The sequence below is a fragment of the Heptranchias perlo genome, chromosome 17 (genome assembly GCF_035084215.1).
Source record: "Heptranchias perlo isolate sHepPer1 chromosome 17, sHepPer1.hap1, whole genome shotgun sequence".
NCBI lineage: Eukaryota > Metazoa > Chordata > Chondrichthyes > Hexanchiformes > Hexanchidae > Heptranchias > Heptranchias perlo.
In genome coordinates this window covers 2103840-2358839 of record NC_090341.1, presented here as the reverse complement: position 1 = coordinate 2358839, position 255000 = coordinate 2103840, and the positions used below count along the sequence as shown (strand labels likewise).

At 47.4% G+C, this 255000-nt stretch overlaps 2 protein-coding genes across 8 annotated transcripts in view; both read left to right on the top strand.

The window, feature by feature from the left end:
- Window positions 1–104248, top strand: part of lamb2 (laminin, beta 2 (laminin S)) — a 127901-nt gene extending 23653 nt beyond the window's left edge. Inside the window, exons 1-31 of one of the 2 annotated variants that reach the window (XM_067998343.1) lie at window positions 2862–2881; window positions 5116–5189; window positions 6674–6862; window positions 10348–10411; window positions 15854–16056; window positions 16920–17040; window positions 23301–23489; window positions 29161–29340; window positions 32730–32842; window positions 37823–37902; window positions 38780–38915; window positions 40847–41005; window positions 45134–45261; window positions 48361–48481; window positions 51488–51680; window positions 62408–62551; window positions 69453–69684; window positions 74737–74900; window positions 78421–78645; window positions 79511–79728; window positions 80585–80681; window positions 81553–81925; window positions 82968–83152; window positions 85341–85582; window positions 86790–86993; window positions 87978–88122; window positions 90322–90529; window positions 91329–91470; window positions 93454–93630; window positions 95887–96046; window positions 101711–104248. In XM_067998343.1, coding sequence (XP_067854444.1) covers window positions 5178–5189; window positions 6674–6862; window positions 10348–10411; window positions 15854–16056; window positions 16920–17040; window positions 23301–23489; window positions 29161–29340; window positions 32730–32842; window positions 37823–37902; window positions 38780–38915; window positions 40847–41005; window positions 45134–45261; window positions 48361–48481; window positions 51488–51680; window positions 62408–62551; window positions 69453–69684; window positions 74737–74900; window positions 78421–78645; window positions 79511–79728; window positions 80585–80681; window positions 81553–81925; window positions 82968–83152; window positions 85341–85582; window positions 86790–86993; window positions 87978–88122; window positions 90322–90529; window positions 91329–91470; window positions 93454–93630; window positions 95887–96046; window positions 101711–101847 — 4941 coding nt within the window. In that variant the 5' untranslated portion in view covers window positions 2862–2881; window positions 5116–5177 and the 3' untranslated portion in view covers window positions 101848–104248. Of the gene's footprint in view, window positions 1–2861; window positions 2882–5115; window positions 5190–6673; window positions 6863–10347; window positions 10412–15853; window positions 16057–16919; window positions 17041–23300; window positions 23490–29160; window positions 29341–32729; window positions 32843–37822; window positions 37903–38779; window positions 38916–40846; window positions 41006–45133; window positions 45262–48360; window positions 48482–51487; window positions 51681–62407; window positions 62552–69452; window positions 69685–74736; window positions 74901–78420; window positions 78646–79510; window positions 79729–80584; window positions 80682–81552; window positions 81926–82967; window positions 83153–85340; window positions 85583–86789; window positions 86994–87977; window positions 88123–90321; window positions 90530–91328; window positions 91471–93453; window positions 93631–95886; window positions 96047–101710 lie in introns of those variants that run through there. The other variant, XM_067998342.1, reaches the window with a different exon arrangement.
- A 4870-nt stretch (window positions 104249–109118) lies between these two features.
- On the top strand, window positions 109119–239374 carry usp19 (ubiquitin specific peptidase 19). 6 transcript variants are annotated; one of them, XM_067998337.1, is made up of 29 exons: window positions 109119–109365; window positions 114011–114128; window positions 115500–115583; window positions 125342–125635; window positions 127029–127073; window positions 144620–144748; window positions 148065–148201; window positions 153829–154338; window positions 160187–160577; window positions 164739–164895; window positions 166803–166874; window positions 168831–168946; window positions 169801–170015; window positions 171337–171529; window positions 172299–172432; window positions 175549–175707; window positions 178607–178717; window positions 181368–181478; window positions 182922–183023; window positions 184451–184591; window positions 186231–186346; window positions 188731–188868; window positions 199038–199408; window positions 204352–204462; window positions 212975–213191; window positions 214602–214754; window positions 216566–216729; window positions 219520–219698; window positions 232429–233043. In XM_067998337.1, exons 4-29 carry the CDS (start codon window positions 125497–125499, stop codon window positions 232660–232662), a joined length of 4545 nt encoding a protein of 1514 aa, XP_067854438.1. In that variant the 5' UTR covers window positions 109119–109365; window positions 114011–114128; window positions 115500–115583; window positions 125342–125496; the 3' UTR covers window positions 232663–233043. The 6 variants fall into 6 exon arrangements, with proteins under 6 accessions (XP_067854438.1, XP_067854442.1, XP_067854441.1 ...); XM_067998341.1 differs by lacking the exons at window positions 115500–115583; window positions 232429–233043 and adding an exon at window positions 234225–239374 and having other exon boundaries at window positions 169807–170015; XM_067998340.1 differs by lacking the exons at window positions 115500–115583; window positions 232429–233043 and adding an exon at window positions 234225–239374.
- Window positions 239375–255000: the final 15626 nt, after the last annotated feature.

The window sequence follows — 255000 nt, the reverse complement described above, 5'->3', positions numbered from 1 at the left end:
TAACTGTTAAAAATATTTTGCACCTGACCCTGTTGACCTACCACCCTCCAACACCTCTCCTCCGTCGTCCAGCTGGGTGGGACTGCCCCTCGCCTGGTTCCATTCTTATCCATCCAGTCGTAGCCAGAGAATCTCCTGCAATGGCTTCTCTTCCCACTCCCACACCGTTGCCTCTGGAGTCTCCTCCTATTTCTCATCTACATGCTGCCCCCCCAGCGGCATCATCTGAAAACACAACGTCTGGTTCCACATGTACGCTGACGACATCCAGATCTACCTCCCTCGACCCCTCCACTGTCTCTGATTTGTCACACTGTTTGTCCAACACCCAGTCCTGGATGAGCAGAAATTTCCTCCAATTAAATATTGGGAAGACCGAAGCCATTGTCTTCATTCCCCGCCGACAATCTCCGTTCCGTAGCCACTGACTCCATCCCTCTCCCCGGCCACTGTCTGAGGCTGAACCAGGACCGTTCACAACCTTGGCGTCCTGTTTGACCCTGAGATGAGCTTCAGACCACGTATCCGCTCCATCACCGAGACCGCCTACATCCACCTCCGCCCCTGCCTCAGCTCATCTGTTGCTGCTCAGCTCATCAGTCCTCCAGACTGGACTATTCCAACACTCTCCTGGCCGGCCTCCATCTTCCACCCTCCATAAACTTGAGCTCATCCAAAACTCTGCTGCCCGTATCCTAACTCGCACCAAGTCCCGTTCACCCATCACCCCCTGTGCTTGCTAACCTACATTGGCTCCCGGTCTGGAACACCTCGATTTTAACATTCTCATCCTCGTGTTCAAATCCCTCCAAGGCCTCGCCCCCTCCCTATCTCTGTAACCTCCTCCAGCCCTACAGCCTCCAAACTGAACTCTCCGTCTATTTGTCTCTGGCCTCTTGTGCACCCCCTACCTTCCCTTCACCCCACCATTGAAGCTGTGCCTTCAGCTAATGTCTGACCAGCTTGCCAACCCTTGCTGTCTGGGCTCACTCACGAATAATGGCCACTCAGGTGAGGAACTGAAGGGTACCCTGTGGAACAGTGTCTTTGGAAGTGTCCCAGCTTTCAGGAGAGGGAGGGGAAAGGGAGTTGGAGACAACTATCTCCAGAAAGTATCTCTCTTCCCTTCTCCATTTAATGGCCGTGCACATCTAAAGGACAGATGTTTGTGTGTTGGCTGTGGCCTGAGGCGATGTGAGAACAGTAGGGTCAGTGTGTGAGAAAACTGCTTAGCTCCGAACATCCGACAGTCGAACCCACTGCACTTTATACTGTGGCTTCCTGTCTCTCTCCCGGAATGTGTGAATTGGCCGGATAGTGTCCGGGCCAGAATCATCGGCCCACTGCCACATGTCACAACAAAATATATCTGCTGGATTGGTCAGGGGGCTGTCGCTGGGTTACAGAGAGTGAGGCAGCTGTTCTGCATGTAATATCCAGTCACACTCACATTCACACTCACTCACTCACTCACTCACTCACTCACACACACACACACACATACACACCGAGTGTCACACACAGTCGCTCACACACAGTCACTCACCCACCCCACACCCTCAGACACACACCCCACACCCCCAGTCACACACACACCGTCACACGCGCACAGACACATTCATACACATGCATAACTCACACATTTTTACACTGTTACCCACACTCTTGAACACACACACACACACTGAAACACTATCACACTCTCAAACGCAGTCCTGTAGACACGCACTCCCACACATTGGGGTCGATCTTGACTCTGTAATAGTGTAAAACGGGTGATGGTGATTCAGCCGCCCATGTAAAATTCTTATTTGTGTGGAGTTCGGCCCAGCTGGCCTATCGTCCGGTGTTTATGCTGCACATTGTGCCTCCTCCCATCTTACTCCATCTCACCCTATCAACTTATGTTGTGCAGCGTTTAAAGAGAGAAAGAACTTGCATTTCTATAGCGCCTTTCACATTCTCAGGACGTTTTACAGCCAATGAAGTACTTTCTGAGTGTAGTCACTGTTCTAATGTAGGAAACACGGCAGCCAATTTGTGCACAGCAAGATCCCACAAACAGCAATGTGATAATGACCAGATAATCTGTTTTGTGATGTTGGTTGAGGGATAAATATTGGCCCAGGACCCAGGGAGAACTCCCCCTGCTCTTCTTCCAGTAATGGCCGTGGGATCTTCTACATCCACCTGAGAGGGCAGACGGAGCCTCAGATTAACGTCTCATCTACAAGACGGCACCTCCGACAGTGCAGCACTCCCTCAGTACTGACACTGGGCGTGTCGGCCTGGATTATGGTCCTAAGTCTCTGGGTGGGACTTGAACCCATGAGCTGCTGACTCAGGTAAGAGGGCTGCCCACCTGATCCGCAGCTGACACCTGACCACAAGCATTGGATGGATAGTGGAGGTAGCGCTGAGGGTCGAGTCTGCAGGTGTAGGAGTGTGTTCAGCACACGCCGGTGGAATTAAGTTGGAAATAAAGTGAACTCATTCCTGTAATTTTTCCATTCCCCCCTCTGCTAAAGGCATTCATGGAAAGGAATTCTGGATTGTTCTTATGATGCATGTCCCTGGCTCGGTGCGTCAGTGGAAAATTCCGAGGAATCTGTTCTGCAGTGAAAAAGACTGCACTGCCCTGTGTTCTGTTTCAGCTGAAGCCGTGCGGGAGGTGTGGGAGCAGGCGGGGAGAGAGTCACCACAGATAGGACGTTCAGCTGGGGGTTCGTGTTCAGGGTCAGGCAGCAGCCTGTGTGCAAGGCATTCATCGCTGTCTTGTTTCGCTCGATTCTTCATGCAACAAGTCTTGATATTGTCCGTGTAACGATGCAGGAGGGAGAGCCAAGCGATGGAGGGGCCTGAGGGGACTCCCAGGGCAAGAGTCAGTCAGATCGCTCCTTGTGTTATCTGCCTTGCTTGCGTTTGATTGTCGTCTTTAAACTCTCCCCCTCCCTCCCCTCCCCTCCTCCCCCTCCCTCCCCTCCTCACCCTCCTCCTCCCTCCTCCTCCTCCCCCTCCCTCCTCCTCCCTCCCTCCCCACTCCGTCCCCCTCCCTCCCCTCCTCACCCTCCCCCTCCCTCCCCTCCTCACCCTCCTCCTCCCTCCCCTCCTCACCCTCCTCCTCCCTCCCCTCCCCACTCCGTCCCCCTCCCTCCCCTCCTCACCCTCCCCCTCCCTCCCCTCCTCACCCTCCTCCTCCCTCCTCCTCCTCCCTCCCTCCCCTCCCCACCCCGTCCTCCTCCCTCCCCTTCCTCCCCACCCCGTCCTCCTCCCTCCCTCCCCTCCCCACCCCGTCCTCCTCCCTCCCTCCCCTCCCCACCCCGTCCTCCTCCCTCCCTCCCTCCCCACCCCGTCCTCCTCCTCCCTCCCCTCCCCACCCCGTCCTCCTCCCTCCCTCCCTCCCCACCCCGTCCGCCTCCCTCCTCCCCTCCCCACCCCGTCCTCCTCCTCCCTCCCCTCCCCACTCCGTCCTCCTCCCTCCCTCCCCTCCCCACCGTCCTCCTCCCTCCCTCCCCTCCCCTCCCCGTCCTCCTCCCTCCCTCCCCCTCCCTCCCCGTCCTCGTCCCTCCCCTCCCCTCCCCGTCCTCCTCCCTCCCCTCCCCTCCCCGTCCTCCTCCCTCCCTCCCCTCCCCACCCCGTCCTCCTCCCTCCCTCCTCACCCTCCTGCTTCCTCCTTTCCCCTCCCCTCCTCATCCTTCCAGAATGAAGAGAAATCTCTTCGGGGTCACTGTTTGTGATTCTGGTGAAAGGGGCTGAGTGTGTGTGTGGTCAGTTCACGGAGCTGCTTCCCGTGTTACTGGGCCCGTGTGGGGGGAGGGAGAGGAGACGCTTTGTTGCTTCAGCTTTTGGTCCCAGATGTTCAGTTAATGATGTGCGATTCCTCACCCAGTGGATCAGGGCACCAGTGCATGGAAATAACAGCACGGAGACAGGCCATTTGGCCCAATCAGTCTGTGTCAGTGTTTCGCCTTCACACAAACAAATAGTTCGAATCACATTCACCCCCCCCCCTCACATTCCTTCAGCCCCCTTCTCCTTTATTCCCCTCTCCAATCTAACCCTGAATATCGACATCGTTCCTGCCTCGACCACTATCCCTGGGAGTGAATTCCACGGCCGCACAACTCTCTGTGTGAAGTCTCTCCCGCTCTCAGTCCTGAATCTCTTCTATTTAATCGTGGATCTCCGGCCCCTCCTCAATTCTAAACCCCCCAACCAGACCCTCGGTCTGTTTCTATCTGTGTGATTTCACTGAATTTCCCGTCCTGTCCGTTTGGAGCCAAAGGGGGTGAAATTCAAGTTTAGTGGGGGCACAAAGTGGGGGCAGCAGATTGGCCGCCCGTTACACACCTGCCCGATTTGCCCCTCCAGTGAAAGGAGAATCAGGCACGGGGCGGGGGGGGTGTGACGGGCGGAGGGGGGGGGTGACGGGCGGGGGAGTGTGACGGGCAGGTGGGGGGGGTGACAGGCGGACTGTTCACTGTCTTCACCGGAGCTGAATTTCCCATAAACATCTGGCTGGGCCAGAGCAGAATTCCGATTTTCCACCTGCTCAAACACAGACTGTGGGAAATGCTCGAAATCAGTGCCGCAGGAAGTCCGTTAAACTGTTGCTGATGGAAATCCGAAGGGAACGATATTCTCTGAAGATATTTCCTGTTCGTTGGCGATTCCCTTCCTGTTGTTTTGAGCTAATCAGTTGTGAGTGCGTCAAAAACTTTGTACACGTTGATGGTCGCACTTTATCACATAAAACGAGATCAGTGCGGGGTTTGGACAGTGGAATTATTCTGACCTCTCCACTGTCCCAACATTCAGTGAATGTCCTTACTGACCCATGTGACGTTTCCCATTGAGCCTCTCTGGGTCAGGCTGATGGTCCAGGTCTGAGTGAGCTGCGATTTGATGCTGTGGGTCCATTAGGGACTGGAGTGAAGTCTCTCAAACTCTTTGCTCATTGGACCTTCCAGCCCGCAGATAGTGGAGTCTCTCGCCCTGGGCCGGTTGGATTCCCAGCTCCCAGTGTATATAACCTGCCGGGCCTCCCAGTTCCCTCCCATTCCTGGCCCATCCCTTTGACTTTCCGAGGCTGATGGATTTGCTGTTTTTCTGCAGGTGTATCCAATGTCCACTTACGCCTGGACCTGGAGGCCGAATTCCACTTCACCCACCTCATCATGACGTTCAAGGTAGGAGTCAGAATAAACGGGCAGCGATTCCTCACTCGTCTCTAAGACCCTCAGTCTGAATAGAAGCCGAGGGTCACTGGTCCATCAACACGTACCATCCCTGCGTACCAGGGATACGCTCGTGTAGGGGATGTGTTACTGGACCAGTAATCCCGAGAACGTGAGTTCAAATCCCACCACGGCAGAATCTGGAAAGAAAATGTTGCTGTGACTGATCAGCTGCTCCAGCAATGGGGGAATATGTGGGTGGGGTGGGGGTTTGTGGGGTGTGGGGGTTTGTGGGGTGTGGGGGTTTGTGTGTGGGGGTTTGTAGGAGGGGGGGGGGGGGGTTTGTAGCGGGGGGGGGGGGTTTGTGTGTGGGGGTTTGTGTGTGTGGGTGTGTGTGTGGGGGTTTATGTGTGTGGGTGTGTGTGTGTGGGTGTGTGTGTGTGGGTGTGTGTGTGTGGGTGTGTGTGTGTGGGTGTGTGTGTGTGGGTGTGTGTGTGTGTGGGTGTGTGTGTGGGGGTTTATGTGTGTGGGTGTGTGTGTGTGGGTGTGTGTGTGGGGGTTTGTGTGTGTGGGTGTGTGTGTGGGGGTTTATGTGTGGGTTTGGGCTGACTCTTCCACTCCCCTCTGCCTCGCGTGTCGACCCAGTGCAGTGCGGAAACCTAAGCTGAGCTTTTTTTTAAGGACTGCGTGGAGCTTGATTGGTCTCCGGGCGGGGGTGATTCCGATTGGGAGCCGCACTGGGATCTCTTCACCCCAGAGTGCTCCTCGAAGCCGGGATCAGTAAAAGTGACCGTGAAGCTGTCAGATTGTCGTAAAAACCCAACTGGTTCACTAATGTCCTTTAGGGTGGGAAACCTGCCGTCCTTACCCGGTCTGGGCCTATATGTGACTCCAGTCCCGCACCAACGTGGTTGACTTTTAACTGCCCTCTGAAGTGACCCCTCAGTTTGTATCAAACTCACTACCAGCGGTTCAAGAAGAAGGCCCACCACCACCACCTTCACAGGGCACCTCGGGGATGGGCAATAAATGCCGGCCTTGCCAGCGATGCCCACATCCTGAGAATGATTTAATAAAATTCCCTTGATGTGTTGCTCCAGGGTGGCTCCGTGTGATAATTAGCCTCACAAACCAAGATGGCTGCGGGTTCAATCCCAGGTCAGCGCTGAGTCAGCCCGTCTCAGCTGGGGTGGGAGAAAGGGCACGAAAGTTGGCCTCAGCATCTCTGGGCTAGGGAGAGGAAATTCAGCCAGGGTTCCTACTGTCCAATAAACCCTCCCACCCCCCGCCTCCCAACCTCCTCCCCAACGGAAAGGGCATAATCGGACATCAAGTGAAGACAGGATCGGGTTCAACTGTGATGCCTCCACAGCTGAATAGCCTGCACCCAGCAAGAGTCAGCACCGATATCAGGGAAGGGGAGGAAATTGGAGAGCAAGATTTGAAGTAAATATAAAAAAAATTTTAACCGAGTAATTTGTGCCGTCTCTCCACAGACCTTCAGACCGGCTGCCATGTTGATTGAGCGTTCCGCAGACTTTGGTCGCACGTGGCAGGTCTATCGGTACTTCAGCTACGATTGTGCCTCTGAGTTTCCAACCGTGGCTCGAGGGCCCCTGAGAAAGGTGGACGATGTCATCTGTGAATCACGTTACTCTGACATCGAGCCTTCGACCGAGGGAGAAGTGAGTGACAAAATATTCACTTGATCAAGAATGTGAGTGGGTACAATGGGCTCCTTGGACCCACCTGATGGCCTTCAGGACTTGAGTCCCATAATCCAGGCCGACGCTCCCAGTGCCAGTGCTGAGGGAGCGCCGCACTGTCGGAGGGTCAGTGCTGAGGGAGCGCTGCACTGTCGGAGGGTCAGTGCTGAGGGAGCGCCGCACTGTCGGAGGGTCGGTACTGAGGGAGCGCCGCACTGTCGGAGGGTCAGTGCTGAGGGAGCGCTGCACAGTCGGAGGGTCAGTGCTGAGGGAGCACCGCACTGTTGGAGGGTCAGTGCTGAGGGAGCGCCGCACTGTCGGAGGGTCAGTGCTGAGGGAGCGCCGCACTGTCGGAGGGTCAGTGCTGAGGGAGCGCCGCACTGTCGGAGGGTCAGTGCTGAGGGAGGGTTGCACTGTTGGAGGGTCAGTGCTGAGGGAGGGTTGCACTGTTGGAGGGTCAGTGCTGAGGGAGGGTTGCACTGTTGGAGGGTCAGTGCTGAGGGAGGGTTGCACTGTCGGAGGTGCCGTCTTTCGGATGAGATGTTAAACCGAGGCCCCGTCTGCCCTCTCAGGTCCCACGACACAATTTCAAAGAAGAACAGGGGAGTTCTCCCCAGTGTCCTGGTCAATATTTATCCCAATACCACTGGAAACATTCATATCTTTCTGTTTGTTGCATCTTGCTGTGCGCTGTTGACTGCTGTGTTTGCCTCCATTTCAACAGTGACTACAACAACAACTTGCATTTATATAGCGCCTTTAAATCAGTAAAATGTCCCAAGGTGCTTCACGGGAGCGATTATCAGACAAAACTTGACACCGAGCCACATAAGGAGATATTAGGACAGGTGACCAAAAGCTTGGTCAAAGTGGTAGGTTTTAAGGAGCATCTTAAAGGAGGAGAGAGAGGCGGAGAGGTTTAGGGAGGGAATTCCAGAGCTTAGGGCCCGGGCAGCTGAAGGCACGGCCGCCAATGGTGGAGTGATTAAAATCGGGGATGTGCAAGAGGCCAGAATTGGAGGAGCGCAGAGATCTCGGAGGGTTGTAGGGCTGGAGGAGGTGACAGAGATAGGGAGGGGGAGAGGGCCATGGACGGATTTGAACACAAGGATGAGAATTTCAAATCGAGGTGTTCCCAAACTGGGAGCCAATGTAGGTCAGCGAGCACAGGGGGTGATGGGAGATTGGGACTCGGTGCGAGTTAGGATACGGGCAGCAAAGGAACAGAACTACACTTCAGAAGCAACTCATCGGCTGTGAAAGTGCTTTGGGATGTCCTTGAGGACATGAAAGGTGAAATATATTATCTTCCCTCCTTCTCCGGGTCGCACCCACCCACTATGAGCTGGGCATTGAATGGTGCCTAGGTCCCCCCCCACAGGGACAGCCCGAGTCAAGCACCAATCCACACTCCCGCAGTCTCCCAGCAGAGGATTTCAGAGAGGTGGTAATCGAGGCCAATCGCTGATGCTCCAGACTGCAGGAAAGCACGTTGTGTCTGAAGCATCTGGAGTTTAGAAGAATGAGAGGTGATCTCATTGAAACATATAAGATTCTGAGGGGGCTTGACAGGGTAGATGCTGAGAGGTTGTTTCCCCCGGCTGGAGAGTCTAGAACTAGGGGGCATAGTCTCAGGATAAGGGGTCGGCTGAAATGAGGTAAAATTTCTTCACTCAGGGTTGTGAATCTTTGGAATTCTCTCCCCCAGAGGGCTGTGGATGCTCATTGAGTATATTCAAGGCTGAGATCGATAGATTTTTAGACTCTCGGGGAATCAAGGAATATGGGGATTGGGCGGGAAAGTGGAGTTGAGGTTGAAGATCAGCCATGATCTGATTGAATGGCGGAGCAGGATCGAGGGGCCGTATGGCCTACTCCTGCTCCTATTTCTTATGTTCTTATGTGTCCCGAACTGGCACTTCTATCTATGATACCCCTATATTAGGGGTTGCCAACCCTCCAGGATTGTGTTGGAATCTCCAGGACACTGCCGGGAGCAAAAACCCCGGGAGAAAAACCATGGGGTAATTTTCTTTGAACACTTTTGTTTATTAGTTTTCAAAATATTGGAGATGGAGAATAAAGGGCGTTTGACTGGGCGGGAGGTCAGAGGCGGGATGTCATGTGATGAAACCTCCAGGAATACGCAACCAGAGTTGGCAACCCATACCTTATGTTAGTGTCACGCACTAGTCCGGAGAGGGGAGTTCCCTAATGCTGGGTCTGTCGGAGTGAGAAATATAATGTTTTTCTTACATGGTGTCAAGAGAAAGTGCCTTGGAAAGAAATTCCCCCCCCCCCCCACTTCAGGTTTTATTTCATCCTCAATAACAATCCTGAAAGGAAGATTTTTCCACTGGTTCCCTGTTTTCTTTCTTTGTCCCAGTTGGAGTGTCGGAACTAAGAGAGGGCTGAGATTATCTGTGAGCGTCTCTGAGCTCCTATTTCAGAGATGGGTCGTTGGGTTTAACTGATCCGATTAGACTCCAAGCTGAGTCACAAGATTGGAAATGTTTGGGGTCAATTTTTAATTCGTTAACACCAGAAAAAGACGCAGTCTCTCGATTTGTAGAGTGCATTTCACTTTCACTTCAAAGACTTTTATTTTGACTAGTTGGGAGTCCACCGATCTCCCATCGGAACTTCAGCGGAAGAGTGGCGTCAATTTCGGAGAAACTGCGTAAACGGCCATTTTCCCCGTTTCCCTGGGGTTTCTGCCAATCTTCCACCAAGGTTACAGCGGGAAGTCTGGAGAACCCGACAGGAAATTACTGGTGATTATGTCCTGGAGTTTCCTCCAAAGTAACCGAAAGCGGAATTTCCTGTGTGGGATTGATAATTCTGGTAATCACCAGAATAAATCCGTGCGTTGGGACTGGCCATAGCCAGACTGGAGAGAGGAGCAAAGTCCAAATATTTACTCTGATTTTTGCTTAACTTTTGACAAAAACAAAATTGAAAGTACTGGGAAGAAATCTGAAAACGATACTGTCAAAAAAAACACAGAAAGCGAGTTTCAGATACTCTGCTGTTCTGTGGAGGATTCTTCAACTAAAGTCAGTAATTTGGGGGCAATTTATTCCTGTCCTTTGGTATTTTGAACAATGAAGAACAGAGGAGTGAATCCATGGGCAGAGGGTGCGATCCCAGCAGGGACCAGCACAGGGTCTGCAAGGAAAGGGTGCGATCCCAGCAGGGACCAGCACTGGGTCTGCAGGGAAAGGGTGCGATCCCAGTAGGGACCAGCACAGGGTCTGCAGGGAAAGGGTGTGATCCCAGTAGGGACCAGCACAGGGTCTGCAGGGAAAGGGTGCGATCCCAGTAATGATGTGGAGAGAGTCCATGGGGAGAAGGTCCATTCCTGGTCAGAGCAGTTTTGGACGCAAGCTGTTGTATTTTTTTGTTCCCACGTGTTCTCGACAGACAGTTTATATTCTCATTAAAGTCTATTTCTTCCTTTTCAGGTAATCTACAGAGTTCTGGACCCGGCCATTCCCATTAAAGACCCCTACAGTCCCCAGATCCAGAGTAAGTTCTGTGCTTATCGCCCATGGTAACTCTCAGGTGAAGCAATGTTTTGGCAGAGCCCAGGAACAGCAGTGACTGTCCTTCAAAAGCAGTTCATTGCACGGGGACACGAAAGGAGCTCTAAATGCAAGTCTTTGTCTGTTTCTTTATTAGGAAAGTTTGTCTGTACAAACAAGGAAGGCAGCTCCCAGCTTCCACCCTCCTTCAGTGTGTTAGTTGGTCTCCACCGAGATGGCAGTAGTCACATTAGAATTATTCTCCTGTCATTGGGCCAGGAAGGAGGGAGAAATCAGCCAGAGTTCCTGATCCTGATCATTATTCAGTGACACTGATTGGATGTGGGTTTGGACAAGATTGAGATACAACGGTAGGTGAATAATCTGCCAGAGGTACAGATCAGCCGTGATCTAATAGAATAGCGGGACAGACTCGAGGGGCTGAGTGGCCTCCTCCTGTTCCCATGTTTTTTTTTTATTCGCTCATGGGATGTGGGAGTGGCTGGCGATGCCGGCATTTATTGCCCATTCCTAATTGCCCATCCCTAATTGCCCTTGAGAAGGTGGTGGTGAGCCGCCTTCTTGAACCGCTGCAGTCCGTGTGGTGAAGGTTCTCCCACAGTGCTGTTAGGAAGGGAGTTCCAGGATTTTGACCCAGCGATAATGAAGGAACGGCGATATATTTCCAAGTTGGGGTGGTGTGTGACTTGGAGGGGAACGTGCAGGTGGTGTTGTTCCCATGTGCCTGCTGCCCTTGTCCTTCTAGGTGGTAGAGGTCACGGGTTTGGGAGGTGCTGTCAAAGAAGCCTTGGCGAGTTGCTGCAGTGCATCCTGTGGATGGTACACACTGCAGCCACAGTGCGCCGGTGGTGAAGGGAGTGAATGTTTAGGGTGGTGGATGGGGTGCCAATCAAGCAGGCTGCTTTGTCCTGGATGGTGTCAAGCTTTTTGAGTGTTGTTGGAGCTGCACTGATCCAGGCAAGTGGAGAGTATTCCATCACACTCCTGACTTGTGCCTTGTAGATGGTGGAAAGGCTTTGGGGAGTCAGGAGGTGAGACACTCACCGCAGAATACCCAGCCTCTGACCTGCTCTTGTAGCCACAGTATTTATATGGCTGGTCCAGTTAAGTTTCTGGTCAATGGTGACCCCCAGGATGTTGATGGTGGGGGATTCGGCGATGGTAATGCCGTTGAATGTCAAGGGGAGGTGGTTAGACTCTCTCTTGTTGGAGATGGTCATTGCCTGACACTTGTCTGGTGCGAATGTTACTTGCCACTTATCAGCCCAAGCCTGGATGTTGTCCAGGTCTTGCTGCATGCAGGCACGGACTGCTTCATTATCTGAGGGGTTGCGAATGGAACTGAACACTGTGCAATCATCAGCGAACATCCCCATTTCTGACCTTATGATGGAGGGAAGGTCATTGATGAAGCAGCTGAAGATGGTTGGGCCTAGGACACTGCCCTGAGGAACTCCTGCAGCAATGTCCTGGGGCTGAGATGATTGGCCTCCAACAACCACAACCATCTTCCTTTGTGCTAGGTATGACTCCAGCCACTGGAGAGTTTTCCCCCTGATTCCCGTTGACTTCAATTTTACTGGGGCTCCTTGGTGCCACACTCGGTCAAATGCAGCCTTGATGTCAAGGGCAGTCACTCTCGCCTCATATGAAGAATGGCCACTCGGGTGAGGTAAGAGAGGGTGGTGTATCCCAGGGCGAGGGAATGCCCTGAGAAGATTAGAACAGAAAGAAATCAGGCAGAAGCCAAATAAGAGACCACCTGGAGACATCGGGCAGTTCCTGAAGGAGACCAATGGTGACTTTCGGTCATCGAAGGCTGCATTTGGTGTGAGGTCCCACATATAGAGTCCCATTTGTCGTAATGGAGGAGCAGTGAGACGGTTAATGAAGAGGTGCACTGACTGCAGCACAGGTGGTGTGTGAAGTGGGTCATTAACTCCACAACTTGTTAGCTCACGCACAGACTTCAAACTCCATGCCTCGTTCCCCCCACCCCCACCACCCACCAACATTCAAGCTGAGATCACCAATTGTACATCTGACTGAAGCCTGGGGGTGTCAGCAATAGGTTGGATTTTACTCCTGTCCTCCTCTTACCTCCCAATGGATGTGACTTTCTGCTGGGATAGGGTTCCATCTCTGGCACCTCACTCAAGTGACCATCCGTCATATATCAACAACAACTTGCATTTATATAGCGCTTTTAACGTAGTAAAACGTCCCAAGGCGCTTCTCCGGAGCGATTATCAAACAAAATTTGACACCGAGCCACATGAAGAGATATTAGGGCAGGTGACCAAAAGCTTGGTCAAAGAGGTAGGTTTTAAGGAGATTCTTAAAGGAGGAGAGAGAGGCGGAGAGGCAGAGAGGTTAAGGGAGGGAATTCCAGAGCTTAGGGCCTAGCAGCTGAAGGCACGGCCGCCAATGGTGGAGCAAAGAAAATTGGGGATGTGCAAGAGGCCAGAATTGGAGGAACACAGAGATCTCGGAGGGTTGTAGGGCTGGAGGAGGTTCCAGAGATAGGGAGGGGGCGAGGCCGTGGAGGGATTTGAACGCAAGGATGAGAATTTTAAATCGAGGCGTTGCCGAACCAGGAGACAATGTAAGTCAGTCAAGGTAACCTCCCTCGGGAGACTGGACGGTAGAGTCCAGAACAAGGCGAATCATACAAGGCTATCAAGGATGTGGAAGAATCACAGCTCAGTGTGAACCAGTCCTTTCATTGGTGCCCTTCAGACATGTGTTATCCACCTTTGTGCTGTCCTAATTTCCCATCTTGGTTTCTTTCCCATTTTTGGCTTTGCAAGTCCTGCGGTGGAGAGAGAGACGATACAGATGGGCTCCACCCAGCTCACCAACTGGATACGAGACCTGTCTGGTGAACTTGAGACCAGAAGAGTCTCTGCAGTTTATCTGGCTAGTCTCAAAATCTCATCCCCCTCCATCACCCCGTCCCTCAAAGATCAGCCCAACTCTCCCTTAAATATTCCCACACTCCTTGGACAGTCCACTCCACACATTTGCTGCTCTCTGATTGACTGCGTACCTTCCCTCTGGTATTAGAGTTTGTGCCAAGTCATTAAGAATCTCGAATCCTTGAATAATCTCTCCCCGAGCCTTCTCTCCAAAGTCAACAATCCCAAACTCTTCAACCTCTCTTCATATCTCAAAAGCCTTAAGTTAACTATCAGTTTGGTTGCCTTTTCTACATTGCCTCTAGTGATTGATAACCTTGTATGTTTAGCCTTATCATGGACTCTAACCCACCCACCCAGTCTCCCGAGGGAGGTACTAACTGCCGATAGAACCAACAGGAGGATAAACCAACTTGTAACAACTCCAGTTTTTAATGATATCTAGAAACATGAAGGACACTTTTGACAGATTCTTGCGTTCAATAACAGTGCAGTAACACAAGTGTCGGGGCTGAAATATTGTGCGGTTTAGGATTCACTGGTCAGTCTGTGTGCTGAGTAACAAATTCACACACATTGTCCCACCCACTGCTTCTCTCCCACCCACTCACCACTTTGAAACTATCCCAGGGTGTGTTGTTGTTGGCCGATTGCCAGTAAATGATTCCGTGTGTGATGATTTCTGACCTGCTCCCTTCATTCAAATAAAGAGAGTGGTCGAGGTCAGGTGTGGAGAGAGTTGCTTTCATCGTCAGTGTGACTGGCTGGTCCCTGTTTGGTTGCTGTGGGGCCCACTGTTGAAACTATTGGCTGTGTCATTTCACTGTTTAATACATTAATCTCAGGGTTTCCTTTTTTTAAAAGTGATACACAAATTTGATAAGGATACCTTGGAAATGGATTGAGAAATTGGACAGAAGTTTTAAGGACCGGAATCAGTTTGGGGAATCATAGTAAGTTACAGTACAGAAGGAGGCCCTTCGGCCCATCATGTCTGTGCTGGCTCTTTGAAAGAGCTATCCAATTAGTCCCACTCCCCTGCTCTTTCCCCATAGCCCTGCAAATTTTTCCCTTCAAGCATTTATCCAATTCCCTTTTTGAAAGTTATTATTGAATCTGCTTCCACCGCCCTTTCAGGCAGCGCATTCCAGATCATAACAACTCTCTGCGTTTAAAAAAAAATTCTCGAAGAATCGTAGAAAGTTACGGCACAGAAGGAGGCCATTCGGCCCATCATGTTCGTGCCGGCTGAAAAAGAGCTATCCAGCTTAATCCCACTTTCCAGCACTTGGTCCGTTGCCCTGTAGGTTACAGCACTTCACGTACTTTTTAAATGAGTTGAGGGTTTCTGCCTCTACCACCCTCTCAGGCAGTGAGCTCCAGACCCCCACCACCCTCTGGGTAAAAACATTTCTCCTCAGCTCCCCTCTAATCCTTCTACCAATTACTTTAAATCTATGCCCCCTGGTTATCTCTGCTAAGGGAAATAGGTCCTTCCTATCCCACTCTATCTAGGCCCCTCATAATTTTATATACCTCAATTAAATCTCCCCTCAGCCTCCTTTGTTCTAAAGAGAACAACCCCAGCCTATCCAATCTTTCCTCATAGCTAAAATTCTCCAGCCCTGGCAACACCCTCGAAAATCTCCTCTGTACCCTCTCCAATGCAATCACATCTTTCCTGTAATGTGGTGACCAGAACTGTACCCAGTACTCTAGCTGTGGCCTAACCAATGTTTTATACAGTTCTAGCATAACCTCACTGCTCTTATATTCTATGCCACGGCTAATAAAGGAAAGTATCCCGTATGCCTTCTTAACCACCTTATCTACCTGTCCTGTTACCTTCAGGGATCTGTGGACATGCACTCCAAGGTCCCTCACTTCCTCTACACCTCTCAGTATCCTCCCATTTATTGTGTACTCCCTTGCCTTGTTTGCCCTCCCCATATGCATTACCTCACACTTCTCCAGACTGAATTCCATTTGCCTCTTTTCTGCCCACCTGACCAGTCCGTTGATATCTTCCTGCAGTCTACAGCTTTCCTCCTCACTATCAACCACAAGGCCAATTTTTGTATCACCTGCAAACTTCATAATCATGCCCCCTACATTTAAGTCTAAATCATTAATATATACCACAAAAAGCAAGGGACCAAGTACTGAGCCCTGCGGAACCTCACTGGAAACAGCCTTCCAGTCACAAAAACACCCGTCTACCATTACCCTTTGCTTCCCGCCACTGAGCCAATTTTGGATCCAACTTGCCACTTTCCCTTGGATCCCATGGGCTTACAACAGTGACTACACTTCGAAAAGTATGTCATTTGCTGTAAAGTGGTTTGGGGCGTCCTGAGGCTGTGAAAGGCACTATATAAATGCAATTCTGTCTTTCTCTCTTTAAAACTTCTAATGTTCATGTGTTGTTGGTTGCTATATTCATGTATTGTAATGCCAACCATTGGATAGTCCAGGTCTCTCACTCTTTTACTCTTCTTTTATTGAAGATTTATTGAAGATTACCAACTTGCGTGTGAATTTCACCAAGTTGCACACCCTGGGAGATAACCTGCTGGACTCCCGCCACGAGATCAAGGAGAAATATTACTATGCTGTCTTTGAACTGGTGGTGCGAGGAAACTGCTTTTGCTATGGACACGCCAGTGAGTGTGCCCCCATTGATGGCATCGGAGGAGACATCGAAGGAATGGTACTGTGATCGCTTCACAAATATTCATTCGAGATTCTCAAAAGGCAGATTGAGACAATAACAACTTGCATTTATATAGCGCCTTTAACATAGTAAAACATCCCAAGGCTCTTCACAGGAGCGTAAATTAGACAAAATTTGACACCGAGCCATGTAAGGAAATATTAGGACAGGTGACCAAAAGCTTGTTCGAAGAGGTAGGTTTTAAGGAGCGTCTTAAAGGAAGAGAAAGAGGTAGAGAGGGGGAGAGGTTTGGGGGGGGGGGAATTCCAGAGCTTAGGGCCTAGGCAGCTAAAGGCACGGCCGCCAATGGTGGAGCAAAGGGAGTGGGGGAAAGATATTAAAGGCAGCGCCTCAGGTTGATGAGGCTGTAAAAGAAACTAAGGGAATTCTAGATTTTATCACGAGGTATAGAATTTAAAAGCCAATTGGTAATGAGGAGCTCATATAAAACTTTATTAAGACCTCAGTTGGAGGACTATGTGGACATAGGGAGGGTATTGAAGCTTTAGATCGGGTACAATTCCGATCCACTAGGATGTTGCCTGGTAAAAGGAAATACACCTGGGGGCATAAATTCAGATACATAATAATGGCTTATTGCTAAAAGATTTACAAATTTAAATTTTTTAAAGAAAGAATGCTATATTTTAATGAGGAACATATTAAAGGAAAATTACCTGGTTCTGTGCACAGAGCACTGGATGGTTTGGGTGAGGAAATTACCGCAAGATTGAGCGGACGGAGTGCACGCCCGATATTCCGGATCTTTCCACGCCCAGGCGATGCGGTGTTTCTGTCCTCTGACCCTGGAATCCATAATGTTTGGTTGTGTGAGTGACTATTTCCCCGTCCTGTGACAGGTCCATGGCAGGTGCGTGTGCAATCACAACACCAACGGGTTAAACTGCGAGAAGTGTGACGATTTCTATAATGAGCTGCCCTGGAGACCGGCCGAGGGACGGAACACCAATGCGTGCAAACGTAAGTGCGAGCAAAGAGATCAGACGTGGGTGCAGAAGGGAAAATATATTGGCCTCTCCATGGGTTGGTGCGGTGCGAGTTTGTGCTATGGAAACATACAGAGTAGCGCAGTCCCAGATTCAGTCAGAGACTAGGCTGAGGGAGCCAATCTCAGCCTGCGTGTTATAATTGGCCTCAGTACTCTCGGGTTAGGGATGGGGACAAAATTAGCCTGGCTTCCGATTGGAAAGTTTGGAGACTGGGTATGGACCAAATCAGTCCAGGCTGTAATGTCCCCCTTTCCCCAGGGTTCAATGGCCTGCTAACCCCCAACTATTCAAATTGGCACTTGAAGGACTGGCTGATTGAGTGGGATCGTGGAGAGTTAATTGGTTCAAGAGGTAACCAGGTTTTCAGAGAAAGGAGAAATATGGTGGGTAGGTGGGATTGAGAGATATGGGGAGAAGGTGGGATTGAGGGATATGGGGAGAAGGTGGGTAGATGGGATTGAGGGATATGGGGAAAAGGTGGGTAGGTGGGACTGAGAGATATGGGGAGAAGGTAGGATTGAGGGATATGGTGAGAAGGTGGGTAAGTAGGACTGCGATCTCTCAAAAAGTGACAGGTTTTTTGGGCCTAGTGGCCTTTTACTGTTCTTAAAACTTGTTTATTCTCTAAAAGTTCCCCTTCATGGCTTCTCCCCAATCTTTCAGGCACATGAAGTTCTTGGTGAAGTGAGGCAGGTGTAAGAGGCTTTCCCCAGGGTTTGCTCTCAGGCCTGTCTGCAGTTGGTGTTTACTCGTGAGCTGTAAATTACAGAGTGCTAAACTGAACTTTATTCCAGCTGGGGATTGGCGGGAGATCCCTGTTTTGCTGCCTGCGTTACCCTGATAAAAATAACCAGCACCAAGTCCCCCAAGCCCTGTGTTCCAGCACGAGGAGGGTTATCTTCAATTCAACAAATGCTGGACCCATGTTTCAGCAGCCATTGACATTCTGCGGCCTAGTTATGTCATTCTTGTATTCGTGCTATTCTTCTCCTGATATTGTTATTGCTAAACTGGGCCAGTAATCTCATTTCCGCTCGGGCAGCAGGTGCTGTGTTTCATTTTTATTTGTTCATGGGATGTGGGCGTCGCTGGCAAGGCCGGCATTTATTGCCCATCCCTAATTGCCCTTGAGAAGGTGGTGGTGAGCCGCCTTCTTGAACCGCTGCAGTCCGTGTGGTGACGGTTCTCCCACAGTGCTGTTAGGAAGGGAGTTCCAGGATTTTGACCCAGCGACGATGAAGGAACGGCGATATATTTCCAAGTCGGGATGGTGTGTGACTTGGAGGGGAACGTGCAGGTGGTGTTCCCATGTGCCTACTGCCCTTGCCCGGTAATGGAGGACGGGCTGCACCAGAGGCTCTGGGAGTGGGGGAGTTGTGGGCAGGTGCTTGGGGTGGGAGTGGGATCCCCTGTGGGTACATGACCAGCAGGGGGTCCACAACCCTGCGACCTACCCACCTTCCTCTGCCACATTCCCGGGCCCCAGGAACCTTCTCCTCTTTGCCAGGTTCTCCATGCTTCCCTCCCACTCTGCTATTCTGATGTTACCATTTACACCTCCTCCAGACCCATCTTTGGTTTTACTTGTCCCATTACCACTCCTCCTTTCGCCTTGCACCATCATCCCTTTTGTCACTGAATCATTCCAGCACCTCCACCTGATCACAGACCTTCCCCTTTTGTTCTTTCCTCCCCCAAGGATTCTGAATCCTTCCCTCCAACACTGCAGGTACCAACGATATAGGTAAAAAACAGGATGAGGTCCTACAAGCTGAATTTAGGGAGTTAGGAGTTAAACTAAAGAGTAGGACCTCAAAGGTAGTAATCTCAGGATTGCTACCAGTGCCACGGGTTAGTCAGAGTAGGAATGACCGGATAGCTAAGATGAATACGTGGCTTGAGAGATGGTGCAAGCTGGAGGGATTCAAATTCCTGGGCCATTGGAACCGGTTCTGGGGGAGGTGGGACCAGTACAAATTGGACGGTCTGCATCTGGGCAGGACTGGAACCAATGTCCCAGGGGGAGTGTTTGCTAGTGCTGTTGGGGAGGGTTTAAACTAAAGTGGCAGGGGGATGGGAACCGATGCAGGAAGTCAGTGGGAAGTAAAGTGGTGATAGAAACAAAAGGCAGTAAGGGAGAGTGTACAAAACATGACCGGACAGATGGTCTGAGAAAGCAGGGCAAAGACCAAGGGAAGTCTAGATTAAACTGCATTTATTTCAATGCAAGAAGTCTGATGGGCAAGGCAGATGAACTCAGGGCATGGATGGGTACATGGGACTGGGATGTTATAGCTATTACTGAAACATAGCTAAGGGAGGGGCAGGACTGGCAGCTCAATGTTCCAGGGTACAGATGCTATAGGAAAGATAGAGCAGGAGGTAAGAGAGGAGGGGGAGTTGCGTTCTTGATTAGGGAGAACATCACGGCAGTAGTGAGAGAGGATATATCCAAGGGTTTGCCCACGGAGTCGATATGGGTAGAACTGAAAAATAAGAAGGGAGATCACTTTGATAGGATTGTACTACAGACCCCCAAATAGTCAACGGGAAATTGAGGAGCAAATATGTAAGGAGATTACAGACAGCTGCAAGAAAAATAGGGTGGTAATAGTAGGGGACTTTAACTTTCCCAACATTGACTGGGACAGCCATAGCATTAGGGGCTTGGATGGAGAGAAATTTGTTGAGTGTATTCAGGAGGAATTTCTCATTCAGTATGTGGATGGCCTGACTAGAGAGGGGGCAAAACTTGACCTCCTCTTGGGAAATAAGGAAGGGCAGGTGACAGAAGTGTTAGTGAGGGATCACTTTGGGACCAGTGATCATAATTCCATTAGTTTTACGATAGCTATGGAGAATGATAGGTCTGGCCCAAAAGTTAAAGTTCTAAATTGGGGAAAGGCCAATTTTGATGGTATTAGACAGGAACTTTCAGAAGTTGATTGGGAGAGTCTGTTGGCAGGCAAAGGGACGTCTGGTAAGTGGGAGGCCTTCAAAAGTGTGTTAACCAGGGTTCAGGGTAAGCACATTCCTTACAAAGTGAAGGGCAAGGCTGGTAGAAGTAGGGAAACTTGGATGACTCGGGAGATTGAGGCCCTAGTCAAAAAGAAGAAGGAGGCATATGACATGCATAGGCAGCTGGGATCAAGTGGATCCCTTGAAGAGTATAGTGATTGCCGGAGTAGAGTTAAGAGAGAAATCAGGAGGGCAAAAAGGGGACATGAGATTGCTTTGGCAGATAAGGCAAAGGTGAATCCAAAGAGCTTCTATAAATACATAAAGGGCAAAAGAGTAACTAGGGAGAGAGTAGGGCCTCTTAAGGATCAACAAGGTCATCAATGTGCGGAACCACAAGAGATGGGTGAGATCCTAAATGAATATTTCACATCGGTATTTACGGTTGAGAAAGGCATGGATGTTAGGGAACTTGGGGAAATAAATAGTGATGTCTTGAGGAGTGTACATATTACAGAGAGGGAGGTGCTGGAAGTCTTAACGCGCATCAAGGTAGATAAATCTCCGGGACCTGATGAAGTGTATCCCAGGATGTTATGGGAGGTTAGGGAGGAAATTGCGGGTCCCCTAGCAGAGATATTTGAATCATCGACAGCTACGGGTGAGGTGCCTGAGGATTGGAGGGTAGCAAATGTTGTGCTATTGTTTAAGAAGGGCGGCAGGGAAAAGCCTGGGAACTATAGACTGGTGAGCCTGACATCTGTAGTGGGTAAGTTGTTAGAGGGTATTCTGAGAGATAGGATCTACGGGCATTTGGAGAGGCAGGGACTGATTAGGAACAGTCAGCATGGTTTTGTGAGAGGAAAATCATGTCTCACAAATTTGATTGAGTTTTTTGAAGGGGTAACCAAGAAGATAGATGAGGGCTGTGCAGTAGACGTGGTCTACATGGACTTTAGCAAAGCCTTTGACAAGGTACCGCATGGTAGGTTGTTATATAAGGTTAAATCTCACGGGATCCAAGGTGAGGTAGTCAATTGGATACAAAATTGGATTGACGGCAGAAGACAGAGGGTGGTTGTCGAGGGTTGTTTTTCAAACTGGAGGCCTGTGACCAGTGGTGTGCCTCAGGGATCGGTGCTGGGTCCGCTGTTATTTGTTATTTATATTAATGATTTGGATGAGAATTTAGTAGGCATGGTTAGTAAGTTTGCAGATGACACCAAGATTGGTGGCATTGTGGACAGTGAAGAAGGTTATCTAGGATTGCAACGGGATCTTGATAAATTGGGCCAGTGGGCCGATGAATGGCAGATGGAGTTTAATTTAGATAAATGTGAGGTGATGCATTTTGGTAGATCGAATCGGGCCAGGACCTACTCCGTTAATGGTAGGGCGTTGGGGAGAGTTATAGAACAAAGAGATCTAGGAGTACAGGTTCATAGCTCCTTGAAAGTGGAGTCACAGGTGGATAGGGTGGTGAAGAAGGCATTCGGCATGCTTGGTTTCATTGGTCAGAACATTGAATACAGGAGTTGGGATGTCTTGTTGAAGTTGTACAAGACATTAGTAAGGCCACACTTGGAGTACTGTGTACAGTTCTGGTCACCCTATTATAGAAAGGATATTATTAAACTAGAAAGAGTGCAGAAAAGATTTACTAGGATGCTACCGGGACTTGATGGTTTGACTTATAGGGAGAGGTTGGATAGTCTGAGACTTTTTTCCCTGGAGAGTAGGAGGTTAAGGGGTGATCTTATAGAAGTCTATAAAATAATGAGGGGCATAGATAAGGTAGATAGTCAAAATCTTTTCCCAAAGGTAGGGGAGTCTATAACGAGGGGGCATAGATTTAAGGTGAGAGGGGAGAGATACAAAAGGGTCCAGAGGGGCAATTCTTTCACTCAAAGGGTGGTGAGTGTCTGGAACGAGCTGCCAGAGGCAGTAGTAGACGGGTACAATTTTGTCTTTTAAAAAGTATTTGGACAGTTACATGGGTAAGATGGGTATAGAGGGATATGGGCCAAGTGCAGGCAATTGGGACCAGCTTAGTGGTATAAACTGGGCGACATGGACATGTTGGGCTGAAGGGCCTGTTTCCATGTTGTAACTTCTATGATTCTATGATTCTATGATCTCTAGCCATGTATTTACCTCCCTGGTCTGACTCTGCACTGGGTCGCGTGTGGCTCCAGTACGGATACTTTGAGGTTCGACCGCTTAATTCCTAAAGCTCCCACTTCAGAGGATCCAAATCCTATTCTTCACTACGTCACTGGATTCCAACATGGACCATGATTTCTGTCCCCAAGATCTTCGGCTGTTCCTGTTACCTTCACATCTGGAAGGCTTCTCCTCATTCGGGACACGTTACAGTTACAGAAACGACTGTCCAGTCCCGTCACAATCGAATCCCAATTCACATGGCCTCGAAAGACGGCACCTCTGACACTGCAGTACTCCCTCAGTACTGCACTGGAAGTGTCAGCCTGGATTATGGGGCTCAAGTCTCTGGAGTCGGGGTTGAATCTACGACCTTCTGACTCAGAGGCAAGAGTGCTACCCACTAAGCTACGGTCGACATCTCTCTCTGTCTCCCACTTCATTTCAACTCTTCCCTCCGGGCCTGGTTTCCGCCAGACTGGGGGGGGAGCTAAAATTAGGGCCACTGTGTCTCCTGGGTATTGGTTGCCCCATAGCAGAAATGTAACGCCTACTGTTTGCTGGTACTTGAAGTCTGTCACAAATAAGAATTAATATGCAGATATGGCAAGCAATGGGAAAGCAAATGGTATGTTGGCCTTTAATGCAAGAGGGTTGGAGTATGAGAGTAAGGAGGTCTTATTACAATTGTACAGGACTTTGGTGAGAGTTCATTCAGAGGGTTGTGAATCTTTGGAATTCTCTCCCCCAGAGGGCTGTGGATGCTGAGTCGTTGAATATATTCAAGACTGAGATCGATAGATTTTTGGACTCTAAGCGAATCAAGAGATATGGGGATCGGGCGGGAAAGTGGAGTTGAGGTTGAAGATCAACCATGATCTGATTGAATGGCGGAGCAGGCTCGAGGGGCCTTTTGACCTACTCCTGCTCCTATTTCTTATGTTCTTATGTTCTAAACTGATTTTTAACAAACTATACACACCTCAAACTAATTCTGGGTATGCCATGGGTTTTGTGAGGGTATGTGAGAGATGTGATGAGGTTCGGTATAAGTCCGGGCTGGGATTTCCTAAATTTTAACTACCCTCCTGACTGTTGCTTTGTTCACAGGATGTAATTGTAACAATCACTCCGGGAGGTGTCACTTTGACATGGCGGTGTATTTGGCCACGGGAAACGTGAGTGGTGGAGTGTGTGATGATTGTTACCACAACACCATGGGCAGGAACTGCGAGATGTGCAAACCGTTTTATTACCAGGACCCATCCAGAGACATCCGGGACCCCAGAGTCTGTGTCCGTGAGTATTGAAGGGGCTTCACGGGGAAGGGTGGGCAAACCTTACGCACGGGGGGGGGGGCCCACGAACAACGGCTTCCTCACCGATTACGCTGCACGCAAGAGCTGACAATTAACTGCGGTTTTACCATGTGGGGGGTGGGTGGTAGGTTTGAAGCAGGTGGTCTGCCCCTCCCCGCCTCCCCCCCGGGGCCTGAGGCCTGGATGATTTTAGCTCCCAGGCCTCACTGACTCACGCCAGAGACCCACAGGCGGGAAATTGCACGGTTACAGGCTGCTGCTGGGGAGCCTTAGAAACGGTCCCCGGCAAGGTAAGTGGTGGGGGCGGTGGGTGGGGGGGAGACGGGAGGTCCAGGGGCAGAGTGAACTCCTCCTGGCCCAACAAGCCTTACCCGGGCCTCGTGCCACCAGTGAGACTAGGTGGGCCTTCGTCGCCCTGCGGTTAAAATGGTACGCGTGTCTGAATGACGTCATCGGTCCGTGATTTTGCCATTGTAACTCACCCTGCGCTCGTCTGTCCCAAAGGCAAAAAAACACCAGTTAAAATTGGGGCGAATGATGCGGTTTGTTCCCAAACCTGATTTTAGCCCCACCCCCTCCGCTCCCACCAGCCAGGCTGGGTTAAAATTGCACTCAGTGGTGTTGGGGGGAGGGGAGGAAAATTCATATGAAAATGGCAGCGGGATATTTTTTGGGGATATGAGTTTGCCCGACCAAACAAAACTACTTCAAATGGTCTATTTTTTAAATAGGAATTTCACAACAAGATTGAAACAGAAACATGATTACTGCCATTAACCTCACAATTCAAATAAAGCAAATGAAAAGAACGAACAGTCTTATCGGAGAAAAGTGCTGAAGCATGACGTCCAAGTGCTGGTCCTGTGTCGCTCGTCTATCAGCAACTTCACTACGATTCACTACGATATCCTGGTGAACAGTTAGAAACACGAGACCAACCAATGGGTTTTCACTGGTTGAATTGTAAAACTGACCAGCTCTGGATGATCACCTGTTGTTTCTGTGTTTCTATCAAATGATCTAAGACGCGTTCTATAGAAAGATGGAGTGGTCCAATAAAAATAAATAATAGAAATGTCAGGATACTGAACTCCCATTAACGCCCCCTCCATCCCCGCCTACCCCCCTGGAAAATGGTGACCCTTTAAGATTGAAGAAAATGATTGAGCTTCCCAAATGGTTTGGTGGAGGAGGAGAGAAGTGAGAGGAGTAGTGACTGGGCGATGCCAAGTTTGCGTTTTACAGCCTGTAGATTGTAGGAGGGAGGAGAGCCTGAGGGAGGGGGAGGAGTTCCAGGGTTTTGAGGCCCTGGGAAAGAGTGAGTTTGAGTAAGAGCCCGTGCGATGAGTCTAGATTTCAACACAGTGAGGATGTAGGGAGGGGGAAGAGTGTGTAGGACGGGGGATTGGGGATTTCGGAGGAACAGGAGAAGAAAATTACATACGAACATACGAATTAAGAGTAGGAGTAGGCCATTTGGCCCCTCGAGCCTGCTCTGCCGTTTGATAAGATCATGGCTGATCTGATTGTGATCTCAACCCTACTTTCTCGTCTACCTACTCGAACCTTTGTTAATCAGGAATCTATCTAACTCAGCCTTAAAAATATTCAATGACCCTGCCTCCACCGCTCTCTGGGGAAGGGAGTTCCACAGACTCACGACCCTCTGAGAGAAAAAATTTCTCCTCATTTCCGTCTTAAATGGGAGACCCCTTATTTTTAAACTGTGGCCCCTAGTCCTAGTCTCTCCCACAAGGGGAAACATCCCCTTAGCATCTACCCCTTCTAGTCCCCTCAGGATCTTATATGTTTCAATAAGATCACCTCTCATTCTTCTAAACTCCAGTGTATACAGGCCCAACTTGTCCAACCTTTCCTCATAAGATAGCCCCCTCATCCCAGGAATCAGTCGAGTGAACCCCAGTTCAGGGGAGACTGAACATAGTAATAGCGACAAAGGTTGTGATCAGAAGAGGGTGCAGAGTAGAAGAGAGGGATAACCTATCAGATGATTGCATCCTGTCCGTGAATGAGAGGGGTTTTTGTTCCTCAAAACTTTTGTCTGTAGTGAACACTAGGCACCACAGTTGGCCGTGTGAGACAACTTGCTGGAGAAAGGTTGAAACCCATCCAAGGTGCAGTTGGACGATCTTTTGTTGACGAGTTGTGTGAATAAATGAGAAACACCAGTTCTTGTGTCCTTGGCTGACTCCAAACTTCACAGCTGCAAAGTGATATTTTCCCATTGACGTTGAGGAAAAACAATTTTTTGTCAATAGCCCATGTTTGGGGTCATTCAGCTGTCCTTCATTACCAGCCCGGCCAAAATTGGCTGCATAGGTCATAAAATTGTTGAGTAACTGCTGAAAGAGTTAGTGGGAGATTGGGTGGAGTGGGGATTAGATGTTAGCCTCTACCTTCTGGGACCTGGGTTCATAAACTTCCCAGGCTAATGGTATGAAAGTTTCTGCTGGCCAGAGGGGTCCAATGAAATGAGCTTGGAGTGATCTAAATCACGTTCCTAGTGGGCATTGGTCAACACACAACTACCCCTAACTCACTCAGAGAAGCCACAGGAGACGAGAGACTTGACGATTTGTATTTTCTGGTGTTCCCCAGCCTCCATAGTTCCACTCTTCCTTCCGTATTCAGTAGACACTGAGATAAAGCTGCTCTCTTCAGTTTTCTACTTACTTCATAGAATCATACAGCACAGTCATTCGGCCCATTGTGCCTGTGCTGGTTCTTTGAAAGAGCTATCCAATTAGTCCCACTCCCACGGCTCGTTCCCCATAGTCCTACAAATTTTTCCTTTTCAAGTATTTATCCAATTCCCTTTTGAAAGTTATTATTGAATCTGCTTCCACCGCCCTTTCAGGCAGCGCATTCCAGATCAGAACAACTCATAGAGTCATAGAGTCATAGAGTTATACAGCACGGATAGAGGCCCTTCGGCCCATCGTGTCCGCGCCGGCCATCAGCCCTGTCTACTCTAATCCCATATTCCAGCATTTGGTCCGTAGCCTTGTATGCTATGGCATTTCAAGTGCTCATCCAAATGCTTCTTGAATGTTGTGAGGGTTCCTGCCTCCACAACCCTTTCAGACAGTGAGTTCCAGACTCCAACCACCCTCTGGGTGAAAAAGTTCTTTCTCAAATCCCCTCTAAACCTCCCGCCTTTTACCTTGAATCTATGTCCCCTTGTTATAGAACCCTCAACGAAGGGAAAAAGCTCCTTAGTATCCATCCTATCTGTGCCCCTCATAATTTTGTACACCTCAATCATGTCCCCCCTCAGCCTCCTCTGCTCCAAGGAAAACAAACCCAATCTTCCCAGTCTCTCTTCATAGCTGAAGCGCTCCAGCCCTGGTAACATCCTGGTGAATCTCCTCTGCACCCTCTCCAAAGCGATCACATCCTTCCTGTAGTGTGGCGACCAGAACTGCACACAGTACTCCAGCTGTGGCCTAACCAGTGTTTTATAAAGCTCCATCATAACCTCCTTGCTCTTATATTCTATGCCTCGGCTAATAAAGGCAAGTATCCCATATGCCTTCTTTACCACCTTATCTACCTGTTCCGCCGCCTTCAGGGATCTGTGAACTTGCACACCAAGATCCCTCTGACCCTCTGTCTTGCCTAGGGTCCTCCCATTCATTGTGTATTCCCTTGCCTTGTTAGTCCCTCCAAAGTGCATCACCTCGCACTTTTCCGGGTTAAATTCCATTTGCCACTGTTCCGCCCATCTGACCAACCCATCTATATCGTCCTGCAGACTGAGGCTATCCTCCTCACTATTTACCACCCTACCAATCTTTGTATCATCAGCGAACTTACTGATCATACCTTTTACATTCATATCCAAGTCATTAATGTAGACCACAAACAACAAGGGACCCAGCACCGATCCCTGTGGTACCCCACTGGCCACAGGCATCCAGTCACAAAAACAACCTTCGACCATCACCCTCTGCCTTCTGCCACTAAGCCAGTTTTGTATCCAAAGTGCCAAGGCACCCTGCATAAAAAAATTTCTCATCTCCCCTTTGTCTCTTTTGCCAATTATCTTAAATCTGTGTCCTCTGGTTACCGACCCTCCTGCCACTGGAAACAGTTTCTCCCAATTTACTCTATCAAAACCCCTCATAATTTTGAACACCTCAATCAAATCATAGAAAGGTTACAGCACGGAAGGAGGCCACTCAGCCCATCGAGTCCGCACCGGCTCTATGCAAGAGCAATCCAGTTAGTCCCACTCCCCCGCCCTTTCCCCGTAGCCCTGCAATTTTTTTTCTTTCAAGTACTTATCCAGTTCCCTTTTGAAGGCCATGATTGAATCTGCCTCCACCACCCCCTCGGGCAGTGCATTCCAGATCCTAACCACTCGCTGTGTAAAAAAGTTTTTCCTTATTCCGCCTTTGGTTCTTTTACCAATCACCTTAAATCTATGTCCTCTGTTCCTTGACCCTTCCGCCAATGGGAACAGTTTCTCTCTTTCCAATCTGTCTAAACCCTTCATGACTTTGAACACCTCTATCAAATCTCCTCGCAACCTTGCCTGCTTTAAGGAGAACAATCCCAGCTTCTCCAGTCTCTCCACGTAACTAAAGTCCCTCATCCCTGGAACCGTTCTAGTAAATCTCCTCTGCACCCTCTCTAAAGCCTGTACTTAGGTGTATAGGCAAATGTCAAAGGAACACTAACCTTTGACACCGACCAGTGAGGGCGTTCTGACAATACACAGGGCTGAAATACGTCCTATTGATAATTGTGATGAAAATTAAAACAACTAAGTGCGAAATCGACTTTACCACTATGGTTGTTGACATGAGGCGGGGGGAAGTTTGAACTCCCCTCCCCATGGTGTTTACCGTTGTGTTTTACTTTAGTTCAGAACATTTTTAGGCCAAATGAGGTTAGTTATGTTGGAATAGAAAATGTTGAATGAGGATAGAGTAGTTTAGCGGTTCTGTTACTAGACTAATAATCCAGAGAATGAGAGTTCAATCCCACCATGTTTGACAATTTGATTTCAGTTTAAAATATCTGGAAATAGAAAGCTGGGATCAGTAAAGGAGATCATGAAGCTGTCGGATTGTCGTAAAAACCCAACTGGTTCAATAACCTGGGAAGGAAACCTGCCGTCCTTACCCAGTCTGGGCCTATTTGTGACTCCAGTCCCCACACCAACGTGGTTGACTCTCAACTGCCCTCTGAAGTGGCCCCTCTGTTGTATCAAAGCCGCTACCAGCGGTTCAAGAAGGCGGCCCACCACCATCTTCACAGGGCAACTAGGGATGGGTAATAAATGCCGGCCTTGCCAGCGACATCCCAAGAATGAATAAAAATTTAAAATGCTCAACCAGATGATCAGCATCTGTAAGAGGAGGTGAGTTTAACATTTCAGCTGAGACCTGGCATCAGAGGTGGGCCCAGGTTTGGAGTCTAATCATTTCACCCCGAGACATTGACCTGTCTTTTCTCTCCCTGGTGTCGTGCATTTCCGTCATTTTCTTGGGGTGTGGGGATTATTCCAATTTCCCAGTTGTCGTTGATTTTGATTTTTCGAAGAGTTTATTTTAAAAGGTGCTGAAGATCGATTCGTTGATCAATCACAATCAACGAATGTAATTGATTTCTTTGCCCTGCAGCCTGTGACTGTGACCCTGATGGATCTCTGAATGGTGGAATCTGCGACAGTCGCGATGACTTGACCGTGGGGACAATCGCAGGACAGTGTCGGTGCAAGGACCACGTGAGGGGCCCACGATGTGATAAATGCAAAGCTGGCTACTTCGGGCTCAGTGCGGAGAATCTACAGGGCTGTCAGCGTGAGTCCCCTCCACGCACTTTACTCTGCTCCTGACTGAAATCATTCAGATCTGTTAAATCCCCAATGAATCTGATTTAATCCAATTTTTGATCCCATTGCAGAGTTTTAACGAGAGGACTTGCATTTATATAGCGCCTTTCACTACCTCAGAACATCCCAAAGGGTTTTTACAGCCAATGAAGTAATTTTGAAGTGTAGTCACTGTTGTAATGTAGGAAACGCAGCAGCCAATTTGTGCAGAGCAAGATCCCACAAACTGCAATGTGATAATGAACAGATCATCTGTTTTATTGATGTTGGTTGAGGAATAAATATTGGCCAAGGACAACTCCCCTGCTTTTCTTCCAATAGTGGCCATGGGATCTTTTACGTCCACCTGAGAGGGCAGACAGGGCCTCTCTTTAACATCTCATCCATAAGACGGCACAGCACTCCATCAGTACTGGCTCGGGGAGTATCGGCCTAGGTTATGGGCTCAAGTCTCCGGAGTGGGATTATGAATCCACGACCTAGTCTGACTCGGAGGCGAGAGTGCTACCCACTGAGCCACGGCTGATAAAAGGATCTGCACTCTGTATAGAACCGCCAGCCCTGACACAATCCTGGCCAAAGTCTGACCTTTAACGGGGACCTTGGTGTTCAGTTTCTGTCGGCCCTCCCAACCGATTAGGCTCAAGGCTGCAGGATGTGTCGAATTAATCAGCCTCCAGTTACAATCCAGTCTAACCATTTGCATTGGAATTGTGATCATTCTACATTCAGACCCAGTGAGGGTGGATTCAGTGGTTTTATTTCAAATGATAACTGTAGCCTTTGGTGGTGAACACACCGCCCAGTTTTGGTACTGAGCCAAACAGAGCAGGAAGATCTCTTGTCTCAAGCCTGGTTCCTGCTGATTTAGCGAAACTCTGGCGGATGAGGGGATAAAGACAAAGAAAGAACTTGCATTTATATAGCGCCTTTCACGACCCAAAGCACTTTACAGCCAATGAAGTATTTTTAAAGTGTAGTCACTGTTATAATGTAGGAGCCAATTTGCACGCAGCAAGATCCCACAAACAGCAATGTGATAATGACCAGATAATCTGTTTTTTAGTGATGTTGGTTGAGGGTTAAATATTGGCCCAGGACACCGGGGAGAACTCCCCTGCTCCTTCTTTGAAATAGTGGCCGTGGGATCTTTTATATTCACCTGAGATGGCAGACAGGATCTCTGATTAACATCTCATCTAAAAGACGGCACCTCCGACAGTGCAGCACTCCCTCAGTATTGGTACTGGGAGTGTCAGCTTGGATTATGGGCTCAAGTCTCTGAAGTGGAACTTGTACCCACGACCTTCTGACTCATAGGTGAGAGTGATACCCACTGAGCCAAGGCTGACCACCTCTGTGTCTTGAAATGAAGGATGGGAGAACTGGCTGGTGTTTCATTCTATGGCCCCTGCTGTAAAGTGAGTGTGTGGATGTTGTGAGGACAGGATCAGGTGTGACACTCTGCACCTGCCTGACATTCCATCACTGCTGCCTGGGTCCCCCTCGCCCCACACTATCCCAGCCCAGACTGTGAGCAATCCTCCTCCCGAACTCTCCGCCAACACCCCTTGGAGGGACAAGCAAGGCTCCATCACTCCCTCCTTGTGTCAGGTGTCAGCCGTGGCTCAGTGGGTAGCACGCTTGCCACTGAGTCAGAAGGTTGTGGGTTCAAGTCCCACTCCAGAGACTTGAGCCCATAATCCAGGCCACCACTCCTAGTGTAGTACTGAGGGAGTGCTGCACTGTCAGGGGTGCTGTCTTTTGGATGAGAAGTAAAACCAAGATCCCGTCTGCCCACTCAGGTAAATGTAAAAGATCCCATGACACTATTTCAAAGAAGAGTTCTCTCCAATGTCCTGGGCCAATATTTATCACTAAAACTAATTATCTGGTCATTATCACCTGCCCTCTCAGGTGGATGTAAAAGATCCCACAGCCACTACTGGAAGAAGAGGAGGGGAGTTCTCCCTGGGGTCCTGGGCCAATATTTATCCCTCAACCAACATCACTAAAACAGATTATCCAGTCATTATCACATTACTGTTTGTGGGATCTTGCTGTGCGCAAATTGGCTGCCATGTTTTCTAGATTACAAGTGACTACACTTCAAAAATACCTCATTGGCTGTGAAGCTGGGGCATCCTGAGGTCATGTAAAGGCGCTATATAAATGCAAGTCTTCCTTTTCTTGTCCCCTGGTTAGTGCTTCTGCATGACAGTGAAACTCAGTTCTGTATCTTGCTCTGTCAGGATGCCACATCCTCCACCATTCCATGACTTACTGCACTCCAGCCCACTGCCTGTCCGAGCCTCGAGCTCAGTGGGAACATTCCCACCTCGCAGTTAGAAGGAGCAGGGTTCGAACCACACTCCGGGCAGTCCCGGGCAGCGGAGGCCGGAGCTCCGGGCAGTCCCGGGCAGCGGAGGCCGGAGCTCCGGGCAGTCCCGGGCAGCGGAGGCCGGAGCTCCGGGCAGTCCCGGGCAGCGGAGGCCGGAGCTCCGGGCAGTCCCGGGCAGCGGAGGCCGGAGCTCCGGGCAGTCCCGGGCAGCGGAGGCCGGAGCTCCGGGCAGTCCCGGGCAGCGGAGGCCGGAGCTCCGGGCAGTCCCGGGCAGCGGAGGCCGGAGCTCCGGGCAGTCCCGGGCAGCGGAGGCCGGAGCTCCGGGCAGTCCCGGGCAGCGGAGGCCGGAGCTCCGGGCAGTCCCGGGCAGCGGAGGCCGGAGCTCCGGGCAGTCCCGGGCAGCGGAGGCCGGAGCTCCGGGCAGTCCCGGGGAGCGGAGGCCGGAGCTCCGGGCAGTCCCGGGGAGCGGAGGCCGGAGCTCCGGGCAGTCCCGGGGAGCGGAGGCCGGAGCTCCGGGCAGTCCCGGGGAGCGGAGGCCGGAGCTCCGGGCAGTCCCGGGGAGCGGAGGCCGGAGCTCCGGGCAGTCCCGGGGAGCGGAGGCCGGAGCTCCGGGCAGTCCCGGGGAGCGGAGGCCGGAGCTCCGGGCAGTCCCGGGGAGCGGAGGCTCTGAATTCTGGGCTGACATCCAGCGGGATTCTCTTGTTCGGTGCGTGTGGGCGGCCCCCCCTCATTGTATGGGTTGTGGGAGCCCATAAAACCCTCCCCCCCCCCCCCCCCAGATAGGACTAACCCCACTATCGGCCGGTATAAAGATGGTTACGGCCATGGAAGGAGTGTTCACGTCGCGGCCTATCAGACTGTTAATCAGCCGGCGAATCCTCCCACTACCTCACACTGTTCTTGAAGATAGGAAATGATGATCAGCCCACTGCTTGCTTCTGCTAAATGTAACAATTTTGAAGCTTGAAAGCAAGAAGATAGAGGGTTAATGATGAATGAATCTGTGCCTCCTGCAGCCTGTTGGTGCGATCCCTTTGGGACGGTGGCAGACGGCCTGCCCTGTGATCCCGTCAGTGGAGACTGTTTCTGTAAGAGGCTGGTGACTGGCCGCAGCTGTAACCAGTGTCTGGTGAGTCCGCCTGTGATCGTATACAAGCCCATCGCCTGTGCCCCCCCCCCCCCATCGCCCCTCCCCCTCCTCATGTCCATCCCTACCCCTGGCTCTTTGAAAGAGCTATCCAATTAGTCCCATTCTCCTGCTCTTTCCCCGTAGCCCTGTAAATTTTTTCCCTTCAAGTGTTTATCCAATTCCCTTTTGAAAGCTACGATTGAATCTGCTTCCACCGCCCTTTCAGGCAGCGCATTCCAGATCTTAACTACTCACTGCGTAAAAATGTTTCCTCATGTCACCTCTGGCTCTTTTGCCAATCATCTTAAATCTGTATTCCTCTGGATACCGACCCTTCTTCGCTGGAAACAGTTTCTCCTTATTTACCGTCAAAACAGTTCATGATTTTGAACACATAGAATCATAGAATGGTTACAGCACAGAAGGAGGCCATTCGGCCCATCAACTCCATGCCGGCTCTATGCAAGAGCAATCCAGCTAGTCCCACTCCCCCGCCCTTTCCCTGCAGCCCTGCAATTTTTTTCCTATCAAGTACTTATCCAGTTCCCTTTTGAAGGCCATGATTGAATCTGCCTCCACCACCCCCTCGGGCAGTGCATTCCAGATCCTAACCACTCGCTGTGTAAAAAAGTTTTTCCTCATGTTACCTTTGGTTCTTTGGCCAATCACCTTAAATCTATGTCCTCTGGTTCTTGGCCTTTCTGCCAATGGGAACAGTTTCTCTCTATCTACTCTGTCTAGACCCTTCATGACTTTGAATACCTCGAACAAATCTCCTCTTAACTGTCTCTGTTCCAAGGAGAACAACCCCAGCTTCTCCAGTCTATCCACATAACTAAAGTCCCTCATCTTTGGAATCATTCTAGCAAATCTCTTCTGCACCCTCTCTAAGGCCTTCACATCTTTCCTAAAGTGCGGTGCCCAGAACTGGACACAATACTCCAGTTGTGGTCAAGCCAGTGTTTTATAAAGGTTCATCATGACTTCCATACTTTTGCACTCTATGCCTTATTTATAAAGTCCAGGATTCCGTATGCTTTTTTAACCACTTTCTCAACCTGCCCTGCCACCTTCAACGATTTGTGCACATATACCCCCAGATCTCTCTGTTCCTATACCCTTTTTAGAGTTGTGCCCTCTAGTTTATATTTCCTCTCCTTGTTCTTCCTACCGAAATGTATCACTTTGAATTTTTCTGCGTTAAATTTCATCTGCCACGTGTCCACCCATGCCACCAGCCTGTCTATATCCTCTTGAAGTCCATCACTATCCTAGCTGTTCACTACCCTTCCAAGTTTTGTGTCATCTGCAAATTTGGAAATTGTTCCCTGTACACCCAAGTCCAAGTCATTTATATCAAGAAAAGCAGTGGTCCCAGCACTGACCCCTGAGGAACACCACTGTACACCTCTCTCCAGTCTGAAAAAAATCTCTATCAAATCTCTCCTTAACCTTCTCTGTTCTAAGGAGAACAATCCCTGCTTCTCCAGTCTCTCCACATAACTGAAGTCCTTCATCCTTGGTACCATTGCAATAAATCTCTGCTGCACCCTCTCTAAGGCCTTGACATCCTTCCTAAAGTGTGGTGCCCAGAATTGAACACAAGGTAGAAAAATCTCCGGGACCTGATGAAATGTATCCCAGGACGTTATGGGAGGTAAGGGAGGAAATTGCGGGTCCCCTAGCAGAGATATTTAAATCATCGACAGCGACAGGTGAGGTGCCTGAAGATTGGAGGGTAGCAAATGTTGTGCCTTTGTTTAAGAAGGGAGGCAGGGAAAAGCCTGGGAACTACAGACCGGTGAGCCTGACATCTGTAGTGGGTAAGTTGTTAGAGGGTATTCTGAGAGACAGGATCTACAGGCATTTGGAGAGGCAGGGACTGATTAGGAACAGTCAGCATGGTTTTGTGTGAGGAAAATCATGTCTCACGAATTTGATTGAGTTTTTTGAAGGGGTAACCAAGAAGATAGATGAGGGCTGTGCAGTAGACGTGGTCTACATGGACTTCAGCAAAGCCTTTGACAAGGTACCGCATGGTAGGTTGTTACATAAGGTTAAATCTCACGGGATCCAAGGTGAGGTAGCCAATTGGATACAAAATTGGATTGACGACAGAAGACAGAGGGTGGTTGTAGAGGGTTGTTTTTCAAACTGGAGGCTTGTGACCAGCGGTGTGCCTCAGGGATCGGTGCTGGGTCCGCTGTTATTTGTTATTTATATTAATGATTTGGATGAGAATTTAGGAGGCTTGGTTAGTAAGTTTGCAGATGACACCAAGATTGGTGGCATTGTGGACAGTGAAGAAGGTTATCTAGGATTGCAACGGGATCTTGATAAATTGGGCCAGTGAGCCGATGAATGGCAGATGGAGTTTAATTTAGATAAATGTGAGGTGATGCATTTTGGTAGATCGAATCGGGCCAGGACCTACTCCGTTAATGGTAGGGCGTTGGGGAGAGTTATAGAACAAAGAGATCTAGGAGTACAGGTTCATGGCTCCTTGAAAGTGGAGTCACAGGTAGATAGGGTGGTGAAGAAGGCATTCAGCATGCTTGGTTTTATTGGTCAGAACATTGAATACAGGAGTTGGGATGTCTTGTTGAAGTTGTACAAGACATTAGTAAGGCCACACTTGGAGTACTGTGTACAGTTCTGGTCACCCTATTATAGAAAGGATATTATTAAACTAGAAAGAGTGCAGAAAAGATTTACTAGGATGCTACCGGGACTTGATGGTTTGACTTATAGGGAGAGGTTGGATGGACTGAGACTTTTTTCCCTGGAGAGTAGGAGGTTTAGGGGTGATCTTATAGAAGTCTATAAAATAATGAGGGGCATAGATAAGGTAGATAGTCAAAATCTTTTCCCAAAGGTAGGGGAGTCTATAACGAGGGGGCATAGATTTAAGGTGAGAGGGGAGAGATACAAAAGGGTCCAGAGGGGCAATTTTTTCACTCAAAGGGTGGTGAGTGTCTGGAACGAGCTGCCAGAGGCAGTAGTAGAGGCGGGTACAATTTTGTCTTTTAAAAAGTATTTGGACAGTTACATGGCTAAGATGGGTATAGAGGGATATGGGCCAAGTGCAGGCAACTGGGACTAGCTTAGTGGTATAAACTGGGCGACATGGACATGTTGGGCCGAAGGGCCTGTTTCCATGTTGTAAACTTCTATGATTCTATAATACTCCAGCTGAGGCCTAACCAGTGTTTTATAAAGGTTTAGCATAACTTCCTTGCTTTTGTACTCTATGCCTCAATTAATAAAGCCCAGGATCCCATATGCTTTTTTAACAGCCTTCTCAACTTGTCCTGCCACCTTCAAAGATTTGTGTACATACACCCCCAGGTCTCTCTGTTCCTGCACCCCCTTTAAAATTGTACCATTTAGTTTATATTGCTTCTTTTCAATCTTCCTACCAAAATGCAGCACTTCACACTTCTGTGCATTAAATTTCATCTGCCATGTGTCTGCCCATTTCACCAGTCTGTCTATGTCCTCCTGAAGTCTGTTACTATCCTTCACATTGTTTACTACATTTATGAGTTTTTTGTCATCAGCAAACTTTGAAATTATATCCTCTATATCCATGTCTAGGTCATTTATATCAAAAAGAGCAGTGGTCCTAATACTGACCCCGGGGAACACCACTGTATACTTCCCTCCAGTCTGAAAAACAACCGTTCACCACTACTCTCTGTTTTCTGTCCCCGAGCCAATTTTGTATCCACACTGTCACTGTTTCTTTAATTTTGCTAATCGGTCTATTATGTGGTACTTTATCAAATGCCTTTCGAAAGTCCATATACACAACATCAACCGCACTACCCTCATCAACCCTCTCCGTTACCTAATGAAAGAACTCAAGCAAGTTAGTCAAACACGATTTTCCTTTAACAAATCTGTTCTGACTTTTCCAAGTGCCAATTTATTTTGTCCCGGGTTATTGTCTCTGGTAGTTTCTTACTACCGATGTTAGGCTGACTGGCCTGTCATTGCCGGGTTTATCCCCCTCCCTTTTTTTGAACAGGGGGTAACATTTGCAATCCTCCAGTCCTCCGGCACCGTCCCCATATCTAAGGAGGATTGGAAGATTGTGGCCAGAGTCTCCGCAATTTCCACCCTTACTTCCCTCAGTAACCGAGGATGTATCCCATCTGGACCGGGTGACTTTTCTACTTTGAGTTCTGCCAATCTTTTAAGTACCTCCTCTTTATCTATTTTTACCCTATCCAATGTCACTACTACCCCCTCCTTTACTCTACAATGGCAGCATCTTCTTCTCCAGTGAAGACCAATGTGAAATATTCATTCAGTACCTCAGCCACGCCCTCTGCCTCCACAAGAAGATCTCCTTTTTTGTCCTTAATCAGTCCCACCCTTCCTTTCACTATCCTTTTACTATTTATATAGAATCATAGAATCATAGAAGTTACAACATGGAAACAGGCCCTTCGGCCCAACATGTCCATGTCGCCCAGTTTATACCACTAAGCTAGTCCCAATTGCCTGCACTTGGCCCATATCCCTCGATACCCATCTTCCCCATGTAACTGTCCAAATGCTTTTTAAAAGACAAAATTGTACCCGCCTCTACTACTGCCTCTGGCAGCTCGTTCCAGACACTCACCACCCTTTGAGTGAAAAAATTGCCCCTTTGGATCCTTTTGTATCTCTCCCCTCTCACCTTAAATCTGTTATATGTTTATAAAAGATTTTTGGATTCCCTTTTATGTTAGCTGCTAATCGAATCTCATACTCTCTCTTTGCCCCTCTTACTCCCTTTTTTCGATCTCCTCGGTACTTTCTGTATTCAGCCTGGTTCTCTACTGCATAATGAACCTTACATTCATCATAAGCCTCCTTTTTCTGTTTCGTTTGAGCGTGTGTGTGTGTGTCTATCTCTGCATGTAATGTAATAAACACTATTGAAGCTGTATCGGTTGGACGCTGAGTGTGATTTTGTCCAATCTTATGCAGGTTGAGCACTGGGCACTGAGCCATGATCTTAACGGGTGTCGAGCCTGTGAGTGTGATGTCGGAGGAGCTCACGACAACCAGTAAGTAGCAAATTCACTCAAATTTCAGATTGCTAATTCTATGTCATTCTGGGGTGAGGGAGTGACGGGGTTTCAGGAGAGCATTGTCCTTCCACAAACCATCAAGGGAAGAAATTTGCAGGGTCTGGAACTGTTTCTGGGAAATTTCTGTTTTGTTTTCCTGTCAACTGTGTAAATATTTTTTCGTGTGTTTGTTTCATTTGCTTATACAACTGCTCGATCTCAGTGCTGGGAATGGAACAGGTTCCCATTTCAAGCTCCTAGAGACCAAATCAAACACTCCCAGGGCAGGTACAGCACAGGTTAGATACAGAGTAAAGCTCCCTCTACACTGTCCCATCAAACACTCCCAGGGCAGGTACAGCACAGGTTAGATACAGAGTAAAGCTCCCTCTACACTGTCCCATCAAACATTCCCAGGGCAGGTACAGCACGGGTTAGATACAGAGTAAAGCTCCCTCTACACTGTCCCATCAAACACTCCCAGGGCAGGTACAGCACGGGTTGGATAGAGAGTAAAGTTCCCTCTATGCTCCGAGGCCCCGCACTGACCCACACTGACCTGCGTTGACCTTTCTTCGAGCGTGATCCCGATTTGATGAGACGTTCGATTGTGGGCAAGTATCAGGGCCCACCCTGGTCCTGCCCTGACCCCACACACTTTCCAGCAGCAGTCACTGGTGACCAGGAGTGAGGTTAATTTCTGCTCTTCCCCCCACCTCCGCCAGCTCAGGGATGACCATTCCATTGCCCCCAGTGCAATGATGGGAGGACCCATCCGGGCTGTTCCTGACACGATCATTAGTGCAGTGACCTCGGTCCTGCTCCTCTCTACACACTTTTTTACACGATTCACCTCCTCTCTGCTCACACTCAGGTGCTCGATGGAAAGTGGTCAGTGTCGCTGTCGGAGTCACATGGTTGGCAGGCAATGTACCCAGGTGGATTCTGGATATTTCTTCATGGCTCTCGATCACTACACGTATGAGGCGGAGTTGGCCCAGCTTGGCACGGTAAGTGTGTGCACCCTACACACGGCGGAGCGTGCGGGCCCTGTGTACAATGCATTGTGCGCGCCCTGTGTACGATACAGTGTGCTCTGTGTTTGGGGCTGAAATTGCTGCTGAGAAATCCCCTGCCAGTCAGTCCTGAATCCCCCCACAGTGATGCTGGATCTTCCTTTACACCCAGGTGGCACCGTCCATTGGAAAGTCTCATTCTGACCCCTGGCAGAGTGGGACACGAGCCCGATACCCGGCTGTAAGCGAATGGAAAGTGGAGGCCAGAGAAGAGCATGTAGAATTGACTTATCCCAACACCATCCCCCAATCCTCACCCCGAGAATGCTGACTCTTGTTGGGGTGCAGTCCTGCAGCCCCCTGGTACCCCACACAAGTGGCTGTTGTTCATGTGTCAGTGGAGACACAGAGTGTTGGGGACTGTTCAACCCTGAGGGCATCAGAACTGAGCCCGAATCTGTTCTCGCCCCATTCTCACTCTTTCACACGTGCTCTCTCTCTCTCTCTCACACACACACACACACACACACACACACAAACACGTGCCTTCTCACACGCACATTCGCGCATCTTCACTCTCACACACGTGCTCTCTCACACCACACTGGATTGTCTTTATTTGGATATTCTCAGAGGTCCATTAATACCTAATACTGATGTTAGACTGACGGGTCTGAGCATGCCCAGTGCGGACTCTGCTCAATTATGGACCAGTGTTTAATTGGGGACCTACAACCGGCAGTAGGACCCTAATTTGCATTTCAAGGCACCTAACGCCTGTTTCAGGAATGCCTCTGGGGAGATCGCCACCCGAAATTGGTCCCCCCAATATTGATCTTACGTCCAAAAAATAGGCACGACTATGTTGAATTTCTCCCCTAATATTTCATAGCAAAGTCCCTCCCGGCATTTCTAAGGATGACACGGCAGTAAACTCCAGCCACAGGGAGGTAATCAGTTGTGACAGTGCGCTTATTAAATCAGCCGTCATCTCTTTGTCCCTCGGTCCCTCTAATCTCCTCGACACAGCCGCAGGAAGCATTTTGATCCTCGTCTCTCTCTGCAAACAAGAGGGACAAAACTCAAAGGATTTACTTCACCCTCTGTTGGAAGATCTGTCGCTTCAATCAGACACAAACATCCACAGACCGGGAACTAGTGATGCTCATTTTCAAACTAAAAATACATCAAACTTATTCAGAGTTGTCAAGGGGTATTACATCGTTCTGTGTTAAACACTCTGTTTCATGACCGACTTACTGGCCAAGCACAGTGACTGTTTGCTTTGCTCATTGGTGCACATGCAGTGTTACAGAGGAGGCGAAACACCCCAAACTTTCCAAATCGACAGAACTTTCACCAGTTAGGTGAGTGAGATGGGGGGAGTGATAGACAAAGAGAGTGAGGGGGGAGAGAGAGGAAGAGAGAGAGAGACAGCAACACAGACTGGGGGGGTGGGTGAAGAGAGAGCAGGGCTCAGAGAAAAAGAATGAAACAGTGACAAAGAGAGAGAGACAGACAGATAGAGGGAAAGAGAGGAAAGGAGAGAGGGAGGAAGAGGGAGAGATGCTATAATTCTATCTATCTTTTTCCCTGTCTGTCTCTGTCTCTCTCCGTCTCTGTTCTCTGACTCTCTGTCTCTGACTCACTCTCTCTCCGTCTGTGTTTCTCACCATCTCTCTCTCCCTCCCTCCTTCCACTGTCCGACTCAGGAGTCGGGGTCGGATTAACACATGGTATGGGTTCCCTTCCCAAGGGTCAGTTTGGTTACAGCCTGTTATATTGTGCTATGATTTGCTTTATTCCTATAACAATCTGTCAATGGTTGTCTCCAATGATGAACTGATGATCTGAGCAACATCTGGTGGGTACAGTTGTTTCTCGCTGTGTCTGTTTGATTTGTTTTTAACCGTTTTCCCGATCAGGGAGTGACAGTGGTACAGCGGGAACAGGGAACTAATCGCCCCATTACTTGGACTGGGACTGGATTCGCGAAGGTACCGGAACGTGGTGTCTTGGAATTCCGAATCAACAACATCCCGTATTCCATGGAGTACGACTTGGTAATCCGCTACGAGCCACAGGTAATTAAAGGGGAAGTCGCACCACATTAGCAAACAGGAAGTGAATCCCTCACACAGCTTCACAATAGATACATTCACTCTGGAACTTTTTTTTTATTGCGTCTTACTTTCTCCTCCCGTCTGCTGAAGCCGCAACTAGAATGTTAGACACACTGGCTGCCGTCCACCACTATTCTTCCTGTGTTAACCAAGGTGGTGAGAGTCGGCCGGCTATTTGACTGTGTGAGGCATCACCACCCAGCCTGACCCGATCCTTATCTAAGACAGAGACAGACACACACACACACCTTCCAGCAGGGGCCTGTCGATAGAGATCAGACTGGTCACCACAGACTGGAGCTGAAACAGCTCAATTAACGGATTCCGCACAGATTGCGCTTCAGAGGCATGAGGGATCGTGTCTAGAAGGCTCAATACAACACTGCACACTTTGCACATTCTGTTCCTGAGCACACTGGTTGCCAAGGAGAAGTCCACAGTTCCAGCTGTAGATTAATTCATCCACTGAGACTCTTCACAGGAAGATTACACTGTGAAAATCTCCCAAACCACCTTGACCTTGAAAATGGCACCAAGACTCCCATTTCCCTCCATCCTTTTAAAATATTAGTTGATGTTCTGAAGCGTTGGACACAGAGAGTTAAGATCAACCCTAGTGGGGTTAGAGGGTGGGGGTTAATTGGACCAGGGGGCGCAGACATAATTCACTCCCCATTTCATAGAGAGTAAAGCTCCCTCTTCACTGTCCCATCAAACACTCCCAGGGCAGGTACAGCACGGGTTAGATACAGAGTAAAGCTCCCTCTTCACTGTCCCATCAAGCACTCCCAGGGCAGGTACAGCACGGGTTAGATACAGAGTAAAGCTCCCTCTTCACTGTCCCATCAAGCACTCCCAGGGCAGGTACAGCACGGGTTAGATACAGAGTAAAGCTCCCTCTACACTGTCCCATCAAACACTCCCAGGGCAGGTACAGCACGGGTTAGATACAGAGTAAAGCTCCCTCTACACTGTCCCATCAAACAATCCTAGGGCAGGTACAGTATGGGTTAGATACAGAGTAAAGCTCCCTCTGCACTGTCCCATCAAACACTCCCAGGGCAGGTAGAGCACAGGTTAGATACTGAGTAAAGCTCCCTCTACACTGTCCCATCAAACACTCCCAGGGCAGGTAGAGCACAGGTTAGATACAGAGTAAAGCTCCCTCTACACTGTCCCATCAAACATTCCCAGGGCAGGTACAGCACGGGTTAGATACAGAGTAAAGCTCCCTCCACACTGTCCCATCAAACAATTCCAGGGCAGGTACAGTTTGGGTTAGATACAGAGTAAAGCTTCCTCTCCAGATGGGCAGAAAAAGTGGCAAATGGAATTCAATTCGGAGAAGTGTGAGGTAATGCATTTGGGAAGAACAAAGGAGTACACAATAAATGGGAGGATACTGAGAGTGTAGAGGAAGTGAGGGACCTTGGAGTACATGTCCACAGATCCCTGAAGGTAGCAGGACAGGTAGATAAGGTGGTTAAAAAGGCATACGGGATACTTTCGTTTATTAGCTGAGGCATAGAATATAAGAGCAGGGAGGTTATGCTAGAATTGTATAAAATACTGGTTAGGCCACAGCTAGAGTACTGCGTACAGTTCTGGTCACCACATTACAGGAAAGATGTGATTGCACTAGAGAGGGTACAGAGGAGATTTACAAGGATGTTGCCAGGACTGGAGAATTTTAGCTATGCGGAAAGATTGGATAGGCTGGAGTTACTTTCTTTGGAGCAGAGGAGGTTGAGGGGTGATTTAATTGAGGTGTATAAAATTATGAGGGGACTAGATAGAGTGGATAGGGAGGACCTATTTCCCTTAGCAGAGAGCTCAATAACCAGGGGGCACAGATTTAAAGTAATTGGTAAAAGGATTAGAGGGGAGTTGAGGGGAATTTTTTTCACCTGGAGGGCGGTGGGGGTCTGGAACTCACTGCCTGAAAGGGTGGTAGAGGCAGAAACCCTCATCGCTTTTACAACGTACTTGGATTTAAAAAAATACTTGGATGTGCACTTGAAGTGCCGTAACCTACAAGGTTAGGGACCAAGATCTGGAAAGTGGGATTAGGCTGGATGGCTCTTTTTCGGCCGGCACAGACACGATGGGCCAAATGGCCTCCTTCCGTGCTGTAAATTTCTTTCATACACTATCCAATCATTTTCTGTCTTGTACCCGCCTATCCCTGCCTCAGAGACAACTTGTTTGGGCTTCGAGAGAGAGAATCTAGCCTGCTTGGTGCTTCCCCAGTTTTAGCCGGAGGCCGATCACCAGATAATCTGACTGGCTCATGTCCCAAAACTGCTTCTTCCGCCCTGTTTGTTGTGCGATGGGCCTCACTGTTCATTCCAAGAGGAGTGAACCGTCAAAGGATTGACCTAGAGCCCCACCTGCGGAATAACCTGGTAATGCAGCACCTTCTATGGGCTGTGTATTAGCATGTGCTGTCACCAGTAACTGCCCCAGGGGACTTAACACCCAGGAACAAGCAACGAGAGGAAACCTTCGCCCCATCAACCTGTGTTGGATTGGAACCCAGGTCCGGGTTGTGAAAGGACTGAATCACCCCCTCCTGCAGCTCCCAGATCCCTGCTCCTCAGCTCTCAGCAGCCACCATGTTACATCAGCAGTGTCTGTGTGATGAGATTTAGGCTCTTTCCATCCCCAGCCTTCAACAAACTAAGACTGATTTCCCATCACTCCCGTATTCAGCACATGATTCCCTTATTGTACATATTGTAACTCCACTGAGTAGCGAGTGAGCTAACTCTGTAAATTTGGAGTTTACAGGCCTTGGAGGGGGTGCAGCGCAGATTCACCAGAATGATACCGGGGCTAAAAGGGTTAAATTACGAGGCCAGGTTGCATAGACTAGGCTTGTATTCCCTTGAGTATGGAAGATTAAAGGGTGATCTAATGAGGTGTTTAAGATGATTAAAGGGATTTGATAGGGTAGATAGAGAGAAACTATTTCCTCTGGTGGGGGGAGTCCAGAACAAGGGGGCAGAACCTTAAAATTAGAGCCAGGCCGTTCAGGGGTGATGTCAGGAAGCACTTCTTCACACAAAGGGGAGTGGAAATCTGGAACTCTCTCCCCCAAAAAGCTGTTAAGGCTGGGGGTCAATTGAAAATTTAAAAGCTTAGATTGATAAGATTTTTGTTGGGTAAGGGGATTAAGGGTTATGGAAGCAAGGCGGGTAAATGGAGTTAAGATACAGATCAACCATGAGCTAACAGTATGGTGGAACAGGCTCGAGGGGCTGAATGGCCTCCTCCTGTTGTATGTTCCACACCCAACAGACACATCTGACAAGACATAACCCTTGGCATCATAATTATGAAGGAACAGGAGTAGTCCATTCATGAAGGGTTTTGATTAAAAACTATTTCCAGTGATTGGGGAGTCAGTAACTAGAGGGGATCGATTTAAGATCATCAAAAGAAAAAAAAGGAGAGCTTAGGATAATTTTTTTTACACAGAGGGTTGTTGGGACATTGAATGTCCGATGAGAAACAGTGGGGGAAGCAGAATCCATAATTGATTTTAAAAGGGAAGTGGATAAATAAATGAAAAAGAAAAAATTATAATAACCTAGGGAAAGGGTAGGAAGTGGGAGTATCAGGAGAGCTCGGTCAGAGATCCAGGCTCGGTAAGGCAAATGGTCTGTTTCTGCGCTGTAAATTGTTTTAATTCTAGTTGTTTTTGCAAGTTTCTCCCCTTTGTTCCTGAACGTGGCTATTTTTTCCGGCTGCCCTCTGGTACATCAATTCCAGTGGCCATTCTTCACTGTGAGCCGGGATAGTACGTTCCAGCAAAGCTAATGAACCGTGGGAGCATCGCACGTTCACATTCCGGCAGGGACAACAAGAACAGTAAGAGATTTTTCACTTCCTGGTGCGGGGGCACTGTGGCCAGTTTCAGTGTCCCTGGCTGAGACGATCCAGCTCACCACAGGCCGAGAAAGATCCTGATCCCTTCCAATCTGCAGGGCTCGGCTCCATGTCAGCTAGAAGTTTGGTGACTGCTCTGTCAGGGGACACCACTGCAATTAGAGTCAAATCCCTCCGACATTTCTTTCCCTATTCCAGTTTCCGGAGGAGTGGGAGAAGGTGTCTGTGACCATCGTCCGGCCAGGCACCATCGCCACCAGCAGTCCCTGCGGCAACACCATTCCCTCCGATGACCTGTTGGTCACCACCTTGCCCTCAGGCTTCAGGTAAGAGATTCATGAATATCTTGGGCTCTAGGACTGTGTGTTAGGGTCAGTGAAAGATTGGAGTTGGAGAGATCGTGTTAAATGATGTTTGCAATCAACTAGTTTTAGTTTCTGTTGGATCGCTGTAACTCTGTACCTCTATGTTTGTGAGTTTTTGCCTCTCTCTGTCTCTCTTCTCTGTCCATCTCTCTCTCTCTGCATCTCTCTGCCTGTCTTTGTGTGTCTGGCTCTCTATGTTGCTCTCTCTCTCTTTGTCTCTGTCTCTCTCAGGTGTCAGCCTTGGTTCAGTGGGTAGCACTCTTATCTTGGAGTCAGAAGGTTGTGGGTTCAAGTCTCACTCCAGAAATTTGAGTGCATAATCCAGGCTGACACTCCCAGTGCTGTACTGAGGGAGTGCACAGTCCTCAGTCTGAGGAACCTCATTAACATATCCCTCAGTCTGAGGAACCTCATTAACACATCCCTCAGTCAGTACATAGCTGCCACAATCCGCAGTCCTTTTTGTCACTTTATTCTCTTTCTGGAGGCAGAGGGCGTGGCTGAGGCACTAAATGAGTACTCTGCATCTGTCTTTACCAAGGATGAAGATGCTACCACAGTCACAGTAAAAGAAGAGGTAGTTGAGATACTGGATGGGCTAAAAATTGTATTAGAAAGGCTGGCTGTACTTAAAGCAGATAAGTCACCCAATCCGGATGGGATGCATCGTAGGTTGCTGAGGGAAATAAGGGTGGAAATTGAGGAGGTACTGGCCATAATCTTCCAAACATCCGTAGATACAGGGATGGTGCCAGAGGACTGGAGAATTGGAAATGTTACATCCTTGTTCAAAAGAGGATGTAAGGATAAACCCAGCAACTACAGGCCAGTCAGTTTAACCTTGGTGGTGGGGAAACTTTTAGAAACGATAATCCGGGATAAAGTTAAGTCACATGGACAAGTGCGGATTAATAAAGGAAAGCCAGCACGGATTTGTTAAAGGCAAATTTTTTTTTATTATTCATTTATGGGATGTGGGCGTCGCTGACAATGCCGACATTTATTGCCCATCCCAAATTGCCTTGAGAAGGTGGTGGTGAGCTGCCTTCTTGAACCGCTGCAGTCCGTGTGGTGACGGTTCTCCCACAGTGCTGTCAGGCAGGGAGTTCCAGAATTTTGACCCAGCGATGATGAAGGAACGGCGATATATTTCCAAGTCGGGATGGTGTGTGACTTGGAGGGGAACGTGCAGGTGGTGTTGTTCCCATGTGCCTGCTGCTCTTGTCCTTCTAGGTGGTAGAGGTCGCGGGTTTGGGAGGTGCTGTCGAAGAAGCCTTGGCGAGTTGCTGCAGTGCATCCTGTGGATGGTGCACACTGCAGCCACGGTGCACCGGTGGTGAAGGGAGTGAATGTTTAGGGTGGTGGATGGGGTACCAATCAAGCGGGCTGCTTTGTCCTGGATGGTGTCGAGCTTCTTGAGTGTTGTTAGAGCTGCACTCATCCAGGCAAGTGGAGAATATTCCATCACACGCCTGACTTGCGCCTTGTAGATGATGGAAAGACTTTGGGGAGTCAGGAGGTGAGTCACTCACCGCAGAATACCCAGCCTCTGACCTGCTCTTGTAGCCACAGTATTTATATGGCTGGTCCAGTTAAGTTTCTAGTCAATGGTGACCCCCAAGATGTTGATGGTGGGGGATTTGGTGATGGTAATGCCGTGGTAATCGTGTTTAACTAACTTGATTGAGTTTTTTGATGAGGTAACAGAGAGGGTTAATGAGGGCAATGCGGTTGACGTTGTGTATATTGAGTTCCAAAAGGCATTTGATTATGTGCCGCATAATAGGCTTGTTATCAAAGTTGAAGTCCATGGAATAAAAGGGGCAGTGGCAGCATGGATACAAAATTGGTTAAGTTACAGGAAATGGAGAGTGGTAGTGAACAGTTGTTTTTCGGACTAGAGGGAGGTGTACAGTGGTGTTCCCCAGGGGTCGGTGCTGGGACCACTGCTTTTCTTGATATAATTGTAAACAATTTTACAACACCAAGTTATAGTCCAACGATTTTATTTTTAATCCCACAAGCTTTCGGGGGCTTTTCAAAGCTTGTGGGATTAAAAATAAAATCGTTGGACTATAACTTGGTGTTGTAAAATTGTTTACAATTGTTAACCCCAGTCCATCACCGGCATCTCCACATCATTTCTTGATATATATTAGTGACTTGAACATGGGTGCACGGAGCACAATTTCAAAATTTGCAGATGACACAAAACTTGGAAGGGTAGTAAACAGTGAGGAGGATAATGACGGACTTCAAGAGGATATAGACAGACTGCTGGAATGGGCGGACACATGGCAGATGAAATTTAACACAGAAAAGTGGCCGGAAGAACAATGAGAGGCAATATAAACTAATGAGTACAATTCTAAAGGGGTACAGGAACAGAGAGACCTGGGGGCATATGTACACAAATCTTTGAAGGTGGCAGGACAGGTTGAGAAAGCGGATAAAACAGCATAGGGGATCCTGGGCTTTATAAATAGAGGCATAGAGTACAAATGCAAGGAAGTTATGACGAATCTTTATAAAACACTGGTTCAACTACAACTGGAGTATTGTGTCCAGTTCTGGGCACTGCGCTTTAGGAAAGATGTGAAGGCCTTTGATAGGATGCAGAAGAGATTTACTAGAATGGTTCCAGGGATGAGAGACTTCAGTTACGTGGACAGACTGGAGAAGCTGGGGTTGTTCTCCTTAGAGCAGAGACGGTTGAGAGGAGATTTGATAGAGGTGTTCAAAATCATAAAGGGTCTAGACAGAGTAGATCGAGAAACTGTTCCCATTGGTGGAAGGGTCAAGAACCAGAGGACATAGATTTAAGGTGATTGACAAAAGAACCAAAGGTGATAGATGTGAGGAAAAACATTTTTACGCAGTGAGTGGTTATGATCCAGAATGCACTGCCAGAGGGGCTGGTCGAGGCAGATTCAATCGTGGCTTTCATAAGGGAATTGGGACTAGCTAGATTGCTCTTGCAGAGAACCGTCACGGACTCGACGGGTTGAATGGCCTCCTTCCGTGCTGTAGCCATTCTATGATACTATGATTCTATTTCAGGTACGTGGTCCTCCCTCAGCCGGTCTGTCTCGAACGTTTAGTCAGCTACACAATCCGACTCGAATTCAAGAGATACATTTCACGAGAGAGGGTTCCTAACGCTAATATTCTCGTGGACTCTGTAAGTAATGGAAATAAGTAGGACATGTGTGTGTGCATGATAGTGCGAGCATGCAAGTATGTTAAGAACATAAGAACATAAGAACATAAGAAATTGGAGCAGGAGTAGGCCAATCGGCCCCTCGAGCCTGCTCCGCCATTCAATAAGATCATGGCTGATCTGATCCCAACCACAAATCTAAAGAACACAAGAAGTCGGAGCAGGACCCGGCCACATAGCCCCTGGGCCCTCTCCGCCACCCACAGGGCATTGACCGATCCGAACTCAGCTTCATGTCCAATTTCCTGCCCGCTCCCCATAACCCCTAATTCCCTTTACTTCTAGGAAACTGTCGATTTCTGTTTTAAATTTATCTAATGATGTAGCTTCCACAGCTTCCTGGGGCAGCAAATTCCACAGACCTACCACCCTCTGAGTGAAGAAGTTTCTCCTCATCTCAGTTTTGAAAGAGCAGCCCCTTATTCTAAGATTATGCCCCCTAGTTCTAGTTTCACCCATCCTTGGGAACATCCTTACCGCATCCACCCGATCAAGCCCCTTCACAATCTTATATGTTTCAGTAAGACCGCCTCTCATTCTTCTGAACTCCAATGAGTAGAGTCCCAATCTACTCAACCTCTCCTCATATGTCCGCCCCCTCATACCCGGGATTAACCGAGTGATCCTTCTTTGTACTGCCTCAAGAGCAAGCATGTCTTTTCTTAAGTATGGAGACCAAAACTGTATGCAGTATTCCAGGTGCGGTCTCACTAATACCTTATATAACTGCAGCAATACCTCCCTGTTTTTATATTCTATCCCCCTAGCAATAAAAGCCAACATTCCGTTGGCTTTCTTGATCACCTGCTGCACCTGCATACCAACTTTTTGATTTTCTTGCACTAGGACCCCCAGATCCCTTTGTACTGCAGTACTTTCCAGTCTCTCGCCATTAAGAAAATAACTTGCTCTCTGATTTTTCCTGCCAAAGTGCATAACCTCACATTTTCCAATATTATATTGCATCTGCCAAATCTCCGCCCACTCACCCAGCCTGTCTATATCCCCTTGCAGGTTTTTTATGTCCTCCTCACTCTCTACTTTCCCTCCCATCTTTGTATCATCTGCAAATTTTGATATGTTGCACTCGGTCCCCTCCTCCAAATCGTTAATATAGATTGTAAAGAGTTGGGGACCCAGCACCGACCCCTGTGGAACACCACTGGTTACTGGTTGCCAGTCCGAAAATGAACCATTTATCCCAACTCTCTGCTTCCTGTTTGATAACCAATCCTCCACCCATGCCAGAATATTACCCCCAATCCCGTGATTTTTTATCTTAAGTAATAATCTTTTATGTGGCACCTTGTCGAATGCCTTCTGGAAGTCTAAATACACTACGTCCACTGGTTCCCCTTTATCCACCCTATACGTTATATCCTCGAAGAACTCAAGCAAATTTGTCAGACATGACTTCCCCTTCATAAAGCCATGCTGACTTTGTCCTATTAAATTATGCTTATCTAAATGTTCCGTTACTGTCTCCTTAATAATAGACTCCAAAATTTTACCCACCACAGATGTTAAGCTAACTGGCCTATAATTTCCAGCCTTCTGCCTACTACCCTTTTTAAATAACGGTGTTACATTAGCAGTTTTCCAATCTGCCGGGACCTCTCCTGAGTCCAGGGAATTTTGGAAAACTATCACCAAAGCATCCACAATCCCTACTGCCACTTCCCTCAAGACCCTAGGATGGAAGCCATCAGGTCCAGGGGATTTATCCGCCTTGAGTCCCATTATTTTACTGAGTACCATCTCTTGAGTGATTTTAATCGTATTTAGCTCCTCCCCCCCGAGAGTCCCCTGTTTGTCCAGTGTTGGGATATTCTTAGTGTCCTCTACTGTAAAGACTGAAACAAAATATTTGTTCAGCATTTTTGCCATCTCCATGTTTCCCACCATTAATTTCCCGGTCTCATCCTCTAAGGGACCTATGTTTGCCTTAGCCACCCTTTTTCTTTTTATATAACTATAGAAACTCTTGCTATCTGTTTTTATATTTTTTGCTAATTTCTTTTCATAATCTAACTTCCCTTTCTTAATCAATCCTTTAGTTACTTTTTGCTGTCTTTTGAAGAATTCCCAATCTTCTATCCTCCCACTAAGTTTGGCTACCTTATATGTCCTTGTTTTTAGTCGGATACTATCCTTGATTTCTTTACTTAGCCACGGATGGCTGTCATTTCTTTTACACCCTTTTTTCCTCAGTGGAATATATTTATTTTGAAAGTTGTAAAATAACTCCCTAAATGAACACCACTGCTCATGTACCGTCTTACCCTTTAATCTATTTTCCCAGTCCACTTTAATCAATTCCGCTCTCATACCATCATAGTCTCCTTTATTCAAGCTCAGTACGCTTGTTTGAGAATCAACCTTCTCACCCTCTAATTGGATATGGAATTCAACCATGTTGTGGTCGCTCGTTCCAAGGGGATCCTTAACTAGGACATTATTAATTAATCCTGACTCATTACACAGGACCAGGTCCAAGGTTGCCTGCCCCCTTGTAGGATCAGTTACATACTGCTCAAGAAATCCATCCCTGATGCACTCAATGAACTCGTCCTCAAGGCTGCTCTGCCCAATTTGATTTGTCCAGTTAATATGATAATTAAAATCCCCCATAATTATGGCTGTTCCCTTATTACATGCCCCGACTATCTCCTGATTAATACTTCTTCCAGCAGAGTTGCAACTATTAGGAGGCCTATATACTACGCCCACTAATGTTTTTTTTCCCTTATTATTCCTTATGTGTGAACTGTACAGCAATAAAGTGAGTTGGCCTAATCTTGGACATTTTATGTGACATTTTAAACACTTACCTGGGACCCTCCTGTATTTCAGAGACCATGGTCTGAAAACTAAACATGGACCTTTACCTGGGAATCACCTTTAAGGTCTGGGACTGGGGTCTGAGCAGTGAGAGTCCTTTCAATGGTTTGATTACCTTGTTTGTAGATCGTATTGGTTCCTCGCTATTCTTCCATGGAGATGTTCATTGCTGGAGATTCTGCCTCCATCAGGAGGAAGGAGACCTTCGAGCGTTACCGCTGCCATGACAACAGCATAACAGTCATCATGCCAACAATGACTGACATCTGCGCCAAACTGATCAGCAGCATGTCAGCTATAATCCACAACGGGGCATTGCGTGAGTAGCAAGTTGGGATCTGTTTGTGTCGATAAACTCACTGATTGTAATTAAACACCCACTACCCACCCCCCCACCACCATCGGTGCACCGTATCTGCAGTGTGTTCTATCCACAGGATGCACTGCAGCAACTCGCCAAGGATTCTTCGACAGCACCTCCCACCTAGAAAGACAAGGGCAGCAGGCACATGGGAACACCACCACCTGCACACTGCCCCCCCCCCCCACCGAGTCACACACCATCCCGACTTGGAAATATATCCCCCGTTCCTTCATCGTCGCTGGGTCAAAATCCTGGAACTCCCTAACAGCACTGTGTGAGAACCTTCACCACAAGGACTGCAACGGTTCAAGAAGGCGGCCCATCACAACCTTCTCAAGGGGAAACTAGGGATGGGCAATAAATGCCATAAGACCATAAGAGATAGGAGCAGGAGTGGGCCATTCGGCCCCTTGAGCCTGCTCCGCCATTTAATGAGATCGTGGCTGATCTGATTTTTACCTCAACTCCACTTTCCCGCCCTTTCCCCATATTCTTTGACTCCCTTGCTGATCAAAAATTTGTTTAACTCAGCATCGAATGTATTCAATGACTCAGCCTCCACAGCTTTTTGGGGTAAAGAATTCCAAAGATTAAGGACCCCCAGGGAGAAGAAATTCCTCCTCATTTCCGTCTTAAACGGGTGACCCCTTATTCTGAGACTATGCCCCCTAGTTTTAGATTCCCCCATGAGGGGTAACATCCTCTCAGCATCTACCCTGTCGAGTCCCCTCAGAATCTTGTATGTTTCAATAAGATCTCTCATTCTTCGAAACTCCAATGAGTATAGACCCAACCTGTTCAATCTTTCCTCATAAGACAACCCTTCCCTACCCAGAATCAACCTAGTGAACCTTCTCTGAATTGCCTCCAATGCAAGTATGTCCTTCCTTAAATAAGGGCACCAGAACTGTACGCAGTACTCCAGGTGTGGTCTCACCAGCACCCTGTACAGTTGTAGCATGACTTCCCTGCTTTTATACTCCATCCCCCTAGAAATAAAGGCCAATATTCCATTTGCCTTCCGGATTACCTGCTGCACCTGTATGTTGACTTTTTGTGTTTCATGTATGAGGACACCCAGATCCCTCTGTACTGCAGCATTTTGTACTACTTCTCCATTCAAATAATATTTTGATTTTTTATTTTTCCTCCCAAAATGATTGACTTCACATTTTCCCACTTTATATTCCATCTGCCAAATTTTTGCCCATTCACTTAACCTGTCAATATCCCTTTGCAGACACTTTGTGTCCTCATCACAACTTGCTTTTCCACCAATCTTTGTATCATCAGCAAATTTGACCACAAGACACTCTGTTCCTTCATCCAAGTCATTGTAAATAGTTGAGGCCTCAGCACTGAGCCCTGCGACACCCAACTAGTTACAGATTGCCATTTTGAAAATGACCCTTTTATCCCGACTCTTTGTTTTCTGTGTTAGCCAATCCTCTATCCATGCCAGTATATTACCCATGATGTGGAGATGCCGGTGATGGACTGGGGTGGACAAATGTAAGGAATCTTACAACACCAGGTCATAGTCCAACAGTTTTATTTGAAAATCACAAACTTTCGGAGGTTTTCTCCTTCGTCAGGTGAGTGTGTGATTCCTTGAAGGTTACCGCATATATAGTCAGAGAACAATGCCTGGTGATTACAGATAATCTTTCCAACTGCCTGTTGTCAAGGCAATCAGACAGAGAGACAGTACATACAGGACTACTGAATATACAAACCGAACCCAAAGACAGAGAGAGAGAGAGAGAGAGAGAGACACCCGAAAGGAAGAGAAAGAGAGAGAATGACCAGTTGTATTAAAAACAGATAACTCTTTTTTCGCTGGTGGGGTTACGTGTAGCATGACATGAACCCAAGATCTCGGTTGAGGCCGTCCTCATGGGTGCAGAATTTGGCTATCAATTTCTGCTCGACGATTTTGCGTTGTCGTGTGTCTCGAAGGCCGCCTTGGAGAACGCTTACTCGAAGATCGGTGGCTGAATGTCCTTGACTGCTGAAGTGTTCCCCGACTGGGAGGGAACCCTCCTGTCTGGCGATTGTTACGCGGTGTCCGTTCATCCGTTGTCGCAGTGTCTGCATGGTCTCGCCAATGTACCATGCTCCGTGGCATCCTTTCCTGCAACGTATGAGGTAGACAACGTTGGCCGAGTCACAGGAGTATGAACCATGTACCTGGTGGGTGGTGTCCTCTCGTGTGATGGTGGTATCTGTGTCGATGATCTGGCATGTCTTGCAGAGGTTGCTGTGGCAGGGTTGTGTGGTGTCGCTGTTCTCCTGAAAGCTGGGTAATTTGCTGCGAACGATGGTCTGTTTGAGGTTGGGTGGCTGTTTGAAGGCGAGTAGTGGAGGCGTGGGGATGGCCTTAGCGAGGTGTTCGTCGTCATCGATGACATGTTGAAGGCTGCGGAGAACATGGCGTAGTTTCTCCGCTCCGGGGAAGTACTGGACGACGAAGGGTACTCTGTTGGTTGTGTCCCGTGTTTGTCTTCTGAGGAGGTCTATGCGATTTTTCACTGTGGCCCGTCGGAACTGTCGATCGACGAGTCGAGCGTCATATCCCGTTCTTACGAGGGCATCTTTCAGCGTCTGTCGGTGTCCATCGCGTTCCTCTTCGTCTGAGCAGACCCTGTGTATTCGCAGGACCTGTCCATAGGGGATGGCCTCTTTGACGTGGTTAGGGTGGAAGCTGGAAAAGTGGAGCATCGTGAGGTTGTCCGTGGGCTTGCGGTAGAGTGAGGTGCTGAGGTGCCCGTCTTTGATGGAGATCCGTGTGTCCAAGAAAGAAACCGATTCTGAGGAGTAGTCCATGGTGAGTTTGATGGTGGGATGGAACTTGTTGATGTTATCGTGTAGTCTCTTCAGTGATTCTTCGCCGTGGGTCCAAAGGAAGAAAATGTCGTCTATGTATCTGGTGTATAGCGTTGGTTGGAGGTCCTGTGCAGTGAAGAAGTCGTGCTCGAACTTGTGCATGAAAATGTTGTCGTATTGGGGTGCGAATTTGGTCCCCATGGCTGTTCCATGTGTTTGGGTAAAGAACTGGTTATCGAAGGTGAAGACATTGTGATCCAGGATGAAGCGGATGAGTTGTAGGATGGCGTCTGGAGATTGGCTGTTGTTGGTGTTGAGTATTGATACTGTCGCAGCGATGCCGTCATCGTGGGGGATACTGGTGTAGAGTGCCGAGACGTCCATCGTGGTGAGAAGTGTTCCTGGTTCAACTGGTCCGTGGGTGCTGAGTTTTTGTAGGAAGTCTGTAGTATCGCGACAGGAGCTGGGGGTTCCCTGTACGATGGGTTTCAGGATGCCCTCGATGTATCCAGACAGGTTCTGACACAGGGTTCCGTCGCCTGATACGATAGGACGTCCGGGTGTGTTGGCTTTGTGTATCTTTGGGAGGCAGTTGAAGTCTCCCACGTGGGGAGTACGTGGGATGAGAGCGTGTAGGATGCTTTGAAGGTCTGGATCGAAGGTCTTGATCAGTTTGTTGAGCTGGTGGGTGTGTTCTTTGGTCGGATCTGCGGGTAACCGTCTGTAGTGTTCCTGGTTGTCCAGTTGTCGGTATGCTTCTTTGCAATAGTCCGTTCTGTTCTGTATGACGATGGCTCCTCCTCTGTCTGCTGGTTTGATGACTATGTTGCGGTTGGTCATGAGAGCATCGATGGTGTTGCATTGTGCTCGGGTGACATTCTGGACTGTCTTGTGAGTGCAGCTGATGAATCTGGCGTTGACGCATCTCCTGACAGCTTGAGCATACATGTCAAGCTTAGGGCAGCAACCCTCCGGAGGAGTCCAGTTTGACTCTTTCTTCTTCGCTTGCTGTGCCGCGGATCCCTCTGTCTGCTGTTCCGGATCGTTGATTGTCTCATTGGGTTCGCTGCTGAAATCTTGGGATTTGTGGAAGAATTCCCGGAGCCTCATTCTCCTGATGAATTCCTCTGTGTCCGCCGCGAGACCAATGGGGTCCATTTTGGTGGTGGGGCAGAAATTGAGCCCTCGGCTGAGAACTTCGATTTCGTCTGGTTGAAGGGTGTGGTCGGACAAATTGATGATAGACCTCGTGTGGTTGCAACCATGGTACCCGGGGGAGGCTTGGTTAATGCTGGTGGTGATGCAGAGTTTCTCAAGCTTCCTGCTGTTGGTTTTCATGTAGGCAGCGTAGTTCCGTTGCCTCGTCTGTTTGGCGGTGTCATGGGTTAATTTCACGGGATCTTGGGTTCATGTCACGCTGCATGTAACCCCATCAGCGAAAAAAGAGTTATCTGTTTTTAATACAACTGGTCATTCTCTCTCTTTCTCTTCCTTTCGGATGTTTCTCTCTCTCTCTCTGTCTTTGGGTTTGGACCGTTTGTATATTCAGTAGTCCTGTATGTACTGTCTCTCTGTCTGATTGCCTTGACAACGGGCAGTTGGAAAGATTATCTGTAATCACCAGGCATTGTTCTCTGACTATATATGCGGTAACCTTCAAGGAATCACACACTCACCTGATGAAGGAGAAAGCCTCCGAAAGCTTGTGATTTTCAAATAAAACTGTTGGACTATAACCTGGTGTTGTAAGATTCCTTACAAGTATATTACCCCCAACACCATAAGAACACAAGAACATAAGAAATAGGAGCAGGAGTAGGCCAATCGGCCCCTCGAGCCTGCTCCGCCATTCAATAAGATCATGGCTGATCTGATCCTAACCTCAAATCTAAATTCATGTCCAATTTCCTGCCCGCTCCCCGTAACCCTTAATTCCCCTTACTTCTAGGAAACTGTTTATTTCTGTTTTAAATTTATTCAATGATGTAGCTTCCACAGCTTCCTGGGGCAGCAAATTCCACAGACCTACTACCCTCTGAGTGAAGAAGTTTCTCCTCATCTCAGTTTTGAAAGAGCAGCCCCTTATTCTAAGATTATGCCCCCTAGTTCTAGTTTCACCCATCCTTGGGAACATCCTTACCGCATCCACCCGATCAAGCCCCTTCACAATCTTATATGTTTCAATAAGATCGCCTCTCAGTCTTCTGAACTCCAATGAGTAGAGTCCCAATCTACTCAACCTCTCCTCATATGTCCACCCCCTCATCCCCGGGATTAACTGAGTGAACCTTCTTTGTACTGCCTCGAGACCAAGTATGTCTTTTCTTAAGTATGGAGACCAAAACTGTATGCAGTATTCCAGGTGCGGTCTCACCAATACCTTATATAACCATGAGCTCTTATCTTGTGCAGTAATCTTTTATGTGGCACCTTATTGGATGCCTTTTGGAAATCCAAATATACTGCATCCATTGGTTCCCCTTTATCCACCCTGCCCGTTACTTCCTCAAAGAACTCTCATAAATTTGTCAGACACGATTTCCCCTTCATACAATCAAGGAGAGTCAACATGGTTTTATTATGAGTCTCCAAATGTCCTGCTACTACTTCCTTAATAATGGATTCTAGCATTTTCCCAATGACAGATGTTAGGCTAACTGCTCCATAGTTACCTGCTTTCTGTCTCACTCCCTTCTTGAATAGGGGTGTTATGTTTGCAGTTTTCCAATCCGCTGGACCTTTCCAGAATCTAGTGAATTCTGGAAGATTACAACCAATGCATCCACTATCTCTGTAGCCACTTCCTTTAAGACCCTCTGATGCAAGCCATCAGGTCCAGGGGACTTGTCAGCCTTTAGACCCATTAGTTTACCTAGTACTTTTTCTCTAGTGATAGGGCCCGATGTTACCAGGGCAGCGGGTTCTCGGCTGGGGGGGGCTATCTGGCGCGTGGGTAACGCGCCCGGCGAAATCAGTCAGCTCCCCGCGCGATCGTAGCATAATTAGATCCACTTACCTGCTCCTCCGGGTTCCCCACTGCTGATCTGCGCGTCGGGCGGGCTGCGCATGCGCAATAAGATCAGTCAGCTGGAGGAGCTCTATTTAAAGGGGCAGTCCTCCACTGACAGATGCTGCAACAAACAGAAAAAATCACAGCATGGAGCAGCTCAGGGGGAAGGCTGCTCCCAGTCTAATGATGCCTCACTCCAGGTATCAATACATGGGGTGAGGAGGAGGGGGAGGACAGAGATCTTCCCCCCGGTGGGCGGGAGGAAACAGCCTGCCTCTGCCACCAGGAAGGCCTGGCTCGAGGGGGCAGAGGAGGTCACCAGCACCACCAACATATCGCCCACCTGCATACAGTGCAGGAGGCGCTCCAATGATCTCAGTAGGTCAGCCAAAGTGAGTACACTTACTCTTTCCCCTACACTCTGTCTGCCACATCACTGCCCCCACCCCACATCTCCTTCTGCACTGCCAACATTACTCTGTCACATCACCCCTCATACCCACTCAAACCTCATCCTCATCGTACCTGCACCTACTCAGCTTGCCAGTACTCATCCCACCACTACCACTCAACCCAATCCTCATACAATCTCATGGCTCTATCTCATACTCACCCTCTCGTGCATCTCTTTCATGGCCAGCCTCACTCAACCTGCCACTACCTGTGCTGCAGCCACAGGGCATGCATCACATATGTGCAGTAGGCAGCGTAAGGCAAACGTGTCGTGAGCATGAAGGGGATGCACAAGGGTGTTTGAGGGTTTGTCATGGTTTTTACTTATATTGAATTTCTGAACAACTCACATTACATATTATATTGGCACCACTACTGCCATGTCTTCGCGAATCTTGTCTGGTCTGTGCAATAATGCCCTTTCCTGAGGATCACTACGAAGACCCACAACTGATGCCACCCATTGTGTCACTGCAGAGTGGGTGTAGGTGTATTTGCAGGGCTCTTTTGTGCAGATGGCTGAGAGACGTCGGTGATGTCCCCTGTTGCACCCTGGAAGGATGCGGAGGAGAAGTTGTTGAGGGCAGTGGTGACTTTGACAGCGACAGGTAAGAAGATGGTGCTCGGGCCAGCCAGGAGCAGCTTGGCATGAAAGAGGCTGCAGATGTCCACGACTACATGTCGAGTGACTCTGAGCCTCCGTGTGCACTGCTGCTCAGAGAGGTCCAGGAAGCTGAGCCTCGGTCTGTGGACCCTGTGGCGAGGGTAGTGCCCTCTGCGACGCATCTCTCTCTGCTGTAGCCCTCCCTCCTGCTGTACAGGTGGATGTGTCACAGCACTGTGTTGTGGAGCTCCACGTGTCAGAGGTGGACGGCGTGGATGGTGAGGCTGGTGATGCTGTTCGCCCTCCGAGGAGGTCATGACTGCAGCTACGGCGGCCCCCATCCGGAAGATGTACATCTGAGGGGGTCCGCAAGGTAGGTACATGTCTCTGGACCCCGGGGTAAGTGCGCAAGTTGGTGAATTTTATTGTTAGGAGGAGGGTGGTGGAGGCCAAACTTTGTCCCAAGTGACAGAGTGGCCTCCTGCAATGAGTGAGGGTCTACCCCCCAAACCTGTCAAATGGACCTTTGCAGCTGCCACAGGCTGACAGCTGCAACAGGTCCATTTGAACTTGGAGTGTTTCCCCCAGTATGGGAAACAGTCCCAGTTTGCTCTAAAATCCCACCCCTCCTCACATAATCCCTTAATCAGGTCAGTTAATGACCTGAACAAGCAAGATAAATACTTTTAAGTGGCATCCCGCTGGCTTTAATTGCCTGCGGGATTCCCACCAGCGGGGGCTGCGCGCGTACGCTGGCACGTCAGCGGGGAACCCGGAAGTGGGCGGGTTCGAGGCGGGCTCCGGTCCCGCTCCGGGATTTCCCGATTTTTGGGGCCCCCCCGCCAGGAACGCACCCGATAGCAGGTGCTAAAATGCTGCCCATAGTGTTTGTTTTTAGTTCCTCCTTCCCCTTTGCCCCTTGATTTTCTACGATTATTGGTATGTTATTAGTGTCTTCTACTGTGAAGACAGATACAAAATATCTGTTCAATTCCTCTGCCATTTCCTTGTTTTCCATTATTATTTCCCCAGTCTCATCCTCTAAGGGACCAATGTTTACTTTAGCTACCCTCTTCCTTTTTATATACTTGCAGAAGCTTTTACTGTCAGTTTTTATATTTTTTGCTAGTTTACTCTCATAATTTATTTTCTCCCTCTTTATTATTCTTTTAGTCATCCTGTGCTGGTTTTTAAAGTTTTCCTAATCTTCGGGCTTACCAGTAATCTTTGCCATGTTGTATGCTTTTTCTTTTAACCTGATACCATCCTTGACTTCCTTAATTAGCCATGGTTGGTTCACCCTTTTTGTGGAGTCTTTCCTCCTCACAGGGATATATTTTTGTTGCGCGTCATAAAATATCTTTTTAAACGTTGGCCACTGCTTATCCACCATCATCCCATCTAATTTGTTTACCCAGTTCACTTTAGCCAATTCCGCCCTCATTCCTTTATAATTGCCCTTATTTAAGTTTAATACAGTAGTTTCAGACCCAAGATCCTCGCTCTCAAATTGGATGTGAAATTCTATCATGTTATGATCACTGCTTCCCAAGGGATCCATTACTTTGAGATTATTAATTAATCCTGTTTCGTTACTCATTACCAGATCCAAAATGGCCTGTTCCCTGGTTGGTTCCCCAATGTATTGGTCTAAGAAATAGTCCCTAATACACTCTATGAACTCCTCCTCAGGGCTATTTTTGCCAAATATGATTTGTCCAATCTATGTGAAAGTTAAAATCGCCCATGATTATTGCATTATCTTTTTTACATGTCACCCTTATTTCCTGATTAATATTTTGCCCTACAGTGCAGCTACTGTTAGGGGGCCTATATATTACTCCCACCAGTGATTTCTTTCCCTTGCTATTTCTTACCTCCACCCAAATTGATTCAACATCTTGATCTTCTGAGCCAAGATCATTTCTCACTATTATACCAATTTCATCCTTTATTAACAGAGCTACCCCACCACCTTTACCTTTTTTCCTATCCTTCCGAAATGTTAAATAACCCTGCGATGCTCACATCCCGAGAATGAATAAAAAACAATCAGAAATGCTGAAACTGTACAGTGGGTTAGTCAGCAGCTGAATGAGAATTGACAGTGATCATTTCAGGTCTGAGTTCTGGCTAAGGGTTTCTACCTGAGACACTATCCTGTGCTCGTCATTCAGATGGCTGACCAGTTGCATAGTTCCAACCTTCTCAGATTTCCAGCTTGTCTTTCTTTCATTTGACCGATAACAATGGCACTGGGTTGCCCCCTAGTGTCATCAACGGAGAAACAAATTTGCACGCTGCCCCTTTGTTTCAAGGGAGCACAACTCAAAAAAGAATTGAAATGTAAAGTCGGATTTCAATAGAACTGAAAGGAAACTAAAATTATTGTGTTATCGCGTGTGTCTATCTGACACTCCATGCCCTGTGGCGCCCACCGGTCGCGGAAAGCTCTGAGGGTACTGGGGGACTCCACACCCTCCCTCTCCAGTGACACCTGGGCTTGGACAAGGCCGCAGAAGAGAGGCAGGCGGCCAGAGCGACCCCTTCCCCCTTCCCCATGCGCTCCCCCCCCCAATCCTGGACCCATGAATCGCCACATTGGCCAGGCCCAGGAACAAGGCAAGAGAGCGTAGTCACAGTGTGACGAGTTTACACAGGGAGATTCTACTGTAAATGTGGACACAAGAATTTGTAATGGGATATATAAATAGGGACAGAATGTATGACTTTAAAATGGGGACTGAATCCTGGTCCAGTTATCCCCTGCCCTCTAACCCCACTCCACAAACAGTCTTCATTTCCTGTGTGCAATGCCTGGAAAAGTTGACTAGCAATATATAAATTGTTTGTTGTAGCCATAAAACCTGTAACCAGGAGGAACGGGGCAAACTCAGACAAGGCCAGCCTAAACACCCACTCCCTCCAACACCGGCGCACCATGGTTGCAGTGTGTACTATCCACAGGATGCACTGCAGCAACTCGCCAAGGCTTCTTCGACAGCACCTCCCAAACCCACGACCTCTACCACCTAGAAAGACAAGGGCAGCAGGCACGTGGAAACAACACCAGCTCCAAGTTCCCCTCTGACCATCCCGACTTGGACATTTATCGGCCATTCCTTCATCGTCACTGGGTCAAAATCCTGGAACACCCTCCCTAACAGCACTGTGGGAGAACCTTCACCACACGGACTGCAGCGGCTCAAGAAGGCGGCTCACCACCACCTTCTCAAGGGGCAACTAGGGATGGGCAATAAATGCCGGCCTCGCCAGCGACGCCCACATTCACAGAATTTTTTTTTAAATGGTGAGAAGCACCAATAGTTTAGATTTAATTACTGCCCACAGAAGGCGGGGAATGGATGGGACTGGCTGCCCAGGGCGATGGATATTGTTGACAGATTTGAGAGGGAGCTGGGTAGTTTTTAGATGAAAGAAGTGATTTTTAAAAATTTGGGCACCAGCGGGATGGTCGGCTTTGGCCTTTATCGGCCTTTATTTCCAATCCTACATTACGCAGCGAGTTATTATGATCTGGAATGCGCTGCCTGAAAGGGCGGTGGAAGCAGATTCAGTAATGACTTTCAAAAGGGAATTGGATAAATACTTAAAAAAGAGAAATTTGCAGGGCTATGGAGAAAGAGGAGGGGAGTGGGACTAATTGGATAGCTCTTTCAAAGAGCTGGCACAGGTACAGATGGGCCGAATGGCCTCCTTCTGTGCTGTAACATTCGATGATTTACTAAAGTATGGAGCGAATGTCCTTATCGTTTTGTTTGCTTTTAGCCTGCCGGTGTGACCCTCAAGGCTCGCTGAGCTCAGAGTGTGAGTCCAATGGTGGACAGTGTCGGTGCAAACCCAGAGTGATGGGCCCACGTTGTCAACAATGCATTCCCGGGACACATGGCTTTGGCCCCACTGGCTGCAAGGGTAAGGAATCGGGAGAAAGAAACTCTCCTGGTCATTCTGTGTTAGCAGCGATGATTCCGGTTTAGAAGTGTTGTGGTTTTTGCTATGCTAGGATGCTAGGATCGGTAGACTTTTTTATTGGGTAAGGGTATTGAGAGATATGGAGCAAAGGTGAGTAAATGGAGTTGGGGTACAGATCAGACATGATCTAATTGAATGGCGGAGCAGACTCGAGAGGCTGAATGGCCTTCTCCTGTTCCTACGTACTCCTGTTCCTAAATTCCACAACCTTTAAACTTTGCTGGCTTTGTGATAGACAAGAAATAGGGGACAAGAAGTCAAAGGTTACCCCCAGATGGGGGCAGTTACTGGGGTTTAAGATCTCCAGCTTCCCCCATTGAAAACAAAGGGATGGATATTAACTCGGAGCAGTTTTCTGGCGGGAATCCTGCTCAACTGAGTTAATATCCCGCTTGCCAGAGGCAACAGGAAGCCCCGGTGATTTTAACCGTCTCTCCACTTCCCGAGGTGGGGGGTGGGGGGCATGCAGAGCAGCTGCCTGCAGGAGAGGTAAGTGGCGGAGAGGGGCTGTTGGGAGGGTCGCGCAGGAGGGGGCCTAGGGCAGGGGAGACCGAGACTTTGTGGGGCCCAGAGTAGCACTTCACGGGAGCGATTATCAGACAAAAATTTGACACAGAGCATAAGGAAATATCAGGACAGGTGATCAAAAGCTTCGTTAAAGAGGTAGGATTTAAGCAGCGACTTAAAGGAGGAGAGAGAGGCGGAGATGTTTAGGCAGGGAATTCCAGAGCTTCGGGCCTAGGCCGCTGAAGGCACGGCCGCCAATGGTGGAGTGATTAAAATTGTGGATGTGCAAGAGGCCGGAATTGGAGCAGCGCAGAGATCTGGGAGGGTTGTAGGGCTGAAGGAGGTTACAGAGATAGGGAGGGGTTTGAAAACAAGGATGAGAATTTTAAAATTGAGCCAACATTTAAATGTCTTCATTGATAACGGTTCTATAATCGATCCTGGGTAGCGGAGGGGGACAGAAATCAGCCATGGTTACTGATCGTTTTTCAGTGTCTCCTGCTGGAAGATGGAGCAGATGAGGACAGGATCAGGATTATGCTCGGCTGTGATGTCCTCTGAAACTCATTGTGTAGACTTGCGTAGGCAGGTTAGCTACATGGGCAAGGGCATGGGAGGTGGTCTACCACCTACTCGGTATGTCAGTGCCCTTGAAATTAGGAACATCGGAAGACCAGGGTCCATCTAGTTCACCTTCTACCATCTTGGCAATCGCAGGATACAACGATAATGGAGTTGTTGACCAATCCTAGCAATCAATCTCCATCAGTGTGTCTACACAGACCCAGATATGAGGCGAGGAAAACCCTCAGTGGTGGAGAGCTTTGGGAACCATAGGGTCAATATTGGTATGTGTTCAGTGTGTTTTTCAATCATAAATCAGGCGCAAAACTGACCAATTTAGCAGTGGGATGGCTTGTGTCCAATCTGTGCAGATGTTGGTCCCAGTGCGAAATCATTGGGGTCTTTTTTTTTTAGGGATGGTGAGCACACGCCTAACACAGGTATTAGGCCCCTGAAGTATGTAAATATGTTTCAAAAAATACATTCCCGTGGAACCGGAGGAGCAGGAATGACTTCCCCCCCCCACCACCCCCCCCCCCCCCCGCCGCCAACCCTCGACTCCACAGGAGTAGCGATCGGTCCCCCTCCTGGGAAGTACCTGAGGGGCTGATCCGACGAGGCGGGTGTCCTAACATTGATGTCCTCAATCTGGTGAGCTGCCTGTGGAGGAGGACCCAGTGCTGGCAGCTCGCTAATGAGGGCCAAGGGCCAATTTTCATCGATCCTCAGGGCTCTCACTTTGAGGGCTAACTGATTATAAGAAATAGGAGCAGGAGTAGGCCAATCAGCCCCTCGAGCCTGCTCCGCCATTCAATAAGATCATGGCTGATCTGATCCTAACCTCAAATCTAAATTCATGTCCAATTTCCTGCCCGCTCCCCGTAACCCCTAATTCCCTTTACTTCTAGGAAACTGTCGATTTCCATTTTAAATTTATTTAATGATGTAGCTTCCACAGCTTCCTGGGGCAGCAAATTCCACAGACCTACCACCCTCTGAGTGAAGAAGTTTCTCCTCATCTCAGTTTTGAAAAAGCAGCCCCTTATTCTAAGATTATGCCCCCTAGTTCTAGTTTCACCCATCCTTGGGAACATCCTTACCGCATCCACCCGATCAAGCCCCTTCACAATCTTATATGTTTCAGTAAGATCGCCTCTCATTCTTCTGAACTCCAATGAGTAGAGTCCCAATCTACTCAACCTCTCCTCATATGTCCGCCCCCTCATACCCGGGATTAACCGAGTGATCCTTCTTTGTACTGCCTCAAGAGCAAGCATGTCTTTTCTTAAGTATGGAGACCAAAACTGTATGCAGTATTCCAGGTGCGGTCTCACTAATACCTTATATAACTGCAGCAATACCTCCCTGTTTTTATATTCTATCCCCCGAGCAATAAAAGCCAACATTCCGTTGGCCTTCTTGATCACCTGCTGCACCTGCATACTAACTTTTTGATCTTCTTGCACTAGGACCCCCAGATCCCTTTGTACTGCAGTACTTTCCAGTTTCTCGCCTTTAAGATAATAACTTGCTCTCTGATTTTTCCTGCCAAAGTGCATAACCTCACATTTTCCAATATTGTATTGCATCTGCCAAATCTCCGCCCACTCACCCAGCCTGTCTATATCCCCCTGTAGGTTTTTTATGTCCTCCTCACTTTCCACTTTCCCTCCCATCTTTGTATCATCTGCAAACTTTGATATGTTACACTTGGTCCCCTCCTCCAAATCGTTAATATAGATTGTAAAGAGTTGGGGACCCAGCACCGACCCCTGCGGAACACCACTGGCTACTGGTTGCCAGTCCGAGAATGAACCGTTTATCCCAACTCTCTGCTTCCTGTTAGATAACCAATCCTCCACCCATGCCAGAATATTACCCCCAATCCAGTGATTCTTTATCTTGAGCAATAATCTTTTATGTGGCACCTTGTCGAATGCCTTCTGGAAGTCTAAATACACTACGTCCACTGGTTCCCCTTTATCCACCCTGCACGTTATGTCCTCAAAGAACTCAAGCAAATTTGTCAGACATGACTTCCCCTTCGTAAAGCCATGCTGACTTTGTCCTATTAAATTATGTTTATCCAAATGTTCCGCTACTGTCTCCTTGATAATAGATTCCAAAATTTTACCCACCACAGATGTTAGGCTAACTGGTTTATAATTTCCAGCCTTCTGCCTACTACCCTTTTTAAATAAGGGTGTTACATTTGCAGTTTTCCAATCTGCCGGGACCTTTGCCGAGTCCAGAAAATTTTGGAAAATTATTACCAAAGCATCCACAATCCCTGCTGCCACTTCCCTCAAGACCCTCGGATGTAAGCCATCAGGTCCAGGGGATTTATCCGCCTTGAGTCCCATTATTTTACTGAGTACCAATTCCTTAGTGATTTTAATCGTATTTAGCTCCTCCCCCCCCAGAGCCCCCTGGTTGTCCAGTGTTGGGATATTCTTAGTGTCCTCTACCGTAAAGACTGAAACAAAATATTTGTTCAGCATTTTTGCCATCTCCATGTTTCCCACCATTAATTTCCCGGTCTCATCCTCTAAGGGACCTACGTTTGCCTTAACCACCCTTTTTCTTTTTATATAACTATAGAAACTCTTGCTATCTGTTTTTATATTTTTTGCTAATTTATTTTCATAATCTATCTTCCCTTTCTTAATCAATCCTTTAGTTACTTTTTGCTGTCTTTAGAAGACTTCCCAATCTTCTACCCTCCCACTAAGTTTGGCTACCTTATATGTCCTTGTTTTTAGTCGGATACTGTCCTTAATTTCTTTACTTAGCCACAGATGGCTCTCATTTCTTTTACACCCTTTTTTCCTCAGTGGAATATATATTTTTTGAAAGTTGTAAAATAACTCCTTGAATGAACACCACTGCTCATGTACCGTCTTACCCTTTAATCTATTTTCCCAGTCCACTTTAATCAATTCCGCTCTCATACCATCATAGTCTCCTTTATTCAAGCTCAGTACGCTTGTTTGAGAACCAACCTTCTCACCCTCTAATTGGATATGGAATGTAACCATGTTATGGTCACTCATTCCAAGGGGATCCTTAACTAGGACATTATTAATTAATCCTGGCTCATTACACAGGACCAGGTCCAAGGTTGCTTTCCCCCTTGTAGGATCAGTTACATACTGCTCAAGAAATCCATCCCTAATACACTCAATAAACTCTTCCTCAAGGCTGCCCTGCCCAATTTGATTTGTCCAGTTAATATGATAGTTAAAATCCCCCATAATTATAGCTGTTCCCTTATTACATGCCCTGACTATTTCCTGATTAATACTTCTTCCAGCAGAGTTGCAACTATTAGGAGGCCTATATACTACGCCCACTAGTGTTTTTTTCCCCTTATTATTCCTTATCTCTACCCAAACTGTTTCATTATCCTGATCCTTTGTCCCAATATCATTTCTCTGTATTACAGTGATTCCTTCCTTTACTAACATAGCCACCCCACCTCCCCTTCCTTCCTGCCTGTCCTTCCTGATTGTTAAATAACCTGGCATATTTAATTCCCAGTCGTTGTCACCCTGCAGCCATGTTTCTGTAATGGCCACAAGATCATACCCATACGCAGTTATTTGTGCCGTTAACTCGTCCATTTTGTTACGAATGCTACGTGCATTCAGATAAAGAACTTTCAAATATGTTTTGTGACACTTAGTTCCTGCTTTTTCCTTTTTTAACACTTTACCTTTTACTCCATACCTTCTGTCCCTTCCTGACACGCTTTCCTCTGTCTCCCTGCTCAGGTTCCCAACCCCCTGCCACAGCTTTGATGCTGGGTTAATCGCCTTATGCCTTCTAGTTTTTATTTTTTCTGTCGTGCCTAAAGTACACTTTCTTTCCACTGCTCTATGCTTTTCCCTTTCACTTGTTCTTGAACAACTGTTTGTACTATTTGTATTATAGATTTCCCCTGGGTCTTCCCCTCTCTTGCTGCTCTCAATTTTATTCCCTTCTGACTCCCCGCTCAGGTTCCCATCCCCCTGCCACTCTAGTTTGAACCTTCCCCAACAGCACTAGCGAACACCCCCGCGAGGACATTGGTCCCAGTCCTGCTCGGGTGTAACCCGTCACGCTTGTACAGGTCCCACCTTCCCCAGAACCGGTCCCAATGTCCCAGGAATCTAAATCCCTCCCTCCTACACCATCTCTGCAGCCACGCATTCATCCTGTCTATTCTCCTGTTCCTATACTCACTAGCACGTGGCACCGGTAGTAATCCTGAGATCACTACCTTTGAAGTCCTGCTTTTTAATTTATCTCCTAACTCCTTAAATTCACCTTGCAGGACCTCATCCCTTTTTTTACCTATGTCGTTGGTACCAATATGGACCACGACTACTGGCTGTTCACCCTCCCCCTCCAGAATGCCCTGCAGCCGCTCCGTGACATCCTTGACCCTAGCACCAGGGAGGCAACATACCATCCTGGAGTCACGTTTGCGGCCGCAGAAACGCCTATCTGTTCCCCTTACAATCGAATCCCCTATCACTATAGCCCTGCCACTCTTCTTCCTCCCCTCCTGTGCAGCAGAGCCACCCATGGTGCCCCAAACCTGGCTCTTGCTGCTTTCCCCTGATAAGCCATCTCCCCCAACAGTATCTAAAGCAGAATATCTGTTTGAGAGGGAGATGGCCCCAGGGGACTCCTGCTCTACCTGTTTAGTCCTTTTACTCTGCCTGGCGGTCACCCATTTCCTTTCTGCCTGCGTACTCTTTACCTGCGGTGTGACCACCTCACTGAACGTGCTATCCACGATGGTCTCAGCATCGCGGATGCTCCACAGTGAGTCCACCCGCAGCTCCAGCTCCGAAAGACGGTTAGCCAGTAGCTGCAGCTGGACACACTTCCTGCACACATGGTCGCCAGGGACACTGGTAGTGTCCATGACTTCCCACATAGTGCAGGAGGAGCATATCACGGGTGCGAGGTCTGCTGCCATGACTTGCCCTTAGACTCTCCGACTCTCCTCCCGCTCTAGGTCTCTCCTTTTATACTGTGCTCATCTCTCGGACTCTCCTGCCTCACCTGTGACGTCGCACAGTAGTTGTCTCTTTTTGCAGGTCTGCTGCTGCTTTTTATTCCCCAATCTCCGACTTCTACTCTCAGGTCCACTGCCGCTCTGGGGAAAAAGGATTGCGTGGATCAGAAAACAGGCACAGACTAATTTCCAACTTCCGCAGGTCCCCAAGGTCTCGGAAGCATGTTTACACTTACCATTTATCTCAGCTGAAGTATTGTGGCCAATTCTGGGCACCACACTTTAGGATGGATGTCAAGGCCTTGGAGTGGGTGCAGAAGAGATTTAACAGAATAGTACCGGCGATGAGGGACTTCAGTTACGTGTGGAAATTGGAGAAGCTGGGATTGTTCTCCTTCAAGCAGAGAAGATTAATGGGAAATTTAATAGAGGTGTTCAAAATTATGAGGACACAGACTTAAGATAATTGGCAAAACAGCCAGAGGTGAGGTGAGGAGAATTTTTTACGCAGCGAGTTGTGATGATCTGGATTTCACTGTCTGAAAGGGTAGTGGAAGCAGATTCAATCATAACTTTCAAAAGGGAAAAGGAGAAATTTGCAGGGCTATGGGGAAAGAGCAGGGGGGAGTGGGACTAATAGCTGTTTCACAGATATAATGGGCCGAATGGTCTCCATCTGTGCTGTATTATTCTATGGTTATCTGCCTGTTGTGAGACTGTGTGATTCAATGGACTAACTCTCTCTCTTTCTCTGCTCCCCAGCCTGTGGCTGTAATCGGGAGGGATCGAACAACATGTTCTGTGACCAGATCAGTGGGCAGTGCCAGTGCCGGCCGGGAGCCTTCGGCAGCCAGTGCAGTAAGTGCCAGCCCGGCCACTGGGGCTTCCCGAACTGCCAAGCGTGCCGGTGCAATGGGCACACGGAGGGGTGCGACCAGCGGACGGGAGCTTGCCTTAACTGCCGAAGCAACACCGTGGGGCAAAACTGCGAGAGGTGAGATCACAATCAAACCAAGTCATCTCCTTGTAACACGGATGAGCTTTGTACAGCATGGGTGCTGAGGGCATGGGACGTGATTTATATCCATTGAATCATTGAGGTTTCCAACACAGGAGTGGGCCGTTCATCCCATCGTCGCCATGCCACCTCTTTGCTAGCGCAATCCCAAAATAATCCCTCTGCTCCACTCTCTCCCCATAGTTCCGTATCAATCCCAAATGAATCCCACTGCCCTGTTCTCTCCTGATAGCCTTGTATCAATCCCAAACTAAACCCACTGAGCTGCCCTCTACCCATGGTCCTGTATTTTACTCTGGTTCAAATATTTATCCAAAAGTCTCTGCCTCAACCACTCTCTATAGCAAATCATTCTCGCCGGAAATCCACTGTGAGTTAGGACACTGGTTCCAGCCTCGCTTTCCTATGTGTCGGGTCCTTGTGTCTGTGTGTTTTTTCCCCTTTCCCTTGTTCTGTTCCTTCTCAAATACTCTCGATCTGTGATATCTTTTAGTTCTGGAGACAGGTCTAATATCTGAGACCTCAACGGCTCGTATTTTATTGACTTACCCATCCTTGACTTTCCCTCTGGTCGGTCCCTTGTCCAGCGGAATAACTGATGGAGCAGCGTCGTATTGGAGTGTTACTGCAGCAGGAATAAGGGAGAACCTGCAGAATCGACTCATGGCACAGAAGGAGACCGTTCGGACCATTGAGCCTGTGCTACTGCTAGCTTGTCAATTGGAACTATCTGCTCTAAACCCATTTTTCTGTAGACTTTTCTATTCTTTTCAAATCCTTATCCAATTCCATTTTAAATTATATTACAGTCCCTGCCTCCATACTCCTGTGCTGTAAACCATTCCCTGTTCTAATAACCCTCTGTGTGAACAAACAATTTTTCTAATTATTTATGTAGTAGAATCATAGAATGGTTACAGCACAGGAGGTCATTCGGCCCATCGAGCCTGTGCCGGCTCTTTGTAAGAGCGATCCAGTTGGTCCCATTCCCCCGCTCTTTCCCTGTAGCTCTGCAAATTTTTTCCCTTCAAGTATTTATCCAATTCCTTTTTGAAAGCCACGATTGAATCTGCTTCCACCGCCCTTTCAGGCAGCGCATTCCAGATCATAACAACTCGCTGCTTAAAAAAGCTTTTCCTTATGTCGCCTCTGGCTCTTTTGCCGATCACCTTAAATCTGTGTCCTCTGGTTACCGACCCATCTTCACTGGAAACAGTTTCTCCTTATTTACTCTGTCAAAACCGTTCATGATTTTGAACACCTCTATCAAATCTCCCCTTAACCTTCTCTGTTTGAAGGAGAACAATCCCAGCTTCTCCAGTCTATCCACGTAACTAAAGTCGCTCATCCCTGGAACCATTCTAGTAAATCTTTTCTGCACCCTCTCTAAGACCTTCACATCCTTCCTAAAGTGCGGTGCCCGGAACTGGACACAATACTCCAGTTGTGACCAAACCAGTGTTTTATAAAGGTTCATCATGACTTCCTTGCTTTTCTACTCTGTGCCTCTATTTATAAAGCCCAGGATCCCATTGGCTTTTTTAATCGCTTTCTCAACCTGTTCTGCCACCTCCAAAGATTCGTGCACATATACCACCACGCCCCCGCCCCCAGGTCTCTCTGTTCCTGCACCCCCTTTAGAATTGCACCATTTAGTTTATATTGCCTCTCCTCGTTCTTCCTGCCAAAATGTATCACTTCGTACTTTTCTGCGTTAAATTTCATCTGCCACATGTCCGCCCATTCCACCAGCCTGTCTATATCCTCTTGAAGTCTATCACTATCCTTCTCACTGTTTACTACACTTCCAAGTTTTGTGTCATCTGCAAATTTTAAAATTGTGCCCTGTGCACCTAAGTCCAAGTCATTAATATATATCAAAAAAAGCAGTGGTCCTAGTACCGACCCCTGGGGAACACCATTGTACACCTCCCTCCAGTCCGAAAAACAACCGTTCATCACTACTCTCTGTTACCTGTCACTTATTCAATTTCGTATCCATGATACCACTGCCCCTTTTATTCTATCAACCTCAATTTTGCTGACAAGCCTATTATGTGGCACTTTATCAAACGCCTTTTGAAAGTCCATATACACAACATCAACCGCACTGCGCTCATCAACCTTCTCTGTTACCTCATCAAGAAACTCAATCAAGTTAGTTAAACACGATTTGCCTTTAACAAATCTTTGCTGGCTTTCCTTTTATAATCCACACTTGTCGAAGTGACTGTTAATTTTGACCCGGATTATCGTTTCTAAAAGCTTCCCCACCACTGAGGTTAAACTGACTGGCCAGTAGTTGCTGGGTTTATCCTTACACCCTTTTTTGAACAAGGATGTAACATTTGCAATTCTCCAGTCCTCTGGCACCACCCCCATTTCTAAGGAGGATTGGAAGATTATGGCCAGTACCTCGCAATTTCCATCCTTACTTCCCTCAGCAACCTAGGATGCATCCCATCCGGACCGGGTGACTTACTCACTTTAGAAAAGCTAGCCTTTCTAGTACCACCTCTTTATCAATTAGCCCATCCAGTATCTTAAATACCTCCTCTTTTGCTGTGACTTTGGCAGCATCTTCTTCCTTGGTAAAGACAGATGCAAAGTATTCATTTAGTACCTGAGCCATGCCCTCTGCCTCCATGAGTAGATCTCCTTTTTGTTCCCTAATAAGCCCCACCTCTTCTTACTACCCGTTTACTATTTATATGGCTATAGAAGACTTTTGAATTCCCTTTTATGTTAGCCACCAGTCTATTCTCATACTCTCTTTTGCCCCTCTTATTTCCTTTTCCACTTCTCCTCTGTACTTTCTATATTCAGCCTGGTTCTCACTTGTATTATCAACCTGACATCTGTCATACGTCCCCTTTTTCTGTTTCATCTTACTCTCTATCTCTTTTGTCATCCAGGGAGCTCTGGCTTTGGTTGCCCTACCTGTCCCCCTTGTGGGAACGTACCTAGACTGTACCTGAACCGTCTCCTCTTTAAAGGCCACCCATTGTTCAAATTGATTCCAATTTACCCAGGACAGATCCATTCTCAACCCACTGAAATTGGCCCTCCTCCAATTAAGTATTTTTACTCTAGATTGCTCCTTGTCCTTTTCCATAACTAATCTAAACCTTATGATACTATGATCGCTGTTCCCTAAATGTTCCCCCACTGACACTTGCTCCACTTGACCCACCTCATTCCCCAGAACCAGATCCAGCAATGCCTCCTTCCTCGTTGGGCTGGAAACGTACTGATCGAGAAAGTTCTCCTGAACACACTTCTAAAATTCCTCCCCCTCTTTGCCCTTTACTATTACTATCCCAGTCTATTTTAGGATAGTAAACAGTGAGGAGGAAAGTAACAGGACATAGACTGGTGAAATGGGAAGACACATGGCAGATGAAATTTAATGCAGAAAAGTGCAAAGTGATACATTGTGGTAGGCAATATAAACCAAACGGTACAATTTTAAAGGAGGTGCAGGAACAGAGAGGCCTAGGGGTGTACATACACAAGTCTTTGAAGGTGCTAGGACTAGTTGAGAAGGCTGTTATAAAAGTATATTGGATCCTTGGTTTTATTAATAGAGGCATAGATTACAAAAGCAAAGAAGTTATGCTAAACCTTTATAAATCACTGGTTAGGCCTCAGCTGGAGTATTGTGTCCAATTCTGGGCAACACATTTCAGGAAGGATGTCAAGGCCTTAGACAGGGTGCAGGGGTTGATTTACTGGAATGGTACCAAGGTTGAAGGACTTCAGTTATGTGGAGACTGGAGAAGCTGGGATTGTTCTCCTTAGAGCACAGAAGGTTAAGAGGAGATTTGATTGATGTGTTCAAAATGATGAAGGGTTTTGATGGAGTAAATAAGGAGAAACTGTTTCCAGTGGCAGAAGGGTCAGTAACCAGAGGAAAGAGATTTAAGGAAATTGGCAAAAGAACCAGAGGCGAAATTTTTTACACTCTTTCAAAGAGCCGGCACAAGCCGATGGACCGAATGGCCTCCTTCTGTGCTGTATGATTCTATGTACATTGTTAAGTGAATTACAGAAATATAAAGAATTACAACATGTCTTATTCTTTTTTTTTTGAAAAATCAAAGAATTAAGGTAAAAACCTTGTAATCAAGTGAGCTTTCTAATTTTGGAATGGGAAAAGTTTAAGTGCTTACATTAATTTTTTTAAAGTATCTACATCGAGTTACATCAAAACTACTGGCCTATGCCGGTGTTTATGCTCCGCACGAGCCTCCTCCCTACTTCATCTCACCCTATCAGCATATCCTTCTATTCCTTTCTCCCTTGTGTTTATTCAGCTTCCCCTTAAATGTATCTACACTATTCGCCTCAACTACTCCTTGTGGTAGCAAGTTCCACATTCTCACCACTCTCTGGGTGGAGAAGTTTCTCCTGAATTGCCTATTGGATTTATTAGTGACTATTTTATATTTATGACCTCTAGTTTTGGTCTCCCCCACAAGTGGAAACATTTTCTCTACCTCTATCCTATGTCTACCCTATCAAACCCTTTCATTATCTTAAAGACTTCTATCAGGTCACCCCTCAGTCTTCTCCTTTCTAGAGAAAAGAGCCCCAGCCTGTTCAGCCTTTCCTGATAAGTATACCCTCTCAGTTCTGGTATCATCCTTGTGAATCTTTTTTGCACCCTCTCCAATGCCTCTAAATCCTTTTTATAATATGGAGACCAGAACTGCTCACAATACTCAAGTGTGGTATAACCAAGGTTCTATACAAGTTTAACATAACTTCTTTGCTTTTCAATTCTACCCCTCCAGAAATGAACCCCAGTGCTTGATTTGCCATTTTTATGCCCTGAGTCGGTTATCTTTGGGAGGAGGGCTATTACTGGATCTCGGAAAAGTTGTGGTGGGGGGGGGGGGGGGAATGTGGGGACAGTGCGGGGGGGGGGGGGGGAAACGGGTGGTCCCATTTCTGTGCTGGAAACGTATTGTAGCTTTACAATTTTTCTCCACCCCCCCCCCCCCCCCCACAATTCTTGCCAAACAGATGTGCTGCCGGTTACTATGGAAACCCTGTGCTGGGTTCGGGGGAGCAGTGCCGCCCTTGCCCGTGTCCCGGAGGCCCCGGCAGTGGCCGACATTTTGCCACCTCGTGCTATCAGGATGCCAGGACAAGACAGGTGGTGTGTAACTGCGAGCAGGGATACGCAGGTAGGACAATGCGAGGGAGCATGCTCTGGGTGCAGGGTCCCCTTCTCCCCTCTGTTACTCTTTGGAAACGTGTTCTGGTGATACTTGAAGACGCAGATGGGGAGAGATAGTGAATAAAAGCAGGCCGGTCCATTGGCCGTGCTTCTCACTGAGGGGTTCATAGAAAGGTGTACCCCTCAGTTCAGACAACTGGTGATCTAGGAGCAGCACTAAGTTTGCAGAGAATGAAGTCCTTCATGAAGGGGAGATGAAGGACCAAGATTTTACAGAAAGTTACATTTTATGGAATGAACATTCCTGGGTTTTTTTCTATCCTTTCCTTTCCTCTCACTCCATCTTTTATTCCTCTCTATCTCACAATCCACCTTTTTCCGTCTCTCTCCCTCCATCTCATTTTTCTTTTCTATCCTTCTTTCTTTCTCTCACACCCTCTGTCCATTTCCCCTCAGTGCCTCCTTTCTCCATCCCTCCATCCTTCCTCATTTCACACTCTACTTCCTTCTTCATCTTCACCTCCTTTCTCTCTGTCTCCCTCCTTCATTCTGTCTTTCTAGACCCATGGGTGTTGACCTGTCCCCTCACTCCCTCCTTACAGCTTATAATCAGGACCTGACAGTATATTGCTGGGCAATGCCGTAGGTGGGATATTTGGTTAGGATTGTTTGGATGTGAGCATAGCAGACCAAACAAAACTACTTTGATAATGTGAGTCAGTGTTTGTGGAAATGTACCCGAGTGAGAGTCAGTCTGTGGAACTGTACCCTAGTGAGCGTCAGTGTTTGTGGAACTGTCCCCCAGTGAGAGTCAGTCTGTGGAACTGTACCCTAGTGAGCGTCAGTGTTTGTGGAACTGTACTCCAGTGAGAGTCAGTGTCTGTGGAACTGTACCTAAGTGAGAGTCATAAGAACATAAGAAACAGGAGCAGGAGTAGGCCTTACGGCCCCTCGAGCCTGCCCCGCATTCAATAAGATCATGGCTGATCTTCAACCTCAACTCCACTTTACTGCCCGATCCCCTTGTCCCTTGATTCCCCTACAGTCCAAAAACCAATCAATCTCTACCCCAGAGGAGCTGTGGATGTTCAACGACTGAGTGAAGAAATTTCTCCTCATCTCAGCCCTAAATGTCCGACTCCTTATCTTGAGACTATGCCTCCTAGTTCTAGACTCTCCAGCCCTGTCAAGCCCTCTCAGAATCTTATATGTTTCAATGAGATCACCTCTCATTCTTCTAAACTCCAGAGCATAGTCAGTGTCTGTGGAACTGTGCCCCGGTGAGAGTCAGTGTCCGTGGAACTATCCCCCAGTGAGAGTCAGTGCCCGTGGAACTGTCCCCCAGTGAGAGTCAGTGCCCGTGGAACTGTCCCCCAGTGAGGGTCAGTGCCCGTGGAACTGTCCCCCAGTGAGAGTCAGTGCCCGTGGAACTGTCCCCCACCGAGAGTCAGTGCCTGTGGAACTGTCCCCCAGTGAGAGTCAGTGCCCGTGGAACTGTCCCCCAGTGAGAGTCAGTGCCCGTGGAACTGTCCCCCAGTGAGAGTCAGTGCCCGTGGAACTGTCCCCCAGTGAATGTCAGGATAGAGGGAGAAAATTAGAACTTATTTTGTCGTTCTGTGTATTATTCTCTAATCTCCCTTCCCTCCTTCCACCCCTTTCCAGTCTCCTGCCTTAATTTATCCTTGTAACCTTTCTCACACCCAGGGGTGGTTAAGAGGTCCAGTGGAGGGCACCGTAAGTAATTGTTCTTCTTGCGCTGCTCGTAACGCCATGCATGGCTTGCCCGCTCGTGTGGTGATCTCTCCTCTCACTGCTGTTGTAGATTTCAGCATTAACAAGGAAGACATTTGTTGTTGGCTCCTGTTATAATGTGAAACTTCATGGAAGAAAGACTTGCATTTATATCGCGCCTTTCACAAACACAGGACGTTCCAAATTGCTTTACAGCCAATGAAGTACTTTTAAAGTTTTAGTCACTGTTGTTTTGTCGGAAACGCAGCAGCCAATTTTTGCACAGCAAGATCCCACAAACAGCAATGTTTGGTGGGTTCAGAGAGGAAGGTTGGCCTTGGACATTGGGGAGAACTACCCTGCTCTTCTTTGAATATTGGCCGTGGAATCTTTTACATCCACCTGAGAAGGCAGAAGCGGCCTCAGTTTAACATCTCTTCCAAAAGACCCCATTTTCTGGCAGTACAGCACTCCCTCAGTACTGATATTGGGAGGGTCAGCCTAGATTATGTGCTCAAGTCTCTGGAGTGGGACTTGAACCCACGACTTTCTGACTCAGAGGCAAGAGTTCTACCCACTGAGCCACAGCTGAAACTTTAATTTGAGCTTTGATCTTTGATCTCTCATCTCTCATTTACCCAAAAGCAGCCATGTTTGAAACTGATCAACAGGGAGTGTTCTGGGAGTGTAACAGGAATCTTTGGCTTGCAAACAAAACTTTTATGGACAGGCTGAGGTAGTGTATTGATAAACTAAAAAGCTAAACATTTACTTATCATTTTCTGATAGGAATTGGCACATTAGTTTTCCTGTGGTTTTTGAAAAAAAGCGTAACAAGACTTTAACTAATTCAAATACCTAATATAATGTTACGTGTGACTTTTTATATTGTATTTTATTTTTATTTATCATCTCAATCTGCACCTATTCTTGTAATCCCCAATCCCATTCCCAGTTAATTGTCCAGGTCCTGCTTACACTTTCCGGAAAGCTTATTTATTTCCCAAAGTTTTGGCCAGTAATTGAACTTGCTGAGCCTTGACTCTGGTTACCAGTATTAACTAGCTGGCCAGCTCAGACACCAGCTCCTGGTGATTATACAGAAACGAGTGCTCTGCCAACAGTGACTTGTTCACAGGCAGGGGTCCAAGTTTAACCCTTGAGTGGAATCACAGATGAGCTTGATGCTGCTGAGAACCTTCACTTGGTAAAATGATGTGGTTTTGTCCAAAGGTGGAAAAATGAAACTTCTATTCAGTCAAAATATTTCTCCAAATACTAAATGTTAATTTGTTAGTTCCTTTCAGGAGAAAATGGAAGAAATTATTGTTCGGGTTACTGAACTAATAATCCAGAGAGCGTGAGTTCAAATCCCACCATGGACAATTCGAGGATTTGATTTCAGTTTTAAAAATCTGGAAATAAAAAGCTGGTGTCAGTAAAAGTGACCATGAAGACGATGGATTGTCCTTAAAAACCCATCTGGTTCACTAATGTCCCTTTAAGGAAGGAAACCTGCCGTCCTTACCCGGTCTGGGCCTATATGTGACTCCAGTCCCACACTGACGTGGTTGACTCTTAACTGCCCTCCGAAGTGGCCCAGCAAGCCCCTCAATTATGTCAAAAACCTGCAACCAGCGGTTTGAGAAGAAGGCCCACCACCACCTTCTCAAGGCAGCTAGCGATGGGCAATAAATGCCGGCCTTGCCACATCCTGGGAATGAATTTTTTCCAAATTGGAGATAAATGAAGAATCAAGAAAAAGGTTAAATCCTCTTTCTCCTTTTTGTTGACAGGTTCCCGATGTGAAGAATGTGCACCTGGTTACTACGGTAACCCCCTGCAACCTGGCGGCAGGTGTCTGCCCTGCCAGTGCCACAACAATATTGACGTCAGCGATCCTCAGTCATGTGACCGACAGACGGGTCAGTGCCTGAAGTGCCTGTACAACACGGAGGGGACTCGGTGCGAGCGCTGCAGGCTGGGTTACTATGGCGACCCGTCCCGTCGCAGCTGCAGAAGTAAATTGGACATTTTTTAATATATATACATATAATATAATGGCCCAGAATTTGCTGCCTAAAGTAACAGTGAATTTAATGGCGCTCGTCATTATTAGTGTGTAAATCATCCAGCAACTTGTGGCGAAGAAGAGATACCCCGTGAGTCGTGAATGCCTCAACTTGCTGCCCGATTTGCCCCGCTCCGCTGTTAACCTTGCCTTGAACCTCCCCGTCAGTTTCATGAAATTGCTGCATTTGCGCATTAATGCTCCATTAAACTCGCCCCAGAAAGTTAGGGCTGGAAATTAACAACGAAAGTACCTTTTTAATGAGGAGATCTATGTTCCTGCAATGCCACTCAACCTCTCTGGCCCAGAAAGGGAACAACTGAAACTGGAGTTTCATTCCAGCAGATAATGAATTGTTAAGAGATTTTTAAAATTTTCCTTTCTGTCTTTTTTTTCTCTCTCTCTTAATCCAATCTTTCTTTCCCTCTATTTCTCTTTCTGTTTCTGATTTGACTCTAATTCACCCGATTTCCTTCTCCGTCGTTCATGTTTCTTTCTCAATCCTTACATTTCATTGGTTAAGAGGATAGACTGTTGGTCCCGTCGTTCACTGAGGTCCCAGATGCCCCATTTCCCTCGCCGCCCCGTTATCAGCTCGCGCTTCCAGCAAGTTATGGCGCAAAACATTTTCAAGCTGAAGGTTGCGGGTAAACATCTAATGAGGCAACCCAGCAAAATCTAGGCCAGTGTATTTGTGACGTGTGACAAATTATAAAATGTAAGCTTTCTGGTTGGTTCGAAATGGGATAATTAATTGAAGATCGTCTTCAACCTCATTGCTTTTTGCTAAATACTGTTTTTGTTGCTTGGCACAGAGTGTACGTGTAATCACCTGGGCACTGGGAGCAACCAGTGCTCATCAAGGGATGAGTGTGCGTGCGATCGGATCACAGGACAGTGCGCCTGTCTGCCCAACGTGATTGGTCAGAACTGCGATCGCTGTGCCCCAAACTACTGGAACCTGGACAGTGGGTCAGGGTGTGTGCCCTGCAGGTGTGCAAATATCAACGCCTTCACCTCCACCTGTAACGAGGTGAGTCAGGAACAGAAATCATACAGTTTACAGCAGAAATGTAAACCTGAGCGGGCGAGACTGAGTTGGTAGACCACGGCTGCAGTAATGTCCTCTCTGTTCTGGAAGGAATGAAGCTGTCCCCTTGGTTTCTTGTCTGATGCCCCAGGTCTACCCCTGAGTCAGAAGGTCATGGATTCAATGCCCCACTCCAGAGACTCGAGGACATAATCCAGGACGACACTCCCGGTGCAGTACTGAGGGAGGGCTGCACTATCAGAGGTGCTGTCTTTCGGATGTGATACTAAACCGAGGCCCCCTGTGTGTTGAGGTGAATGCAAACGATTTGAGGAGCAAAGGAGTTCTCCCAATGTCCTGGCCAATATTTATCCTTCAACCAGCAAAGATCTCCTGTCTCTCTGGCAGAAAATGAGTCATTGTCCGACTTCACATTCCCAGTAGGGCATGAATATGGGAATTCCATTGAGAATGGTTGGATCGGGCTGTGCGTGCCCGAATCTTCGACCTACGTGGTCCTCACCGGGACTGCAAATATAGTGTGGTTCACACCAATCATGGAGCATGAAGGGAAGATCAGAAAGGGGGGAGTCACACCTGACTAATTCCCTGGCTGCTGTCTTGTGGCTGGTTAAAGGGGGACATTGTGGCAGTGGAGTGCTGTCTGTATACCTGTCCTCACCTGTAGAGAGGACAAGCCAGGCAGAGAAAGGAAAAGGGGGAAAAAAAATAGAAAAAAGGCCCTCGAATCTTCATGCACAGTAAAAAATAAAATCTGACAAACTGGGACGGAATGATTTGAAATGTACGGAGCTGTTGGTTTTTCTCGGATTTATTGGTGTTTTCTTTTCCTTTGCAGTTCACTGGTCAGTGTCAATGCCGCCCTGGGTTCGGGGGTCAGTCTTGCACGGACTGTCAGGAGAATTATTGGGGTGATCCCAATGTGCAGTGTCGAGGTGAGCAACTGGTCTCAGCACTGATTCTACAGAGAGAGATTATCATCAAGGGCTCAAGCTGCAAGTCCTCTCTTCGCTTATTTTAATTTTAAAAAGTACTTGAGTGTACTGCTAACATAGTGTCAGCCGTGGCTCAGTAAGTAGCACTCTCACCTCTGAGTGAGAAGGTCATGAGTTCAAGTCCCACTCCAGAGACTTGAGCACAAAATCCAGGCTAACACTCCCAGTGCTGCACTGTCTGAGGGTCAGTACTGAGGCAGCGCTGCACTGTCTGAGGGTCAGTACTGAGGCAGCGCTGTATTGTCGGAGGTGCCGTCTTTTGGATGAGACGTTAAACCGAGGCCCTGTTTGCCCCCTCAGGTGGATGTAAAAGATCCCACGGCACTATTTCGAAGAAGAGCAGGGGAGTTCTGGCCAATATATATCCCTCAACCAACATCACCAGAAACAGATTATTTGATCATTATCTCATTGCTGTTTGTGGGATCTTGCTGTACGTAAATTGATTGCCACATTTCCTACAACAGTGACTACACTTCAGACTACACTCCCATCCTTCCTTCCTTCCTTTCTTTCTTTCCTTCTTCCTTCTGTTCTCTTTTCCTTCCTTCTGTTCTCTTTTCCTTCCTTCCTTTCTTTTCTTTCTTTCTTCCTTCTGTTCTTTCTTTCTTCCTTCTGTTCTTTCTTTCTTCCTTCTGTTCTTTCTTTCTTCCTTCTGTTCTTTTCTTTCTTTCTTCCTTCCGTTCTTTCTTTCTTCCTGAGCCTCTACTCCCGTTTCCTCTCCCTTCCCCAGGTGCCGTTAAGAGGGAAATTGGCCCTTTCCTGTCCTATTAGTGATTTTGTTGTTAATGTTTCCTTTTCGCTCTCCCAGTGTGTGACTGCGACCAGCGGGGCATCAAAACCAATCAATGCGACCGGGCCAGCGGGCACTGCGTGTGCCGCCAAGGGGTGTCCGGGGTGCGCTGCGACAAGTGCGCCCGTGGGTTCTCGGGACAGTTCCCGGACTGCCATCCCTGCCACCGATGTTTCGGGGACTGGGACCGCATCGTACAGGATCTGGCGGCTCAGACCAGGCATCTGGTGGAACGAGCCGGTGAGATCCAGCTAACCGGAGTCAGCGGCCTGTACCAGAGCAACTTCCGAGACCTGGAGGAGAAGTTGTTGCAGGCGCAGAGGATCGTAAACGCGCGGAACGCAACTGCTGTAGCAGTGGCTGACCTCATGAACCTGATAAGTGATCTGCGGTGAGTGGCTCGTTCCCTGCGTGGTCTGAGCTGAATATTCCTCATCCCTTCAGGGATTTTGAATCGAAGTTATGAGGAAATGTTCAGACTGTTCGGCAGGTCCTCTTTCGAACATCCGAAGTTCAGATAATTCTCGTGTAATAAATTTAAATATCCCAGGCTACACAACAACGGAGGATAGTTGTTTCAATGGTAAATAAGGGTTCGGGGGGTGAGCAGGTGAGTGGAGTTAGAATGGGTGGAATTAAAGGGTACGGGGAGTAAGCAGGAGAGCTGGGTTAGAATGGGTGGGATATTAAAGGATATGGGGAGTGAGCAGGAGAGTGGGATTAGAATTGGTGATATTTGTATGAGAGGCCATTTAAATGGTGTGCTGTACACAGCCTTGGAACTTGAAACCTTGATGGCAGTGGATGCAGAGAACATTTAAATAAACGCACAAAAATCTGTGGGAAATAGTACAGCAGTTGTGTGGGGACTCTACCAGTTAAGGGTTTGCCAAATATTTCTCCCTAAATTGGATGGATGACAACCAATTGCCTCGTTATAGTCAGTCACTCAATTATAACCAGGCCATTGCCGAATCAGGATGCTGCTGTTGTGTATCTGCACAGGTCTAGCTTCTGCACCCCTAGATTTCTATTTCTGCACCTGTATCTGCACCTCTAGATCATGTGTACCTGCGCCCCGAGATCTGTGTACCTGCGCCCCGAGATCTGTGTATATGCCCCTTTTAGATCAGTAAATCCTCACCCCAACATCTCTCTGTTCCTCCACTTGAGAATTTTACCGTTTATGGTATATTTCTATTCTCTGTTCTTTTTCCCAAAGTATACCCCTTCACATTGATCCATGTTGGACAGTGTTTGTCATCTATTTCCTGCTCTCTTGGCCTCTTTCTATTCTGGATGCATCTATGTTCTTCCTCACAATTTGCCATGTCTCTAGTTTGGTATCTTGTGCAAATTTAGATGGTGAGTGTTTCGGGTAGCCATCCTTTGCTAATCTGAGACTGAAAGCCAAGTATTAAATTTTTCCACAGGGACAAAATTACTGGGACCACGGACATCTTGAATGGTCTGGAAGATGTTCTAACTGCAGTGCAAAACCAGAACAGCGGTGCCAATGTTGAGCTGAGTAACCTGGAGCGCGAAGCTCGAGCTCTGAACCTCTCTACCAAGGAGCTGGCCCGACAGCTTGACATACTGAAACACTCCAACTTCCTAGGTACACATGTGTCCCGTTTCACCCATAGTGTTGGTTCACTGATGCCTCAGTGACTGTAAGGTGTGTTACCAAACAAAATTACATCAGGAAGGTCCACAGTTTGGAGCTCTGGTCTGAGGGGTAATCTAATCGAGATGTTTAAAATGATAAAGGGATTTTTTAGGGTAGATCGAGAGAAACTATTTCCTCTGGTGGGGGAATCCAGAACAAGGGGACATAATAAAATTACAGCTAGGCCATTTAGGAGGGAAATCAGGGAGCACTTTTTCAAACAAAGGGTAGTAAATATCTGAATTCCTCTCCCCTCAAAAGGCTGTGGATGCTGGGGGACAATTGGAGCTTTCAAGACTGAGATCACTGGATTTTTGTTAGTTAAGGGTATCAAGGAATATGGAACAAAGGCGGTAAATGGAGTTGAGGTACAGATCAGCCATGATCTAGTTGGACTATAACCTGGTGTTGTAAGATTCCTTACATGATCTAATTGAATGGCGCAACTGGCTCGAGGGGCCTACTCCTGTTCCTATGGTCTGCTGAGTTAAGATGATCTTATCTGGGGCACTAGTAGGAGCACTGCGATTAGTTTCACCAGCCCTGAGCTAGCGAAGAGAAAATAAGCTGAAGTTCCTACTCCTGATTGGTATCCAGTGACCCTCTAATGGAATATGTATAAAATAAGTTTTATGCTGTGAGTTTATAACTTCCAGGAACTGGCTTGACGCTACCCCAAACTCATTTCACTCTCCACCAATGGAGAAGATTTTCATCAAGGCAAATGCCCTCTTCAAAAGGTCAATGAGCTGGCATCCCGGGTTCTACCCTACATAGACTTCAACTCCTCCATAAGTCTGCTGCCCGAATGCTAACCTCTGATATCCTGACCTTACCTAGCTCCACTGACCCCTGGTTTGAAATTTCTCATCCTTGTTCACAAGTCTGTCCACGACCTTGCTCCACTCCACCACTGTAATCTCCTCCAGCCCTAAGTCCCTGCTCACATTTTCCGCCCGTCTGACTGTAATTGACTGCGATCCCCAACCCATACACCACCGCCCCCCCCCACCCCCAAACAAGTTCCACCTGCAGCCATCATGGTCTGGTGTCTGGAATTCTCTTACTCAACCCCTCCATCTTGCTACATCACTGCCACCTTCAAAAGACTCCTCAAAATCTGCCTCTTCAACTGTGACTTCAGTCACCTCTCCTAACTCTTCTACTATTTCCTGCTAGTTGTCCAATCACCTCTGGGGAGGGCCTTGGGTGTTTCATTACATTAAAGGCAGTTTACAAATCCAAGCTGCTGTTGCTAACCGACTCTCCTACCCAATCCTCCTGAAACCCCATTTTGAAAGTCATATCTGATTGCCAGTCTGTTATACTGGTGGTTTGGGTCTTGGGTGTTTGAGGTATTCCACAGAATTATACAGGATTTACACCACAGAAACAGGCCATTCCACCCAATTTGACTATGCTGGTGGTTACGCTCCACACAAGCTTCCTACCACCTTACATCCGCTCACCCTATCAGCATATCCTTTTATTCCCTTCTCCCTCACATACTTATTTAGCTTCTCTTTTAAGGCATCTATGCTATTCGCCTCAACTACTCCATGTGGTAGCAAGTTCCTCATTCTAACTACTCTCTGAGTAAAGATGTTAATCCTTAATTCTTTATTGGATCTTATATTTATGGCCCCTAGTTTTAGACTCCCCACAAGTGGAAACATCTGCTCTACATCTATCCTATCAAACAGCTTCATAATTTTAAAGACCTCTATCAGGTCACCCCTCAGCCTTTTTTCTGGAGAAAAAAGTCCCAGCCTTTTCAATCTTTCCTGATAGGCATAACCTCTCTCTTCCAGTTTCATCCTGGTAAATCTTTTTTGCACCTTCTCTAGTGCCTCGATATCCTTTTTATAATATGGAGACCAGAACTGTGCACAGTAATCCAAATGTGGTCTAACCAAGGTTCTATACAGGCTTAACATAATTTCCCTGCTTTTGAATTCTATTCCCCTAGAAATGACCCCCAGTGCTTGGTTTGCACTTTTTATGGCCTTGTTAACCTGCGTCGCTACTTTGTGATTTATGTGTCTGTAACCCCAGATCCCTTTGCTCCTCTACTCCATTTAGCCTCTTATTGAATGATAGGTGGTCAGTCCACAGTGACATTGTTTCCTCTCACCAGGTGCTTATGACAGCATACGCAGCTCTTACGACCAGTCGTGCCAGGCAGAGAAGACGGTAAATGGCTCTACTGTGACTTTCCCCAGTATTGTCAGTGAATCTGCCCGCACCCGTCACAAGACAGAGCTGTTGATGAGAATGAGGAAGGATGACTTCAATCGGAAGAATGCCGCCAACAGGCGTGCCCTCAATGACTTGGCTGCCAAAGTACAAACGTTGAACCTGAAGAACATTAATGAAAAGGTTAGTTGGGACTGGTTCTTTGCTTCCTGCACAAACCCAAAGAAGTTGTTGGAAGTCTTGAAATGGGATTTAACATTTTCAATAGTAAAGAAAAATAGACTTGCATTTATATAGCGCCTTGCACAACCTCAGGACGTCCCAAAGCACTTTACAGCCAATGAAGTACTTTTGAGCGTAGTCACTATTGTAATATAGGAAACGTAGCAGCCAATTTGTGCACAGCAAGATCCCACAAACAGCAATGTGATAATGACCAGATAATCTGTTTTAGTGATGTTGGTTGAGGGATAAATATTGGCCAGGACACCAGGGAGAACTCACTTGCTCTTCTTCGAAATAGTGGCCGTGAGATCTTTTACATCTACCTGAGAGGGCAGACGGGGCCTCGGTTTAACGTCTCATCCGAAAGACGGCACCTCCAGCAGTGCAGCACTCCCTCAGTACTGACACCGGGAGTGTCAGCCTGGATTATGTGCTTAAGTCTAGAATTTTGGTTACTCAATCTCAGTCCTGAATTGTGGGAAATGGTTGACCTGAAGCCAGGAATCCCCTAGATGGGGGGGAAGGGCAAGTAAATATCAGACAAGTGCTGCCCAATTGTGATTTAGGAGCAGCTCAAATTTTAAAAATCATTCGTGGGATGTGGGCGTTGCTGGCAAGACCGGCATTTATTGCCCATCCCTAGTTGCCCCTTGAGAAGGTGGTGCTGGGCCGTCTTCTTGAACCGCTGCAGTCCGTTTGGTGAAGGTGCTCCCACAGTGCTGTTAGATCAGGAGTTCCAGGTTTTTGACCCAGCGATGATGAAGGTATGGCCAATATATGTCCAAGTCGGGATGGTGTGTGACTCGGACAGGAACTTGAAGATGATGGTGTTCCCATGCACCTGGTGCCCTTGCCCTTCTAGGTGGTGGAGGTTGGGCGTTTGGAAGGTCAATATTTCCCCTCCTTTTCTATACTCTTTAGGCTGCGAGAGGCAATTGCATGGTCCGGACTGGAGGGGAGCAGTAAACTGGAGGAGAAATGGTTTCAAAGGCAGGTAAATGTACAAAGAGTTTAACCAGTAGTAACTGTGTTTAGAAATCCACCTGTCCTGATTGGGGGGACTGTGAGCATTGTTCCAGACTATGGTCGAGTGCCTGTGGAATGTTCTTGCATTCAATTTCATAATTCTTATAAAATTGATGCCAATAATTGATGTGCATTGCAGGTGTGTGGTGCTCCTGGAGATTTACCTTGCGTGGACAGCCCGTGTGGCGGGGCTGGATGTTTTGAAGACGATGGCACCAGGCACTGTGGGGGCCTGAACTGTAATGGTGCAGTTGCAGTGGCCGACACTTCCCTCGATCGAGCCCAACAATCGGAAGAGGAGCTCCAGAGAGCGATGAATGAGGTGGAGGAGCTGTTTCGGAAGGTGAGCACTGCGAGGATCACAAATCTTGGATGCGACAGACTTTATTTTGGTTTTTTAACATCAAGTTTCACCAGAGTAGTGCACCTTATCCTGCCACAGGTCACTCCAATATCCGAGAAAGCACATTTGCTTCAAATTCCAGCAAATGGCATTGGAAGTTGAGAAGTTGGTGCAACGAAACTGGTTCTTTCCTTCTGCCCCTGTGAAATGCCATGGGACATTTTTCTACGTTTTAGGCGCTGTATAAATTCAAGTTGTTGTTGTCCGTTGATTTTTTAAAATAATTACAGGGGTGGCAATCCGGAAGCGTTGCCATTATTTTTTGGGCGCAGTGATGACCGATCTAGTGGTGGGACATCCCATGTCCAATCTGTGCGACCGTTCGGGCCGCCGCTAAATTCACGGTGCCCATTTTTTCAGGTGTCCCTGGTGGCCAGCTGCCTAAAACAGGGGTTTGGTCCCTTGCGTATGTGAATGAGCGGCCTGACGCCTGTTTCAGGTCCCCTTCGCCAAAACTGGTTGGTGATGAGTGGAGGAGGATCCAGGGCCTGTTACGCTTGGGTTCTTCAGCTGCCGTCAATGAAAGGTAAGTTTATATATTTTTTTAAAATTCAGAAATCGTTGCTGGGGATCCAGGAGGACCAGGAGCGCTCCCCTGATTCCACAGCACTTGCGATCATCCCTACCCTGGTGCCGCTCACCCCTCTCTTCCGGAACTTACCTTCGTGCCGCTGCCGGTGAGGCAAGGGGCCCAACATTCACCTTTAGAAAACAGGTGAGCTGCCTGCGGACGCGCGACAGGCACCGGCAGCTCACCTACATAATGATAATGAGGTCTGAGGACCAATTTCGGGCCGGCCTCAGGCCTTCAGGCAAGGACAGAGTGTTGGAGTGCCACTGGTTATCGACCCAAAAACCATAACCAATTTCTATCTCGCAGGTCAATTGTTGTTTCTCATTGGTTTATTTATTTTGAGTTTGCAGGTTGCTCTGGCTAAGGTAAAGGCAAATATAGCGAAGCAGAAAGCCCAAATGACTCTGGACAAAGCAAATGACGCCAAGGATCGAATTAATCGCTCAAACAAAGAGCTGCGTGACCTCATCAAGCAGATCCGAGACTTCCTTACACGTAAGAACAGAGCGGTTACCTCACATGAGAACATAATAGGAGCAGGAGTAGGCCATTCGGCCCCTCGAGCCTGCTCCGCCAATCAATAAGATCATGGCTGATTTTCTATCTCAACTTCACTTTCCCACCCAATCCCCATAATCCTTGATTCCCCTACAGTCCAAAAATCTATCCCTCTCAGCCTTGAATATACTTGTAAACAATTTTACAACACCAAGTTATAGTCCAGCAATTTTATTTTAAATTCACAAGCTTTCGGAGGCTACCTCCTTCGTCAGGTGAACGATGTGAAAACCTGACGAAGGAGGTAGCCTCCGAAAGCTTGTGAATTTAAAATAAAATTGCTGGACTATAACTTGGTGTTGTAAAATTGTTTACAATTGTCAACCCCAGTCCATCACCGGCATCTCCACATCTTGAATATACTTAATGACTGAGCATCCACAGCCCTCCGGGGTAGAGAATTCCAAAGATTCACAACCCTCTGAGTGAAGAAATTCCTCCTCATCTCAGTCCTAAATGTCCGACTCCTTATCCTGAGACTATGCCCCCCCAGTTCTAGACGCACCAGGGGAAACAGCCTCTCAGCATCTACCCTGCCAAGCCCTCTTAGAATCTTGTATGTTTCAATGAGATCACCTCTCATACTTCTGAACTCCAGAATATAGGCCCATTCTACTCAATCTCTCCTCATAGGACAACCCTCCTGTAAATGGTCACGGTTAGAATCCGCCAATTGCAACACGTGAAATAGATTTATATCAACACATGGTGTTGTAAAGAGCTACACTGTAATGCAGCCCCTGAGCATGGGACACGTTAATGTTTAGAGTTGCGACTGATCCAAGGCTGGGTCACCAATGTCCGACTTTGGATACAAAACTGGCTTAGTGGCAGAAGGCAGAGGGTGATGGTCGAAGGTTGTTTTTGTGACTGGAAGCCTGTGGCCAGTGGGGTACCACAGGGATCGGTGCTGGGTCCCTTGCTGTTTGTGGTCTACATTAATGACTTGGATATGAATGTAAAAGGTATGATCAGTAAGTTCGCTGATGATACAAAGATTGGTAGGGTGGTAAATAGCGAGGAGGATAGCCTCAGTCTGCAGGACGATATAGATGGGTTGGTCAGATGGGCGGAACAGTGGCAAATGGAATTTAACCCGGAAAAGTGCGAGGTGATGCACTTTGGAGGGACTAACAAGGCAAGGGAATACACAATGAATGGGAGGACCCTAGGCAAGACAGAGGGTCAGAGGGATCTTGGTGTGCAAGTTCACAGATCCCTGAAGGCGGCGGAACAGGTAGATAAGGTGGTAAAGAAGGCATATGGGATACTTGCCTTTATTAGCCGAGGCATAGAATATAAGAGCAAGGAGGTTATGATGGAGCTGTATAAAACACTGGTTAGGCCACAGCTGGAGTACTGTGTGCAGTTCTGGTCGCCACACTACAGGAAGGATGTGATCGCTTTGGAGAGGGTGCAGAGGAGTTTCACCAGGATGTTACCAGGGCTGGAGCGCTTCAGCTATGAAGAGAGACTGGGAAGATTGGGTTTGTTTTCCTTGGAGCAGAGGAGGCTGAGGGGGGACATGATTGAGGTGTACAAAATTATGAGGGGCACAGATAGGATGGATACTAAGGAGCTTTTTCCCTTCGTTGAGGGTTCTATAACAAGGGGACATAGATTCAAGGTAAAAGGCGGGAGGTTTAGAGGGGATTTGAGAAAGAACTTTTTCACCCAGAGGGTGGTTGGAGTCTGGAACTCACTGTCTGAAAGGGTTGTGGAGGCAGGAACCCTCACAACATTCAAGAAGCATTTGGATGAGCACTTGAAATGCCATAGCATACAAGGCTACGGACCAAATGCTGGAATATGGGATTAGAGTAGACAGGGCTGATGGCCGGCGCGGACACGATGGGCCGAAGGGCCTCTATCCGTGCTGTATAACTCTATGACTCTATGACAGGGAAGGGAATCGGCCACCCCCATCTGGTCTGGCCTACACATGACTCCAGTCTCACACTACTACTTGACTCAATGTCCTCAGGGCGACTAGGGTTGGTCAAGGCTGCCTTGCCAGTGTTGCCCACATCTCAAGAACAAATTTTAATAAATTTGGGATTGTCTCCAGCAGTTTGCTGAAGACCATAAAGTGATTGAGGCCAACGCCTTGTGTTTTTTTAACCCTTCTCCGTACAGAGGAGGGTGCCGACCCTGACAGCATCGAGATGGTGGCCAGTCGAGTTCTGGAGCTCTCGATTCCTGCCTCCCCTCAGCAAATCCGCTACCTTGCAGAGGAGATCAAAGACAAGGTCAACAGTTTGTCTAATGTGGATACCATCTTGGATCAGACCGCCGATGACGTGAGGAAAGCGGAGCAACTCCTTCAGGACGCAAGAAGGGCACGGTATGTTCACGGCAGTAACAGTCCCTGCGCATGTTCTGCATCCACCTGTCTCAATACAACTTGGGAAAACAACTGCAAGAAGTCAATTTGGTTTCTAATTCCTGCCCCTGACTGTATTGGAGCACCACACCCTCCCAGAGTGTGGTGATGCAAGGTTCTGCCCTCACATCTCTCCCGCACACACATGCATGTACTCACACATCCGCATGTACATGTATACATGCACTTACACACACACACACAAATACACTCACAAATACTCTCGCTCTCTCATGCATACTGTCATATACACTATCACACATTCTCTGACACAAACACGCATTCTCATACTCACTGATACTCCCACACTCATACACACTCACTCACATTCTCACACACACACGCTTTGTCTCTCACGCTTTGTCTCACACTCTCAGACTCTCTTTCACTATCCTTCACACTCTCGTTTTCTCATTCTCTGTCCCTCACACACACACCCACTCTCCCCCCGGCGCGCACTCTCCCACTTTCCCTTTCACACACTATCTCGTTTTCTCACTCTCTTTCACTCTCTCTCCCTCACACTCTCTCACACTTTCCCTCTCACACACTATCTCGTTTTCTCACTCTCTTTCACTCTCTCTCCCTCACACTCTCTCTCCTCTCACACACACTCTCTCTCTCTCTCTCACTCTCACAAACTCTCTTTGTACTTTGCCGGAATGCTGGCGACAGTCGCTGATTCAATAAGCAGCTGGAACCTAATATTGTTCGTTTGCTGGGAATGTAAAGTGCGTTTTCTTTTTCTTTATCTGTGCAGGAGCCGGGCAGAAAATGTGAAGAACACAGCAGAGGCGGTGAAGCAAGCTCTGGAGGAGGCAGGCCGAGCTCAGCATGCTGCACAAAATGCAATCAGACGAGCAAAGGGAGACATAGAAGAGACCGATCAGACACTGAATGGGGTAAGGAAGGAGTGTTTGATCATGTGATCTTTTCTCACTACTTTTTGCCCCTTCTTAACTCCTTTGAGTTGGGCTTGGGAGGTCGGAACTGGAGGTGGTCATTCAGCCCCTCGAGCCTGTTACATAGGAACTGAAGGAGGCCATTCATAAGAACATAAGAAATAGGAACAGGCGAAGGCCATACGGCTCCTCGAGCCAGCTTCGCCATTCAATAAGATCATGGCTGATCTTCCACCTCAGTCTACTTTCCTGCCCGATCCCCATATCCCTTGATTCCCTCAGTGTCCAAATATCCATTCATCCCCTTGAGCCTGTTACAGAGGAATAGGAAAAGGCCATTCAGCTCCTTGAGCCTGTTCCGCCATTCAATTAGATCATGGTTGATCTGTACCTCAACTCCACTTACCCGCCTTTGCTCCATATCCCTTCATGTCGATCTCAGGCTTTAAAATTTCAATTGATTCTCAGCCTTTTGGGGGAGAGTGTTCCAGATTTCCACTACCCTTTGTGTGATAAAGTGCTTCCTGATTTCATTCCTAACTGTTATTTTAAGATTATGCCTCCATGTTCTGGATAACTGTACTCCTCTTAACCCAAGTCACTTATTTAAAATTATCTGAAAATTCAAATCTTTGAGCACTGATGGTATAGTGGCTGGCCTCGAGCCTACCACCTTGAGCCTCGCACCCCCACATCATGACCCATGACTTCTGACCACTGACCTGTGATCACAATGAACCTGACCATTTCCCAACCTCACTATTACCCCTCTCCCCACATCCTCCACGAACATGCACCTCTCCTCTCTGGGAGCTTTCCGCCCAGCGACCTTCCTGCAAGATGGCTGAGTCACTCACTGAATTCTTTAGAGTCATTTAAACTCATTCTATACTCAACAAATACATAGTCTTAACAGCCTTAGCAAACTAAAAACCTTTTTTAGCTGAAAAGTAAACTACTGGAGAAAACTGTGAAAGTCAATTAGTTGCTACGGGTCAGTAAACAGTGACAGCAAAGGTGGGAAGGGGCACTTAATTAATTGGTGCCTGCTCCTCCACTAATTTATTGATTTGTTGCTATGCCAGATGCTTCATTAATTAAGTGATTTGTTGATATTCTTGCCATTCCGTTAATTTATTAATTTTCTGTGCTTCCTACTCCATTAATATATTTATTTGTTAGTATGCCTGATGTTCCAGTCATCGATTTGTAAGTCGCACATGTCTGAATTTATTATTCACGGGTGCTTGCTGCTTCATTAGTTTATTGACTTAGTGTTTTTTTTATTTGTTCATGGCATGTGGGCGTCGCTGGCGAGGCCAGCATTTATTGCCCATCCCTAATTGCCCTTGAGAAGGTGGTGGTGAGTCACCTTCTTGAACCACTGCAGTCCGTGTGGTGAAGGTTCTCCCACAGTGCTGTTAGGAAGGGAGTTCCAGGACTTTGACCCAGCGATGATGAAGGAACGGCGATATATTTCCAAGTCGGGATGGTGTGTGACTTGGAGGGGAACGTGCAGGTGGTGTTGTTCCCATGTGCCTGCTGCTCTTGTCCTTCTAGTTGGTAGAGGTCGCGGGTTTGGGAGGTGCTGTCTTTGTTGATTTATTGATGTGCCATTCTCCATTCATTCACTCATGTCTGCTGCTCCATTAATTAATTTGTTCATTACTTGTTGTGTCTGCTGGTCCATTGATTAATTAGTTGTGTGTTGTGTCTGCTGGTCCATTGATTAATTAGTTGCTTGTTGTGTCTGCTGTTCCATTAATTCATTCATTACTTGTTGTGCCTGCTGTCCCATTAATCGATTAATTCCTTGTGTGTCTGTTGTGCCATTGATTTATTAATTCACTGGTGCCTACTTGGCTATGTCATAATGTTCACCAGTATTCTTTTTCTTGTCAGCTGATGAGACAAGGACCATTACGACCCACCTGGCCGGGATCCCAGTGATAGTAAGTGTTCTGCCTCTCTCTATTTTCACAGATACGGAGCGAAACAGTGAGTGCGGAGAGAGAGCTGATGAAGGCCATGGACCGACTGGTGCAGCTGGACAGCAGAATCGATGCACTGAAAATGAAACGAGCCAACAACAGCCTGGTGGCATCGCGGGCAGAAGAGACCGCTGCAATGGCACGGGATAAAGCCAATGAGGCCAAACAGGTACAACCAAAGACAGCGAAACTCTCAACCATGTGTGAGATGGAGGGGCGGGAAAAAGAAACAATTGCAGTGCAGAAAGAGCGGGGCAATGGCAATGGGACTAATTGGATAGTGCTTTCAAAGAGCCGGCACAGGCAGAATGGGCGGAATGGTCTGCCTTCTGTTCTGTATGATTCTATGACCCTGCCAGTTTCCAGAGGGTATCCTTTTTGCCTGGTCAGAAGAACAGGTTAAAATCATAAATCTGCGGGAAGAGAATCTCCCAGGCGATTTTAACCGCCCACCCGCCTGCCTGGCGGAAACCAGGTTAAAATCGCCCCTAATAATTGATTTTAGAATCATAGAAAGGTTACAGCATGGAAGGAGGCCATTAGGCCCTTCGAGTCAGCACCGGCTCTGTGCAAGAGCAATCCAGCTAGTCCCACTCCCCTGCCCTATCCCCGTAGCCCTGCAAATTTTTTCCTTTGAAGTACTTATCCAGTTCCCTTTTGAAGGCCATGATTGAATCTGCCTCCACCACCCCCTCGGGCAGTGCATTCCAGATCCTGACCACTCGTTGTGTAAAAAAGTTTTTCCTCATGTCATCTTTGGTTCTTTTGTCATTCACCTTAAATCTATGTCCTCTAGTTCTTGACCCTTCCGCCAATGGGAACAGTTTCTCTCTATCTACTCTGTCTAGACCCTTCATTTTGATTTTGAATACCTCTATCAAATCTCCTCACAACTGTCTTTGTTCCAAGGAGAACAACCCCAGCTTCTCCAGTCTATCCACATAACTATAGTCCCTCATCCCAGGAATCATTCTAGTAAATCTCTTCTGCACCCTTTCTTAAGGCCTTCACATCTTTCCTAAAGTGCGGTGCCCAGAACGGGACACAATACTCCAGTTGTGGCCAAACCAGTGTTTTATAAAGGTTCAACATAATTTCCATACTTTTATACTCTATGCCTCTATTTATAAAGCCCAGGATCCCGTATGCTTTTCTAACCGCTTTCTCAACCTGCCCTCCCACCTTCAACGATTTGTGCACATATACCCCCCGATCTCTCTGTTCCTGTACCCCTTTTAGAATTGTGCCCTCTAGTTTATATTGCCTCTCCTCATTCTTCCTACCGAAATGTATCACTTCGCATTTTTCTGGCTTAAATTTCATCTGCCACTTGTCCGCCCATGCCACCAGCCTGTCTATATCCTCTTGAAGTCTATCACTATCCTCCTCACTGTTTACTACCCTTCCAAGTTTTGTGTCATCTGCAAATTTGGAAATTGTGCCCTGTATACTATCAAGAAAAGCAGTGGTCCCAGCAGCGACCCCTGGGGAACACCAGTGTACACCTCCCTCCAGTCCGAAAAACAACCATTCATCACTACTGTCTGTTTCCTGTCCCTTAGCCAATTCTGTATCCATGTTGCTACTGTCCCCTTTACTCCATGGGCCGCAATCTTGATAATAAGCCTACCATGCAGCACTTTATCAAACGCCTTTTGAAAGTCCATATATACATCAACCGCATTGCCCTCATCTACCCTTTCTGTTACCTCATTAAAAAACTCTGAGGTTAGTTAAACACGATTTGCTTTTAACAAATCCGTGCTGGCTTTCCCTAATCAATCCACACTTGTCCAAGTGACTATTAATTCTGTCCCGGATTATAGTTTCTAAAAGTTTCCCCACCACTGAGGTTAAACTGACTGGCCTGTAGTTGCTGGGTTTATACATTTTGTTTTTTCATTGAGAAGAACTCACACAGGAGCTGACTGCTAAGTGCAGCGATCAATTTTTCCCAAAAACCATGCCAACGTACTATCCTAGACAGTAGAGTTCCATTGGAATTGAGATGGACCATCACTTTGAGAGAAAGAAGAAATCGATTGGTACCTTTTGTTCATTGTGGTGTGAAACTGATAGGGGGTAGATTTTGACTTTGTGCAATGGTGTAAAACGGGTGATAGCAAGTTGCCAGCCCGTTTTACATCTCTCTCGATTGACTTCAACAGAGGTAAAAATTAAGAGATGCAAAATGGACTGCTGACTCGTTTTCACCTGTTTTACGCTATGGCACAAAGTCGAAATTACCTCCATTCAGTCTGTATGTCTGATAATTGTTAGGGGTGGGGGGAGAGGGGAGGAAGAAGGGAGGAAGTCACGATGCTCCAGCCATCATGAGGTGTGGGGCAGGCTTGATGGACCGGCTGGTCTTTTCCTGCCCGTCAATTTTGTACGTTCGTAAAATTGTTACATTTTTTGCTTCCAGATGTTGGATGGACAGCTCACAGACAAATATAAAATTGTGCATGGTCTTATAGACCGAAAAAGTGGCACGGTTTTCGACGCTAAACACAAAGCGGAAAGCCTTCGGGATGAAGCCAAACAGCTCCTGAGAGATGCACAAGACAAGCTGGAGAGATTGAATGGTGAGATGGTGCCACGTAGCGCAAGTGACATTTTGTAGCCAGATTTGCCGAGAGTTGTGTGTGGCATTTCTCGTTTAAATTTAACTTTAAAGCAAAGCGTTCTGCTGTGAAGTGTGGGGTGGATTTTAATCACACAAAGTGCGGATTTTTGGGTAGTTTCAGGGCAGAGAATGTAAAAATGACAAAAGAAAGACTTGCATATATATGGCACCTTTCCTGATCTCAGGACGTCCCCAATGCGCTTTACAGCTGATGAAGTATTTCTGAAGTGTAGTTACTGTTGTAATGTAGGAAACGTGGCAGCCAATTCGCACACAGCAAGATCCCACAAGCAGCAATGTGACAAATAACCAGGTAATCTGTTTTTTAGTGATGTTGGTTGAGGGACAAATATTGGACAAGATACCGGGGAGAACTCCCCTGCTCTTCTTCGAATAGTGCCATGGGATCTTTTACATCCACCTGAGAGGGCAGAAGGGGCCTCATTTTAACATCTCATCCGAAGGACAGCACCTCCAACAGTGCAGCACTCCCTCAGTTCTGCACTGAGAGTGTCAGCCTGGATTATGTGCTCAAGTCTCTGGAGTGGAGCTCAAACCCACAACCTTCTGACTCAGAGGCGAGAGTGCTTCCCACAGTTGGGTCCCCACCCCAAGAAACTGACTGGGAGGTTTGTCTCCACTAATCCCCCACCCCCAACCCCAACTCTGGGGAGCATCTTCTCCACCACTGCCTGCCAATAAATGACAGCAGGAAGACTAGGCTTGCTGGACCATCAGATTCCCTTGTATTGTGACCCAGCTTCACCTCCCCAAACTCTGCCTATCTGGAGAAGATCTTGCAAGGTCTTTACCATCAGAAGCCAGGTGGCAGTATTTGTGAGGCCAGCAGGATTGCTGTTAACCCTTCATCACATGGACTGGATAAGCACACTTACTGAATTTATGCACAGGCTTTGAACCGACAAATGGTTTTATTTACATGAGAAACATAAACTAACTACAGTTTTCACTGTGAGATATATTTTCCCTACACTCTTCGATAGGTAAAACAACAAAAATGTAACTCGCTTTCTCTCTAAATAGATTTACTTACTATAACTTTAAAATAACCTGATTTCGCTCATCAAGTTGGCACAGAACTCTTGAACACTCAGCATTATAGCCGGTGACTGTTAGTTACAGATATGGTGACAGCTTCTGTGTATGTCTCTCTGAGAACTGCCACTGTAAATCTGTAAGATGAAGTCTCTGTCCACCCAGCTGTCAATCACACAGGGCTCTCGACAATCATGGTCCTGCCCTCTATTCCAAAAATCTCAGAAACAGCTGCCTATTAAAATCACCGCCCAGATTGCGATCCTGTCCATTGATGTGTGACGGGGAGACCTCTCGGACTCTGCCTAACTGTGCCCCACGATGCAGATTGAATGGAAAGACCTTAAAGCCAGGTGTCACAATGGTACTCCTGTGGGACAATGGTGCCATCTCTAACAATACTACAGGTCATGATGTGGAGATGAAGGAGGAAAGCTCCTGACGAAGGAGGAAAGCTCCGAAAGCTTGTGATTTAAAATAAAGCTGTTGGACTATAACCTGGTGTTGTAAGACTCCTTACAATACTACAGGTGCTTGGGATTGTAAATAACAGCCCCTCAGGGTGATTCATTAATTAACACTACTGTTGTGTCGGCCAAGTTTGTTGGCCAAAACAAACTTGCAGCTCGAGGAAAATCTTGAAGGCGGATTAGATCAAACTGATAGTATTGCGTTTTAACAGAAACCCATGTACAGCCTTCGTAGGTAGCCTCTTACACAATGATTCTAGCATTACAAGAACACAAGTTAAAAAATTCAACACAAGCAAATATCCATTTTGCCATAGAAACTCAAGAGTGAGGTTACACCTCCCATAAAATACATTACAGATGAACTGGCCTTGTTGTCTGCAGGTGCGAAGCTTAGCTTTAGCTATGCTTATTAGACTAGTAATATCATTTTAATTGGTCTCTACTGAGCTTTCTGCGGATCTCTGGATTGGTGGTTTTAGAAAGACACGTTCAAAGGTTTCAACACATTCAAAACACTTCTTGCTGAGTGGAGACTAGGCGCTTCCCCAGAGTGATTATGGCTGAGATTCACTAGAAGGTTCACGAGATTCATTCCTGGGATGAGCAGGTTGTCCTATGAGGAGAGGTTGAGTAGAATGGGCCTACACTCTCTGGAGTTTAGAAGAATAAGAGGTGATCTCATTGAAACATATAAGATTCTGAGGGGGTTTGACAGGGTTGATGCTGAGAGGTTGTTTCCCCTGGCTTGAGAGTCTAGAACTAGGGGGCATAGTCTCAAGATAAGGGGTCGTCCATTTTACACTGAGATGAGGAGTTTCTTCACTCAGAGAGTTGTGAATCTTTGGAATTCTTTACCCCAGAGGGCTGTGGATGCTGAGTCGTTGAATATATTCAACACTAAGATAGATTTTTGGACTCTAGGGGAATCAAGGGATATGGGGATTGGGTGGGAAAGTGGAGTTGAAGTCAAAGATCAGCCTTGATCTGATTGAACGGCGGAGCAGGCTCGAGGGCCGTATGGCCTACTCCGGCTCCTAATTCTTATGCGATTGGGAATTTAGGGGAGCAAGGAAAATTGAACCTGTGTTCTACCACTTTGTGACATCACATAACTGTGCTGTCCTGCTAACAGTGCACCCACCTTAAGGTATGTGAAGAATAAACAAATCAAAGATCGAGAACAACCATACTTAACAGCAGGCTTTCACACACAGCCATTATTAGATGCAAACAAAAGCAAAATACTGCAGATGCTGGAAATCTGAAATAAAAGCAGAAAATGCTGGAAACACTCAGCAGGTCAGGCAGCATTGGTGGAGAGAGAAACAGAGTTAATGTTTCAGCTCAATGACATTTCATCAGAATTGGAAGATGTTAGATATGAACAGCTTTTAAGCAAGTACAGAGCCAGAGAAAAGGGGGCAGGAAAAAACAAAAGGGAGAGATCTGTGATTGGGTGGATGGCAGGGCAGGAGTGATTCAGTGACAAAAGGGATGATGGTGCAAGGCAAAAGGAGGCGACAATGAGACAAGCGTAGAAACAAAAGATGCGTCCAGAGTGGGTGTAAATAGTTACAGCAGATTGGCAGGGGGGAGGGAAGCTTGGAAAATCTGGCAAAGGCAATGCTGCCATAGCTCAGGAATGTGGCGGAAGAAAGACAGGTAGACCCCAGGGATGCAGGAAATGGTATGGACACGGTCGAGGGTCCTGTCAACCACAGTGGAGGGGAATTCTCGGCTGAGGAAAAAGGAAGACATTTCAGAATATCTCATTTTTCTACGAGGCACTTTACAGCCTTCTGGCCTTAACGACGAGTTTAACAACTTTAGACCTCAACTACTGTTGTCGTTTACTTTCAGGTCATCGACTTGAAACTTTAACTCTGTTTCTCTCTCCACAGATGCCGCCTGACCTGCTGAGTGTTTCCAGCATTTTCTGTTTTTACTTATTATTATCCGCAGTTGCTCTTTACAGGATCACCCCTGTGCTCGCTGACCTACATAAGAACATAAGAAAAAGGAGCAGGAGTAGGTCGTCCGGCCCTCGAGCCTGCTCCGCCATTCAACAAGATCATGGCTGATCTTCTACGTCAACGCCATTTTCCTTCACTATCGTTGGCTCCCGGCCTGGCAACGCATCGATTTTAAAATTCTCTTCCTTGTGTTCAAATCCCTCTGTGGCCTCGTCCCTCCCTATCTCTGCAACCTCCTCCAGCCCTACAAACCTCCGAGATCTCTGCGTTCCTCCAATTCTGGCCTCTTGCGCATTCCCCGATTTTCATCGTCCACCATTGGCGGCCATGCCTTCAGCTGCCTAGGCCCTAAGCTCTGGAATTCCCTCTCTAAACCTCTCTGCCTCTCTACCTTTCTCTCCTTCTTTAAGACTCTCCTTAAAACCCACCTCTTTTGGTCACCTGTCCTAATATCTCCTTATGTGGCTGTGTTTCATAGAATGGTTACAGCACAGAAGGAGGCCATTTGGCCTATCAAGCCCGTGCTGGCTCTTTGTAAGAGCAATCCAGTGCCCAATTCTGGGCACCGCACTTTAGGAAGGATGGCATAGAGAGGATGCAGAAAAGATTTACTGGAATGGTTCCAGGGATGAGGGACTTCAGTTTCGTGGATAGACTGGAGAAGCTGGGGTTGTTCGCCATAGAGCAGAGAAGGTTGAGAAGAGATTTGATAGAAGTGTTCTAAATCATGAAGGGTTTTGTTGACCGGCCCCTGCCAACAGTTTACATAAAGTAAATAAAGAGAAACTGTTCCTATTGGCAGAAGGGTCAAGAACCAGAGGACACAGATTTAAGGTGATTGGCAAAAGAACCAAAGGCAACATGAGGAAAAACTTTTTTACGCAGCAAGTATTTACGATCTGGAATGCGCCACCTGAAAGGGTGGTGGAAGCAGATCCAATTGTGGCTTTCAAAAAGGAATTGGATAAATACTTGAAGGGGAAAAATTTGCAGAGCTACGGGGAAAGAGCGGGAGAATGGGATAACTGAATATGCAGCGAGTGGTTATGATCTGGAATGCACTACCTGAAAGGGTGGTGGAGGCAGATTCAATCATGGCTTTCAAAAGGGAATTGGATAAGTACTTGAAGGGAAAAAATCTGCAGGGCTACGGGGAAAGGGCAGCGAAGTGGGACTAGCTGGATTGCTCTTTCAGAGAGCCAGCAAGGGCTCGATGGGCCGAATGGCCTCCTTCTGTGCTGTAACCATTCTATGATTCTTCTATGATTCCTTGGTAATGACAGATGCAAAGTACTCATTTAGTACCTCAGCCATGCCCTCTGCCTCCATGCGTAGATCTCCTTTTTGGTCCCTAATAGTAGGCCCCACCCCTCCTCTTACTACCCGTTTACTATTTTGTATAGAAGACTTTGGATTCCCTTTTATGTTGGCCGCCAGTCTATTCTCATACTCTCTCTTTGCCCCTCTTATTTCCTTTTTCAATTGTATTATCAACCTGACATCTGTCATACGCCCCCTTTTTCTGCCTCATCTTACTTTCTATTTCTTTCGTCATCCAGGGGGCTCTGGCTTTGGTTGCCCTACCTTTCCCCCTCGTGGGAATGTACCTAGACTGTACCTGAACCATCTCCTCTTTAAAGGCCGCCCACTGTTCAATTACAGTCTTACCTGCCAATCTTTGATTCCAATTTACCCGGGCCAGATCCGTTCTCAACCCACTGAAATTGGCCATCCTCCAACTAAGAATTTTTACTCTAGCTATGGAAAAGGACAAGGAGCAATCTAATCTAAACCTTATGATACTATGATCACTGTTCCCTAAATGTTCCCCCACTGACACTTGCTCCACTTGAACCGCCTCATTTACCAGAATCAGATCCAGCAATGCCTCCTTCCTTGTTGGGCGGGAAACATATTGATCAAGAAAGTTCTCCTGAAGATACTTCAGAAATTCCTCCCCCTCTTTGCCCTTTACACCATTAGTATCCCAGTCTATATTAGGATAGTTGATAACGCTCATGTGAAGCACCTTGGGATGTTCTACTACGTTAAAAGCGCTATATAAATGCAAGTTGCTGTTATTTTCAAATCTAACTGGATGAATTTTCTCCTACCCAACAGATCTTGAGGGTCAATACGAAGCAAATGAGCAAGTTCTGGAAGGAAAGGCCCGTCAGCTGGACGGTCTGGAGGAGAAGATGAAGGAAATTTTGAAAGCCATTAACCAACAGATCCAAATCTACAACACATGCCAATAAATGAACAATTGCCAAAAACAATACAAATACATACAAATAAACACTTGTGTATTCAAGCCTTTAGAAAATCCACAACAATATCACATTATCCAGCTGTTAGGTGCTATGTTTATGTTTCAGAACCCGTGATGCCACCTCACATTCTGGCATCTTCCCCCCCCCCAACCCTACCTCTGGATTCCCTACTGAATCTGCTGCCCATAAGCAAAAATTCAGCGAGGAAAGCAAGGAAGTAATGATCCTGCTTTGTTGAATAGTAAAGGAATGGAAGCCACTAAGTGCCTTGACTTAAATCAGACTTGAACATCATTTGAGTGGTATACACAATTTGCAAAAGCATCATTAAAGTCAGTTTTTATTCCAATTGAAAAAACCCAGGTTTTTTTTAAAATCAGATTTTAGGTTTTGTATTAAAAAGAGTTGGAAAAAATTGGACCACCAAAACCCGGAAAAAATCAGTTTTCAAAAAAAAAGTTTTTATTTTGAACATCACTACTAAAGAAAATATGCAAGAGATTTACAGTCAAGTTAAATGACAATCCATAATTATTAACACAGTTCATTGACACCATTAGTCAATGGGGCTCAGCATCAGATTCTCAATGAACCCCAAGATGTTCTTTTTAATTAAAAGTAGAAGTGAAGAATCTGTTTATTGGCTCCCATCACACACTTGCCCCTATGATGATGAGATACTAAAAATTGCCGGAGGTTATGCACAGGGGAAGAGTTGCAATCTTGCTTTGAGTAAAATTCGGAAGGAAATTATCTTTCTTAATGATTCCTAAATTTGCAGCGCCATTTGTTAATTTGAGGCAGCCATTTTGGAATTCTCATAAGCCCCAAGTCCTGTTGTAATTGGATAGTTTTCCTAATTTCCTTCCAACTCCAGTGTGTCTTTTTGTACCTTTTAAAAAACTGTAACTATGCAGCATTGCATCCAGTTTCCATTTGTTTCGTTATTATTGGTGCAAAATGGATTTTTCTAGTGCTGTTGGAGGTGTTGTCTCAAGGTATCCATGGTGCTCACGATAGCTGGTGGTTTGATGACTTAGGGTGTCCCTCCCTAATCCAGTCAGACTGGGAATCTCATTCCCTGAAATCTCACCATTTCATCACAACCTCACCACCACCCAGAACAAACATCTACAAATACTAAAATATTTTGTTAATCCTGCTCCGATATAGTTTCTGACTTGACAGTATCTTCAAATTCTGACAATGACAATTTTGAAGCGTTTAGTTCTGATTCAGTACTTTAACGTGTTGTTGTATTGCATCTGTGCAGAATGCACTTAACGTCACAAATACATAAGAGTGGAGTGGATCATTGTTAGAAAGCCTGCCTGTACAGACCAATTACACTGCATTACACTGGTGGAAGAGTTGGTGATTTGAAATATCTCTATGGAAACAACTACACTCCGTCGCTTGTGGATTATGCTCTACAGTGGAGCCTTTTTACAACAAACCTCTGCTATATAAAATTTCTGAGCTCCATTGACGCTGTGGAAGATCTCAGAACTTTTAAGTCACGGATGTAAGAAAGCACTGAACAAGAAACAATTGTCACAGATCAGTCCTGCTCCTTTCACAGACCCTGTTGAATCTACTGTGTGGATTCTATCTCACCCATTTGATCTCCTGAGACAAGATTCTGCATAAATACTGACTAATCCCCGAAGGCCGTGTTATCCAATACATCAGCCACTAGCCACATGTGGTTAATTGGGAATCCAGAAGTGGTTCGTTGCATTTCTGATTGGTAAATAGAAAATGAGTAACAAACACTGTCATTGGTCATGTGATCTCAATACTTGTATCCGCACGGTGTATGCATGTGAACGTTAACCTTTTTGTGCGTTTGTTGGTAAAATAGTAAGATGAAAAGCAGTGTGCGAGTGCTTTTTTGATCATCGTGAGTGCTTTACTTCCTTCGTTACTGAATGGCTGTAGATATTTGCTAAGTAAATATACACGTGTGAAGTACATTTACCTGTATGGTGTGTGAGGTGTTTTCTACTAAACTTAGTAGCCTCTCCTGTGGCTAATCAGTGATTTCTGTTGGACAGCACTGCCCTAAGATAATGGAGCAATTTGCCAGAATTTCTCCCATAACGCTCTGATTAAAATTATTGTGTGTATGATTGAGGTCTGTAGTTTGCAGGACATTTAATTGTAAACCTCTTATCATGTCTTCAGCAATTAGCCAAGCCCTCACTCCTCAAAAAATGCGAGCTGAATAAAGAGCTTTCCTGGGCAGTACAGAGGATAATTTAAGTCATTATTCTAACAGACTTCTTTTTCAACTATTCTGCTTTTTTTCTGTCAGGTATTTTAAATACTCTGTTCTGTAGCACTGAATAAATGCTAACTTACTCGCTGTTTCCTCAATGCTTCATCTGTTTTCTTGTCCATTTGTACCTTATATTTTAAGAACAATAAAGCAGACTTGCAACCAACAATTGGACAATTGCAGCTTTGGTTCCAAACGCGGACAAGACTTTGAAGTCAGTCTGACTCCAGAATTATTTCCCTTTTATCTTAGAGAGGTTATTAAGTTAAATATGTTTGTGATCAAAAAGTTTGATTTATTTCAATTAGAACCACTCAGTAATACAGTACCTTGTTTTTACATTCAAAGAAATGGTTCTGTAAAAAAAAATAAAAACTTCTTTAAAAAAGGGAACATCATTATGGGGCAGAGTGGGTTTTAGAAAGAAAATTGCTGATAGAGGGGAAATATGTAGATGAAAGATATAGAAAAACTTGCCTTTCTACTGATTAATGTGCTAGGCTATTCAGGGGTGATGTCAGAAAGCACTTCTTCACACAAAGGGTAGTGGAAATCTGGAACCCTCTTCCCCCAAAAAGCTGTTGAAGTTGGGGGTCAACTGAAAATTTCAAAACTGAGATTGATAAGATTTTTGTACGGCATGGGTATTAAGGGATATAGCACCGAGGCAGGTAAATGGAGTTAAGATACAGATCAGCCATGAGCTAATTATATGGCGGAAAGGCTTGAGGGGCTACTTCTGTTCCTATGTCCAAAAATTAGGTGGTGGTCAGTGGATAAGGGATGTAACCGCTTTCTTCAATATGCTTGCTAGCTGTTTATAAGGACTTCCCTTACTCCTCTACTTTCCGATGTTTTGTATGCACAATTTTCGTTGAACCACATTCTGGGTTCCTTGTCAAACGACCGCTGGTATTTAAAAATATTGCCCAGGCTGTTATCAAAAGTTTCTCAGCAAAGTAGAAAGAAATGTCTTGAGAATACTTCCAGAAACAGGCAATGCTTTTTGCTTTCTGAGAACTCTTTTGGCCATTGTCCAAGAGCTGAGGGAACGTATGCTTCATTTGGATTCCATAACAGTGAAAAGGAGGATGAGAGACGAGAGAAGGATTTCATTGTTTGGCTGGCTGTTCAAATGTAGGAAGAAAACTAAGAATTAAAAAGCGCCAAGTAAGTAACATGAGGTAGGCATATACAGGAAAGAAAGAATTACATAGAATTACAACATGGAAACAGGTTGAATGGCCTACTCCAGTTCCTATCTTCCTAGAGTTTCTGTCTGCCCGAAATGAAATGCGTGCTCCCTCCTCGTTGGGACACAATCTAATTTACCTAAACCCAGAGTACTTAGCTCAGGTCGGCAAAGCCACAGGGTAGTGACTCCAAAATGTGCACTCGGGTATGACTGGAGCTAAAACTACGCAGCCTACCAGTACAGAACACTGGTGAGCTTCCTGCTCCTTGTTCAGCCAGGACCACGATACCCACTTGGGTTTCAAAGGCCATCTTGAAACCTAGAGGTTATCTCTGTAACTTCCTCCAGCCCTACAACTCTCCGACATCTCTGCGTTCCCCCAATTCTGGCCTCTTGTGCCCTCTGATTTCCTTCGCCCCATCATTAGCCGCCGTGCCTTCAGCTGTCTCTGCCCTAAGCTCTGGAATTCCATCCCTAAACCTCTCCACCTCTCTCCTCCTTTTAAGACATTTCTTAAAACCTACCTCTTTGACCAAACTTGTCCTAATATCTCTTTATTTGGCTCGGTGTCAAATTTTGTCTGAGAACGCTCCTGTGAGGTGCCTTGGGATGTTTCATTACGTTAAAGGCTCTATATAAATGCAAGTAGTTGTTGTTGAACTGTAGATGTTACAATGGCAGCAGCTCTTTCCACTGGAATCTACTGCAGCAAAACCCAAAATTAAACAAAAGTCATAAACATAGGAAGGTAAAAAGACTTTACACATTTTCTATAAGTTTATTCTTAACAAGTCTGACGATTAGCTTTCAGCTCCTGTAGTCCTTGTGGTGATGGTGCATGTTCAATGGAGAGCTGTGCAAATAATAAAACTGATTACAATGGATTATAGGGTATGGTAGTGTAGTGGTTAAGTTACTGAACTAGTATTCCAGAGGCCTGGACTAATAATCCAAAGAACGAGAGTTCAAATTACACCATGGTAGTTTGAGAATTTGAATTCAGTTTTTAAAAATCTGGAAATAAAAAGCTGGTATCAATAAAAGTGACCATGAAGCTGTCGGATTGTCATAAAAACCCAACTGGTTCAATAATGTCCTTTAGGGGAGGAAACTTGCCGTCCTTACCAGAACTGGGCCTATATGTGATTCTAGTCCCACACCAACGTGGTTAAGAACATAAGAAATAGGAGCAGGAGTAGGCCATACGGCCCCTCAAACCTGTTCTGCCATCCAATAATATCATGGCTGATCTTGTAGAAAATGTGGAACGTACTTTTCCCTCTATGTTTATGTTTTTCTGTAGTGGAGTGAGCTGCAACCACTGTAATATCTAACAAGTTTGTTGGAAGATAGGTGAGGCAAAGATCCAAAGGGCAATTAAAAAGTTATAAGAAGACACATAGAATCATAGAATGAAACAGCACAGAAAGAGGCCATTTGGCCCATCGTGCCTTTGCTGGCTCTTTGAAAGACCTAACCAATTAGTCGCACTCTCCTGCTGTTTCCCCATAGCCCTGTAAATTTTTCCCCTTCAAGTATTTATCCAATTCCCTTTTGAAAGTTACTACTGAATCTGCTTCCACCGCCCTTTCAGGCAGTGCATTCCAGATTAGAACAACTCACTGCATAATTTTGTTTTCCTCATGTCGCCTCTGGAAACAAATGATCGATAAAAAGACTATGCAAGATGAGAACAAGTCGAACAGTGCTGAGTCGCAGGAAGAAATTCCATTGCCAACCTCCATTATTAATTTTATGTGCCCGTCTTTTCTAGTGCATGGCACCACAGAATGCTAAGACTCAGGGAGATTGATAGATTTTTGTTAGGTAAGGGCATTAAAGGACCCAAGGCGGATAAATGGAGTTAAGGTAACAGTTCAGCCATGATCTAACTGAATGGCGGAACAGGCTCGAGGGACTAAATGGCCTCCTCCTATTCCAATGTGACTATGAAGATCATTATGGAGGATTGCGTTGAGTGCAGAGGTGAGAGGGAAGATCACAGGGGAGGTGAGAGCGATGATTGTAGAAATAACTTGCATTTCGATAGCGCCTTTCACAATGTCAGACTTCCCAAAGCTCTTCACAGACAATGAAGTACATTTGAAGTGTAGTCACTGTTGTAATGTAGGAAACGCGGCAGCCAATTTACTCACAGCAAGATCCCACAAACAGCAATGTGGTAATGACCAGATACTGTTTTTTAGTGATGTTGGATGAGGGATAAATATTGGCCCCAGGACACCGGGGAGAACTCCCCCTGCTCTTCTTCTAATAGTGGCCGTGGAATCTTTTATATCCACCTGAGAGGGGCAGACGGGGCCTCGGTTTAACGTCTTATCCCGAAGATGGCACCTCCGACAGTGCAGCGCTCCCTCAGTACTGACCCTCCGACAGTGCAGCACTCCCTCAGTACTGACCCTCCGACAGTGCGGCGCTCCCTCAGTACTGACCCTCCGACAGTGCAGCGCTCCCTCAGTACTGACCCTCCGACAGTGCAGCACTCCCTCAGTACCGACCCTCCGACAGTGCAGCGCTCCCTCAGTACGGACCCTCCGACAGTGCAGCGCTCCCTCAGTACCGACCCTCCGACAGTGCAGCGCTCCCTCAGTACGGACCCTCCGACAGTGCAGCGCTCCCTCAATACGGACCCTCCGACAGTGCAGCGCTCCCTCAATACGGACCCTCCGACAGTGCAGCGCTCCCTCAATACGGACCCTCCGACAGTGCAGCGCTCCCTCAATACGGACCCTCCGACAGTGCGGCGCTCCCTCAATACGGACCCTCCGACAGTGCGGCGCTCCCTCAGTACCGACCCTCCGACAGTGCAGCGCTCCCTCAGTACTGACCCTCCGACAGTGCGGCGCTCCCTCAGTACTGACCCTCCGACAGTGCGGCGCTCCCTCAGTACTGACCCTCCGACAGTGCGGCGCTCCCTCAGTACTGACCCTCCGACAGTGCAGCGCTCCCTCAATACGGACCCTCCGACAGTGCGGCGCTCCCTCAGTACTGACCCTCCGACAGTGCGGCGCTCCCTCAGTACTGACCCTCCGACAGTGCGGCGCTCCCTCAGTACTGACCCTCCGACAGTGCGGCGCTCCCTCAATACGGACCCTCCGACAGTGCGGCGCTCCCTCAGTACTGACCCTCCGACAGTGCGGCGCTCCCTCAGTACTGACCCTCCGACAGTGCGGCGCTCCCTCAGTACTGACCCTCCGACAGTGCGGCGCTCCCTCAGTACTGACCCTCCGACAGTGCGGCGCTCCCTCAGTACTGACCCTCCGACAGTGCGGCGCTCCCTCAGTACTGACCCTCCGACAGTGCGGCGCTCCCTCAATACGGACCCTCCGACAGTGCGGCGCTCCCTCAGTACTGACCCTCCGACAGTGCGGCGCTGACATGAACGGCACAAAACAAAAATAAAACACCCTTTTACAATGTTCCGCCAACCTCTATTCTGCACCGTGCCAATCCCTGAAGCGAATCAGAGCGGGGAAAGATGGCGGCCGAAGCTCGGGCCGAGCTGCCCGACCTCCTCCCTCGCGCGCAGGGCGTCGAGCGCCTGACGGCCACGTGCCGGAGAGCGCGCGTGCGCGGGGTGCGGGGGGGAATCCGGCCGGGCAAGGATGCGCACGCAGCTCCGCCGCTCCCGCCAGTTTACGGGTCGCCGGGTCACGTGTCCGGGGCCGGCGTGCGCGCGCGGCGGCTGGAGCCGGTGACGTGCGCGCCGTCAGCGGAAGTTGAGGTCGGACCGCGGGCGCCGAGCAGCTTCCCCCCCCCCCCCCCCGCCTCACACCCTGGACTAAGAGCGGCCGCCGCAATCACCGGGGGCCGCGGTCGGCCGGGCCTGCGGGGCATCGGCGGAGTCGACCGAGAGCGAACACACGCACCGGCACCGCCGGGCCGGCCGGGCGGTCGAGGGGACGGCGCTGAGGCGAGGCGCGGTGCGGGAGCGAGAGCGCGGGCCGCAGGCCCGATCGGCGGCGGAGCCCGGAGCTGGAGGCACCGAGAGCGGCCCAGAGCCCGGGTAACTACTCCCAGCGCGGTATCGTACAGGCCCCGCGGACAGTGTCACACACCGGGGTTATAGTGCACAGGGGTCAGAGTGCACAGGGGTCAGTGTTACACACACGGGGTTATAGTGCACAGGGGTCAGTGTTGCACACAGGGTTATAGTGCACTGGGGTCAGTGTTACACACAGGGTTATAGTGCACAGGGGTCAGTGTTACACACACAGGGTTATAGTGCACAGGGGTCAGTGTTACACACGGGGTTATAGTGCACAGGGGTCAGTGTTACACACGGGGTTATAGTGCACAGGGGTCAGTGTTACACACACAGGGTTATAGTGCACAGGGGTCAGTGTTACACACGGGGTTATAGTTCACAGGGGTCAGTGTTACACACAGCGTTATAGTGCACAGGGGTCAGTGTTACACACGGGGTTATAGTGCACAGGGGTCAGTGTTACACACAGGGTTATAGTGCACAGGGGTCAGTGTTACACACAGGGTTATAGTGCACAGGGGTCAGTGTTACACACAGGGTTATAGTGCACTGGGGTCAGTGTTACACAGGGTTATAGTGCACTGGGGTCAGTGTTACACACAGGGTTATAGTGCACTGGGGTCAGTGTTACACACAGGGTTATAGTGCACTGGGGTCAGTGTTACACACAGGGTTATAGTGCACTGGGGTCAGTATTACACACACAGGGTTATAGTGCACAGGGGTCAGTGTTACACACAGGGTTATAGTGCACTGGGGTCAGTGTTACACACGGGGTTATAGTGCACAGGGGTCAGTGTTACACAGGGTTATAGTGCACGGGTCAGTGTTACACAGGGTTATAGTGCACAGGGGTCAGTGTTACACACACGGGGTTATAGTGCACAGGGGTCAGTGTTACACAGGGTTATAGTGCACTGGGGTCAGTGTTGCACAGGGTTATAGTGCACAGGGGTCAGTGTTACACAGGGTCATAGTGCACTGGGGTCAGTGTTACACACACACGGTTATAGTGCACAGGGGTCAATGTTACACACAGGGTTATAGTGCACAGGGGCCAGTGTTACACACACTGGGTTATAGTGCACAGGGGTCAGTGTTACACACACAGGGTTTTAGTGCACAGGGTTCAGTGTTACACACACACAGGGTTATAGTGCACAGGGGTCAGTGTTACACACAGGGTTATAGTGCACAGGGGTCAGTGTTACACACAGCGTTATAGTGCACAGGGGTCAGTGTTACACACAGGGTTATAGTGCACAGGGGTCAGTGTTACACACAGGGTTATAGTGCACAGGGGTCAGTGTTACACACAGGGTTATAGTGCACAGGGGTCAGTGTTACACACAGGGTTATAGTGCACAGGGGTCAGTGTTACACACAGGGTTATAGTGCACTGGGGTCAGTGTTACACACAGGGTTATAGTGCACAAGGGACAGTGTTACACACAGTCGGTCATAGTGTACACGACAGTGTTACACACACTGGGTTATAGTGTACGAGGACCGGGGTCAGTGTTACATACATAGCTGTACAGGTGACCTTGTTACACATAGGATTATCATGTACAGGGAACTGTGTTACATGTAGCGGTTATCGTGTGCAGGGCCCGGGGTCAATGTTACACACAGCGGGTTATAGTGTACGGGGGATGGTGTTATACACACCAGGTTATAATGTACAGGAGACAGTGTTAGAGAAGGTCATCGTGTACAGGCGACAGTGTTACACAATGGGGTACAGGGGTCAGTGTTACACACAGCTCGTTATAGCGTACAGGGGGACAGTGTTATACACAGCTCGTTATAGCGTACAGGGGACAGTGTTACACACAGCTCGTTATAGCGTCCAGGGGACAGTGTTACACACAGCTCATTATAGCGTACAGGGGACAGTGTTACACACAGCGGGTTATAGCGTACAGGGGGACAGTGTTATACACAGCTCGTTATAGCGTACAGGGGACAGTGTTATACACAGCGGGTTATAGCGTACAGGGGACAGTGTTACACACAGCTCGTTATAGCGTACAGGGGACAGTGTTATACACAGCGGGTTATAGCGTACAGGGGACAGTGTTATACACAGCGGGTTATAGCGTACAGGGGACAGTGTTACACACAGCTCGTTATAGCGTACAGGGGACAGTGTTACACACAGCTCGTTATAGCGTACAGGGGACAGTGTTACACACAGCTCGTTATAGCGTACAGGGGACAGTGTTACACACAGTGGGTTATAGCGTACAGGGGGACAGTGTTATACACAGCTCGTTACAGCCTACAGGGGACAGTGTTACACACAGCTCGTTATAGCGTACAGGGGACAGTGTTACACACAGCTCGTTATAGCGTACAGGGGACAGTGTTATACACAGCGGGTTATAGCGTACAGGGGACAGTGTTACACACAGCTCGTTATAGCGTACAGGGGACAGTGTTATACACAGCTCGTTATAGCGTACAGGGGACAGTGTTACACACAGCTCGTTATAGCGTACAGGGGACAGTGTTACACAAAGCTCGTTATAGCGTACAGGGGACAGTGTTACACACAGCTCGTTATAGCGTACAGGGGACAGTGTTATACACAGCTCGTTATAGCGTACAGGGGACAGTGTTACACACAGCTCGTTATAGCGTACAGGGGACAGTGTTATACACAGCTCGTTATAGCTTACAGAGGACAGTGTTATACACAGCTCGTTATAGCGTACAGGGGACAGTGTTACACACAGCGGGTTATAGCGTACAGGGGGACAGTGTTACACACAGCTCGTTATAGCGTACAGGGGACAGTGTTACACACAGCTCGTTACAGCGTACAGGGGACAGTGTTATACACAGCGGGTTATAGCGTACAGGGGACAGTGTTATACACAGCGGGTTACAGGGGACAGTGTTATACACAGCGGGTTATAGTGCACGGGACAGTGTTACACACACAGTGGATTACATTGTACTGTGGACAGTGTAACAGAGCGGGTTACAGTGTACAGGGAGCTGTGTTTCTCACACCGGGTTATAGTGTACAGGGGACAGTGTTACACACAGTAGCTTAAAGTGTACAGGGGACCTTGTTGCGCACACAGCGGATTATAGTGTACAAGGACCAGGGTCAGTGTTACACACGGGTTATAGTGTGCAGGACGCAGTGTTACACACAGCGGTTATAGTGTTAAACACACAGTGGAGTATAGTGTTCAGCGAACCATGTTACAGATAGCTGATTATAGTGTACAGGGGACTGTGTTACACAGCGGGTTATAGTGTTCAGGGGACCATGTTACACACAGCGGGTTATAGTATCCGGGGACAGTGTAACACGCCATGGGTTATAGTGTGCAAGAGACAGTGTTATATACAGCAGGTTATTGTGTATAGGGGACAGTTTTACACACAGCTTGTTGTAGTATACAGGGGACAGTGTTACACACACAGCGGGTTATAGTGTACAGGGGACCTCCTTACATACACAACGGGTTATGGTGTACAGGGGGACAGTGTTACACCCAGCGGGTTATGGTGTACAGGGGACAGTGTTACACCCAGCGGGTTATGGTGTACAGGGGACAGTGTTACACACATACACAGCTGGTTATAGTGTACAGGGGACCTTGTTACCCATACAGCCGGTTATGGTGTACAGGGGAAGATGTTACACACATAGTGGGTCATAGTATACCAGGGGATAGTGTTACACATACAGTGGTTTATTGTGTACAGGAGACAGTGTTACACAACTGCCGGTTTTGGTGTACAGGGGACGGTGTTACACACATAGTGAGTTATAGTGTACAATTAGGGATGGGCAATAAATGCTGGCCTCGCCAGCGACGCCCACATCCCGTGAACGAATAAAAAAACAAACAAGGGTCTGTGTTGTAACACACTGTAAGCCATAGGTATCTTATTTAAAGTTGCAATAGCCCATGGAAGGGTACATGACAGGACACTGGAATTATAGACAAAAAATAATCAGTTGGCATTGGGCACTTGTTGAGAGATGGGCTATGGAGGCCATGGCCTGCATGTTAATGATTAATGTTAATGAACCTGCTGGTCCTTTGTTTCACAGGGAGTTTCCAAGCTAAGAGCAGGTGTTTCTGTAATAGAGAAGAGGCACTCCAGTCCCAGCTGGGGAGCAAACTGCCTGCCCTGCCCATGAAGAAAGTACTCCCAATTTCAAACTTGCTATGAAGAAATGAAAAAAGAAAGTTGCTGGTCAAGTTTTCATGTGATCTCTTGGACTGGTTTCGATCGCCTGAGGGGGTCGGAGAGAAGTTTTCCAGACTATTTTTCCCTTATTTCTTTTTTTTGCTTCTCCAAGGAGATTACATGGCTGCGAGTGGAGTTGAAGGGAGGAGAGGGGGTGTTTAGTCATGATTCTCTGGCCATTGTGGTGTGGGGCAGGCTCGATGGATCAGCTGGTCTTTTGCTGCCCTGCACTCGGTGTAGCTGCATGGCTGTTTACAAAGAGCTGGGCTGCAGCCACTGTACTGGCTGTACCTCAGATGTGCACTGGGACCAGGGATTGTTAGTTATTTTCTAGGTTACTGCACAATTGACTGCCTTTAACTTTGCAATCAGTGGTGTGGAATGGTTTGTTTCTTTTCCTTTTCCGTCGTTGTTCAGTTTCTTTCACTTTTTGTTCTTCTAGGTTGGTGCTAATTTGAATCTGCCTCTTCACCCAGTGGTTGGTGTTGAATCTGTTTCACTGATACCGCTTTATAACCAGCAGACCCGGAGCCTGAACCATAGTTAAATTGTTGACCGAGGTGAGTTTTCTCTTTCACCCGAGACCCTTTTTCAGACCGTGGTAAACTTGCATATTTTAATTTGGCATTGTCCAAAGTGTGTTTGAGTGCGTTGAAGAGAAGAGATCCATAACAATACTCCCTCGACGTTAACATTTTCCCTCTCCTTTCTGTGCGACCCTTCTCGTCCCCCATCGCTGCTGCGAGGTGAGTGTGTGCGTCAGTCTGTCCGATTCCTGCATTCCTTCTTAATTCCTCCTTCCTGCCTTTGAGAAAGAAAGAAAGAACAAACTTGCATTTCTATAGCGCCTTTCACAACCTCCGGACGCCCCAAAGCGCTTTACGGCAAATGAAATACTTTTGACGTGTAGTCACTGTTGTAATGCTGATGCAGGCAGTCACACTCTGATCTGTAGCTCCCCTGGAGTACGGTGAACTTGCAGTGTACTTTTTACTTTTCATTTTGAGACTGTTACCTTGAGCAGGTTTTTATTTGAACACACAATGTTCAGTTTCCAGATAAGCATAGTTGCCATTATATTAATGGATATCTTAGTGCCAAAAAGTTCTTGGAACTTCAAGTCTGACTGCAGTCAATATTTTGTCACACCGTGTTGCTTAGCTCTTTGCAGCTCACTCTCAAAACCCACAAATGTTTATTCTACCTTATTGCAGGGATGGTGACAGTGGCAGTGTAATTATCCCTCAGTAATGTGATTTATGCCACGCATGTAGACAGGTGAAAGTACTTCAGTTTTTTGGGTGATATTTGGTTAGATTCTCAGTTTCATAATTGTTGCCATCATATAGTCCCAAACAAGAGACTGATTACAAAAAATAACATACTGCGAATGCTGGAAATCTGAAATAAAACAGAAAATACTGGAAACACTCAGCAGGTCAGGCAGCCTCTGTGGAGAAAGGAAAAGGGGTTAGGCGTTTCAGGTCAGTGACCTTTGGTGTGACGACGAGTCGATGACCTGAAACACTAACTTAACCTTTTTCTTTTCTCCACAGAGGCTGCCTGACCTGCTCAGTGCTTTCAGCACTTCCTGTTTCTCATGAAACTGATTACTTCCTCAGAGGAACTGAAAATAAATCTAGTACCTAACATTCTGTTCCTCATACACTCTCCCTGCTGCCTCTCTCTTTGAGGATTAGATCTGATACTAATGCACCATTCCCTCAGACAAACTCAGCAACTGTCAGTAAGAGATTGCAGGTGACGGTGCTAAATTTCAACCTCGCGACTTCAGAAATCGCTGCACACACTGACAATACAACTGTATACAAGATACAAATTTAGCCACATTTCTGTGCTGCAGACAAATTTTTATGGATTGTAAGAGATGCTTTTAATTTACAAAATGTTTCCCCTGCTCTTCTTGCCAGCATAGTCTTGCTGTTGCCGATCGGTGAGAGGCCGGAGGACACCAGTATCCTCACTCGCGGTAATTTGTGGTGTGAACCTTGACAGTGAGTATCAGCAGGATACTGGGGAATGGGGAAGCCTCACAGCGGAGCCTGATCCGAATATCCACATTCGCACACTGCCCAGCAGGGTGGCTGAATAGTGATCGTGGCAGAAAGCCTGGCTATTCTTTATCTGCCTCCTTAGCGCCGGACTGCTGTAGCTGCCCGACTTGCTGTCGAACCTGTCTCAGATTTTCACTGTGAGGTGCATTTGCCAATTGAATCATTGATGGAGCAGTGATTGTACCGCAGCACTTGAGTTATTAACCCTGACGTTCCACCTACCTCCGTAACATCCCCTGTCTCCGCCCCTGCTTCAGCTCATCTGCTGCTGAAACCCTCACCCATGCATTTGTTACCTCCAGACTCGACTATGTCAATGCTCTCCTGGTCAGCCTCCTATCTACCACCCTCCGTAAACTTGAACTCGTCCAAAACTCTGGTGCCCGTATTCTAACTTGCAGCAAGTCCCATTCACTAGGTCCCTTGCTTTTTGTGGTATATATTAATGATTTGGACTTAAATGTAAGGAGCATGATCAAGAAGTTTGCAGATGATACAAAAATTGGCCGTGTGATTGATAGTGAGGAGGAAAGCTGTAGACTGCAGGAAGATATCAATGGACTGGTCAGGTGGGCAGAAAAGAGGCAAATGGAATTCAATCCGGAGAAATGTGAGGTAATGCATTTGGGGAGGGCAAACAAGGCAAGAGAGTACACAATAAACGGGAGGATACTGAGAGGTGTAGAGGGAGCGGCGTGAGTCAAGCAGAGTATCTCCCAGGGTGTGCAACTTGGTGAAATTCACACGCAGATTGGTAATCTTCAATAAAAGAAGAGTAAAAGAGTGAGAGACCTGTACTATCCAATGGTTGGCATTACAATACAAGAATATAACAACAAACAACACATGAACATTAGAAGTTTTAAAGAGAGAAAGACAGACTTGCATTTATATAGCACCTTTCACGGCCTCAGGACGTCCCAAAGCACTTTACTGCAAATTACATACTTTTTGAAGTGTGGTTACTGTTGTAATCCCATGGGATACAGGGGAAAGTGGCAAGTTGGGTCCAAAATTGGCTCAGTGGCGGGAAGCAAAGGGGTAATGGTCGCCGGGTGTTTTTGTGACTAGAAGGCTGTTTCCAGTGGGGTTCCGCAGGGCTCAGTACTCGGCCCCTTGCTTTTTGTGGTATATATCAATGATTTAGACTTAAATGTAGGGGGCATGATTATGAAGTTTGCAGATGATACAAAAATTGGCCGTGTGGTTGATAGTGAGGAGGAAAGTTGTAGGCTGCAGGAAGATATCAACGGACTGGTTGGATGGGCAGAAAAGAGGCAAATGGAATTCAGTCCGGAGAAGTGTGAGATAATGCATTTGGGGAGGGCAAACAAGGCAAGGGGATACACCTGAGAGTTGTAGAGGAACAAAGGGACCTTGGAGTGCATGTCCACAGATCCCTGAAAGTAGCAGGACAGGTAGATAAGGTGGTTAAGAATGCATATGGGATACTTTCCTTTATTAGCCGTGGCATAGAATATAAGAGCAGTGACGTTATGCTGGAACTGTATAAAATATTGGTTAGGCCACAGCTTGAGTACTGTGTACAGTTCTGGTCACCACATTATCGGAAAGATGTAATTGCACTAGAGAGGGTACAGAGGAGATTTACAAGGATGTTGCCAGGACTGGAGAAGTTTAGCTATGATGACAGATTGTATAGGCTGGGATTGATCTCTTTGGAACAGAGGAGGCTGAGGGGTGATTTAATTGAGGTGTATAAAATTATGAGGGGCCTAGCAGAGAGGTCAATAACCAGGGGGCATAGATTTAAAGTGATTGGTAGAAGGATTAGAGGGGAGCTGAGGAAAAATGTTTTCACCCAGAGGGTGGTGGGGGTCTGGAACTCACTGCCTGAGAGGGTGGGAGAGACAGAAACCCTCAACTCATTTAAAAAGTGCCTGGATGTGCACCTGAAGTGCCGAAACCCACAGGGCTACGGACCAAGTGCTGGAAAGTGGGATTAGACTGGGTGGCTCATTTTCGGCCGGCGTCGACATGTGGACCGAACGGCCTCTTTCTGTGCCGTAAATTTTCTATGTTTCTTCTGTGATTCACCCATCACCCCCGTGCTCGCTGACCTACATTGGTTCCCGGTCTGGCAACACCTCGATTTTAAAATTCTCATCCTTGTTTTCAAGTCCCTCTACGGCCTCGCCCCTCCCTATCACTGTAACCTCCTCCAGCCCCTACAACCCTCCAAGATCTCTGCACTCCTCCAATTCTTGCCTCTTGCACATCCCCGATTTTAATCGCTCCCACCGCTGGCGGCCGTGCCTTCAGCTACCTAGTCCCTAAGCTCTGGAATTCCTTCCCTAATCCCTTCCGCCTCTCTACCTCTCTCTTCCTTTAAGATACTCCTTAAAACCTACCTCTTTCACCAAGCTTTTGGTCACCTGTCCTAATACCTCCTTATTTGGCGTAGTGCCAAATGTTGTCTGACAAAGTGCCTTGGGATGTTTTACTACTTTAAAGGCACTATATAAATGCAAGTTGTTGCTGTATGAAAAGCACGCCATCACTCCATGTCGTGTCCTCCTAACTACCTGTAGTTGTTTTAGTCACATTAACTGACAGCATTGTGCAGCGTGTTCTAGAACCAATTCATACTGTTCCAATGCATTATTCAGGTGTTGCAGCGATATCAGTGTTATAACTTCAAACAATAACCGGGCGGTGTGAAATGTCAGTCCAGCTGCAGGACAGTAGACGGAGCAACACAAAGCACATTGCCCCAGCATCGGTATGGTACGAGGTTCAGTTCACTGGTGTGCAAAGGCAGGCTAAAAAAAATAATAAAAGTGTCACATGTGATGGATGTGTTACTGCTTGATTTGCGAGTGTAAAGGAGGGAATTCACAAAATTGATCTGGGGCAAATTGTTGACTGTGGTGTAGGGTTCAAATACCAGTGTGAAATTAAAGTCAGGGAGAACTTTTTCACCTGGAGGATAATCGAGCTGCGAAAGAAGTTACCAGGGAAGGTTGTTGGAGCAGAAATTTAAGCAGGTTCAACAGACAAGTAGATGCACTTCTGGCGAGAGATGGGTCTGAGGTTATATAGTGAGAAAACGGTAGGTGGGGGTTGGGGGATACGGTGAGAAGGCAGTGGGTGGGGGTTGGGGGATACGGTGAGAAGGCAGTGGGTGGGGGTTGGGGGATACGGTGAGAAGGCAGTGGGTGGGGGTTGGGGGATACGGTGAGAAGGCAGTGGGTGGGGGTTGGGGGATATGGTGAGAAGGCAGTGGGTGGGGTTGGGGGATACGGTGAGAAGGCAGTGGGTGGGGGTTGGGGGATACGGTGAGAAGGCAGTGGGTGGGGTTGGGGGATACGGTGAGAAGGCAGTGGGTGGGGGTTGGGGGATATGGTGAGAAGGCAGTGGGTGGGGTTGGGGGATACGGTGAGAAGGCAGTGGGTGGGGTTGGGGGATACGGTGAGAAGGCAGTGGGTGGGGTTGGGGGATACGGTGAGAAGGCAGTGGGTGGGGGTTGGGGGATACGGTGAGAAGGCGGTCGGTGGGTTTGGGGGATACGGTGAGAAGGCAGTGGGTGGGGGTTGGGGGATACGGTGAGAAGGCAGTGGGTGGGGGTTGGGGGATACGGTGAGAAGGCAGTGGGTGGGTTTGGGGGATACGGTGAGAAGGCAGTGGGTGGGGTTGGGGGATACGGTGAGAAGGCAGTGGGTGGGGGTTGGGGGATACGGTGAGAAGGCAGTGGGTGGGGTTGGGGGATACGGTGAGAAGGCAGTGGGTGGGGTTGGGGGATACGATGAGAAGGCGGTCGGTGGGTTTGGGGGATACGGTGAGAAGGCGGTAGGTGGGGTTGGGGGATACGGTGAGAAGGCGGTAGGTGGGTTTGGGGGATACGGTGAGAAGGCGGTAGGTGGGGTTGGGGGATACGGTGAGAAGGCGGTCGGTGGGTTTGGGGGATACGGTGAGAAGGCGGTCGGTGGGTTTGGGGGATACGGTGAGAAGGCGGTAGGTGGGTTTGGGGGATACGGTGAGAAGGCGGTCGGTGGGTTTGGGGGATACGGTGAGAAGGCAGTGGGTGGGGTTGGGGGATACGGTGAGAAGGCAGTGGGTGGGGTTGGGGGATACGGTGAGAAGGCGGTAGGTGGGGTTGGGGGATACGGTGAGAAGGCGGTAGGTGGGGTTGGGGGATACGGTGAGAAGGCGGTAGGTGGGTTTGGGGGATACGGTGAGAAGGCAGTGGGTGGGGTTGGGGGATACGGTGAGAAGGCGGTCGGTGGGTTTGGGGGATACGGTGAGAAGGCGGTAGGTGGGGTTGGGGGATACGGTGAGAAGGCGGTAGGTGGGTTTGGGGGATACGGTGAGAAGGCGGTAGGTGGGGTTGGGGGATACGGTGAGAAGGCGGTAGGTGGGTTTGGGGGATACGGTGAGAAGGCAGTGGGTGGGGTTGGGGGATACGGTGAGAAGGCGGTAGGTGGGGTTGGGGGATACGGTGAGAAGGCGGTAGGTGGGTTTGGGGGATACGGTGAGAAGGCGGTAGGTGGGGTTGGGGGATACGGTGAGAAGGCGGTAGGTGGGGTTGGGGGATACGGTGAGAAGGCTGTAGGTGGGGTTGGGGTATACGGTGAGAAGGCGGTAGGTGGGGTTGGGGGATACGGTGAGAAGGCGGTAGGTGGGGTTGATCCACACAAGAAATTATTTTTCCGCCACATGGTCTTTACCTGTTCCAACAAATTCCTACGTAATTAAGTCTCCCTTTCAAATACAATCTGCTAAGGAGTTGAACTATTTAAATTGGCTGCTATTTGTACTGTTGGCTGCTGACTTCTTGTTTCCTGTTTAGTTTCCATGTTGTCCGTTTGGGTCTAGTTAATGGAGTGTAGATTCACAGGTGCTATGGTTAAACAGTAACCAGTTAGAAGAATTTTTAACTTTAAAAATCCCTGTAAATTTGTACCATCACATTCCCAATCTTTGTTTGAAATGATTGTGGCAAGATGTGTAATTCATTCTCAGCATATTTTGTATAGAGGAGATTAAATGACGGGAAAAGTGCGTAGGATTTGGAATAAAAATTGTTGATTTAATTATTATAATCCTGCATCGGTGTTGAAATAATGATTCCATGCACTGTCTCTGACCTTCGCTTCTAGTGTCTCTTTCTATAGCAGCCGTTTTCATCGTTTTTGTGACTGCTCTGGTTAGGGTGACTCTGAACTATCCTCTTTTGTTCGTACACATTCTTCATCTTCTCTGCCTTGTTACTCTGATGAAATCAAGACTTATCTCTCTCTTTCCTACTCTAACTCTTTCCCAGGGCTTCAAAACTGCAATTCCTTGTATAGCTCAGTCTCTTCACTAACTTCTACAGTTTAGAAAGAGAGAATATCGCACCTTTCATGACCTCAGGACTGAACTACAGATGTCCCAAAACTTTACAGCCAATTAAGTCATTTTGAAACGTAGTCCCGTTGTAATCTAGGAATCGCGGCAGCCAATTTGCACACAGCAAGGTCCCACAAACAGCAATGAGATAAATGACCAGCACACCTGTTTATGGATGTTGGTTGAGGGATAAATATTACCCAGGACACAAGGGAGAGCTCCCCTGCTCTTCGAATAGTGCGGTGGGATCTTTTACATCCACCTGTTTACAGGCTTTTAAACCCAAATTTGGCATTGCCTCATCGCTGCTTGATTTATCTCGTTGTCTTCTACTTTTTTGGTGTCCTGCGCTGTGGGCCTTGGCCCTTCACCTAAGGCTCTCTCAGAAACAAATCCAATTAACAATTCAGATGACAAACTGCAGGAGCAAAGCTCGAGCAAGTTAGGGATGTCATCTGACTTGCAGCCTTCCATTTGCCTTCAGTTTATTTGCTTTATAATTTGGGAGCTGCAGTGAAAATCTACTGTTTTCCACAAATTCAAATCAGTGTGGTTTTTATATTATGAAGATGACTCTTGGTGAAATGTCTGGAGCAGCGTATGTTCTTATTTAGATGGTGTACGTTGCACAGTTTTGAATGAGGCAAAAATCTGCCATTGGGTGCGTAATAGTGGGGGGAGAAACGGGACATTAATGTGACCGTTTTACGGATGTGAAATAGGCAAAACGGGGTCCAAAATCAGGTCGCGATCTCCTGCGCCCGATTGACCCCGGAAGTGCACATCATTAGATTTGGTTATGCAAATAGGGTTGTGACGTTGATTGTAGGACCCCGATGTGAAATTGGACAGCAGCAGGGCACAACTTGCTCCATGCAAGATTCGACTAGTTCTTCTGAATCTCTCTTAAGCTACGATTCTGATGTATACCAGACAGGAGGAGATTGTCGGTGGTCTGTGTAGGGAAACCACGTTTTCTATGCAAGGCTTTATCCCATGGAAATTTTGGATAATTGGAATAGGGAGGTTACGTGATTTTTGTTTAAAAATTCATTTTTCCAGGTTTTTATGATGCATTGTGCAATATATATTTTTAGATGGATAATCGAGTGCATTGTAAGGATATGTTAAAGACACTTGAATTTCAGGTGTCATTGGCTGAGGGAAATATGCTGTTTGCATTATTATCCAGACAGGTGATGTGCTTTGTTTTTAAACCTTTTGTGGAGCTTTCCCATCAGTGTTTCACCATCGTCATCTGTATCTTTTACCCCAGCCAGCCATGACAGAAGCTGCTTCCTCACGACCTTGTAACACTCAACAAAAGTATTTTCATACTATTACGACTTGAGTATAAAATATATAACTGCAGAATGGTACAGCTGCTGAGTTTGGGGTGGGTGATGGAGGTTTGGGACTCTGTTTCACTGAGTTCCTTATCTCAGTAAGCTGTGAAAAGATCTGGTGGTGAAATCGAAAGGTTATTTCCTCCCTCTGCTTCCTTCCTTCCCCATCCCCACCCTCCTGCCCCCTCCCAACACCCAGGCACTTGCATGTCTCTATGTTTTGAAAATAATAGGGAAATGGAATATACCTTAAATGGTAAGATTTTAAATGGAGTGGAGGAACAGAGGAACCGTGGTGTGCATGTGAGAAGTTGGTGTTTTTTTGCCCAAGGTTGAGGGATTGCTGGTAGACATCTTCAGGATTAAAAGGCTGATGATGAGATAAATAATAGTTTCCACTGGTTGGCAAAGTGTAATGAGAGGGCAGAAACTGAAGATTCAAAAGAAAAACTGAAGGGATGGAGATGGTACAAATCGGATAGCCAGGTGGTGAAGGATAGAATACTGGAGCCTGGTCTTCAGTTGCTTCTAAGCCTTTATTCACACAGCTCAACATTGCACACCCTTCTATAAATGGATATATGAGAGTCCTCAGTTGATACATGTCACCTGAATACAATTATCACTAATTGATATAAATCACATAGATACAATCACAGGAGAGTGGGACTCTTGGGAAAAATCATCAGTGCAGGCTTGATGGGCTGAATGGCCTACCCCTGTTTTGGAACATTTGTCTCGTGATGACCAGCCCTTGCAGTGAATGGGGAGCAGCCAGCGTTCTCCGCCAGAATGCTGGTTGCAGCAGAAGCTGTGAGCTGAGATGAATGTAATACCATTTTGCAATCAAATTCTGCCGCTTTTAGCAACAACACAAATTCCCTTAAATTTCTCTCAAGTTTGGCATCTGCACTTCCAAAGATGTGACTGTCATACGAACATACAAATTAAGAGCGGGAGTAGGCCATTCGGCCCCTCGAGCCTGCTCTGCCATTTGATAAGATCATGGCTGATCTGATTGTGACCTCAACCCTACTTTCCCGTCTACCTACTATAACCTTTGACTCCCTTGTTAATCAGGAATCTATCTAACTCGGCCTTAAAAATATTCAATGATCCTGCCTCTGCCGCTCTCTGGGGAAGGGAGTTCCACAGACTCACGACCCTCAGAGAAAAGTTTTCTCCTCATCTCTGTCTTAACTGTCAGTCTAAGCTTTTAAACTCCATTCAAACATCTATAAATACTTTAAAGACGGGAATTGATTTTTCCTCATATCAGTGAGTGAGCCCTAGGTCTTGTGGCAACAATAACAGTGAAGGTGTGGCTACACCCTGTTCTTAAACCATGCTATGGTTATTTCAACACCAGGCAAAGCCTAGTATAAATCAATCACTAGCATGGTTTAATCATTACAACAACAACTTGCATTTATATAGCATCTTTAACGTAAAATGGCCCAAGGCGTTTCACAGGAGCGATTTTCATACAAAATTTGACACCGAGCCACATAGAGATATTAGGACAGGTGATCAAAAGCTTGGTCAAAGAGGTAGGTTTTAAGGAGTGTCTTGAAGGGGGAAAGAGAGGCGGAGAGGTTTGGGGAGGGAATTCCAGAGCTTAGGGCCTAGGCAGCTGAAGGCACGGCCGCCAATGGTGGAGTGATTAAAATCGGGGATGTGCAAGAGGCCAGAATTGGAGAAGTGCAGAGATCTCAGAGGGTTGTAGGGCTGGAGGAGGTTAGAGAGATAGGGAAGGGTGAGGCCATGGAGGGATTTGAAAACAAGGATGAGAATTTTAAATTTGAGGCGTTGCCAGACTGGGAGCCAATGTAGGCCAGCGAGCACAAGGAGTGATGAATCATTAGATAATGATTAAACTTTACAAATCCTTTCTAGACATGGGAATTCCTTCCAAAGAATGTCATGAGATGGCTGTTGGTAGAGTTTGCATCGAGAAGCAACTTTTAGTCCAATCTCCAGCATTCTCTTCGTTCTGCTATCATTGCATTTATAAACAGACTTGTTTGTTTTTAATTGGTAGTACGTAGCAGACATATTTGTCAGGGCGATGTACTTGAATGGAGAGTTTTAATTTATGCTCAAGTTAAGAGATTTAATTGCTGAGAAATGGAACACTGTTCCATGCAGACATGGGGTGTCAAAATTGAACATTCCAGAATTGGTACAAGGTAGCAAGATGCCATGCTACATCGTGCTTTAACCCTAACCTCGGAAGGATGCCGCTCACTGTACGAGTGTGGTTTCCATTTCTTGCATCAACTCATCCTTATGGCCTATAAGCAAGATAGCCATATTAACACTTTTCATTTACCTTTGATGGTGCTCAACAGACTGTAAAGTAAATGGGGCAATATTATAAAGACTTGAAAGAAAGACTTGCATTGATATCACGCCTTTCATGACCTCAGGACGTCCCAAAGCGCTTTACAGCCAATGAAGTACTTTTGAAGTGTAGTCACTGTTGTAATGTAGGAAATGCGGCAGCCAAATTTCACACAGCAAGATCCCACAAACAGCAATGAGATAAATGACCAGAAAATCTGTTTTAGTGATGTTGATTGAGGGATAAATATTGGCCCAGGACACCGGGGAGAACTCCCCTGCTCTTCTTCGAAATAGTGCCTCGGCATCTTTTACATCCACCCAAGAGAGCAGACAGGGCCTCGGTCGTCGTGAAAGATGGCACCTTTGACAATACTGCACTGAGAGTGTCAGCCTGGATTATGGGCTCAAGTCTCTGGAGTGGGACATGAACCCACAATCTTCTGACTCGGAGGCAAGCGTGCTGACCCACTGCTGACACCAAATATGCAGGGTTACTGACTGGTCCAGCCCATAGTCGTGTGACCGTGGAGCGATTAGTGCTACAAAATGTTGTGGTTTCAATAATATTTCAAAAAGTCTGCTGCTAATTGATGAAAAGAAACACTTTCTGTTTTAGCAAATGATGAATAACTTGTCTGTCAACTTTTGTTGCAGTCTGACTCTCCCTGTCCAGGCCAGTGTTTCATTGTCCGAGGGCTCATCCATTCAGAGCTGCCAAAATAGCTGGGCCAGGCAAGAAACGCCGAAACCCTGAGCCAGACTCCATCAGTGACGCAAGCAAAGCTCCTGTGGCGGCCAAGCGGCTGAAAATGGCCAGCACGGCCGAGAGCGGCAGGAGGAGATTGGGACGTAATCAGGAGGAGGCCACAAACAAGAAGAAGCTGAAGGACAAAGTCAACCAAGAGAATAAGGATGGGAAGAGCACAGTCGGTGGTGAGCCAAAGAAAGGTAAGGAAGGTTTGAATCAAACTGAGGTGGTATGTCGTGTTCTAGTCCGAGTCAGACTAATTGTTTCTCGCGGCATTCTGTTATTTTGGTGTCGGGACACTGGAAGATCGGAGCTCGAGTGGAGACCTGCAGCTTTCAGCACCCCGTCCCCTTTTTAATTTACCAGCTATGTTGGGGTGTTCAAACTGCAGCCCCGGGCCACATCCCTGGCAACCCGACCCTCGATACCCAGGTAACTCAGTCCTGTTTGCGCCTAGGTTTCTCATTTGGTGGTTTGTCCTCTTTGACTTTAAACTAAATAAATTTACTGTGCATGAGATTTGAGAATCCTTGTAGCAATTTCTCCTGTGCATGTGCTTGCAGGGTCTGGAATTTGTTTTTGTTTTGGGAGTTTCTGACCCTGAGTCAAAAGCAATTAAATTAGACTCTTACTCGATCATGCAACTGGTCAGGATTCTTTAACCAGATAGCAGCAGCTACTGAGCATTACACACTTAAACGTCACTCATTGTGGGCGAGATGGTCAAATCTTGCCCTGCTTCTGAGAAATTGTAGGCTACTATATTAATGCATGGTCTGCCTTAGTAAACTCTCAGAATAGTGAAGGTGAATAGTTTAGAAGTATTTGCAGTATGGTGGTGACAGAAATATGTATATTTGTGAACCATTTTGATATAAGGTCGTGCCTCCATTCCCTCCCCAATAAGGCAATCCCTCATTTCCCAGTTCAGTGTAGCTGGAGGAGGGGGAGATTGGAAGAACAGTCATTGGCGTTCTCTGGCACCTCCCCATGAACTGTTGTAGAGGGGTATTGGCCGAAGCCTGGGAGTGGGTTACAAGCCTGGGCTCTCGGCTGCAGGAGGTGCACAGTGTGAGAACACTCCAAAAGAGCAGAACTCAAGCAAATGGGAGGAAAATGAATTTTATTTTTTTGATTTTATGCCACGTTTGTGTGACACCAAGCAGTTGACGTATTTGGACTATGTTAGTTTGAATTTGGCTTGGGGAGCTAACGTAGGTCGTGTATCCTTTTTCTGAGCATGATTGTCGGTGATTCCGAAGAAAGGGAAGACTTATTTAATTTTTTCCCCCTCTCTCAAAGGCACTTGTTCCCACTCACCCCTTGCTCGGTTACCATCCCACAGCCGCTGATCATTCTTCAGTACCTCGGCCAATGGCCTGTCTTCATGTGTGACACTAGACAGTGGGTATCGGGAGGCTATCACACTCCAACAGCACGCATGCAAGTTCAACCGCTGTGGCAGATGCTGTGACCAACTTGGAAAATGCAAACCTTTTTGAACCCTTCAGTTGGTTGGGGGAAGAAGGAAAAATTGTGCCTTTTGAGCCTAACTGATCAACTGAATCTGTTTCTGTATATTCTGATTGTTAGATTTGTCAAGTAATCAGGATTCATTGCAAAGGACATACAGTGATGGTAAGTCTCAGAGCTTGCCTGTGCTTCAACTGTTCAGTACCTGGTTCTGTAAGGGTATTACGTAGTGGAAGTGCAGAACTGCAGGGAGTGGTCCTCATTGTTGGTCTGAATGTTTGTTGCTTTCTGTAACCCAGATGCACTTATTTGCTTCAAGAGATATTTCTGATTAACTTAATAACGCTTATATTTAAAACAAACAGTTAAAACAACTTTCACAGAGAACTGAGAAGTGGACTAGTTTGTGGGGCAGGGAAGCAATTGTCCCTGGAATCTCAGTAAAGCATGACAGGGCATGGTGTGAAATTCTGCATGTACTGTGCCCACCTGAATTCTGAAAAGCACTCAGCAATGCAGTTGTAGACTCTATCCTTCCAAACTGGGTCACATCCGGAGGGAGCATGTTGAGCTCTGTACAACTACAGTGAAATGCTGGTGGTTACAGGCTAGTCACTGGTGCTGGGAGCAGTTCGAGGTGATGAACTAGACTATTGTACAATCTGGATTAAGTGCAGTTTTTTTCTCTATGTAGTTTTAGTACTAATAGGTCTGGGAGAGTTTTGGGAAGACCACAGTGATCGTCTACATGTCCCTTTGCTTTCTGCTCACCAACCATCTTTCGATCCATGTGGCCATATTCCCATTACTTTCTCAGATGCTTTTTGAAAATCCACATAAACGACATGCACTTCATTTTGTTTATCTATCCTCCTCATTTCTTCGAAGAACTCTTTGGCAAGCACTTCCTGCCTTTTAGCAATATGTGCTATCTGGCCCTGATTAACTTGTGTTGCTCAAAATGGTCATTAATCTCATACAGTATTATAGACTCCAGAAGAGGAACACTTGGGAAATAGTGAACATAACCTGATTAGTTTCACATTGAACGTAGTTGAAGAAAAATAGAAATCCAAGATAATTTCAGCCGAGATTCATTGATTGGAAGCAATGGTAAATTAAACAGCGAGGCAGCAGTACAAGATGTTTAAATATGAGACAGATACGGTACAGGCTAAAACCATTCTGAGTAGAACTAACCAGGTGTGTTGAAGGTTGGAGTTCCATGGATAGAGAAAATCAAAGCAAAATTGACATTTAAAAATGAGCCATGTGATGAATATATGGGGATAATAAGAAATTTCAGAAATAGAGTATATAGAAGGGGAGCAAAAAGGTGATTTAAAAATGTTTTTTATTTGGGCGTCGCTGGCAAGGCCAGCATTTATTGCCCATCCCTTATTGCCCTTGAGAAGGTGATGGTGAGCTGCTATAGTCAGTGTGGTGAAGGAACTCCCACAATGCTGTTAGGTAGGGAGTTCCAGGACTTTGCCCCAGCAACGATGAAGGAACGGCGATATATTTCCAAGTTAGGATGGGGAAGGTGGTGGTGTTCTCATGCTCCTGCTGACCTTGTCCTTCTAGGTGGTAGAGGGGTTTGGAAGCTGCTGTTGAAGAAGCCTTGGCAAGTTGTTGCAGTGCATCTTGTAGATGGTACACACTGCACTGGTGGTGGAGGGAATGAATGTTTAAGGTGGCGGATGGGGTGCCAGTCAAGCGGGCTGTTTTGTCCTGGATGATGTCGGCCTTCTTGAGTGTTGGAGCTGCACTCACCCGGGCAAGGGGGAAGTATTCCATCACACTCCTGACTTGTGCTTTGTAGATGGTGGAAAGGCTTTGTGGAGTAAGGAGGTGAATCACTCGCTGCAGAATACCCAGCCTCTGACCTGCTCTTGTAACCACAGTATTTATGTGGCTTGTCCAGTTAAGTTTCTGGTCAATGGTGACCCCCAGGATGTTGATGGTGGGGGATTCAGCGATTGTAATGCCATTGAATGTCAAGGGGAGGTGGTTAGACTCTCTTGTTGGAGATGGTCATTGCCTGGCACTTGTCTGGCGCGAATGTTACTTGCCACTTATCAGCCCAAGCCTGGATGTTGTCCAGGTCTTGCTGCATGTGGGCACGGATTGCTTCATTATCTGAGGGGTTGCGAATGGAACTGAACACTCTGCAGTCATCAGCGAACATCCCCACTTCTGACCTTATGATGGAGGGAAGGTCATTGATGAAGCAGCTGAAGATGGTTGGGCCAAGGATGCTGCCCTGACGAACTCCTGCAGCAATGTCCTGGGACTGAGATGATTGGCCTACAACAATCACTACCATTTTCCTTTGTGCTAGGTATGACTCTAACCACTGGAGAGCTTTCCCCCTGATTCCCATTGACTTCATTTTTACTGGGGCTCCTTGATGCCACACTCTGTCAAATGCTGCCTTGACGTCAAGGGCAGTCACTCTCACCTCACCTCTGGAATTCAGCTCTTTTGTCAATGTTTGGACCAAGGCTGGAATAAGGTCTGGAGCCGAGTGGTCCTGGCGGAACCCAAACTGAGCATCGGTGAGCAGATTATTGGTGAGTAAGTACCGCTTGATAGCACTGTCGATGACACCTTCCGTCACTTTGCTGATGATTGAGAGTAGACTGATTGGGTGGTAATTTGCCAGATTGGATTTGTCCTACTTTATTTTGGACAGGACATAACTGGGCAATTTTCCACGTTGTTGGGTAGATGCCAGTGTTGTAGCTGTACTGGAACAGCTTGGCTAGAGGTGCGGCTAGTTCTGGAGCACAAGACTTCAGCATTACAGCTGGGATGTTGTCGGGGCCCATAGCCTTTGCTGTATCCAGTGCACTCAGCTGTTTCTTGATATCACGTGGAGTGAGTCGAATTGGCTGAAGACTGGCTTCTGTGATGGTGGGGATCTCGAGAGGAGGCCGAGATGGATTATCCACTTGGCACCTTTGGCTGAAGATGGTTGAAAAAGCTTTAGCCTTGTCTTTTGCACTTGTGCTGGGCTCTGCCATCACTGAGGATGGGGATGTTCATGGAGCCTCTTCCTCCCATTAGTTGTTTAATCGTCCACCAGCTTTCACGACTGTATGTGGCAGGACTGCAGAGCTTTGATCTGATCCGTTGGTTGTGGGATCGCTTAGCTCTGTCTATAGCATGTTGCTTCTGCTGTTTAGCATGCATGTAGTCCTGAGTTGTAGCTTCACCAGGTTGGAACCTCATTTTTTTGGTATGCCTGGTGCTGCTCCTGGCATGCTCTTCTACACTCCTCATTGAACCAGGGTTGATCCCCTGGCTTGTTGGTAATGGTAGAGTGAGGAATATGCCGGGCCATGAGGTTACAGATTGTGCTGGAATACAATTCTGCTGCTGCTGATGGCCCACAGCGCCTCATGGATGCCCAGTTTTGAGCTGCTAGATCTGTTCTGAATCTATCCCATTTAGCACGGTGGGTAGTGCCACACGACATGATGGACGGTGAAGATGGGACTTCGTCTCCACAAGGACTATGCGGTGGTCACTCCTACCAATAGTGTCGTGGACAGATGCATCTGTGACAGGTATATTGGTGAGGACAAAGTTAAGTAAGTTTTTCCCTCATGTTCTCTCACCACCTGCTGCAGGCCCAGTCTGGCAGTTATGTCCTCAGACTTCAGGACTCGGTCAGTAGTGAAGTTACCGAGCCACTCTTGGTGATGAAGATTGCGGTCCCCCACCCAGAGTACATTCTGTGCCCTTGATTTGGAATGCTGCGAAGAGCATGAAAGAAAGTCAACAGCCAATAAAAAGGGAAATAACAAGGGCTTTTATAAGCGCACAATGTTGAGCACCACTTGGAGGAAGCACTGAGGGTAGCAAGGACACAGAATGTACTCTGGCTGGGGGACTTCAATGTCCGTCACCAAGAGTGGCTCGGTAGCACCATTACTGACCGAGCTGGCCGAGTCCTGAAGGACATAGCTGCTAGACTGAGCCTGCGGCAGGTGGTGAGCGAACCAACATGAGGGAAAAACCGACTTGACCTCATATTCACCAATCTACCTGTCGCAGATACATCTGTCAATGACAGTATTGGTAGGAGTGATCACCGCACAGTCCTCGTGGAGACAAAGTCCCGTCTTCGCACTGAGGACACCATCCAACGTGTTGTGTGTCACTACCACCGTGCTAAATGGGATAGATTCAGAACGGATCTAGCAGCTCAAAACAGAGCATCCATGAGACGCTGTGGGCCATCAGCAGCAGCAGATTTGTATTCCAGCACAATCTGTAACCTCATGGCCTGGCATATTCCTCACTCTACCATTACCAACAAGCCAGGGGATCAACCCTGGTTCAATGAGGAGTGTAGAAGAGCATGCCAGGAGCAGCACCAGGTGTACCTAAAAATGAGGTTCCAGCCTGGTGAAGCTACAACACAGGACTACACACATGCTAAACAGCGGAAGCAACATGCTATAGACAGAGCTAAGCGATTCCACAACCAATGGATCAGATCAAAGCTCTGCAGTCCTGCCACATCCAGTCGTGAATGGTGGTGGACAGTTAAACAACTAACGGGAGGAGGAGGCTCCATGAACATCCCCATCCTCAATGATGATGTGGAGATGCCGGTGATGGACTGGGGTTGACAATTGTAAACAATTTTACAACACCAAGTTATAGTCCAGCAATTTTATTTTAAATTCACAAGCTTTCGGAGGCTACCTCCTTCGTCAGGTGAACGATGACGAAGGAGGTAGCCTCCGAAAGCTTGTGAATTTAAAATTAAATTGCTGGACGATAACTTGGTGTTGTAAAATTGTTTACAATCCTCAATGATGGCAGAGTCCAGCACGCGAGTGCAAAAGACAAGGCTGAAGCGTTTGCAACCATCTTCAGCCAGAAGTGCCGAGTGGATGATCCATCTCTGCCTCCTCCCGATACCCCCACCGTCACAGAAGCCAGTCTTCAGCCAATTCAATTCACTTCACATGATATCAAGAAACGGCTGAGTGCACCAGATACAACAAAGGCTATGGGCCCCGACAACATCCCGGCTGTGGTGCTAAAGACCTGTGCTCCAGAACTAGCTGCGCCTCGAGCCAAACTGTTCCAGTACAGCTACAACACTGGAACCTACCTGACAATGTGAAAAGTTGCTCAGGTATGTCCTGTCCACAAAAAGCAGGACAAATCCAATCATGCCAATTACCGCCCCATCAGTCTACTCTCAATCATCAACAAAGTGATGGAAGGTGTCATTGACAGTGCTATCAAGCGGCACTTACTCACCAATAACCTGCTCACCGATGCTCAGTTTGGGTTCCGCCAGGACCACTCGGCTCCAGATCTCATTACAGCCTTGGTCCAAACTTCGACAAAAGAGCTGAATTCCAGAGGTGAGGTGAGAGTAAACCGCCCTTGACATCAAGGCAGCATTTGACTGAATGTGGCACCAAGGAGCCCTGGTAAAATTGAAGTCAATGGGAATTAGGGGGAAAACTCTCCAGTGGCTGGCGTCATACCTAGCACAAAGGAAGATGGTAGTGGTTGTTGGAGGCCAATCATCTCAGCCCCACGACATTGCTGCAGGAGTTCCTCAGGGCAGTGTCCTAGGCCCAACCATCTTCAGTTGCTTCATCAATGACCTTCCCTGCATCATAACCTTCGCTGGTGATTGCACAGTGTTCAGTTCCATTCGCAACCCCTCAGATAATGAAGCAGTCTGTGCCCGCATGCAGTAAGACCTGGACAACATCCAGGCTTGGGCTGATAAGTGGCAAGTAACATTCGTGCCAGGCAATGACCATCTCCAACAAGAGAGTCTAACCACCTCCCCTTGACATTCAACGGCATTACCATCGCCGAATCCCCCACCATCAAAATCCTGGGGGTCACCATTGACCAGAAACTTAACTGGACCAGCCACATAAATACTGTGGCTACAAGAGCAGGTCAGAGGCTGGGTATTCTGCAACGAGTGACTCACCTCCTGACTCCCCAAAGCCTTTCCACCATCTACAAGGCACAAGTCAGGAGTGTGATGGAATACTCTCCACTTGCCTGGATCAGTGCAGCTCCAACAACACTCAAGAAGCTCGACACCATCCAGGACAAAGCAGCCCGCTTGATTGGCATCCCATCCACCACCTTAAACATTCACTCCCTCCACCATCGGCGCACTGTGGCTGCAGTGTGTACCATCCACAGGATGCACTGCAGCAACTCGCCAAGGCTTCTTCGACAGCACCTCCCAAACCCGCGACCTCTACCACCTAGAAGGACAAGAGCAGCAGGCACATGGGAATAACACCACCTGCAAGTTCCCCTCCAAGTCACACACCATCCCGACTTGGAAATATATCGCCGTTCCTTCATCGTCGCTGGGTCAAAATCCTGGAACTCCCTACCTAACAGCACTGTGGGAGAACCTTCACCACAAGGACTGCAGCGGTTCAAGAAGGCGGCTCACCACCAACACCTCGAGGGCAATTAGAGAAACGCCAGAAATGCTGGCCTTGCCAGTGACGCCCACATCCCATGAACGAATTGAAAAAAAGGATAGTCAAGAACACTTGGAGATGAAGGAGTTTTCTAGCATTTGAGCATGTGGCAATAAAGGATATGTTAAATAAGCGTCGTGAATCAGCTTTTAAAGAGGGTGGGCTTGTGTCGACTTCTGTATAACATCTACTGCCTCGGTGTATACCAGAGTTCTCGGCTGGAAGTCACTTAATGCGAGTGCATTCACATACCTCGATAAAATAACATGCTGATATGTCAGTGAAATAGGCATCATCGGGTGTTTTATGGAGGTTAGAGGCACGGTCACACTTTTGTAGAGTAAATGTGTGGAAATGCTTTCAGGTAGAGTATTGGCGGAGGATTGTGCCAGTATGAAAGTAGGAAGATGGTGGTAACCCCATACTGCAGTCACTGCCTCTTTCCACTGCTTTCCCTGCAAAGCACTCGTTCCAGTTTCTGGTAATTTCTTCAATTTTTTTTTTTGAAACCATCTGACCATGGAAGAGTCAGCCAGTTTCTGCTTTCTTTTTCAGTCTGCTGATCTGCTCCAGATGTTTTAGTCTGCAGGGTACTAGTTCAGTTGAGCCTCATAACTTTCTGCAGTCATGCATGATGCACGAGTAACTGTTGATGAGTTCGGAAACACCAGGTTGTTGGTGCTTTTGTTTAGTTGACTGGTCGCAGTCTCGGGAAGTCCAGATAAACTACTTGGGCACCAGAATAAGAACATAAGAAATAGGAGCAGGAGTCGGCCATAAGGCTCCTCGAGCCTGCTCCGCCATTCAATAAGATCATGGCTGATCTTTAACCTCAACTCCACTTTCCTGACCTATCCCCATATCTCTTGATTCCTTTAGTGTCCAAAAATCTATCTATCTCTGTCTTGAATATACTGAACAACTGAGCAGCCACAGCCCTCTGGGGTAGAGAATTCCAAAGATTTATAACCCTCTGAGTGAAGAAATGTTTCCTCAACTTGGTCCTAAATGGCCGACTCCTTAACTTGAAACTATGACCTCAAGTTCTTGACTCTCCAGCCAGGGGAAACCGCCTCTCAGCATCTGACCTCTAAGAATTTTATACGTTTCAATGAGATCACCTCTCGTTCTTCTAAACTTCAGCGAAGAGATACCCATTCTACTCAATCTCCCCTCATAGGATGACCCTCCCATCCCAGGAATCAATCTAATGAACCTTCGTTGCACCCCCTCTAAGATAATTATATCCTTCCTTTGGTAAGGAGACCAAAACTGTACACAGTGCTCCAGGTGTGGACTCACCAGAGCCCTATATAATTGCAGCAAGACCTCCTTACTCTTATACTCCAGCCCCCTTGCAATAAAGGCTAACATACCATTTGCCTTCCTAAATGCTTGCCATACCTGCATGGTAACTTTCTGTGATTCGTGTACAAGAACACACAAATTCCTTTAACTACCAACATTTCTTAGCCCCTCACCTTTTGGAAAAATATTCTGCTTTTCTATTCTTCCTACCATGGTGGATAATTTCATATTTCCCCACATTATACTCCATCTGCCATCTTCTTGCCCGCTCACTTAACCTGTCTAAATCCCTTTGCAGGCTCTTTACATCCTCCTCACAGCTTACTTTCCCACCTAGCTTTTTATCGTCAGCAAACTTGGATACATTATACTCGGTCCCTTCATCTAACTCTTTAATATAGATTGTAAATAGCTGAGGCCCAAGCACTGATTCTTGCGGCACCCCACTAGTTACAACTTGCCAACCCGAAAATGACCAACTTATTCTTACGCTCTGTTTTCTGTCCGTTAACCAATCCTCAATCCACACTAATATATTACCCCTAATCTTGTGTAACAACCTCTTGTGTGGCACCTCATTGAATGCTTTTTGAAATGGACTACGTCAAACGATGTGCCTTCCCCTGAAGCAAGCTGACTTAATTGGAAAGTGCTTCTGTACAAGAGCACTGATCTTCAGCTAATCCTTTTGCATCGTAGCAAAACAACTGATCACAGATCAGATTTCATTGTGTGTTTGAGTCAGAGAAGCCAAGTGACCAGCTGATAGGCGTTTCAAACATAGAGCAAGGTGTTGGGTGGGAGTCTGTCTTACTCAGTCACAGGACATATCACCGGACTCTCAGCTAACTCCTGGTCTAGTTCAAAGCAGGCCTTTAAATTGCCGTTTGGACCAGGTAGTTGGATGCAGTCTTCTTACAGAACCTTTCCAGTGAGCAGAGTATCTGCTCCCTTCCCCACTGTGGTGATTGCACTCCACTAGTAAGTAGTGATGATGAATGAAGAAAGCAAGCTTGCCTCTTGCAAGGTGATCTTCCTTCTTTAAATGTAAGTATACTGCACGCACTGAACTCCTCCCCTGCTTTCCCCTCAGTCCCTTATATTGGGTTTGGTGCCGCTAACTTTTTCTTAAAGATCTGGTTGAGATAAACTGGTGCTCTCTGGGTAGGTGGGCCCTTTACACTCTGAGGGAGTGAGGTGGTTCATGGCATAAATGTGAAAATGTCTTGGAGACATTGTCCCTTTGTGTTTCCTCTATTTTGGAATGTGCTATTCCAGCAAACCAACACAATGCTATACCCAAACCTATCTTTTAGTAGCTTTTTATCACACCTAATGTTAGGAAGCTCAAGCTTATTTTTTTTCACAATCTGTTGGGAGCATGACATAATATCTGAGTGAGGAGAATTATCTGGGTCTCCAGCACAAGTTTATATAATTCCCTTTATGGAAGTCTGTACACCGTGGGGGGATTTGACAGAATAACTAACAGGACAGTAATTTGACCAATTTATTTCTGTAGCAGTGGCCTAGAGGTTCCTTGATTTGCAATGCTTGTAGAGAACAGAAAGACAGGCAGAATGGAAAGGGAGAGAGTGTAGCCCTGATAATGAAGGATGACATAACAGTGGTGAGAAAGGATCTTGGCTTGGAAGATCAGGAAGTAGAATCAGTATGGGTGGAAATTAGAAATAACAAGGGGCAGAAAACACTAGTGCGAGTAGTTTAAAGGCCCCCTAATAATAGCAATATAGTTGGACAGTGCATTAATCATGAAATAATAAGAGCTTGTATCAAAGGTAATGCAGTTATCATGGGCGACTTTAATCTTCATATAGACTGGGCAAATCAAGTTGGCAAAGGTAGTTTGGAGGATGAGTTCATGGAATGCATTAGTGTCTGTTTCCTAGAGCAATATGTCATGGAACCAACCAGGGAACAGGCTATTTTAGATCTTGTATTATGCAATGAGACAGGGTTAATTAGTAATCTCATAGTAAGAGATCCTCTGGGGAAGAGTGATCATAATATGATAGAATTTCACATTGAGTTTGAGAATGACATACTTAAGTCAGAAACTAGAGTCTTAAACTTAAATAAAGCCAATTATATAGGTATGAGGGGCGAGTTGGCTAAGGTAGATTGGGAAATTAAATTAAAGGGTTTGATGGTTGAAAAGCAATGGCAAACATTTAAAGAAATATTTCAATATTCTCAACAAATATACATTCCATTGAGAAATAAAAACTCCACGGGAAAAGTGATCCACCCGTGGCTAACTAAAGAAGTTAAGGATAGTATTAGATTAAAAGAGGCTTATAATGTTGCCAAGAAGAGTAGTCAGCCTGTGGATTGGGAGAGTTTTAGAAACCAGCAACGGATGACCAAATAATTGATGATAAAAGAGAAAATAGAATATGAAAGTAAACTAGCAAGAAATGTAAAAACGGATTGTAAAAGCTTCTACAAGTATGTAAAAAGGAAGAGAGTATCAAAAGTAAACGTTGGTCCCTTCGAGGCTGAGACAGGAGAAATTATAATGGGGAATCAGGAAATGGCAGATGCGTTAAACAAATATTTTGCATCTGTCTTCACAGTAGAAGACACAAAAAAATACCAGAAATAGTGGGGAACCAAGGGGCTAATGAGAGTGAGGAACTTAAAGTAATTAATATCAGTTGAGAAAAAGTACTTGAGAAACTCATGGGACTAAAAGCTGATAAATCCCCTGGACCTGATGGTCTACAGCTGAGGGTTCTAAAAGAGGTGGCTGCAGAGATAGTGGATGCATTGGTTGTGATCTTCCAAAATTCCCCAGATTCTAGACCGGCCCCAGTGGATTGGAAGGTAGCAAATGTGACCCCGCTATTCAAGAAAGGAGGGAGAGAGAAAATAGGGAACAACAGGCCAGTTAGCCTGACGTTAGTCATCGGGAAAATACTGGAATCCATTATTAAGGAAGTGGTAACAGGGCACTTAGAAAATCATAATTTGATTAGGCAGAGTCAACATGGTTTTATGAAAGGGAAATTTGTTTGACAAATCTAATAGTTTTTTGAGGATGTAACGAGCAGGGTAGATAAAGGGGAACCAGTGGATGTCGTATATTTGGATTTTCAAAAGGCATTTGATAAGGTGCCACATAAAAGTTTGTTACACAAGCTAAGGACTCATGGAGTTGGGGGTAGCATGGCTAGAGGATTGGTTAACGGACAGAAAACAGAGTAGGGATAAACGGGTCATTTTCAGGTTGGCAGGCTGTAACTAGTGGGGTGCCGCAAGGATCAGTGCTTGGGCCTCAGCTATTTACATTCCACATTAATGACTTAGATGAAGGGACTGAGTGTAATGTATCCAAGTTTGCTGACGATACAAAGCTAGGTGGGAAAGTGAGCTGTGAGGAGGATACAAAGAGTCCGCAAAGGGATATAGACAGGTTAAGTGAGTGGGCAAGAAGGTGGCAGATGGAGTATAATGTGGGGAAATATGAGGTTATTCACTTTGGTAGGAAGAATAGAAAAATAGAATATTTTTTAAATGGTGGGAAACTATTAAATGTTGGTGTTCAGAGAGACTTGGTGTCCTTGTACAAGAAACACAACAAGTTAATATGCAGGTACAGCAAGCAACTAAAAGCAAATGGAATGTTGGCCTTCATTGCAAGGGGGTTGGAGTACAAGAGTAAGGAAGTCTTACTGCAATTGTACAGGACTTTGGTGAGACCTCACCTGGAGTACTATGTACAGTTTTGGTCTCCTTATCTAAGGAAGGATAAACTTGCCTTAGAGGCGGTGCAGCGAAGGTTCACGAGATTGATTCCTGGGATGAGAGGGTTGTCCTTTGAGACGAGGTTGAGTAGAATGGGCCTATCCTCTCTGGAGTTTAGAAGAACGAGAGGTGATCTCATTAAAACGCGTAAGATTCTGAGGGGGCTTGACAGGGTAGATGCTGAGAGGCTGTTTCCCCCGGCTGGAGAGTCTAGAACTAGAGGGCATAGTCTCAGGAAAAGGGGTCGGCCATTTAAGACTGAGATGAGGAGGAATTTCTTCACTGAGGGTTGTGAATCTTTGGAATTCTCCACCCCAGAGGGCTGTGCTTGCTGATTCGTTGAATGTATTCAAGTTTGAAATAGGTAGATTTCTGGACTCTAGGGGAATCGAGGGATATGGGGATCGGGCGGGAAAGTGGAGTTGAGGTTGAAGATCAGCCATGATCTTATTGAATGGTGGAGCAGGCTCGAAGGGCCATGTGGCCCACTCCTGCTTCTATTTCATACGTTCTTATGTAGAATTTAACAAATAAAACAACTTGTATTTTTATAACACTCATTACATACACAGACACTGCAGCAACTCGCCAAGGCTTCTTCGACAGCACCTCCCAAACCCGCGACCTCTACCACCTAGAAGGACAAGAGCAGCAGGCACATGGGAACAACACCACCTGCACGTTCCCCTCCAAGTCACACACCATCCCGACTTGGAAATATATCGCCGTTCCTTCATCGTCGCTGGGTCAAAATCCTGGAACTCCCTTCCTAACAGCTCTGTGGGAGAACCGTCACCACACGGACTGCAGCGGTTCAAGGAGGCGGCTCACCACCACCTTCTCGAGGGCAATTAGGGATGGGCAATAAATGCCGGCCTCGCCAGTGACGCCCACATCCCATGAATGAATTTTTAAAAAAAATCTCAGAGCACTTCATATATTTGACTTTTTTTTAATTCTGTGAAATCTCTAAACAGGTAACACTGACAAGTGCTGACTGGAAAAAAAAAGCTGTAAATGTTAGAGATACACAGCAGGTTTGTCGGCTTCTGATAAGAGATGAGATGTCCCATTTCAGATTCTAGTGAAGGTATCACCTAAATATTAACTCGTCTTTTTATACAGTCACTGATGGCCCTGCTGCTTATTTACAGCATTTTCTGTTTATATCACTTCCAGTACTGGCAACCTTTTTGTTTGTTAGTGTTGATGTGAATTGGTTGTTATAATTTATCCATTGATGTTTGATGTTGTGCCAGTAAGAGATTCCTGTCATGTTGCTGTATGCTCCACGCCTGAAACCAGAAACTCTAGTAATAGCAGTCCATGTTGACTTCTGGTTTCTAAGCACAATGTGAAAACATTGCACATTGCTGAGATAAAGCATCTCTTTTTCATTAGAACGAAGACATTTGATAGGGTGGACATAGAGAAGATGTTTCCACTTGTGGGGAGTCTAAAACTAGGGGCCATAAGTAGAAAATAGTCACTAATAAATCCAATAGGGAATTCAGGAGAAACACCTTTACCCAGAAAGTGGTTAGAATATGGAATTCGCTACCACCTGGAATAAATTAAGGCGAATAGGACAGATGCTAGATAAACTCACGAGGTAGAAAGGAATAGTAGGTTATGCTGATAGGGTTAGATGAAGTAAATAGAGTGGGAGGAGGCTCGGGTGGAGCATAAACACTGGCGTAGACCAGTTGGGCTGAATGGCCTGTTTCTGAGCTATAAATTCTATGTAACAGACGGCTAAGAGTTGATCTGATAGAGGTGTTCAAATCTGAGACATTTTGATAAAAATAAATCGGGGGGAAAACTATTTTGACTGGTCAGAGGGACGTAACTAGGGGGCATAAAATTGAAGATCGTTGGGAGAAATTTCAGTAAACTTCTGTGGTTCAGTGGATTGCACTGGTGCTCCTTAATAATTAAAGTAGGGGCAGGGAGAGAAATTGGGGTCTTTGGGAAACAAGAGAGATATTTGTCACCCAAATCCAGGTTGGAGGGGGAATGGGTAGCAAATAGTCTGAGACTGAAAATAGTGAGAATTGTTTGGTAAGATGGGGTAAAAATTTAAATGCAGCACCCCAATATAATGCTGCTTTGAGTTGAGATGGGTTTATTGTGTAGACGTTATATACAGTTAAAATAACTTTTATTGTGTGACGGTCTCTTCAGTTCCATGGTCATTACAGGCTGAAGATTCTTAACCACTCAATACTCTGCCAGGGTGTCAGCATTGGCATAGTAACTGGAGCAAGGTGCTTTCAATTATTAGTTTGCCAGCCTTCAGGGAAATCTTTCCCATTGTAAGTAATACTCCGGAAGCCGCCACCTTGCGGAAAATTAAGCAGGCTTCTGCTTAGTGCTTTACAGCCAATGAAGCGCTTTTGAAGTGTACCCCTATGTTGTGAACTGGAAGGGCTAATTTATAAAATTTACCCAAATGTTGTTACTGTAACTCCAATTATCTGCCATTGAATAATTTTGATTTTGAGCAGCAGCATCTAAATGGCCAGCCGGTGTGCTGTGCCTTCACACCCGTGGTTTGGCAGCATTCTAAGGGTGGGCTCATTGTTGTTTGTGGGATCTTGCTGTGCGCAAATTGGCTGCTGCATTTCCTACATTACAACAGTGACTACACTTCAAAAGCACTTAATTGGCTGTAAAGCACTTTGGATTGTCCTGAGGTCGTGAAAGGTGCTATATAAATGCAAGTCTTTCTTTCTTGGTTCTTTCCAATTCCTCCAACTCAGTTAGAGTCGTAGCGGGTCTGTGGGATTACAGATCCGATAGATCCCCTGCTTTATCGTAAAAATATATGTATCTTCCTATATGTTGTTCGCGTGGAACAATGTTGGGCTGCTGTTTTCTTTTTTTCAAAAAAAAGGACAAACTTCTCTTGTGTCTGAAGGAGCTGGAGATTGATTCTGCTTTCTTCAATGAGCCGCTAATAATTCCTACAACTGCAGGAATATTGTGGGCAGTTCACCGTGCGGTTGCTTTTATATTCCACGAGTCCCGTGCTGATACTGACTGCAGCACCAAAGCAAACAAAGCCCAGTTCTGTAAGGCCGGAGGGAATCAGTTCCTCAGAATTTCTTATCTAAATCTGGATTTGCAAAAACATTTGACTTGGATCCAGGGAAATTCTTGTTGTTTCTATTTCACAGGTATAGCTTTGGGCTGATAAGGAGATTTAACAATCAGAAGGTGTAGCGTCTAATTGATGTCATGTGTGAGTCATTGTCCTCCCTTGTTATCTTGATCCTTCTGTAACTCAACAGAGCTGAAGTATTTAAGTACACGCCGCATCTTTTCAACAAGACATTAAAAACACCTAACTTCTGAAAACGAACAAGTGCTGGCTTTGTTGCTATTATCTCGAGGTCAGCCGTTTACTGAATTCTTTTACAAGCCCATTTGTTTTTAGACATCTGAGGACTGTAAAAGGCTCTTGGGCCGAAACAAGCTTGTCCCTTTTTAATAGATCAACACCGCCTCCTTACCATATTCCTCAATCGTTCTCTCGTGGGAAACATATCCAATTGCTGCGTGGATGTATTTATCTGACCCACTTTGTCATTTTCAGATCTCTGTTCTCTTTGGGTGAATAAGTTGCTCTCGACATCTTACTTCTTGCTAAGGGTCAACCTTTGTTGCAACGTTTTTACTAGTTCTCGTGGCAGGCAAGGCAGTTTCCATAAGCAGAGCGAGTCTCCTATGAACTGAAACTTGCGTCCTCGTGTGTGCCTTGAGTAGAATTACATAGAATGTACAGCACAGAAACAGGCCATTCGGCCCAACAGGTCTGTGCCGGGGTTTATGCTCCACATGAGCCTCCTCCCTCCCTACTTCATCTAACCCTATCTGCATATCCTTCTATTCATTTCTCCCTTATGTACTTTTCTAGCCTCCCCATACATGCCTCTATACTGATCGCCTCAACCACTCCATGTGGTAGTGAGTTCCACATTTACTCTCTGGGTAAAGAGGTTTCTCCTGAATTCCTTATTGGATTTATTGGTGACTATTTTATATTTATGGCCTATAGTTTTGGACTCTTCCCCCAAGAGGAAACATCTTCTCTGCGTCTACCCTATCAAACCCCTTCATAATCTGAGAGGTCTATTAGGTCACCCCTCAGCCTTCACTTTTCGAGAGAAAAGAGCTGCAGCCTGTTTAGTTTTTCCTGAATAGTGTGTTACGGCACAAACAACTAACCTTTAACTATATTACGTCACGCCAGAGACCATGTGGGATGCCCGCCACCACCTGCTTTCTACTCTGAAAGGCAAGAAATGCCACATTGTTGGGGCCATAATGCTGAGGCTAAAAGTTAGGTGGAGTTATATCGAAACTGCAGCACAGAAACAGGCCATTCGGCCCAACTGGTCTATCCCGGTGTTTATGCTCCACACGAGCCTCCTCCCTCCCTACTTCATCTCACCTTATCTGCATATCCTTCTATTCCTTTCTCCCTCATGTGCTTATCTAGCTTCCCCTTAAATGCATCTATGCTATTTGCTTCAACTTAAACGTAATGGACTAATTTATTTACACAAGATGATGCGTTTGGGGGCCTCACGTGGTATAGACAGTGCTAAGCACAGAACTGAAAAAGACAGGACAGACTAAATTATTTTAGGTGATGTTTCTGGTTCACTCGGTGTTTGCTGTTGACACCTGCTGTCCACTGAAACCACATTTTGTCCAATTCTTGATGCTTTTAAACCATGCACGACCTATACTCCTTTTAGAACCAAGCTTCCTTAATGGTTCAGCCATTTAAGATGTAGTGAACCCATCTGTAAACTTGCTAACAGAGTGAGCCTTTAGCTCCCGCCTCTGAGTCAGAAGGTGCACGGTTTGAACCCTCACTCCGGACGGTCCCGGCGGGTGGGGACCGGAGCTCCGGACGGTCCGTGCGGGTGGGGACCGGAGCTCCGGACGGTCCGTGCGGGTGGGGACCGGAGCTCCGGACGGTCCGTGCGGGTGGGGACCGGAGCTCCGGACGGTCCGTGCGGGTGGGGACCGGAGCTCCGGACGGTCCGTGCAGGTGGGGACCGGAGCTCCGGACGGTCCCGGCGGGTGGGGACCGGAGCTCCGGACGGTCCCTGCGGGTGGGGACCGGAGCTCTGGACCTGAATTCTGGGATACTCTTGTCCGGTGGGTGTGGGTGGCCCCCCCCCCATATCGTTTGGATTGTAGGAACCCATAAACCCTCCGCCCCCCCACCCAGATAGGACTAAACCCCACTATCGGCCGGAATAAAGATGGTTACGGCCGTGGAAGGTGTGTTCCACTACTTCACACTGTTCTCCAAGGGAAAAGTGTGAAGGTACGAAAACCACAACTCTTGCTAGCAGTTCAAATCAGACTGGAGCTGCAGTTTACGTATCAAAGACCATTCTTTTCCTTTGGAGCACTAGCAATTTGATTAGCACCTAGCAGCAAGCTCCTTTATCCTGCCTCATCTACAGATCAAAGAATCTGCCCATGTTTGCAGACAGGTGGGCTCCAGTTAACATTTTAGAGTTTTGTCAAGGGAAGTCAATTTCTATTTTTTTTCGTTCAGAGTTGTGGAAACGTAAAAGTTTAGCAATGTTTCTCTATTTGTAGCAGATCAAAACTCAGCTTTTGTCTCGCACCCAACTTTTTCCCCCTCCCTTCTCCAATTTATAGATTATTTCCCCTGACCACGTTTTTACAATTTGCAGCAAATTGGCCATTTTGAAATGCAATATGAATTAAGCGGAAGCCTATCCTCTTGCTAATATTAGTTGGGATTGATTTAGATTTTGTCTACATATTTCCAGTTCAAAATAATATTAACTCAGAGGGTTTAACCTTTCCTTTGAACCAACTCACGAGCTTCCTTCCCATTAGATTGATTAGTATAAAATGGAAATGTAGGGCTGGTAATTATTGTTCAGTGTTGGTGTTTAAATGCTTTGAGATGACATTCCACTGTCTACTATTTAATTTATTCGTTAACCTGTTCATTTTAAGTGACCACTTCAAAGTATTGGACAGTGAAATGTGCTAAGCACCTATTGCAAGCCCGAGTCTCTGGGCTTCGGCTGTTTGGTGCGTACCATTTTAACTCTATAACTGTGCTTCTTCCTGCAGACCTGTTTGTCGACTGGAAGCAGAATGCAGATGAGGTTATAGTGAAGCTGAAGCCAGGAGAGGGGAGCCTGAAAGTTGACGAGGTCGATGCAGCTTTCACCGACACAGATTGTGTGGTCACGCTACCAGGTGAGAGCAGGCAGTACATTTTGTATGGGGGGGGGTGCGGGGAGAAGAATCTTGTGGCTGATTTTAATTGATCGCTGTGAGAGGAGCAGGGTCCAGGACATGATTACAGAGGGATGATGTGGAACTCTTCCGCTGCCTTCCCCTCTGTGCGTTCTTTTTTGGCCCTCCTTGTGCATCTGACTCCCTTTTATCCTGTCTCCAGCTCCTCACTGCCCTCTCAGATCCCTGCCTCTGACCTCTTGCTTTCCCTTGATCTTTTTGTCGACAATCACCGCCGTGATATTGACCCTCTTGTTTTCTCCACTCCTCCTACTTGGTATAATCTATCTCCCTCTAAACTTAAAGCACTCCATTCCCTCAGTTCTATCCCTCGTATCATCATCACACCCGCTAACAAAGGCTGTCGTTTTATGACGGAAGGACCTGTATGTAACTGAGGCTGATGCCAACACTCCGACTACTCCTAACCCCCCTCTGGACCCTGACCCTGACCCCACTACCAAACACTAAGCCATTAATTCCCAGGTTGTGACTGATCTCTGTTAGTGATTTCAATCTTTCCCTCCCTCACCCCCCCCCCCCCCCCCCCCCACCAAAACTGGTTCCAACCCCCTAGATCCCAAAACACGTACAGCTCATTATTACCTTCTCCCCAAAAGCCCAAAATGGGACCGTTCTGGTAGACTGATTTGTTTGTTTTCTCCTATCCCAATGAATAAATTCCCTCTTGTCTTCATGCTTTTCTTTTCTCTTGTCCAGTCCCTACCCACCTGTGACTCCTGAGTCGTTGAGTATATTCAAGGCTGAGATGGATAGATTTTTGGACTCTAAGCGAATCAAGGGATATGGGGATCAGGCTGGAAAGTGGAGTTGAGGTCGAAGATCAGCCATGATCTGATTGAATGGCGGAACAGGCTCGAGGGGCCGGATGGCCTACTCCTGCTCCTATTTCTTATGTTCCTCTGATGCCCTCTGTCAACTTTAACAATTTCAGATTTTCATCATCAGGGTATTAAATACTAGTTCACAAAAAGGTGGTGTCTTGTGACTGATTAGCAAACATCAGTATCTTTTCTCACTCTTTCGCTGTTTTTCTGTACTCTGAGCCTCCTGAGTTAAGCATGTGTAAGTATCAGAAGATACTTAAATAACTGGTTATAGTTACCCTGTTAGAAGTAAAAAGGTATGGGTTTACAAGCAAAAGGCACATTTTACTGATGTACCAGGAACCCGAGGCTGAAGTGAGTAACGTAACCATGTAATTTTTGTGGAACATCTGCCAAAACTCACTCCAGGGAGGTGTAAGGGATTAAAGTAATTATCGGTTAGGCAGTATACAAAGGCATCGAGTGTCTGGCTCCAGCTGAAGCATTTAATGTGTGTACCCAAGGCAGCTGTGCCAAATGCACACAGCATGATGACCTGTTACCTGCTATTGTTATAAACTGGTGGGGAATTTACTGTACCATGCTGTACCAATTCACAGCACTAATTCAAAGCTAAGGTCCTTGTTTGCATTTTTAAAATCTGCAGCCAATGGCAAATGTTCAGTTCTCTCACTGGGTTTGGACTACCAAAGTATGATTCTGTTACAGACAGTCTCTCTCATTGTTGCTCCCGTAAAGCCTTGCCTTGCCTTGCCTTGCCTTGCCTGTGCTATTTTAGTTGTGTTACACTCACTCATTAACCTCCAGTTCCTTTTAGTTTGGGTTTATGCTGACTGAATAAGTCAAACTTCATTTTTATTACATGGCACTCTTGGATTTTAACTGATGTTTTAGGGGTCAAATTCCACAATTCCGTTTAAAAAAAAAAAGTGGCATTTGTTATTATTGCAAGTAATTTATAGTACTGTATATTTGAGTACTGGCACAAGGCTTCTATGCATGTGAAGTGTTTAATTAGCTGTAGATTGCAGTAATCTAATTGTGGCATTCAGAGTGACGTCCTGAGGTGTGCTCCAGCATTATAACAACTCGTCAGTCTCCTGTGGCATTGAGCACGGAGTGAGGACCAGGTAGCCTTCAGGTGATGTGGAGTATAATTCGAGCAGGGTGATCAGAGGTAATCTAGTACCTACTTCAAAATCATTCATTCTGCCCTTATTTGTATAATACTTCGATTTTACATCATTTTTTAAAATTCATTCATGTGATGTGGGCGTCGCTGGCAAGGCCGGCATTTATTGCCCATCCCTAATTGCCCTAAAGAAGGTGGTGGTGAGCCGCCGCCTTGAACCGCTGCAGTCCGTGTGGTGAAGGTTCTCCCACAGTGCTGTTAGGGAGGGAGTTCCAGGATTTTGACCCAATTATTAATTATAGTTAAATAGCCAAACTTCTGGGAGCTTGGGAAGGGAGAAGTACAGTTGGTCGGAGCAGGGAAGTTTCTCTGCAGTACAGGCCGAGGAGCTGCAGCACCACCCACTGGTGGGAGGGTGTAGTTTACATAGGAACTTTCCCAAAAGCGGATGTAGGAATTTACAATGGGAAAAAGTTGGCAAAGGATGTTTAACATTTAATAGATGTGATCCCTGAAGCCAGTTTACCACTCTAACGTTGCTGAATGCAATTAATGCCATTTTTTTTTGGTCCACAGCAGATCTTGGGATGAGCAATGGTAACAAGCATGCTTCATGTAGTTATTGAAGGATTAACAGTTGTATTATAATCACTGCCAGTTTGCAAGACAGTCCATAATGTATGTCTGGTATAGAAATGTAAAGATATTGAACTCTTGGAGGTGAATTTCCTCCTGCCAATAACTTTAGTATAAAAAAACTTTGCATGAGTAGAGCAGAGAAGGTTCAGGGGAGATTTAATAGAGGTGTTCATAATTGAGGGTTTTGATGGGAGTAAATAAGGAGAAACTGTTTCCACTGGCAGAAGGGTCGATAACCAGAGGACACAGATTTAAGGTAATTGTCAAAAGAGCTAGTGAGGGGAGATGAGATTTTTTTTACGCAGTGAGTTATTATGATCTGGAATGCGCTGCCTGAAAGGGCGGTGGAAGCAGATTCAATAGTAACTTTCAAAAGGGAATTGGATAAATATTTGAAAATGAAAAAATTGCAGGGCTATGGAGAAAGCAGGGGAGTGGGACTAATTGGATAGCTCTTTCTAAGAGCCGGCACAGGCACAATGGGCCGAATGGGCTGTATCATTGAGTATCAAACAGGAAATCCAATGCTGACCTTTTGCTAAAATTATTGACCGTACCTATTTCTAATCCCAAGAACTGATCCCAGCTGTACTCTTCCATTTGTATTTTCTTTAAACTCTTACATTTTTGCCCCTGTAACACCTTATTTGGACTGTAGATGGACGCCAGTGGAGTTGTCAGTTCCATGAAGAGATTGAGAGTTCATGCAGCAAGTTGCAGTATAAGGAGAAGGGAAACTTCCTCCAGCTCATCATGCCAAAGAAGATTCCTCTGCACACCTGGCCATCCCTCCTGGTACGGTAAACCTCCGACATCTGTTAGCACTGCTGTTATTTCTAACATGAGACAAGAATGGAAGGGCAGAGACCCATAGTTCAATTAAGTAAATCAGGGTGCAGTGATTGTGTGACATCAAGCTTTGATTTTAAAAGCCTGATGGTTGCAGGAGAAATGGAAGACTGAAGGCAGTAAGGTGTTTTAAGGACCTGTGAAAGAATGAGTTAGAGTAGAAGATGACAAGATCAATATTGACTTGAAAGAAAGACTTGCATTTTTATAGCGCCTTTCATGACTTCAGAACGTCTCAAAGTGCTTTACAACCAATGAAGCGCTTTTGAAGTATAATCACTGTTGTAATGTAGGAAACACGGCAGCCAATTTGTGCACAGCAAGACCCCACAAACTGTAATGTGATAATGACCACATAATTTATTTTAGTGATGTTGTTTGAGGGATGAATATTGGCCAGGACACCGGGGAGAACGCCCCTGCTCTTCAAATAGTGCCGTGGGGTCTTTTACGATCACCTGAGGGGGCAGACAGTACCTTGGTTTAATGCCCCCTCCGAAAGACAGTGCAGCACACCCTCAGTACTGCACTGGGGTGTCAGCCTGGATTATGAGCTCAAGTTTCTGGAGTGGGACTTGAACCTACGACGTCCTGACTCAAAGGCAAGAGCACTACCCACTGAACCATGGCTGACACCTGGTTGAATGCAGTGAGGGAGGAGGAAAAGCATGAAAAGTCCTGTATTTGGAGCTTACATTGAACCAGGGGAAAGTTCAGAGGTGAAGTGGTCGTAGAGGTATTGATTAAATAGAGAGCGAGAGAGAGAGGCAAATAAGGTTCCAATGAGGTGGGGGCGGAGAGAGAAGTTAGAAGGTAAAGGTAATAGAGGGATGATGAGCTCTATCCTGCCCAGGAGTGTGAGAGGAGAGCCTGGAAAAACTCCTCAGGTAAAGCAGCAGTAATTCAGGTCATGGATGGACTTTTTAGAACATTGAGTTGTTAATGAAGAGTTTGATATGAAAGAAGGATCCAATGTTGTTGGACACAGCTTTAATGATGGAGGAAGGCTAGAGTCATAGTATCATAGTAGGTACAGCACAGGAGGAGGCCATTCGGCCCATCGTGCCTGTGCCAGCTCTTTGAAAGAGCCATCCAATTAGTCCCATTCCCCTGCTCTTTCCCCATAGCCTTATCATTTTTTTCCCTTCAAGTATTTATCTAATTCCCTTTTGAAAGTTACTATCCTCTTATGGGAACTCTGTTCAGCAGCAATTGGGCACCCGTTGATCTGTATCATGATACATTTGCAGACCAATATAGACAGCTGTGATGAAAGTACATTTGAATGTTAAAGGATCAAATGACTGAGAGGCAGCAAACTACTGCAAGGTAAAAACATGTTTCAGTAAAGCCTTAATTGTTAATATTCCAGTGTGAATTATGGCAAATTGACGCTTGGTTGTGAGGTATTTGGCTGCATCTATGGTCAGCTCCGGCTGACCAAAAATGGTAATCATTACCAATCGCCTGTGGAGAATCTGGCTGGCCAGCCTCCAGCCCTGGTCAAGGCAGTTTGGAGTGAAGAAGCTCTAACTCCGTTAGCAGAACTCCATATTAGAAAAAGAGAAAAGGCTGATTTTGGATTGACTGTGTCCTGATATGAATGACCCTATAGGCTCTATATTGGAATAAGGGACTGCAAGCTTTTGAAAGCAGTTGGGTTTCCCGCTCTTACTTGGATCCTGGTCTCTATTCCAACACGAGACTGCTGGACCATTCATTATAATTTTGTTTCCTTGTTGAATTTCTGTAATTCCTTCACTTTGGTTATTTTGTGTGTTCTGTTCATAATGGAAACTGTGTATTATCTTCCATAATGGCAGGGATCAATAATAGAAATTGACAGATTCTCGAGAATCCCCACAATTTAATCTTGAATGTCTGGTTCAGCTGTACTGTAGTCACGAGAATCGCAAGTACAATATAAGTAACAGAAGAAACATCAGTGGGCCAGGCATTGAGGCAGCATCTTGAATAAGGTTTTGTCCTGATAAAGGAAGAAAAAACTTATATTTATCCTGTACAGGAACAGAGACCCGAGGGTGTATATGCATAAATCTTTGAAGATGGCAGGACAAGTTGAAAAGATTTTTTAAAAGAAACATATGGGATCCTGGGCTTTATTAATTGAGGCACAGAGTACAAAAGCAAGGAAGTTATGCTAAACCTTTATAAAACACTGGTTTGGCCTCAGCTGGAGTATTGTGTTCAGTTTGCGGCACCGCACTTTAGGAAGGATGTCCAGGCCTTAGAGAGGGTGCAGAAGAGATTTACTAGAATGGTGCCAGGGATGAGGGACTTCAGTTATGTGGAGAGACTGGAGAAGCTGGGGTTGTTCTCCTTAGAGGAGGGAAGCTAAGAGGAGATTTAATAGAGGTGTTCAAAAAATCATGAGTTTTGATCAAATAAATGAGGAGAAACTGTTTCCAGTGGCAGAAGTGTCAGTAACCAGAGGGAACACATTTAAGGTGATTGGCAAAAGAACCAGAGGCAACATGAGGAATTTTTTTTTTACGCAGAGTGTTATGATCTGGAATGCGCTGCCTGAAAGGACGGCGGAAGCAGATTCAATAATAACTTTCAAAAGGGAATTGGATAAATACTTGAAGGGAAAAAATTTGCAGGGCTGTGGAGAAATCGCTGAGGAGTGGGACTAATTGGATAGCTCTTTCAATGAGCAGGCATGATGGGCCGAATGGCCGCCTCCTGTGCTGTAACATACCATGATTCTATGATATAACGTCTTGCACTTCCTCAGGACATCCAAAGCTCTTCACAGCCAACAAATGATTTTTGAGTTATATACACCATTGTTAGGTAGGTAAAGGTGCCAGCTGATTTGCACATACTGGAGCTCTGCAAATAATGCTGAGGTAAACACCAGTTAATTTTTTTTTAGCAGTAACAAAAACAGAAAATGCTGGAAACACCCAGCAGGTCAGGCAGCATCTGTGGAGAGAGAAACAGAGTTAACGTTTCAGGTCGATGACCTTTCATCAGAACTGGAAGAAGTTAGAGATTTAACCATTTTTAAGCAAGTACAAAGTCATGGAACAGGGGGCCAGGAAAGTTCTGTGATAGGGTGGAGGTCAGGAGTGATTCAGTGACATAAGGGACGATAGTGTAGGTTGAGGGTAAATGTTGATTGTACTTTGGAAGAACTCCACATTGTTTGATCAGTGCCATCGAACTGGACTGACAGGCCTAGGCTTCTTGTCGGCTTTGAAGGATGACACATCCAACAACGCAGCACACTCTTAGTAATTGAGAATGCGGAGAGTTGGCGTCCGAGTAATGGAGGCTTTTGTATTCATTCCTCTTCATGTTTTCTATTTGTGATTTAGATCCTTCTGTAAGGGGGAGGGGGGGGCGCAGTTTCACTGCAGTATGTAACTGTGACCTTGCTTCATTGCTCGGCTAATTTTAGAGCTATAAGGTTTCCTAGCTTGAAATAGCCAAGTCAGTCGCAAGAGAAACAGTGCCACCAATTAGCATTTTGGATATTAATTGACCATATCAGCTTTCAAAAGACTTCTGTCCTGTCAAAATGATTTTCAGTATATTTTTTATGCAAAAATATTAGCCTCAGACCACCATAGTTGTTGCTAGGCTCCTAATATGCATTGGAATCAACATGTTGCAACCAATATTGCACGTGGCCTGATTCCCTGTTTACTCTCTGTCACCCTCCCACCAATAGGAGAGAGTCAGATTAATGGAGGCGTCTACCTATATTCCTTGGTGAGAATGAAACTGTTCGAAAATCACTCCAGGTTACAGAGTGGTTTCACGTTCAGCGAGCATTGTGGGTGAACTGTGCCTCCATTAGTATGAATCTGACTTGCAACTTATTGCGGTGACCAGTGTTCAAATCTCTCTGCAGTACTCAGTGTCGACCTAAAAGGGTTGTTGTAAAGAGTTGTTTGGTCAGTGCTAAAAGAAAGCACAGAACGAGGAAAGGTCACCCAGTCTCCTCCTTCCACTAACCGTGTGTCCACTGATTTAGTCAGGTTTCTTTGGTCATTTTGTTGTGAAATCAGCCTGGGCCTGTCAATAGTTTAAAATTGAATCTCTGGGAAAACAACACAGAAAGTGATTGTTAAAGCTTTGCTCCAACTCCTCCTTCTCCTGAGCCTAGAGTAACAATAATGACGGACCCCACTCTTCACCCTCTTCAGCCCCCCATTCTCTACCCTCCTACCCGAAGGAGAGACTGTTTCCATTGGCCGGAAGGTCGGTTACCAGAGGACACAGATTCATTAATTGGCCAAAGAACCAGGCAGGAGATGAGGAAAATTTGTTTTATGCAGCGAGTTGTTATGATCTGGAATTCGCTGCCTGAAAGGTGATGGAAGCAGATTCAACACTAACTTTCAAAAGGGAATTGGATAAATACTTGAAAAGGAAGACATTTGTAGGGCTATGAGGAAAGAGCAGGGTGAATGGAACTAATTGGATCGTTCCTTCAAAGAGCTGGCACAGGCACGATGGGCTGAATGGCCACCTCCTGTACTGTAAGATTCTATGATTCAGTCACTGGCTACCCTCCAGTGCCGCAGCGAAGTGGCCGTTCTCCACATTTGAGCCCAGACAGTGTTGGTATCCGACATCCACTCATGCACTTGCCTAAAAGGACCTACTGGCTAGTGATCAGGACTGGTAACCCTGGCTGTTTTACTTTTATTTTCATCTCTGTTCACTCCCTGCCACCACTCCCACCCCTGCTAACTGGGCAAAGACTGGCAATCACCCTTTGACCCTTCCTGGTCAGTGTGGCTCCATGCTCGGTATTGTTTACCGAATGCGTTGTCTGGGCACCTCTGGCGAGATATTTTATTAAGTAGAAAATTGGCCTCTTCACTCGCCGCCACCACAGTGGAAGTTTTACAAGTAATTTGCTTTCCAGTTTATTTAACTGTGTGAGCCAGGTTATGCAACGACTGGCATTTTAAAAATATCCCAAGGTGCTTCATGTAGGAGTAAGTAGAGACCAGACAGGAGTAGAAGAGTTTGGACAGATGATTGCTGCCAATTGTCATTGTCTGCCAATCCAAAAATGCCCTACTTATATCCAAACTTGTCTACCTCCTGACTCCTAACCGGTTCCGTATCCATGCATGAGGCTGTCCCCATTTCATCCCATTCCATGCACCTGGCAGTGAGAATCAGCCACCAGAGTGTGTCTGCTTTTACTTTGCATAATTGCACGCAGATATCTCCACCTAGCAATTGGCATGTTGAAATATTTGATTAAAGCACCAAGGGGAGATGAGGAGGTGTGTGTTTACGCAGCGAGTTGTTCTGATCTGGAGTGCACTGCCTGAAAGGGCGGTGGAAGCAGATTTAATAATAACTTTCAAAAGGGAATTGGATAAATACTTGAAAAGGAAAAATTTGCAGGGCTATGGGGAAAGAGCAGGGGAGTGGGACTAATTGGATAGCTCTTTCAAAGAGCCGCCACAGGCACGATGGGCCAAATAGCCGCCTTCTGTGCTGTGTTTCATTGATTCTTTAAAACGTAGTGGGAAAATGCATGTTTTATATTGACTACTGTCCTCAAATTGCTTTTACAGAAGAAGAAGAAGAAAGGTAAAGATCAGTCCGCGTTGATTCCGCCCAGAGACACCGGGAAGGAGAAGATTTTGGTCAGCGAAAATCTGGCAGAAGAGGTGAAACCAGGAGAATCGTCCAACGCCAACGAGAAGAAAAAAACAAAAGCTGAGCATGGAGTTAAACGTGCGATCACCATGAAGGCTCCGGGAAAGACTGAGTCACCGCCCGAACCTGGTCTAAAACGTACCACGCAGTGCAAGGATCCGGATAAAACTCAGGACGTCCCCGAGCCGGCTGCAACGCAGACGGGCTTTGTCAAGTCCCCTGAAGAGGCCGTCACTGTTTCCCATGAACAGAACGCAAAAAACCCAGCGAGCGAAATGAGTACAAGTGATGCTGATGGAGGAATGTCTGACGCCGCGGTTGAAAGTAAAATGAAAAGGAACGGTCGGGGCCCCCAGGGAGACTGGCACATAGAGGATAAAGATAGCGGGACAAGCCCTGGACAAGCATCGACTGAGAAAGCTGAGGTCAGTTGACCGTGTCTGTTAATTTTGTATGCTGCATTTTAACTAACTTAACCTTTTTTGGAGGTGATCCTTTAACTCATGGGTTGCAGTGGTATAGTGGTTATGTTACTGGACTAATAATCCAGAGAACAGAAGTTCAAATCCCACCCAGGGCAGTTCGAGAATTTGAATTCAGTTTAAAAAATCTGGAAAAAAAAAAGCTGGTTTCAGTAAAAGTGACCGCGAGGCTGTTGGATTGTTCTAAAAACCCAACTGGTTCACTGATGTCCTTTAGGGAAGGAAACCTGCCGTCCTTACCCGGTCTGGGCCTATATGTGACTCCAGTCCCACATCATCGTGATTGACTTTTAACTGCCCTCTGAAATGGCCCAGCGAGCCCTTCAGTTGTATCTAAACAAAGAACTAGCAGTTCAAGAAGAAGTCCCACCACCACCTTCTCGGGGCAACTAGGGATGGGCAATAAATGCCAACCTTGCCAGCAACATCCACATCCTAAGAGTGATTTTTTTTTAAAATGATTTCGGCCCCATTTGTAAATGCCCCATTTGGTTGTGTTTGAGATTTTTTTTTACTACAAAATACTTAAAGTGGGCAGAGCAATGACAGGTGCAATTCAATATGAATAGGATGGATACTAAGGAGCTTTTTCCCTTCGTTGAGGGTTCTATAACAAGGGGACATAGATTCAAGGTAAAAGGCGGGAGGTTTAGAGGGGATTTGAGATAGAACTTTTTCACCCAGAGGGTGGTTGGAGTCTGGAACTCACTGCCTGAAAGGGTTGTGGAGGCAGGAACCCTCACAACATTCAAGAAGCATTTGGATGAGCACTTGAAATGCCATAGCATACAAGGCTACGGACCAAATGCTGGAATATGGGATTAGATTAGACAGGGCTTGATGGCCGGCGCGGACACGATGGGCCGAAGGGCCTCTATCCGTGCTGTATAACTCTATGACTCTATGACTCTATAAATATAAAGTACTGCACGTAGGAAGAAAAAAATGGGGCAAGAGGACTCAAGATGTGACAAAATAGCTGCGGGTGAAATTGAAAGAGATCTAAGGATTTCAGTAAACTTGGCACTCAACATGTCCAATCACTGCAGAGCAGCAATCAACAAAGAATGCTGAACTACAATAGCTAAGGCAGCAGACTTCAACAACAACTTGCATTTATGTAGTGCCTTTAACATAGAAAAATATCCCAAGGCACTTCACTCAAGTGTAATCAGACAGGAAAATGGGCACCAAGCCAAAGGTGGAGATATTGGGAGGAGTGGCAAAAAATGCTTGATTAAAGAGGTGGGTTTTGAGGAGGAGGGAGAGGTTTAGGGAAGGAATTCCAGAGCTTGGGGCCTAGATGACTGAAGACACAGCCACCAATGATGGGGTGAAGGGAGTAGGGGATGCACAAGAGGCCAGAGTTGGAGGAATGCAGATTTCTTTGAGGGTTGTCGGGCTGGAGAAGGTTACAGAAATAGAGGGGTGAGGCCATGACGGGATTTAAACACAAAGGTGAGAATTTAAAATTTGACACTTTGTGGAGCCAGTCGGTCAGCGAGCACAGGGGTGATGGGTGAGCGGGACTTAGTATGGAATAGGAAAAGGGAGCAGAGTTTTGGATGAACTGAAGTTCGGAGTGTCGGAGTCCAACCAGCAGAGCATTGGGATGGTCGAGTCTGGATGTGATAAAGGCATGGATGAGAGTTTCAGCGACAAATAGTCTGAGGTGGAGGCCGGAAATGCTACCTAGGTGAGAATAGGCTGCCTTTGTAATGGGGTCAGTTGGGATGGCCAATAGTCTGATTCAAACTGAGAAGGTGGCTGGGAAGAGGAATGGAGTCAGTGGCGAGGGTGCAGAGTTTGTGGTCGGAGCTGAAGACGATGGCTCCAGGCTTCCCAATGTTTAGCTGGCGGAAGTTGCAGATCTTGCTGGACCACGTCAAGCACTCAGCTGAGATCTGCTGACAGCACAAAGCGGGAATTGAACCTGGGACATTTCTGCTCAGTACCACAACAGAGGAGCTTAGGAAGTGCAAATGTCATAGAAAGAAAGGTTACAGCACGGAAGGAGGCCATTCGGCCCATCGAGTCCGCACCGGTTCTATGCAAGAGCACTCGTCCGGCCTATCCCCGTAGCCCTGCAAGTAATTTCCTTTCAAGTACTTATCGAGTTCTCTTTTGAAGGCCATCATTGAATCTGACTCCACCACCCCCTCAGACAATACATTCCGGATCCTAACCACTCGCTGTGTAAAAAGGTTTTTCCTCATGTCACCTTTGGTTCTTTTGCCAATCACCTTAAATCTATGTCCTCTGTTCTTGAACCTTCCGCCAATGGGAACAGTTTCTCTCTATCTACTCTGTCTGGACCCTTCATGATTTTGAATACCTCGATCAAATCTCCTTGCAACCGTCTCTGTTCCAAGGAGAACAACCCCAGCTTCTCCAGTCTATCCATGTAACTAACGTCCTTCATCCCTGGAATCATTCTAGTAAATCTCTTCTGCACCCTCTCTAAGGCCTTCACATCTTTCCTGAAGTGCGGTGCCCAGAACTGGGCACAATACTCCAGTTGTGGCCGAACCAGTGTTTTATAAAGGTTCATCATGATTTCCATACTTTTGTACTCTATGCCTCTATTTATAAAGCCCAGGATCCCGTATGCTTTTCTAACCGCTTTCTCAACCTGCCCTGCCACCTTCAATGATTTGTGCACATATACTCCCAGATCTCTCTGTTCCTGTACCCCTTTTAGAATTGTGCCCTCTAATTTATATTGCCTCTCCTCGTTCTTCCTACCAAAATGTATAACTTCGCATTTTTCTGCATTAAATTTCATCTGCCGCATGTCCGACCAGCCTGTCGATATCCTCTTGAAGTCTATCACTATCCTCCTTACTGTTTACTGCCCTTCCAAGTTTTGTGTCATCTGCAAGTTTTGAAATTGTGCCCTGTACACCCAAGTCCAAGTCATTAATATATATCAAGAAAACCAGTGGTCCCAGCACCGACCCCTGGGGAACACCACTGTACACCTCCCTCCAGTTCGAAAAACAACCATTCACCGCTACTCTCTGTTTCCTGTCCCTTAGCCAATTCTGTAACCATGTTGCTACTGCCCCCTTTATTCCATGGGCCACAATCTTGATAAGCAATCTGGCCTTACAGCAGCACAAATGGAAATGTGTGTAATGAGAGCATCAATAGAACCTGATTCAGATGAAATGTTAATGTTTCTAAAATGTCCAGTTTTAAATTGCAGTTTTTAGTAAAATTCACTCTTAACCAGATGGTTCTCAATTGCCCAAATGGGAGCAGCATCACCACAAAGACTACAGCCGTTCAAGGAAATGGCCCAACATCACTTTCTCTGGGCAACTAGGAACGAGAAATAAATGAGGTCTTGCTAGTGTCGCCCACATCCTGAGAACAAATAGTTAATGCCAGTGTTGGAGTCTGTACAATATAGTTTGATTGAATGAAGGGGTTCAATAGGGTAGACGTAGAGAAAATGTTTCTGCTTGTGGGGGGAGTCCAAAACTAGGGGTCATAAATATAAGATAGTCACTAATAAATCCAATAGGAAATTCAAGAGAAACTTCTTTACCCAGAGAGTGGTGTGAACATGGAACTCACTACCACAAGGAATAGTTGAGGTGCACAGCATAAATGCATTTAAGGGCACAATAGATAAGTAAATGAGGGAGAAAGGAATAGACGGATATGCTGATAGGGTTAGATTAAGTAGGGTGGGAGGAGGCTCGTGTGGAGCATAAACTCCGCATAGACCAGTTGGGGCCGAATGGCCTTGTTTCTGTGCTGTAAATTCTATGTAATGTAATGATTTGTGTGCTGGAAAACCAAGGCTTGTCACCATGTTAAAAGCACAGTCGAGACTGGGTAGGGTTAGGTGCCTGACCTGCTGAGTGTTGGATATGGACTTGGAAAATAAGTCTGAGAGAAATTCTGTGCAGGAGATGTTCTGTAAAGTTAAAACTTTTTTTTTACGTCAGTGGGGTAGGGGTTAGAAAGTGGGACCAGATTAGTCCTTGATTATATTGTTAAATCATTGAGGTGACACAGAAAGAATTTGTTGCATTTATGAGACAGCAGATCATTCATCGTCTAGCAGCTGACACTGCCACCAACAAACAGGGACCTGGTCCCACTTAAATGTTCATAAAGTTGCAGCCATGGCAGCAGCACAACAAACTCCATTTTTAGTTCCTGCTCAGTACCTGTGTCTCCACCGTTGCTCTGCTAGTATTGTGTATTGCGCTAGCTCAGTTCATGCTTAAGCTCCTTTGTTTTTATTCTTTTCCGATGTGAGTTTTTTTTAAAAGAAGCTCTCTCTACCCAACCAAAAATAAATGAGAGATTTGCAGAATAGAAGATTTCTCCAACTGATTATCCTGACATTGTACCCAAGTCGCACCTGTAGTTGGTGGTTTGCCTATTGGATCAATAATTTATCTTTCAGGACCCTACCGTGTGTTTTTTTATTTACCTTTATTGCATGTGATCGATTGGCTTTTAAACTAACAGTATATTCTAACTATGTTGTTAGCAGAGTGCCCATTGCAGGTAATAGATTGATGAATGTTGGCTGTAAGAGTTAGTACCATAGCCCACAACAAGCTGGCTCTGGGTGCTGAGTCAAGCTGTTTGGCAACACAATGTTTGATGCTGTTTCCTGTATCCAGTAGGAATTAAATCAAAGAGTGAATATTGCCCACTGTGCTGTAGTTCTGATGGTTGCTAGAGTTTATTTTTAAATCGGTTCTTGGGACAATGTTGGCATGGCCGTATCCATTACCCATCCCTAGTTGTCCTGAGAAGGTGGTTGTTGGCCACACCAGAGGGTTTTAACTCAACCACAGTGTGGGACTGGAGTTTGGTGTAGACCAGACAGGGTAGTGATGTTGGTGAACCAATTGGGTTTTATGACAATCCAGCAGATTTAATGGTCGTTTTTTTCAGGGTAATTGAGTCATTTGAGAAACGGCTGGATGCTGAAATGGGAAGACCTCTCTGTCCCTTTTTTAACACCGTCCTTAAAACCTACCTCTGACCCAGCTTTTGATCACCCCTCCCAATATCTCCTTTGGGTTGGTGTCAATTTTTGTCTGACATTTATTAGAATGATTCCTGGGATGAGGGACTTTAGTTACATGGATAGACTGGAAAAGCTGGGATTGTTCTTAGAGCAGAGAAGGTTGAGAGGAGATTTGATAGAGGTATTCAAAATCACGAAGGGTCTAGACAGAGTAGATAGAGACAAACTGTTCCCACTGGCGGACGGGTTGCGAACCAGAAGACACAGGTTTAAGGTGATTGGCAAAAGAACCAAAGGCGACATGAAGAGAAACTTTTTTTTGCAGCGAGTGATTAGGATCTGGAATGCACTGCCTGAAAGGGTAATGGAAGCAGGTTCAATTGTGGCTTTCAAAAAGGAATTAGATAGGTACCTGAAGGAGCAAAATTTGCAGGGCTATGGGGAAAGACCGGGGGAGTAGAATTAGCTGGATTGCTTTTGCAGAGAGTCGGCGCAGGCTCGATGGGCTGAATGGCCGCCTTCTGTGCCGTAACCATTCTATGATTCTAACCATTCTATAATGCCCCTGTGAAGCGCCTTAGGGTGTTTTCCTATGTTAAAGGTGCTATATAAATGCAGGTTGTTGTGGAAGATGATTCAATTGATATTCTGGAAGCATGAGATCAAATTGGATGGGCCAATTGTTCTTCACCTGGACCAATCGCGTGAAGATTTGGTCTCTTCCTGCGTTGATTGAAGCGCTAGTTAAATTTCTATTGAGACTAATAACTTGTACTTTCTTTCCAAAAGCTGGAAGTGACCGAGAAAGAGAAACTGCTTCCTGCGAACCAGGATGTCAATGTTGCAACAGCTGGGTTACTCTGTGAAGCTGTGGCACAGACTTCAGGAAGTGTAAGTGTTCCTATGGAACAGGTAGTGGGTGAGGCAGAGGCTCAGGACTCTGTCAGAGACAGGCTTGGGGTCGCTGATTCAACAGTGGAGAAACCTCTGACTCAAAGCCCTCCTCAGAATCAGGACTCTGTTGAAAGATCTGTTGGGAAGCAAGCGGGCCCTTTTGAACAAATAACTGGAGAACAAGTCCCAGTGGAAACTCCCGCTGAAGACACTCCAGCACAGGATCGCTCTTCTGTGGACAAGACTGACCAGACAAAGAAGGAGCTTGCTGAGGAAAAGTTAGAAGGTAATGGTCTGAAATACATTTTTTAGTAAATATCAGTACAGAAAACTGCAAACGAAAACACTTTAGTTTTTGCCAATTTTTTTCCCCACAGGCGGAATCATCTTCTCTACTAATAAAATAAAAACATCTGTGGAGAAAGAAACGGTCGATGACCATTCGTCATCATTTTTCTAGTTATATCCTGTTAGCAGTCTATTCAATGGTATCGAGAGCCAAGTCCCACCCTGCCATTATCCAACATCCAAACATACACGCTTTCACCAGGAACAACAACCTTGACCGATTTGGTTTCTTTCCCCCTCCCTAACTCGGGCAATGATTCCAAATGTAGCACCTCAGTTGCTGCTCAGGCTTAGATCAGGTACCTTGGCACAGACCTAGCATTAGCCCTGGGACTGCCCCTGTCCTGTGGCTCAGGACCACGCTCGGCACTGCCTTTACTCACTAGGCCATTAGCGAGTGTAACTCAAACTCAAACATGGTATCTAATGTTTCACAAAACCAATTTTATTAATTTTGGACTTTTAATTCTCATTTAAACTTGTACATTAAGTCATTTAGCAAGTTTATACATTTTAACTGGTGCTGAATAAGTGTATCACCAAAACTTTAAAAAAAAAACCTGCTGCTTTCACGCAGGTTGTTGGAGCAATGCCATCTAAAAGATCCTGCGAAGCCAAGATTCCCGCTGTGATGGTAAAAAGGTGACATTTGCTGCAGGGAGACTTTAACCTCAGTCGCCCATTTGATTCTTTCTGACTGACCCAGTAGCTGTATCTGTGGACACGGAAGAGCTCCTTTGGGCAGTGTCTGGGCCGATCTAATCACTTGTAGGAGACTCTAAGAGACAGCAAGATTTTTCCCATTGATCTATTGTTTCCTTCCATTTCTGTTTAAGATGTGAATGTATGCTGTCCCTTCAGTTGGTTAAATACTTAAACTTTGTTCTTCGTTTTAGTATTTAACACTTAATCCACACCCATCTTTTAGAACTGAAATAAGTGATGATATTTTCAGATCCCTCTCAGTTATCCTGTACATACTGCAAGAACTTCAATATTATGCCCAGGAAGAACCGAAGGGCAGTGGCTCTTAACCTTTTGAAATGTGCATCTCCATGAAAAGCACATCCTTGATCCTGTCCCTTGGGTCACTGTCTGGTATGGTGCCAGATTATGCTATAATCCTGTGTCCTTATTTTTTGTCTCCTGCTTTTATTGGAAAGTAAGCTCGTTTAACGTTGAGGTTTGGTTTTGTCAACCCACGGGTTTTGTTGTGACGGTGCTCATTTTGTTTGGACGTGAACTCTCAGCGCGCTGGGTTTTGAGGCTTGCTGCCCTTGCCCAGGGCCTTATCAGCCTCAGGAATTCATGGCAACTACTTGCAATGTCTTTTGACCCAATCACTGCTTTTGCTGTAACTTCTCTAGAGTGTGAAGGAAACAGCTTTCAGGAAACAATCTTTGTCTGGATTTGGTGGGATGATTGGTTATGATCTAGGCCAGCATTGGCACAAATTGTCTCTTTCGCTCCCATGGAATGAAAAAGTAACATTGGGAGAAGCTTTCCTGGGATTAATGTCTGTGTCAGGATAGCTACACTGTTCACCATTATCTTCAGTATCAAGCAAGGCAGCTTTGCAGCCTGTCAACATAGCTGTGGAACCCTGTTGTATACCCTTGAGGTATCTGATTAGAGCTATGTTAAGGGGAGATTTAATCGAGTTGTTCAAAATTGAGGGGTTTTAATAGAGTAAATGAGGAGAAACTGTTTCCACTGGCAGGTGGGTCGGTAACCAGAGGACAGAAATTTACGATGATTGGCAAAAGAACCAGAGGGGAGATGAGAATTTTTTTTTACCCAGCGAGTTAAGATTTGGAATGCACTGCCTGAAGGGGTGGTGGAAGCAGATTCAATAATAACGTTCAAAAGGGAATTCGGTAAATACTTGAAATGGAGAAATTTGCAAGGCTGTGAGGAAAGAATGGAAGTGGGACTAATTGGATAACTTCCAAAGAGCCGGCACAGGCGCGATGGGCTGAATAGCCTCCTTCTGTGCTGTATGATTCTATGTTGGTAAACCTTGGGGCAAAGCTTCCATGGGAAAGTTTCAGCACTTTGTAAGTTAATGGGACCCTGTGTCAAATGCTTTGGCTCAAAATGAAGATCCAGGTATGTTCCCCTCAACTTTGAGAGGTGTTCCCCACCTTTGGAGATGCTATCAGATTGGTCAGATTATTCCTTTAAGGAGCATTATTGACTGTTAGAGTAGCTGGCGATGGAGGAAGTGGCATTGGGCGATAAAGGGTTCTGCAGTTGCAATCCATAGTTCCAAAAAGAGCAGGAAGGATGTGAAGCCATTTGAAACCAGCTCCTGTGAAACAAAGTTAGAGGTGGTAACATTGTCCCCGTTAATTCAAAGTATGTTGAGACTGTCTGTGGGGTATAGACCTCAAGGACATTGTCACAAGATACAGATCACACTAGCAAGGTTTCAGTGTGAAGAACTGACAGTCAAGTGTCTCCCCTGGGCCTGATGTGCTGCAAGGTCGACAGTCTGGAGACTTGTCAATTTTCAGGGTTCATACTTTGAGAGAAATCGGATCTGGAGCTCGTACAGGATGTGGCGAACGAACTTTATTAGGAATTGGTTTCTTGTTGCAGAATTATTCAAGGCGAACGACCAGAGCAGAAGGACATGCGTCACTAATTCACATCAGTGACTTGGTTTCACAAACTCAATGCAAAACGATTAAACTTACAGACAATACCAAACTAGGAGGGGCGGTGGAATCAGAGGAGGCAGCTCAGAAATCACAGAATAAGTTAGATAAAATATGAGTGAACCGAACAACAGCAGATGAAATTTATACAAGTCTAAGGTACTGAACACAGGAAGGAAAATTAGGCCACACCTGTGGTCCATGAATGAGGCTGAAATAGCTCAGGATAAAGCTGAGAGAGACCTACTATACAGGGCTCTGGTCAGACTGCACCTCGAGAACTGTGTCCAGTTCTGGTCACACCCACCTTGAGCACTGTGTCCAGTTCTGATCACTGAGACACAAAGGGGGACATTAAAGTACTGATGGCAGTGCAGAGAAGAGCTCGAGCATCCGGGTCTGATGTATGAGGAAAGGCTATTTGGACTTTCAGGCAGGAAAGGAGGTGATCTTGTAAAGGTGTAAAAGAAGGTTAATGGAATGGAAAGTGCTAAATCCAGAATACTACTTTAAGTTAAATTGTGAGTAGCATGCAGGTCGCAGGTTCAAACTAGAAAACGGTGAATCTTAGACTAATATCAGGAAGTTCTCCATAAACATGGTGATCAACACTTAGGATGGAATCCCCAATAGAATATTCATAGAATCTTACAGCACAGAAGGAGGCCATTTGGCCTGTCGTGCCTGTGCCGGCTGTTTGAAAGAGATGTCCAATTCAGTCCCACACCCCAGCTCTATCCCCATAACGCTGCAAATTAGTCCTTTACAAGTCAATGTCCAATTGCCTTTTGAAAGTTCCTATGGAATCTGCTTCCAGGTAGTGTGTTCCAGATCTTAACAACCCTCTGAAAACATTTCTCCTCATTTCCCCTCTAGTTCCTTTGCCAATTATTTTAAATCTGTGACCCTTGTTTACTGACCCACTTGCCAGAGGAAACAGTTTCTCCAGACTTGCTCTATCAAAACCCCGTATAATTTTGATTATCTCTATTAGGTCTCCCCTTAACCTTCTCTGCTGTAAGGAGACCAGCCCCAGCTTCTGTAATCTCTTCATATAACTGAAGTTCCTCATCCCTGGTATCATCCTGGTAAACCTCTTTTGTACCCTCTCCAAGACCTTGACGTCCTTCCTAAAGTGTGATGTCCAGAATTAGACACAATTAGAGGTGAAAACACCGAAATAATTTAAGAAACAATTGGATATTGCGAAGGGGAGCGGAGACTGTGGGGCCTTTCTGGACGAATTAACTAAGAAGGGCCAAATTGTCTTCCTCATTTGTAATTATTGTGATCTTGTGATTCTGGGCTTTGTGTAAATCAGCAAGTATGAAAGCTGTTGCTCAACACAGACTGCTGCGATAGGGACAAGTATCTTACTGAAGTTATGTAAATGGCCTGAAATTGTATTAACACTAGTTATTTTTTTCAATGTCCTGCAGTTCCAGATAATTATGTGAATCTGAACTTCGTGAAGTACGACTCCTATGAGAAAGGCACAGATGCTATGGTGGTGCACGTGTACGTGAAGGAGATCTGCAAATCCATGTCCAAGGTGCTTTTCCGAGAGCAGGACTTCACTCTCATTTTTCAAACCAGGTGAGGGCCCAGGTTACTGGTTAGAAGATATCACCAGAGAGGAAAGCACCTACGGCCAACCAGCACAGGGAAAGTGCAGACCGGCACTGCGGAATCTGAAATCCGATTTTGACCTAGAACTGTAGTGTGTCAGCTGTGGCTCAGTGGGTAGCGCATTCTCTCTCCCCTCTGAGTCAGAAGGTCGTGGGTTCAAGCCCCACTCCAGAGACTTAAGCACATAATCCAGGCCAACACTCCCAGTGCAGTACAGAGGGAGTGCTGCACTGTCAGGGGTGTCGTCTTTCGGATGAGATGTTAAACTGAGACCCCGTCTGCCCTCTCAGGTGGATGTAAAAGGTCCCAAGGCACTATTTCGAAGAAGAGCAGGGAAGTTCTCCCCAATGTCTTGGCCAATATATATCCCTCAACCAACACCCGAAACAAATGATTTACTTCATTGCTGAGTGTGGGATCTTGCTGTGCACAAATTAGCTGTCACGTATCCCACATTACAACAGTGACTACACTTCAAAAGTATTTCATTGGCTGTAAAACGCTTTGGGACGTCCTGAGGGTATGAAAGGCGCTATATAAATGCAAGTTCTCTCTTTGGTGCTGAGCCATATGCACCAGGGACAGCCCAAGTCTGATGCCTGGTCTGTGCTGAGTTAGCTGATCTCACCAGGGTTTATTAGGGTTTGGTTTTCGTGTTCACAGGCTAGGGAGGGGAGAGTCTGCCAGGGTTTCCGCTGCTGATTGCCATCCAGTCACTTTTGATGAAAGGTGCGGGTATGTGAATGTTGGATGAGGACAGGATCGGGCTTGGTTGTGATGCCCCCCATGGTCAATACCCTGCCGATTACTGATTAGTCTCGCACATGAAGAATGGCTGCTTGGATAAGATACCAGGTGCTGCCTGTAGCTGAAGAACTGTATCCCAGCGAGAGTTGCTGTCTAGAGGGGGTGAGGAGAACGCCAGAGATCTGTGCAGGCTAGCCAAGTTCTGTTGAAATTGAAATATCCGAGAATTCCAGGGTTTTTTCCGAAAACTGTAAACCAAATAAACTTGGAGGATGAGAGTAGATGAAGGTGAGAGTTCCTGATACCCATTAAGTAGCTGCAGTGTCTCTTGGTAAAATTGGAGTTGAGGTTGAAGATCAGCCATGATCAGATTGAATGGCAGAGCAATCTCGAGGGGCCGTATGGCCAACTCCTGCTCCTATTTCTTATGTAGTGTACAGAGTATATATCATGGACCCCAGAGCTGGGTCATTCATGCTCAGCCTGACCTGTGGAGATACAGGGCTTGATATTCTGGACAGGGGCCAAGGTGTAACTGGGGCGGATCTCCAGGCGAGGGACCGGGCAATGGGGTGGGACCGAGGCGCCAGCCATTTTCTGGTGGTGGACACCATAGATGAATGTTCAGCCTCTTTCTGCTGATGTACCCATGCTAACCGCACTAATGACGCTCTCCTCGGGGTTTGGGACGGGTTCAGCCGTCCATGGCGGAAGGGGATTGGGAATTCCCATTTCTCTGCTCTTCTAACGCTTGAGCAGGGACCCTAGAATGAAGTCCCGTTGACTCTAGCTGGCTATGAAGTTCAGTTTTGACTTTCACGGTCCAGATTAGTTCCATAGGAATTTTTGTCGCCCACAGGGAAAATATCTTGAACTTACTTTCTGATGTCACTTTGTCATTGTATTGTCTGACGGTGGGACCGGGATTTAATTTAAACCTGTATTCCTTTGTACGTGTCCAGCTACTTATACTGGAGCGAGACTGTGTACATCAACACTATTTTCAGTAGTTTGTGCCTTTTCTGGGTCTGATCACTTGAGCTGGTATTGGTGCATTATAACGTTACGGTGCGATCGGTTGATAAACGGACTGTATTCTTTGTTACTGTTCTGGTTTTGTTTTAAAGCCACGAGCCCTTTCTACGCATCCACCCTGACTGCGGACCAAACACCATCTTCAAATGGCAGGTTAAAGTTCGGTAAGAGCCGCAGTGTTGTCAGTGTTCTCTGCACGTTACTGGCCGGTAAGAAATGACTACTTTAAAGAGCAGTAAATCATTTCAGAAGGGAAGGGACCCATGGCAGAGCACTTGCTGAAAACCCACAGCATTTGCGTAAGATCTTTCGCTAAACGAACACACAATGTTCCTTGATACGCTGTCTGAGATTTCATCTTTGTCAAATGTTTTGGGGGGTGGTCTCAGCTTGTTCCTACTGAATGCAGGCTCACAGCACAAAACCTGTCCATAAATCAGCACTAACCAGCAGCTTTCCGAACATAGGGATGTGCGGGACCAGGTAAGACTGTTGCACACCAACGTGGCTGGTCCTTCCTCAGGCTATAAGCACGGTTGGAATGCGGAATTGATCCCCCATTTCCAAAAGATGACTTGTTTTATTTTTGTTAAAGTGAGACCCTGCTATATAACGAACCATTTGTTCAAGACAGTGTTTTTTCTTTGAGTATCTGGGCTGATCCATATCCTTGGCCCAGGGGAAGCAGTTTTCCATTTTCAGTGCACGTTGAGTGTCTGCTTCAAGTCACATGCAGCAAGCTCCCTCTACCACGCAATATCGAGCACACTGCTCAGGTACAGCACTGGCTAGAAACCAAGTAAAGCTCCTTCTACTCTGCCCCCGAGCACTCCCTGCGTGAATTTTTCCATGTTTCGCACCAGTCATCCTTCCGACGTCAGGGTGAGACTCCTGATTGAATTAATGAGTGATTTTATGGTTTAGACCCATGAGATGTGGCGTTGAAGACTGCACAAGAGACTGCCTCTGACTGGATTGAAATCCTGCTGTAAAGCAGAGTGTGAACCCACTTGTGTCACCCAAATATTTACTACGGTTGTTAAACAGAATTATAGGTTTTTAAACCGAACTGCAGTAATTTTGTATGATGAGTTTGAAGTTGGATGGTTGCAGATTAAATGAGGATAATTTTTCTGTGTGCTATTGGAGGCTGTCCTGGAATCTGACTTTGAACAACTCCAAATCTGCTGTTCACCGATCCCGTACTGGACCCTGTGCGACTGTTGTCTCTGGGCTTGTTGACCTCCATTGCCTTCCCACCGCCTCCCCGAGTATATTAACTTCAAAATCCTTGATTTTTCTTGCAAAGCCCTCACTGCAACCTAGCCCTGCAGTCTTCTCCAGCCCTCCATCTTGGTACAAATCCTGTGCTTTTCCAACACTGGTCTCGGCTTTCCTTCCCAGACCACTGCCAGTGAACTTGGCCATCTCTTGTAACTTCTCTCCAACTTCATGCTGAGTGGCCTCCTATCTCCAGTGAAGCTCCTTGTTGTATGAAAGGTGCTCAGTTCAGGTCTGCGAGGGAATTGCCTTACAATAAAAGCATTTAAAATAATTTCCATTCTCTGAATTTTTCACAGCTAAGGAAGTTCTTGAATTAGAATTTTAAATCTGAGGATTTTTGGGGGGGGGGGGGTAATTCTGTTCCATTCTGTTGTATTCCTCCCCTAGAATGGGGCTTATATCTTCTCACACTCTGCTTACCAATGCATTATTTAAATTAAATATAACAGGGCTGGTAAGGACCATTGTGGCCCATTTGGCCATTCCCAGTGAGCAATTGACAGGTACGAAAGCAGTTGTCCCATTCCTTCCATGGACACTCTACCCTCTCGTGGACTCCGCTCCGCTGTTTCACGAGATGGATACAGACGAGGAAGGCCATTCGATCCGTCTCTGTTTATACATCCAGAAAAACCTCCAGTTCCTGATCACAACATTTTATCTAGCTGGTTCCAGGGTTTTCGCCTCCAGTACTTACTTGCGAATCCATTCAATGTTGATTACGCTACGTAACTGGTACAAAACAATGGTGTGAAATCAGCTACCAAGCAAGACGAGAGAGTGAAGGTTGTTGATGTCCATCCTGAGAGAATCTGTTCTATTTTCTTTCCTCCCAGGAATCTGATTAACCCAGAGCAGTGCCTGTACACCTTCACAGCCTCGCGCATCGACATCAGTTTGAAGAAGAGACAGAATCAGCGCTGGGGAGGACTCGAAGCCCTCGCAACACAAGGTCTGCAGAACGATATCCCTAATACTGCAAATGCAAACCAGCTCAGTCAGCGCCTGGTGAGAGAAAAGGCACGTTATGATGAAGGGTAGATGTCGGAATCAGCACAGCCCCCTGTTCCTCTATACAGATGCTGACTGACCTGCTGTGTATTTCCAGCATTTTCCATTTTGATCCTAACACTGTGATGTGGGCCAAGCCAGCCTGTAGCAGAAGTGATTGTTAGTGTTCTCGCCCAGTAATTGCTTCCCATGCATTGTCCCAGCTAAAGGATGTACACCGTGCAATGCTGATACTAGGATTTCAGTGAAGTGTTATGGTGAGTGTGTGAAATTTTTATACTGTAACTACTCGCAACTGGGAAAACAGAAAGCAGTGCAATTCCTGATTCTGACTGTCAAAATCTGGATTGTGCTTGGAAAGAGCATTTTGAGTTGTACAACACTAGAATACTAGTGGGTGTAGGTCTGTTACTGTATGACACTGGGGTACAGTACTGTTGAGTATTGATTTGTCACTGCTAGTGATAGAAATTATTTAATTTTTGCCCCAAAGCATATTTGTGCCAATGCACTAAATAATAATAATTGCACTCATCTATTGATTTAAGGTGTGTGTGTTTGAGACAGTGAAGAGGGAGTTTTACTCTGTGTCTAGCCTGTGCTGTACCTGCCCTGAGAGTGTTGGATGGGACAGTGTAGAGGGAGCTTTACTCTGTATTGAACCCAGGGAGGCAAGGGGAGTAATTCCAACTTTAGTAGCTGTTGTTGCTTAAATAATGTGATTAAGTCTATTTGATGGTCTGTGTGTGCTTTCACTGGACCTTCTAAACACAAGCCTGTGCTCCCCTGTTTAAGGTGCAGTGGGTGGCGCCAAGGTTGCTGTGCCTGCAGGCCCGCCTTCACTGGATAAAGCGCAGCCCGGGTGCAGCCAGCACGCACTTCCTCCCAAGGAGGAGCCACGCTCAAATGAGAAAGAGAAAATTCGCACAGAGGAGACCAACCTCGAGCCAGTGGCAATCAGGTCAACACCCGAGAGCGTCCAGATTAAACAGGACGCACTCGTAACATTGGTAAGTAATGTACTCGGGGAGCAGTTTATATCTCAAGTTCTCTCTCTTCCTAAAGGGGAGGGAAACCTTTTTTAAATTCATTCACACAGGATGTGGGCGTCTCTGGCAAGGCCGGCATTTATTGGTGGTGGGCCACCTTGAACCGCTGTAGTTTGTGTATGAATCAAATGAGGGGCTCGCTGGGCCACTTCAGAGGGCAGTTAAGAGTCAACCATATTGGCGTGGGACTGGAGTCACATATAGGCCCAGACCGGGTAAGGACGGCAGGTTTCCTTCCCTAAAGGACATTAGTGAACTGGTTGGGTTTTTAGCACAATCTGACCAGTTGTGTTTCCATTCCGGAAAGTAATGAATTGGTTTGGTGCTTCCTGAGGAATACCCGATCACCCAGGAGGGGGTGAAGAGGAATTTTTTGACAGGTGACTCCTGAGTTGTCTGTGGGTCTCCGTGCATTTTTTTTTGTCTCTGTCCCATGAGGTGGGTGATGGAGGGTGGATTGGGCCATGGGGGATGGAATTGGCTAAGGGTTGGCGAAACTAAACACGGCTTTTTCTCATCTTCGATAATCAAGCGTGAAAGTTTCCCAGAGTCACGCTTCTCTGGGTTGGTTTCCAGACCGATCTGAGGTCGTCACCACTGAGATAGACGGGGCTGTTCCAGGGGGGCTTGCAGCCTGGAGATGAGGAGACTGATTATGGCAGGTCTCTGCTCCAGTGTGGAAGATGGGGGCTTTTATTTTTCTCAAAACAATGCTTGCTTTTTATTTTTTTAAAAATTGAAGTAGACAGTGGGAAGAGTACTTTGAATAAGATTGTATATTGTTGAGTACTCAGCCAGCTAACAATATTGTAAAATGTGCTTTTGACACCAGAGGGTAGCCTCTATTCTTAAAAATGTGTTTTGTATCAAGAGCTAGTGGGTGGGGAGGGGGGAAAAGGTGCTAATCTCTGATTAAAACTATATGTGATTATCTAAAGATGTTTCCATCTGTGGGGGGGGGGACCAAAACTAGGGGCCATCGTCACAGACAAATCCAATAGGGAATTCAGGCGAAACCTCTTTACCCAGAGAGCGGTGAGAATGTGGAACTCGCTACCAGGTGGAGTATTTGTGACGAATAATATAGATACATTTAAGGGGAAGCTAGATAGACACATGAGGGAGAAAGGAATAGAAGGATATGCTGATAGGGGAGGGAGGAGGTTCATGTGGAGCATAAACACCGACATAGACCGGTCGGGCCTGTTTCTGCACTATTATTCTATGAAGGAGCATTTCTTGGAGGAGCACACAAACTTTAGCCTTATTTTGTGTTTTGAAGCCCAAGCCAACGTGCATGGTGACCCCAATGACTCACAGCGTCACCAGTGCTGAGCACACGGAAGAGGAAGAGGAGGAGAAGAAGGTCTGTCTGCCGGGGTTCACGGGGCTGGTCAACCTGGGGAACACTTGCTTCATGAACAGCGTCATCCAGTCACTGTCCAACACGCGGGAGCTCCGCGACTACTTCCACGGTGAGTGGAGTGCGAGAGGCCGAATTCTGCTTCAAAGAGAAACCTTGGTGGTCGTGCCGTGGCTCGGTGGTAGCAACGCTCACCTCTGAGTCAGAAGGTCGTGGGTTCAAGTCCCACTCCAGAGACTTGAGCACAAAATCTGGGCTGACACTCTTCCATTGCAGTACTGAGGGAGTGCTGCACTGTCGGAGGGTGCCGTCTTTTGGATGAGACGTTAAACCTTCTCAGGTGGACGTAAAAAATCCCATGGAAGAAGAGCGGGGGAGTGCTCCCCGGTGTCCTGGCCAATATTTATCCCTCAACCAACAGCACTAAAACAGATTATCTGGTCGTTTAGCACATTGCTGTTTGTGGGATCTTGCTGTGCGCAATTTGGCTGCCGTGTTTCTTACATTACAACAGTGACTACACTTCAAAAGTACTTCATTAGCTGTGAAGCGCTTTGGGACGTCCTGAGGTCGTGAAAGGCGCCATAGAAATGCAAGTCTTTCAGCCAACACCAAAAAAAGAATTAACTGTCAATTATCCTGATGCGGTTTGTGGGATATTATTGGTGCCTCGGAAGAGCTGCTGATTTTATCTCCATAAATCAACGTGCTGCAAAGTAATTCAATGAATAAAAGTGCTTTGCAAGGTTTTGACATGATGTACTTATAAATATGAGGATTTATTTATTGAACTTTTTTTAATACCAGCTTTTGCTAAAAGAAAGCTTAACCACTCACCATAAGTTAAAATCCTGAACGGCTCTCTTTCTATATTTGACTAGATCAGTCTTTTGAGTCTGAAATAAATTACAACAACCCCCTGGGGACTGGCGGCCGACTGGCCATTGGTTTCGCTGTGCTTCTGCGGGCTCTGTGGAAAGGAACTCACCATGCCTACCAGCCATCGAAACTGAAGGTGAGTGAGCCCCACCCAAGGGAAAACTGCACCCCGGGGCCGTCTGTTTCAGCACAGAATCCTCTTCTAACCCGCTGCGTAAACTGGTCACAGCTGAAACCGTTTGGAATCACTGTTCTCTTGTGGGAATGTAGGGACAGGAGTAGGCCATTCAGCCCCTCGAGCCTGTTCTGCCAAGGGCTGCAGGCACATTGGCAACAGGAGTAGGCCATTCAGCCCCTCGAGCCTGTTCTGCCAAGGGCTGCAGGCACATTGGCAACAGGAGTAGGCCATTCAGCTCCTCGAGCCTGTTCTGCCAAGGGCTGCAGGCACATTGGCAACAGGAGTAGGCCATTCAGCCCCTCGAGCCTGTACCAAGGGCTGAAGGAGAGCAGCATTTTCCTAGTAGTAGCACAATTTAAATGGTTATGATATGGGGAGGACCAGGAGACATGCGTATAGATTACCGATGGAAGAAATGGGTTAGATGTTGGAGGTTCTTTTCGCAGAGAATAAGAGACCTATGGAGTAAGTTACCGGCTTGTGTGGTGAGTGCTGATTCACTGTCTACTTTCGAGAGAGAGCTGACTGGGGTGGCGATCGCACCATACAAGCAGTAGGCACCAAATAATAAAAATCATGGTCACTATGGTCTCCTGGACTAGTTTCAATCACCTATAGGGATCGGAGAGGAATTTTTAAAAAAAAGGTCTACCTAATTGGCCTGGGTTTTTGATGTGGTCTTTTGCCTCTCTACAGATCAGCCATGATGTAATTGAATAGTGGAACAGGCTCGAGGGGCTGAATGGCCTCCTCCTGTTCCTACGTAACAGGCTCGAGGGGCTGAATGGCCTCCTCCTGTTCCTACGTAACAGGCTCGAGGGGCTGAATGGCCTCCTCCTGTTCCTACGTAACAGGCTCGAGGGGCTGAATGGCCTCCTCCTGTTCCTACGTAACAGGCTCGAGGGGCTGAATGGCCTCCTCCTGTTCCTACGTAACAGGCTCGAGGGGCTGAATGGCCTCCTCCGGTGGTAAGGAGTAAATTGACGTGACGCATAAGATTAGCTGGTCTTTCCCTGCCTGGTGTTTTCGTGTGTTTGAAACCGCATGGCCAGGATGATCTGCCCAGGGACATTGGTCAGCCCCTCAGCAAGTGACAGCAGTGGCAGAAACTGCGGCTTCTGATCAGTTCTCTATTTCTGACCTTGCGCAGTTTCCATGCTGATGTCAACCTGTCGAAACATCCTTTATTTCTCTTCAACAAGCTCTCGTCTCTTCCGTCGCTGTATCTGACAGCTCGTCAAGCAGCAGCTATGATGATGTGGCAATGAGCAGGTGTAGTGTAACTGTGAGCTACTCAGAAACTCCCGCTCGCAAGGTCGCGTTACTGGGTCCGTTGTGCTACATGGTGCAAAACCAAAACCCGCTTGACCTTATTGGGAATATAGGAACATGAGGCCATTCAGCCCCTCGAGCCTGTTCCGCCATTCAGTTAGATCATGGCTGATCTGTATCTTAACCCCATCTACCCGCCTTGTTTCCATATCCCTTGATTCCCTTATCTAACAATCTATTTCAGTTTTGAAATTTTCAATTCTGGCCTTATTCATTGGTGCTTTCAGTCACCTTCCTACTCCCTCTCCTACTTCCTGCTCAGTGTCCATTCCCCTCCCCTATGTAAATTCCTTCAGATGTTTATTAATGTATGGTTATATTTATACCATTTCAAGGCACATCTTGGGCGGGTGATTAGCCGCGAGTAGGGCGTGGGAAGGAATGTGGGGGAAATTGGCAATAAGAACACTTATTCTGTTGGGGGTCTTTTGAAGAAGGGGAGAGAGGCAATGAGATGGAGAGTGTGTGGGACAGAATTGCAGCGTGTAGGGCATGGTAGCAGAATTCTGCATCGCTGACAGTGGAGTGGAGGCAGAGGGGGCGTGCAGTGCTCCAGGTTTGTGTCCTACTGCAGAGGGAGGGCGGGACAAGGCCACGGAGGGATTGGAACACGAGAGCGAGGATTTTAAAATCAACCAGGAGCCAATGGAGGGTAGGTGGTGGGCCTGTGGGAGTCTGGGGATGGGATACAGGCCAAGGATGAGTTAGTCTGCATGGGGCGGGGCTAAGCAAGGGGCGAAGCAAACTTTAAAAAGCTGATTGGTGGGCCGGTTTCATTTTTCACTGCTGTTAGGAAACCTGTACCTGCAGCAAAACTGCTCGAAGAGGCATAGTGCCCAGGCCAAAGAATTTTAGAAATAAACAGAAAATGCTAGAAATACCCAGCAGGTCAAGCAGCACCTGTGGAGACACAAACACAGTTAACGTTTCAGCTCGATGGCCCTTCACCAGAAACCGGGGCCCCTCGGGCGCCGCACCCCACCAGAAACCGGGGCCCCTCGGGCGCCGCACCCCACCAGAAACCGGGGCCCCTCGGGCGCCGCACCCCACCAGAAACCGGGGCCCCTCGGGCGCCGCACCCCACCAGAAACCGGGGCCCCTCGGGCGCCGCACCCCACCAGAAACCGGGGCCCCTCGGGCGCCGCACCCCACCAGAAACCGGGGCCCCTCGGGCGCCGCACCCCACCAGAAACCGGGGCCCCTCGGGCGCCGCACCCCACCAGAAACCGGGGCCCCTCGGGCGCCGCACCCCACCAGAAACCGGCGCCCCTCGGGCGCCGCACCCCACCAGAAACCGGGGCCCCTCGGGCGCCGCACCCCACCAGAAACCGGGGCCCCTCGGGCGCCGCACCCCACCAGAAACCGGGGCCCCTCGGGCGCCGCACCCCACCAGAAACCGGGGCCCCTCGGGCGCCGCACCCCACCAGAAACCGGGGCCCCTCGGGCGCCGCACCCCACCAGAAACCGGGGCCCCTCGGGCGCCGCACCCCACCAGAAACCGGGGCCCCTCGGGCGCCGCACCCCACCAGAAACCGGGGCCCCTCGGGCGCCGCACCCCACCAGAAACTAGCGCCCCTCGGGCACCTTCAGTAGAGGAGTAAATTATCGGTGTGGGGGAGGTGGAAACCTAACTTTCGTTGGGTATTTTGCCCAAACGTGGTTCTAAACTTGTCACTGATGTGACCCAAATCCACTGGCTCCAGTGTACATGCTCACTATATGAAATCCCTCTTTCCACCCAGGCTATTGTGGCGAGTAAAGCGAGCCAGTTCACTGGTTACGCACAGCACGACGCGCAGGAGTTTATGGCGTTCCTGTTGGACGGCCTCCATGAGGACCTCAATAGGATACAGAATAAACCGTACACTGAGACGGTGGATTCTGACGGGCGCCCGGATGAGGTATGTCACACTGCCAGGTAACTCTTGCACCTGTAACTCGACCTGTTGCCTTGTTGCTGCACAGGTGTGCCAATATTAAGCGCCCAGGGGTTTGGCTTTTGTATATGAACCATGCGACCGTGCAATTAGTGCACCTTTTTTTAAACCTGTTGTGCTACATTTAATTAACATTGGTCAAGCCACAGAGAACTTGTGCAGTTTTGGGCACTCCGTTATACAAAGGACATTAAAGGCACGGAGAGCATACTGCGTAGATTCACTCGGATAATGCCATGTGAGAAACACTAGTTATGTGGAGAGGCCTTAGACTGTTTCTATTTCAGTGGTGAAGGCTAACAGGAGATTTAGCCCCATCTCCCCCTCTGGCTCTTTTGCCAATTATCTTAAATCTCTGGCCTCTGGTTACCAACCCTCCTGCCAGTGGAAACAGTTTCTCCTTATTTACTCTATCAAAACCCCTCATGATTTTGAGCACCTCTATTAAATTTCCCCTTAACCTTGTCTGCTCCAAGGAGAACAAGTCAGGAGTGTGATGGAATACTCTCCACTTGCCTAGATGAGTGCAGCTCCAACAACACGCAAGAAACTCAACATCATCCAGGACAAAGCAGCCCGCTTGATTGGCATCCCATCCGCCACCCTAAACATTCACTCCCTTCACCACCGACGCACCGTGGCTGCAGTGTGTACCATCCACAGGATGCACTGCAGCAACTCGCCAAGGCTTCTTCGACAGCCCCTCCCAAACCCGCGACCTCTGCCATTTAGAAGGACAAGGACAGCAGGCACATGGGAACAACACCACCTGCACGTTCCCCTCCAAGTCACACACCATCCCGACTTGGAAATATATCGCCGTTCCTTCATCGTCGCTGGGTCAAAATCCTGGAACTCCCTTCCTAACAGCACTGTGGGAGAACCTTCACCACACGGACTGCAGCGGTTCAAGAAGGGCAATTATGGATGGGCAATAAATGCTGGCCTTGCCAGCGACGCCCACATCCCATGAACGAATTTTTTAAAAATCCCAGCTTCTCCAGTCTCTCCACATAACCGAAGTCCCTCATCCCTGGTACCATTCTGGTAAATCTCCTCTGCACCCTCTCTAAGACCTTGACATCCTTCCTAAAGTGTGGTGCCCAGCTGAGGCCTAACCAGTATTTTATAAAGGTTTAGCGTAACTTCCTTGCTTTTGTACTCCAAGCCCCTATCAATAAAGCCCAAGATCATGTATGCTTTTTTTAACAGCCTTCTCGACTTGTCCTGCCACCACTTGCCTACTTATTGCGTGGCCTCTCACCAATGGCAGGTTAAGTCTACTGTTGGTAGAAAGACCAGGCATATGCTTCACGCGTTCTTGACCTATAATTTTGCGGCTGGGAAATCTCAATTTTCTACCACCATTTTTCAGAGAAAGTTTTGCTGTAATCCCCCCAAGTGCCTGTGGGTGGCGGTGCTGGGTCTGTGGCCAGGCTCTTCGTATAGTTGCAATCCCGATACCTAGTGCTTGATATATTGGGACGGTGAACAATATTGAATAATCAAGCTGGGAACCGAGAGACTTGCTGCAGAATCCCAGAGAACGGGAGCAGACTAAGAACTGAATCATAGATTCTTACAGGAGGCCATTTGGCCCATCGTGCTTGTGCCAGCTCTTTGAAAGAGCTATCCAATTAGTCCCACTCCCCATTTCTCCATTGCCCTGCAAATCTTTCCTTTTCAAGTATTTATCCAATTCCCTTTTGAAAGTTATTATTGAATCTGCTTCCACCGCCCTTTCAGGCAGCGCATTCCAGATCAGAACAACTCGCTGTGTAAAAAAAATTCTGCTCATCTCCTCTTCCCCCCCCCCACCCCAGGTTAATGACCCTCCTGCCACTGGAAACAGTTTCTCCCTATCTACTCCATCAAAACCCCTTATGATTTTGAACACCTCAATTAAATCTCCCCTTGACCTTCTCTGCTCTAAGGAGAACAATCCCAGCTTCTCCAGTCTCTCCACATAACTGAAGTTTACTTGTATTGGAGGTTGTATATCTAAATCCACGGGAGCAGCAGAAGCCGCTACCCCTGTGCTACATACCTGCGCTGCACCCCCCCCCCCCCACATTACCCCTTGGTTATGGTCTGCCACTTTCCTTTCCAGCTCCCGTTCAACGTGAGGCTGGGAGTTGAAACAGTTGGTGCTATTCCTGTCTGTGCTCCTGACTTCGTCTGTTGTGAATTTGGTAGCCCCAGCAGTACAGGAAGCATCGGGTCTCCACACTGCTTTCTGATACAGAACTACAAAATGACTTTAAGGTGAAATTCAAAGCCATTTTGTTTTAGGGACTGAGGCCAGGCCAAGACCTAGCAAGAGATTTGGCATATCTAAGTGCGCGCCATCAAGACTTTGCTATAATTCCCGGCGTGCCGTTTTTCCAGTGTGCCATATTCTTCATTCTACTATTCTCTGTGAGCGCAGTTTCATAAATGGGGGAAAAAACATGAGCAATTTGTGGTCTAGCATTTCACGATGCCTTCAAGTTCTCATGCCTCTGAATTGTCCTGTCCTATCTGACCCGTATACAGCATCACTGAGGAAAGCTCCAATGGCACACGTGACTCCCAGGCTGTGAGAAACTGTGCTCCCAAACACTGCAGGTTGAGAGCTCTGGTCATTCTGTAATACACTTCACGTGAACGCATTTTCACAGAGCAGTTCAATTTACATTTCTCGTACAGCCTCGTTCCACGCTGCTGTACAAATAACCTAACTCTACCCTACAGACCTGGTTAAATGGAAATGATTTGACTTGACTGTAGGCTGGTGTGGTGTAAATCAGAGAAAGGTACCCTTCAGTTTATTTGTTCGATCTGCAAAGTCTCCTGTTCCTTGACTTCTGTACGTCTCGCACAGGTGGTGGCAGAGGAGGCCTGGGAACGTCACAAGATGCGAAATGATTCCTTTATCGTGGATCTGTTCCAGGGCCAGTACAAGTCCAAGCTGGTTTGCCCCGTGTGTTCCAAGGTGAGAGACTGTCTGAGTAAACAGGGAGCCCAGCCCCTCAAATGACTGGCACTCCCAGGGTTAAAGACACTGGCCGTCCTTCAGGTGAGACTTTAAACCGAGGTCCCCGTCTCCCCTCTCGGGTGGACGTGAAAGATCCCATGGCTACTATTCGAAGAGTAGGGGAGTTCTCCCCAGTGTCCTGGGGCCAAAAAGTATCCCTCAACCAACATCACTTTTAAAAGAAACAGATTGTCAGGTCATATATTGCTGTTTGTGGGACCTTGCTGTGCACAAATTGGCTGCCACGTTTCCTACATTGCAACGGTGACTACATTTTAAGAAGTACTTCGTTGGCTGTAAAGCTGTTTGGGATGCCTGAGATCATGGAAGGCGCTATATAACTGCAAGTATTCCTTTCAGTTTTGAATGTTGTCAGATGTTGGGAGGGGGTGAGGAGCGGGAGGTAAATGAGGCTCCTCAGCTGCAGCACTCTACGCTATTTCGGTTTATAAATTAGAGGTAAGATTTACAAATTGCTGTACCCACGTGGAGTCTAGGCGTAGTCACTGTTCTGTGAATCTTTGCCAGGTGCCTGCTTTCAGGTGTCATGATTCAGCACTGACAGTTAATGAGAACTTGAAGTGCAGTCTGTACCCTTTCTATTAAGTGCTGATGGGTGAGTTTTAACGAGGTTGGAATGGTGAATTCAGTAGCTTATCAAATATTCGTTTGAATAAAAAAGATTCTGAATATGTTTAAAGTCTATGCTGTTGGGGCAGGGGAGCAATTAATGTAACCTGCAGCAATTTATGCTGCCATTGAAAGGGACAGTTTGACCCGGTGTTCTATCTCTGATAAACTGGGAAAATATAGACCTGTTTATTGCTCAGAAACCACTAGGTGGCGGCATTCTGCTAAAATGATCATTGTAAACCTGGGTAAAGATTTAAACGTTATTTGTTCTCGATGTACTGAGTGGTGAACCACAATAACTTGCTCGGAAACAGTGCCTTTAGTGTAGTGAAGCTTCACAAGAAGGATCCATCGAAGGCAAAGTAGATCTTGAGACTTTTAAAGATGGGGAGAAAGGTGGGGCAGGGGCTAGAAATAGTGGGTGGCCATGATCCATACAAAGTCCTTGGAGGGCGAGGGGAGGTGGGCAAAGGGGGGCAGTCGGTCCATCAGATCAGGAACATTGTGAACGCTCATCATCATTCCCCTTCAACAAAAAACTGCCCCTGGACAGGAGGGGACAGTGGGCTTTGTATTGGTAACAGCTCATGAGTTCCTGATCTGCAACTCAATTCAGCACGGCCCTAACCACTTCTGGGTTTGGACAATGTTTTTCTCCACGGGGTTGGGGCATCTTGAGAAACAGTTCTCCTTGTGTCATATCAGCTGCAAAATGATTGAAACTTAAAGAACTTGCATTTATATAGTGCCTTTCACAACCACAGGATGTTCCAAAGCACTTTCCAGCCAATGAAGTACTTTTGAAGTGTAGTTGCTGTTGTAATGTTGGAAATGCGGCAGCCGATTTGAACACAGCAAGATCCCACAAACAGCAATGTGATAATGGCCAGATCATCTGTTTCTAGTGATGTTGGTTGAGGAATAAATATTTTGGCCCCTAGGACACCGGGGAGAACTCCCCTGCTCTTCTTCGAGATAGTGTCGTGGGATCTTTTACCTCCACCTGAGAGGGCAGACGGGGCCTCGATTTAATGTCTCATCCAGAAGACTGCACCTCTGACAGGGCAGCGCTCCCTCAGTACAGGCACTGGGAGTGTCGGCCAAGATTACATGCTCAAGTGTCGAAATAAATCGAGAAGAATAGAGAATGAGGAGATGGGGATAGAGATGAGAACAGAGAGGAGGGCAGGGATGCTTTTTTGCCTCTGAAGCTGTGATCTGAATTCACCCCAGACCAGTGAGATGAAAGTCTCCCCTCTGCTGGCTGTGAGCATCCCATGTGAAATGGGCAGTGTCTGTGAGTTTGAGTCTGACGAGCGAAACTGGCACCAACTGCGATACAATTGGCTGCCTCACTCCGCGAGGCAGTGAGGAATGAGAATGTTGCACAGGTGCAGCAATGGGTGCTCCTCAGCATTTGGGGCTGGGCAGAACGAGCTTTGATATGTGGCCTGCAGTGCTGGACCTGACCAGGGAGTGCTTGTTGCTGACACTTGGTGACAACATTGGGAAAATGTTCAGTCACCAACACTGCCATCCCATGCCCTGTGCATAATTTGCTCCGACTGTAACGGACTTATTTCAGCCGTCAGAAAGACTCTCCTTCCCTACTTCATAGGTCCTGAACTCGCGGTGTAGCTGAATGCAGTTTCACCCGCGTGTCTGCAGAGGAGAAAGGCTTGGAGACTGAACATCTGAAAGGAGAAAACTGCGACAACTAATTTCCATTTGTATTTTCCTTTTTTTCTCTCCCTCCCTCCCTCTCGCACCCACCCGCCCTTGTTTCTCTCTTAATATCTCATTCGCAGTCTGACTCTCTCGCTCACGCTCTGGCTGGCTCCCCCGCCCGCGTGCCGACCCCCTCTCCCCCGCCCGCGGGCCGACCCCCCTCCCTCTCCCCCGCCCGCGCGCCGACCCCCCCACTGCTGAGATCCTTCGTATTATTCCTGTCTCACTTGAACGTTTTGTTTTCCAGGTGTCGATCACATTCGATCCTTTCCTCTACCTTTCTGTTCCCCTGCCACAGAAACAGAAGCTGCTGACTGTTTACTTTTTTGCTAAGGAGCCTCATAAGAAACCGATCAAGGTAAGAACAGCCTGTTTCCATTGGCTTGGGCTTTTTTTAAATTCATTCATGGGATGTGGGCGTCGCTGGCGAGGCCGGCATTTACTGTCCATCCCTAATTGCCCTTGAGAAGGTGGTGGTGAGCCGCCTTCTTGAACCGCTGCAGTCCGTGTGGTGAAGGTTCTCCCACAGTGCTGTTAGGAAGGGAGTTCCAGGATTTTGACCCAGCGACGATGAAGGAACGGCAATATATTTCCAAGTCGGGATGGTGTGTGACTTGGAGGGGAACGTGCAGGTGGTGTTGTTCCCATGTACCTGCTGCCCTTGCCCTTCTAGGTGGTAGAGGTCGTGGGTTTGGGATGTGCTGTCGAAGAAGCCTTGGCGAGTTGCTGCAGTGCATCCTGTGGATGGTACACACTGCAGCCACTGTGCACCGGTGGTGGAGGGAGTGAATGTTTAGGGTGGTGGATGGGGTGCCAATCAAGCGGGCTGCTTTGTCCTGGATGTTGCTGTGGGAGGGGCTGGTCAAACCCCAGCTGGAGCTGCAGTTGCAGTTCAGGTCCCCCCACCTTAGAACGGGAGATGTTGCCTTTCCAAGGGGACAAAGTGGCAATGAAAATGATCGAGTGTTGGAAATTTAAGTTCCGAGGAAAGTTGAAGGAAGTTGGCTTCATTTTCTTTGAGGGGGAGTAGGAAATTTTGAGATCGCTTAAGTTTTCAAGATTAGACCCTCAAATCGTGGATTCAACCTGATGATCACCCCCTCGACATCCCATCAAAATGAGTTCTAACATAATGGGTAGACCACATAAAGAAAGAACCTTCGTCGCCTGTCTCCGCCCCTGCCTCAGCCCATCAGCTCCTGAAACCCTCATCCGTGCCTTTATTATCTTCAGACTAGACTATTCTAATGTCCTGCTGGCCGGCCTCCCACTTTCCATCCTCCGTAAACTTCGGCTCATCCAAAATTCTGCTGCCTGTATCTTAACTCGTACCAAGTCTCATTCACCCATCACCCCTTGTGCTCACTGACCTACATTGGCTCCAGGACTGGCAGCACCCTTGATTTTAAAATTCTCATCCTCATGTTCAAATCCCTCCATGGCCTCTCACCCCTCCCTGTCTCTGTAACCTCCTACACCCTCCGAGATCTCTGCGCTCCTCCAATTCTGGCCTCTTGCGCATCCCCGATTTTCGTCGCTCCGCCATTGGTGGCCGTGCCTTCAGCTGCCTAGGTCCTAAGCTCTGGAATTCCCTCCCTAAACCTCCGCCTCTCTCTCCTCCTTTAAGATGCTCCTTAAAACCTGCCTCTTTGACCAAGCTTGTCCCAATATGTCTTGGTGTCAAGATTTGTCTGATTATGCTCCTGTGAAGTGCCTTGGGATTCTTTACTATGTTAAAGGTGCTATATAAATACGCATTGTTGTTGGAATAATTGTTCCCTTTCTTCTTTCCTTCTGCCAGATCCTGGTGAGTGTGAGCAAGGAGAATGCCTGTGCAGCCGACATCTTCGATGCAATCTCCCGAAATATGAAAGTGAAAACAGACACTCTGCGACTGGCTGAGGTAAGTCCCTGAAACTACATAACGGTGACTTTAGTTTCAAACACCAGGGAGGAGAGCTGGATGGGGCATCAAATTGGACACTGGCCTTTCGCCTGGCTTTATTCCAGCCCCGAGTGATGGAGGAAAGGCTCTCTGTCTGCTGGCTTCAATATGAAATGAGTTTGAGTAATCGCGAACTAGTGGACACGAGCCCGTAACACACAACTGCCCCTAATTCATTACTGGATTTACAGTCTCACTGATGCCACAGGATGGATAGTGTGAGCAAACGGAAAATGTCACACTGATGCAATAGGGATATTCTTCTCAGGGGGCTCCAGCACATTCTTTGGGTAGAGCAGAGGGAGCTTTACTCTGTATCTAACCCGTGCTGTACCTACCCTGGGAGTGTTTGATGGGACAGTGTAGAGGGAGCTTTACTCTGTATCTAACCCGTGCTGTACCTACCCTGGGAGTGTTTGATGGGACAGTGTAGAGGGAGCTTTACTCTGTATCTAACCCATGCTGTACCTGCCCTGGGAGTGTTTGATGGGACAGTGTAGAGGGAGCTTTACTCTGTATCTAACCCGTGCTGTACCTGCCCTGGGAGTGTTTGATGGGACAGTGTAGAGGGAGCTTCACTCTGTATCTAACCCGTGCTGTACCTGCCCTGGGAGTGTTTGGTGGGACAGTGTAGAGGGAGCTTTACTCTGTATCTAACCCCGGGAGTGTTCGATACTAGCACTGTTCCATTCTCCAGCACGAACAACCTCATCCTGATTCACAACTCGCCAAGGCTTCTTCGACAGCACCTCCCAAACCCGCGACCTCTACCACCTAGAAGGACAAGAGCAGCAGGCCCATGGGAACAACACCACCTGCACGTTCCCCTCCAAGTCACACACCATCCCAAGTTGGAAATATATCGCCGTTCCTTCATCGTCGCTGGGTCAAAATCCTGGAACTCCCTTCCTAACAGCACTGTGGGAGAACCTTCACCACACGGACTGCAGCGGTTCAAGATGGCGGCTCACCACCTTCTCGAGGGCAATTAGGGATGGGCAATAAATGCCGGCCTCGCCAGCGATGCCCACATCCCTTGAACGAATAAAAAAAAAAGCTTGAGAAAAAATAGTGTGTAGCAAGCAGTGAGATTGTGGCTTAATGGAATTCCTTCATTAATATTCATCGTAACTTTAAAAAGGCCATCAATTCCACTGAGATTTAGTTTCCTAAAAATATTAGAATGTCTGACCAGTGACTGTAACTTGGAAAGTGTGTAGTTGTGGACATTGGCTGAGCAGTGGCTTGAGCTCAGCGTGAGATTCCCAAGGTGACTCGTCTGTCAACACTGAGTCCAGGGTTGCATTCATAAAAAGTGCCTGGTTGTGTGCTGGTGACTGACTGATTTTTGCTTGACTTCATTTAAAAGTTGGTTTCTCCTGCAGGTTGCAAGGAATAGATTCCATCGGCTATTTGTGTCATCTCAGTCCTTGGATACGGTGTCCCCCAGTGACACCCTCTTCTGCTTTGAGGTGCTGTCTAAAGACCTTGCGAAGGAGAGGGTGGTCGAATTGCAGGTGGAGCAGGTACCTCCTTCTCACAGCTCACTTTTTGTTCTGTTGTTTCTGCTTTTAAAAAGTGCCCGACCAACGTCAGAAGGAATGGACGCCGATTCGTGCAGGTTTGCACTTTGTCTGGCAGCGTTCCCTCCCGCCCCCGCCCCCGAGGGTTTCTTGGGCAGCTGGCTGAGAGGGTGTAGTTTAGGCAACTTCTCCATATCAGCTGTGTACGGTTGTGGTTATGTTACTGGCCCCGGCCCCGGCCCAGGCCGCCCGGTAGGCCCCGGCCCCAATTCCCACCAAGGCAATTTGAGAATTTGAATTCAGTTTTAAAAAAATGGGAATAAAAAGCTGGCATCAGTAAAAGTGACCATGAAACTGTTGGATTGTCATAAAAACCCAACTGGTTCACTAATGTTATGGCCACTAATGTGACTCCAGTCCCACGCTGCCCTCTGAAGAGGTCTAGCAAGCTACTCAGTTGCATCAAAACCCCTACCAGCGGTTCAAGAAGGCCCACCACCACCTTCTCATGACCACTATAGGGATGGGCAATAAATGCCGGCCTTGCCAGCAACGCCCACATTCTGAGAATGAATTTTAAAAACTGTCCGTTCTTCTCCCATATTCAATCAAACCGCCGGATAGTTTCTCTGAGATTAACTTCACCAAGGCTCCCACCCAGCAATCTGGAGAAACGTCAGTGTCTGATGAACCTGGGACCGCTGCTCAGTCAGCGATGCGGCAGCAGCTTGGCGAGCAGACTCTTTCTGGAAATGTTAATGCTCGTTGCAGTTTTGTGCCTCTCGGCAGTGTCCAGGGCGCAAGCGCAGTCTCAAAATGAGTACAGCAGGCCCCCTCTGGGTCAATAAACCAGCCGAGGTGAGGCAGGTCCCAGGGCTGTCCTGGGTTACCTGATCTCCAATGGGGTGGTGGTAGAGCAGGGTGGGAAGGTGCCATGGTTGCTCTCCTCACCCCTGGGGTAAGGCGGGCTCCTGCTCCTCTGTACTGACCAGTGGAAGTTGCAGGTGTGTAAACATCAGGTAAGGATAGGATTGGACTCGTCTGTGATTTTATTTTCGGGGTGTGCAAGGCAGCATTTATTGCCCATCCCTAGTTGCCCTGAGGGCATTGAGAATCAACCACCTAATGTGGGTCTCAAGTTGCATGTAAACCAGACCAGGAAGGGTTGTCCAGGGCTGGGCCCATTCAATCTGGCCAATATCACCTGACACCATGGGCCAATCGTCATGACAGGTTTATGCCAGTATCACCAGTCCACTGACACGAGACTTTCAATAGTAGATTTGCCTTGTTGGGATAAATTGTTGTTGGACTGCACTCTAACGCCTGTGGAACGAATTCAGTTCTCGTCACCCAGTCCTACAAAACTTCTATATCAATCCTTTAGTTATACGGACAGAGCCTTGTTCGGGACTGCTAGCCCGGCTGACAGTGGGTCTGTTATGCTCACGTTTGGTGATTGCTGAATGAGATACATTTCTTATCCTCACCCAGTAATGACCATGGGAAACAGGAGCTGTACTTGAGGTTGCTGCTTTATCACTTAATGACTTTCTTAGCTGTGCATTGAGTGTCTGGCGCTGTAAGTGATTCTCCCAGCTGGTATACATGTCTGATTTGCTGCCTCTCTCTCTCTCTATAGCGGCTGGTAATCCCCAACATCCCAATCAACAAATGTGCCGCCTGCCAGAAACCGCAGCAGCCGGATGAGAAGTTGCGGCGTTGCACCAGTTGCTACCGAGTCGCCTACTGCAATCAGTGAGTCAACCGTTAAAATCCACACCGCACTGACACAAAACCACAGACTGTGGCCACAGATTGTTTTTGTATCTTCACTCTCTTCCCTTGGACAACAGTGTGAGGTAGTGGGAGGCTTCACCAGCTGATTAACAGTCTGACAGGCCGCGACATGAACACTCCTTCCATGGCCGTAACCGTCTTTATACCGGCCGATAGGAGGGTTAGTCCTATCCGGGGGGGGGGGTTTTATGGGCTCCCATAACCCATTCAATGAGGGGGGGGCCTCCCAAACCCACCGGACAGGAGAATCCCACTGGATGTCAGCCCGGAATTCTCCGCCCACCGGGAGCTCCGGTCTCCGCCCGTCGGGACTGCCAGGAGCTCCAGTTCGAGCCCTGCTCCCTCCGGCTCAGGTGGGAATGGTTACCATTGAGCTAAAGGCTCGCTCCTCATTGTCATATAGTAAAATGGGATGGAATTCAATCTCCAAAATACAGGTAAAAATCACAGAATCTCGTGCGATATGAAAATGGAATATTTATGGTTCGGATGCCCGGGATGGGCAATAAATGCCGGCCTCGCCAACGACGCCCACATCCCATGAACGAATAATATAAAAAAAAACCAGTGGGCCTGATTGTGGAGTGCCAGAGTTAAGAAGTAATAAATTTGTACAAGTTAACGGTTAGGCCCCAGCCAGAGTATTGTGTGCAGTTTTGGGTGCTCCATTACAGGAAGGCCAGGATTCACCAGGGTGATACCAGGGATGGGAAACCATAGTTAGGAGGAGAGACGCAAGACCATTTCTATTGGAGCAGGGAAGACTAAGAGGGAATTTAATAAAGCTCCCTCTACACTGTCCCATCAAAAACTCTGATTGCACAGTGTTCAGTTCCATTCGCAACCCATTGGATAATGAAGCAGTCCATGCCTGCATGCAGCAAGACCTGGTCAACATCCAGGATTGGGCTGATAAGTGGCAGGTAACATTCGCGCCAGAACAGTGCCAGGCAATGACCGTCTCCAACAAGAGAGAGTCTAACCACCTCCCCTTGACATTCAACGGCATTACCATCGCCGAATCCCCCACCATTAACATCCTGGGGGTCACCATTGACCTGAAACTTAACTGGACCAGCCACATAAATACTGTGGCTACAAGAGCAGGTCAGAGGCTGGGTATTCTGAAGGAAGTGACTCACCTCCTGACTCCCCAAAGCCTTTCCACCATCTACAAGGCACAAGTCAGGAGTGTGATGGAATACTCTCCACTTGCCTGGATGAGTGCAGCTCCAACACTGCTCAAGAAGCTCGACACCATCCAGGACAAAGCAGCCTGCTTGATTGGCACCCCATCCACCACCCTAAACATTCACTCCCTTCACCACCAGCGCACCGTAGCTGCAGTGTGTACCATCCACAGGATGCACTGCAGCAACTCGCCAAGGCTTCTTCGACAGCACTTCCCAAACCCGTGACTTCTACCACCTAGAAAGACAAGGGCAGCAGGCACATGGGAACACCACCACCTGCACGTTCCCCTCCAAGTCACACACCATTCCGACTTGGAAATATATCGCCGTTCCTTCATCGTTGCTGGGTCAAAATCCTGGAACTCCCTACCTAACAGCACTGTGGGAGAACCTTCACCACACGGACTGCAGTGGTTCAAGAAGGCGGCTCACCACCACCTTCTCAAGGGCAATTAGGGATGGGCAATAAATGCCAGCCTTGCCAGCGACGCCCACATCCCATGAACAAATTTTTTTTAGAAACTCCCAGGGCAGCTGCAGCACGGGTTAGATACAGAGTAAAGCTCCCTCTACACTGTCCCATCAAACACTCCCAGGGCAGGTACAGCACGGGTTAGATACAGAGAAAAGTTCCCTCTACACTGTCCCATCAAACACTCCCAGGGCAGGTACAGCACAGGTTAGATACATAATTTTTCCTTTTCAAGTATATATCCAATTCCCTTTGGAAAGTTATTTCCAGATTTTTTTTTAAAAAACAAACTAAATTTAAATTCTCAAACTGGTGGGATTTGAATTTGTGTTCACTGGATTATTAGTCCAGGCCTTTTCATTACTAGTCTAGTAACATAATCACTACACTACTGTACGCCCACTGACCGCCTTCTGGTTTGAAGCAAGAGTGAAACCAACTGAGCCAAATTGCCACGTGAGAAAACCCACCATCAGTCTCCCAACTAAAGCAGGGGCCATGAAGGGAAGACTCTTCATAATGTCGTGATAGAATTTTTTGACCTAAATTGAAGGGTCAAGGCCCATAAAGCAGAGGTGACGAGGCAAGCGGAGAATTGGTCACTTGGTGACGTCGAACCCGAGCTTTAAAAGCCTGTCGGAGTAACTTCCTTTTTCTTTCTCTCTCTAAACCTCCAGGACTTGTCAAATGAGCCATTGGTCGGATCATAAAAACCAGTGCAGGCCAGAAAACATCGGTTGCCCCTTCATAATCAGCATTCCTGAGTCCCGGCTGACTTACTCCAGGCTGACGCAGCTCCTGGAAGGGTATTCAAGGTACTCAATAATAAAATAAAACATAAGCACATAGGGAATGTATAGATTAGCATGACACTGGCTCACAGTAACAGCTGCCCCCTACTCCCACTGACTCGGGAATCAAATGTTGCAACACTCTCGCATGCTTTTTGCATTATCTCAGCATTGCTCAGGGCTTTTATGAATCATTCAGCTGAGTGATATTAAAAGAAGGCTTCAGTCACTGGGATGTGTTTTTTGCTTTGACCCGCAGTCATGTGGTGGGCTGGTGATCGCATTGTTCCACCAACGCGTGGACTTTTATGTCGCATGAATTTTTAATGCCGCAGGAACTGTGTGAGTCCTGTGCTGAGTTAGCTGATTGCAGTTGTGGCTGAGGGTGCTACAGTTGGACTTGGTGTTACTGGGCTAGTCAGGGGGGGAAAATGTCAGCGTGGGGTTTGTGTTCCTGGTCACGACCCAGTGACGTCTCGCTAATGAGTGCTTGTGGGTATCGAATGAGGACAGAATCGGATCTGCTGTAAAAGGGTTGAATATCCTGCCTCCACTCACTAACTCGATAGAAAGCACCGTCTCAGATTTTCATTGCTTCAGAACCAGTTAATTACTTTTGAAGTGTAGTCACTGTTGCTAAGTAGCAAATGTGATGGCCATTAACACACAGCAAGGTCCCAGAAGTAGCAAATGAAATAAATGGACCAGTGAAATGATTATGTTGGCTGAGAAGGATTTGTTTTTTTTGGCCAGGACACTGTCAGAACTCCTTGGTGCTGCTAGAGATACTTCACAAGCCCCTGAGCTGGGAGACCGGGCCTCGCTTTAATATCTTGGCACCTCTGACAATGCAGCACTCCCCCCAGTAGTGCACTGAATTGTCAGCCCAGATTGTGTGCTCAAGTCCTGAAATGAACCTGAAAACCACAAACAACTTCCTGACTCAGAGGCGAGAGTGACACCACTGAGCCAGTCTAATTATCTCGGCTTTTGTGAAGAATGGCCATGAGGATGAGGTATCGCAGGATAGCTGGTATCCCAGCAACAATCAGTGTCTTCAGGGGAGGGAGGGGAGGAAGACCAAGGTTAACTTAGATATTTATAAAAAATGTAACTCTTGTGAGTAATTGTACACATACTTCTGATTTTTTTTGCATGTGCTGGAGTTTGTAAAGCAGTTGGGAATGCAGAAATCTCAATGTAATTTGTTTCCTGCTTGCAAATTGAATTTAGCGTTTGTCACGACTGGTGAAAGGCAAGCTGTAGGTACTATTGTAAAAGAAAATTTTCTTTAGCTCTTTCTGTCATTAACAAAAGAAGCCCTCGCCCCTTTAGGTTTTGCTGAGATGATACACCAATGTCAATGTGCCAGGCTGCAGCCAGGGACTATATGCAATCAGTAGGAGTTACTCGCTCCACTCTCCCCGATCTGTGTGTGCACTGTCTGAAGTTATTGCTCACGTGCGTTCTGACACTTCACCCCAGTGGCTTTCAATAAACCCGTCGGTTAATTCCTGTAACGTGAAGTCACCTATTGGCATTCATGGGTTTAAGATGTGAAACTCCCAAGTCCTTTTAGAGCAGGGGAGGTGGTTGAAAATGAGGACCATTTGAAGTTAGGAAGAACATAAGAAATAGGAGCAGAATTAGGCCAGACGTCCCCTTGAGCCTGCTCCACCATTCAAAAAAACTCCACTTTCCAGCATGATCCCCATATCTCTTCACTCCCCTAGAGTCCAAAAATCTATCAATCTCAGCCTTGAATATACTCGACGACTGAGGTCGTCTGCCCTCTGGGGTAGAGAATTCCAAAGATTCACAGCCCTCTTGAGTGAAGAAATTCCTACTCATCTCAGTCCTAAATGGCCGACCCCTTATCTGAGACTATGCCCTCTAGTTCTAGACTTGCCAGCCAGGAGAAACAGCCTCTCAGCATCTACCCTGTCAAGCCCCCTCAGAATCTTTTATGTTTCAATTAGATCACCTCTCATTCTTCTAAACTCCAGAGACTATAGGCCAATTCCACTCGATCTCTCCTCATAGGACAACCCTCTCATCCCAGGAATCAATCTAGTGAACCTTCGTTGCACCGCCTCTAAGGCAAGTATATCCTTCCTTAGATAAGGAGACCAAAACTGTACACAGTACTCCAGGTGCGGTCTCACCAAAGCCCTGTACAATTGTAGTAAGACTTCCTTACTCTTGTACTCCAACCCCCTTGCAATAAAGGCCAATATACCATTTGCCTTCCTAATTGCTTGCATGTTAACTGTGTTTCGTGTGCAAGGACACCCAAATCCCTCTGAACACCAACATTTAATAGTTTCTCATTTAAAAAAATTCTGTTTTTCTGTTCTTCCTACCAAAGTGAATAACATCACATTTCTCCACATTATACTCCATCTGCCACCTTCTTGCCCACTCACTTAACCTGTCTATATCCCTTTGTAGACTCTTTGTGTCCTCCTCACAGCTTACTTTCCCACCTGGCTTTGTATCATCAGCAAACTTGGATACATTACACTCGGTCCCTTCATCTAAGACACTAATGTAGATTGTAAATAGCTGAGGCCCAAGCACTGATCCTTGCGGCACCCCACTAGTTACAGCCTGACAACCTGAGAATGACCTGTTTATTCCTACTATGTTTTCTGTCCATTAACCAATCCTCTATCCATGCTAATACATTACCCCCAACCCCATGAGCCTTGATCTTGTGTAACAACCTTTTATGTGGCACTTTATCGAATGTCTTTTGAAAATCCAAATATACGACATCCACTGGTTCCCCTTTATCTACCCTGCTAGTTACATCCTCAAAAAACTCTAATAGATTTGTCAAACCCGATTTCCCCTTCATAATACCTAATTAGACCCTGCCTAATCATATTAGGATTTTCTAAGTGACCTTGTTACCATGTCCTTAATAATGGATTCCAGCATTTTCCCGACTCCTGATGTCAAGGTAACTGGCCTGTCGTTCCCTCCTTTCTTGAATGACAGGGTTACATTTGCTACCTTCCAATCCACTGAGACTGTTCTGGAATTTAGGGAATTTTGGAAGATCACATCCAATGCATCCACTATCTCTGCAGCCACCTATTTTAGAACCCTAGGATACAAGAAGGCAGAGGAGATTGAGAAGAGAATTCCGGAGTTGGGGGGTGGGGGTGTAGGTGTCACCAGTGGTGGAACAGAGGGAGGAAGCACAGACTAGGATTGAAGATCCCTGCTGACCTTCACCCTCTACACGAACCAGACTGGGTGCAAGGGAAGGAACTGAACTAAATCCAGCCTGCTCCTCTGACGCACAAGGAGATTTAAACTAAATGGTACAATTTTAAAGGGAGCGCAGGAACTGAGAGACCCGGGGGTATATGTACACAAATCTTTGAAGGTGGCCGGACAAGTTGAGAAGGCTGTTCTTAAAAAAAAAAAAAAAAAACGGGATCCTGGGCTTTGTTAATTGATGTGGAGATGCCGGTGATGGACTGGGGTTGACAATTGTAAACAATTTTACAACACCAAGTTATAGTCCAGCAATTTTATTTTAAATTCACAAGCTTTCGGAGATTTTCTCCTTCCTCAGGCAAATGTTTCAAGATCTCCTTGAAGCCTACGCATTTATACATATTGAACAATACATGGTGTTTACAGACTGCCCCTGCAACTGCCCGTTGCCAAGGCAATCACCGTGTTCAGACAGAGAGGTGTTACCTGCAGAACCTCCGAATACACATTCAACAAAAAAACAAACAGGGAAAAAAAACAGAGAAAAAAAAACACAGAGAGGCAGAAACATCCGGAAGGCAGAGAGAGCCAGCAAATGACCCATTATATTAAAAACAGATAACATTTGTTCGCTGGTGGGGTAACGTGTAGCGTGACATGAACCCAAGATCCCGGTTGAGGCCGTCCTCATGGGTGCGGAACTTGGCTATCAATTTCTGCTCGACGATTTTGCGTTGTCGTGTGTCTCGAAGGCCGCCTTGGAGTACGCTTACCCGAAGGTCGGTGGATGAATGTCCATGACTGCTGAAGTGTTCCCCGACTGGGAGGGAACCCTCCTGTTTGGCGATTGTTGCGCGGTGTCCGTTCATCCGTTGTCGCAGCGTCTGCATGGTCTCGCCAATGTACCATGCTCTGGGGCATCCTTTCCTGCAACGTATGAGGTAGACAACGTTGGCTGAGTCACAGGAGTATGAACCATGCACCTGGTGGGTGGTGTCATCTCGTGTGATGGTGGTATCTGTGTCGATGATCTGGCATGTCTTGCAGAGGTTACCGTGGCAGGGTTGTGTGGCGTCGTGGACGCTGTTCTCTTGAAAGCTAGGTAGTTTGCTGCGAACGATGGTCTGTTTGAGGTTGGGTGGCTGTTTAAAGGCGAGTAGTGGAGGTGTGGGGATGGCCATAGCGAGGTGTTTGTCCTCATTGATGACATGTTGAAGGCTGCGGAGAACATGGCGTAGTTTCTCCGCTCCGGGGAAGTACTGGACGACAAAGGGTACTCTGTTGGTTGCGTCCCGTGTTAGTCTCCTGAGGAGGTCTATGCGATTTTTTGCTGTGGCCCGTCGGAACTGTCGATCGATGAGTCGAGCGTCATATCCCGTTCTTACTAGGGCGTCTTTCAGCGTCTGTAGGTGTCCATCGCGTTCCTCCTCGTCTGAGCAGACCCTGTGTATTCGCAGGGCCTGTCCATAGGGGATGGCCTCTTTGACGTGGTTAGGGTGGAAGCTGGAAAAGTGGAGCATCGTGAGGTTGTCCGTGGGCTTGCGGTAGAGTGAGGTGCTGAGGTGCCCGTCTTTGATGGAGATTCGTGTGTCCAAGAAAGAAACTGATTCTGAGGAGTAGTCCATGGTGAGCTTGATGGTGGGATGGAACTTGTTGATGTTATCGTGTAGTCTCTTTAGTGATTCCTTGCCGTGGGTCCATAGAAAGAAAATGTCGTCGATGTATCTGGTGTATAGTGTTGGTTGGAGGTCTTGTGCAGTGAAGAAGTCCTGCTCGAACTTGTGCATGAAAATGTTGGCGTATTGGGGTGCGAATTTGGTCCCCATGGCTGTTCCGTGTGTTTGGGTAAAGAACTGGTTATCGAAGGTGAAGACATTGTGATCCAGGATGAAGCGGATGAGTTGTAGGATGGCTTCCGGAGATTGGCTGTTGTTGGTGTTGAGTATTGATGCTGTCGCAGCGATGCCGTCATCGTGGGGGATACTGGTGTATAGTGCCGAGACGTCCATCGTGGTGAGAAGTGTTCCTGGTTCAACTGGTCCGTGGGTACTGAGTTTTTGTAGGAAGTCTGTAGTGTCACGACAGAAGCTGGGGGTTCCCTGTACGATGGGTTTCAGGATGCCCTCGATGTATCCAGAGAGGTTCTCACACAGGGTTCCGTTGCCTGATACGATGGGACGTCCGGGTGTGTTGGCTTTGTGTATCTTTGGGAGGCAGTACCCTTTGTCGTCCAGTACTTCCCCGGAGCGGAGAAACTACGCCATGTTCTCCGCAGCCTTCAACATGTCATCAATGAGGACAAACACCTCGCTATGGCCATCCCCACACCTCCACTACTCGCCTTTAAACAGCCACCCAACCTCAAACAGACCATCGTTCGCAGCAAACTACCTAGCTTTCAAGAGAACAGCGTCCACGACGCCACACAACCCTGCCACGGTAACCTCTGCAAGACATGCCAGATCATCGACACAGATACCACCATCACACGAGATGACACCACCCACCAGGTGCATGGTTCATACTCCTGTGACTCAGCCAACGTTGTCTACCTCATACGTTGCAGGAAAGGATGCCCCAGAGCATGGTACATTGGCGAGACCATGCAGACGCTGCGACAACGGATGAACGGACACCGCGCAACAATCGCCAAACAGGAGGGTTCCCTCCCAGTCGGGGAACACTTCAGCAGTCATGGACATTCATCCACCGACCTTCGGGTAAGCGTACTCCAAGGCGGCCTTCGAGACACACGACAACGCAAAATCGTCGAGCAGAAATTGATAGCCAAGTTCCGCACCCATGAGGACGGCCTCAACCGGGATCTTGGGTTCATGTCACGCTACACGTTACCCCACCAGCGAACAAATGTTATCTGTTTTTAATATAATGGGTCATTTGCTGGCTCTCTCTGCCTTCCGGATGTTTCTGCCTCTCTCTGTGTTTTTTTTTCTCTGTTTTTTTTCCCTGTTTGTTTTTTTGTTGAATGTGTATTCGGAGGTTCTGCAGGTAACACCTCTCTGTCTGAACACGGTGATTGCCTTGGCAACGGGCAGTTGCAGGGGCAGTCTGTAAACACCATGTATTGTTCAATATGTATAAATGCGTAGGCTTCAAGGAGATCTTGAAACATTTGCCTGAGGAAGGAGAAAATCTCCGAAAGCTTGTGAATTTAAAATAAAATTGCTGGACTATAACTTGGTGTTGTAAAATTGTTTACAATTGTCAACCCCAGTCCATCACCGGCATCTCCACATCATGACTACCATCGACACCACAAACTGCCGGCTCACAGTGGAAAGGATATCCAAGAAGATCGCGCATTTAGACACAGACATCAAGTTTTTACAGAGCTGCAAGAAAGCAGACAAGATCCCGAAAGGACTCCAGATCACGAACCCACTCAAGTCCACATACAACTCGGATTACGCTGAGAGACTCTGCCGCCGTACCTCTCGCACACTCCGCAACCATCTCATACACCAACTCTACAGCAGACGCCACAACCTCGAAACCAAGATAGAGTCCATACTCTCAACCTGTACTCAGGACACAGCAGACCAGCTACGTTATACCGCCAAACAGACGAGGCAACGGAACTACGCTGCCTACATGAAAACCAAGAGCAGGAAGCTTGAGAAACTCGGCATCACCACCAGCAACGACCAAGCTTCCCCTGGTACCACGGTTGCAACCACAGGGAAGTCTATTGTCAATTTATCCGACCACACCCTTCAACCAGACGAAATCGAAGTTCTCAGCCGAGGGCTCAATTTCTGCCCCACTACCAAAATGGACCCCACTAGTCTCGCGGCGGACACAGAGGAATTCATCAGGAGAATGAGGCTCCGGGAATTCTACCACAAACCCCAAGATTTCAGCAGCGAACCCAATGAGACAATCGACGATCCGGAACAGCAGACAGAGGGATCCGCGGTACAGCAACCGAAGAGGAAAGAGTCAAACTGGACTCCTCCGGAGGGTCGCTGCCCTCAGCTGGACATGTATGCTCAAGCTGTCAGGAAATGCGTCAATGCCAGATTCATCAGCCGCACTCAGAAGACAGTCCAGAATGTCACCCGAGCACAACGCAACGCCATCAACGCTCTCAAGACCAACCGCAACATCGTCATCAAACCAGCGGACAAAGGAGGAGCCATAGTCATACAGAACAGAACAGACTATTGCAGAGAAGCATACCGACAACTGGACAACCAGGAACACTACAGACGGTTACCCGCAGATCCGACCAAAGAACACACCCACCAGCTCAACAAACTGATCAAGACCTTCGATCCAGACCTTCAAAGCATCCTACGCATTCTCATCCCACGTAATCCCCGCGTGGGAGACTTCTACTGCCTCCCAAAGATACACAAAGCCAACACACCCGGACGTCCCATCGTATCAGGCAACGGAACCCTGTGTGAGAACCTCTCTGGATACATCGAGGGCATCCTGAAACCCATCGTACAGGGAACCCCCAGCTTCTGTCGTGACACTACAGACTTCCTACAAAAACTCAGTACCCACGGACCAGTTGAACCAGGAACACTTCTCACCACGATGGACGTCTCGGCACTATACACCAGTATCCCCCACGATGACGGCATCGCTGCGACAGCATCAATACTCAACACCAACAACAGCCAATCTCCGGAAGCCATCCTACAACTCATCCGCTTCATCCTGGATCACAATGTCTTCACCTTCGATAACCAGTTCTTTACCCAAACACACGGAACAGCCATGGGGACCAAATTCGCACCCCAATACGCCAACATTTTCATGCACAAGTTCGAGCAGGACTTCTTCACTGCACAAGACCTCCAACCAACACTATACACCAGATACATCGACGACATTTTCTTTCTATGGACCCACGGCAAGGAATCACTAAAGAGACTACACGATAACATCAACAAGTTCCATCCCACCATCAAGCTCACCATGGACTACTCCTCAGAATCAGTTTCTTTCTTGGACACACGAATCTCCATCAAAGACGGGCACCTCAGCACCTCACTCTACCGCAAGCCCACGGACAACCTCACGATGCTCCACTTTTCCAGCTTCCACCCTAACCACGTCAAAGAGGCCATCCCCTATGGACAGGCCCTGCGAATACACAGGGTCTGCTCAGACGAGGAGGAACGCGATGGACACCTACAGACGCTGAAAGACGCCCTAGTAAGAACGGGATATGACGCTCGACTCATCGATCGACAGTTCCGACGGGCCACAGCAAAAAATCGCATAGACCTCCTCAGGAGACTAACACGGGACGCAACCAACAGAGTACCCTTTGTCGTCCAGTACTTCCCCGGAGCGGAGAAACTACGCCATGTTCTCCGCAGCCTTCAACATGTCATCAATGAGGACAAACACCTCGCTATGGCCATCCCCACACCTCCACTACTCGCCTTTAAACAGCCACCCAACCTCAAACAGACCATCGTTCGCAGCAAACTACCTAGCTTTCAAGAGAACAGCGTCCACGACGCCACACAACCCTGCCACGGTAACCTCTGCAAGACATGCCAGATCATCGACACAGATACCACCATCACACGAGATGACACCACCCACCAGGTGCATGGTTCATACTCCTGTGACTCAGCCAACGTTGTCTACCTCATACGTTGCAGGAAAGGATGCCCCAGAGCATGGTACATTGGCGAGACCATGCAGACGCTGCGACAACGGATGAACGGACACCGCGCAACAATCGCCAAACAGGAGGGTTCCCTCCCAGTCGGGGAACACTTCAGCAGTCATGGACATTCATCCACCGACCTTCGGGTAAGCGTACTCCAAGGCGGCCTTCGAGACACACGACAACGCAAAATCGTCGAGCAGAAATTGATAGCCAAGTTCCGCACCCATGAGGACGGCCTCAACCGGGATCTTGGGTTCATGTCACGCTACACGTTACCCCACCAGCGAACAAATGTTATCTGTTTTTAATATAATGGGTCATTTGCTGGCTCTCTCTGCCTTCCGGATGTTTCTGCCTCTCTCTGTGTTTTTTTTCTCTGTTTTTTTTCCCTGTTTGTTTTTTTGTTGAATGTGTATTCGGAGGTTCTGCAGGTAACACCTCTCTGTCTGAACACGGTGATTGCCTTGGCAACGGGCAGTTGCAGGGGCAGTCTGTAAACACCATGTATTGTTCAATATGTATAAATGCGTAGGCTTCAAGGAGATCTTGAAACATTTGCCTGAGGAAGGAGAAAATCTCCGAAAGCTTGTGAATTTAAAATAAAATTGCTGGACTATAACTTGGTGTTGTAAAATTGTTTACATTTGTTAATTGAGGCACAGAGTACAAAAGCAAGGAAGTTATGCTAAACCTTTATAAATCACTGGTTAGGCCTCAGCTGGAGTATTGTGTTCAATTCTGGGTACCACACTTTAGGAAGGATGTCAAGGCCTTAGAGAGGGTGCAGAGGAGATTTACTAGAATGGAGATTAGAGAAGCTTGGGTGGTTCTCCTTAGTGCAGAGAAGGTTAAGGGGAGATTTGATAGAGGTGTTCAAAATTATGAAGATTTTTGATAGAGTAAATAAGGAAAAACTGTTTCCAGTGGCAGAAGGGTCAGTAACCAGAGGACACAGATTTACGGAAATTGGCAAAAGAATCAGAGGTGAAATAATGAGAATTTTTTTACGCAGCGAGTTGTTCTGATCTGGAATGCGCTGCCTGAAAGGGCGGTGGAAGCAGATTCAATAGTAACTTTCAAAAGGAAATTGGTTAAATACTTGATGGGAAAAAATTGCAGGGCTATGGGGAAAGAGCAGGGGAATCAGACTAATTGGATAGCTCTTTCAAAGAGCCGGCACAGGCCTGATGAGCTGAATGGTCTCCTTCTGTGCTGCATGATTCTATACTGTGTTTGATTATGTGGTAGAACCGTGCGTTTGGACGTGTTGAGGTTAATACTCTTGTAATGTATTCTGCGACAGGTATTCAGTCAACGTGTTCCAGCCCCCGTTCCAGCCAGGTCGAATCACACCAGAACAGCCCCCTTCCAAGATGGACAGTGTGCAACCCACGCCCGGAAACGCTTCCAGCTCGGAGACTGGAGACGGAAAGATGCCCTCGGCATCTGAGGTCCAGGAGAGAGACTTCAGGCCCGTGCACCGCACCCATTTAACTAGCTCTGTTTCCGAGCCCCTCCTGGCCTCTGCTGTCTCAAAAGGGGCGAGCCTGCCAGGCAGAGGCAGGGATTCTATTCACAGCTACGACTCTGGTTTCTCAGAATTGCGACCAGAATCACAGGAGGACTCGGGATGCGAGAAGGAAACCTCTTACGAGAAAGCTCCAAAGCCTGAAGGTGATGGTTTTACCCTTGGCGAATCCCCCTTGATAAGGCTGTCCTATTGCAGCATAATAAATAAATCCCAGTAAAAATAAGAGTGGGACATCTTGTGTATAAGGCTGTTATTAAAAAAAAAAGTATGCAGGATCCTGGGCTTTATTAATAGAGGCATAGAGTTATGCTAAACCTTCATAAAACACTGGTTAGGCCTCAGCTGGAGTATTGTGTTCAATTCTGGGTACCACACTTTAGGAAGGATGTGAAGGCTTTGGAGAGGGTGCAGAGGAGATTTACTGGAATGGTACCAGGGATGAAGGACTTCAGTTATGTGGAGAGAGTAGAGAAGCTGGGGTTGCTCTCAGAGCAAAGAAGGTTAAGGGGAGATTTAATGGAGATGCTCAAAATTATGAGGGGTTTTGAGAGAGTAAATAAGGAGAAACTGTTTCCAGTGGCAGGAGGGTCGGTAACCAGAGGACACAGATTTAAGATAATTGGCAAAAGAACCAGAGGAGAGATGACATTTTTATTTTATTCAGCAAGTTGTTCTGATCTGGAATGCACTGCCTGAAAGGGCGGTGGAAGCAGATTCAATAATAACTTTCAAAAGGGGAATCGACTTGAAAAGGAAATATTTGCAGGGCTTTGGACATAGAGCAGGGGAGTGGGACTAATTGGATAGCTCTTTCAAAGAACCGGCAAAGTTACGATGGACCGAATGGCCTCCTGTGCTCCATGATGCTATGTCTTCTAATCCCACTCCACCTCCTGAATGAGACACGAGCACGAGGAAATTCAGGGATGAGAAAAGGCCGTTTGACCATGTCTGGAGCAGAGATGGTGTGCAGCTTTTACAATGTTACTCTTTCCTGAATCTGGGTGCAGGGATCTATTTATAATTGATTTTAGCACAGCAATGGTAAAACAAGGGCTTAGTCACGGGGCTATGTTATGCGTTATTCATAGAAAGCTACGGCACAGAAGGTGGCCATTAGGCCCATCGTGTCTGTGCCAGCTGAAAAAGAGCCATCCAGCTTAATCCCACTTTCCAGCACTTGGTCCGTAGCCCTGTAGGTTACAGCACTTCAAGTGCACATCCAAGTACTTTTTAAATGAGTTGAGGTTTTCTGCCTCTACCACCCTTTCAGGCAGTGAGTTCCAGACCCCCACCACCCTCTGGGTGACAAAATTTCTCCTCAATTCCCCTCTAATCTTTCTACAAATTACTTTAAAACTATGCCCCCTGGTAACTGACCCCTCTGCTAAGGGAAATAGGTCCTTCTTATCCACTCTATCTAGTCCCATCATAATTTTATACACCTCAATTAAATCTCCCCTCAGCCTCCTTCGTTCATCAGAAAACAACCCCAGCCTATCCAATCTTTTCTCGTAGCTAAAATTCTCCAGTCCTGGCAACATCCTCGTAAATCTCCTCTGTACCCTCTCTAGTACAATCACATCTTTCCTGTAATGTGGTGACCAGAACTGTACACAGTACTCAAGCTGTGGCCTAACCAGTGTTTTATACAATTCTAGCATAACCTCACTGCTCTTATATTCTGTGCCTCAGTTAATAAAGGCATGGATGTTAGGGAACTTGGGGAAATAAATAGTGATGTCTTGAGGAGTGTACATATTACAGAGAGGGAGGTGCTGGAAGTCTTAACGCGCATCAAGGTAGATAAATCTCCGGGACCTGATGAAATGTATCCCAGGACGTTATGGGAGGTTAGGGAGGAAATTGCGGGTCCCCTAGCAGAGATATTTGAATCATCCACCGCTACAGGTGAGGTGCCTGAAGATTGGAGGGTAGCAAATGTTGTGCCTTTGTTTAAGAAGGGCGGCAGGGAAAAGCCTGGGAACTACAGACCAGTGAGCCTGACATCTGTAGTGGGTAAGTTGTTAGAGGGTATTCTGAGGGACAGGATCTACAGGCATTTGGAGAGGCAGGGACTAATTAGGAACAGTCAGCATGGTTTTGTGAGAGGAAAATCATGTCTCACGAATTTGATTGAGTTTTTTGAAGGGGTAACCAAGAAGATAGATGAGGGCTGTGCAGTAGACGTGGTCTACATGGACTTCAGCAAAGCATTTGACAAGGTACCCCATGGTAGGTTGTTACATAAGGTTAAATCTCACGGGATCCAAGGTGAGGTAACCAATTGGATACAAAATTGGATTGACGACAGAAGACAGAGGGTGGTTGTCGAGGGTTGTTTTTCAAACTGGATGCCTGTGTCCAGCGGTGTGCCTCAGGGATCGGTGCTGGGTCCGCTGTTATTTGTTATTTATATTAATGATTTGGATGAGAATTTAGGAGGCATGGTTAGTAAGTTTGCAGATGACACCAAGATTGGTGGCATTGTGGACAGTGAAGAAGGTTATCTAGTATTGCAACGGGATCTTGATAAATTGGGCCAGTGGGCCGATGAATGGCAGATGGAGTTTAATTTAGATAAATGTGAGGTGATGCATTTTGGTAGATCGAATCGGGCCAGGACCTACTCCGTTAATGGTAGGGCGTTGGGGAGAGTTATAGAACAAAGAGATCTGGGAGTACAGATTCATAGCTCCTTGAAAGTGGAGTCACAGGTGGATAGGGTGGTGAAGAAGGCATTCGGCATGCTTGGTTTCATTGGTCAGAACATTGAATACAGGAGTTGGGATGTCTTGTTGAAGTTGTACAGGGCATTGGTGAGGCCACACTTGGAGTACTGTGTACAGTTCTGGTCACCCTATTATAGAAAGGATATTATTAAACTAGAAAGAGTGCAGAAAAGATTTACTAGGATGCTACCGGGACTTGATGGTTTGACTTACAGGGAGAGGTTAGACAGACTGGGACTTTTTTCCCTGGAGAGTAGGAGGTTAAGGGGTGATCTTATAGAAGTCTATAAAATAATGAGGGGCATAGATAAGGTCGATAGTCAAAATCTTTTCCCAAAGGTAGGGGAGTCTATAACGAGGGGGCATAGATTTAAGGTGAGAGGGGAGAGATACAAAAGGGTCCAGAGGGGCAATTTTTTCACTCAAAGGGTGGTGAGTGTCTGGAACGAGCTGCCAGAGGCAGTAGTAGAGGCGGGTACAATTTTGTCTTTTAAAAAGCATTTGGACAGTTATATGGGTAAGATGGGTATAGAGGGATATGGGCCAAGTGCAGGCAACTGGGACTAGCTTAGTGGTATAAACTGGGCGACATGGACATGTTGGGCCGAAGGGCCTGTTTCCATGTTGTAACTTCTATGATTCTATGATTCCATATGCCTTTTTAACCACCTTATCTATCTGTCCTGTGACCTTCAGGGATCTGTGGACATGCGCTCCAAGGTCCCTCACTTCCTCTACACCTCTCAGTATCCTCCCATTTATTGTGTATTCCCTTGCCTTGTTTGCTCTCCCCAAATGCATTACCTCACACTTCTCTGGATTGAACTCCATTTGCCACTTTTCTGCCCACCTGACCAGTCCATTGATATCTTCCTGCAGTCTACAGCTTTCCTCCTCACTATCAACCACATGGCCAATTTTTGTATCATCTGCAAACTTTTTGATCGAGCCCCCCACATTCAAGTCCAAATCATTAATATATACCACAAAAAGCAAGGGACCTGGTACTGAGCTTTGCGCGACCCCACTGGAAACAGCCTTCCAGTCGCAAGAGCACCCATCAACCATTACCCTTTGCTTCCTACCACTGAGCCAATTTTGGATCCAACTTAGCCATTTTCCCTTGGATCCCATGGACTTTTACTTTTTGACCAGTCTGCCATGTGGGACCTTGTCAAACGCCTTGCTAAAATCCATGTACACTACATCAAACGTATTACCCTCAACGACTTTTCTTGTTGCCTGCTGAAAAAATTCAATCAAGTTAGTCAGACGCGACCTTCCCTTAAGAAATCCATGCTGACTGACCTTGATTAACCCGTTATTGGCAGCGATTGCCTGGATACAGCTGTGGCATGCTGCTTACTATATTCTTCCACTAACGCACTGACTTAATATCCACACATTCTATGTTCAAGTGGAACTTTGTGCCCGCTGCTGAGTGAGTTGATCTTGGCTGTGGGGCCTCCACATTTGGACTTGATGTTCCAGCGAGAGTGGTGAAGAGTGTGTGTACGTCAGTCGAGGGCAAGATCAGGTTTGAGACTGTCGTGCTTAAGCTTCTTTCCTCATTGCTCATCCCAGTTACACTGGGGATCTGTCGTCCTGCTCTCTGCACCCTCTCCAGTGCAGTGTCGAAGTGGGATCTGAACCGGTACATTGTAAACCCTCAGTGTCGACTTGTATGCCACGCTCCTGGCTATACATTCCAGCATTCTATTAGCTTTTTTTAAAATTGGAATATTGACAGTGACAAACCTGCCTTCATTCCAAGCATCCTATCACAGTCCCTGTACTAATTCAATCCCGGTTGTTGACACTTTCTGAAAAAAAACTATCTGTAATACTCTAGAATTATCAAACACTTCATTCATCACCTGTGCAATTGCATAATCGTTTTTGCAAATATTTTGCTGCTTTTACTGTTCTGTCTACCGCTCTCATTCTCTTTTTAGTTTGGCACATTTAGCCAAGTTACAGTTTGGTTTCTGCATCCAGATCATCAAAATAGATTAGAAAACTAAGGGCGCAAGCACTCACCTTTGGGGGACCTCACTTAACCATCCCCCCTACCCCCACAGTCTGGCATCGCACCTCTCGCAATTACGCTGTAATAACCCTCGATTGCTGCAGCTTTTTGTTTGACTAGAAGTCTTTCCTGTGGAACTTTTCAAAAGCTTTCTGAAAGTTTAAAACTGCGTCCTAAGTAGTTCTACTGTCGACTTTATCTGTGACGTGTTTGAGGCTGATCAGGCAGGAGCTTCCCCTTTTTAAAGCCTTTTAGTTATTAAACGCTACTGCGGTTAATACTTTTGACACACTTAGTCATTTACAGTGTTCTTTTTCCCCCACAGCCGCTATCCCTGGTTACCAACAGCCAGCTGAGTCTGTGCGCTTCCACACCCCACAGTTTTACATCAAGGTCAATGACCTATCAAACAAAGAACAGAAAATGGAAGACAAAGGTGAGGCAAACATGACAGTGAGAATGCTAGGCATGGTTTGTTTTATTAATAAATGTGGAGTATTTTTAAGCTCTTTGCCAGCTGCTGCATAAAACCAGGTAGCGAAAGAAAATCGAGTGCCCGTTTTTAAATGTAGGGCAGCTGCAGCTATTTAGGGACGTCGGTCACTGCCCATCTCTGGTTTAATACGGTCGCTTCGAAATCCTTGCCGATAGATTGCTGCTGCACAGACCCTACGCCTTGCTGATACGACGCAGCCCTTTCTAAACACAGTTGGGTTATCTATCGGCTCCTACGCTGCTCTCAGCCTGTTATCTGCTATAAAAATTAAAGCAGCCTTTATCTTTCCCCATAACACATGGACTGTTGTGGTGGGCAGGCTGTACATTTCCACGATTCATTGTTATCTGGCAGATTTTAAAAACTGACCAAAGGGAGGGTTTACTGTTGCCGAGTGCTGATGGAGCCCATTTTTGTAAAATCAGTCACTGAGCAAGTCTCGGCAAAATAACGTGCAAGAAATAACGTCGGCTTTCCAAACCATCAGCAGCACCTGCTGTAGCACACACTCTGCCCGAGGCAGGTGAACAGTTTCAAAATGGATTTGCAGTCCAACTGCTCCACAAAGCAAGCCTGCTGCTGTATATACTTCCAGAAAGGGTGGTGACAGTCTGTTAACTGAAGTGTTCTGTTTCTGACAGTGTGTGCTCCAGTTCAATTAAAAAGCACATTTCTTCAGGAGAAAACTGCCTCTGTTTTATAAAACTTGATGTATTTGGAGACGAAGGGAGAGAAGAGAATCGCCAAACCTCCACATGCTGGCTTCTGCATTCTGTCTTTTACACGCTGTCTCTTACACACTGTCGCTTGCTTGCCCGTGCTCTGCCGCATGTGCCCGCGCTCGCGCACTCAAACGTGATCTCGGTCGCACAAGTGCCCGATCGCGATCTCCCTCTCGCGCGCTCGATCCCCCCCTCCCTCTCTCGATCCCCCCCTCCCTCCCTCTCTCGATCCCCCCCCTCCCTCCCTCTCTCGATCCCCCCCCTCCCTCCCTCTCTCGATCCCCCCCCTCCCTCCCTCTCTCGATCCCCCCCTCCCTCCCTCTCTCGATCCCCCCCTCCCTCCCTCTCGATCCCCCCCCTCCCTCCCTCTCGATCCCCCCCCTCCCTCCCTCTCTCGATCCCCCCCTCCCTCCCTCTCTCGATCCCCCCCTCCCTCCCTCTCTCGATCCCCCCCTCCCTCCCTCTCTCGATCCCCCCCTCCCTCCCTCTCTCGATCCCCCCCTCCCTCCCTCTCTCGATCCCCCCCTCCCTCCCTCTCTCGATCCCCCCCTCCCTCCCTCTCTCGATCCCCCCCTCCCTCCCTCTCTCGATCCCCCCCTCCCTCCCTCTCTCGATCCCCCCCTCCCTCCCTCTCTCGATCCCCCCCTCCCTCCCTCTCTCGATCCCCCCCTCCCTCCCTCTCTCGATCCCCCCCTCCCTCCCTCTCTCGATCCCCCCCCCCCCTCCCTCCCTCTCTCGATCCCCCCCTCCCTCCCTCCCTCTCTCGATTCCCCCCCTCCCTCCCTCTCTCGATCCCCCCCCTCCCTCCCTCTCTCGATCCCCCCCCCTCCCTCTCTCGATCCCCCCCTCCCTCCCTCTCTCGATCCCCCCTCCCTCCCTCCCTCTCTCGATCCCCCCCTCCCTCCCTCCCTCTCTCGATCCCCCCCCTCCCTCCCTCTCTCGATCCCCCCCTCCCTCCCTCTCTCGATCCCCCCCCTCCCTCTCTCGATCCCCCCCCTCCCTCCCTCTCTCGATCCCCCCCTCCCTCCCTCCCTCTCTCGATCCCCCCCTCCCTCCCTCCCTCTCTCGATCCCCCCCTCCCTCCCTCCCTCTCTCGATCCCCCCCTCCCTCCCTCCCTCTCTCGATCCCCCCCTCCCTCCCTCTCTCGATCCCCCCCCCTCCCTCCCTCTCTCGATCCCCCCCCTCCCTCCCTCTCTCGATCCCCCCCCTCCCTCCCTCTCTCGATCCCCCCCCCTCCCTCCCTCTCTCGATCCCCCCCCCTCCCTCCCTCTCTCGATCCCCCCCCCTCCCTCCCTCTCTCGATCCCCCCCCCTCCCTCCCTCTCTCGATCCCCCCCCCTCCCTCCCTCTCTCGATCCCCCCCCCTCCCTCCCTCTCTCGATCCCCCCCCTCCCTCCCTCTCTCGATCCCCCCCCCTCCCTCCCTCTCTCGATCCCCCCCCCTCCCTCCCTCTCTCGATCCCCCCCCTCCCTCCCTCTCTCGATCCCCCCTCTCCCTCCCTCTCTCGATCCCCCCCCTCCCTCCCTCTCTCGATCCCCCCCCTCCCTCCCTCTCTCGATCCCCCCCCTCCCTCCCTCTCTCGATCCCCCCCCTCCCTCCCTCTCTCGATCCCCCCCCTCCCTCCCTCTCTCGATCCCCCCCCTCCCTCCCTCTCTCGATCCCCCCCCTCCCTCCCTCTCTCGATCCCCCCCCTCCCTCCCTCTCTCGATCCCCCCCCTCCCTCCCTCTCTCGATCCCCCCCCTCCCTCCCTCTCTCGATCCCCCCCCTCCCTCCCTCTCTCGATCCCCCCCCTCCCTCTCTCGATCCCCCCCCTCCCTCCCTCTCTCGATCCCCCCCTCCCTCTCGATCCCCCCCTCCCTCTCGATCCCCCCCCTCCCTCTCTCGATCCCCCCCCTCCCTCCCTCTCTCGATCCCCCCCTCCCTCTCGATCCCCCCCTCCCTCTCGATCCCCCCCCTCCCTCTCTCGATTCCCCCCCCTCCCTCTCGATCCCCCTCCCTCTCGATCCCCCTCCCTCTCGATCCCCCTCCCTCTCGATCCCCCTCCCTCTCTCGATCCCCCTCCCTCTCTCGATCCCCCCCCTCCCTCTCGATCCCCCCCCCCTCCCTCTCGCGCTCGATCCCCCCCCCTCCCTCTCGCGCTCGATTTCCCCCCCCCTCCCTCTCGCGCTCGATTCCCCCCCCTCCCTCCCTCTCTCGATCCCCCCCCTCCCTCTCGATCCCCCCCCCTCCCTCTCACGCTCGATTCCCCCCCCCTCCCTCTCGCGCTCGATCCCCCCCCCTCCCTCTCGCGCTCGATCCCCCCCCTCCCTCCCTCTCTCGATCCCCCCCCTCCCTCTCGATCCCCCCCCTCCCTCCCTCTCTCGATCCCCCCCCCTCCCTCTCCCTCTCGATCCCCCCCCCTCCCTCTCTCGATCCCCCCCTCCCTCCCTCTCGATCCCCCCCCCTCCCTCTCGCGCTCGATTCCCCCCCCTCCCTCTCGCGCTCGATTTCCCCCCCCTCCCTCTCGCGCTCGATTTCCCCCCCCTCCCTCTCGCGCTCGATCCCCCCCCCTCCCTCTCGCGCTCGATCCCCCCCCCTCCCTCTCGCGCTCGATCCCCTCCCTCCCTCTCTCGATCCCCCCCCCTCCCTCTCCCTCTCGATCCCCCCCCCTCCCTCTCGCGCTCGATTCCCCCCCCTCCCTCTCGCGCTCGATTTCCCCCCCCTCCCTCTCGCGCTCGATTTCCCCCCCCTCCCTCTCGCGCTCGATCCCCCCCCCTCCCTCTCGCGCTCGATCCCCCCCCCTCCCTCTCGCGCTCGATCCCCCCCCCTCCCTCTCGCGCTCGATCCCCCCCCCTCCCTCTCGCGCTCGATCCCCCCCCCTCCCTCTCGCGCTCGATCCCCCCCCCTCCCTCTCGCGCTCGATCCCCCCCCCTCCCTCTCGCGCTCGATCCCCCCCCCTCCCTCTCGCGCTCGATCCCCCCCCCTCCCTCTCGCGCTCGATCCCCCCCCCTCCCTCTCGCGCTCGATCCCCCCCCCTCCCTCTCGCGCTCGATCCCCCCCCCTCCCTCTCGCGCTCGATCCCCCCCCCTCCCTCTCGCGCTCGATTTCGCCCCCCCCCCCCCCTCTCTCGCGCACAAGAGGCCGGAGTCAGAGGACGAGTGAGTTCCGGGTAGGGGGAGTGGGCGAGGGCATTGTAAGGTGTAGGAGGTTACATAAATCAGGATAGATAATGCAATAGATGGGTTTAAACACAGTGGTTAGAGCTTAAAACCTGAGGCATTGGCCGACTGGGAGCCTGAACAATTAAACAACCTCTGGGTCGGTCACCTTTTTTTTTGATAAGTCATGGACTTCATCCAATTCCGTGAATCCTGCTGCAACCTTGTAACACATTCCCAAGCATCTACTCTGTGCATGATTTAGATCAATTGCCAGGCCATGCGTGCACTGTCCAGTTTATCACCATCATTTGGGACTGCTCGAGCACCTTTATCAAACCAATAGCTGGGTTGCTAAATAAATGTGGCTGACCTATTGTGCGTGGTTATTTAATAGTGGAATTTGTCCTTTGTGCTGATTTATTTTAGTTTCCAGCGTACACGCTATAGTTAACCCCTCTCCCTGGTTTTCTACCTTCAGTATCGTCATGGATACCAGCTGCCCTATTGTATCTTCTCTGGTGCAAATTAGATAGATTTCTTTTAGTAAGTAATATTTTGGGATCCAGTATGTGAGTAATTTGAGATATGACGTGTGTTGAGTGTAACAGGCTCGGGAGGAACAGGTGACTTTGGACCTATGGTTTCCAAAGCTCTCCCCCACTGGGGGTTTTCCTCACCTCATGTCTGGGTCTGTTGTAAACTCACTGATGGAGATTGATTGCTAGGATTGGTCAACAGCTCCATTACCGCTGTATCCTGCAACTACCAACTGCGGGTGGATTCACTGTGAAGCATCTGCGATGCTGAGATTATCGTGGATAGCACGTTCAGTGAGGTGGTCACACCTCAGGTGAAGGTTACACAGGCAGAAAGGAAATGGGTGACCGCCAGGCAGAGTAAAAGGACTAGGCAGGTAAAGCAGGAGTCCCCTGGGGCCATCTCCCTCTTAAACACTTTGGATATTGTTGGGGGAGATGGCTTATCAGGGGAATGCAGCAAGAGCCAAGACCGTGGCACCATGAGTGACTCAGCTGCACAGGAGGGGAGGAAAAAGAATGGGAGAGCAAAAGTGATAGGGGATTCCATCGTAAGGGGAATGATAGGCGTTTCTGCGGCCGCAGACTTGACTCCAGGATGGTATCTTGCCTCCCTGCTGCTAGGGTCAGGGATGTCACGGAGCGGCTGCATGACATTCTGAAGGGGGAGGGTGAACAGCCAGAGGTCGTGGTCCATATCGGTACCAGCGACATTGGTTTAAAAAAAAAGGGATGAGGTCCTGCAAGCAGAATATAGGGAGTTAGGAAATAAATTAAAAAGCAGGACCTCTAAGGTAGTAATCTCAGGAATACTCCCAGTGCCACGTGCTAGCGAGAGCAGAAATAGGAGAATAGACCTGATGAATGCGTGGCTTGAGAGATGGTGTCGGAGGGAGGGGTTTAAATTCCTGAGGCATTGGGACTGATTCTGGGAAAGGCGGGACCTGTACAAGCTGGACGGGTTGCACCCAAGCAGAACCGGGACCAATATTCTCGCGGGGGCATTTGCTCGTTCTGTTGGGGAGGGTTTAAACTAGTATGGCAGGGGGATGGGAACCAAAGGGCAGGTACAGATGGGACAAATTCAGACCAGGAAACGGGAAGTAGGGAAGTAGAAAAGCAGTTAGTGATGTAATTAGCGACTCAGAAAGGCAAAAGAAGCAAAGGTTAAATAGTGTTCAGCACAGGAATTTGACGGGGTTAAAGGGGATATACTTCAATGCAAGGAGTATTACAAACAAAGCAGATGAGCTAAGGGCACAGATAGACACATGGCAGCATGATATCATTACTATAACGGAAACCTGGCTTAAAGAGGGGGATAATTGACACTCAATATCCCTGGATATAGTGTTTTCAGGCAGGATAGAGTGGGTGATAAAAAAGGAGGGGGGGGTAGCATTATTGGTTAAAGAATCAATTACAGTTGTGAGAAGGGATGATATGCTAAATGGATCATCAATCGAGGCCATATGGGTTGAGCTAAGAAATAAAAAAGGGGCAGTCACACTAGGAGTGTACTATAGACCCCCGAATAGCGAAAGGGAGATAGAAGGACAAATATGTAGGAAAATTTCTGAGTGCAAAAATAAGAGGGCAATAATAGTCGGGGACTTCAAGTTGATAGTGAAGAGGATAGCTGTAGACTCCAAGAAAATATCAATGGGTTGGTGGAGTGGGCGGAAAAGCGGCAAATGGAATTTAACCCGGAGGAGTGTGAGGTAATGCACTTAGGGAGGGCAAACAGTAAAAGGGAATACGCAGTAAACGGGAATATATTGAGAGGGGTCGAGGAAGTGAGAGACCTTGGAGTGCATGTGCACAGGTCCCTGAAGGTGGCAGTATGAGTAGATAAGGTTGTGAAGAAGGCATACGGAATGCTCTCCGTTATTAGCCGAGGTATAGAATACAAAAGCAGGGATGTAATGATGGAACTGTATAAAACGCTGGTAAGGCCACAGCTGGAGTATTGTGCGCAGTTCTGGTCACCACATTAAGGGAAGGACGTTATTGCTCTGGAGAGAGTGCAGAGAAGATTTACAAGAATGTTGCCAGGGCTTGAAAATTGCAGCTACGAGGAGAAATTGGATAGGCTGGGGTTGTTTTCCTTGGAGCAGAGGAGGCTGAGGGGAGACTTGATTGAGGTGCACAAAATTATGAGGGGCCCAGATAGAGTAGACAGGAAGTACCTGTTTCTCCCAGCGGAGAGTTCAACAGCTAGAGGATATAGATTTAAGCTGATTGGCGGAAAGATTAGAGGGGACATGAGGGAAAACTTTTTTACCCAGAGGGTGGTGGGTGTATGGAATTCACTGCCTGAATTGGTGGTAGAGGCAGGGACCCTCAACTCTTTTTTTAAAGTACCTGGACCTGCACCTAAAGTGCTGTAAGCTGCAGGGCTACGGACCGGGTGCTGGAAGGTGGGATTAGAATGGGCACCTGGTTGTTCCTCGAGCCGGCGCGGACACGATGGGCCGAATGACTCCCTTCTGTGCTGTATGTTTTCTATGGTTCCATAGTTCCACCATGGTGGCAGAAGGTGAACTAGATGGACCTTGGTCTTTCATCGTCTAGCGATTCCTATGTAATTGCCATTTTCTTCATGTGTGGCTGGACAGTGAATGTCGGCAGGCCAGCTGGTATCAAGCCCAGTCTTACCCACACATACTTGCCAGCAGGCATCGCCAGATGGTAATTAGGAATGGGAGCACTGACACTCTCCCCCTCCCATCCTGAGGCCAATTGCAGCACGTTACTGCTGGCCTGGCTGAATATTGGACTGGCAGTGGAAAGTCACTCGTGGGGCCCAATGGGGACTTTGCAGCACATCACTTCAAGTAAAGCTGAACCTAAGAGTGTTCAAGGGTTGTGTCTGGAAGTAAGAATGTACTTAATAAATGTTTTTGACGGGGATCCTGAATCAAGAGTTGGAAGCTGAACAGGAAAAAGAGTTAGTGTCCATTCAGCCTCAATGAACAGAGTCTAAGGTGTCGGCCCTGGCTCAGTGGGTAACACTCTTGCCTCTGAGTCAGAAGCTTGTATGTTCAAGTCCCAGTCCAGAGACTTGAGCACAAAATCCAGGCCGACACTCCAGTACAGTACTGAGGGAGTTCTGTACTGTCTTTCGGATGAGACGTTAAACCGAGGTCCCATCTGTCTCCTAAGGTGGACATTAAAGATCTCATGGCACTATTTCGAAGAAGAGAAGGGGAGTTCTCCCCATTGTCATGGCCAATATTTATCCCTCAACCAACTTTAGGTTGACAAATGTAAGGAATCTTCCAACACCAGGTTATAGTCCAACAGTTTTATTTGAAAATCACAAGCTTTCGGAGGCTTTCTCCTTCGTCACCTGTTGGACTATAACCTGGTGTTGTAAGATTCCTTGCATTTGTCCACCCCAGTCCATCACCGGCATCTTCACATCACAACTTTAGGTTGAACAGTGGATTTAGAATTGCAAAATGTTTAATGTAGAGCCACTCGAAGTTATCGATGCAGTTTCCACCTGGGTGCCTGTGAATGCAGGGCTATGTACAGTAATCTTTCACTTGCTCACCTACTCACCTACATTGGCTCACGGTCTGGGAACACCTCGATTGTAAAATTCTCATCCTTGTCTTCAAATCCCTTCATGGCTTCACCTCTCCCTATCACTTTAACCTCCTCTAGCCCTACAACCCTCTGAGATCACTGCGCTCCTCCAAATCTTGTCTTTTCTGCATTCCCGATTTTAATTGCCTCCACCATTGGTGGCTGTGATTTCAGCTGCCCAGGCCCTAAGCTCTGGAATTCCCTCCCTAAACCTCTCCACCTCTCTCTCCTTTTAAGATGCTTCTTAAAACCTACCTCTTTGACCAAGCTTGGTCACCTGTCCTAATATCTCCTTACGTGGCCCGGTGTCAAATTTTGTTTGATAATCGCTTCTGTGAAGCGTCTTGGGACGTTTTGCTACATTAAAGGCGCTATATAAATGCAAGTTGCTGTTGTTGTCTGGTATTTAATATGAATCGGTCGATGTCTTGGAATCATTCTAGCTTCTCCCCTGCACAGGTGATGCTCCATTGGAGCTCCCCGACAGTGTCTCGTTAGCAATGGTGTGGAAAAACAATGAGCGGCAGAAGGAGTACGTGCTGGTGGAATCCAAGGAGCTGGAGTACGCCGAAGATCCCAGTTCAGCCAATGAGGCAGCCAGAGCTGGCTACTTCACCCTGGAGCAGTGCCTGAATCTCTTCACCAAACCTGAGGTGCTGGCGCCTGAGGAAGCTTGGTAAGATCCCGCCTCGTCTCTCCTCACCCCAGTTTTATCCCTCCCTTTTCTGCTGGGGATCCACAGGTGTCGACTGTTCTCCCGCAGCTCGTCCAAGAGGCTATTCTTCGTGTATGAGCCTAGACAGCGAGTGTCGGCCGTGGCTCAGTGGGTAACATTCTCGCCTCTGAATCAGCAGGTTGTGTGTTCAAGTCCTACTCCAGAAATTTAAGCCCATAACCCAAGCAGACACTCCCTGTGCCAATACTGAGGGAGTGCTGCACTGTCAGATGTGCCGTCTTTTGGACGTTAAACCGAGACCCCGTCTGCCCTCTCAGGTGGATGTAAAAGACCCCATGGCCACTATTTGAAGAGGAGGGGAGTCCTCCCCGGTGTCCTGGATCAATATTTATCCCTCGGCCAACTTCACTTTAAAAAATAAAGATGATTTGGTCATTATCTCATTGCGGTTTGTGGGATCTTGCTGTGCGCAAATCGGCTGCCACTTTGCCTACATTGCAACAGTGACTACATTTCAAAAAGTACTTTATTGGCTGTAAAGCACTTTGGGATGTCCTGAGGTCGTGAAATGTGCTTTATAAATGCAAGTCTTTTTTTTTCTTCCACCATGGAGAGTGCCATAGTCGAGCCTGACCCTGTCCTCGTGTAAAATCCACTCTCAGTTTTCAACTGGAGTCTCTGGATAGCGAGCAAGTATCCTGGTTCGATTTTTTTTTTTATATATATATCCCAGTGAAGGAATACTCTGCACTTACCTGGATGGGTGTAGCTGCAACAATGCTCAAAAAGCTCGGCACCAACCAGGACAAAGCAGTCCACCTGATCAACACCCTATCCACAAGTTTAAACATCCACTCCCTCCACCACCGACGCACTGTGGCTGCAGTGTGTACCATCCACTGGATGCACTGCAGCAACTCGCCAAGGCTTCTTCGACAACACCTCCCAAACCTGTGACCTAGAAGGACAAGGGCAGCAGGTGCATGGGAACACCACCACCTCCGAGTCACTCACCATCCCCACTTGGACATATATCGGCCATTCCTTCATCGTCGTTGCTGGTTCATAATTCCGGAACTCCCTCCCTAACAGCACTGGGAGCATCTTCACCACACGGACTGCAGCGGTTCAAGGTGGCGGCTCACCACCACCTTCTCAAGGGTACGACTAGGGATGGACAATAAATGCCAGCCTTGCCGGCGGTGCCCACATCCAGAGAATGAATTAAAAACATCTGGAATCACTTCCTTCCAATTGAGCCGAGTTGGTCTGAGATGCACTAAAGACCAGGGCAGCCCATTGAGGTTTCCTCGGCACTGATGTATTGCATGTAGTTTTGAGCGATGGTTTATTATGTGCATGCGGGCGGTGTGCGGCGCAGCACTGACGGCTGCTTCTGACCCATTGCAGGTACTGTTCTAATTGTAAGCAGCACAGAGAGGCGTCCAAGCAGTTGTTGCTGTGGTGGCTCCCCAACGTACTCATCATTCAGCTGAAACGCTTCTCCTTCCGTAACTTCATCTGGAGAGACAAGATCAATGACATGGTGGAGTTTCCCATCAGGTACGCAGCGGAAACTGAACATTCACTATTCCTTTGTTAAACACTGGCCTTTCACCTCTTGTACCTGGGTTTTGAATTCATTTCCTTCTAGAAGCATACAGCAGAAAAGGAGGCCATTCGGCCCATCGTGCCTGTGACAGCTCTTTGAAAGAATGTTGTAATGAAGGCCGCTGATGGCTGCAAAGCCCCTATAGGATATCATCTCAATTGGGTAACATGGTGGGGGTGGGTTGTAGGTCCATAATGTAAATTTGGCCAGTAGATTGTGCGTCCAGAGCTCAAAACTGGCCCCTAATTCAACACTAAATTTGCACTAGATGTTTAGACGCTATCGGATGGCTGGTGGCCAAAATGTCATATTAATGTAGTTGGGATGGTGCAATAAGAGCTTTACTCTGTACCTCTTCCAGGAGTGTTTGATGGGATAGTGTAGAGGGAACTTTACTCTCTATCTAACTGGTGCTGAACCTGCCCTGGGAGTGTTAGATGAGACAGTGTAGAGGGAGCTGAAAGAAATTAGTATTAGTTTAAAAAAAAATAGTACTACAGAAATTAGTTAAATTGGTTAACAGACAGCAAACAGAGAGTAGGAATAAATGGGTCTTTTTTGGGGCGGCAGGCAGTGACTAGTGGGGTACCGCAGGGATCAGTGCTTGGGCCCCAGCTAGTCACAATATGTATCAATGATTTGGATGAGGGAACCAAATTTAATATTTTCAAGTTTGCTGACGACACAAAACTAGGTGGAATCGTGAGTTGTGAGGAGGATGCAAAGAGGCTTCAAGGCGATTTAGACAAGTTGAGTGAGTGGGCAAATACATGGCTGATGCAGTATAATGTGGATAAATGTGAAGTTATCCACTTCGGAAGGAAAAACAGAAAGGCAGAGTATTATTTAAATGGTGATAGATTGGGAAATGTTGATGTACAAAGGGACCTGGGTGTCCTTATACACCAGTCACTGAAAGCAAACATGCAGGTGCAGCAAGCAGTTAGGAAGGCAAATGGTATGTTGGCCTTCATTGCAAGAGGATTTGAGTATAGGAGCAAGGATGTCTTACTGCAGTTATACAGGGCCTTGGTGAGACCGTACCTGGAGTATTGTGTGCAGTTTTGGTCTCCTTACCTAAGAAAGGATATACTTGCCAGTGAAGGTTCACCAGACTGATTCCTGGGATGGCAGGACTGTCATATGAGGAGAGATTGGGTCGAGTCGACCTGTATTCACTCAAGTTTAGAAGAATGAGAGGGGATCTCATTGAAACATACAAAATTCTTACAGGGCTCGACAGGGTAGATGCAAGGAGGATGTTTCCCCTGGCTGGGGAGTCTAGAATCAGAGGTCACAGTCTCAGAATAAAGAGTAGTCCATTTAGGACTAAGATGAGGAGAAATTTCTTCATCAGGGGGTGGTGAATCTTTGGAATTCTTTACTCCAGAGGGTCGTGGAGGCTCAGTCATTGAGCACATTCAAAACAGAGATCGATAGATTTCTAGATATTAAAGGCATCAAGGGATATATGGGGATGGTGCAGGAAAATGGCGTTGGGGTGGAAGATCAGCCATGATTTTGTTGAATGGCGGAGCAGGCTCGAGGGGCCGGATGGCCTACTCCTACTCCTGCTCCTGTTTCTTATGTTCTTACTCTGTATCTAACTCATGCTGAACCTGCCCTGGCAATGTTTGATGGGAAATCTCCAGTCCCAACATTTACAGGAAAATCAGTGTGCCAGGATTACTTGGACATGAGAATTTTTTGTTAAATATTTGTCTTAATCACTTGGTTTCATTTATTTCTTTTCCCTTAAAAGAAATCTGGACCTGAGCAAGTTCTGCATTGGTCAGAAGGATGACCGACAGCCCCCTGTCTATGATTTGTATGCAGTTATCAATCACTATGGTGGGATGATTGGGGGACACTACACTGCCTATGCACGCCTGCCCAATGAGAAGAACAGCCAGCGCAGTGATGTGGGTGAGTACATGCTCGACATTATGCTCGAGCCACAAGCTGCTTTTACATTTCTTCCTGTCCAGGTCCCGTGACATTCCCAGACTGAATGGGAGCACAGGAATTGGCTGTCGTGATTATCCCCGTCTCTCGAAGGAGAATCACTACCCAAGGGTTAAGATACAGATCATCCATGAACTAATTGAATGGCGGAACAGGCTCAAGGGGCTGAATGGCCTCCTCCTGTTCCTGTGTAACTGTTAAGAAGCTGAGTTCTATTCCTGGGCCCCACCACATTTTACCATTGAACTGTCTGCTTAATTTCCTAACTGCTGGCCTATGGCGTTCGTTAGTGTAGTGGTTGTTGCTGGGCTAGTAATCCAGAGGCCTGGGCTAGTAATCCAGAGGCCTGGGCTAGTAATCCAGAGGCCTGGGCTAGTAATCCAGAGGCCTGGGCTAGTAATCCAGAGGCCTGGGCTAGTAATCCAGAGGCCTGGGCTAGTAATCCAGAGGCCTGGGCTAGTAATCCAGAGGCCTGGGCTAGTAATCCAGAGGCCTGGGCTAGTAATCCAGAGGCCTGGGCTAGTAATCCAGAGGCCTGGGCTAGTAATCCAGAGGCCTGGGCTAGTAATCCAGAGGCCTGGGCTAGTAATCCAGAGGCCTGGGCTAGTAATCCAGAGGCCTGGGCTAGTAATCCAGAGGCCTGGGCTAGTAATCCAGAGAATTTGAGTTCAAATCCCACCCAGCAGTTTGAGAATTTGAATTCAGTTTAAAAATTCTGGAAATAAAATGCTGGTGTCAATAAAAGTGACCACGAAGCTATCGGATTGTTGTAAAAATCCACTAATGGATTCACTAATGCCCTTTAGAGACGGAAAGCTGCTGTCTGGGCCTATATGTGACTCTAATCCCACACCAACATGATTGACTCTTAACTGCCCTCTCGCAAGTCACACAGTTGCATCAAACCATTACCAGAGGTTCAAGAAGGCGGCTCACCCATCTAGACCCCCATCTCAGGGCAACTCGGATGGACAATAAATGCTGACCTTGCCAGCAACACCCACATCCCCTGAATGATTTTTTTTTAAAATGGGTTTAGTAGAGACTTGAAGGGGAGACCCATTTGGTTTAATGTAAAATGTCTCAAAGCTAAATGGCCTCATCACAAGCTTAAATTTGACTCTTTTCGATTGCTGTTACCCTCCTGCATCCTCTGGGGACTAACTGTGGATATGTCTAGATCCCTGGATAATGGAATATTTATAAAGGGATTCTATATTTGGCTTTTTGAGACTTTAAAGAAAGGGCAGCTTCCTCGATGGCTCAGTAGGTAAGGGCACTGTGAGGTAATGGGCCATACACTCTGCAGGTTTCCAGTTTCAATCCCTTGCCTGTGCTGAGTTAACAGGTCTCAGCCCGAGCACCAGTTGAGATGCTACAATTGTCCTTGCTGGGCCAGGGAGGGGAATACGAGCTTTAGGAACAGGAGGAGGCCATTCAGCCCCTCGAGCATGCTCCGCCATTCTATCATATCGTGGCTGATCTCTACGTCAGCTCCATTTTTCCGTCTTTGCTCCATATCCCTCGATACCCTTACCCAACAAAAATCAGTCTTGAATGCGCCAATTGTACCCCAGCATCCACAGCTTTTTGGAGAGAGTTCCAAATTTCGACTGTCCTTTGTATGAAAATGAGTTTCCTGATTTCAGTCTCCTGGCTCTAATTTTAAGATTATGCCCCCTTGTTCTTGATTTCCCCCATCAGAGGAAATAGTTTCTCTCTATCTACCCTATTGAATCCTTTCAACATTTTAAACATCTCGATCAGATCACCCCTCGGTGTTCTAAACTCAAGGGAATACAAGGTAAGTGTATAACCTGTCCTCGTAATTTAACCCTCTAAATCCCAGTATCATTCTGGTGAATCTGCGGTGCCCAGAATTGAACGCAGTACTCCTGATGGGGTCTGACCGAGGCTGTATACAGCTGAAGCATAACTTCCTCCCCTTTGTAATCCAGCCCCCTTGAGATAAAGGCCAATATTCCATTAGCCTTTTTTGATTGCTTTTTGCACCTGTCCACCAGCTTTTAATGCTTTGTGTACTTGGACTCCCAAATCTCTTTGCTGTTCCACAATTCATAGTTTCTCATCATTTAGAATAAAATGCGCCCGAGTTCCCACTCTTGATTGCTGCTGTGTGTGCGCAGGTGTTGGGAGTGGAAGGATCAGTGATGGGCCCCCACCTCCCACGGTTTGCTGACACTCACTAGGCTAGCACATGAAAAGTGGTAAAATGGACATAGTCGTGAGGGATTCTGGTCCGTGGAACTTTACCCCAGCAAGGGTCAGGGGTCAAGAGAAAATTGGAAATTTAAAAAAAAGCAGGTGTAAGTCACAAATGTTGGAAACGTAAATTTTTTATTTTCTTGTTTTCCTCATACAATTAGTAGCCCCAGGGTAAGAATTCCTCTTGTTTCTGTGTGTAAATGAGATTGGTGAAGATTTCCTCACTTGACTATTTCCAGCGAAATGGAAGCTTCGTTTGAAATGGTCGCGTTTGGGCTTTTCCCAAAAATATTGAACCGTGAACATTTTCATAGTCGCATTTCCAGTGTTGCAACACGTGAGGGCCAGAAGGACTCTTAACCCCACCGCCCCCACCCACCGTGTGCTCTGCGCGTCCCTCAGTTCACTTTCTGTCTTTAAGTACTGGTTGTCTTCACTGTGCCCCCGTGGAACAGGAGAAGCTGTGGGAACCGCCTCCAGTCTGTAAAATAAATTTGCGCGTCTCCTCCCGCTTTCTCCTCCCAGGTTGGCGCCTCTTTGACGACAGCACAGTCACGACGGTCGAGGAAAGCCACGTGGTTGCGCGACATGCTTACGTGCTGTTCTACCGCCGCCGCAATTCCCCGGTGGTGAGACCTTCGCGAACAAGAGCTGCTAACCGCGGAGCCGAGTGCACGACGGAAGCAGACGGAACAGCCTCGCAGGTTTGTAGAAAGAGGGGGGAGATTTCCGTCCCGTAGCTCGTTAATCTTTTGCAATAGAGAATGATTTTCTAGTTTTTGTAATAGTATCTTGAGACTGCTATAAAACTTACCAAACCCTTCTGCAATCACTTTGTTCCCTCCCTACATATTCAGGAACGTGCAAATATCCGATTGCCATTTGCAGTTGACTTGCCAGTTAATGGTACATTCTGCACAGGCTGAACGATTATTCTTGCTAAGCACATTGCGTAATAAACTTTTTTTCTTGAGTTGGTTAAGGTGTTTGCGGTGACATATATAGAATCTAATGAAATATGTTGTACCGTCCTCACACCCTTGTTCAAGGTGACCTGCCCTGCTTCTGAAATTGCCAGGTTGGCTAGTTTTGTGACAGTATCACTGAAGCAGTTTGAAATGTAATGGTCTCCCTAAGGAACATTTACTGCGTTTCCTGCTGATTGCATTCTATCTGAGAGTGCCTTATCCTGAATAAATTTTCCCTTGTCCTCGTGGGAGATGGATTAGCCTCACAGGAAGACATGTCGATTTATGACAGTAATACACAATGGTGGATTTAACAGCCTTGCTGCTTGAATCGTACCCAGCAGGCAATTCCATCATGTGAAGCATCATTGCTACCCCGATCCTCTGACTTAATTCAGTGTCCTTCTGTGCACACTTTCCAGCAGGGATCACTGGATAGTAATCTGGAACTCTTGTTCCTAGCCCAGGGACAGGCAGGCCAAGTATAATAGCTCCTACTGCCCTGACCGACATCAGCTAACCCAGCACAGCCGGGGAGACTTGATCTCTCCCACCTGTATTTGCCACGTGCTAGAGTCTGTTGGACTTAGTGCTGTGGCTATCATCATCTGATGGACGTGACACTGAACCATTACATTTCTCATGACAAGGAAAGGATTGAGCAGCTCGAGTTGTATTCTCTTGAACTGAGAAGACTGATGGGGAATTTGATAGGTGTTCAAAGGAATGGGCAATGTAAACAGATTATTTCCATTGATAGTTAAATGGAAGACACGAGGTCATGATCTCAAGATGAACATTGGGTAGAGATTAGAAGATATTTTTTTACACACACACACACACACACACACACACACACACACACACACTTTTACAAGCTGTTCCAGTACAGCTACAACACTGGCATCTACCCAACAAAGTGGAAAATTGCCCAGGTATGTCCTGTTCAAAAAAAAAAGGACAAATCCAATCCGGCCAATTACCGCCCCATCAGTCTACTCTCAATCATCAACAAAGTGATGGAAGGTGTCGTCGACAGTGCTATCAAGCGGCACTTACTCACCAATAACCTGCTCACCGATGCTCAGTTTCGGTTCTGCCAGGACTACTAGGCTCCAGACCTCATTACAGCCTTGATCCAAACATGGACAAAAGAGCTGAATTCCAGAGGTGAGAGTGACTGCCCTTGACATCAAGGCAGCATTTGACCGAGTATGGCATCAAGGAGCCCTAGTAAAATTGATGTCAATGGGAATTGGGGAAACTCTTCAGTGTCTGGTGGGGAGTGAACCTGGGAGGAGCACCAGAACGGCGCCACATTTAAAAGCGGTGAGGCGGCGGAGGGGCCGACACTGAGACCCTACACTGAGACCAGTGGCGGAGAGGCCTACACTGAGACCCTCACTGAGACCAGCGGCGGAGGGGCCTACACTGAGACCAGCGGCGGAGGGGCCTACACTGAGACCCTCACTGAGACCAGCGGCGGAGAGGCCTACACTGAGACCCTCACTGAGACCAGCGGCGGAGAGGCCTACACTGAGACCCTCACTGAGACCAGCGGCGGAGGGGCCGACACTGAGACCCTCACTGAGACCAGCGGCGGAGTTCCAGAGGTGACGTCACCAGTGAAAAAGTGACGCGGCGCAGGGGAGGCAGCTGATTGGTAAGTAGGTTCAGGTGAGTATTTCTACAATTCGACAGTGCAGTAACTAAAGTAAAAAGAAAGGGAAGGTCTGCAGGCTTTATAGCAAGTAGCGTTTTTTAGTGAATCAAGGTCCCTAGTGCAGTTAACATTCTCCAAATTAAGAGTAATTTAAAGGAGTAAACTCCTTTAAGGGAGTAACTAACGAGCTTAATCTAAGGCAAGTCATGGCAGCAGAGCTCGCACCCGTGAAATGCTCCTCCTGCACTATGTGGGAAGTCATGGACACTACCGGTGTCCCTGGCGACCATGTGTGCAGGAAGTGTGTGAAGCTGCAGCTACTGGCTAACCGCATTTCGGAGCTGGAGCTGCGGGTGGATTCACTGTGGAGCATCCGCGATGCTGAGATTATCGTGGATAGCACGTTCAGTGGGGTGGTCACACCGTAGGTAAAGATTACGCAGGCAGAAAGGAAATGGAGTCCCCTGGGGCCATCTCCCTCTCAAACAGATATACCGCTTTGGATATTGTTGGGAGAGATGGCTCATCAAGGGAATGCAGCAAGAGCCAAGACTGTGGCACCATGAGTGACTCAGCTGCACAGGAGGGGAGGAAGAAGAATGGGAGAGCAATAGTGATAGGGGATTCCATCATAAGGGGAACAGATAGGCTTTTCTGCGGCCGCAGACGTGACTCCAGGATGATATGTTGCCTCCCTGCTGCTAGGATCGAGGATGTCACGGAGCGGCTGCAGGACATTGTGAAGGGGGAGGGTGAACAGCCAGAGGTTGTGGTCCATATCGGTACCAACGACATTGGTTACAAAAAAAAGGGATGAGGTCCTGCAAGCAGAATATAGGGAGTTAGGAAATAAATTAAAAAGCAGGACCTCTGAGATAGTAATCTCAGGATTATTCCCAATGTCACGTGCTAGTGAGAGCAGAAATAGAAGAATAGACCAGATGAATGCGTGGCTTGAGGGATGGGATTAAATTCCTGAGGCATTGGGACCGATTCTGGGAAAGGCGGGACCTGTACAAGCTGGACGGGTTGCACCCAAGCAGAACTGGGACCAATATCCTCGTGGGGGCATTTGTTGTTCTGTTGGGGAGGGTTTAAACTAGTATGGCAGTGGGATGGGAACCAAAGGGCAGGTACAGATAGGACAAATTCAGACCAGGAAACGGGAAATAGAAAAGTAGTTAGTGTTGTAGTTAGCGACTCAGAAAGGCAAAAGAAGCAAAGGTTAAATAGAGTTCAGCACAGGAATTTGACGGGGTTAAAGGGTATATACTTCAATGCAAGGAGTATTACAAACAAAGCAGATGAGCTAAGGGCACAGATATCATTACTATAACGGAAACCTGGCTTAAAGAGGGTGATAATTGGCAGCTCAGTATCCCTGGATATAGAGTTTTCAGGCAGGATAGAGAGGGTGATAAAAAAGGAGGGGGGGGGTAGCATTATTGGTTAAAGATTCAATTCCAGTTGTGAGAAGGGATGATATGCTCAATGGATCATCAATCGAGGCCATATGGGTTGAGCTAAGAAATAAAAAAGGGGCAGTCACACTACTAGGAGTGTACTATAGACCCCCGAATAGTGAAAGGGAGATAGAAGGACAAATATGTAGGCAAATTTCTGAGTGCAAAAATAAGAGGGCAATAATAGTCGGGGACTTCAACTACCCTAACATCAACTGGGATTGAAACAGTGTGAGGGGCACAGAGGGCGCAAAATTCTTGATCGTGTCCAGGAGAACTTTTTTAGCCAGTACGTGACAAGCCCAACAAGAGGGGATGCAATTCTAGATTTAGTCCTGGGAAATGAAGATGGGCAAGTGGGTGAAGTGACAGTGGGTGACCATATTGGGGATAGTGACCACAATTCAGTTAGTTTTAGCATTATTATGAAAAAAGACAGAGTTAAATCAGGAATAAATGTTTTAAATTGGGGGAAGGCAAATTTTACAGAACTAAGAGGTGATTTGGCAGAAGTGAACTGGACACAACTACTTGAGGAGAAATCAGTGGCAAGCCAGTGGGAGGCACTAAAAAGTGAAATTCTACGGGTACAATGCAGACATGACCCCCTCAAAGAAAAAGGGTAGCACTGCCAAATTTATAGCCCCCTGGTTGTCTAGAAGTACACGGGGCAAGATAAAGCAGAAAAAGAAAGCTTGTGACAGTCACAGAAAACTAAATATTGCAGAAAGCCTAGAGGAGTATAGAAAGTACAGGGATGACGTAAAAAAGGAAATAAGGAAAGCAAAGAGAGGGCAAGAAAAAATATTAGCTAGTAAGATTAAAGAAAACACAAAGATGTTTTATCAGTACATTAAGAACAAGAGGATAGCTAAGGAAAAGGTGGGACCTATCAGGGATGATGAGGGTAACTTGTGTGTAGAAGCAGAGGATGTGGGTAAGGTTTTAAATGAATATTTTGTCTCCGTATTCACAAAGGAAAGGGATGATCCAGACGTAGTAGTTAAAGAGGAGAGGTGTGAAATATTGGATAAGGTAAACATAATGAGAGAGGAAGTACTAGAGGGACTGGAATCCTTGAAAGTTGATAAGTCACCAGGGCCGGATGGATTGTTTCCTCGGCTATTGAAGGAAGCCAGGGAGGAAATAGCAGATGCTCTGAGGATCATTTTCCAATCCTCACTAGATACAGGGGAGGTACCGGAGGACTGGAAGACTGCAAACGTAGTACCATTGTTTAAAAAGGGTATGAGGGAAAGGCTGAATAATTATAGGCCAGTCAGTCTTACCTCGGTGGTGGGCAAACTATATTAGAATCAAAACTGAGAGATAGGATAAACTGTCACTTGGAAAGGCATGGTTTAATCAGGGATAGTCAGCATGGATTTGTTCAGGGAAGGTCATGCCTTACAAATCTGATTAAATTCTTTGAGGAAGTGACGAGGAGGATTGATGAGGGTAGTGCAGTAGATGTTGTCTACATGGATTTTGAGGCATTTGACAAGGTCCCACATGGCAGACTGGTCAGAAAGGTAAAAGCCCATGGGATACAGGGAAATGTGGCAAATTGGATCCAAAATTGGCTCAGTAACAGGCAACAAAGGGTAAAAGTCGATGGATGTCTTTGCGAATGGAAATCTGTTTCCAGTGGTGTGTCACAGGACTCAGTGTTGGGTCCCTTGCTGTTTGTGGTATATATTAATGATTTGGACTTGAATGTAGGGGGCATGATTGGCAAATTTGCAGACAACACAAAAATTGTCCGTGTAGCTGATAGTGAAGAAGATAGCTGTAGACTGCAAGAGGATATCAATGGGTTGGTGGAGTGGGTGGAAAAGTGGCAAATGGAGTTCAACCCGGAGAAGTGTGAGGTAATGCACTTAGGGAGGGCAAACAGTAAAAGGGAATACGCAGTAAACGGGAATATATTGAGAAGGGCAGAGGAAGTGAGAGACCTTGGAGTGCATGTGCACAGGTCCCTGAAGGTGGCAGTACAGGTAGATAAGGTTGTGAAGAAGGCATACGGCATGCTCTCCGTTATTAGCCAAGGTATAGACTACAAAAGCAAGGATGTAATGATGGAACTGTATAAAACTCTGGTAAGGCAACAGCTGGAGTATTGTGCGCAGTTCTGGTCACCACATTACAGGAAGGACGTAATCGCTCTGGAGAGAGTGCAGAGAAGATTTACAAGAATGTTGCCAGGGCTTGAAAATTGCAGCTACGAGGAGAGATTGGATAGGCTGGGGTTGTTTTCCTTGGAGCAGAGGAGGCTGAGGGGAGACTTGATTGAGGTGTACAAAACTATGAGGGGCCCAGATAGAGTAGACAGGAAGTGCCTGTTTCCCCTAGTGGAGAATTCAAGAACTAGTGGACACAGATTTAAGTTAATTGGAAGGATTCGAGGGGACCTGAGGAAAACCTTTTTTACCCAGAGGGTGGTGGGTGTGTGGAATTCGCTGCCCGAATTGGTGGTGGAGGCAGGGACCCTCAACTCTTTTTAAAAAGTACCTGGACCTGCACCTAAAGTGCTGTAAGCTGCAGGGCTACGGACCGGGTGCTGGAAGGTGGGATTAGAATGGGCACCTGGTTGTTCTTCGAGCTGGCGCGGACACGATGGGCCGAATGGCCCCCTTCTGTGCTGTATCTTTTCTTTGGTTCTATACCTAGCACAAAGGAAGATGGTAGTCGTTGTTGGAGGCCAATCATCTCAGCCCCAGGACATCACTGCAGGAGTTCCTCAGGGCAGTGTCCTAGGCCCAACCATCTTCAGCTGCTTCATCAATGACCTTCCGTCCATCATAAGATCAGAAATGGGGATGTTCGCTGATGATTGCACAGTGTTCAGTTCCATTCGTAACCCCTCAGATAATGAAGCAGTCCGTGCCTGCATGCAGGAAGACAACATCCAGGCTTGGGCTGATAAGTGGCAAGTAAGATTCGTGCCAGGTAGTGCCAGGCAATGACCATCTCCAACAAGAGAGAGTCTAACCACCTCCCCTTGAAATTCAACGGCATTACCATCGCCGAATCCCCCACCATCAACATCCTGGAGGTCACCATTGACCAGAAACTAAACTGGACCAGCCATATAAATACTGTGGCTACAAGAGCAGATATTCTGCGGCGATTAACTCACCTCCTGACTCCTCAAAGCCTTTCCACCATCTACAAGGCACAAGTCAGGAGTGTGATGGAATACTCTCCACTTGCCTGGATGAGTGCAGCTCCAACAACACTCAAGAAGCTCGACACCATCCAGGACAAAGCAGCCCACTTGTTTGGCATCCCATCCACCACCGGTGCACTGTGGCTGCAGTGTGTACTATCTACAAGATGCACTGCAGCAGCTCGCCAAGGCTTCTTCAACAGCATTTCCAAAACCCGCGACCTCTACCACCTAAAAGGACAAGGGCAGCAAGCACATGGGAACAACACCACCTGCACGTTCCCCTCCAAGTCACACACCATCCCGACTTGGAAATATATCGCCGTTCCTTCATTGTCGCTGGGTCAAAATCCTGGAACTCCCTTCCTATCAGCACTGTGGGAGAACCTTCACTGCAGCGGTTCAAGAAGGCGGCTCACCACCACCTTCTCAAGGGGCAATTAGGGATGGGCAATAAATGCTGGCCTTGCCAGCGACGCCCACATCCCATGAATGAATTTTTTAAAAAACACACACTTTAATATACACATACACGCTTTTACACACGGATTTACTTTCTCTCTCTCTCTCTCTCTCTCTCTCACACACACACACACACACACACACACACACACACACACACACACACACACACTCTCACTTACAGAAGAGGTGATCGATCGAAATTGATTACAGCATTCAGAAAGGCATTGAATAATTAAAGAATGTAAATTGGAGTAGGAGAAAGCAGGAAAATGGGGCTGTATAAAATCAGCCTCAGTTCAGCCTAGTCAAGAGGGACCGAATGGCCTCTTCCTGTGTATTTTCTGCAGCAGTACCAGAACTAACCTTTCAGTGGATTTTGGGGAATCTGCTGCTCCCCTGTGTTTATAGTTCCCTGTGAGTATGGGGGAGGGGAAACGGGGGAATCCTGGCTGGTCAGTAGAAGTGTGTCCCGTCAGTGCCTGGTGGCTGAGCTTTGGCAGTCAGTGTTTGAGTGCGTGTTTTCTCCCAACCCTTTTGGATTTTGTGGATTCCCAAATTTTAGCCATTCAGGGGAAGTGGATTGGATGTTGGCCTTTGACCTTTGGGATCTGGGGTCAAATCAGACCAGGACCAAAGGGATGAAAGTCTCCCCTGTATGCTGCCTGCAAGGGTTCTTTCTATGTGCCATGAGTATGGGCAGCTCTCCATTGAGTTCCTAGTGGGTTTGAGCCAGCAACATAGAACTGTCCCTAATTTGGCAATTAATTGATGATATGACTTGGAGACACCACTGGATAGCTGGTGTGGGGAATGGAAAAATGCCACAGTGGTGCGGGAGGGGACGCTGCTCTAGGTCTGGGCCTGAGGCTATTTGTTAGGGTAGAGTAGAAGGAGCTTTACTCTGTATCTAGCTGTGCTAAACCTGACCTGGTAATGCTTGATGCCGACACCGGGTGCCTCAAATGGGAAGAGTTCCATTCACTAACACTAATATCCGTCAACTTGGGTACAAATGAAAATTATACATTTCAAGGTTTTTTTTAAAACGAGGCCAAATTTGCATTTCAGCTCAGGAGAGCACATTGCGAATCCATGAAGTGCACAGTGGGTCGTAACACGGATGTTGAGATGATCAAGAAGCTAGAGCTGCTATTGTTGGCCTCTCATAGGAACAGGAGGAGGCCATTCAGCCCCTCGAGCCTCTTCTGCCATTCAATTAGATCGTGGCTGATCTGTATCTTAACTCCATTTACCCGGCTTGGCTCCACATCCCTTAATCCCCTCACCCACCAATAATCGATCAATTTCAGTTTTGAAATTTTCAATTGACCCCCAGCTTCAACAGCTTTTTGGGGGAGAGAGTTCCAGATTCCCACTCCCCTTTGTGTGAGGAAGTGCTTCCTGACATCACCCCTGAACGGCCTAGCTCTAATTTTAAGGTTCTGCCCCCCTTGTTCTGGACTCTCCCACCAGAGGAAATAGTTTCTTTCCATCTACCCTATCAAATCCTTTTAATCATATTAAACACCTCAATCAGATCACCCCTTAATCTTCTATGCTCAAGGGAATACAAGCCTCGTCTCTGCAACCTGTCCTCATAATTTAACCCTTTTAACCCCGGTATCATTTTGGTGAATCTGCACTGCACCCCCTCCCAGGCCAATATATCCTTCCTGAGGTGCGGTGCCCAGAACTGAACGCAGTCTCTCCAGATGGGGTCTGACCAGAGCTTTATACAGCTGTAGCATAACTTTTCCCCCTTTGTATTCTAGCCCCCTTGAGATAAAGACTAACATTTCATTAGCCTTTTAAATTATTTTTTGTACCTGTCCACTAGATTTTAGTGATTTCTGTATTTGGCTCCTCAATCTTTGCTCATCCACATTTCAGAGCTCCTCATCATTTAGAAAATACTCTGATTTATCTTTCTTAGGTTCAAAGTGGATGACCTCACACTTCCCCACATTGAACTCCACCTGCTGCAGTTTTGCCCACTCACTGAATCTGTCAATGTGCCTTTGTAACTTTCTGCTCCCATCCACACAAATTACTGTGCCACCTAACTTAGTATCGTCAGCAAACTTGGATATACAGCTCTCTATTCATTCATCTAAGTCATCGCTCTCTGTGTTAGCCTCCCTGAAACACCCTTACACATTTTTAATCTTTTCCCCAATTTGTTTTTTGGGTGTTTTTTTAAACATCTTGGACAGGAATGTGATGTTTGACATTCAATTAGGTGACAAATGAATACTGTCCCCAATGATGTACATGATCTGGTGTTGGGTTTAATTCACTGGCTAACGTGGGAGAATGCAGCAGCCTCTGTGTGCAACATAACAGCCTGTTAATTGTAAAGTTTATTTAGTGTGGGAGCTGGAATGTGTAAGTAAGCCAGATTAACAAAAGACTGCAAGCCAGTTTTGCTAGGCTAGCACAGTTGATAAAGACAAACATATAAATGTGCTTCTGATCAGAAACTGTAGCAACATTGAACCTTGTATTATAGCAGCTTTGCAGATTCTGAGAAATTGTTTCATTTTCATGATTCCTTCTCTAACTCCTTTGGGTTCAACACTTGTTACTTTGAAGGAATGTCCCAAGATAACGCCCCTGGGCTGACCTTACCCTTGAGTAGTTGCGATTAAAATTTAACTTAAACGTTTTCAAAAGACGCTTGGCTGGCCTCCCAGTTGAGCAGCTATCTTCGTGCTGTTCTGAAGCTCTGTTGGTGAAAGACGACATCTTGCAGTTCCACCTCGACTCCTAGTGACCTTTCCACTCCCACCACCAGTTCTGTGGAAAGCATAGGTTTCCTTTAATTATTTAGAAACGAGTGAAGGGGCCCACGGCCCACGGCCCACCGTGCAGGACACCAGCAGGGTTGACGGACAAGGCATTTCTCCCCACCCCAATAATAACTGGACTTATGGGTTGTAGGGGTTCACGTGCTGCTGTCTTGGGGTAACACGGTGACCTGGAACTGTGGAAAATCCCACTTCGCAAAAGTGTGCCCCATCGATGTCACTGCTTCCCTCTGAATTAGGGACCTGTTCCGATTGAGACTGCCGTGCTCTTAATTAAATAATAAAACACGAGCAGCCTGTGACAGTCTTAATTTGCGGCATTTATCTCCCAACATTGCTCGGCAGCCCGAAACCATTGGGATTTCACTGCTCAGTGCTTTCGATATTAAAGGCCAGTGTGTCCCTCGGTATCCGTTTCGAGTCGGTGCTGCTGGCTGTGGCTGTCCTTCAGGCCTCGTCAGTTTCTAGTCCACGTGCAGTTGAGGAAATGAACGGTATCCTGCTGACCAGTTTACCGAAACCTCTTTAAGGTTATGTCTGCCTCCTTCCTGTGTTTGTCTTTTTAAAAAAAAATTTCACACCTTAATTTAGAATTAACTTTGTGTTGCGTTCTCATGGCGACCTCCATGTTCACAGCGTTGGTAAGAATAAGTGCTCAAAGGTGACCTTTCCTTGCTTCGCCTCGGTCCCTCCACCCCCTCCACCCTTCCATTGGCTAGATACCCAAGTAACCCTCAATCCAACCCTCATTGTAAGTTGTTAGCTGGATCCCCAAGTAAACCTTCCTCAGTTGATGACTGATTTTTTTTTTAAATGTATTCTGAGTTTAAACCCCCCCTCCCAACCCCAGGCATTTTACGGTGCCGCTGCTGGGTAACTGTTTTAAAGCCACGCTGCTGTCTCCAAGTTTTTATGGTTGAAAGGACCCCATTGCAGAGTCTCACTGGGGGGAAAGCACCCTTCAGCTGTGTGAGGCTTGTGTCCTGTATGACCCAGTAGGATTTGTAAACATTTCAAGAAACTCATGCGACTGAAATTGCAGTGCTCCATGGTGGAACAGACTCGTTTAACAGATGACGGGAGATTCCTTGGTTTTAGTGAACTTGTGCAAAGAACACATTTGTGATTTTGCTGCAACCAGCAACACTGGAACCTCTGCCCTTGGTGTTTGTCCCTCAGCTGATCGAGGTGTTGCCTGCTCCACATACGGATATCCATTATCTTTATTGTCATTTATTTTCTATTTCTCTTTTTTTTCCCCGCCCCCCCGCCCCCCCCCCCCCCTTAGCTGGGGTACAGTCCCATGAGTGTTGGTACCGTGCCCAAGGCCGTGAGCGTTGGTTGGCTATTCAACAATAGGAGGGCATCACATCCGATCCCAATCCCGTTCTCACCCGAGATCCACATTCTGACAGAGCACTGTACACTGATCAGGAGCAGGAACCCCACCCCCACCTTTTTAGCCCAGGGACGCTAAGATATCACATCTTACCCTTCTCTATTTACCTCTGAGATTAGCAGGTTTGTCACAGTGAATGGAAAATCTTCCACTGACATGTTAAGGCATTAAACACGTATTTAATATTTTCATGTTGTATATAGTTCATGCTGACTTAATTGCAATGATATTGAGTATATTTTATCCTGTTCTATTTACACAGTTCTGTTTTGCCCTGTTTTGATGCAGTGTCTCGTGGTAACTTCAGATAAGCTAACTTGAGAGTAGTGCTGCTGATTTGAAACCTCCTGGTTTGGTGGGGGGTGCTAAATTGGGCCATTTAAAAGTAAAAGTAAAATTTCACCATCAACCAGCAGTGCTGATACAGTAATTATCACTTTTTTCATTAGACGAGCCTACTCTCAAGTGTGCCTGTCCCAAATTTAGTCCTAGTATTTGATCCTGGTTATATCAATTGCAACTTGGAATGTGCAAAATGTTCTGAGGTGGCAGTTTACATTGAGTAGCTTTCTCAAAACTGTCCCGCTCATTTATTACAGGCCAATTTTAAATCATTATTTCGGGGAAACCTGCTGTTTTCTTTTCCAATTTTTACCCCTTCTCAGCTCTTTCAAAGAGCCGGCACAGGCATGACGGGCCGAATGGCTTCCTTCTGTGCTGTAAAGTTCTATGAAAGACCTGGGGCTATGGCTGGGGTAACCCATCCTCTGACACTGAACCCCATGGCCCCTTCTTCAGTCTGAGCCTAGACGGTGATTGTGGAAGGCATCAGATCTGAGACCAGTCCTGTCCCCTGTCTTTGCCTGGCACTTTCCCGTATTCGCGAGCAGGGATGCTGGTTGATTTTTAAAAATTTTTTGCCTACATAACCGTAACTGCTCTTCAGAGTAATTCATTGTACGTGAAGTGCTTTGGGATTTTTTTTTTGGGATGCCTGATAAAGAGCAATAAGAAGGCAAAATCCTTCCTCCCTGTGGTCAGTTTTAGTGCCTCTAAGCCGCACTGGGCCAGATCTGCTATCTGAGCACAGACTGGGGATGAAACCTGGAGCCTACTGAGCTGCATTGACTCATTATTACATCAGACCATTTGTTTACCCATCTCTGGCATCGGGCGGAGAGAGGAAATCCTAACTTTAATTTTCAAAACTATTTCCCCCCTTCATTTGACACGTTAATTCCTTTGGACAAAGTCTTGCGCGCGCACTGCATGCGCTCACACATTTTATAATATTGTTTCCAATACTTCCTAAAGGGAAAATATTGAACCGCTTGCTTTGTTTGAAGCTCCAGTGTGATTACCCAGAACCTCTTGCACATCTCTCGCTTACTGCACCAAAACGTGCGTCTGTTGTGTTTCTTCGGGAGCTTGAGTTAGAGCAGGCCTGTATTACACTGTGTTCTTTTGAGAGAGGCTGACGGGAGTTTCCACAAATCGCAGGCTTCTCTAATATGGCAGGAGTTGGAGGCAGAAGAGACTGGGGAAGAGGCACCGCGCACACCAGGCAGGCATAATCAGGGACTTAGGCCACTGCAGCCTCGGATCAACGAGGAGCTCTCAGGAACTCAGCTCACAGACTACTCAGACCAAGATTGCATCCGATACTTTGTCCTCAGCACTTTAGCTGCAATACTAGCTCTCTTTGTAAACGTCCTGTACCCACTGATCATTTAGGGCATGCGGATCTCAGCAGTTGAGGACGACACTGCTTGTATACACAGCTGTCGAACAGCTAATCCACAACACTAGTCCTACATTACTTCCCAGTGTCTGTTTTCCCCCTTCCTTATTTTTTTAAATGTATGTGACAGACTTGCCCTGTGAGTACGTGGGGATTTTTTTTTTGTGTACTCCATATTCCGCAGCGTACTGCTGTCTATCTTCCCACAAATTATTTTTTTTGGACAAAACTTTAAAGGAACTATTCCCACACATTGCATGTTCCATCCATGCCCCATTTAATGCGGGAAAGTTAGAGGTAGCAATACCATCTTTACTGCTCGTTAAAACTACTTTTAACTTGTTTAAAACAAAAATAAAAGTTTAATACTGGTAGTCTTGGACCTCCGACTGTTGTTTGGTCTTAATGCCTCTTTAATTATGGATAATTTATTTTAAGAATTCCAGTTATCCCGGATAATAAACCCTTTAAAAGCAATGTAAGTGTTGTTTTTGAAATACACTGGATTTTGGGCAGCAGACTGGTTTGTTTCTCCAGTGGGTGAGCATTCCTCACAGTCCAAATCTCGCCCATGGAGCTGAGCCACCGAGACTGGGTTGCTTATTGTTGGGAGGGAGAGGGGTAGTACAGGTAAAGCTGACCCAGGTGGTCTTCGAGCCACTACTGGCAGCGAATGAGGGAGCAGCATTGCTGGAGAGCCCAGGTGTAGGCCACCTCACCTCTTGGGAAAACCAAGACCAGGGGGAATAATTTTAAAATGAAGGGACTGAAAATTAAAAATGTATGGCTCCCAACAAAAGAATGCATTAATTAAATCATGGCCTTCAAAAGGGAACTGGATAAGTACTTGAAAGAAAAAATTTGCAGAGCTACGGGGAAAGGGCGGGGGAGTGGGTGGGACTAGCTGGATTGCTCTTGCAGAGAGCCGGCACGGACTCGATGGGCCGAATGGCCTCCTTCCATGATAAATGTATACTGGTCCTGCAAACGTGGGGTAAGATAACCCACGTCATCCTATGTTATCCTCGAGGAACTAAAAACTGTTAACTGTATCTTCACAGGATGTTGCAAATCTGAACACTTGATTAGGATTATAAATCAATCGCCAGTTCTTGCCCTGTTGTTTTTTTAAAAAAATTCTAACAAATTGTATCTGCAGTGTTGCTGTGCAAAGGCCGATGAATGTGGGAGTTGTGTTTTGTCACTGATTGATGTATAAAAGTGGAAGATATGCAGGATCCCCACCACCACTGACTGTATATTTTTTTTTAATTTGAAACCTATTGTAATGTTAACTTGTTTAGAATGTGTAAAACCAGAGAGTTTAAAACCCAATTTGCAGTTTTAAGAATACTTGAAGATTCATTTTTTAATCTAATTGATACTTCAATGCACCAGCTTGAGATTTAAATATGATTTGCGACATTCACTGGTGCAAAAAAAAGGGGAAAAAATTAAATAAATTTTTATTGTACTTTTTCAGCCGATTTTTGAGTTGCACAGCATTATTTTTGTACCTTTTTGTCCTAAACCTTGGGATTGATTATATTTGCAGGCTTCTAGCCAGGCAGCGCGGGGGGCCGATCTGGATCCCGAAGGAGCCCCCCAGCTGAGTCCGGACTCGGTGTCTGACTTGTTCACTCGTCCAGCGGATCACTGCGCCCCAGCCTATGGAAACGTGGAGGAAGTAGACTGATGATTGGTGTTACGGTGATCATGGGGACGGTGTATAACTGCATGTCGCAGCAAGAGGCCTGGCACTTTGGACAAAAATATATATATATATACAACCCCTCAATTCATCAAACTAATTTATTTCCCTCCACCCACCCCTCCCCTACCCTCTCGGGTCCTAGAATCGTAGCCGCTAGGAATGAGATGGTTGGGAACGATTTGCCTTGATGCCATTCTGGGGATTAAGGTGCTGCTGAAATGGGTTTTTAAAGGTGATGTGAACAAATGTATTTGAATAATGATTCTGTCCCCCTCGTGCATATTTATGGATGTGCTCACGGTTATGGCATTAACATCCGGGGTCACCCTGTGTGTGGTTGTTGTACCTACCTATATATTTTTTTTTTAAATAGACCTCTCTTCAAATCTGATTTATATTTTTTTTTAAATAGTCCTTAGATTTGTGTAACCTGCTCTCCTGAATCTTTTTTATTAAGAAAAAAACAAAAGAAGAAAACATTTTTTTGTGTGTAAATTTGCAAATCAAGATGGTGGTAAGTATTGGTTAGCTGACCTTTGAAAGGAGTTCTCTGCTGCTCGTCGGGATGGCCGAGTGTCTGCGGCAAGCGCCCGCCTCACTTTCGACATGACGTGGAAATAGCATGCTTGAAGATTGAGCAAACTGGGCTCGTAGGAGTCGCATCTCTAGGCAGTGGAGGATGCAATAGGAGAGGATATATCAATTAAACTTCCTGCAGGATGAGGAGAGAGTTGGGTGGTTTCTTCTGTTAGCCTCTCCGTGCCCTCATAGCTGTTATGTTATCTTTTGCATGAAAGCTTTTTTTTTTAAATCCCCCTTTGGAAGATTGAATTGGTGTCCAAAAGCTGCTTAAAATGTTTCCTGGCCCACCAAGTTTGTTCGGCAACAGGACTCTCTTGTGTTAATGGTGTCAGGACTTGTAGCAAAAGGAACGAACACACGCACACACACACACACATCGGTGCTCTGTCAAGTCTGCAACTGAAGAAAATGGCTTACGATCCTCGCAACAGGCTGGGCTCTTTATCACAAACTGTATCTCCACACACCTTCACACTAACTTCTGCACGTCTTATCGAAGAGTGACTACTTCTCTCAAAAGAGAAATGTTAAATTGGATCATTTAGGGATCCTTTACAGCCCAATTACCAAAAGCACTTTAAGGATTCCTACTGAGTACCTGAAGGTTCATTTTATCTAACTGACTCTTGAATGGATCAAGTTGAGATTTAAACATACTGCGTGCACCTGACCGAAAGACGCCACAACAAAAAGTGTAAACCTTTGAAATTATTTATGCGTAATCTTATTCGCAGCTGAAGGCTAAAAGCAAGGTCTGAAGATTGGGTATAAAATGGAGCAGCTTTTACAACCAAGGGAAAGATAACACGATCAGCTTCGATGGTTGCCCAGCACCTCGTTCCTGCAATAATCGGTTCTGAATTTGTAACCTGTTGCAATTCCGTGCATTTCCAAGATTGGATTTGAGGAGCAGGCGCATCTGATGGCAGTGCAAGACTTTCTGCCCCCTACCTTGTTCAACCATTAGTGTCTCCTGGGGCTATGTGGCAGTGCCCATTAAAACCACACAACCTTGCACATTCCCCAAAACAATGAAAAGCTTCTGAAATGAGGGCTATAGCAACTCAGCATGCAATGGAAGGCTAAACATAATGAGAAATGTCCTGGGGGTAGATCATAGTGAATCACTTGGCCTCACCAGAGGAAGCTTTAGGATTGGAGAGACTAGGGTTCCGTTTATTTTTTGTCGCACCAATGTTGTCCAAATATTTTCTTATCATTTGGCCATGATTTGGTTATCAGAACTACGAGAGAGAGGAGCGATCAGAAAAGCCCGAGAGTCATCTTACATCCATTTAAACAAGATCGTTCACCCACAAGGTAGAATCTTAAGTTATCCTGGCATTCCATAGGGATCATATTTTCTAAAGCACCAAATAGGCTCATAAGGAGGACCCACAATTAAGTTGACTGCTGTGTTCAGCCACAGAATTGCAGTCAACTACTAGTACTGGTCCAGTGAGAACAGCCACAGCCTCAAAAGTGAAGATTATATAATACAAGTTTTACTCCGCTTTCCTCTCCGCTATTAAGCCGGCAGCTTTTCGCTATCTCGAGTGTGATCAATGGATACAGGACTGAAACCAAACTCCCAATGCAGAGCAAATCGCAGCTAGAGAATTGATTTTTACTGTGTAAAAGGTGAGTCCTTTGACCACCGTGTATTCTGTACTTTGGGTCTACGACCTGAGTAGACGGTGGGTGCCCCTGCTATATATTGGATCCAAATCTGTAGGAGTTGAAAACTTATTCATGAAAACTGGAAGATAGCTGTGTACCTGGTCAGTAGCCCGGTGCTGCTGTATGATGTACAATTAGGATTTCAGTATTGGCTTCTCCACCACTACAGTTCCAAATTTATCCAACATGTTGCTAAGCAGGAACGTCCCAGGTTACATCTCCACAATCTGTGCAGGGTTAGTTGGTTTCAGCTGCGACGCACTAAGGGAGCTTCAGTTGTTCCTGAGGGGACCCTGAGCCAAGGGAGCGGAAAACAGGGTGATTCTTGATGGAGTGGGCGTATCAGGTGAGGACAAGATGGGGCGGTTGACCTGGACTCTAGGGTGAATTTGGGCTCCTTGCCGAAAGGCAAGAAATGCCTATGGAACCGTACCCTGGTAACGAGGTAATGGATGGACGGGAGGAGAAAATACTCTACCCCTTCCCCCTCCCCACCTTTCCATTATAATACTCTCCACTCAAAACAAATTCGGTGACGGTCACGTCTCCCTGTAGCTGAGGAACCTGGAGAGATTTCTGCTGTAAGAATGACATTCGGTGCCAGTAAGATCTGTTGCAGGCTGCAGGTCCAGGTGTGTTTCATTTGTTCTGATGCTTAGGATATCTCAAAGCATTCAACGTAGCAGATCAGCTAAGAAAGTGTGTTACCCTCTGGCTAGCAACTTGGACAGTCCCTTGTAGTCTAGCCCATAACTTCCATTAGGTGATAACGTAATCATCTTCATCCACACCACCAGTCCAACTCCGAGTGACTTTGTCTGGGGTAGCAGGTCATGATGATGCCAATTTCAAATGATGTGGTTGACTCCTCTCTCCTGCCCCTAGCACTCTTTCTCTACCCCCCCCCCCCGGCCCCCGCACAAAATGCTGTAAATTTGTCTTTCACAACACACAGGCCTCCGTTTGACGAGCTCACACAAAGATAAGTTGTCACACTTTTACACTGTTCTCACAGTCCTGTATTAGTGTCGCAGAACAATCTTTCAGTCGCTCAATGTGTGGCCCCAGCATATTCTTGGCTGGAGAGAAAGACTCATCTAATGCCTCATTGCTCAGTTGGAAGATACACTGTTCACATCACCTTTAAGCGTATGTGTGTGTATGTATGTGTGTGTGTGTGTTAGTTTTTTGAATCACAGGCTGATTCTACATTTTTCACTCCTGGTGATATTCTACATTTTTCTTTCTCCTTTCTAATATAATTTGGTTCAAAGACCCTTTTCCTTGTTTTATTGAGCTGTTTTCCTATTGCATTGTAGAAATGTATTTGCCATAATATACTACATACCAAGCTCCAGTGGGCTAGCTCCTGTCTCATTTGGGCTCAGTTGCTGCATGTATTCTGCCCTGGTGCCCGGATCCATTCTAAGTCAGTTTGACTTGACTTCCTTCCCCCAGTGGGTGGGTGAGTTTATCCATTGGGTAGCTGAGGTCCCTGGTTCGATCCCCGTTCCGTGCTGATCTAAGCTGGGTGCTAAAACTGGCACTCCCCCAACCCCATTCTCAGGATGTGGGCTTCGCTGCAAGGCCGGCATTTATTGCCCATCCTGAGTTGCCTCTTGAGGTGGTGGCGGTGGTGAGCCGCCTTCTTGAACTGCTGCAGCCCGTGTGGTGAAGCTGCTCCCACAGTGCTGTTAGGGAGGGAGTTCCAGGATTTTGACTCAGCCTCTGTTCCCCTGAGGGGAAAATTGTTCCAGGTTCTTAATATCCAGTGAACCAGTGCATGCGTGTGAATGTTGGGTCAGGACAGAATGGGGTTCGGCTGTAGTAGTACCTCCACCCCCTACTAATCGCTCTTGGAGTCTTTGAAAGCCTTCCTTTGGGAGAGGCGAGATGATGAGTGGGGTGGGAGAGTGGATTTGTGTAAGTAGCGTTTAAAATATTCTCAACACTGAAACCCAATTCATTGTCTGTGTCTGGAGTAAGAGAAAGTGACTGAGTGAAATGCTTTTTTTAATTTTTGAAAAATGCGAGTTTATTTTATGGTGTTGGCTTAAAAAAAAATTCTGTGATCTGAAAGTTACAATGCACATCCTAAAACTCTAGTCATTGATGGGTTTAGATTCTTCTCTCTGAAGGCAGGTGATGGGAATGGTATCAGCTACAGAATGGTCAGACACTGACACTGTTTTCCTAAAGTGCACTTGGGCTATTGAGAAAATAGTCTAACTGTAAATGTTCTATTTGAGTTCTTTGAACAGGAAGATTAGCAACTTTCTGTGGGCATTTTTGATAATCTTAGAAAGATATAATAAGCTTTAGTGCGCGTCTTTTTTGTACATTCTCTCCTCGCTGTATCTCTCCCTCCCCCCTCCCCTGGTTTCACTTCATCTCTTTCCCCCCACCCCCACCCCGTCCCCCCACTTGCTCTCTTCTCTCTCTATCAATCTCTTCTCTTCCCCCCCACTCTTTTTCAATCTCTTACCCAACCCCCTTTGTGCTCACTCTCCCCCCCTCGTGCTTGTTTCTCATCTCTCCTTCACTTTCTTTAGCCCCCTCGCGTGTTCTCTCTCTCTCCCCTCTCCTCCCCCCCGCGGACCCACTTTATTGTGTTCTTTCCCCTTCCCTATCACTGTCTCAAAACAAATTTGTTGTGAAAATGAATTGTTTGCACTTCAGTTTGTTAATTTCACCTTAATTAAAAACAAGGCCGTTTTGCTTTTGTCTCATTGGCTGCTGTGCTGGATTTTGTTGGTTTTATTCCACATTTTGCGCTTCTGCAGGGACGCTGCGCTGTGTTGCACAGGGCTCCGCGCTGAATTACACGGGACTCTGCCGTTGAGAGCTGGTGACTTATCATTCTGATCTCATTTTCACCGTCAGTGAAACTACTTCTGCAAAATTGCAATACTCGGGCATCAAATCACGGTGAACGCGGTAAGTGTAGAAATTTGCGGGAATTCATGCTGCGCCGATCGCTTTCGGTATCCCCTGGAATTAAAGGTGTCAGACCCTCGTGAACAGATTCCCGGCTGTTGAAATCCTAGAATGTTACAGCACAGAAACAGGCCATTCGGCCCATCGTGCCTACCCCAGTGTTTCTCCACATCAGTCCCGGCCTAGAGATTCAGGCATGTCCATTTTTTTTGGGCGCACGGGAGGTGCAAGCTGTGATCACCGCGCCTGGATGGTGAGCCCCCAATATTGATCCTCGGGGCCTCAGTCTGATGGAGCCGGTGCGAAGAGAAGACCCAAGATCCAGGCTGCTGCTGGCATTGGAATGGTCCTCAGGTAAGGGAAGGGAGGGGAGGATTGGAGGGAGGGGTGGTGGGGATATAGGAGGCTGGGGGTCAGGAGAGGGAGGAGGATCAGGAGGGCGGGGGGAGGAGGAGGATTGGGGGGTCGGAAGAGGGGGAAGGATGAATGGGGACCGGGAGAGGAGGACCGGAGGTTGGGCGAGGAGGGGGATTTTCTGGGGAAAGTCGGCAGTTTAGGGGTTTTTTTCCCGGGATTTTGGTGCAAAAACTGCCCCGTTTTTTGGCATAAATGGGGTAGTGTCGAGCTGAAAATCAGCCCCAACCTTTCTGACCTCTCTTTTTGTATCTTTCCTATATTCCTTATATCTGACCTTGCTTTTTATCATCTGCTCTGTAAATGCTTAATGCTTCTTTTAGTTCCAAATTTGATCTAATCTATCACGTGGCCTTCGATACATTTCCTTTTTTCGTCATGGAATCTATTTGATTTGTTCCTTTTCCAACTCCTGTTTAAATATTTCCCATCGTTGATTTATAGATTTGGTTGTTTGCCAATTTTTCCTTCCATTTAATCAATCCTTTTGTGTCTCTTCCATTCTACTTTCTCCAGACAGGTATTTTTTTTTTAAATCCCCATCTTTTCTGCTCTTGTCCTGAAGCTAATTATCTTGTTGCTGTTTTCCCAGATTGTTCCCCCACTTTTAGCTTGCCCACGTGCCCTGCTTCATTAACCAGAGTGAGATTGAGTAGTTAGTCCTATCTTGTCAGTGTGCCAACACTGCAAAACGCCTGCTCCTCTCTCACCACACACAATTTCCCTATCAAGGTCCAATTAAACTCTCCTGCCATTTTGTCTCGTTTAATTTGCCTACAGATTTCAATTTTTATTTTCACCATTCAGCAGACTCTGCACACTTAATGAGACAGTTCCCTTGCCATTCCATGAGTCAGTCCAAAGGGATTCTGCTAATAGTGAACGCTACTGCGGTGGTCTGTAGCAGCACCACCTATCAACAGCGAGAACATCTTGAATTTATACAGTGCCTTCAATATTAGAAAACACCCCAAAGCCTTCACAGAGATCAAAGAAAATGGACATTGATCCAAAGGAGAAGATAATAGATGGGGTGACTTAAAGCTTGGTCACAGAGGTGGCTGATTATTACTGATTGTAAAGCTTAAAGAGAATGCAATTCATAGGGTTTTGTATATTTATAGATTCTCAGAATCTTACAGCACAAAAGGAGGCCATTCAGCCCAACGTGTCTGAGCTGGGACAGTCCAATTGTCCTGCAATTTTTTCCTTTTCAAGTATATATCCAGTTGTCATTTGAAAGTTACTATTGAATCTACTTCCACCACCATTCCAGGCAGTGCGTTCCCATCATAACAACTCACTGCCTAAACTGTCTCCTCTGTTTACCGCCTCACCTACCAGTGAAAGTTTCTTCCTATCCATTCTATCAAAACTCCTCACAATTAAATCTCTCCTTGACCTTCTCTGCTCCAGGGAGAATAACCACAGCTTCTCCAGTCTCTCCACATAACTGAAGTCCCTCATCCCTGGCACCATTCTGCTAAATCTCTTCTGCAGCCTCTCGAAGACCTTGACATCCTTCCTAAAGGGTGGTGCCCAGAATTGGGCACAATACTCCAGCTGGATTATGGTAATCCATGTGAGTTATTGCCCATAATCCAGAACCAACCAACGGAATGATTGCCCCCTAGCCAAATGAGAACCTTGTGGCTGGGCACTCCACTCAAAGCCTCCATCAACAGCACAGCAACGGTGACCGCACCCAAAGGAATCTTTGAAAGAAAGACTTACATTAATACAGCACCTTTCAAAACCTCAGGACATCCCAAAGTGCTTCACTGCCACGGAATTAAAGCCTAGACTTTTGAAGTTTAGTCACTGTTGTAGTGTAGGAAAGACACGAGCCAGTTTGCACACAGCAAGTTCCCACAAACTATGTGCTAATGACCAGATAATCTGTTTTAGTGATGTTGGTTGAGGGATAAATATTGACCAGGACACGGGAGAACTCCCCTGCTCTTCTTCAAATAGTGGCCACGGGATCTTTTACATCCACCTGAGAGAGCAGACGGGGCCTCAGTTTAATATCTCATCCGAAAGACGGCACTTCCGACAGTGCAGCACTCCCTCAATACTGACCCTCCGACAGTGCGGCGCTCCCTCAATACTGACCCGCCGACAATGCAGCACTCCCTCAGTACTGACCCTCAGACAATGCAGCGCTCCCTCAGTACTGACCCTCCGACAGTGCAGCGCTCCCTCAGTACTGACCCTCCGACAGTGCGGCACTCCCTCAGTACTGACCCTCCGACAGTGCAGCGCTCCCTCAGTACTGACCCTCCGACGGTGCAGCGCTCCCTCAGTACTGGCCCGCCGACAGTGCAGCGCTCCCTCAGTACTGACCCTCCGACAATGCAGCACTCCCTCAGTACTGACCCTCCGACAGTGCAGCGCTCCCTCAGTACTGACCCTCCGACAGTGCAGCGCTCCCTCAGTACTGACCCTCCGACGGTGCAGCGCTCCCTCAGTACTGACCCTCCGACGGTGCAGCGCTCCCTCAGTACTGACCCTCCGACGGTGCAGTGCTCCCTCAGTACTGACCCTTCGACGGTGCAGCGCTCCCTCAGTACTGACCCTCCGACGGTGCAGTGCTCCCTCAGTACTGACCCTCCGACAGTGCAGTGCTCCCTCAGTACTGCACTGGGAGTGTCAGCCTGGATTATGGGCTCAAGTCTCTGGAAGTGAGATATGAACCCACGATCATCTGACTCTGAGGTGAGAGTGCTGCCCACTGAGCCACGACTGACACCTTCTCTGCTGCGCTAATATCAATAATATCTGATCGATATCAATGTCCCTTTGGACACTTGGTGGGCCATGGTTCTGCCCAGGAAAGATATCCAGTCGGCAGGGCGGTATCATGGCCTCTCCCTAGTGGACTCAGGAAGCACATTTGTACAGAGATGGCACAGTGTTTGTTCGGCATGGATCACACATCCACTTTACAGCCTCAGCCCAGTGAGGCTCCGATTGAACCGTTGAGCCCTCTTTCCCCCCCCCCCCCTCCCTCCCCACCTTTCCCCCCTCCCCCCCTTGAACCACTGCGTGTTGATCCTCGAATGATACCAGGGCTAAAAGGATTAAATTACTAGGACAGGTTCCCTCGAGTATAGAAGATTAGGGGTGATCTAATTGAGGTGTTTAAGATGATTAAAGGATTTGATAGGGTAGATAGAGAGAAACTATTTCCTCTGGTGGGGGGAGTCCAGAACAAGGGGGCAGAACCTTAAAATTAGAGCTCGGCCGTTCAGGGGTGAAATCAGGAAGCACTTCTTCACACAAAGGGGAGTGGAAATCTGGAACTCTCTCCCCCAAAAAGCTGTTGGGGCTGGGGGTCAATTGAAAAATTTCAACACTGAGTTTGATCGATTTTTGTTGGGTAAGGGGATTAAGGGTTACGGAACCATGGAGTTAAAATACAGATCAGCCATGATCTAATTGAATGGCGGATCAGGCTCGAGGGGCTGAATGGCCTCCTCCTGTTCCTATGTACAGCCTGTTGCCCGGATTAGCCCTTTGGTTTATACAAGGAAGGTAAGATTGGTAAGAATAGACAATGCTTTTATTTATATCATCTTGTTTCAGTTTGGTTCCATTTCCCATCGGAACAGGGTCGATGGTTTCAGACAATGTAACGATAGATTGAAATATAGTGGAACGCTGAGAGGTCCAAAAAACATTCACTCACATCAGTCTGTCACGTTCCGTGCTAGTCTAGGAATTTGACCTTTTTCAGTTCAATTTAATCTCCCTGTTAATGACAGATTATATTTTACAAGTAAGGGCTTTTCACAGATCCCAGCACAGTGCGAACAACCAGAGATACTGGGAGTCTGCCAAGGGTTTCTCGGCTGACACAGGGCGATAGCAGTGTGAACTCTAATAACCGTTTGGGTGGTTCGTTAGTTACGGTAGAAAAATTGCAGGGCTATGGGGAAAGAGTAGTGGTGGTGTGGGGAGTGGGACTAATTGGACAGCTCTTTCAAAGAGCCGGCACAGGCATGATGGGCTGAATGGCCTCCTTCCATGCTGCATCATTCTACGAGTCTCCTACACTGAATAGCACATGAGGCAATCCCGCTCGTTCCAATGGGGTCTGTCCAGAGCGAGATAGTTGACTCCGAGCAGAGTTCCGTCTCGATCACATCCCGCCGATCGTGATCCTCCAGGGTAAATGTTTATATTTGCCAGTCTGTCACAGGCTGGTCTTGTCCTCGTCACAGAGACAACCCAGAGACAGGTCGTTAACCTGACTCGCCCCAGCCCCTCCCGCTCCCGACCCGTCTGGCTTGGGTGGCCTGACCAGGAATTATACTCCCGGCAGCACAGCTCTTGGGGTCATTGCAGCTCACAAGCCTCCCCACTCCGTCAAGATGCAGTCCCTAGGGAAGGATTACACCAAAACTACAGCACAGAAACAGGCCATTCGGCCCAACAGGTCTATGCCGGTGTTTATGCTCCACACGAGCCTCCTCCCTCCCCACTTCATCTCATCCTATCTGCATATCCTTCCAGAACTGCACAATACTCTGTGTGGTCTAACCAAGGTTCTATACAAGTTTAACATAACTTCTCTGCTTTTCAATTCCATTCCTCTAGAAATGAACCCCAATATTTGGTTTGCCTTTTTTATGGGCTTATTAACCTGTGTTGCTACTTTTAGTGATTTGTGTATCTGTATCCCGAGATCCCTCTGCTCCTCTATCCCATTTAAACTCTTATTATCCAAGCAAAGTGAGTCCATCCGCAGCTCTGGAGCTGCGGATGGACTCACTTTGGAGCATCCGCGATGCTGAGGAAGTCGTGGATAGCACGTTCAGTGAGTTGGTCACACCACAGATAAAAATTACTGAGGGAGATAGTGAATGGGTGACCAACAGACAGAGGAAGAGTAGGAAGGCAGTGCAGGGGTCCCCTGCGGTCATCTCCCTCCAAAACAGGTATACCGTTTTGGATACTGTTGGGGGAGATGGCTCACCGGGGAAGGTGGCAGCGGCCAGGTTCATGGCACCATGGCTGGCTCTGCTGCACAGGAGGGCAGGAAAAAGAGTGGCAGAGCTATAGTGATAGGGGACTCGATTGTAAGGGGAATAGACAGGCGTTTCTGCGGACGCAACCGAGACTCCAGGATGGTATGTTGCCTCCCTGGTGCAAGGGTCAGGGATGTCTCTGAGCGGCTGCAGGACATTCTGGAGGGGGAGGCTGAACAGCCAGTTGTCGTGGTGCATATAGGTACCAACGATATAGGTAAACAACGGGATGAGGTCCAACAAGCTGAATTTAGGGAGTTAGGAGTTAAACTAAAAAGTAGGACCTCAAGGGTAGTAATCTCAGGATTGCTACCAGTGCCACGGACTAGTCAGAGTAGGAATGACAGGATAGCTAGGATGAATACATGGCTTGAGAGATGGTGCAAGAGGGAGGGATTCAAATTCCTGGGCCATTGGAACCGGTTCTGGGGGAGGTGGGACCAGTACAAATTGGACGGTCTGCTTCTGGCAGGACTGGAACCAATGTCCCAGGGGGAGTGTTTGCCAGTGCTGTTGGGGAGGGTTTAAACTAATGTGGCAGGGGGATGGGAACCGATGCAGGAAGTCAGTGGGAAGTAAAGTGGTGACAGAAACAAAAGGCAGTAAGGGAGAGTGTACAAAACATGACCGGACAGATGGTCTGAGAAAGCAGGGCAAAGACCAAGGGAAGTCTAGATTAAACTGCATTTATTTCAATGCAAGAAGTCTGATGGGCAAGGCAGATGAACTCAGGGCATGGATGGGTACATGGGACTGGGATGTTATAGCTATTACTGAAACATGGCTAAGGGAGGGGCAGGACTGGCAGCTCAATGTTCCAGGGTACAGATGTTATAGGAAAGATAGAGCAGGAGGTAAGAGAGGAGGGGGAGTTGCGTTCTTGATTAGGGAGAACATCACGGCAGTAGTGAGAGGGGATATATCCGAGGGTTCGCCCACGGAGTCCATATGGGTAGAACTGAAAAATAAGAAGGGAGAGATCACTTTGATAGGATTGTACTACAGACCCCCAAATAGTCAACGGGAAATTGAGGAGCAAATATGTAAGGAGATTACAGACAGCTGCAAGAAAAATAGGGTGGTAATAGTAGGGGACTTTAACTTTCCCAACATTGACTGGGGCAGCCATAGCATTAGGGGCTTGGATGGAGAGAAATTTGTTGAGTGTATTCAGGAGGAATTTCTCATTCAGTATGTGGATGGCCTGACTAGAGAGGGGTCAAAACTTGACCTCCTCTTGGGAAATAAGGAAGGGCAGGTGACAGAAGTGTTAGTGAGGGATCACTTTGGGACCAGTGATCATAATTCCATTAGTTTTAAGATAGCTATGGAGAATGATAGGTCTGGCCCAAAAGTTAAAATTCTAAATTGGGGAAAGGCCAATTTTGATGGTATTAGACAGGAACTTTCAGAAGTTGATTGGGAGAGTCTGTTGGCAGGCAAAGGGACGTCTGGTAAGTGGGAGGCTTTCAAAAGTGTGTTAACCAGGGTTCAGGGTAAGCACATTCCTTATAAAGTGAAGGGCAAGGCTGGTAGAAGTAGGGAACCTTGGATGACTCGGGAGATTGAGGCCCTAGTCAGAAAGAAGAAGGAGGCATATGACATGCATAGGCAGCTGGGATCAAGTGGATCCCTTGAAGAGTATAGAGATTGCCGGAGTAGAGTTAAGAGAGAAATCAGGAGGACAAAAAGGGGACATGAGATTGCTTTGGCAGATAAGGCAAAGGAGAATCCAAAGAGCTTCTATAAATACATAAAGGGCAAAAGAGTAACTAGGGAGAGAGTAGGGCCTCTTAAGGATCAACAAGGTCATCTATGTGCGGAACCACAAGAGATGGGTGAGATCCTAAATGAATATTTCACATTGGTATTTACGGTTGAGAAAGGCATGGATGTTAGGGAACTTGGGGAAATAAATAGTGATGTCTTGAGGAGTGTACATATTACAGAGAGGGAGGTGCTGGACGTCTTAACGCACATCAAGGTAGATAAATCTCCGGGACCTGATGAAATGTATCCCAGGACGTTATGGGAGGTTAGGGAGTAAATTGCGGGTCCCCTAGCAGAGATATTTGAATCATCCACCGCTACAGGTGAGGTGCCTGAAGATTGGAGGGTGGCAAATGTTGTGCCTTTGTTTAAGAAGAGCGGCAGAGAAAAGCCTGGGAACTACAGACTGGTGAGCCTGACATCTGTAGTGGGTAAGTTGTTAGAAGGTATTCTGAGAGACAGGATCTACAGGCATTTGGAGAGGCAGGGACTGATTAGGAACAGTCAGCATGGTTTTGTGAGAGGAAAATCATGTCTCACGAATTTGATTGAGTTTTTTGAAGGGGTAACCAAGAAGATAGATGAGGGCTGTGCAGTAGACGTGGTCTACATGGACTTTAGCAAAGCCTTTGACAAGGTACCGCATGGTAGGTTGTTACATAAGGTTAAATCTCACGGGATCCAAGGTGAGGTAGCCAATTGGATACAAAATTGGCTTGACGACAGAAGACAGAGGGTGGTTGTCGAGGGTTGTTTTTCAAACTGGAGGCCTGTGACCAGCGGTGTGCCTCAGGGATCGGTGCTGGGTCCGCTGTTATTTGTTATTTATATTAATGATTTGGATGAGAATTTAGGAGGCATGGTTAGTAAGTTTGCAGATGACACCAAGATTGGTGGCATTGTGGACAGTGAAGAAGGTTATCTAGGATTGCAACGGGATCTTGATAAATTGGGCCAGTGGACCGATGAATGACAGATGGAGTTTAATTTAGATAAATGTGAGGTGATGCATTTTGGGAGATCGAATCGGGCCAGGACCTACTCCGTTAATGGTAGGGCGTTGGGGAGAGTTATAGAACAAAGAGATCTAGGAGTACAGGTTCATAGCTCCTTGAAAGTGGAGTCACAGGTGGATAGGGTGGTGAAGAAGGCATTCGGCATGCTTGGTTTCATTGGTCAGAACATTGAATACAGGAGTTGGGATGTCTTGTTGAAGTTGTACAAGACATTAGTAAGGCCACACTTGGAATACTGTGTACAGTTCTGGTCACCCTATTATAGAAAGGATATTATTAAACTAGAAAGAGTGCAGAAAAGATTTACTAGGATGCTACCGGGACTTGATGGTTTGACTTATAGGGAGAGGTTGGATAGACTGAGACTTTTTTCCCTGGAGAGTAGGAGGTTAAGGGGTGATCTTATAGAAGTCTATAAAATAATGAGGGGCATAGATAAGGTAGATAGTCAAAATCTTTTCCCAAAGGTAGGGGAGTCTATAACGAGGGGGCATAGATTTAAGGTGAGAGGGGAGAGATACAAAAGGATCCAGAGGGGCAATTTTTTCACTCAAAGGGTGGTGAGTGTCTGGAACGAGCTGCCAGAGGCAGTAGTAGAGGCGGGTACAATTTTGTCTTTTAAAAAGCATTTGGACAGTTACATGGGTAAGATGGGTATAGAGGGATATGGGCCAAGTGCAGGCAACTGGGACTAGCTTAGTGGTATAAACTGGGCGACATGGACATGTTGGGCCGAAGGGCCTGTTTCCATGTTGTAATTTCTATGATTCTAAGCAGTATGTGGCCTCCTTCTTCCAACTATCAAAATGCACCTCTCACATTTATCTATATTGAAATTCATTTGCCAATTACACGCCCATTCTGCAAGTTTATTAACGTCTTCCTGTATTTTGTCTCAGTCCTCCTCAGTATTAACCATACCCCCCAATTTTGAAATTGTATTTCCGATTCCCGAGACCAAATCGTTTATGTAAATGGTGAACAATTGTGGTCCCAGCACCGATCCCTGGGGAACACCAGGATTTGGGTGATGCAGTCGATTCGACATTGTCCTTTCAACTTTGGGACTAGGGTTCAAAGCAACCAAGATGGGTTCAATGGGAAATGAGTGTGCAAAGTCGACCCAGTTCCCAGTGACAGCCACTAATTTGGCGGCAATCGGTAATCACAGGATTACTTATATGGAAATGGATAATACAGTTGTGGGAGGGGAGGTGGAAGGAGAAAACATCTGTATAGTTTGGGACTGAGACAAAGTAGCTTTACTCTGTATCTAACCCGTGCTGTACCTGCCCTGGGAGTGTTTGATGGGACAGTGTAGAGGGAGCTTTACTCTGTATCTAACCCTGTACCTGCCCTGGGAGTGTTTGATGGGACAGTGTAGAGGGAGCTTTACTCTGTATCTAACCCGTGCTGTACCTGCCCTGGGAGTGTTTGATGGGACAGTGTAGAGGGAGCTTTACTCTGTATCTAACCCGTGCTGTACCTGCCCTGGGAGTGTTTGATGGGACAGTGTAGAGGGAGCTTTACTCCGTAAACCAACTGACTACGATGAGAAAAAATTCACCAAATCATAATGCTACCCAATTACCCGTAAGGGCCGAATGCAGCCAGAGGTAAGGTTCAGTTTATAGAAGTTTTTTGTGTGTTCTCTTCCCCATCTCTCCTGAAGACGCTGACTCTGGCTGGTTTCCAGTTCCGTGGGTGCTGCCAATCTCTGGGATGCCAATAACCTGATTGTGTCCACGCACTTACATGCTGTCAGGAGTCAGTGTACGGTGATCAGGAGCGAAGACCCTGGCTGATTTTCAGCAGACTCGGCAGCAGTTTTCCTTGTTCAAACACATCACAGACAGGAGTCTGGACCTGGACTGTGAATATTTTCCCTTTTGAAGCAGTCTTCACTGGGCAGCTCAACTACTAGGCCTGTCCAGCAGAGGGGGCATTGTCACTACCTATTCTGCATCAGGGAAAGTGCATTGAGTGCAGTTCCCGTTAAATGAACAAAATCCAAAAAAATGTTGGTGCTTCAGTTTGCATGAAATCTGTATAAAGCAGCACTTCCTGGCATCACATCTCCGTGTAAATTCCTGCTGAGGGAGTAAATCTTGAGAAAACCAAACTGTTTCTCTTGCTTTTCTTTCCGGGGTCTCCCCGTGCCGTTCGTTCGTTCTCTCCTCCGATTGTGTCCGTACTTCTCACCCACTTTGTGTCTCTATTGGAGTCAGAAGGTCGTGGGGTTGAATGTCACTCCAGCACAGGCTGACACTGGTGCAGTACTGAGGGAGCGCCGCACTGTCGGAGGGTCAGTACTGAGGGAGCGGTGCACTGTCGGAGGGTCAGTACTGAGGGAGCGCAGCACTGCCGGAGGGTCGGTACTGAGGGAGCGGTGCACTGTCGGAGGGTCAGTACTGAGGGAGCGCTGCACTGTCGGAGGGTCAGTACTGAGGGAGCACTGCACTGTCGGAGGGTCAGTACTGAGGGAGCACTGCACTGTCGGAGGGTCAGTACTGAGGGAGCGCGGCACTGTCGGAGGGTCAGTACTGAGGGAGCGCGGCACTGTCGGAGGGTCAGTACTGAGGGAGCGCCGCACTGTCGGAGGGTCAGTACTGAGGGAGCGCCGCACTGTCGGAGGGTCAGTACTGAGGGAGTGCGGCACTGTCGGAGGGTCAGTACTGAGGGAGGGCTGCACTGTCGGAGGGTCAGTACTGAGGGAATGCGGCACTGTTGGAGGGTCAGTACTGAGGGAGGGCCGCACTGTCGGAGGGTCAGTACTGAGGGAGGGCCGCACTGTCGGAGGGTCAGTACTGAGGGAGCGCTGCACTGTCGGAGGGTCAGTACTGAGGGAGCGGTGCACTGTCGGAGGGTCAGTACTGAGGGAGCGCTGCGCTGTCGGAGGGTCCGTACTGAGGGAGCGCTGCACTGTCGGAGGGTCAGTACTGAGGGAGCGCGGCACTGTCGGAGGGTCAGTACTGAGGGAACGCGGCACTGTTGGAGGGTCAGTACTGAGGGAGCGCCGCACTGTCGGAGGGTCAGTACTGAGGGAGCGCTGCACTGTCAGAGGGTCAGTACTGAGGGAGCGCCGCACTTTCGGAGGGTCAGTACTGAGGGAACGCTGCACTGTCGGAGGGTCAGTACTGAGGGAGGGCTGCACTGTCGGAGGGTCAGTACTGAGGGAGGGCCGCACTGTCGGAGGGTCAGTACTGAGGGAGGGCTGCACTGTCGGAGGGTCAGTACTGAGGGAGGGCCGCACTGTCGGAGGGTCAGTACTGAGGGAGCTCCTGAGCCAACTTTCCTCCCTCAGCTACAACAGAGCCAAAAGCAGGTGAACCTGCCATTCACCTTATTGTTGTCTGTGGGAAGCTGTGTACAAAATGGCTGCTGTGTTTACCACAGTGGCTGTATTTCCAAGTAATTCATTGTCCGTGAAATGTTGTGGGATGTTTCTGATGTGACGAGGCACTATACATTTTCGGTGTATCTTCCACCCTATATCCAGGCCTAGCAAGACACTCAGTTTGTATCAAACCACTACCAGTGGTTCAAGAAGGCGGCTCACCACCACCTTCTCAGGGCAACTAGGGATGGGCAATAAATGCCGGCCTTGCCAGTGATGCCAAATCCAGAGAATGATTAAAAAATATAAGGTCTGTGTTTGTGTCTCCCTCTTTTCCCCTCTTTCTATAAATCTTTCCTTCTCTCTAACTCTTCCTCTGTCCTTTCTCTCTGTCTCCCATGCCTCTCACACGTTCGTTCACTGATTTACACACTGTGACATTTGACTTCTTTTAAAGCCCAAGGAGGGAAACAAGCTCCTAGTGAACAGGGACCCGGTGCCAGGGGGGGACCCAGCCTCGGACAGCCCGGAGCTCCTGGTCCACAGGGGCCCGGTGCCAGGGGGGGACCCAGCCTCGGACAGCCCGGAGCTCCTGGTCCACAGGGGCCCGGTCCCAGGGGGGGACCCAGCCTCGGACAGCCCGGAGCTCCTGGTCCACAGGGACCCGGTCCCAGGGGGGGACCCAGCCTCGGACAGCCCGGAGCTCCTGGTCCACAGGGACCCGGTCCCAGGGGGGGACCCAGCCTGCAAAGGGCCACGGCCTGGTCAGTGATTCCTGGAGACGGAGCAACAAGTGTTGTTAGCTTCAGAATGAGACATTGGCTGGGAGTCTGGGATTGTACACTAGTGACATGTGACCAATCATTTTAATCAATTTTTACTTATCAAGTTGAGAGATTATACTGGGGAAATGAACACTTCCCACTGAGGCATTTTGTGTCGGCATCAAACACTCCCAGGGCAGGTACAGGGTTAGATACAGAGTAAAGCTCCCTCTACACTGTCCCATCAAACACTCCCAGGGCAGGTACAGGGTTAGATACAGAGTAAAGCTCCCTCTACACTGTCCCATCAAACACTCCCAGGGCAGGTACAGGGTTAGATACAGAGTAAAGCTCCCTCTACACTGTCCCATCAAACACTCCCAGGGCAGGTACAGCACGGGTTAGATACAGAGTAAAGCTCCCTCTACACTGTCCCAGCATTTTGATTCACCCCACTCTCAAAAGATTGTCCTTTGTGAACATTTTTACATTGCTTTCTCTCAGTCCTGTCCCAAACAAATATGACTGAGAAACATGGTGGGTTCACATTTCATTCAAATCCAACTCCCAGGGTCACTGAGAGGACAGGTGCTGAGGTGGAACTTAACACATTTCGGAAGCTGTCTTGTTCCATCCCTGGTCTGTGCTGATCTGAGCCGGGATTACAGTAAGGGGAGGCACTGTTGGCCTCAGTACCATTCGACTGGGGGATGGCGGGGGAGAGGAACTGCTTGGGGTTCCTGCTCCTTACCGTTAACGTAGTGACCAGTGTGATTTCTCCAATGTGATCAGCTGACTCGGCACGAATGAAGGATTCACTGGGATCTTCCTGATCCTTTTGGCTCAGTACCGCTCTGGTCAAGGGCATTCATTTGCTCTGTTATAAAGTTCTGAACGTTACAAATTGCACACACCTCCTTGTGCGAGGACATGTTGGGAATAAGCTGTCGAGACGATGTCAGGCCCTGATGGAAAGGGCTAAGCTGCTTAGACAGGAGCGGGAAAAGGCTGGGTTGGTTTGTGGAAGAAAGGATTTGGCTGTTCCGGAGTCTTGGAGTTTTCTTATTTTGTCCATAATGTATCGTCTAGACTGAAATATCTGAAAAGAATATTGTGTGGATTTGAATTTTAATAAAGTGGAACAGCAGCCAACCAAAAGATTTATGCAAGGCCTGTGTGTACGAGGGTTGCTATGGTGATGGCTGCTGCCAAAGAAAAGTTAATTGTGAAGCAACAAAAGATTTGTTAGTTGTGGCCTCAACAGATCAATGTGAAGCCTTGATCAAGATTCCAGACCCTTGGGTTAAACATCCTTTGGAAATCAGTTTCTAAATAGATCTGGGAGTGTTTGAGAGCGCAAGTATGAGTAATTCATTCTGACTGTCTGCCTGTCCTTCTGTCTGCCTGTCCTTCTGTCTGCCTGTCCTTCTGTCTGCCTGTCCTTCTGTCTGCCTGTCCTTCTGTCTGCCTGTCCTTCTGTCTGCCTGTCCTTCTGTCTGCCTGTCCTTCTGTCTGCCTGTCCTTCTGCCTGCCTGTCCGTCTGCCTGTCCGTCTGTCCGCCTGTCCGCCTGTCCGTCTGTCTGTCCGTCTGTCCTTCTGTCCGTCTGTCTGTCCTTCTGTCTGTCTGTCCTTCTGTCTGTATCTGTCTGTCTGTATATGTCTGTCTGTCTCTCTATCTATCTCCTTGTTGTTGAGATGCCGGTGATGGACTGGGGTTGACAATTGTAAACAATTTTACAACACCAAGTTATAGTCCAGCAATTTTATTTTAAATTCACAAGCTTTCGGAGGCTTCCTCCTTCCTCAGGTGAACATTGTTGTGTGTGTGTGTCTCTCTCTTACTATCTATCTCCTTGTGTGAGTCTCTATCTCCTTGTGACTCTCTCACTCTATCTCCTTGTGTGTCCCTCTCTCACTCTATCTCATTGTCCCTCTCTCACTCTATCTCATTGTCGCTCTCTCTCTATCTCCTTGTATCTCTCTATCTATCTCCTTGTGTGTGTGTGTCTCTATCTATCTCATTGGGCTCTATTTTAGCACCCGCTATCGGGTGCGTTCCTGGCGGGGGGGCTCCGAAAATTGGAGAATCCCGGCGCGGTACCGGAGCCCGCCCCGAACCCGCCCACTTCCGGGTTCCCCGCTGACGCGCCGGCGTGCGCGCGCAGCCCCCGCTGGTGGGAATCCCGCAGGCAATTAAAGCCAGCGGAATGCCACTTGAAGGTATTTATTTAGGTATTTCAGGTCATTAACTGACCTGATTAAGGGACTATGTGGGATTTTAGAACAAAGTGGGACTGTTTCACACACTGGGGGAAACACTCCCAGGTCAGCCTGTGGCAGCTGCAAAGGTCCATTTGACAGGTTTGGGGGGAGACCCTCACCCATTGCAGGAGGCCACTCTGTCACTTGGGACAAAGTTTGGCCTCCACCACCCTCCTCCTGACAGTCAAAGTCACCAACCTGCACACTTACCCCGGGGTCCGGAGACATGTACCTACCTTGCGGACCCCCTCAGATGTACATCTTCCGGATGGGGGCCACCGTAGCTGCAGTCACAACCTCCTCGGAGGGCGAACAGTATCACCAGCCTCGCCGTTCACCTCTGACACGTGGAGCTCCACAACACAGTGCTGTGACACATCCACCTGTACAGCAGGAGGGAGGGCAACCGCAGAGAGAGATGCGTCGCAGAGGGCACTACCCTCGCCACAGGGTCCACAGACTGAGGCTCAGCTTCCTGGACCTCTCTGAGCAGCAGTGCACACGGAGGCTCAGAGTCACTCGACATGTAGTCGTGGACATCTGCAGCCTCTTTCATGCCGAGCTGCTCCTGGCTGGCCCGAGCACCATCTTCTTACCTGTCGCTGTCACAGTCACCACTGCCCTCAACAACTTCTCCTCCGCATCCTTCCAGGGTGCAACCGGGGACATCGCCGATGTCTCTCAGTCGTCTGAGCAAAAGAGCCCTGCAAATACACCTACACCCACTCTGCAGTGACACAATGGGTGGCATCAGTTGTGGGGCTTCATAGTGATCCTCAGGAGCGGGCATTATTGCACAAACCAGACAAGATTCGCGAAGAC

Excerpts from the sequence above, each read along its gene's own strand:
- usp19 (XM_067998336.1), top strand. The coding sequence starts at position 125,497 with ATGGCCAGCACGGCCGAGAGCGGCAGGAGGAGATTGGGACGTAATCAG. Across the intron at positions 148,202-153,828 it reads ACACCTGGCCATCCCTCCTG|AAGAAGAAGAAGAAAGGTAA; the intron begins GTACGGTAAACC and ends TTGCTTTTACAG. Across the intron at positions 213,192-214,601 it reads CTGGCGCCTGAGGAAGCTTG|GTACTGTTCTAATTGTAAGC; the intron begins GTAAGATCCCGC and ends GACCCATTGCAG.